This window comes from Falco biarmicus, chromosome Z (assembly GCF_023638135.1).
Source record: "Falco biarmicus isolate bFalBia1 chromosome Z, bFalBia1.pri, whole genome shotgun sequence".
NCBI classification, from domain to species: Eukaryota; Metazoa; Chordata; class Aves; order Falconiformes; family Falconidae; genus Falco; species Falco biarmicus.
This window is the reverse complement of record NC_079311.1, coordinates 66462130-66750487: the sequence shown is the minus strand read 5'-3', so window position 1 is coordinate 66750487 and position 288358 is coordinate 66462130. Positions and strand designations below refer to the sequence as shown.

At 41.2% G+C, this 288358-nt stretch overlaps 10 protein-coding genes across 15 annotated transcripts; 3 read left to right on the top strand and 7 right to left on the bottom strand.

Annotated features, from left to right (window-relative positions):
- Window positions 1-13443: 13443 nt before the first annotated feature.
- ESM1 (endothelial cell specific molecule 1) lies at window positions 13444-23403 on the bottom strand. Its single transcript, XM_056325583.1, has 3 exons — window positions 22830-23403; window positions 18717-18872; window positions 13444-15468 (listed from the first exon to the last, which is right to left on the bottom strand). The coding sequence occupies exons 1-3, from the start codon at window positions 23128-23130 to the stop codon at window positions 15368-15370; spliced, it is 558 nt and encodes a 185-aa protein (XP_056181558.1). The 5' UTR covers window positions 23131-23403; the 3' UTR covers window positions 13444-15367.
- Window positions 23404-36143: 12740 nt separating this feature from the next.
- On the bottom strand, window positions 36144-43552 carry LOC130142571 (granzyme A-like). The gene is made up of 5 exons (XM_056324764.1): window positions 43447-43552; window positions 43218-43359; window positions 40449-40596; window positions 37817-38083; window positions 36144-37092 (listed from the first exon to the last, which is right to left on the bottom strand). Exons 1-5 carry the CDS (start codon window positions 43505-43507, stop codon window positions 36931-36933), a joined length of 780 nt encoding a protein of 259 aa, XP_056180739.1. The 5' UTR covers window positions 43508-43552; the 3' UTR covers window positions 36144-36930.
- A 4491-nt stretch (window positions 43553-48043) lies between these two features.
- Window positions 48044-53000, top strand: LOC130143081 (granzyme A-like). 2 transcript variants are annotated; one of them, XM_056325664.1, is made up of 5 exons: window positions 48044-48163; window positions 48893-49040; window positions 50332-50470; window positions 51156-51428; window positions 52190-53000. In XM_056325664.1, exons 1-5 carry the CDS (start codon window positions 48103-48105, stop codon window positions 52346-52348), a joined length of 780 nt encoding a protein of 259 aa, XP_056181639.1. In that variant the 5' UTR covers window positions 48044-48102; the 3' UTR covers window positions 52349-53000. The 2 variants fall into 2 exon arrangements, with proteins under 2 accessions (XP_056181639.1, XP_056181640.1); XM_056325665.1 differs by having other exon boundaries at window positions 48115-48191.
- Window positions 53001-55747: 2747 nt separating this feature from the next.
- CDC20B (cell division cycle 20B) lies at window positions 55748-79633 on the bottom strand. The gene is made up of 11 exons (XM_056323693.1): window positions 79592-79633; window positions 78423-78615; window positions 76701-76822; window positions 72535-72634; window positions 69711-69821; window positions 68123-68319; window positions 67179-67273; window positions 63578-63806; window positions 62384-62509; window positions 61535-61652; window positions 55748-57946 (listed from the first exon to the last, which is right to left on the bottom strand). Exons 1-11 carry the CDS (start codon window positions 79631-79633, stop codon window positions 57783-57785), a joined length of 1497 nt encoding a protein of 498 aa, XP_056179668.1. The 3' UTR covers window positions 55748-57782.
- A 1468-nt stretch (window positions 79634-81101) lies between these two features.
- On the top strand, window positions 81102-85679 carry GPX8 (glutathione peroxidase 8 (putative)). Of its 2 annotated transcripts, XM_056325759.1 has the most exons (3): window positions 81124-81471; window positions 82100-82361; window positions 84927-85679. In XM_056325759.1, exons 1-3 carry the CDS (start codon window positions 81265-81267, stop codon window positions 85088-85090), a joined length of 633 nt encoding a protein of 210 aa, XP_056181734.1. In that variant the 5' UTR covers window positions 81124-81264; the 3' UTR covers window positions 85091-85679. The 2 variants fall into 2 exon arrangements, with proteins under 2 accessions (XP_056181735.1, XP_056181734.1); XM_056325760.1 differs by lacking the exon at window positions 82100-82361 and having other exon boundaries at window positions 81102-81471.
- A 32039-nt stretch (window positions 85680-117718) lies between these two features.
- Window positions 117719-120624, bottom strand: MCIDAS (multiciliate differentiation and DNA synthesis associated cell cycle protein). Its single transcript, XM_056323692.1, has 4 exons — window positions 120423-120624; window positions 118978-119204; window positions 118732-118842; window positions 117719-118201 (listed from the first exon to the last, which is right to left on the bottom strand). The coding sequence occupies exons 1-4, from the start codon at window positions 120622-120624 to the stop codon at window positions 117719-117721; spliced, it is 1023 nt and encodes a 340-aa protein (XP_056179667.1).
- Window positions 120625-122071: 1447 nt separating this feature from the next.
- CCNO (cyclin O) lies at window positions 122072-123624 on the bottom strand. Its single transcript, XM_056323691.1, has 4 exons — window positions 123393-123624; window positions 123065-123204; window positions 122804-122989; window positions 122072-122633 (listed from the first exon to the last, which is right to left on the bottom strand). Exons 1-4 carry the CDS (start codon window positions 123622-123624, stop codon window positions 122148-122150), a joined length of 1044 nt encoding a protein of 347 aa, XP_056179666.1. The 3' UTR covers window positions 122072-122147.
- Window positions 123625-124243: 619 nt separating this feature from the next.
- Window positions 124244-153948, bottom strand: DHX29 (DExH-box helicase 29). 3 transcript variants are annotated; one of them, XM_056325454.1, is made up of 27 exons: window positions 153710-153947; window positions 152460-152533; window positions 151533-151646; window positions 150353-150482; window positions 149827-149969; window positions 149067-149192; window positions 148497-148623; window positions 148053-148214; window positions 147309-147474; window positions 146103-146226; window positions 145081-145677; window positions 144259-144402; window positions 143991-144167; window positions 143244-143384; window positions 141590-141734; window positions 141250-141370; window positions 140266-140350; window positions 139561-139649; window positions 138845-138973; window positions 137939-138014; window positions 137060-137284; window positions 136038-136174; window positions 135315-135408; window positions 134311-134613; window positions 132843-132974; window positions 127226-127322; window positions 124244-126477 (listed from the first exon to the last, which is right to left on the bottom strand). In XM_056325454.1, the coding sequence occupies exons 1-27, from the start codon at window positions 153897-153899 to the stop codon at window positions 126422-126424; spliced, it is 4104 nt and encodes a 1367-aa protein (XP_056181429.1). In that variant the 5' UTR covers window positions 153900-153947; the 3' UTR covers window positions 124244-126421. The 3 variants fall into 3 exon arrangements, 2 of the variants coding, with proteins under 2 accessions (XP_056181429.1, XP_056181430.1); XR_008819582.1 differs by having other exon boundaries at window positions 126437-126477; window positions 132843-132895; XM_056325455.1 differs by lacking the exon at window positions 137060-137284 and having other exon boundaries at window positions 153710-153948.
- A 154-nt stretch (window positions 153949-154102) lies between these two features.
- On the top strand, window positions 154103-203509 carry MTREX (Mtr4 exosome RNA helicase). The gene is made up of 27 exons (XM_056325456.1): window positions 154103-154466; window positions 154850-154981; window positions 156587-156653; window positions 159400-159462; window positions 160002-160114; window positions 160938-161112; window positions 162082-162172; window positions 162527-162651; window positions 163541-163639; window positions 164401-164503; window positions 164625-164756; window positions 165929-166008; window positions 167413-167523; window positions 168568-168669; window positions 170132-170257; window positions 185660-185810; window positions 187820-187992; window positions 188264-188332; window positions 192433-192561; window positions 193669-193779; window positions 194108-194296; window positions 195429-195592; window positions 196859-196964; window positions 198159-198215; window positions 198612-198774; window positions 202814-202918; window positions 203258-203509. Exons 1-27 carry the CDS (start codon window positions 154348-154350, stop codon window positions 203308-203310), a joined length of 3108 nt encoding a protein of 1035 aa, XP_056181431.1. The 5' UTR covers window positions 154103-154347; the 3' UTR covers window positions 203311-203509.
- PLPP1 (phospholipid phosphatase 1) lies at window positions 203380-271347 on the bottom strand. Of its 2 annotated transcripts, none has more exons than XM_056325457.1 (6): window positions 271053-271347; window positions 252918-253072; window positions 236754-237034; window positions 218771-218828; window positions 206063-206239; window positions 203380-203837 (listed from the first exon to the last, which is right to left on the bottom strand). In XM_056325457.1, the coding sequence occupies exons 1-6, from the start codon at window positions 271108-271110 to the stop codon at window positions 203712-203714; spliced, it is 855 nt and encodes a 284-aa protein (XP_056181432.1). In that variant the 5' UTR covers window positions 271111-271347; the 3' UTR covers window positions 203380-203711. The 2 variants fall into 2 exon arrangements, with proteins under 2 accessions (XP_056181432.1, XP_056181433.1); XM_056325458.1 differs by lacking the exon at window positions 252918-253072 and adding an exon at window positions 240355-240506 and having other exon boundaries at window positions 271053-271346.
- Window positions 271348-288358: the final 17011 nt, after the last annotated feature.

Here is a 288358-nt window from a genome sequence, read left to right as displayed (position 1 = left end):
TTTAAAGGAAAAAATGCCTATTTGTACTTACAGTGGATTATGGCATGATACTAAGATATATGTTTTTCAGTACTTTTTCTCTGGATTTCACACAAAATTCAGCAAGCCACAATCAAAAAACCTGTTCAGTAGAATCCAGACCTGCAGTGTTCACAGAGCACTTTGCTACTGCTTTTAAGAAAAACCAACACAATAATTCTTCAAAATGTCCAGGTTACATCATTTGTCAATTCTTTATTTGATCCCACCTGCTTTCTTCATTGCACATTCAGCTGTCCAGATTCCATCCAGTAAAAATCCTATTTAAATAAGAGATTTAAATCAGGCTGATCTAAGCAACACATTTTCAGTCAAGGTGGTGGAATACGAATACAATCCCAGGGAATTTTACACAGGTAGAGAAATTATTTCATTCTTAGTAAGAAGGTAGCAGAGCACTTGGCTCTTTCGCTTGGAAGTGGGGTTCTTTGGCGTTATGGTTTGAACGAATCGTCACCCCACAGAGGGCTAGTGCATCACACTAACATTGGCTCTAAGCCTGAAGAAAATTGCCAACGAAAGCTTTAGTAGGTATGCAGTTATTCCAGAAAATGTGTCTCCTGTCAGGAGAGCTTGTTCTACTCTGAATTGGTTTGAGCAATGCCAACAAAAGTACTTTCTTGCTCAGGTGAAGAGATTTTACCAGCATTGCTAAAACAGAAGGCCTTTTCCATGCAGAAAGCCCAACTGTGTGGGCACAGCATGCACTGCCAGTGTTACATGGCTGTGGAGACGGTGTGTGAGCCCCGGGGGATGCACATAGCCCAGCCAGTCCCCTGTGCCTGTTTTGTCTAAAGAGATGGTTTCAGACTGGTAGCAAGGAACAGACTTCAGAAGGACTCACTTGTCAGCTCCCTGCCAGACTGCTTCCATGGGTCCTTGATCCTTAACCCCCACACACAAGAGTATTACTGGTTGTGTTTGTGTCATCGTGCAGAGGTGGTGGCATCTCCACGCCAGGAATGATCGCAATTGCAGGTTCATCTTGCTGGGTCTGGTGGGTAACCTCTGCACAGCCCATACAGCTCTATCCAAAGCATTTTCAGGAGGTCTATGAAGGAAATGCAAGGGGTACCCTGGACAGGGTTCAGGAAGCATGTGGTGCCCAGCAAGCAGTGTGCCTGGGAGGAGGGAGGCACAGCCAGGGAGAGGACCAAAGCAGTAGGCAGAGTAGGCACACCTTGGGGAATGGAAGGGGAAAAGGAATCCAAAACAGAGGGAAGAGATGTGACAGACAGGACCTGGCCAGGGCATAACAGGCTAGGCAGATGAACCACTTCTGCCCGGTAAGCGATGTTGACTGTGGGTTTGTGGGTTTCTCTTCCCTTTTGATGTATACGTTTGCTTGTTTTTATTTCTTCCCAGACGTTCTAATGTGTGTGTGAATGACTCTTCTCTCAAACTCAGAAATACTCTACAGGCTTTGGGATTTATACTTCCAGTTTGCAAGACACAAAGGAAGTTCTTTTCCCAAAATGATGCCTCATTTTAACAAGCCAAGTAGTAAATAAAAATCTGAAGCCTAAGGAGATTTGCTGTTCAGTTGGCAACGATTGTCTGAGTTTAAATGAGGTTTCTGGCTTTTTTTGAAATGTACTTTATTAGTAATAGACTATTTCTCAAATACAACTTTTGACTGAACCACTTATTTCAAACAAGAGGACAGCATCCTGTGGCTGATGAAAACATTTGAAAGTGCTAAGTGTACAGATCAGAAAGAAAAATATTTACATTTCATGAAGGCATGATGGCAAGGATAAGATTCTGGAGACATTTTCAGGCTGCTGCTTGGAAACTTGGCACCGTGTCCAAGGTGCTTGTTCTTTACACACCTCATAGAATACTCCACTTGCCCTTCTGTAGGCACTTACTGGGGAAGCACGGCAGCAACAGACCCATTTATCATCAAGGAGAAAAATCCTAAGACATAGGCTTAGGTTTTAAAAAGTGGCAAATTATTTTCAACATCTCAGGGATTAGCAGGAGACTTGAGTCTGTTTCCAGCTCTCCCGCATCTGGTGGGTAAAGCCAGCTATGTTACATCAGTACTTTGGGTCTCACTTTCTTCCTCTTTAAACAGGAAACGGAAATGTGCATTAGAGATAAGCATGCAATCATTACACAAGAAGTAAATATGGCTATTATTTTTTATTACCAGTGTAGGACATCGTCATTGCACTATAGAGTTAAAAGCTTCACAGCTTCAAACTTTGGCTCAATGTTTCTTCTATTTTTTTCTGTTTTCTTTATTGCATGTTCCAGATCATGGAAGGAAACTTAACCTTACCAGGAAGAACTGGACAGAAATAGTATAAAGAAGTAAACATTTTAAATTTAATTAAAGAAAATAATTTAAACCTGTGGTGTGGGAGAGAGAATAGACAATCAGTTTTAGAACGAGATGTCATTCTGTCTTACAGAATTGGAGTATGAGGCATGGTTTGTCTGCTGAAATAACTTTTACTGAACATTAGAAAAACATCTGTGGTGATAAAAGTATATAAAAGAATGTTTTATAACAAGAATTAGTAGAAAATGTAGACAGGAAGAAATGAATTAGCATAGTAGAGAGGCTGGATTTACTTTAGCCCAGCAAGAGGCAAGAGGGAAATGCTAAATAGAAGCTCCAAGAGATAGTCTAATACAGACAGCAGTAATGTATAGCATGTTGTCCATATGTAAGGATATGCTTCTAGTCCAATTCTCCTTGTGTGTAGTTCATGCTTTAGGGTCATAGAGGGAATATCAGGGATACTGAACCATGACTGTGAGTTACAGGTGTGATACATCACTATGCATGTTAATTATAACCAACATTTCAAGTGCATGCTTAGCTGCTGGGGTTTATATGCATGTGCTGCTCTCAGTTTGCAAATGGGTTTGCACAGCCCCACATGGGACTGGGACTTCTTTGTACTTCACTGTGTGTAAGCTCACAGGAAGACATGGTCTTTGTCCCAAAGCATTTTAATGTCTACCTAGAAACAATAGCATGAAACAAAAGGAGGGAAGCAGAGAGGGAAGGGGACAATGAGGTCTTGCAGTTACGTGAGTCAACTCCATGTACAATAAAATTGACCTGAATCATCTGAAAGGCTTCTTGGGTAAATAGCTCTGCTGTCCTGGTACGTGTCCGGGCAGCTGGTGCTTTTACATGGCTTTGATGGTCTGTCTATTCACTTTTTGTTCTGATGTGGAGGATGTTGTTTGCATTGTAGAAGAAGCAGGCCTGGTTTTGAGGAGGGAAGCAGGACTTCCAGGTCTCCATGCCACTTCTGTGAGTTTGGGAAATGAAATAAAATATAGGACATACAATGCTTTTTACAGCATGTCTGAGGAATACAAAAGAAACCGATACTGGTCTTGTTATCTGTCTTTCTGGATTTTCTGCTTCTACAGTCCCAGCAGGTTCAGAGATATTTGCAGGCAGGGGCTGTGGAGAGGATCCTCCTGTGGTTTAGTTTATGTTCCCCGAGAAATCAATAAAATTTGATTGCAGTCAGTCAGCATCATTCATGTCCACCCTCTGTCTTATGTACTAACATACAAAAAATAGTGGTTCCCAAAATATCGGTGTGAACAAAAATATTTTCACATGGGTCTTCCTGGAGAAACAGGTGTGAAGATGCACAAGCCTGCTAGAAGCAAACTTCTGCCCAGAGATGGAGGAAACATTCATGACTGTCTTGCAGACTTGCTGAGCTGTTATAAATCAAACTGCAGCAGTAGCCATCTCATGCTCAGATGTTCTTCATTAAAATTATAAGACTCTAGGATACACAGAAAGTGCACACACTGCACATGATCAAGTCTCCCCCATACCAAATCGTAGCAATCAAAAGTCAGACTAATAGACAACCTTTTTCTTATCAAGCCACTGAATGCCTAGAGGTTTGCCTTGCAAACATTTTGAAAACAATTCATGAAAGAGGATGAGCCGATATGTAGGTCACTGGTCTGGTACCTGCAACAGCTGGATGGAGCCCCTGCTTTGGCACAGAGTGCCACTGGGGTCCTGGGTGGGACACCTGGCCCCCTCTGTCCTCTGTTTGCTGTCTGCAAGCTGTAGTGCCTTTCTGATATGATTGCAGCATTGGGGAACGCACTGACTGTGAGATGCTCGTGAAATGGTGGAGGAAATGCCACAAAGGGGTGAAAGGTTTTTGTAGTACACAGGGCTCCCCATTGTTTTCAGAAGAATAATACTCCTACCTGCTCAGTGCAGATTCAGCTGAGTTCCTATATAAACTGCATCTGAGCTTTTTAGAGTGCATGAGCCACAGGTAGCTCGTTTGCTTTTTTTCCATATGTGAGCACTGCCAGTTAAACTCTGAATACTTCTGCCTCCTTCCTTATTAAGGCTGCTATTTATAGCCCCTCTGGCTGCATTCCACCTGCAGGTCAGATTGTTTATGTGGAGCGAGGATATATTGTGTTTTTCTAAATAGACGGCACATTTTTTAATTAATTTTTAAAAAATTATTTTCCCTGCACAACACGATGAACAGACCTTACTTCTCACTCAAACAGAGACCTGGCTGCAAAGAGTTCCAGAGGGCACAGAAAACTGAAAAATCAGGAAAGTACAGTAACTGTATTCACATGCATGTAGGGAAGTAAAGAGCAACCAATAATAAATACAAATAAACATGAATTAATGCAAGGGCATTTACCTCCACTGAATGTTTAACCCATGCTGCTAGCAAACAGTATATGAAGTCTTGCACAACATCATACTCCTCAGGCAGTGCCACTGTTCTGATTATTTATTTTCCAGTCACAGACATTTTCCTATTGCCTTTATTGGAAGCAGGATTGTGTCAAAAGTTTCAGGGATCTACAAACCCAAACAGAAAAGGAAAATGGCAGATGCTTTAAAAAGTAAAATGTCCGTTTATGTGCTATATTATCTATTACATCTAACTTCTTTTTTCACCAAATTCCCCATGTAATACAGAAGCACTTCATGTCCTGGTGGAATAAAAGAGTCCCTGAATATGACATGATATAGTTCTCTCTTTTCTCTGTTGTTTTTTAGTTCTTCAGCACCTCTTCAACTTAATATAACATGGGGGGAAATATCACTAAGATAAGACCTATTATTTCTGTTCCAACAATTAAAGATATAAATGAAGTTTTAGGACTTTGGTGATGCAGTGGTTTGCAGCCTAGAAGCACATGAAACAGGCAGAAATGCTTGCACATGGAACCAAGTAGTTCACATCGATCAGCCAAGAAAGCTATTTTTGGCATTTTATTTTGATCCTAGGAAATTAAGTGTCCTGAGAGAATTCTTATCCAGTGTATGGTAAGAGAGGCCAGCGTATGGCCAGTGAGCTGATTAGGGGCTCAGACTTAATTGGAGAATTAAGGTCTTTAGCCTCTCCTCTCCTATTAATTCCACTGACACATCACTCAGTTGCAGCACTACAGTCTGCCCCTGAAATGCAGCCTTTCAGCAGCCTTTAAGCCTGGTCTTTTCTTTCCATTGATGAGACTACTACAAAGTTAAAAGCCTAAGGAAAAGAAAGTTAAAAAAAAGAGTTTAAAATTAAGTGCCTGGAAGTGCTGTTGAATACCCACCACCCTGAGAAGGCATACTGTCCAGCTGAGCTCTGCCCAGACCTATGGTAAGGGGGGAAAAGAGCAGATGCAAACCCCACAGCTAAAGCTGCTGATGTGCTGTGAGCAGCTGGGAGGCTTACATGGCTACATGCAGAGAATGAACTCTGCAGAGCAAGGGGTAAAGGTTGGATGATGCTTCTTCAAGAATCACTTGAGGTAACAGAAGACAAAGGGTTTCAAAGAAGCCAAGCTATCTCAGAATAAAAGACGTAAAAAGCTGCAGGTAGACCACCACTTCACGAAGTGATTAGGCCAGGGTCTGTCCAACACCTGTTCACAGCTGAGTCTGTCAGGGCTATTCCGCAGCACAGCACAAGCATCTCTGTGACCTGCACTGGTAGGAGCTTCCCAGAACAGTCCCCTGCCTTATTGTTATGATAGACGCGGTCACTGGAAAAAAGCTGCTAGATCCCAGGGAGGTCCTGAGAAAAACACTGGCAGTTTGGATGGCTGTTAGGGAGCTAAGGGTCATTATGAAGAGCATACTGGGTTAGAATGATCTTCAGTCTGATGTAATATGGTCATTCGTACTCCCTCCTTATATTATGTTCTTCACTGGGGTGAGCAGCAGCACTGGAAGACAGCTCTAGCTTGCCAGGTGTTAAGGTTGATATTGGCTGCCATGTGCTTCCTATGTGAAGTAATCAGGTTCCTGGTGTCCCATTATTTGCCCCTTTGAGTCTGCTGAGAGTGATTTTACCTTCTACTTTTGTGTGTCCACCCTAGCGATCCGTAGAAAAGAGCCTCCACATCATGATCATCTTACCTACCTGAGGCAGAGCCAAGCTAGCTATAGACTCGAACACCATGAGGACCTGGAAAGATCTGGACCCAGGTATAGCCTACGCTGTCTTGGTAATTATAAAATTTTGTGGCCAGTGCATTTGTGCATATTTTTCATAAAACATCATTTTACTGATGTTAAGCTGGGTGAGCTGGTGGAAAGGTGATGTGTGTGGCTGGGAGTCCTGGGAATGGCTGTGCTCACACTGGCTGGAGGGAGCCAGCTGTTGTTGCCTGTTGTGGTAGCAGACAAATTTCAGCAGCTTGAGGAGGCTTTTTAAAGCAGGGAGATGAGAGAATGAGGGGAGGGAAACAAACATGCTTTCACCGTTCACGCTTCTTTGTTGTGTGCTCTGGTTTTGTACTTACTCTTGGGCAGTGTCTATATTACGGGCTCTGAGTTCTCAGTCTCAGCTGGGAGCCAAGTACCAAGAGATCGTGGCATCAGTTTCAAAATCTTTAAGGGTTTGGTCTGGTTATTTTAAAAATACCTTTTTTACGACCGGGCTTGTGGCTGCTGATTTCTGAATCTCTGGGTGAGTGCATTCCCCTACAATGAGGTTTATTGTGGGGGAAACAAAACTTTTCCTCAAAGAAATTTCTGGGTTTTTAAACATCAACTGAGGTTCCTAATTCTGTGCAGATAGGACCTGGGCTGCTGGTAAAGCATTCAGTAACGTGAGGTTTGTGATATGGCTTGAAGAGGTGATAACATTTCCTGTTCTGTAGGTCAGCTATATGAGTGTACAAGAGCACAAATACTTCAATCCGTAAACAAGGTTGGCGGGGGGGGGGGGATCTTTATAATACAGTGTTTCACCAAAGCCCATTGTGTTCCTTTCTTTATTAAATGCCATCCTGAAACTTTAATGTGGGACTGGACACTGGCGGTTTCCCAGGTCCAAAGACCAGGAGGTACTGAACAAGCAGACTTGGGCTGTCCTTGTGTGCTGCTCTTTCCTTATGCTTATAAAGCCTGAGCATGTTTAAAGCTGAAAACTAGCAATGTAAATTTCCTAAATGCCTTTAGAAAACCAAGAACTCAGCCACTGCCAAGAGAAACATGAGTTCCTGAAACTGGTCAGCACTGCTTGGGTTTCCTTTGAAGAAAAAAAAAAAAAAAAAAGGGGGGGGGGTGTGGAAAAAAGAGCCAAATGCCTGAAATATGTAAGACGGAGCTAAACGGGAGTTAAAGGGAAGCTGCATAGGAAGCAAAGCCAAGCCCAAAATAAAAAGCGGGAATGGAAAACTAAAAATAACAAACAGGAAAGTGTGACACAGCTGCAAGGGCTCTGGTGCATTCTCCCCCAGCATTGTACCTTTTTTTTTTCAGGAACATACTAATATTGTGTTTGGATTTCAATGGCATTCCAATCCATTATTTGTTCTTCAAAAATAGATGTTTCTCTTGTGAGGAAGAAAGATATTTTCAAGTAATGTTCATATGATTTCAGTTGTCCCAGTTTATCAAATAACACTTTTATAGGCTCAGTGTTTGCAGAGCAGAAAGACTGCATCAATTATGGCATTTCAAGAAAAAATAATCTGTGTTTTGTTACAATGGTGAAGATCAGCTCATGATCAACTGTTGCCCTTGATTTCAGCTGAATATTTACTTGATAGCTTTCTGAAGTAGGAAGGGAGCTAGCACATGAATCTGAGCTGCAGCTACTTTGGAAGCGCAGTGGATAGGAGAGGGTCAGGGAGGATCAGGAGCATCATGTACTAATAAAGTTAAGGAAATCTCTGTCTTTTTCTTCATCCAAACACAGGTTTGTTTGTTTACACAGAGCATTTTGCCTGCCCTGAGAATCCTGCAGGAAGGCAGCATTGGGGATGCAGGGCTGCTGGTTCTGCCAGGGCTGCAGCCAGATTCCAGCCAGCTCCTGCAGAAAAAAAAGCCAGGCTCTCCAGTCATGGGTGCACGGGTACAACACAACCACCCCATCCCAAGGCACCCAGCACATGCACAGCAGTCACTGGCAGCTGCTGTGTAAGGAGACAGGAAGGAATGCTTCAGCATTCGGAGGTCTTGCCGTACTAACACCTATTTAATTGCTATACTCACCCATGCTACAAAAATTAAGCCACATGTCTGGGTTGTGCGTGGTCTCTGCTACCCAGAAGACAGATGGACAACTGAGTACACTTGAAGAGTGCTCATGCCTGTTCTGAGAGAGTAAGAAAGCCAGAATAGACCAGTTTGTCAGCTCAAGTTTCCTCAGACAGTCACGAACCCCAGTGGAAACCATGTTAAGACGTGCCAAACTGGAGATTGTGGTGCCTGTCAAGTTGTAGTCCAACTTGTAAAATACCTATTTTCAGCAGACACAACAAAAACAGGAAATATTTACCAGCTTTGCAGGTGTCAGGAAATACTTCCAAAGCATTGCTGTGACCTGACAGTCCATTTAAACAGACAGCAAGCATGTACAGAGGTGATAATAAATACATTTTCATTTAAAATACATACTTTGTTGTGTTTGCTCTAATGTGTATGTCCCAGCAGAACAGAGTAGCAAAATTATATTGTTAATCACACTGTGGTGACTAGGCAGTGATACATCTCACAATACTTGTGTGGATGTATTTATACAAGGAAATATTAGAGTACATTAAAGATGTTTTACACAGTTGAAGCTGATGATGCTGTTTTTCATTAAAAGTTGGACTGCACTGGAAATATATTAAATATTATTTGAATTATGGATGGAATACATCTGAATATATTTCAGGCTTTTCTGCTCTGTGTATTTCAGATGTCACCCTGAAATGTATGATGATACATTGTTTGAACTGCATGGTGTCTGCAACATCCTATAGTACAGGCTGTCATAGAAACTATAATATTACATTACAGCGTACTTCTTACCAGTGTCATTGCACATTAAATATAAAATAAAAGGTGGTGCAAATATTGCTAGCTTACTTGTTTAGTAGTTGAGAAAATGAAGTCTACCTGCTAGAAATGAGGCCAAGCGTATTCATACTGGAAATAATATGTGACCCCACTAAAAACAAATCTAGAAACTAGATGACAGGAGCACATTGTGTGATGAACCACTTCATTACTTTTACCTCAGGAGAGAAGAGCATCTATAGGTAACTTCAAGCTTGTGTGTGAAGGTCAGGTGAAAAGAGGAGGCCTGGAACATGGAGTTGGGTGAAGAAAAGAAAAAATCTGAAAGAAAACCCACATGTGCAAAATAGGGGAAATGAGTTGGAGTGTCCAGTGGAGAGCCAGGAAAAATGCAAAAGGAAATAAAGAAGAGACTGGTGAAGTGCCTTTGGTTGCATGAACATCACTTCATGTCCCTTGGGAGGCAGTCCCGAAGGGCAAAGGAATCCAGGAAGGCTGGACATTCTTAAAGAAAAAAATCTTAACAGCACAGGGGCAGGCTGTCGCCATGTGCCAGAAGATGAGCCAACGGGGAAGAAGACCACGCTGGCTAAACAGAGAGCTTTGGCTGGAACTCTGGGGGAAAAAAAAGAGAGTTTATTACCTTTGCAAGAAGGAGGAAGCAACTTGGGAGCAGAACAAGGATGTTGTGAAGTTATGCTGGGAGAAAATTAGAAGCCCAAAGCCATACTAGAACTTACTCTGGCCGCTGCTGTAAAAAACAATAAAAATGTTTATATAAATACATTAGCAACAAAAGAGGGGCTAAAGAGAATCTCTAGCCTTTATTGGAAGTAGGGGGTGTACTGGGTTTGCATGGCAAGGTTTTAGTAGTGGGGGTTCTATGGAGGTGGCTTCTGTAAGGAGGTGCCAGAAGCCACCCCCATGTCCAATGGAGCCAATGCCAGCTGGCTCCAAGATGGACCTGCTGCTGGCCAAGGCCGAGCTAATCAGCGATGGTGGTAGTGCTTCTGTGATAACATATTTAAGAAAGAGAAAAAAAAAATCTGTGCAAAAACTGTAGCAGAAAATAGGAGTGAGACTATGTGAGAGCAACACCTCTGCAGACCCCAAGGTCAGTGCAGAAGGAGCAGGAGGAGGTGCTCCAGGTGCCAGAGCAGAGATTCCTCTGCAGCCCGTGGTGAAGACCATGGTGAGGCAGATATTCACCTGCAGCCCACGGAGCACTCCACACCAGGGCAGGTGGATGCCCAAAGGAGGCTGTGACCTGTGGGAAGCCCATGTTGCAGCAGGGTCCTGGCAGGACCCTTAGAGAGAGAAGCCAACACTGGAGCAGGTTTGCTGGCAGGACTTGTGACCCCACTGGGGACCCACACTGGAGCAGCCTGTTCCTGAAGGACTGCAGCCCGTGGGAGGGACCCACGCTGGAGCTATTTGAGAAGAACTGCAGCCTGTAGGAAGGAGTCATATGGGAGAAGCTCATGGAGAACTGTCTCCCATGGGAGGGACACGATGCTGAAGCAGGGGAAGAGTGAGGAGGAAGGACTGGCAGAAACGACGTGTGATAAACGGACCATAAACCCCATTCCCTGTTCTCCTGCGCTGCTCAGGGAGAGGAGGTAGAGAAGTCAGGAATTAAGTCAAGCCCTGGAAGAAGGAAGGTGTGGGGGGAAGATGTTTTTCTGATTTGAATGGTGATAAATTAAACTAATTTTCCCCAAGTCAAGTATGTCTTGCCATTGTTGGTAGCAGGTGAGTGATCTCTCCCTTATCTCGACCCAAGAGACTTTCGTTATCTTTTCTCTCCCCTGTCTGGTTGAGAAGGGGAGTGATAGAGCAGCTTTGGTGGGCACCGGGTAATCAGCCAGTATCAAACCACCACAGGGAGAAAACATGACAAAGAATGAGGAAAAGGCTGAGGTACTGAATGCTTTCTTGGCCACAGTCTTCAACAGTAAGACTGGTTTTTCTTAGGGTACCCAGCCCCCTGAGCTGGGAGACAGGAATGAAGACCCCATATTCCAGGGGTAAACCATTAGTGACCTGCTGCACCACTTGGACACACATGAGTCTATGGAGCTAGATGGGATCCATCCAAGGGTACTGAGGGAGCTGGTGGAGGCACTCACTGAGTTACTTCCCGTAATTTATCAGCAGCCCTGGCTAACAAGGAGGTCCCAGTGAACTGGAGTTTACACAATGTGATGTCCATCAGCAAGATGGGTTGGAAGGAGGATCCAGGGAACTACAGGCCTGTCAGCCTGACCTTGGTGCTGTGGGAGGTTATTAAGCAGATCATCCTGAGTGCCATCAGACAGCACATACAGGACAACCAGGTGATCAGGCCCAGCCAGCCTGGGTCTGTGAAAGGCAGGTCCTATTGGACTAACCTAAACCTCTTCTATAACGTGATGTTAATGGATGAGGGGAAAGGCTGTTATCTACCTAGACTTTACTAAAGCCTTTGACACAATTTCCCAAGCATTCTCCTGGATGGACTGGTGGCTCATGGCCTGGATGGGTGTGCTCTTTCCTGGGTAACAAACTGGCTGGATGGCCATGCTCAAAGAGTTGTGCTGGACAGAGTTAAATGCAGCTGGCAGCTGGTTGCAAGTGGTGGTGTCCCGGGCTCAGTATTGGATCCAGTCCTGTTTCATGTCTTTATCAACAATCTGGATGAGGGGATTGAGTGCCCCCTCAGTAAGTTTGCAGGTGACACCCAGCTGTGGGGGAGCGTTGATCTGCGGGAGGGCAGGAGGCTCTGCAGAGGGGTCTGGGCAGGCTGGAGCGATGGGCCCAGGCCAGTTGTGTGAGGTTCAACCAGGCTCAGTGCCGGGTCCTGCCCGTGGGTCACACCAGCCCCCGCAGCGCTGCGGGCTGGGGGCAGGGGGCTGGGAACTGCCTGGGGGGAAAGGGCCTGGGGGGGCTGGTTGGTGGCCAGCTGGGCATGAGCCCCCCGTGTGCCCAGGTGGCCAAGGAGGCCACCAGCATCCTGGCTGGTGTGGGAAACAGCAGGGCCAGGGCAGTGACCGTCCCCCTGCACTGGGCACTGGTGAGGCCGCCCCTCGACTCCTGTGTTCAGCTTTGGGCCCCTCACTGCCAGGGGGACGCAGAGGGGCTGCAGCGTGTCCAGAGACGGGCAACAAAAATGGTGAAGGGTCTGGAGCACAGGTCTTAGGAGGAGCAGCTGAGGGAACTGGGGGTGTTTGGCCTGGAGGAAAGGAGTCTGAGGGCGGGACCTTACCACTCTCTACAGCTACCTGACAGGAGGTTGTAATGAGGCGGGTGTTGGTCTCTTCTCCCAGATAACAAGCAATAAGACAAGAGCAAATGGCCTCAAGTTGCACCAGGGGAGGTTTAGATTGGGTATTAAGAAAAATTTCTTCACCAAAAGGGTGGTCAGTCATTGGAACAAGCTGCCCAGGTGAGCAGCTGAGTCACCATCCCTGGAGTTATTTAAAAGACATGTAGATGTGGCACTTGGGGACATGGTTTGGTTGTGGACCTGGCAGTTCTGGGCTGGTTGATGATTTTGATGGTCTTTCCCAACCTAGATGATACTATGATTCTATGATTCTGTTTTATGACTGAGGACAGCTGCCGTGCAATAGCCTGAGGAAATGCAAAAGCATTTTATAAATTTGATGGAAAACAGAAAAAATATCCCCCAAAAGTTTGCAGTCACTCCTTTTTGTTTCTTCTGACTTGCCAAGTGTGGATCCACAGGTGACTCCTTTATGGTAAATCAAACAGTGCCAAGGAGCTGCAGTCACTGCACCAGGGCTAAATTGTCCCTGGCATGGTGGTGGTCAGGCCAGCAAGAGGACTCCCAAAGCCTTCCTGCTCTGGGATTGGCCAGGGATGGGCTGTCCCCCACATGCACCCTGGATTCATTCACCTCATTTTGGAGGTGAATATGATTGAAAGTTATGGCCACAAGCCATTCTGAACACAGGCCACCCCTCACCTTCAGCAATGAAGAATGGTGCCCAGCAAATTAATTTAAATAGCTGCAACCATTGTGACCTGTTTCCATGAATGTGGCAGCAAAACTGTGCCTAGCCTGCATGCACCATGGCTATGCCATCACCAGCCATCTTACTCTGTCATTAACGGATAGACACAATAGACAGTGATACTTTCAGTTGTGTTTTTATTGAATAATAATAATCATATACTTTTTAAAACCAACCAGCTTATTAGATTTACATTCAAGAACTCGTCAAGTCATTTATGACACTTATTGCAGAATAGTAATAATGTATGTAAATATTTACTACATTCTTTAAATAATTCTCTTCAGTCTGCTGAAGGACCATGGGTTTGATCCTGCTCTCACTGAAATCAAGAAAAAAATCACTTTTGATGTCAGTAGATGAGAATCAGTATGCTTGCTTGTAAATATCCCAAGATAATATTACTGCCTCTCAGACCCAAACATTCAAATACAGGTTAAAATGTGGTATATGCTAGTTTGAGATTCATGTTTACTTGTCTCCAATTATCGTATCAAGAGAGCCTGCCCTGTCATACTGACATTTGTATGTCTACTGCTATCATCATCCTCTTGTTCTAGAGCAGCATGATTCAGTGCTAGTTTCCCAGGTGACAGCAACCTGCTTCCACCAACGCTGGCTTTGGATCACGATTTGGACTTCGTAAAGGTGTTGGAGTTTCTGTTGTTTGTAGTTTTTAAAGTACGCTTTCAGATCCTGCATACTTTGGCTGCAACGCTGTGTGCTCCTTCTTTCACTGAAGTCACTGTCAAAGCTCACATTGATTTCAAAGGAAATACTAAATTCAAACCACATTTGCAATGAGAGTGCTCTGCATTACGAGGCAGTTCCTAAACAGATGCGATCCAGGTTCACCCTGACACAGCTACATCAATTTCCATTATCTGAGGATCCAGTTGTTTCCAGACATATTGGCAAATCCATCTCAGTGCAGATTTTTATGTTACGAGTATACCATCCAGTCTGGACTGAATGAGGGACTGCCACTGTAATGTATATAAGTTATTCTCCTAGCTCTAATGGGACTTCTTGCTTGTGCAGTAAGAAGCAAAGGACTGGGTACCAACATACTGTAGGCTGCGGCTGCACTACCACTCACTGAGGGTCCAAGTCTTCCCTACAGTGGGCCAGATAAACTCCCTGTGAGTCACAGCTGGGCTGCAGCTAGCAAAGAAAATGGAAAGTACAAAGGTCCGTTTGCTGGCCTCTGACTTTTTATCCCCTCTTCTCCAAGAAATGCAGACATCACCTTAATGGCACCAAAGTAGCTGCTTTATAGAAACATATATTTAAATAATGCTAGGCAGCTTTCATTTCAGGTCACCCTCTACAAGTCTGTATAGTTTCATAAGCTGCTGTTTCTTTGTACGGTATTTAACTTTTGAAGTCTACTTCATTACCATATATGATGTCTGCAGTGTCTTGGCTAAGTTATTCACAATATATAAACTGAAAAGCTGGGTGTTTTCTCACTGAAGAAAGGTGTATTTATCTCTGAAGAATGGTCACCAAACTTCCAAAAAACAGAAAGTTACTAATAACTAAAATTGGCTTATTTAATTCACACTGTTGTGCTCCTACATTATTCTTCTTTTTGCAATTCAGGATTATTGCTTTCTATCCTGGGATTTGTTGCTGTGCGTTTCTTTCATGTTGGCTCCACACCAGTAGTTTCACTCACCCAAACTGTACACTGAATTCAGTGAGAGCTTTCCCAGCCTCAGGCTGCAAGAGTCAGCCTCTGGCATTATTTAAATGAGGAGGGCTGAATCATATTGGTTTTCTAATATTACCATACATTCAGGAATCCACAATACATTTCTCTGCTCAAATACTTATCAAAACAAGTATCAAAAATCATAAACACTGTACAGTCTATTTTTCAGTAAACATTTTGCTCATGAAAAACAGAATCACAATTGGCCTTCAGAGGTTACATTTTCATATGTTACAGATCTACTTTTGTTCTTAAAGTGTGTTGTTGCATATTCAATAATCTGTGACAAATGCATTCACTTGAAAGTCTTATAAGTGTAATTAAGTATCAGCGAGGATTTAGCCATTTCATTACCGGAGAGCGAATAGCTTTTTCCTTAACAAGTTCCTCTTTTACAGAATTGCCATCCCCTGATGCCATGTCATTCTCTGAAAATATACAAAAACAAAGGTGGATTTCATGAAAATGAGAGAATAAAAAAAATTGTCCTGCAGCAATGTCCCTGATTTTGGGAACACTTCAGAAAAACCTTAGCTGAAAAACCTTGCAGGAATTTCTCTGAATGCTTCCAATTACCTAGTTGCAAAACTTCTGCCAAATTATGGCATAAGCCAGATGTGCTTTCTAATAGTTTAAGCATAAGGCAGGTGATTTGAGTTCAGTTTCCACTTCTCATAGTAACACTCCATTGTGACATGGGACCAAGCAGCATATCCTCAATAGCTATAGCAGTAAAGTAAATATGCCTGGAATTTGTTTACCTAGAATTCAGTACAGCCTTTGACACAATTTCCCAAGCATTCTCCTGGATGGACTGGTGGCTCATGGCCTGGATGGGTGTGCTCTTTCCTGGGTAACAAACTGGCTGGATGGCCATGCTCAAAGAGTTGTGCTGGACAGAGTTAAATGCAGCTGGCAGCTCGTTGCAAGTGGTGGTGTCCCGGGCTCAGTATTGGATCCAGTCCTGTTTCATGTCTTTATCAACAATCTGGATGAGGGGATTGAGTGCCCCCTCAGTAAGTTTGCAGGCGACACCCAGCTGTGGGGGAGCGTTGATCTGCTGTAGGGCAGGAGGCTCTGCAGAGGGGTCTGGGCAGGCTGGAGCGATGGGCCCAGGCCAGTTGTGTGAGGTTCAACCAGGCTCAGTGCCGGGTCCTGCCCGTGGGTCACACCAGCCCCCGCAGTGCTGTGGGCTGGGGGCAGGGGGCTGGGAACTGCCTGGGGGGAAAGGGCCTGGGGGGGCTGGTCAGCAGCCGGCTGGGCATGAGCCCCCCGTGTGCCCAGGTGGCCAAGGAGGCCACCAGCATCCTGGCTGGTGTGGGAAACAGCAGGGCCAGGGCAGTGACCGTCCCCCTGCACTGGGCACTGGTGAGGCCGCCCCTCGAATCCTGTGTTCAGCTTTGGGCCCCTCACTGCCAGGGGGACGCAGAGGGGCTGCAGCGTGTCCAGAGACGGGCAACAAAAATGGTGAAGGGTCTGGAGCACAGGTCTTAGGAGGAGCAGCTGAGGGAACTGGGGGTGTTTGGCCTGGAGGAAAGGAGTCTGAGGGCGGGACCTTACCACTCTCTACAACTACCTGACAGGAGGTTGTAATGAGGCGGGTGTTGGTCTCTTCTCCCAGATAACAAGCAATAAGACAAGAGCAAATGGCCTCAAGTTGCACCAGGGGAGGTTTAGATTGGGTATTAAGAAAAATTTCTTCACCAAAAGGGTGGTCAGTCATTGGAACAAGCTGCCCAGGTGAGCAGCTGAGTCACCATCCCTGGAGTTATTTAAAAGACATGTAGATGTGGCACTTGGGGACATGGTTTGGTTGTGGACCTGGCAGTTCTGGGCTGGTGGTTAGACTCGATGATTTTGAGGGTCTTTGCCAACCTAGGTGATACTACAATTCTGTCTTCTGACTGAGGACAGCTGCCATGGAACAGCCTGGTGCATAACACTAAACTCTCTTAAAATTTATCCAATTTTTCAGTTCCTGGCTGACACTGATTCCTGAGCTATGGGTGAGGCCATGTGGTATGACTGGCTAGGCTTGGAGAAAGTATGCTGGCTGCTGCCCTACTGTGAAGGTGGTCAAAGTGCAACACACAGGAACACCCCTGGCACCATTAAGTTTACTAAGGTATACATAGCCATAGCGTTTTTATAAAACATACAGACCAGAAACTCACCTGTTTAAAATGCAGAAGCATACACTGCTGTACTAATTCACTGAGGATCTGTCCTAGATGCTAGAGTTACCTCTGAAGACCACTATTAAATGAAACCCTGTGTGATCATTAAATGCAGTACTACCTACAGTGTCCCTGGTCTACTTCCAGTGATGGAATTCTGAGGGCAAGAATCAGTGCGAAACCTTTGCACAAGTCAAAAGTACCATTTGTTCCTATGGGGTCAGGATCTCATCCTGGCTGGGATCAGACAATCTGCTAAGTATTAAGGCAGCATGAAGGTTTGGGACCAAAAGCAAGAAGGGAGAGGAAAGGAAAGAAGGAACTAGTGAAAGGTTGCTACTTGGTAATTGGACTATAGGCTAGATACAGAAAAAAGCAAGACAGGAGCAGTTTTTTCATGTTATTTCAGCACCATTATTGGTAATAAACAAAACCTAGAAAGGCAAATTGCACAATCATGTAGAAAAATATGAAAGGATCAGGACTAATCCATTTCACAAAGTTTTTTTTCAAGATCATTTTAAATGTGGTATGAGCATAAGCTGAAGAAGTTTGCTTCATGTAACTTTCTCTAAACAGAGAGCAGAGCAAAGATAAACCATGTATTAAGGAAGCAAACTTAGATAGGTTAATACAGCAGGAGAAAATCAAAATAAGGCACATGAATTGCATTTGGAGGAGAAATAAAATTCAAAGACTTTTGGATTAAATCCTAGAAAAGCTCCCAGTAGGTCTAGGATTAAACCTTTGATACTTATTTAAAATCTTTAAATTTGTATTTATTTGTGTTTAAATTTAAACACTGTTCAGTCAAATATACCTCAGTAACATCAGGTAGAGAATAAAAGGGGAAGAAATTTTAATTTCAGCTTTAGAAACTTCAGTGTTCTCTCCTTCTTGCCTCAAAACCACTCCAGTTTCTCATGCACCTTATTTTATTTTTTTTTAATTTAGGAAAGATCTGTTACACACTTCAGACATAATCTTAAAGGTAAGAACTCACTGCAGAGATACTGTGATAAATGCCTACAATAAAACATTTCATAAAACAATTTATTGACACCTGAAAACGTATAAAGCTCTGTTTTCATGGAAAAAAGATGTTATGTTCACCATATATCAGCCAACAGTAAATGCAACCTAGTGAAAACTTATTCTACACAAAGCAGCTACATGCATTGCATCAGAACTGACTAATGCAAATCTTAGCATAGCCTCCCATTGCACAGGTGACATTGTACTGCTAGCGCATGCAAAAGCTGAGAAGTATTTCACCCATTTTAGGATTTAAAAATGTTTTTACCGTGTGTCACAGCTCACCTAATTTCTTGCCTTGTGTTAAAGGAGCTGCCAATAAGAAAAACAAACATACCTTGTGCTGTTAGCTATTTGCACAGCTCAACCAAGGCACACATCACTCACACACAGCATGCGCAGCATGATACTAGTTCATGTACAAGGTGATTTCTGCCAAAATCAAGTGCCCCACGAAGTCTTACCTGTGTGTGAAACTATTTTTCGTCGATTTGGAGGCTTTGAAGCAGACAGTTGAAAAAATGGGAACTTCAAACACTTGCCGGTTACTCTGTCACAGATGCCAGAGGGACAGTTGCAGGTTTTCCTGCATTCCATTCCATAGGTACCATAGGGACATTCTGAAAAAAAAAGTAATACAGCAAAGCAGACCTCAGTGATCCAGGTCAGCTGCCAGCACTCCTAATAGCTGGTCTGCTTATATCCTTAAAAGTGGAAAACCTTTGAGTGGAGGTCAGCTAAAGATTAACCACAGGATTTCAGTATGCCAGTGTAACATGTAACAATACTTGTTACAAGTATTTTCCAGTTCTAACAAACCTTGATACACATCATATACATAATTTCTTTTCTTATAACTTATTTACAATGTGCTAACAGTAATACTCTGAAAACTCCTAGTACTAAAATGCAAATTAAAGGCAATATGAATATGTAAGTATGTAAACCTAGAAGATGTAGTTTTAGATTTATAAAAGAAGACTTCAGAAAGTTCCTGAATTCACTATTTGGGCATGATACTATCTGACTTACATGTCTGTCATGATTTAGAGCTGGTTATTGCTGGTGCTGGTGGTCTGGGCCACTGCACATAGGCTTGGTGGAGGCTGCAGCCCCGATCCTGAGGAGCTATCCAGCAAACGCACCCTCCATCTGGCAACACTCCTGTCTCTTTCCGAAGAACCTCCCCCTATCCAAAAACTTCTCAGACAGTAAAGGTCTGCCTTCCCATTGCAGACACCAAAAAGCTCACCTACATCTCCAGCCTACAGAATGAGTATGCTTTGAAGGGATCACTGGACTTAGGCTGCTGCCTGATTATACTGCATCTGATCACATACCGCCCCACATCGAATCTCCCATTCCTGAGCAAGCTGGTAAAGGAGAACTTGAGGGCAGCTGTCAGAATGTGACCAAATATTTAAAAAAAAAAAAAAAAAAAAAGTCAGGTGCAGAGTCAGGTGCAGAGGATTTGCCCCATCCCATAGCCGACATGTGTCACATGCTGGATTGCATAACTTCCCAGAGGTTTAAACCTGTGGTCACAGCCCTTGTTTTCATCTGCCGTGCTGTTGAAAAGTATAACTTTCCAGGGCCATACCTGAGGAGATGGAGAAAAGGAAAATCCAGATCCAACATCCCCTTTCCAAACCCCCAAAGAGACCATCCCAAGGGAAGTTTGGGATGTCCCAGGAGAAAGGTCTTTACGCTCAGGCTGTGTTTGCCAACCGAGGGTACATGGTCACCTTAAACAGCAAGTCCTGGAGGCTTTCCAATTCAACTCCTAGGGGCAGATTAAGGACCGTTCAGGACTGGACCAAGGATCCAGCCAGCCCAGGCTCCCACAAAACACTTAAGGAAGATGAGCATGGTAAGCAGAAATGATACTTGCCCCCTTATATGCTCGCCATTTTCAGCGCTGGAACCTCCTGAGCCAGACATATTTATGTGCATACAACACCCCACACCAGGGTTATCCTTCTCAGTTTTTCCAGTCTCCTCTTGAATCAGTGCAAATATTTAGTTTTGCCTAGGTTATCTGAGAATCAGGCTAATACCTCAACAAGAAACCAACATTTTACAATTATATGCATGTCCAATGGGTATATTTTTATAAATAAAAAGCATTGGAAAATCAATGACTTCCCCACTAGGGAATGCACAGTGAATCCCTCCAGCCTGGAGGACCTCACTGAGCTTCACCATACTCCCCTTCCCAAGCAAGGATACTCTTTGATCTGCTGTTTGTCCACATAACACAAAAACAAAATCCTGCTAAAGCAAAACAGTTTTTGTGTGCACAATCCTCCCCGAGGGACAAGCTGAGAGCACACAGCACATGGAGCATTAATCTGCCCACTGCAGGTGCTCAAGTCGCTCAGCCCAAGAGGTGGGATGCAAAGCTGTGCACAACAGCATAGAAACAGGTCTGAGCGCCAAGCACTTGGCTCTGTGTGGAGTAATCCCGGCATTGACGCTGCTCTTCAGATTTGATGAAATTGACATCTAAATCAATATTGCTGTTAGAAGGTTTTGTTTAGCAGGAGCCTGCTCCTAAATAAATTGCAAATAGCTCCCAGAGATCTAGGGGAAGCAGGAGCAGGCTCTCTGCTGTGACAGTTATACCTCAAGTTTAGAGGGTATTTACTGATAAAAGTGCAGAGCGCTAGTCTTCCCTAGTCTGTTTTGGACAATAATGACATTGCTATTGACTACAATATGATGCAATCTTATAATACTAAAAGTACCCAGAAAATTACTCTGAAACATATAGTGTCCATGTTTTACCAACTTTAGAAATCAGAAACTGAAGAACAAAGAATTCAAGTAATTTTTCCACAACTTCAAAGTAAATCAGTCGCCAGCTACCAGACAGAATTTATCCATTCTGACTCTGAATTATTACAAACATGAAAATTATTAAAATGAGTGAGTGGTCTGGTATCATAGCTATAAATGAATATATAAGATAACAACATTTGGCCCCATAATTTGCCTGATAAAATTCACATACATATATAGAGAGATTATAATGTCTCAGATCTGAGATGAAAAAAGAAAAAGAATTAGAAATTACACCTATAATATTTAGTGCAAATAAATATATGGGGAATATAAGCCTTAAATACCAGTTTACAACTCTAAGTCAAGATACAGCTTTATTTAAATCAACAAGAGTTTTCCCACAGACTCCCTGGGATAAAAAAAAAATAAATTTACTTTACATTTTCTACAGAGCTTCCAAGATTCAGCTACAGGAATTCAGACCTCATATTCCCAATGTTTCTTTTTTCCCATTTAAAGTGTGTATTACAAAGAAATTCCTGTGAGGACAGTGAAAAGTATATAATCATTCAAAGGAGCTGTTAAAAAATTATAGGTGGTATCTTGCACTGCAGTAATTTTTAATAAACTGAAGATCAGTCAGCTATGTCTGTAAAATACTCTTCTGATGAGTGTATCAAGGATATGAACTTTATGCATAAATTCTAGTCTTTATAAATGAAAGTATTGTTTTGGGTTTCACCCTCAAATAGGCACATGATTTTGTTTTAAAATGCCTATGTAAATAAATGTGTGCTGTATGTGACTCAGCCTGAATGATTTTTGCGGCATCTGATCCTAAGTCATTACTTTAACTAAGGCTATTAATACGCTTGATATTTAACTGCCAAGACATCTCCACTTTTAAGGTTGTTCAAAGGCATATCTATACCTACTTTCTGGAGTGGTACGTGGACACAGGGGAAAACTCACTGCATTCATGCTTTGCAAAGCCTATTTTAAAAATTATTCATTTAAAAATAACTTTGATCCTACTTCTTAGTAATTTAATACCTCCTGTCCTTTTAAAGATTTTCCTTTTTGCATGAAAAATGCCATTATAGTCTGTGACTAAAGAAATCAACATGCAGCATACCTGGAATAAGATGAGAGCAGTGACTGGCTGTTCATCTCACAGTCAGCTCCTGTTCTGTTATTCCCATCTTTCAGGCAGGAGCATCTCTGCCTCCCCTGACCACATCCCCAGAGTAGCTGAGCACCTCAAAAGCAGGACTGAATTAAACACCACAACATCCCCAGGCACTGGGCAGTGCTGTTACCTCCATCTCCCAGACCCCAGAAAGAGCACCTGGTCCCTGGGCAGGCAACTGGCAGTGCCCACAGGAACTTCACCCCAGGGAGAGCATGGCAGGGGCAGGGACCCCATGACAAGGATGGACTTGCAGGATTAAAGTCTTTGCAATTTATAGAAACCCACCCACTAAATCAGTAGAAGGATCAGGACTAGCACCTGGGTCTCCCATATCCCAATCAAAAATTTCACCTCCGAGCACACTCCACTCGTATTTCCTCACACATGTCCCCAAGTCTGAAAAATATTCTCACATTAATAACCCTGTCCCTCCTACATGTAACACCTTTTAATACCAGCAGGTATTTTTAACTTTCTTCCTGGCTAAGGGCTGAGCTGGAAAAATCCCATTTTAGACCTTTCAAGCAGGAGGCAAGCTCTATACATAGGTTGCTTGCTGCCAAATTGCCACAGTGGGTGCATGCAAAGTGAATATTATTACCTTTGCAGATACCAAATTCATCACCAAAGTCATCCTCCTCAGTGTAAAACTGGCACTTCAGCCCAGGACCACACTTGACACCATCCATACCCGAGACCGTACGATAGCAAGTCTCCCCCAGAGCAGCTGCACACACTCTGCAACAGCCACAGTCATCCAGCACTGTTCGCTTACAGCGCAAGGTACTTTTGCATGCGTTACTGTCACAGGGCTCGGGACAATCTACTGCATATTTCGCACTCCAAGCAGTTCCAGCGTGCACGGGCATCAGGAGGAGTGTGAGAAACAGGAAGCCCTTCATGTCTTGCAAGGGTAAATGCTCCGTCCCAAAGAGCAGGCTTTAATGCTCAGCCTGCTGGTGCCTTGTGCCGAGGGAAACAGCAGTACAGAATCCAAAGTGGTAGCTGCACACATCAGCCTACAAGTTTATGAGCTTTATACAGTGTGTTGCCCACATGCTGCACCGTCGTCAGCTTCCTCAATCCGGCAGCGCTGCTCCTGCCAGCCTCCGTTGTTTCAGTTTATGAAATCCAGGATGAAGGTTGGATTAGCACTCTGCTGCCATCCAGGAATTGAAAAGCCTGAGCTGATGTAATCTGTTATGTTTAGTTGGTTGTTTTGCATGAAGACTAAAAACTCTCTCACATCCGTCTCAAATGCTCAAGGACATCTGCCAAAAGAAAAAAAGGGAAAAAAAAACCCCACAAAAAACCACACACAACTGGGAAAGAAAAAAAAAAACAAACCCTGACTAGGTTGCATACCTTCCTGTAGGACAGGGATCACTCTGACACCAGGCACATTGCTGACAGGACAGCTCTGCCTCACTAACACAGCACATGCAGCCTCAAGAAAATCACTCTGAATCATCTCGTTGCTGAAAGAATAAACTTTAAAAGAATAAATCTTTCCCATCCCCTTCAAGGGGATGTGGACAGTTACTTTAATGAACAAAGTGAGATCATGCCATTTAACAGCCGAGCTCAGATGTGGTTTTCCTGCCTGCATTAAAATTATATTTTTTAATCAGTATTTAGGTGCAGATGAATTAAACACTTCACTCAAAGTTACTTCACTCAAAATTTACTGCTAGAACTAAAACCAAGCCAGACAGAAACCAGCATTTTATGGGATCTTCCACAGGAAGTTCAGGAGAACTATCAATGAGCTGCCCTGACCTCACAACTAAAGGGGGAAATCCCCATCCATCACCAGCACCGTCTACACAGCCTTAACATGCATCCAGGAGGGGCCGATTCTCCTCCTTTTTATACCTCTTCTATCCTGATCAAACTCTATGGGATGCCCTGATGTTCCTCTTCAATGAAATCAGTGTAAATAAACAGATAATAAGTCTCAGCTTCACCCGTCCCCCATCTTAGATTTTATTCACACTGCCAAAGACTTGACAAGAAACAGCAAACACTTGAAGAGTTCAGTGAAACAGATGAGCCACCAGAGAGATTAAAACTTCTGCTCTAAAGAAAGTTCTACAGAAAAGGAAAAAGGAATAAAGCTAGTCATAAATAAATCTCTGAATACTAAAAGTTGCTGTCACTGAAGTTAGTGGGAACCGAATCAGACTAAACTTGTGTGTGATTGGCTTGCCATTTGGGAATCCTGTGTCTTCAGCGGGCTGAGGACACTGCCAGTGTCTGCCAAATAAAATGAAGGGCTATGCTGGAAATACAGGAGAGCAGGAAAGCCTTTTCTTCATGAATGCAAACGAGAACTGATAGATCCAAAACAAAGTGCTTAACTCGCCTCTTGTGAAGAAGATGAGAAAACCAACATACTGTATGTTGGGTAAGTTATTCATATAGTTCTGGTAGATGTAGATGTAAGAACCTGGATAGGATAGGATAGGATAGGATAGGATAGGATAGGATAGGATAGGATAGGATAGGATAGGATAGGATAGGATAGGATAGGATAGGATAGGATAGGATAGGATAGGATAGGATAGGATAAAAAGAGGGAAGGGCAGGGAAGGGCAGGGAAGGGCAGGGAAGGGCAGGGAAGGGCAGGGAAGGGAAGGGAAGGGAAGGGAAGGGAAGGGAAGGGAAGGGAAGGGAAGGGAAGGGAAGGGAAGGGAAGGGAAGGGAAGGGAAGGGAAGGGAAGGGAAGGGAAGGGAAGGGAAGGGAAGGGAAGGGAAGGGAAGGGAAGGGAAGGGAAGGGAAGGGAAGGGAAGGGAAGGGAAGGGAAGGGAAGGGAAGGGAAGGGAAGGGAAGGGAAGGGAAGGGAAGGGGGCCTAATATGTTCAACCCATGTGAAAGGGAGATTACACTCAGGCAAACATTTGCAGCCATCCATCTTATATAGTGTATATTTACTGGAAATACAGTTCTAATCACAGTTGCCACTTGGGAGATGTTTACATGCAGTAGCTCATGCCTGGTTTTACATGTAATTTTGGACCAATCGGTGAATTTAAAGTGTAGAAATTAAAGCATTAGGTTGAAGTTTTATATAAACCAACAAAGTGCTATTGGTAGCCATGAGGTGACAGCAATTAGCAGTAGCAGACAACTTCATCTTCAAAATCCAATGCAACCATCTTCTGGGAAGTGAAAGGAATTATTCAAACATGGAAATGAAGACTGCAGCTATAACCCAAGGAAGAGCACAAGTGCAAGGTTATAATGAGCAGATAAATTAGAAATGGATGTGCTACCCCTGGCCCCATCACAACTACAACATAGCAAAGCCTGGTTAAAAACAAAAAAAAACCACCAACCAACAACAAAAAAACCCACAACTCACCACAACTCAATACCTCCCCCACAGATCACAGGTCAGCAAAGTAATGTAAACCACTGTCCATTTCTGCTGGCATTAGCATCAACTAAAATTGACATTTGTTTATATTAATAGGTCAGGCTTTAATCTGTAGGGTTGAGAAGCCTATGTAAACCCTGCTGGGCAGTCCCTCAGTGGAGAGAGGCTAAGCTCGATCAGAGGGCCACGGAGCACAGTGAAGGGCAGTAAACATTTCAGTCCCCTGGCCAAATCTGCTTGCAAAGTTGAAACAGCCCAAAGAAGCAGGTTGCATACTTAGTGCATGAGACTTCACAGGTCTGCAGCTGTAAGGAGCGGGAAGGCTCTCCCTTAAGTCCTTCCCTTAGTTTTCCCTTATGTTAATTCACACCTGCCCTTAAATTCATACCTGCTTGTTCACTCAGTGGAGATAACAGAGGAGTATGCAGACCCAATCCACACATGCATTTAGGCATTTATGCCTGGTAGTAAACATCAGCTGGTAAAATCCTGTTCTGTGAATATATTTAGGAAATGCTCCTTGTATAAAACACCAAACAAGATCTGAATGGGCTACATTTCACGTTTGGGTTTCTCACAGGAAAAATGTCCTAGGGAGATGATAAATAAAAAAATTACACACAGATGTGATGAAGAAAAGAAATTGTAAAAGAAATCAGCACACTCCCCTAGCAACTAGCCAATAATATTTGGAATAAGATGGAAACTGTATTCTCTGCTTGGAGCTGGAAGCCAAAGTAAATTATTATAATGGATCAAAAAATACATATAATGGAAGAAAAAAGTATGAACAGTTAAAGGTCTGGCTTACTGTACAAGTATTATGGAGGAAGCAACGATATTATGACCTTCCACACTGTCCACTCATTAAGTAGTGAAATAAATCCCATGTCACTCTCTCTGATTTTAATGTTTCTTTGTTGTTTTACCTGTTGAATCCATTAAGCTTTTCTTTCCAATGAACAGCTTGATCCTGTAAAGCCCTGAAGTAAGCTCTTTCTTGAAAACTGGTGCAATGGTAATTAATGAAGCTTCCCCAGCTATCAACAGCAGAAAATTTGGCACCATTATTTAAGTTGTGGTATAAGTGTACTTTAAATATGGAAGGTTTTCTGGATCAGATCAGAGCTAATATTTTTTTTCCAAATGTGCAGTATAAATTGTCTTAGTGCCAGTTTACATCATAATTACATCATCACATATAATGTTTGGCATTCCTTCTAGAAGCAGAAAAGATTTCAGCCCTTTGGTTCAACACTTCACAAGGAAATGAGCAATCACTGGTTTAGTATCAGTGAGCTGTGAACGATTTCCAGCTGAATACTTCAGAGTGCATTTTTTCTAGTTTTTTTGCAAATAATCCATTTTTCAAGCAAAAGCAGCTTGTGTGGGGGTCTTGAGGTTGTATTTATACCCTCTGAAAAATTTGACCCCACCTGTTAAAGATCCCTATGAAATGACACACCTCATGATATACATTATTAATTGGTGCTGATACATGGGAGCCATCTATTCATTAGGCCAGTAGTCTAAGGCTTTGGTCATTTTATTCTTTAGATAGAGAGAGTAACATTCACTTCAGTTCTTCTGAACTTAAACATTCTGGCCACTCTTATTATCCAGTCTTCTGAACACTGAAGTCAGGATAAGCAGGAAACATTAATATCTCTTTAAACATAGGAAAGATTTTAATGCATGACCCTTGTTGCTCGTTTCCAAAAGGCAGTCCCTAAACTAAAAATATGTTACCATACATTCCTGAATGATCCAACCCTTTCCCAGGCTTCCTTTACAAAAAGCCGTAAGCACAATGCTATATGAGAATCAAAGATTCAAAGGGAAACACCGAAAGGAAGCTGAGCTGCAAAGTCCAATATGAAAAGCCAGAAATAGGAAGTAAAAGATAAGAATCAGGAAAGTGAGATAGCAGCAAGGACTCCCCTTTGTATGATTTCTTTTCTTGTATCTTTTCAATGAATTGCTAATTACTCTTTGTTTTAACTGTAACATGGCAACTCAACTTCACTCTGGTAAAAATAGATGCTTTGGGACATTTCCTACTTGCTGAAGGCAAGAGGTGCTTACATGTTTTCTCCAGGCAGACCAGGTGCTATGCACAGGACTGGGTAGGCTGGTTACCTTTGCACACTCAGGAACTACTATAGAAATGACTGGATATGGTGGGGTTACTCACAGAGAGCCTCAGGAACTAGAGCCATACATAGCTTGTTCAGAGTACACTAAAAATATACTTACCCATTACTTCACATTACAAATACATGGCATGTCCAGCCTGGGATCTGGAAGCCAAGCTGACTGAAAGTAACTTCTGCTCTGAATTTCATCCCTCAGACCTGTTCATACAAATGGAGCTGGGCACTTTTCAGGTCTGTGCTACTGAGTCCATGTGGCACAGCCCTGTTCCTCAACAGGTCACGGTCATGGCCTAGCCTGATAGAAGCTTCTCTGCATTGTGTCATCCCTGCACAGTGTGACTATTCCTAGTGATTTTACAGCCACTGCAAATATCTGTGTAGCAGAAATCACTGGCTTTCCCTCAATTAATTCATTAATTGGGTCAAATAATTCTGCTGTGCTTGGAGAACATGTTCAAGAGACAAAAAACATCACAGAGTGGTGGAAAAGCTCTACTACATGGCAACATGGGTCAATTTTCTCCAAAGCAGGCAAGTTCCAGTTTGTCACACACAATAAATAGGCAGTTGATATAAGCTGGAAAAAATAGATTGGGATTCTATTATGCTGAAGTCTTTTTTACTACTTCCAAATCATCTACTTTTCCTGAGGAAGAAAAGAGTTTCAGTGCTCAAGCCCTCTAAGATCTATATTAGAGAGTTTCTAAAAAGTACAGGAAAGTCACATACCTTCTCTGTACTTCAGAAAATCTACTTCTCTGAATACAATACTAAATTTGACTGACCACTCACAGCCCAAACCAATGCCCTGCTTTCACACATCACTACCTTATCAGTAGTTTTGTCAGTAGCAGTTTCTTTTGTGAGATCTCTTGGTCCTAGGAATCTAAATCACCCTGATTAAGCCATATGTCCACCTAGGGAAAAAAAGCCTTTCTGCATAGAAAAACATCTTCACTATTTTTCACAGTTACTAATTTTCAAGAATTTGCAAAAAAAAAAAAAAAACAAAAAAAAACCAATCCCAAACCCTCTTCCAGGAATCGTCTTCAAATATTCGGTTTCTTTATCAATAAAACAAAACAAGATGTGAATGATGGTTCTTTGCATGCTGTACTTAGGTGTGCAAGTGTATATATTCTGCCCATATGCAGGTATGCAGCTTTAATGTTGAGATAATGTGAAAGATATTTTGTCCCTCACTACTCGACATAATAAACTGAGGTAGAATACACATTCATTTCCCTACTGCCATGCAGCCTATGCTCTCAGTAGTTCTCTGCAGAACTAGAATAAAACATATTAGACTGAAAAAAGCATTGCCATTAGTTTTGTTGGGACATAAACAGTAATACAGCAGTCAGTAAAATGACAAATATTGTGAATTCTATCCTTTCCCTACTTAATGTGAATGGCAATTGTACTCTGACTCTATCAGTCCCTGATAACTAAGCCAAATTCCCATTTGAGAAAGGTTTGTTCTTGGTTACCTGTGCAGGATCTCGAAATGCACCATTTGGTTTTCAAATCCTAGGTATAAATTTTAGAATCAAATGTTTTTTGACTGGTGAGGAGTATCCTTTTACTCTCAACTCAAGCTGATTTTGATCTCTGCTCTTTAAGGAAAAAAAAGTGACATCTCTATAGATACAGCAATAGAACCATATCTAAGTATTAATGTGATTTCTACTTTTCGGTACTAGAACATGTTTTTGAAAGCCTTGTTGCAGTTCAGTAGTGCTATTGTCTTACAAGGTTTCTGCAAAAGTTTTAGCTATGCTTTATATATAGTTCACACTTGAATAAGTAGCTATTTCCTGTAATGAATGACAAAGCAATTAGAAGCTCAACTTTTGTGGTACTCTGTGTGTTCTAATAAGAAAATTTGTCATTATGTGTGTAAAACATTGTTTGATTTTGGGCTAGGTGTCCTTATGAGCTAATATTTCTATGTAACCTCTGCAATATTGCCAGAATAATGACCTTTACATTGGCAGAGAAAAACCAGTTTGAACTAATCCATTTAGATCTGCAAAATGATCAAATTTGTATCAATCATCTTTTTTTTTTTTTAGAAGAAAACTCTCTTCCTTTTCATAAGAAACCATCTTTGGAGCATAAACACTTTACAGAATAATTACATGAACCCAGAAAGGCCATAAGAGGACTTCAGCATCTCCTAGTGATAAAGCTTCAGGCAAGAGCTAGCCAAAGGCTGCAAGGAGTAAGGACACCAACAGGAACTATTAGAAGAATTTTCCGCCAGGTTACTTTCTTTCCTTAGGATGAGTGGCTGTTTTATCCTGGCTTCTCTCTACCACGCAATCTCTCCAGCTCACCCTTAGTCCTCACTATGCTGGTTTTCTTCACTGCTGACACCTTCATCTCTTTATGTAAATGCGTTCTCTCTCTCTCTGATTTACATGTAGCTTTATTCTTTGTGAGTCTATGCCACAAATAAAATATACCCTAAAAATAAGAGTGGAACAAGACTGTGCCACTTCAGCCCATCTTTATTGCTCTATTTTGTTCGCAGTCTTCACATTTTGTCCATCTTGTCTATCCAGGCTGAAGCCTTTTTGAGACTTTGGGATAACTAGTGCAGAGCATTCTTCAAGGAGACTTTTGACAGTTGGTCATCAGGCATTTCCATGCTATATGCAATTGATAGATAATTCAGTGAACAGGTTTGGACATAAATTTAATTAATATCTTGGCTTCCAAGTCTTGACACCAGTCAAGGTCTCCCAGAACAATGCATTTGGAGGGATCTAGCACAGGTCCATTTGTTTCTCCAGGGTGTGAACAGGCTTTTCACACATGTACATGCTTTTTACATCCTCTGCCCTTTGCCTCATCAATCATATGGCTGTATTTTCACATATTTGAAAATATTATTATTTTTTTCCTCTGGGGTATACATATTTTGGGTGAGCACTGACCCGGTGATGTAAATGCTCTGCCACTCTTTTCATTTATCCTTTAAGAAAAATGCTGGGGAAAAAATTGAGTAAGCTATTCAAAGCTGCAACTGTTCTTCCAAATGATGAATCTGAGAGCCTGAATGTGTGATTTCTCCATACTGACATATTCTACTCTTTTGCTTTATCTTCTGGATTGTCATGGACTGACCATGGGTTATTTTCGAAGTTACTTGTCCCTGACAGAGTAAACTATTTAAGCAAGCAGAATTTCTGACATAGTTCACAATCAGTATATTTTCTTAGATTATTTAATTAAAATCAGATAGTACTGATCATCCCCCAATCATGTTCTAATTGCCAGCCATGCTGTATCACCTTCACTATTCCAGAAGTTGGCCTATAATGTTCTAGACTTCAAATGTTGGCCAAGTGCTGGCTAAGTGTGTCATCCTGCCTGTCGAGAAGCTGCAAAGGGGAGCAAGAGGAAGGTCAGCTGCAGATGGTTGTTGACAGTAGGAAACAGCCACCAAAGCTGTAGTACACAAGATATTCCCTCCTGTGGATCCCATGAGGAAATGGGGCCAGAATTGGTCAATGGTATCTTCAGTTATGGCTTTAGTGGCTTTTTCTGTTTCATAAAATGAAAACTTGGTTTTTTCATTTTATAAAGCATTGGTAGTAAACTAATAAGTCTGTTTTCTACAACAAACATAGAGGGAAAGGACTTTTTGTTTGTTTATTGCCTAAGATAAGTGACTGAAACAGGACTTAGGAATCACTGGCTGTGCCCATTGAAACCCACCCGGAGTTTCATCTGACTAGCTGTGTTTGGCTAGGCAGATGAATACTGCCCAGGATGGCTAAGCTGGAACCAAGCATCATGAGAAGGGAAAACCCAAACCCAACACAGCTGGTGGAATAACACCCTTCTGAAAACCACTGTTGCAAATACGAATATCAAAACTAGTCACTGTTACCATGACCCTGACTGCAGTAACTATGTGCAGGACAAACAAGGGGAGGGAGAAAGAGCCCTGGAAGAGAAAAACTTTGAATATCCCATTAGAATTGAGTCTATTTCTTACATTTTCTTATCACCAGCTGTCTTCTTACCTCATGCAGATACTTTCAATACTTCTGCATGATGAAGCCAAGACCACCCAATAAGATCAACACCATTGTTCATAAGACAAAATACACAAACTGACTTTGTATAATTCAGTGCACTAATGAGCAGTCCCTGTTAAATCTCACTGTGGTACTGCCTGGCAGCAGAGTCTTATTTCACAGCTCCATAAACAAATTTACAGGGCAGCAAGTTAACTCAAACCACCCATTTCCACATCAGGAGGAGCACAAACACCACTGCCCTCCAGCTACAGAGGTGATAAAACCTGAAGCTGGGGTACCTTGAATCATGAGCACCACAGCCCCCTGTATCACACTTTTCATCACACTCATATTTTCACGTACTCCTGTTTTGTTGTAGAGGCATCCTCAAGATAACCTGCAGTTAGAACGCGTCCCTTTGAAATATGGCAGAAAGAAAATAAGCTATGCAGCAGTATCAGCAAGTTTATCTTCTGTCCCTGTGTTTGTGAGATCTTTAGTGCTGCAAGTATAGTTGCTGCCTCCACATTATTCTTTTCATTATGATGTGGATTGTACACAGTAGGAATCTATCAACAAGGTCTAGCTGGAAGACAAGATTTCTAAGGCCCCACCTTAGAAGACGGGGCTTCTCATGATCCCCAGTGAAAGGAAGCAGTGCAAGTTTTTCCACAGCGCTCCATCAGCATGCCTGAAACCTCAGTTCAGAGAATACTCGTGTGCTCAGTGTGACTATTGTTACCTGAACTCTGCTAAAACCAGTGCTAGGACAGGACCATGGCTTTTGGCACAAGATGTGGGTGCCCTAGATTTTAATCAGTGAAAGCCACATCACTGTCAGTGTGGTCCATTGCCATTTGAAAATTTCAGGGGTTTTGAAAACACACTAGTCCAGAGCTCCCTCTTCTTCTCATACATCTGCTTTTATCTGTTACCAAGGGGGCTGAAAGGATGTGTGATGTGGCTTTGGTTGTAACAGCTTGAGATAGGGATGTTTCAAGCAACCTGGACACTACATCCTGATAGGTAACATCCTCTACGTGGGTTCAAGATAACCTGAACAAACAGCCATGTGCCATTTATTCATTTAAAGGGAAATGGTTAATAAAATACTCCTGAGTAGTATATTTTAATGACAGCAGTGATTAAGAGTAATTAAAGTAACATTTTCTTTCATTTACTGATGTCACTGTTTTAATTATTGCTTATCTTAATTTTCTAAATGGCTGCAGACAGGTTTGATATTTTATTGAAACAAAGGTTTTGTGAGTGTGTGTTAAGATGGCAAAGTTTCTTGCTTTTAACAAACATAGACAAGAATGAACCCTGTGAAACGCCATTGCTTATACACTGAATCGAATCGGTGCCTTTTGAAGTAACTAAGATCTGTTCTATTTTTCATTAAAATAAGGGCTTTTTTTGCTCATCTTTCTGTGGTTTCCTCTTTGTCATGACAAGGATGTGGATCTTGGTACAGCTTTTAGACTCAATGACTTTTTGTGAAATTAGTGGCTAACTTTCAATGCACGTTTCACAGCTGATTTCAACAGCTTTGAAGCAACCTGTGCCACTTTGAACTGAATTACAGCTAAATGTACCATACTTGCAATCTTCTAGGTATTAATTATTAAATATTATTAGTCAATCCAAAAAGAGCTTCATTAGATGATTGTGGGGTTATGCACATACTAGGATGGAGGTGTCTGAACCATCTGCTAGATTGTTAATGAGATGAGGATACATTTTGGAAACTAGTATATCATAATTAAAAGATGTAACAGACATATTAAAATAACTTGCTGTAATTTATCTGACTGTGGTGAACTGACCTATTCAGACTTTGAAAGAGTCCTCTGAGTTTACCTTTATTTTTCTTTGGCAAGTATCCAATAAAATTATCATCAAAATCTGATGGCTTGCTTTGTTTTCATTCTGTATTCTAAATATTTCTTCCTGATGCTAGATTGAGTTGCCCAGAAGGAAGGTTACTTTTACAGCTTGCTAGATGGCAGGCAGTTCTGTAGTCAGAAGATAAAACAAAGACTGAGCAGGAGCTGCAGAGGCAATCCATGCTCCAAAGATATCACTGCACTTTCAGAAAACAACAGCTGTTGACAATAGATGATGCCACCCTCTGTACTCAGAACCAGAAGTATGTTGTTTTTTTTTTAAAAAAAAAAACAGATTCCCAAATTGAACATACAGTGCAATAGATGTACAGCCAAAAGAAGTACAAAACACCAGCCACTACTGCCCAAGGTCAGATTGAAGGTAAGGGCTAAAGCTAACTTCCACCTGCATCCCTGTGTGATGTGTGAATACGAGTTGTCAGCCCCCTCTATTGGACAGAAAACCATCAGCCGTATGTCAGCCCTGTATGCTCTACATCAACACCATACATCCATCACATGTCAGTGCCGTACGTCGTGTCTCTGCATGGCCCAGTCAGCCTTGGGGGCTGCTCTGTGCCCAAATCCGACTGTGTGAGGAGCAGGCGACAAGCAAGTCAGGCTTCTCAGCAAATAATCCTTAAGAAATATCGCTTACCTGAAAAACCTCAGTAAAAGCAAGGATAGATGCAAATGTCTGACAGAGAAGTCCAACCCAGCAGAGACCAAGCTGCAAAGCACACGTGTAGATAGGAGTCCAGCCCTGGCCAAGGGCTGAAGGATTCTCGGGTCAGGACTCCTTTAATCCACTCAGAAATTTCCAGTAAAGATAAAACCAGATAGTATAGGAAAGCTGGTCTAGTACTAGAAGCCAGTATTTGGAAACTGGGAGGTGGTGGGCAGGGGGACACCTCACAGGCACCTAGAGATTAGTGCTGAGGCCTGACAGGTTAAAAGAGAAAAGCCTAGATGTCCCTTACGGAAGGAAAGTAGAATTGCAAATGCTGTGCTAGAAACAACTGGAATCTACAGTAAACTCTGCCAGGGGCTGCTGAATATGGGCTCCTCTCAGTCTAGTAAGAATGCGTTCTTAGCTTAATTTTGTCAGGCCTTGTGGGTGTCTCTTACTGTGAAACCATAACACACCGGGGGCTGCTCTGTGGCTTTCCCACTCTCAGCTCAGTTCTGAGACCCAGCCTGGCAGCGCCTTCAGCAGGGAGTGACACTGGCCGTCACCTCCCTTAGCCAACACTCATCCTTTTCCTTTAGGACTTTCGCCTACCGCCGGCTGCAGAACCAGCCACCCTTCCACTGCGTGCTTCCACAGGGGCTGCCCCAGCACAGAACTGCGGGCACGCTGCGCCCTGCTGCGAAACCCCTGCCGCCCCTCACCCAGGGGGGTGCACGGGCAGGCGCTGTCTCAAGACACAGGGGTTTCAGCACCAGCGATGACTTCCCTCCTGTTGTATGTGGAAAGGATAAAGACTCTGCTGCTTCAGGGTAAACAGAAATTGAGTCACGGTCACTGCTTAGCTCACTGCTCCTGCACCCCCCTGGGGATAGGCCAAGGCCAGGCTGGGACATCAGCCTGGGGGCAGGCCTGGCTCAGCCGGGCCCATGGTGGCAGGGCCAGGCTGAGGGCAGCTGGGGACTGGCCCTGCTGGGGCACTGCTGGGGCAGGGGCCAAGCCAGCCAGATGCTGACATGGGTCCTGGGCTGTGGGCAGGGGGGTGGGGGAGCCCCAGGGGCTGGGCAGGGGCAGGCAGGTCTGCTGGTGCCCTGGGGGCCAGGCAGTAATGCCCATCCACCTGCCACATCATCCCTCAGAGAAATGTACATGGAGTAAAGTTGTAACAAGAGATCACACGCAAAAAGCCCAGTGTCTGAACTGGACCTGACCTGCTGGGTTAGGGTTTCCACTCTCTGTCACTCATTACTGCCCACCAGTGACTGAGATACAGCCACTGTTCACATGAACAGAGTGAGTGAAATCTTTGCCTTTGAGAGGTTAAAAACCACTTAGCTGTAGCTAGGCTGCAGGGTGTAAAAAGTCTCCTGTGGGACGGGTAGAAGGATACCCTTGCTATTATTTACCTTGCAAAGGTAAAAGAGACTGATTTGTAACACCCGCTGAGACCCCCAGCTGAAAAGTGTTAACAGTGGTATATTATATTTCCCACTTTTATATCACTTCCCCCTTTTTCCTCATTTTTTTCCCAGTTTCTGTATTCCAGAGTCAATTCTTACTGTCATCTTCTAAGATCTTCCTTCCCATGACCTTCAGTGAGAACTGAATGAAGCCCCCATACACCACATCATTTATCGCACCATGGCTAACCACCAACCCAACTTCGCAGTGTCCATTTGCTCCTTTACCTGCACAGCTGTTATGAGACTGGGCTTTGCTCTGCCCAGTGCAGTGACACAGCTGCTGGTCAATAATCAAGGCCAGTATGTTGATGTGTTGGAGTTATTTATCCATGCCTGTGTGATGTCCCAAAGTTTACAGTATTTGGTACATAGTAATGCAGTAACCAAAGAAGCAGAGAAGCACTGCAGATGTTCCCTTCCAAACTGTTGGCAAAAACAGATCGATATCTGACAGAAGTATAATTACTCCCATTACGATCAGTATTTATACATTTTTCAACAGACTATTCACTGAAAGGGTGAGATCATGAACTAAGCTGTGAGAAGAGAGGATTTTGTTGATTTTAACACTAAAAAAATATGGCAAAAATAATCTAGAAAATAATATTTTTATCCCACTCATAATGGAAGATTAATTGGAAAAATGTTCATTTTTTAATACTTTATGAAAATTAATTTAGTTAAGTAAATATTTAGTAATGGAGAATGTAAGTACTTGGTTTTGAGTAATATCATAGCAAAATATCTGAACATTTAAAGGCTTTTGTTTTGTTTCTTCTCATTCAGCAGACATATCATTCATTATCAGTCTGAAATTTAATTTTTCTCTAAGTACAGATTCAAAAATTTTGCCTCATCCCAGGCACAACAAATAAGGTGAGCAGTACTTTCCCTTCACACTAAGAAGTTGGGTGAAGTCCAATACAAATTCTATTACTGAAGAGGCAGTTTCCTACGAAAGATTAGTAAATATGTTATCTGTCCAAAGGGGAACATTTTAACTGTTCTCATAAAACTGTGGCGGTGCAAAGCTGTAAAGCTGGGAGATACTTTTTAAAGGTGGAGCACTTTATTAAAACTATCTTGCCTGCCTCATGGATCTCTGTGAAGGGAAACTATTTTTGTTATCCAGTCAACATATTTTTCAGTCAGTCGTGTATAAACTCCAGGCATGTTTCTTCTTCCACATCGTCCTCCAAAAGAAACAATCCCACTGTATTGACCGGCACAGATTAACGGCCCACCTGAATCTCCCTAGAACACAAAATAGAAGTAACTATCAATGTGTGTTCGTTGTTCTCCAGAGGAGCATACAGTACCACCTGCAGTGCATAAGCATCTCTGGTAACGTGGCTTCTAACCTGTTCCAACCTATGAAATGTATAAGCTGGCTTGCATCACTTCATGGTAGTTGGGTGAGGTATAAGGAGAGGTTGCTTTTCCAGCCCAGGGGAGCCTTTGATATAATTGCTGTAAATCAGCACAGTGCTATCATAATTCTATTTTAAAAGGTATCTTTCTGATGTTGGTATAAACTGATTCTCCTTCTTTAGCAACAGGCCCTTCTGGACTCATCACAGAAGACATCAAAAGCAAGATCCAAACAGCACTTTTGAGTGTAAAGTTATTTCTGTACTATTCAGATGTTGACATCTGGAAAGGATCAGATGATTCAGACCCTGGAAGTTCTTTTTCTCTGACAAGTACCTGTGGTGCCTAAGAAGAGCACCTTAGTTAAAGAAATGCCCCTGAAGTTAACTGAGAGAATCCTAGACTCAAATTCCCATACTCTTAATCTTGTGTACCTAAACTATGAAAAGTTTTAACACTTCTTTTTCACAGCAATGAAGTTTCTTACAAATGTGGTTAAAATCACTGTAAATCTGATCAGCATCATTAAGTGTCTGGTACTGCTTTGTTACTAGTGAACAGCATACCCTTGTTAAAAGCACATCCTCTTTGTAACTTTGCTTCTTACCTGGCAAGCATCTCTCTTGAAAATTTTGTTTTTCCCTGCAGCACACAACATGTTGCTGGTTATTTTTACATTATTTCTATAGCTGTGCTTACAGCTTTTTCTATCAACAATTGCAATACTTGTTTCCTGAAGATATTTTGATGGCTTTCCTGAAGATGTGCGTCCCCAGCCGGCCACCTTGCACCTTGTGCCAGGTTTGATGTCTTCACAAGAGTCAGGCAGAGGCAAAAGTTGCACATATTTATTCAGCTGTGCAGTATCATTCAGCTGGAAAACAAAAAGAAAAATAAAGGCTTCCTTATGCAGAAAGGAAGGAAAGTGTAATCTAGTTTCAACTGGCAATTATTCTCATTTTACCAATACTTTCCTTATAAAGCACATTTCAATATTTAGGAACTGATCCTGAGCAAATTGTCCCTTTGCAAATCCAAAAGAATCTCCCTCATGTCTGTATAGCAATTCTCTATCCACAGCAGTACTCATGAGTTCAAGCCCAGCTTTCCATTGATTACAGTAGGAAATTAAAAACCTGCACAGGAGTTGGGCTGTTGGATCTATGTCCTATTGGAGAACCAAATTTGCCACTAAACCTCTATGTTGAAATCAGACTCTGTTGCTTGACTGATATCCAGAAAAATCTCAAAGCATGGTACAATGTACCCAGTAACAAAGATGAAAGCAAAAGCTATAACTAATTAGACATGGCAGCAGCAACATAACTGGAGAAAAATGAGATCTTGAACTCTTCAGATTGCCAAGTTTTTGCTCTGAAAGATTCAAAAGGGCCTAAATGATCCAAACTGTTTTGTTGACCTTTACCTGATAGATTCATCCTTCAGCAGAGGCCAGTTTAAGCCTGTAAATTAAAACACAGCCAAACACTAACATACTCTCAATGTCCCTGGTAAGGGCTCACAGCTACTGAACAGACATTTTCTGTTTTACACATGATCAGCACACCATGATTCATTTTACAGGTGGTTATACACGTTGCTGAATGGTTATCAGTTAAATGATTCTGGCTTTATACATTTTTTAACAGGCATTCTTAAAAAATCACAAGTTTATCCTAAAAATTCTTACGCTTTATTATCACCTGTGCTGGTGGGAACTTCCCAAGATGGCAAGTTAATCCCAAGTCACTTAGTACTCCATTACAGCAGAACCACAGAGATGGGAGATGAGCCCTGGTGCCAACACTATCCATGCTCCTTATCAAATTCAGGCAAAGGATTTTATGATATCCATGTCATTCTGCAACACAGTTGTAACTTTCAGCTCTATAAATATTACTTCTTAGCAATCCGTTTGGGTATTGTGACCACAAATAACATGTGCCTCTGGTAAGTTGGTGGTGGCCACAGAAGCCAGTGAAATGAATCTGTGTGCCTTGACAATGAGGCAGATGGAGAATACTCGCTAACATCTGGGGAAAGGAGCTTCTCTCACTTGGGCAGTGGTAAGTCACTGGAGGCACGTATGTCTGTAAATGCTCCAGCTAGTTCCAGAAAGGGACATTGCTAGTTTCCTCCCTGTCACTGTCATATCAAACTGGTGATACCATCTAAATATTAGAAATAGGGTTCAAGTAAGTCATCGCTTCCTTTTCCAGATAATTCCACCAATTATTTCAGAAGTGTGGCAATATACATAATATAATGTACTTAGTCAATTATTTTAAATATACATATTGGTCCTTTACATAAAATTGTTTCTTATTACAGACATAACATTAAAGCATAGCCTGAATAAAGACCCATCCAAGATCGCGTAGGCATTGTACTGAAGTCATGATGTTTCTAAATGTACAGGCAAGATAATGTGCAAACCTTGCCTTTCTCAGGGACTTTGGATTGGCACTGCAACTGCTGGTACCATGAAGGCAGTCCTCCAGCACCATTTGACCATCCACAGGTTTCCTGCATAAAGATTGCCCTCTGCCTATTCAAAACACCCATGGCTGCCTCCATGTCAATCTCAGTGCTGGATTAATGGAGTTCTCAGTGCAAGGACACATGAGGCATGAGCCAGCTCGAGCAGGAGCTGGTATGCAGGAAATTCTCACAACCTTGCCCTACTTGGGCCTCCAGGATCATGACGTTGGGATGTTAGTGAGGGCATCTTTCCATGCTTCATTCTGCAGTGTCCTGAACCTTCCTTATTATGTGACCATTCTGTGCTCCTAGAGCTGAATTCATTTATGTCCTGTGTTATCCATACTTTTACTTTATGTTGTTACCCCAAATAATTATCAGTAAGTTTGATTCCCATTTTTGCTTAGTCCAGCACAAGGTATCCCTTTGGGATAGAGGTATAACCCAGACTCCATTGCATGTATGACTTCAGCACTGTCTTTGAAAAATTACTGAAGAATGTGTTTGGGGGTTTTGGAGTGTTTGCTGCAGTAAGTGGGTTAAAGGGAGTTCCAGAGCACAGAATGGGCTTGAAATGTGATCCCTGCTCACAGTGCCAGTGATCTTGTAACCTTATCTAGATTAGTACAACCAAAAGCAGGATGTTCTCTGATATTGTTAAGCTATCTAAACAATGCACTCTTTGACATCAAAGAACAGCCAAAATGGTCATCAGCACCATTCCTTTTATAATGATACAACAGTAATTAACACAATACCTTGAGAAGCATTATATCATTTTCCTTGGAAGACCCATCATACTGAGGATTAGGAAAGTAGTCCATAACCTCAAATATCTGCTGATCTTTTTCAGCAATGGATGGCCGATGGGCTCCAAGAACAACTCTAGCTTCTGATTTGCTTAATCTGCAATTTAAAGAAAGTACAGGGAGAGAACGTCATTACTGGAACTAGGCAACTTCTCTCAAGAAAATCAAAAGACACATAACATAATACAGTTTTATTTTACAACCACATGATTAAAACATAGGGAGGGATATTGTTCATTTTGATGTTTTGACATGACCTTGTATTTTCCTCTACAAAGTAACATTTCTTTTTGTAAATCTAGTTTGGTAAAATAATGGTGTGATAGCTGACCTTTGAAGATTTCCAGAGTTTAAAATTAGTTTAATTTAAAAGCCTACTGACTTTTTAAAGACAGTCCCTTGCAAAAGGGCTGCTGCTACTGATGCCTTTCATTGATCTTTTAATGGTCTCCTTTGGACTCACGACATAATCCTGCAAAGGACTAAACATGCCGGACTCATAGCATGTAGGTTGTCTTGCTGACGTCACTGGGATGTCAAAACACACATTGACACTCAGTACTCATTCCAAGCATTATGCATACATGTAAGTGCTCCACTGAAGTGGACATCTTTAATATTGATAAGAGTTTTGTCTTTAACTTCACTAAATACAGGATTCAGCCTATTAGGGAAGAAGGACGGGTGTTGCCTAACTTAAGACAACCCTATAGTGAATATTAAAAAGGGAGACTGCCAAAACCCAAAGAGAGTTTTAAGTCCAGTTCCTGCTAATAAACAGTAAGAGCTAAGCAACTCATGAATCTCCCTCTCCCCCAAGCACTCTAAGTATCATCAGAAATGTATTCATTAGAGGTTGTCTTTCATCATTTTGCCCTACTAAATTTAACACAGCCCAGTAAGATGACATTGCCAGAAGACACACTGCTGGTTTCCTGTGCTTCATCTTCAGAACACAATCTCACTACACACAGGACAACTTATTCGAGCTGAAACAAACAAGAAAAAAGTTATTTTCTTTATTCCAGCTGCATGTCTTACTGAAAGATAAAATTAATTTATTTGTATGTGAATGTTTGCTTGTGAAAACAGCTACAAAGGCAGTGCTGGATCCTAAAAAGTTCTGGGTTTATCTACAAAGCACACTTACACAGTCAGAATTATACAAGACTCACCGAACTCCATCCTGGGACTATTTCATGTATAATCCCCAACAGAGGTGCAACTGCTGGACTTGCACAAAGCCCAGGCAATCAGCTACTAGGTATACAGAGATGCTTGGGAGGAAAAGGAAAAAAAAAAAAAAAAACCAAAAAAACAACTGCCACCTCATCCAGGTCTGTGATAGGTTTCTGGCAGGCCACACAGAAATTCATGTTGCTGGGTTCATGCTATCTTGTATAAGACAAAAATTGATTATCACATAATATCCATTAGTTAGGAAGGCTTACATGCACTGTAATTGGATCTGATAAGAGCAGTCTAGACATAGCGTAGAGGTGAGAGGGTTTTGCATGGGCATCATCATACAAGTCAGGAGAAGACCAGACAGATGTTGTTTCAGATTGCCCCAGTGACAAAGACTTTAAGTCAGCCCAAACTAATGTGCTTGTTAGAAAACCAAACCAGTGACAAGAAGACACTCTCCACAGGACCAGAGACAACTAGTGCCCTTTCCACTGAATAGCTTCCAAATCTGAATTTTTATAACCATAACAGACTGGATGTCTCCGGCCCATTGACTGAAGAGTGAGAGACCCCAACTCCCATCAAAAACTCCCTTAATTCCAAAGAGGAATGCTTGGCTTTTGTTTTGTAATTGTCCAAAAAACACATGCCAGGTGTGAATATGTCTACCCTTACAAAAATGCAAACAAATTTGATTCAGCTGAACAAGTGTGACAGTCAAATTATTCATTTAGAAAGAAGGAGCTGTGTCCTCTATTTCAGACTAACTGATGGAAGAAGGCTGGCTGAGCTGCCCACGCTGTGTTTGAGGAGGTCAAGTTTGCCCGCGTTTATTGTAATTGGTTTGCTTTTAGTTCCTCAAAATATGGGGAGGGGGGCAGGGGAATGGAGAACTAAAACACAATTTTGAGAATATTTTAGCAAAACCAGGGCATTTTACTTCCCAACATGAACAGCAGGTGTCCTCCTTACCCTGAGCCAGCTGTTCAACATCTGTGCCAGTCTTGGGGTATTGCACCTGGGGAAGGGGTTCTTGTGCTCACATCTGACTTGTCAAAAGGACAAAGCTCCTTGTTACAGTCATGACTGACATTCAGGTTTTGTGAGCCCAAGTCACGTAAATGGCAGGAATAGTGTTTCCACCTAATCCAGCTTCATCTCTCAGGCTGTTTTGAGGCTTAATCCCAGGCACACAGGTAAGATAAATTTAAAGGTCTTTGAAATATACCCTCATCTCTAAAACATTGCTGTTTCAGATGCATAAATAATGAATTTGGTCTTTTGTCAATGCAGTCTTTATGCTGTAACACTGGCAGGATATGACTAATTAAGGTAATGGCACACAATGCAGATCAGTAGTTTACAAAACAACTTAAAACAGAATGACAAGTTCATAGATCAGTTTAGTGAGAGAACTGCAGCTTTTCACAATCCTTTAAAAATCAGTATCTACCTTTCTTTCCTTACAGGCTTGCACACCATGCCCCACCTCAATGAAGAGTCAAAATTGCCCCAGTATAAGATACTTACTCACAGTGCGCAGCTGTCAAAACCCATTGCTTTTCCACAAGAGCTCCTCCACACACAGTTAAATCCTTTCTCTGGATAGCAGCCATGTAAGGCCACGAATGAGGACGCACAACATGTCCTCCGATAATGTCCATGCAGCCATCTGAAATGCAACAGAAGTGCAATTATGTTATGTGTTATCCATAAAAATTGGGAATTTGGATATTTTTATCCTTAGATGAATATTTACATCTCAAGGGTAGGATAACAGCAATTAGAGAGAACAGGAGAACTGACAGGTGGCTTGTCATAGCTGCTGCTATTTACTTAGGAAAGCAGGGTAAGTTATGATACAGTCCTTTCTATTTAAATGCTCCCTACAGGAAATAGTGGTTGAAAGGTTTTATGACTAGTTCCCTCCCTTGAAATTTCCATTTACATCATTAATATTGTATCATTTAACTGAAGTTTCATCTCGTTAGGTTCTTTCTTCAAGTTTCTTGAATCCCTAACACGTGTCAATATTAATAATGATCTAAGTCTTACAAGAACTTCAGTAGCCCTTCATCACAGGTACTATATTACAAAACAAGAACATGAGAAAATTCCTGAGCATTACATGCAATCAACATGTAATAAAACCTAAGTGTCTCCAGAATTCAACGTTCTTTTGACTTTGAAGGTAAAAAAATAAATAAATGTGAGAAGAGGGAAATTTGCCATCATCAAGCTTGTGACTACGTGTGAGAACAAATACAAAGGCCACCTGAAAAAACTTCACAGAACACCAGTGTGAGGGAAAACTCAGAGCATGAGAAGTACAAAAGTCATTGCCAAACTGTGGACCAAGTACACCACCAGCCAGCAGAATCATACTGCCCAGGTAATATTTTCAGTTGAAAGACTTGAAAAGATTCATACCTTAATTTTATGAGAGCCACTGAGAATTGGCAGACATCTGTTGTCTGATAAGCTTAGGAATGCCTGGCACAAAAGACAAGCTACACACATGGAAGGCAGAAGGCAGAGCAATTTGTATTTTCTTAGCAATAATTTTTGAGGGTGCAGGATTCAGATGCAGAAAACCCTAGAGTGTGTATGTGTCAAATGCAAACAAAGTATCTAATCAGTGGTCACAAGAAAAAGACAAAAAGACACAGTGGTGGGAAAGACATTTCTGTACTGCAAACCTCTGTGCCTGCAGCTTTATTTTGCATGCCTTGCTGGTAAACCACTACAAAAAAACAGCGTGCTCTTCTGTGAAGAAATTTGAAAACCTGCTATCATCTGAAGTACCTTTAGAAAAAATCAGAAATGTAATGCCCAATATAGCTAATTCTCATTTTTATTCAAGAGTTAGGAGAATGGCAGCTCTCCAGATTGCTGAATGAGATTACAGCATAGAAATGCTTATTTCTGTGGCACAGAATCTTACTAGTTATAACCCAGTTTGAAAACACACACACAATGCAATGCAATGTAACACATTCCATATTTCAGAAGACTCTTCCCACAGCTCTTTTAAAAGAAAACCTGTGACTTGTAGAATTCAGCAGCTCATAAAACAGTCAGCTCTAGTTACCCTAGAATCACTCTCCATCCTCCAACCAATACTGGGATTATTCACCCACTGGAGGTCACCTCTGCAAAGAGGGTCCTAAAGGCATGTTGAGTACTTTAGGGCTTTGCCCTCCCACTGGGTGGCTAGCTCAGAAAGCAGCATAAGAGACAAAATCGGCAACAGATCCATGTTCTGACCAGACAGAAGGCTTATGTTTCCAGAGCATTATATCTAATGCTGGATTCTTCCTGCCAAGTACATTAAACTTCATAGAAGTAACACCAATTTGCTACAAGGCTTTGAGGACTCTCTGAGTTAACTACATCTACCTGTATTTCTGTGTTTCAGCGTTTTCCTCTGATATCACACAGTAAATAGATGGAAAGAGAGAAGCTGAGCAAATAGTCAAAGCAGGAAAGACAACAGATAAACATCATGAGACACTGGTAGCAACGAAGAAAGTAAAATAGGTATCCCCAGCATATGTCCTGTCCCTCCTCCAGCAAGTCGCTGGGAGTGTGTCCCCCAGCCACTGAGGGATGTGTCCAGACAAACACACTGGAGTGGGGTTGGGGATGGAATAGTCCAGGGAGGAGACAGAAAGCACCCCAGCTCTGCCTCGCTGTGCTCCGAGCGGCTGTCTGCTCTGCACCACTCTCCTGCCCTCCCTTCCCCAGCTCTGTGGCTGAACTAAGACACTGTCTGAACCAGGGCACCCAGTGCCTCTGGAACATTTAGAGCTGTAGCTGTAGCTTAGATTGGTCTCCTAAAATCACACCTGATGTTCACCTTTAGCACCACAGAAAGCAGCATGAAGTGAAAAGGAACACAGTCACTGCAGAAGCAAAATGATCAGAATTACTAAGTATGAGGTAAAGGACAGAAGCACTCGACACAGTACTGAACAGAGTTGAAAGTGATCCACTGATCCATGGGCTTAATGCCCATAGTGAATTTCCTCAAAGGCAAAGGCTAGAAATAGAACCTGGGTAGGCTCGCTGTTCTGTTACTCAGGCAGTGGTTTCTGCTGAGAGAGTGGCTATGCCTCCTGGGCACTGCAGGGAGAAAGGATAGAGCATTTTGTTTACACATCAGTCCTCTTGAAGACCAATTGCTTGTGCAGCAAAGCTAATAAAAGAATTTGACAATGCACTCAAATAGAGAAGGAAGTTTTGCTTTGAGGTTTCCCTTTACATACAAAAGGTCAATAAAATCTAAACTTGACCATAAATTAAGTTATTGCCATAACCAAAGGAGTCCAGCCAACTTGCTGCACACCCTAAAATTTCATGTCAAATTTTCAGCCTCACCTACATAAGTTACAAGATGAAGAGGACACTGACAAAAGTATTTGGGTAGAAAACTAAAGGCTGATTATGTCTATATCAATCTGATCTTTAATACCCACACAACCAATCTTAGCCCAGAATAAGCTTGCACAGAAAGCAATTGGTTATCATCAAACAGTAGTTTAGACTGTATATTCCTAACTGTAATTATCAATGTAAATGGGATGTCTCTGGATTAGAGGGAATTTTTTAAAAGGCAGGGGTATGCTAATACCTATGGAGTTACAGAAAAATATCTTTAGAAGTAGGATTTAGAAATAAATAGGAGTGCATTCAGATATTGAAAGAAAATGTAAACAGGCTATAGAATTGGTTTTAGATGGTGGCCATAGATCTATCTTAGTTGCCTCGAAAACATCTAGGAACATTTGCTCATCTTTTATTCTGTATCTCCCAAATAGTTTTTTCTTGAAAGCAGCTCACGTAAACATAGGATGATACAAACCAAACCTCTTTTCACTAGACATGGCACCACATACAGGAATATATAAGGATGAATCACTGCAGTACTATGAGTTTAAGCAGGTCTCAGTGTACAGGATTTTTGCCCACAGGTGCTCATCCTGATCATGTCTCTACATAATCCAGAGAGGAAATGGCTTCAATATGGTAAGATTGCTAATTAAAATGTCATAAAATCTTTGTCTTTGGCAACTATTTATAAGTGACAAATGAAAGAGCAGTACCTGTGATACCTGGTGATATTGTGTTTGGGAGAACAGTGGAAAAAAAGAATGCCAGTGCTACAAACTGCTGATAGCTACAGGGGCTGTGCAGGTATGAGGAGAAAAATGAAAGAAAATTAAAAGCTTGGTGTGGTTTTGCAGTGCACAAAGCTGTCACCATGTCATATAGGTGACTGTTTGATGAGACACATCAGTGACAAAGAACTCTGCAATCTCTAAAAACAGCCCCACATCTGCCCTCTTCAGAGAAACCACCACCAATTACCTTCTGGCCCAGAAGGGAGGGAACAGCAGATTTGGGCCAGCTATCAGTCCGAGGCCTTCTACAGATAAAACTTACATCAGGTTGTGCCAAATGAGCTCAAAGATGTGACACAGCCAGAACACAGAAGTTTTCTGCAGGCTGACCGTAGCGGAGCCCAAGCCTTCAAGAAACCTTTCAGGCTGTGTGGTAGTGACACTTCACTGAATGTACCTAGTTACTTAATAAAATATTTGATATTCCATATTATCTAATATTGATGGAAGTTATTTCTATTATTTGGGGTTATATCTGAAAGTGAGGAAACATGCCTTTACAAGGCTCTATTAAGATTTATTCAGTTCTCAGGACTCAATCCAGTCACCTAAAACTAGGCAATTTAGAGACATTTGCGACACCCTGGGTGCAGGGCTGGCAAATCTGACATAGCACCTACAGAAGACCCCTGGATTCCTGTACCAGGAGGCAGACCTAAGACACCTTAAGACACTTTAAATGGCGTTATACCCTTAGCTCTAAGTCACTAAACCACACTCAGTGTTATATGGATGCTAATCCAGTGCAAAGCTGATGAGATAGGATCAGATGCTGAAAGGAGCAAACATCAGATTCCTTGGCCCTGAGGGGCTTCTGACTAGCACAGACAGCTCTCTAATGGGCAATGGGCTGGACTCATCTCAGCCCTGGAGGCCTGGGATGACTAGAATGAAACTATATGTCATGGGGACAACTGAATAAAGCATAAATTTATGTGAGCTGAGTCCCACTGGACTGGGGGGCTTAGCGGTTTGGTGGGTTTCACCCCAGTACTCATATATTCGCTCTCTGCAAATGCTATAGTGAAAACATGAAAGGGTGCAGACCCCATCTTCACACCACAAATGACTCAATTTCTCACTAACATCTCTGCAGTAAACTGCATTGTTGAGGAGGTTTTTCACTTTTGCCACAGTTACGAATGTCAACTATCCTTAAGAGGAAAAACAAAACCCACATCCTTTTTATTTAGGTATATATATTACACAGTGAATAAGTAGAAACAGAAATCATGGCAGCTTTCCTCACTTTGACTGCCTCTGCTGCTGTAATTCTCCTGGTAATTCGTGGAGGTACGTGCCCAATTTGATCCTTTTGAAGGTAAATGCTGATGTATAAAGTTCTAGTTAAGCCAACATATATTAATGTAAAGGAAGCAGTTACAATTATTATTTGAGGTATTATTAGCTCTTTTCCACTGTCTGCATGCGTTTGATCTTTCATACAAACAAAATAATTTCTGAATGGGTAGTACTAATTAAATTACTTTAGTAATTAAAGTACTAAAGAGGACAAGCTATTTGGAGGAGTTCTGAGGAGTTAACATAATGATTATCTGACCTTTCTCTCCAGCAGCATACACATACATTAGTCTCTTGATTTTATGTTTTTCTGAAAAGCAGGTTCATGTAATATGACACCCCATACAGCCCAGTTTCCAGGTATCTGCCTAAGTCACATATTTTACAACACTTATCATGTGGCAGATCTGAGGTTGCTAGTCACGACGAAAGCTAAGAAATCAACCACAGCAGCAAACTTCAAGAAAAGAAATCTGTACAAGAGCAACAATACTTTGGTGTTTTTCTTGTCAAAACTCACCCTACTATCTAATTTTGGTGCCAATGAAACATACAGAATAGTAATGCTGTCTACCCTGAAGACAGCATTGTGACATGTTGTACATACCGGTGTGTCTGTAACAGTTTGTAATTACATTAACTGTTTTTTTCTGAGACTTTGAGTGTCTTACAGTATTTGATAGCCCAGTTGTGTCTATTGTGGCTTATTTTTATTTTTAGGTTTCTGTGTGGATATCATTGGAGGATATGAAATAGCACCACACTCGAGACCATTTATGGCCTTAATCGTTGGAAAATATGGAAAACCTATTTGTGGAGGAGCTTTGATCAAGGAAAATTGGGTGTTAACAGCTGCCCACTGTGATGTGTAAGTTCTTACTCCAATTCAGAGATTGTCCTTAGTGAGTACATGGTGTCTCTGCTCAAGAAGTAAAGTTAATATCCCTGGTGGTTTTGTGCATTTAGCATGACCATAATCATGTTCTGATTAGTATGTTTTATAATTTATATTGAGAAGTGTGCTTCAGTGAGTAAAAAATAATATAACTATGTATACTGATCTTCACTTTCCGAAGAGATATTTTACAAGCTTCCACCTGCATGCAAGCACAGAATAGAAGCACTGAAGTAGTGAATTTGGGGGAAAGGTTTATCCCCATTTTCTCAGTCAACTAGTGTATTAGGCCAGAGGACTAGCCAGCCTAAATAGCTGCTCAGAAAACAGAAATATATTCTTTCATTTTATTCCGCAAAAAATATGCAGTTCACCACAGAAAGAGACAGCATGCAGTTACACATGAGACTGCATTTAAGAGAAAATAAAATAAATAAATAACTTAATGAAGCTCAGTCAACAGTCAGACAGCTCTTAATAGCTGAAGGAAAGGAGCAGCCAGTTCCTAAGGGTTGTTTGCTGCTGTAAGATGCAAATGAGGGCCAACCTGCACATCTGCTCAAAAAATATTCTCCCATTCAGCTGTAACGTACATTATTATAACGTACATTATGTAACGTACAGCTAAACCCATGGCCTGACATAAAGGTCTGCTTGGACTGCTTGACCAAGGAGTGCTAGCCTCATGGTTTCTGTACCAGAGAGCCCCAGCAGGTACAACTCTGTCACCACTTCAGAATCTAGTAAGTATTATGATGTTGCAGAACAGTTAGAGAAAGGTAGCGAGTGACGTCCCCTATGAACTCTCAAAACAGTGTTGAAATGGTGTTAGGGAAAAGCAATGGTACAATACAGTCCAGTTGTGGTGATCTCTGAAATAATAATGCTGTGAGCTATTCTCCTAAATTTTCAGCAGAAATTGCAGAGGGCATAGTTAGTGAGACCACTATCCAGAGCAAAGCTGATGCATCAACCCCTCAATCAGTTTCCAAAGGGAAACAACAGGGGTATGTTCACAGTCAAGTACCCAAACCCTGTCTCCTGGAAAGCTGAAAACAGGATAGCATGGATTTTGATTCACTGCGTTAATTTTTTTAACTACTTGTAAAAACAGGGTAATTATATTTTTTTAAATTACTGTTTCTTTTCAGGCATGAGCAAAGAGACTCTGTAGCAGCTGAACATTATAGCATCATATTTAACAGCAAAGAATTATGGAGTTACAGCAAGTGAATACAACTAACCATGTTGTCTGTCTTCTCAGGAAAGGAGGCAAAGTTATTCTTGGAGCTCATTCACTGAAAGCAAAGGAAAAAGAAAGACAGATTTTTCAGATTGCAAAACAAATTCCCTACCCATGCTACAGTTCCAGTCATAAGGAAAATGACCTTATGCTGCTGCAGGTATAGACTTACACATCACTTGCAGAGTACGCATCTCCTATGATGTACCAGTTTCTTCCTTCTTGTGAGGGAGATGGGCTAAGGCAGTTTCTGGTGACTGTTTTTCTGGGGTGGTATGGTCTGGTCTGCTAATCGAGCAGACTGGGGAATTGGGTATGCACTGGCAACTAAGGCAATCAACCATTCCTGTAATGCATACAATGCTAGAAGTAGAAAAATTCTGGAGCTTGACCAAGATATTTTAATTTCTGGCTTTTCAGTGAAAGAATAAATATTGTCCACAGAAAGAAGCATATTTCACACATAGAAATGATTTGGTTAAAAACCCTAATGATCTCTCTAAAAACAGTTCTAATGAAAAATGTCTGACTTCTCTGATTCTCAGTTTTGCAGCTCCAGTGATTACTGTTATTTTGTCACTAATATCTGAGAGCCAGAGAAGTACAATAGGGTATTTCTTAAAGCTAATATTTCAGCAGAAGCTACATGGGTTTTCAGGAGACAAGGAATACTCATTTTGTTCATTCTTACATTGATGACATAAATCCTGTCACCAAGAATGGAGGAACCCAAAAACAGATTGCAGTAATCCCTCATTACTGTAATGGATAAGATCTGACAGTTAACATCCAGGGGCCCTTGCTAGACTCTGCCCCATAGTAACTATTTTCCATATCCTCTACAGCTTCAGAAAAGAGCAAGACTTAATAAAGCGGTGAAAGTCATTCCCCTGCCTACCTCAGGTGATGATCCCAAACCAGGAACAACTTGCACAGTTGCAGGATGGGGACAAACTCACAATCATCAGAAAAAGTTTTCTAATACCCTGAGGGAAGTCAACATCACTGTCATCAACAGGCAAATCTGCAACGACAACAATCATTATAAAAACAACCCTGTTATAACAGACAACATGATATGTGCAGGATCTAAGAATGGAGGAAAGGACTCATGTTTTGTAAGTATATTTACTGTCTGTATCCACATAGATTATATTAAAAAAAAAAATAAAGTACTAGCTTTTACACATTTGTAATTTCTGCATCTCTTCAGTTCAATGAAGAGTTTTATTAAAAATAAATGAAATTTCCAAAGCTTGTTCTTATAAATCCTAAAATCAAAACTTCTGATTGATAAATTCACCTTCACAGACTTTGGATATGGTGGTTTTATCCAGGCATATCAGATAGCCATTTTAATAGAAAAACCTCCACATAACTGCTTATAAGCCCATTCTCAAGCAGCTCACTTCAATGGAACAACTTCTCTGATGTCAGAGGGCTTTGAAACAGGTTTTGCTGATAAAAATCATGTTGACTGGGCCCCAAGTAAAATGCACAACTATGTAAGAACTACCACACCTTAGAAGATTTAAATATTGAATTAACAAAGTTACAAAAAAAGTACTGATTTCTAGAGACTTTCTGCTTTTCAAGAGGAAAGTTCTCAGCTTTTTCTTTTCATATTCAAAAAGACTAACTATTCGTTAGCACTGAGCTAGACTCATTCCCCATTACTCACACTGCAAAAGTCAGATTTAAGTCGTCTTTTTTTTTTTTCTAATGAAAAACTTAACTTCCAAGGAGGAAAAAAAAGAAACCCACAATAATGCTATCTACATTTTTATTTCCTCCATGTTACTGGTGCAAATTTTACTTAGAAGAAGCATTTTTTAGCTTTTGTAAACTTGAATAACAATTTTTTTCCCCCTTTTTCCAGGGGGATTCTGGCGGACCTTTAAGATGCGACAATGTGATGAGAGGCATCACTTCTTTTGGGAAGAAAGGCAAGTGTGGTAGTGTTGATGGCCCTGGTGTCTACACTCGGCTCACAAACCAGTACCTTCACTGGATAAGGAAAACCATACGCGGAGCCTAACAGATCGGAGTTTTGACCAAGTGATTTCCTACTTTGTATTTGTAACAGTAACTAGTTTTGAAATACGCTTTTTAAAACAGCTTCATTATACTGGTAAAAGAGGTATTCCCATGCTGAATTTTAGAGCCTGACATTCTTACAGATGAAAATACTTAAGTCTGTTTTCAGGACAGATGTGATTTTAACAGGGCCAGAACAGAGTGCTCTGCTACAACAGCATTTGTAGCTTATACTGTCAGCCATGGAGTCATTCAACAGGTATTTGTGACTCAGGCTTCCGACATTCTTGTGCTGCACATCCAGACTTAGCTCTGCATGGATGAGTATTTCTGACCAAGAATCTAATCTAGCTGTTCGTGTCCTCACTGTATGCTAAGTATATACTGCACTCCTCTGTATCTGGACTTCTGCAAATAAACCTGAAAGTTGTAAAGATGCTAGGTACAGCTCCAGACACCTGAAAAACTGCTTCTCTGCAGCAGAGATGCTGACTTTACAGGTGTAGGGGACTACTAAACTTCAGAAAATTTCCAGAAACTGGATTTGATTGTGGGAGATAAGAAATGTGCATTTCCTAACTGTCTTGTATTTTAAACCTCTAGATTTCACTCCTTTAAGCACTCTGCAGCTAATAAAGAAATGGCAATCAAAATCTACTGTTTCCAGTTGTCAATTTATGTGAAAAGCTCGCTCTGTTGCAATACAGATAGTCTGTACATAAAGTTCTGGACATGCAATATGTTTGCAGAATGCACCAAGATCAACAACACTATGTTAAAAGATCAGTTGAAAACCCATCCTCCAGAGAATACACAAAGTGTCATAGCTGAAGTAACAGTATTATAAAGTGCTGTTCAAAACATAAAACAATCTTAATTTTATGATACCACTACTGCTGTTTCAGATATGCAATGAAATTTTTAAGTGCTTCAATAACCACTTGTCAAACAGCAAACAGACCTATTGTGAAAAATGCTTTTGCCTATCTCTGTATTAACAGTGTTGGGCATTTTCAATGCCATGAACACCTTAAAAGGGCTTGGTTTCATTTTCTGTTGCTTTGGGTTTTTTTACTTGGAAGCAGGCATTGGCTAAGAGAATGCTGAGGACACTCAAAGGGTGGAGAAATCTTGTATTGATTTTCATTAAAAAATGATTGCTTGGTTCATCATGAGCAATTAAACATCCCTTATAAATATGAGAAAATAAAGAGAAAAACTTTTTTACACAACTACCTTCATCTGATCTTGGTGAGAAGAAACAGTAGCTTTGCCACAGAGGAATAATGAAGGGTGAGGAGGGAGAGGGCCTAAACTACAGGGACCTTTACTGAAAGTTTTGATGCTGAACATCTTTTACGTTTTCTGTCCATTACAAATGTTACACAGTCAGAACTTTCCACATTCCTTATTCTTACTCCTAAAATGCTTGTTCTGGACTCTTGGGTTGAACATACAAACAAGCACAGAAACAAAGACACAGAGGCACGCATAAACGCAGAAGCAAAGCAGGAGCAAAGAGAAGGATTCCAAGCCAAGTAAGATTGCATCAGTGGAACTGAGAGGAGAATTTGCCCCACTGACAGGTACTGACACCCAAAGTGGTGACTTTGATTCTGTCTTTAAACACACAGGAAGTAAGATTAGTCCAGACTTTTTCTACTCTGATAAACTACCAAGCCCTTGCTTAGGAAAGAACAGATTCTAAAAACCTTCAGAAAACAAAAATATCCTTATCAATCTAGTGAAAATCTGTAACAGACCTTCAAGACAATCGATCACCTAGGGCTGTTTCACTCTTCCCATACATTAGTCTTAATTAATTTCTTTCCTCTTTGCCCATTGTTTCTCTGTCTTTCCTTCATCCTCTTACAGCATTTTTTTCATCTTACTGCTTGCAATTTTGTTTGCTTCTTCCTCCTTCCTGAAAGTTACAGGCAGCATCCTTGTCAGTGGAAAATCACCTCAAAGCCAATTCAGTATTTCTCTATTTTTCAGACAGTAGTCCTGACCCCAAGTGTTGCAGAACCTTACAGACCAGGAAGAGGTTCTGATCAAGAAATTTACAGTGCATGAAGAAATGTGCAAGAAAACATGTGCAGCCTTCCTTCTCTAGCTTGAAATTTATGGTCTACCCCAAAATACTTTAAAACTTTTTTTTCTCTTTTTTTTTTTTTTTTTTTTTTTGTTACATGAGTGTTATTTAGTGAATTGTGCAAAATGAACTAGTGAAACTGGACTTACATGGTAAACAAAACATTCTAGCCTCTGTCACCACTGCCAGTAGTGGAAATCTGTGGAAAAAGCAGAAGCAAGAGCAAGAAGATAGAACTGAGTTTTCATCTAGGTAGGGACTTCTTCTGATCAAGAGGCATGAAACCATTCCCAATAAGCTCCACCAACTACGGAATGGAACAAGTTTTAGGTACTAGCTAAGAAAAATGTTACAATCATTTGATGTCATTGTGACATCTAGAATGTAACAATTTTTTCTCACTGTGGCTATATGCGATAACTGGGGGAAATGAACAAGTATAAACTCCATTACACAAACCAACGCAACATTTAAGTACATAGCATCAAGTCAGATCATATTGTGGCTGAAAAACAGGGAACTGTCTGCTAGAGACTAGTGCATTTATTTAGGCACAAAACAAAATGATTCCCCAGTCTGAGATTCTTTAATCCATTTCATTGCATTACAGACAGACAATCGTTTTGTTGTACTGACATAGCTGGGAAGACACATGCCCTGCATGGGCAATGATGTTTTCCCTCTTATAAAAACAATTTTATCCTGAAGTTTTGGATTCCATATCTTTTACAGTGCTCCACTTTGGACAGGACTGTGGGCACTAAGGCCCGAGTTTAGGCAACTTGGATTTAACTTAATCCTCTGTGCCACCTCTGGAAACTCAGCCTTTAATGCATACAGACCTCTGGTGCAGAACAAGCTGACCTCTTAGAAATAGGTTCTGATTTCTGTCTCAGTCTGGGCCTGAACAACATACCAGGCACATAATAAGCAAAGAGCTAAAAATATGTCACATTCTACCAGGAGAATGTCAGGATTTCATGTTTTGTCCAAGACTCTGTATGTTAAGACTTCTACACTGGCAGAACAACACAGCTATGCAAGTACAATGATGTACTTTCAGCAACTGCACACTCTAGTATTCAGCAGCATTACCTGCAAAAGACCTCAAATTCCTATTACAGCAAAATAGATATTTGCCATGTGAGAGAAACTGGCAGTAAAGGACCTAGAAAAGAAGCACATCCAGAAAAGGTACTCAAATACATGTTTAATTTCACTCCAGATTAGTCACAATCTGGAATTTAAATGCATGCTTAAATGCTTTCTCAGACATGGTCAGAGAATAGAGGTACAGGTCACACATACAAAATTGTGTCATATTTATGATTTAATTCTACTGAAATCAGTGACTTCTTCCACCTTTAGATACTAAGTTAAAATACTTCTGGGGCAATACAGTTTGATCACTCAGTAACGAACTAGCATAATTAACTAACAAATGAGCACTTCTCAGTGATAAAGAAATGTATGTTCTTATTTTGACGGTTAAGCATCCAACAGAATATGCATGGCTTCAGTACTGACAGCTCCTACCCTACCACAGCCCCCCATCACGTGTTATACACCTCTTCCTACATTTGGCAAACCAATACAATGTAGGTACTGCCTAAGGAAAGAGAGAGAATTTCTGTAAGAATCATAAAAGCAAGTAAAGAGATTAATTACACTCCTTTCCCCCTATTCAAAAGAGAAAAGAAGTTTTTAACATTTTCAAAAACTTTTAAACTCCTTTCAAAACTATTTTGAATATTTAAATCAGATTATAAACATTTGATAAAATCTGCTGCAACAAACACGCTCATATTAGAAGACAGGCACAGGATAAGTAATTTCCCATTCTTAGACATCAACTTCTTGGTAGTCATTTCTCAACTGATAACCAACATTCTCATTTTCTAACCTATTTTGAAGACCACATGAGATGATGTCAGAAACAAGCAGTTTAGTAGCAGATTTATTGTAAATTAACTTTTTACTAGATAAAAAAGATGAGTGGTCTCAACCTTCCACACTTAAAGATTGCATACACGTGACTTATCAACAGAAGATGAGGTTTTTAAAATTTCACACCCATTTCCAGATACTTGTGCCCCTGTTAACATCATCAACCTCTTTTCATGCATTTGTAAAATGTAATTTTCCATGGGCTGACACTGCTTTACCGGCCTAATCTCCCATTCTTCCCCAGCTACAGGTAATACTCAAAATAAATCTCAAGCAGAAAAAAAAAGAAATCCAAACAATATGAGTTTCTGAGCTCACGGGGTTTTTAATATACAAATGTATGAGTGAATCCTTACCCCTTGCCTCCTGTCATTCCTAATAATGAAAGCAAAGCTCCAAAGATGTCTGTGGATAGAACACATTTTGAATAGCACTGAATAGCACTAAATTCCATCTGAATAGCATCTGAAGACCAATCCTGACATCTTTACTTAGCTGTTGACAGTGTGCAAGTCTTAACACGGACAGACATCTGTTAAAGTCCAAGAGGTTTGGTCCTTGTGAACGCTAAAGAAGATTCATAAGAAGGTGATAGCTGCCAGGTTTGCTGACACTCAGAATTAATTGGTAACTTTAAGGAATGAATGAACTAAATGTTGTGTTAGATCCAAACTTCTTTGACTATGTCCATCTGGCTTATTAACCAGTTCATTACATAATTATACATAATATAACTATTGTGTGATTATTTATATTTTCAATCATTGTTAAACATATCAGGTAAGTTTAAGGAAAGGAAACAATTCAAAACAATAAAGACAGTTTTCTAATTAAGCTAGTTATCATTACTACTATGAAAAAACCAAAGAATTCCCAAGAAATCATTTATATTTAGCCACAATTACATATTTAACCTAGATCTCTAGAAATACTTAGACAGATTCTGTTCCATGACCCATGTGATATATAGAACAATACAGACCCCTGGACTGTCCTCTGCTGATTCTAGCCCTTTGAATGATTCAAGCGAATTTACACATTATTGGCATGTGGTTCCCAATGGGGATGGTAAGATGTAAAATCACTTAGAAAATCATAGCTAAAAGCAGGACCTAAGATTTTACGCTGGCACTTGATACAGTGTGGATTCCATCCATGCTTGCTAGTTTAATGAAAATAAATATCATGTTATTCTTCAGAGTCAGAATATTTTTTCTCTAGGGTAAGTAAGACAAGCTACTAACATTTCACATGATGGACTGACGGGGAAAATTGCTTTTTCTTGAAAAAAAATATACTATCTTCTGCCATGTTTCCACTGGAAGGAACACACATATTTTGAATTATTGAATCTTCTAAATACATTTAATCACTTGCTTTCAAGGAAAAGAAGTCACAAGAATGAGCTCAAATAATCATTAGAAAAAGCCTTGCTGCTGTGCTTGCTCTGCCCAGGCTCACAGCATTTCCACAGACAAGCTATCCCATCAGCCGCAACAGAAAAGAGCCTGTTCTGATCTGGGTTCAGAGCTATATGCAGGACTCTCCCTTTGTGACCTGTAAAATAAAATATATACAAAAGAAGGAAAGATTCATCACAATTCTACTCTGATTATGCCAGTCACTTTCACCACTGCCACACATACTGTAGCTTGTTCCACTTCTACTGTAGCAGCAAAATATGCTGCATAGGATGTGGGAAGCTAGCACTACCTATAGAATATTTTCACATTAAGAAAGAGCTGAAGGCAATATTTTCTCATTAGGGATCAAGCTTTAACTGCCAGGACTGCAGCACATTGAGAAGATATTTCTGTCAAAGGAGAGCATTGAACCTGAACTCTTTGATTCTTCACACACTTAACAACGTAAGTCTCATCTGTGTTTGGTGATGTATCTCACTGCTGAGACACCCCATCTGGCTGCACATACCTTGGGGACAGTTTGCAGCTGATCCAACAATAATGAGACTGTGTCCCCAGCTGCTCAGTTATTGTTGTTAAGAAGATCATTTAACAGTGATCCTACAAAATAATTTACTGGAATTGTATGTTGAGTTTGTCCGCAGTTGCAGTAGGCTTTGGGAGCTAGACATTGAAGACCACAAGCTACACCAGTCTGGGAGAACAAAGAATGTGCAAAACTCATTAACCTGATTATACAAGAATCTCTCTCAGTAGAATCAACTGAATTTGAACTGAAGCCAGAAAGAGTCTGATACTAAGCTGAGACTGCTGAGAGCTGTATTTACCTCACTGCTCTGCCATAGACCTCCTGTATCATCTAGCACAATGCCAATGCTAAGCAAATCCATGAAGCTTTTAAGCACACAGGGGCCTGAGAAATGAGGAGCCTTTTTACTCCAAGTTACTGGCCATTAGCTCCTCTGGTTGGGTGAGTTACCGACAATCATATAGCACAGCTAGTCACCCAAGGTCAAAAAAAACCTTCTGAGACGCAGTGTATCTCACCTAAAACAGACCAGATGAACCACATCCTAAAAGGAAGTGTGAAGGTACATATGAAGTCTTGGGTGACCAACTTGAATGAGCATAGGTGACACATCCTCTGTACCCAAGTTCACTATGAACACAAAGGAACAGCACTTCCCTAGCTCAAAATAATTTTATGAGAATAAACATGTGAGGAACTGTAAAGCCCTCTGATACTGTGGTACTTACCACAACGGCACCTGGTGAAGATTCATAGAACTGCTGCAGATGGACAGTCTGCCCTAACTTTGCGAAGCTGCTACAGAGCCACTGTGACAAAAAGCAAATATCAGCTGTCCTGGTGCTAAGTAACATGGTCCCTCTGCTAAACTTTGTGACTAGAATTTTGGTAACAACGTTATATTATTTCAGCAGAATCTAATTTTCAGGCTTTGCTCCTTCTCAGGTTATTGAAGTGTACACTATCTTTGTCAATATTTAAGACCATGAATTTACAATTCAGCAAATTCTTTACACTGCCTCCATTCAGTGTCTGTAGTGACTTTGACAGAAGAGCTGGAGATGTAGTTTTTGGAGGCACCCAAATCTATCCACAACACTGACCGAAATTTAATTAACAGTTTCAGTCAAAAAGAAGTGAAGGGGGACAGGGAGAAATCAGAAAAGTTGAGATGCTCATTTCCATGTTTTCTGAGTGGAGTTTTCTGGTTTTATTTCATTGTTTCAAGATCACATTCAGATATGTTTCAAAGCAATTACTGTTTTGTTTGCTGGTGTGTTTTCTTTGATCTACAACATCTTTTCTAAGGGGAGGGCATTTATATCCAAAATTTAATCTTTTTTTCTAGTAAATTACTAGTTCTATCAGGAGTATCTCAAAAATCGACTTAGTGCTATAAAAAGGTTACTATCTTTCAGTTGTTATTCTGTTCTGAATATGCTCAGTAATAGGTAACCTCAATTACTAAACTACCTAAAAGTAGCTTGACAGGGCTTCATTGTTAGCTGAGGTCTTCAGCGTTTTGCAGGAGGATTAAATAATGAGATTCAGTTACAATTTATCTGTTCATTTTTTTGGGTGTAAAACTCATGTGGTTAAGGATGTCTGAGGCTCACTTTGAACCATCCCACAATCATTCACCACAGTATTTTTTCTGAACATATTTTGATACATTCACAATTTTTTTCCAATATTCAATTGGTTATAGTAAGGTATTATGAGCTGTCATAAGCATGAATGTATGTGTGTAACAATTACCTCGTCTATTTGTTCATGAAAATTAGTTTCTTTTGCATATAAGTAAACTGAATAGGAAACAGGATGATAAGTAAACCTCTGGCTTCACCAAATTACCAATGCATTTGACTTATATGGTAAATACTTTACACCATACACTATTCTCAAAGGTGAAATTCAATCTAGTTTTCATTTCAAATAGTATATTCAAGACTTACAACGATTTCAGAAACCTCAAGCTACTTTATAATGATGGTGTCACTTTCCAGATCATTTCTCAGGAACATCACAGGACATTCCTTAAAAGCTGTACATAAATGAGGATGGATAAGGAAAAGCAACACAGACAAGCAACATTACACAAAGATAATGTAACTACATCTACATATGTCTCTTCTGGTCCTTTCTCTTCCATCCATCTTTGTTTTGACTCTCTTGTGCTTTCCTCTTACAGGCTAGTGTTGAAGCCAAGTCCCTGGTTCCACCCAAGTCCCTGGTTCCAAGCACAGCATCCCAGCATAGCTAGGATTTAATAGATTAGGAATTTAATGAATGCCTTCAAATGTAGCAATAGGGTACAAAAAGTATTTGTTAATATCAGCTGTCAGGTTAAAAATCCAGGGCTTCTTTGGCCATATCTTGTCAGTCTGTGAAAAAACAACCATACTTGGGAAAATGCAGTCAGTGTGCAAGTAATTTGTGACTTTCCTTTAACTTCAGATGCTTCTGTTGGATTGCTTCAGTTAACACTGAAACAAGTAAAATAATGGATAGGAAGTAACAGCAAGCATCAGAAACAAGGCGACTTAATAGAAAGTAACTTTTATGTGTAGGGTAGCCCTACAGCACCATGGACCAATACAGAGCTGCAAGGAAACTCCACTTTCCTTTAGCTGTCAGCATGGTACAAGGGAAACATGCTGCACCACATTGCTTCACAGCCAAAATCATGCATTAAAACCCAGACAGCTCTAAATAAAACACGGAGATTTATTTCAAACACCATTTGGACGCTGGTTCAGTATCCTTACATGATGAGCTGCAAAATCAAAAAGCCACATCTAGTTTGTGTTGCCCAGGAGACCATCAGCCTCGAATATATTGGAGGCAACCTGGCACTGGCACACTCAATTCAGGCCTAGTAAGCCTTAGGGAGAAGTGGAAATCCACACCCTGCACCTGGGATGACCTTAGAAATTAGAGGAGAGAATCCCATCATTAAAATCAAGGAATTTTACAGAAGCACCTTACACGATTATCTTAGGAAGTCAACATTTACAATCCCATGAATCAGAATTGTGCTTATGAATGTATGTGGTGTAGGCAGAGGGAGGATGTGTAGGTGACTGCTCTTTTAACTCTGTATGTAAACGCGTAAAGTATGCACTTGCAAAAACACAGTGATTAGACAGACAGTTAACTGAAATAGTTAAAACTATTAACTGAAATACTTGCCATAGAGTTCTGATGAATTGATAAGCATGGGATACTTCCATATCTTCATCTGATTTCCAGGAAGGCCTTGTCCAGTCATCAGTTCACTGGTTTGGGGTAACCAGAGCAAGGAACAAACCTATTGCAATTTAAAATTCTGCTTTTGTTTTCAGGAAGGGTCAACATAACACCATTCAATATATTTCAAAGGTTATCTACAACGTTTAAACAAGCTACTGAGAAATAGTCCCAGCAGGATATTTACTTATTTAAAAGGATCATTTCTTTCTTTACAATACTTCAAAGTACAATTGCCTTATTGTCCTATGTAAATGTGATTAACAGCCTATTAGTATAACACCAAAGCCCTTCAGACACATCCTCAGCTAAGTTGTAACAGCTCCAGGAAAATCAACAGTTAGGCTGCTTTACTCCAGCTGCGAATCTGTTCTTCTGTCTCTTAATATTCAAACTCCAGAGGCAGATATTTGCCCTCTGACTCTTCTAACCTCTTCCCACCCCAGGACTCTGGGAATTTTCCCTCCCACTCAACATTCTCTCCACATCCAAGAGTTTTGGCCAGAACTATTATTGCCAATAAAGAAAAGATTATGCTAAGTGTCTGGCTGCAAGACCAACTCCTCTTCAATCACTTCTGTGTGGAGACAGAAGCAGTGAATGGAAACAACAAACCGCTTCTGAGTTCAGTCACACACTGCCGTGTTGAATGTAGCACAATTGCACATCCAGAGAAAATCCTGCTGTTCTTCTGACTGCAGAACCACCCTCAAAGTCAGTGGTAGTTTGCCAAATGAGCATAGCTTTACCAGAAGAGCATAGCCTAAGTATGCAGACATTTCATCATTTCACCTGAGAATCTGTAGCTGCACTTTGGATAATTTTCTCACAATTTATGTCCCAGACACGCAAAATCCTGTCCTTCATTCCACCCCCTGTAGCAAGGACTTTGGACTGCCAAGGACACCAGTTCATTGCCTAAAAAAAAAAAAAAAAAAAAATAATAAAAAAAAAAGAGATGCCAGAACAGACTAGGAGGTTAGCTGTAAAAACAGAATAGTTTTTGCTTAAAAGACTAGTTGGAAAAATGAACTGCAACAAGCACCCAGAATACACGTTCGCAGAACAGCAGGATCCCAAAACTCCAAATGTTGCTTTCCTTGTCATTGCTCCACAGTAGCCTGCACTGCCCCACATACACTCACAGAACTCCAGCTTCTCTGTTTACCCTTCATAGACTCACACTCAGGACCAGAAGAACCCAGCAGGATATGGTCTTACTGCCTATGCTAAGCCATCACAGAAGCCTAAGCAACGTGACTTACAGGGCTTAAAAGAGACAAGGTTTCTTCTGACATATTTCCAGGATATGCCTAAGGCCCAGACTCTACCCGAAGAAAAGCTACTAAGAATTCAATTCCATCTGTTTCAACAAACTCCTTCAACCTTTTAACTCCAATGCTTCAGGCCAGCCGCAGACTTTTGGGAGAATAAACAGCTCATATATTCTGGGCTCCCCTGCCTCTTATTGCTGATACCTGTCCTTTCTCCCACACAGACTGGAACTTTCTAAAGATGAAAAATCTTAAATGGTCTCATTTCCAGTTTCCTACTTCAGATTATTTGCTACCAGCGAACACATAAAAATATGGACAGAAGAAACTGCATATTTAAATTAACTGCAGTAGAGAGAACTTTCCAAAATTCCAAAAATTGAAAGATCTTGTTTGTTAACTTGTAAGTATCGCATCATCAAACTTTTCTGTGCAAGGCAGAGAGATAAAGAACGCTGTAAATTTTAGTTCTGTTTGACATTATATTTACAAAGGCCTACTAATCCAGTAAAATTTCATAATCAAAGCCCTAGCAAATTTATCTGTGACTTGGTATGAGGAGAACTGGTCTTAAAATTAACTGCATCACAGACAGGGAGAAGAAACTAATAGGTATCACTGAAATAACTTGAAAAATTTCCTAACTGTCTCCATCAACAATGTGATTTCAAGAGAGCAAATATAGAAAAGCAGACAATCTTTTTCCATATACCTTAACTGCTGAAGAATGAGGTATGGTTTTCAGTGGCTGCAACTGCAATTTCACACCAGGGTCACCAGGCCAGATATTTAATATACCATCACTAGACCCACTGGCCAGCAACTGGTCAGTTAGTGACCATTTCAAGCTGCAAATGCTTTTTTTGTTGTGGCGAAGAGTCCCAACATGGTGTTGAGCAACCCGAACATCATGGTGATGAATAGATCCTAGTCGTGAACCACTGTAGATGAGAACAGACAGCATGGGTTTAATGTTAAAGAAGACAAGCTACAACATCACACTGATGTGAGTCAGATGTGTGGTTTCAGAACCAAACCACATCAGGGTGGTGCATCTGCAGAACAACACTATTTCAGTAAAAGGAAACACAAACCAACCATTGAAAGCACACCCTGACTGTAGAGGTGGCTGACAAGAGAAATAAGCCAAGCAGCTGCTCAGTTCAAGCCAGGCAGAATACCTGTTCTCTCTCATGGTTTTCATTTCCCTGAAGATATATTGCACTGTATTCCACTAATCCACACCCTGTCAAGCCATTTAATGTAAACTATTTCCTGTTCTTCATGAAAAATCATTTTGCAAAATGATTTTTGCCAAGGCCAGATATGGCTCTATGCCCAACAAAAAGGGAGTGTAAAACTACATCGCTCTGGGAAAGGGCTTCCTAGCGAGTAACTTGGTTCTGTCTCTTCTCCCTCCCACTTCCAGGCTTAAATAAATCTGCACAGCTTGACACTGTTGCAGTAATTGCCTGTCAGGAAATGGATGCATGGTTCTACAGCCAGTATCATCAGTTTATCAAAAGAAGGAAGAAATATCCTGCCTGGAAGCACAGCTACTGTTACAGCTTAGTTCTGAGATACAGGTTTTACATATGAACAGTACAGCTGAAATGAAAATATTGAAAATACCTTGCAGTACATTTTCTTTTCCTGCCTTTCTAAGGATACTACCTACAGTAAACCTATGACAAAACAGAAGGGCTTCCTGCTGGAAATTCACATTTCCAACACGATGACATGTATCTGGCATCACTTATTAATTGAAGGCAATAATGACTGGAGACTGTCCCATACCGGCTCTTCAAAACATTTCAGATCCAAGTTGAGTGATGTGGAAACTCTAGAAAAGCACACTCAAAACTGACTGATTGCAAGAAATGTCATTCTGTTGTGTTTGTATTATGGACTTGCCAAGCTCTTGAAGTTCACCAAAAAGCATGAAAGATTGCAACCAAGCAGTGCTTCAGTGAATATTAAGCACACTTTTCTGGAAAATACCTAGAAAATACATGACAATATGTGCATTGTATGCAAAGCCATCATCATTTGCCTCCCAAAGATTTACACTGATTTTTCCTACTAAATACTATGCAGAAAATTTAACCAAGTATATCGGGTCTGGCTAAGATGGAGTTAATTTTCCCCATAGCAGCCCTCACAGTGCTGTGCCTTGCATTGGTAGCCAGAAAGGCAGTGATAACACACCGGTGTTTTGTCTTTTGGCTACTGCTGAGCAGCGCTCGCACAGCATCAAGGCTGTCCCTCCAACCTTTCCCCCCTCATCAGTAGGCTGGGGGTGGGCAGGGTCTTGGGAGGGGACATGGCCAGGACAGCTGATACAAACTCACCAAAGGGATATTCCATACCGTATGACATCTGCTTAGCAATAAAAGCTAAAAGAGGGTGCGAAGCATGTGGCAGCATTCATTATTATAACTTTTGTCTTCCAGAACAACTGCTATGTGTACTAAAGCCATACTTCCCAGCAAGTGCCTGGACATTGCCTGCTGATGGGAAGTAGACAATAATCTTTTGTTTGCCTTCACTTCTACACACAGCCCCACTTTGGTTTATTAAACTGCCTTTATCTTGACCCAAAAGGTTTTTCCATCCTATTTTCTCCCCTCCCCATCCTGCCGAGTAGGGGAGTGATAGAGCAGCTTGGTGGGCACCTGGTATCAAGGCAAGGTCAACTCACCACACCAAAAGAAACAGAACTGAATTGCCAGTGTTGGCCATATTAAGGTTTTCGGTACTTCTAGTGGTATGCATGGGAAAGAACTGGGGTCCTGAGAATCCTGGCTGAAAGGAATTTTTTCCACTTGGCATCAAATCAGAATTATTTGCTTTTGACACAGAAGGTGGCGTCTGTTTTGCTAAAGACAAAAAGAAGCCAACAAAATTTTGTGATGGATTAATTTATGGTACTGAAATTTATTTACAGGTTCATGATGATGTGTTGTTGGGCTATTTTAAACCACTGAAATTAGTATGTAATCCCAAAGTATCGATTGTCCACAGTGAAGTTTACTGTAAGAATGTTGCTCTTATTTTAGTAACAATGAGTATTAACTTCATATCTTTTTTCTACTTATACAGGTATTTTAATTCTGCCTTAATGTTAGAATGAACTGGTTAGTTTCAAACCCAACAAGAGAAATAAATGTTATCTCAACCTAATCTGTTAACCATAACAGTTCACTGGTTCATGCTGAATTTTATCACCAATTTCTATTCAGATAAATCTATAATTTGATTTTCTCTGTTGCTTTCACTCCTCTGGCCAAGCTGAAATGCAAATTGAAACTATTGCGTATTCTAATAAGGTCATGGCATTGGCAGGATGTTCTAGCTGCATCCTTGTAACTTAACACACGCAATGTACCAGCTCCAGTAACGGCATTTTATTAACTGGTTGTTCAGCCGGTATTCTTGTACTGCACTGCACCTAGCAGACCTAATACAATCAAAACCAAAACCCAGAGCATCTTGAAAAATCAAAATAACACTACCTCTAGTGTTCATATCCAGAGATACCAGTGTCATTTTGAGTTTAACAAGTAAGTCTACCTTTGCTATTAGTTCTGCATTTAAGTAAAACAGAAGGCTATCATATGATTTTAAAATCATAGAAGCATCCATCCTAAACAAGTCTAACCTAAGCCCCTTCAAGTGTGAGTCAAAGATCTGAAACAGGAAGCGGGAGGAATAAAACAATAAAAGAGTACACTTGATCTTTCTCATCTGAGTCCCCATATTGAAATGATCCCTAAATATAAAATATTCACCAGCTAGTTTAAAATTCACCCTTGGCAAAGCAAAGGTCAACCACTTCACTCCTCCTTGGGTTGTAGGCAGCAGTGAGCCAGTCTTCCTTTGCAGATACCCAGCTAGAGAGGTGTGTAACTCTTAACAGCTGTGTTTTGCTGTGCACCTCAAAAGACAGATGTAATCTTGATATCAACAGAGGGGCAGACTAAACTACGTGTCCTTTCCCTGGCACTGGGCAGGCTATGATCAGGCTTTGTGCAAAACCAGAGCCACAGTCTCCACATCCTAGTAAAATTCTGCGAGTGCTGACAGTTTTCTGGAAGGACAGTAAGAAGAGAGATTAAAGAGGCAGGCTAAATCCCCTTTGGCTGCTTTCCTGCCACACAGTAAATCTACATATTATTTCTGAGATGCCCAATAAGTAGAGGGACAGGATAAATCATCTTTGAGCAAAGCCAAAGAAAACAACCAAAGTGAACGGGACATTTGTATAAGTAAAAGCCACAGGACTCCGCCTGGGAATATACTACACCACTCACCTGCTCAGAATATGATGATTCCAGCTCAGCGCTCCAACTACAGACAGGTGACCAAACATATTTCTCAACCTCTTTTTGGTTTCAATGTCCCACAGCTGCCAAACCAAAAAAAATGGGAAATACAAATTCAACAACAAAAAGAAAAAAAATTCTTGCTGTCTTCATTTGTTTGCAAGTAACCCACCTCCCAGTTCTGCTCTGACATATGGACAACCTCAAGCTCATTTATTTCAAAAGTTAAGAAGGAGTATTTCCAGATTTTGGCAGCTATATCCATGATGCTGAAGTGGACTGAAGAGAATGCACATCTCCTGAGTTTAAAGCTATTTATTAACACGTTAGTATTTGGAAGTCTGTACTTGAAAGCACTGGCCTTCAGTACCTTCAGATTGCTGACTCAGGACTGCAGCTGGTAGGTCCCTATATTATCTAGCATCTCAGCCAAAGTCCCCAAAAAATCTTTTGATAATAGGACTGTTGCATAAAAGCAGGCTGACAGATATGTGTATAATCACACTGAAGTCAGATTCTCATGTGTGAATTCATAAGGAGAGGTCGAGAGGTCAGAGTATGGATCACTACAATAATCTTAGCAAGAGAGATACAAGAAAAAACTGTGCTGAGTAAAATAATTTAATGAAGGAGTTCCTCTTACTAGTGAAAAAAAATCTGATTGTCTCTGGACAACTGAATATTTATTCAGTCATCAGCTTTTTAATGGCTTCAGAGGCTCCATTACATATAGACAACTCTGGATGTTACTAAGCCATTCAGTAAGGTGCAGCCTGATACAGGGAAGTGCTATATGTTGTCTCCAGCAGAGTTCTTCTGTAGCTTAGCCCATCTTTTTTGTTTATTTTCTTAAAAAAAATTCAGTATCAAATTGTCATGTGGAGACTTTAGCTAAAAATGGAGAAAGACTAAAAAAGTAGACTATCTAGTACTTGTACTTCTCCATCGCTGGTGCCAATTGCAAGGCAAGTTCCTTCTTTTATCCAAGCCAGAGAAGAAATGTATTTGGAATTCGAATTCAAATAAATTCTTTCAATGGTTTGAAGAGCTCCTCCCTTCCAGATGTGTGCAGCCGGTCCTACAGCAACAGCCACAAGATTTTCCAGGCTCCAGTCCAGTATGTTTAGATCTAGAAGAAAGCTACCAAAAATTACTGCAAAAAAGTTGTAGGTAACAGGATGGGGTGAAAGGGAGTATCATTCTGGGGGAGAGAAACTTTTTTTCTAATAGCTATGGGAAAACTTCAAGAGAATGCTTCTACGAAACCGTTACTAGCAAGTATTGCTCCTACATGAAGGACAGTATCTCTAACTACATAAGGTCTCCACAAGACTAATCTCTACAAACTGGTACGTTTGCACAGCAGGATCTGACTTGCAGCTTCTCCACTAGATTTTTTTAATCTATCACGCTGTGTTTTGGATCACTATGTTATTCACTCTTCATTTCTGCCACCAGAAATGAGGCTCCCTCAGAAACCACTCCAGTTCCAAAACCACCCTTGTTCCAAGGTAATTCTTGTAATTGAGAAAGACAGAGGAGAGAGCCTATATGCTACAGTCTGTCCTACATCCTCAGGTTAATGATAACATTTATGCTGCTAATGATAAGGGTTATGATAATGATTTAGGGCAGCTTAAAAGTCATGACCTCTGAAGCACAGAAGACTTACCACAGGCCAAGGTCTGACATCATATTTTGGTAACTAAAATCACTCTGAAGAACAGCTGAATCCATCGGTCAGCTGTTTTAACTACAGTCCTGATCGGTGTAGCCAGAAATCACTTCCAAAGACTTCTGTTCATGCCGTTAGTCTTGTGACATACTTTGTGCACAGTGTAAATCACACAAACTTTTGTCCTGTTCATAGATATACATGAACACTTGCAAAGATATGTTGAAAAAAAACTCCACAGGGCAATTACAAACACTTGCACATAATGAGCTGTTCATTAGATCTTATGAACTGTTAAAACATGTATTTGCTGCTGTAGACCAGAGATCCATGTGTCTTCATGTGCAATTTGTGCATGTTTAATTTTTCCCTGTGCACCACCAAAGACACAAATGAGAATTCAGTTCAGAAGGTATCTATCATCTGTCAATGTATTTATCAATGTCACTGATCTCTGCCAAAACAAGAGATTTCAAAGTCTGCTCAATAAAGTTGCTGCTGTGTTGACTGGCTGCTGGATATCCAAGGCTGATAGCTGAAACGTTTTAACTTAATTAACCAGAGGTAAGTAAATTGGTTTGATTTGAAAGTTGTATTGAGATCTACAGCTGAAGGAAACTACGTGAGAGTTAGGTAGTATTGATTCTAGGGTTTGATCAGTCATGTCTCTGTCCTGGGACAGCCAGTTTTCAAAGATGTGTCCTTATAAGAAACGTGACTTCATGCATATGTCCTGCAGAGTTTCCATTTTATGTGAAGGGGACACACCTTTGCTATCTATCTTGAAATATACATAAGAATTCCCATTCTCTGTGAAAACCACCACACAGGAGAAATTAACTTACAGTAATCATTGCGCAAGCCACTAATATGAAGCCTCACTTCTGGTTCCCATAGTATGGAAGGCTTCATGGTGGTAACAGCTCTGAAGTCACTATGGGTCCCCTCTTGGCATCCTGTATTTGAAGATTCATCACACACAGATAAGTAATGCAAAAACACCACCAACTTTTCTCAGGCCTAAGCCTTTCACATTCTCACTATATTTGTCTCTCCATGGTCCAGAGGAGGCCAGAAGGGTCTAATTTATCCTGGGTAGGCTCCAAACATTCACGCTGAACTAGGTGAAAGCCACCTTTTACCACCTCTTTCAAACCTCCATAGATTTAGTCAGCTAGAACAGAGAATAGGGAACCCTATACTCTGTTTAAATTGTACCACAGCTCGATACGGAACATGGGGTTTTTTTGCCTTTTTCACCTTAGTTCTCTGTCAAAAGTTGTTAGTAGCAGAATGTTTCATACATGCTCTCCCACTTCAAAACCCCCTCACACAGCAATAAACTTTGCTTTCTCATGTTAATTTCTCACCAAAAGGTCTCCCCCACCAATACCTAACCACAGGAAAAGGTTTTTAAAGCACATGCACCTTGATCACAGCACACTAAGCTTGTGACAGCACATAAGCAAGAAACAAAAGCAAATAACAAGTACGAGCAAGCAGAAGAGTCACCCTTTATAGTCATTGTCTAACTTACGCTTCAAGGACTCCTAAACATCATAGTAAAAAACCCAGATCATTAGTGCTATGAACCATTTAATGCTAGATTTTTATGTGTAAGAAATCATTTTAATGTACTATGCAGAGCAGAAAGGCGGAGATTCACATTTCTGTGCTTCTCTCTGTGTTTTGACCTCCTTTTTCAATTATTCTCCAGAAAGAAGTATTTGCAATAAGTATTAAAATTTTCAGGGGCAGAAGACACTACTTATCTCTACTGGTAACCTCCTCCATTCAAAAAAATCCAACACTGACAAACTTAAATACACAGATAAACATCCTATATGGAAGTCCAATGACAAATTGTGGAGAAGTTATTTCACGCGGTCCTTCCTTAGTCTGTCCTGAATCTTCTCCCCTAATCCAAAATTCATTTCTGCCAGACCACAACTATTTCCCCTCTCAGCTGTGGTACCCCCTTTCTCTCCAAATAAGGACTGAAGATGAGCAAGAAGCAGACCACAGTGATTTCGTTCTGTGTCTAAAATTTTGTGGAGTTAAACTATCAAGAAGGCTTGCAGGAACAACCTTCTCAGACCTGCCCAACAGGAGATGTAACGCTGCATTCTACCCCTAAAAGGTCTAATGTCACTGAAATTAGATTTGTCTGTACAGAAAAATCTGTATTTCTAATATCTAGATTTTTGGTTATTTTTCCAAAACTTTACCAAACCTTTCTGAATCCAGCCAAGTAAGATAATTCAGGAAAATTAAGGCTCTTAATTGCAACAGTGAGATGAATGGCAACACTTCTGAAACACTGAAAATGCTTTTCTTCTTTAACATTGGTAACTGGTACTGAGTAGTGAGATATAAAGGATGAAATCATCTCTGTAACTCATTTGAGGCTTCTCTTCTCTCGTGAGTAATTAATTTGCCTACTGCAAATTCATACTGAATACACCATCAGGTCTATTCACCTACTTCATAGACACATGAATGTGCATAACAGGATTTTTAATTAGTGAAAATTAAGCTTCATTACACCATTTTGTGTTATTTTGCATTGGTACCAGCAGATATCACTGACTTTTAATTTCTTTTAATTTTGGTCTCACATGTCTGTGTCACTTCTCACAATGAGACTCAGGAAGTGGTAAGTAGTCAGTACTGTCACACTAGACCACATAATCAACAAGTGGATGGGTGGAATAAAAGCTGGTATTCCTGATACCTGTATTCTTTTGCCATCAAGAAAAGAACCACTGTCAACAATTCCTACACTGTTGCTATTGACTGTTCTGAAATGAGTCTTATTTGCATGAAGAAGAGCCACAAAGGCATATATAAAATCTATCCCACAGCTCCCAGCTTCTTCTACAGGAGCTGAACTCCAGATTCATAAAGAAGCTTTTCTTAATGTTTTTACATGAGTATGAATCAGGCCTTGACTGGCAAGAACCCATCATATACAGAAATAGCCAGATCACCAAAACAAATCATCTGTCCAAGACAGAACACAACAAAATATCTGCCTGATATTTAATGAATTCCCTCATACTAAAACAACTCTGGGAGTATCTGTATTATTTCACGGGTTAGCTCCTCACATCCCATCTCTTTTCCAGTCACCTGATCATTCACACTCCCTTATGCTCATTCATTCCCAGGACATCTTTTGAAGCAAATTTACCAACTCTCCCACAGATGAAACCTGAGGGAGTGCTAGGGACCGTTCACTCCAGCTGTATTTATCTACAGGTAAGAGCAAGAAGACTCGCCATCTCTGCATGTCTTGCACTCTCATGTATACAACAGTCCATATATATGATACATATCCTGTGCCCTTTCTGCAGCACAACTCTACATTATTTGTAGGGTTCTGAAACTGAAAAGCTAAAAGGAAATTAATGTTTTAGGGTCATCAACGCATTAAATGGGGCCCAAAGGACAGCCAGGTAAAATACTAGGGGTGAACCACACTGGAAGTCTTCACAGATGGTAGGAACTCTAAAAAAGTAGCCCCAAGCAGCATAGATCTCAACCACTTTGTATTATTCTGAAACACTTGCTGGAACAGGTAGATACACTTGCTTTTCCAGTGTAGATGCAGCCTGCTGTATCTCTCTGTTTAGCATGCATGACAATATTTGCTATATTGGGACATACCTTTCCAGATGCAACTGGTATTTTCACAGACCTTCATGTCACCATTTTCTGCAATGCTATATCCAACCTCCTGGAGCACTGGAAGCTGAGAAGAACATATCTGCTAATATATTGAAGTGAAAACATGACTTAGTGAAGAAATCTGTCAAAAACCTTATTTTAACATTATGGATAACACAACTCCCACCAAAGGACTCAACACTTGTCATATAAAAGCTTCAAAACAACTTGCCTCTTGGATGGGAGATCAGTAACAAATACGGCATACCAGTGTCCAAAATTGTGTGCTCTAATTTGAGCCACCATCTTCCCTTTCACAAAACACCAATTCACTGCTAATGATCACACAAACTTCAACAAAGTTGTTTGAACAAGACCATCTTACCAATGGAAGAGGTCCCAGGCCTGTACATCTGTAGGTCACCTGCCAAACCTTAGTGCCCTCTTGTTCTCTTCTGAATTGGCATTTGGGCTAATTTTACCAGCATGCAATGCCATGTTTTCTACATGCAGACAGTAAGTCTGATGCCTCAGGATTGCTCTATGAGAGAAGATCAGTTTTGTGGTGCATAAACTGTAAGGCCATTGATTCCACCATGACACCTACTAGAGTCAGAGTCCTCTCTCAAACCAGGGCTCCAAAGCCTGGACTCCATGATCCCATTCCTTAAACCAGTTCTACAATATGAAACTGAAAATATATACAAGGTGTCTCAGAGGAATAAAATTTTTTCCATTACATTATTATTTCCTTGGGCATCACAGAAATAGATGATGCAGCAAAAATAAGAAAAAGGAGATCAGAATTTTTAACAGAACCTTTTCTTTTTTCAAAAAAAAAATTAGCTTAGGCCTTTAGTCAAGATTCAAGCAAAGGCTCAGATCAGCTCACCCAGGATATGAACTTCTTCACCAACCCCTAGTGATATGCATTTCTTCACAATGTTCACCGAGTTGAATGCTCTGATGCCAGATGTCTGTTTGGTCTGTAATTCTTTATTTACAGTCAGGTGGAAATGCAGCTGATGTTTTTACCAGCCACTCAAGATTGGTATGTATTTCCTCTAAAGTCTTTGAAATCTGTCCTTCCAAGCACACTCAGTGTTACTCTTCTTCAAAACCCTGTTGCGATCATGATAAAAAATGTCTTACAAAAACATAGTGGAAAAAAAGTTTTCCTCCTTTACATATCCCAGCTGTTCTACAGCAGGCCTGCAGTTTTGAGAGGCACTTTCTGTATTATTTATATAGACAACTTGGCAGAAAGTTAATCAGATTGCTTGGATCTGTGTCCCTCTAAAATAAGTGCAGACATTTCTGTGGAAAACCAACTGTGTATACAAGGAAATAATCTTCTGGCCCACAAAGAGACCACATGCATTGATTGGATGTGAGATTTTATTTTCAATGTATTCCATCCATTCATGTTACCAGGCAGTCAAATTAAATAGTCATTAATTACTATATCTAAGAAAATTTATAGATTTTCATATGGTTTTAGCCAGGACTGACTTCCAAATGGTTTTAGGAAGAACTTGGGGTTTTGTTATCCCACAACGTTATCTCAAAGACCCGCACCCCAAACTTTTAGGAAATGGCTGTGGTCCTTGATGTCAAACGCTGAATATCTTAGTTCTAACTCAGCTCCCACTTGTAAATTACAGCGTAACTCCAGGTAAGTCACTTCACAGGAATGACAGACTGACACATGGTCCATACTGGGACCTGTACTGTTTAATATCTTCACCAATGACAGACAGTGGGGATCAAGTGCAGCCTCGGCAAGTTTGCAGCTGATACCAACCTGAGTGGTGCAGTTGACATGCCTGAGGGATGGGATGCCATTCAGAGGCACCTGGACAAGCTCAAGAAGCAGGCCCATGTGAACGTCATGAGATTCAGTAAGGCCAAGTGCAAGGTGCTGCACCTCAGTTGGGGCAACCTCCATTATCAATACAGGCTGAGGGAGGAAGGGGTTGAGAGCTGCCCTTCTAAAAACAGCTTGGGGGTACGGGTAGGTGAACATGAACATGAGCCAGCAATGTGTGCTCACAGCCCAGAAAGACAACTATACCCTGGGCAGCATCAAAAGAAGCATGGCCAGGAGCTTGAGGGAGGTGGTTCTGTCCCTCTACTCTGCTCTGGTGATACCCCACCTGGAGCACTGCATCCAGCTCTGGAGCCCTCAGCGCAGGCAAGACATGGACCTGCTGGAGCAGGTCCAGAGAAGGGCCACAAAAATGATCAGAGGGCAGAGCAGCTCTCCTGCAAAGACAGGCTGAGAGCACTGGGGTTGTTCATCTTGGAGAAAAAAGATTCTGGGGAGATCTTATCACAGCCTCTCAATATTTACAGAGGGCTTACAGGAAGATGGGGACAGACTTTTCAGTAGGGCCTGTAGCGATAGGACAAGGGGTTATGGTTTTAAAGTAAAAGAGGGTAGTTTCAGACAAGATATAAGGAAGAAATTTTTTACAACAAGGTGGTGAAAGACTGGAACAAGTCACCAAAAGAGGTGGTAGACGCCCCATCCCTGGAAAGATGAGGCTCTAAGCAACCTGATATAGTTGAAGTTGTCCCTGCTCATTGCAGGAGGGATGACCTTTAAGGGTCCTTTCCAAATGAAACCATTCTTTGACTCTATGACTAAGAGTGAAGACAATCACCGATGACACGTACTCATCTTTTAAAAGATTTTACATTTTAAGGAAGAATGTTTTACACACAGTACTTCATAGAAAGTTCTTACCATTTCACAAAAGAGTTCTATTAAATTTCTCTGTAGTGTGAATTCAACTAAGATTACTAAACCCATTGAGACGTATATCTTAACACTCAAAAAATTCACACTTTCCAATCAGACCATGGAGTGGGGCAGGAAGGACGCTGTTGAAAGGACCATTTCCCAGACTATTTTGCTTATTTAGAAAGGAAAGTGATTGCCCAGAGGACCAGGTTTCCCAGAATGATGTAAAAGCATGGTCTTTTTCCAACATCCAGCAACTTTCAAGAATACAATTATTACAAGGTATCAGTCAGTGAGCATGTTAGCCCACATGTCCTGACAGTATGTCCTCCTTTTCTTAGAAGTTGAGCTTGGTACCCTCACAGAAACTTCTCAATAATATTAATTAAGGATTCTAAACCACTATAAGCAAGGACATAGAGCATGCATCTCTGAAGCATCCTTACTCAACAGCTACGGTCAACAGCTATCAGTATCTTCAGTACTGAACTTGTAACTGGTGCAATCAAGGAAAGGAGAGCACACCAAAAAGAAAAAAAAGCATGGTCACTGACTAAAAGTTTACAACTTAATTATTGAACAGTCACAATTTGATAGCACTAAAGTAGATAAGTTGTTTTGAGTGTAATGTTAGGGTAATGAGTTTCACTAATGCAGACAAGCATCACCCAAGAATTCAATTTTCAAGAAGTCGGTGAACAGAAATAGGTGGGTGGCTAGAGCACAGGTTTATTTAGGATGACCAAAAAGCAACAGATAATGCCTAAAAAGAAAAAGTGGCAGTGTCCACTAGGAAAAAAGAAGGTATAACATGTACAGCAACAGAAAATAACACCTAAATGCGAAGTGATCTGAAGCCTTTGTTTCACATATTAGGCAAATTCCATGCGTTCTTTTATCCTTGAACAAGAATCTGACCTTTTACTGTCATGACAAAAAATTTTACTCTCAGAAAGCTACTTTCTGCCAAATTTCTCATAGCATTTCTGTCTACGTGATAAAATGAACAGCTACATCCTGCACAACCGAAGAAATTATCTTCTTTGCACATAGTGGTTATTAAAGCAAGTGGAAAACTGAGTCATTCATGCTTTGCGTACTTTTTGCAACGTATGTTTTCCCTCAGAGGTAAAAAACATATCTTGAGGGCTTCATTAGCTTGGTTTCAATTTTAGTTTGCAGGACAGTAATCTGAAGGAGGGGGAGAGCAGCTAGATCAAATAAATAACAAAGTTGCTCCTGACATCTCTCTAGCAGGCATTTCCTAAATAGACCTCCTCATGTTGCTGTTCTCCATGCCAATAAGGCAGTATCCACACAACAGATTCCAGATCAAAAATAAGATTTAAAAACAAACAAACAAAAAAAACCCCAGGAAAACAAATACCCTACCAATGCATCTGAATGTTGTATTACTCACTTGTTTCTTTTCCATTCCAGCTCTCATATTACTGCTCCCTTCCAAGCCTAATGCAGCATGACTGCTAGGTAGAGTCACAACAGTTTTTGTAACGGAGAGTTTCTTAGGCACCTGAGGTGTCACTGCAGAAAGAATTTCAATGGAATCAATTCCTTTAAAAAACATCACAGGAATATTTGTCAAGTACTTCTCAGAACAGCACCAATTTCATAGTAACAGTACTCTAAAAGCAGATCTGACACAATAAGTGGGACAATGCAAATAAGTGACATTTGAACCAGTCACCCTTGCTTTCCTTTTGTCAGTGGAGACATTTCTACAGCATTATTTCTCTTATCCTAAAACATGTGTCTAAATAAAGGTCAGATTGATCACTCGCTTTCTAAAGAGTGCTTGTTTACTACTGCAGCTCATAACCAGCCTTATATTTATCACCGGCTACACAGAAAATCCATTTCTGATTTCCCAGAACCTGTATACAGCCTTTCACCACTGCTAACAGAGACAGCATGAAGGACTTTTTATTCTAGAAACTGAAGTAGGGAAGACTTCACCCTGTGTTAGAACCTGGGTTTCTCAGAGCTGGGCATGTATTTCTGAACAGTTCTGGTATTGTGCTTAGCAGAAGACAAATTGCACTTTCTAGCCAAGAGCCACAGCGTCACAGGAACATATCCTGAACACTAAACAGCATCTCTTATTTGTTCTCTAAAGATTTCAATTATTAATCAAGAAATGAGCTATTTAGATCCCTCAGTCTTCCAGGAAGCTCTTCTTGTACGTGCTGCATGTAGACCCTTCCGCACTTTCTCACAGGACTGCTGGAAGTAGGAGTTGGTGAGTTCAAGGGCTCATATTCAGCCTTTTGTCAGCTCCTTCTGCTGTTGAGGAAGAGAAACAGCTTCCCCTATAGTCAGTTCTTCAGACAAAGTCCGAGTACTGAAAGTTTGATCTGTGTTGTGAGCGGCCCTCAGGTCTCTCCCTAAAGTGAGCTGAGTGTGAGCGTCCCTTGGCTGCTGTCCCTTTGTCAATACTTGACGCTTCATGCATTGGAGCAGACCCAGTGACACAAGGCAAGCTTCTTCTTCAGCGAGCGTATGCTAGAGCACATGCAGGCATGTAGACTGATCCAAGTTCTGCAGTTATGGCCGGGTCTGCAGCAGCTGCGTGTAAGGCAAAGGAGAAGCAGAAGGAAGAGGTGAGGCCTCATGACTTCTCCTGCTCTCCTCTGTCAGTTACCGTTAGCTACTCCAACAAACCCTGCACACTGTCACAGCCCAGTGCCACTTAAACTCGGCCCGATACAGCCCGCACCACAGAGGAAGAAAGGCTGGTCTGCAGCAAGCGTCGCTGGGCTGGGGATGAGACTGACTTTTCTTTCTCCTTTGCACACCCACCTCCACGACCTGCTGCCCCGGGCAGCCTGCGCACTGGTAACAGGAACCTTAGCCCCAGCTTTCCTTTCACGACAGCGGCGCACTGCTGCCCTGAGGCCGCTGTCCCGCCGCGCCTGGGCAGCCCTGCGCAGACCGCTGCTGCTGCACACCGCCATGCCCAAAGCACCTGGACACGGCCAATGCCCAACACCAGCCCACACCTCACACGACACCCCGCTCCGGGTTGCTCCAGGATTCCTTCCTGGCACCTTCTGTGAGGGAGCAGTGGGTGGACATCCGCAGTTTGGCCACCCTCTGCATGAAAACCCTTCGCACCCCGCCTGACCTGGAGTCTCCCCGGGGGCGCGGCCGCGCTGGGGCCCCGCGGAGGCACCGAGGCGGGCGGGGGAGCGGCCTCTCGCGTGCAGCTGCTGCCATCTTGTGACAATGGGGCTGCTCGCCACCGCAGCGCGGGCCGCCAGCCTCCTCTTCATGGAGCTCTTAAACCCGGAGTACGTGATCCTTCCCGAGTCTGGGACCTGCACAAGGGACAGGAGACAAAACACCAACTAAAAAATGCGTCATGACTTAACAGCATTCCCGTTCCTCAATGATGTTTCAGGTTTTTGTCTGCTGCGCTACAAGGGCTCAAGCCCACCTCAGAGCAACGGGCCGTGGAAACGGATGTTGGGCTGAGTATGGCTCCAGCAGTCGGTCACCTGGGTGGAGAAAGAGTAAGGAGTGGGGAAAAAACATAAAGAAATGTTTCTGGTTAGGTATGTAGCCCTGAAAACTGTCACACAGCCTGTAGCAGAGAAAAAAAAAAACCCCACCAACTAAATCTGTGTCACTCATGCACTAGGCTACAGCACTGGCCTTTGAAAGATCCGAGATCTTCAGACACTTTCCATAGGCTCATGGGTCTGGTCTTTCCTAAGACATGGGCATTTGGGCAAACCCACATGTCAGCTGTCTGGAACCAGGCTGGTATTCTGATCTTCACTCAAATGAGGGCTTAGATCTCTTCCGATTTCTAAATCTCACCACCACTGCAGCTTGCTCATGTTACTATTTTTAATATTATCTCACATTTTTTAATACATTAAGGCATACTAAATGAAAATTCAATGACAGATTTACATTTCTTACTTTCAGATTAATTCATAGAGCAATTTGTGTCAGAAAAACGTAAAACATAAGAATGTATCAAAATTTGAAATCTAACAGCCTAGATAATACTGAACACAAGGCTTTGTTTTTCAGACAATTTTAAAGCAATGTTTTAGGTGAAAGTAACAACAGTAAGGAAGCACAGCAAGTATAATAGGCTTCTGGATCATTATTAGGTACTTCAGTAATATTTATAATACGCTAAGTCTTGTAATTTTTTAATTTCTGAAATAATATTAGACACAAATTACAAGCTGTTGACACATAACTTAGACACCACGATCTTGCATGGATTTTCTAAAATCAAACACATTCAAACTTGCTTTTAAAGTCAGAATCAGTCACCTGTGCTTGCTTGTTGAGTAAAGCTTTGTTCATTACAGCCATGAGGTCTGTGCCTTTTCTGTCCCCGCCACCAAAACAGTACTCACAGGCCTCACTGCCATACAGAGATCAAGCCTCACATGTCCCCAATTCACGGGAAACACCCATACAAATACTGAAATGTCACAGTCTTTCCCAAGCATCTCTCACGTAGAACTGCATGAAACCCTCTATATAATCTTGTTACACAAAATGGACATGGGCTTTAGCTATTTAGAGATTATAGAAATGGTTCAAATCAGGGATAGATGAGGTGATCTCAAAGTTGCTGAAAAGCAGCAGACCCCCAGATTCCAGGTTTCACCTTCAGAAAGTCCCACTCTATTTTCATCCTTTAAAATGTAGCCTCTCAGCACAGCGAAGTATCAGTAAGAAGAACGACAACTGAGACAGAAATCACTCTTCAGTGGTGGTTTGGACAGGCAGGAAAAGAAAGTTAGCAGAGACTGACAGGCAACATGGATTGAAAGACAAGTAACAGCTTAGAAAAGCCCCCAAAACTAAGCATTAGCAGGACAAAATAAAATTATGGAAGCTGAAAGGAAGAGAGAGAACAGCAAATGGACATAAAGAAAGAGAGGACTGAGGACAGGAAGACCTGATAAAAGACAAAGAGGAAAATTTTGGGTTTTCCATAACTGAGTTCTAACCACTACATGTTGATGTGCTATTAGAAACCAAGAGCAACAGGCAAGCATCTCTAAAATAGAAAACAATAAACAAAGACAGGTAAGACACCAGACCTGTGTGGCATTGAAGTTCAGGTTGTCTTTCACAATGGCCTCAACAAAACACCAATGGAGCTGCCTGGCTTATACCCGAGATTCTCAGCTAACATACTCTTTGGTCACTCAGACCTTCCCCTCTTCTCATCTCAGCACAGCTTGTGCTAGTTAGCGAGTAGCAACAAAAAAAAAGCAACCCATTTTCCATCAGCCCCCCCATTACAAAAAAACCCATGTTATTATCTTCCCGTACGCTAGCCTGTCAACATGGAGTTTTTCTCTGCCCCATGTGCTGTAAGAGTTTTACAAAGCTGCCTGCAATTCTACAGCAGCTGATGAGAAGCAGCATAACTGAGGCTATGAAACAGGCTAGTTTCAGTCCTACTGCCCTCCTACCTGAACAGCTACCCCAAACTGCTTCTCCAGATCTGACCACACAGGTGCCTGCTGCTGAACAACTCTGTATGGGACACCTGAGGGGGCCAGGGGATGCACTATTGCTGCACAACAGACCCACAAGAAGCCCCAGCAGTTCTCAGCCAGCGTGCAGACAGACACTGATGTATCCCATACAGGTCAAACAGAGCAAACAGGTCAAAAGCTTTAGGTGATAAGAACACACTCCTCATTCATTTCTTTTTTTTCCTCCTCTCCTTTTTGCCTTCTTTTTTTTTTTTCAGCTTTCTTTTATTTTTTTCTTCTTGCCCTCCACCCCCACCTCCCGGGAGATTTCTGTACTTTACCCAAGAGCTCTGAAGCCCAGCAGAGACACTGTGATATGAAACAGGCACTTCTGCAACAGGGGCTAAATGAGCAGCTTGTTCTTTCTAGTCCCAGCGGCGAGTTTCATGTTTCAGCTCCTCCTTCACATTCCAGGCCTGCCCAGGCTCCTCTCCAAAGATTTCAAAAATGGAGCCTCTCACAACTACTTATCCTCTGAAATACTCAGTGCCCAAAGCCAGGGTCTTTGTTGTCTTTCTGTCAATGTTTTTGTGTACTGCCATTCTCTGCCTGCTGCAGCTCAGATTTTTTAAACCTAAAATCAAGGATTTTTATTCTTTTGAAGTCAAGGATTCACGGGGAAGGATCATTTCCTTGGAGAAGTACAGAGGAAAAGTAAGTTGCAACTTCATTTTATCTTTGTCTTGAATCTTTACAGAAAAACAAGTATCCAATTTCTAGATAATAAGTTTGGCTATGGGAATCGTCAGCAGAGATTTGTGCTAAATTCTGTTCTTCAAACAGAAAGCTGGAGAGAAATTTATTTTATCTAGGCCTGCTCCAGGAATTAAGTATTAGGTCTAAAAAAATCAAGAAAAATGTTTTTTTCGTATTCTTTATTATAAATCAATATAGCCTAACAATACAATTCGTGCATTTTAATCATAGTTAAGAATGGTTGTGTGTTGTGTTGATGACTGGAAGTTGATTTAGTAAATATGATTTCAGTGCCTGTCCTAAATACCTGCTTTTTTTACATGCTTATAGTTAAACAAAGCTGTAAGTTGAAATTTATCCATTTACTGGATTTTTTAAAACGGGCTGTCTAAAAGTAAGTATCTTAAGCTGGTAACATCCTTAGCTGTTTAATGAAATTATAATCAGATAGATTAAATTTAGCCTTTCAGCAGGAATGACTGTGGTAGTGGGAGATGCCATTTTAAGATACAATTGTAATTGCTATGCCATTTTTTTTTCTTATGCTAGTTTTTTTTCTTACTATTATAAATTTATTTCTCTGAAGGCAACTTTGGTTGTAAACGTGGCCAGTTACTGCCAACACACAGCCAAAAATTACATCGCACTGCAAGAACTACACAGAGAGTTTGGTCCCTCCCACTTCACTGTGCTGGCTTTTCCCTGCAACCAGTTCGGAGAATCAGAGCCTAGTTCGAGCCAGGAAATAGAATCTTTTGCCAAAGGAAACTATGGAGTAACCTTCCCTGTTTTCCACAAAATCAAGATCCTAGGATCAGAAGCAGAGCCTGCCTTTAAATTTCTAATCGGTAACTATTTTCTTTTATATATCAAGCTGCCTATGACTATGGTATTCTCCCTAAATTCGAGTCTGTGTTTGTCAGGAAACATCGTAGTCTTCACAGTCTATGGAGGGGAACAGGCACTCAGCATACAATTCATCTTATTCCAATGTGGATATCAAAAATGTGGTCAGAAGAGCTGTACCCTGAAACCATCCGTCTCTCCTCACTGATTATAACAGCCTACTGTGACCAGCCCAACTAGGAATATCCATTCTGTGGATGTATAAACTCGAGTGCAAAGATGCCCACCTACAAATCCCACTTCAAATCATGTGACTTTTGTTGAAAAACAACTTTTCTTATGGACAAAAAAGTAACTAGGGCTGCAAAACTACCAGAAGATTTTACATAAACACATGCAGATGTGAAGATTCCTTTTTTAGCTGAGTCATATATCCACCTTTATGAAACCTATATTGTAAAGCAGAGTTATATATACTGTAGTTAAAGATAATCACTGATTTGCATTAATTTGTCTTGTGACCTTAAGGGTACAGCCTGCAAAGCCCACTGACACAAATACTCCTGTTACAGTACGCATTTACTGACTTGGAGCCTCATATTCTCACACAAGCAAAATGAAGATCCCCTCAGTTGACCAAAGAGCTCATAGACCCAAAGCCAACTTGAAAAGCCTTTCTGAATTTTCCTGAACTTTGGCCAGGTCTTTGACCCATACTAATTACTCATATATTAAAGAAAGTATAGTTAGAACATAACCCTTCTCTACCACATCATTTTAAATAGAAAATAAGGTAGGGGAAGGCCCAAACCTATATTCCATCTCCCTGCCCCAAGACAGAATCACAGTTACCCAAATCAGTACTACATGTGCTCCTCCAGACTAGAACAGTAGTCATGTGAGAGATTCCAAAACCTCCCAGTCTATTCCAGTTCACAGCTCCTCTTGTCAGAAAGCTATTTCAACATCTAAATGAAAATTTTCTTACACCACTTAAGTCTGTAGCTTCTTGCCATATCCTCTGTGATACTTCCTACATACTTGAAAATTATCATTTAGGAGTCATTTAAGTGGTCACCACTGTCACTGTAACTGTTCCTTACTATACCTCCCCGTAGGCATGCCACCAAAGACCACAGGTGAAGTCTTGTTACTCTGAGTTGCCTGATGTCCAGTGGAATTATTGAACGCACTCTGGCAGCGTCTCTCAGTTCATTATTGAGGAGACTAGAGCTTGTAGGTACCAGCTGAGTGGGGTGAATTCAGATTCTAACTACCAGTGCAATCAGTATCAGACATTAATACCTATACAGAAACAGAATAGCCATATTCAGTCAGTTCGTTCTTATCTGTCATGCTGTTCACCCACAAGGAGAAGGATACTCTGGTACTCAAATATTTTGAAATAAGTCTTTCTTTTCCTGCATTCCTCTGCCTCACATGAAGTTATTGTGCATCTTCAATTAAAGGAGCACCTGTTTTCTTCATGTAGCTGTCTTGATAATCAAAGGTTGAACATCTTCATGCTACACCCCCTTGTGACTGTGACTGCTAGCTACAATTTGTCCAGCGCTGTGAAACAGTCTAGTGCAAAAAGAATCCACCTGCAGCATAAATATACGCAACTGCTTCTTGTTGCTTTCATAGTAGCAAGGCATTTTGTTGGGCCAGTGCAAGGCTGGCGGCCTCACATTTCCTCAATGTGCAGCTTCCTATGTGTTTCTACTTTGTATGAGTTATTCTTATGCATTGATGAACACTGGAACCACGTTCAGAGAGGGGGTTATGTTACTTCAAGACTGATCCTAGACATAACTCAGCAAAGATACAGTTACTAGCTGGGCCAGAGCCTCCAGGACATGAGCCTTACCATACCCATTTCCTTGCCATGGTGTCCCCTTACAATCATGACATTACAAATGTAGTCCAATGGCAAAATTCAGCCCATTGCTTCCAAGAATCAGTGTAGGGTGTAGCACTGTTCCCCACTGAACACATACTCCCCAGTCAAAATCTAAAATTTTCTTCTAGTTCTTCTCTCAAAAAGAGGTTTCCCTCTAATCTGTGTGAGACTCTCCAAGAACAAAGCCAGAGTCAAGAAACCTTTTCTGTCTCCTCTAGGAGCCACAGTTTCCTGATAGCCCCTTGATCCTAGAAACTACCTTACCAAGTATTCATGATAGCAAAGATACCAGTAAGGTTTTGTTCATAGGATGAAAGGAGCCCATTTAAACCATCACCAGTATGACTTCCTGCTGCTATTTCACTTCCCCTAAACCAACACAAAACTGGGGATGCCCCAAATGAGTATGCGCCCCTCATATTCTCCTCCCTAGGAAGCAGAGCATAGTAAAAGTAGGAACTCCTTAAACAGTTTCACAAGAAAGGGAAAGCATCATTCACTTCCCAATTTTCATATCATTAACACCAACCAGTAAATCCATGCTCAGACTACTAGCAAAGAACAAGGTAGGATAACTTCAACATAAACAGTTGAAGAATCACTGCAGAGTAATTAAACAGTAACAAGTTTAAGTCATTAAAATGACCTGATGCCATTCTTACAGATTCTTCAAAGAAGGAGCCCCGATGGAATTTCTGGAAGTACCTTGTCAGCCCTGAGGGTAAAGTTGTGAAATTCTGGAGACCTGAAGAGCCCATAGAAAATATCAAGCCAGAAGTAGCATCATTAATTAGGCAGATTATCATGAAAAAAAGAGAAGACCTCTGAAAAAGCCATTCACCCTGTGAATCCATTCAACAGCATGGGTACACAGCCTTACTACATTCCTGGAAAATGCTGCTAGAAGCTAAACCATCAGGTGACTTCTCTTTGGTGTTCGTATTTTCAGCTACACTATGTCTATTAACATTGAACTGGCTCCTACAGCGGCCTTGAGAATCACTGAGGTTACTGAGAATGGCAAAGCACTCAGTACCTTGCAGGGATGGACCTTCAATTTGCATAAAGTTTCTGACTTTAAATTGCTGACAATAGCTAATTAATTGTCACCAGCGGGGAGACAGCTAAAAAGAAGATTATTTGTTGAAAAATTACTCCGTATTTGCACAGAAGGGTTTTGTTTCCCATTTAGCAGGAACAAACAGATTATGATATTCCATTAACACATAACTGCCCTCACTGAAAGCCATGGGGCCCAGAGGCATCATAGCAGGGTTTTTAAGAGACAAATGCAACTGAAGATACTAGCTTTACAGTATATTCTTGAGGAAGATTACTGTATTGTGAAGCTGTCAACTTAGTTGTAAAAAACTGTACATAGAAAAAAATTATTAAAAGAAAAAATTGCAAAAATGTTTCCTTGCCTGCTTTGTATTTTGATTCATTTTACATTTCATCTTTACAGCCACATTTTTAACCTCTTTAGCCTTCTCCATGCATTTGCACTGCAGAACTGTGCCTCAGCTGTGAGCTCATCTCCTGCTGGATTCCCAAGCTTCTGATCTGGATGAAGGCAGGACCTGTTTGAATATACATGGTTGTTTACAGCAGGATTCAAGGGGCAAGACAAGTCAACTGCCCGGGACTCTTAACAAACATCTTTCTGAAACAGCCCAAGACAACGCTCCCCAGCCACCTACCTCACACCTTTGGAATAAAACAATTTTCAGGTAGAGGTAGAAGGGGATGAAGGTTCGGGATGAAGGTTCATGCCTCAAGCCCCACTCTTCTCACTTTGCAATCTCCCTAATCCTGCATGAAACTGAAAACCCATTTCCTGTTCCATTCCACTGTTACATTTCAAACTGCCAAGTGTTTTGATTTCTGTTTGATGAAGAAAGACAGTAAATTGGAATAGGGAACCTCATTCCAGCTGTCCCAAGTCTTAAAGGAGGGCTGAAAGAGTGGAAACAAGAGAAAACAGTGTCTCAGAAAAATTTTCTGTATGAAAAAGCACTGGTAGCATTAGTACTGTTCTCTTTTAAGACTAGCAGTGACTGAAAATACCTAAGTGCTTCAAAACATTTTCCAATAAATATGGCCACTTACCTATATCAAAAAGTGAGAACTTTTTTGAAGTATTTTCTCATTCATCTATAGAATTCATTGAGAATTTCACAGAAACCCCCTGAAGAACAAGGAGATTAAAAGATTGCGAATGATTGAGTAATGATACTGATGTGGAGAATTAAACAAAGTCATCCTCAATAATGACGACCATCATTTTGAAAGGGAAAAAAATCTTACGCATGATAACTTTAGCCACTAAATTCAGAGATCAGTTAAGGCCTGTGTAAGGGTTTAGTTAATCCAGATGTGCCTGCTGCTGGTGTTTCAGATGAGGTTTTGAGCAATTTGCCATTAGTCTGCAAGATTCCACATCCAATCCATCAAGACAGTTCCTGTTCTTATACTGAGATCCTGTGTTTCACCCCAGTCTCCCTGTGAATTTACAGTTCCAGCCTTGGGAACATTTAGCAGAACATGTCAGGTGATTTTTGTCACATGTCCTTGCTGCTTTGATGGAGTAGGAAGGGAACTGAGATAGAGATCCTCTCCCCTCACTGGGAGCAGTCTAGATTCTGTGGGACTAAGTGGCAGGACACAATGTTTTTCCCATAAATGTGGATGATATCTTTTAATTGAAAAAGCACATGACTAAAACATGCATGTCCGTTCATGTGCACTGCTGTAGCTCCCTGCTTTTCATATCACTGAATAAAAAAAGAGTAGATATAAAAAAAATGGTGGTTGCTGTTAGTGGTACACCTGAAAAAATATATAATTTATTTTAGTCTTGGTATCGCCTGAGAGTGACTCATACTATAGGAAATTCACTCAAGTTCCTTAATAACCTATGAAAGGTAAACAGCACGGTATCACTTTCTAGAAGGGATCAGGAGGGAAGTGGGTGTGCACACCTTGCTTGTGATTCACTCACTAAAGCTCATACTCTGTTTTTCACAGGACACACTGTAATCTTAAATAACTCAATGCCAGCATTAAGATCAAATCTCTTTCCTGGTATTCAGAAATAGCATGAGGTATTAGCAAATGAGTGAACAGAATTATTTAACTCACTGCTTCCTGAATTGCTTTTGCTTCAGATTCCTAGAAAAACAAGGTTTTACCTGAGAAGACCGTCATTGATTTTGTTATTTCACTGTTTGGTCGCAATCCACTATAACCATCTTCTGTAGAAAATTGAATATGCATACCATTCAGTCCTGAATCTACACAGAGTTTAAGTTTTTCAAGGTTTACTCCTAATATTCCTCAAAAAACTCAGTATGTTTGTATTACTTACTCTTCATGAGACATACCAGCTTTTCCAATGTAATATTTAGGGCAGATCATAAACTAAACACTTCTTGGAAAAGCAAATAAATAAAATGAAAGTCAGAACACTGTTATACAAGCACACATCTATAGGCAAAATTCACAAAGTAACATGAATACAAGTTTGTATAAACACCCACTTACAGTTTATGTAGGATATAGCATATAAAAAAAACCCACTGAACTGCAGACACTATAAACAGATTAAAACCTGTTTATTGGATTCTTAAATAATCCCACCAATTTAAGACAAAACTGCCCTCTCAAGGAAGTTAAGAGTTCAGTCCATGAGTGTTAAGTTTCTTCAACTCCCTTTGAGTATAACCTATTGCATCCTTCATCCTAACACTTCTGTCATTCCTCTCTCAGGCATCTCTTACTCCATAGGTCTGACATATCCTATGTCAAATAGATAACTGTTTAACTGTCAGTTCCTCCTTCCAAAACATTTCCTGGGAGTGCAAATTAGAGTCATTCATGTCCTAGTTAGTTCTGGTATTACCAGAAAATACTTGTTAGCTGAGCCCACACATCTATGCTCCAGTAAACATTTAATGGTGTAAGAGAAACATCTTCACACAGGGCCCAAGTCTGAAACTCTTACTTAATACTTAACGTAATTTAGTAAACTCTTCAGAAACCAGTTGGATTAGCTGTAGAAGCGTGTCAAATACAATTACACTTATTTTTATACCCTACATTGACTCAGTTTGCATAGCCTAGCACAGCTCCTTTCAGTCAGGGGAACTAGGCAGGCATTGTGCCCCATACCAGTCAAGGTCCGATATTTATAGTAACAGTGTGTATATTCTTGCCTCAACAGTGAGGTGCTAATGTGGCAGTGTAGTCAGTTGCTGGTGTATGAACAGCTAACTAACAATACACTGCCTAATCACCACAAACAGTAGAATCACCCTGATTCTGGAGACCTTCTCAGACACTGATGCTATTTCCCTCCCTAGGGGACCTTCGCTTTGCAAAGCACATACAGCAGCACCTACATAAAGCAAGTTGTAACAAAGGGTTTGTTTTGCATGTCGTAAATGCCTGAAATGCTAGGATGACGACAGAGCAGTATGTTTGATAGAAGTTTGCACTGGAACATGAATCAAAAGGACCAGTGTGGTTCCAGACTTTAATCTTCTGAATTGTAATATTATGTCCAATTCAAATTGTGTCTCCTGAGTGGTGAAACTACGTGCAGTTGTTTTAATATGTTGCTGTTCACAAATTAAGCTATTCTGAGAAGCAAGGGGAGAATAAAAACTCTCAAGTTGACTTCTCTTTTTTTGTAGAATGGAAAGGTGATTATTTTATAGCATTCAGGCAGTCAGTGAAAGTGATTCTAAGCCTTTCCAGCATCTAATTATTCAGTTAAAAAAAAATACAACGCCCCTCCAAAAAAAGCAACAACCAACTTGTATTTGCCAAATATCATTATAAAAAAATTAAAATCAAGCTTTAAAACTCATGTGAAGTTTTTAACTGTGCTTCTTTTGCTTTAAGAAAACTTGAAGGGCTTAGAATTGTTTGAAATGTTTGAATTATTTACCTGTTTCAAGTATTTATAAACCTCCTGTTACCTTAGTATCTAAAAGCAGATGGTAACCAGAGTGTAAAACAACAAAAAAATCTCACAATTGTTTGGATAACAGAAATGCTAGGTACCACTATAATACAAAAAATGAGCCTGACAGTCAAAAAAGCAATAACCAGGTGGACCCAAGGATTCCTTATAGAGAAGTAACATTTTGATGATCAAGATATGTGGAAAAGGATAGCAACTGCATGTTAGCTGATGTCACAATTTCAACAGCTAACATACACTGCCATTCCATTACACATAGATGCACCACCTGTGTTCCTAGAAATTAGAACCCTAGCATTTTCCAAAGGAACAGTCTTTAAACAGCGATGAGCTGTCCCTGCAGCAGGTGACAGTGTAGTAGTGACTGCTACATTCAGACCCAGCAGCCAGCTAGCAGTACACTGCCTACCAGACACAGAGTCCATGCAGAGCAAGATGTCTCATGAAATAACATGCCTAGAAACGTTTTATTTTCTAACTAAATGCAGCAGTGCTCACCAGTATTGAGGTTCATGTTTCATACGGGTAGCACTAAATACTGTAATGAAATAAATGTCACAGGTAAGTTTCTGATTCAGCAAGACCTGAATTAAAGTAGTAGCATAAAACCTATGTGGAACATATGACTAGAATCAGACCTTGGGCTGTCAAAAGAGAACTGCATAGTGTTGCAAAGCTTCTTGGCTTAGTTGTACCAGCACCAGTATAGTACGTAATCTCCACAAGTTAATTACTATCATACACATCAGTCCTTTCCTCCCTTGGGCATCCATTCACGGTCAGTGTTGGAACCCTACCTTTAGTCGAGATGAGCCCAGAGTCTAACTAAGATTAGTCAATTTTAGGTGATTTTGGGATTGGAATTATTGTTGGTTATTTCATAGTGTAAATTAACTTTAGGTGATGAACCACACAGTACCTCTATTTACAGCCATGTAATGGAGGATGCATAAAGATCTCAAGATTCAAGCTTATGGATTTAGGCTGGAGGGAGATATAATTTTACCTAGAAGATCCATTTTGATGGAAAGCCCTTTGAAACTGTGCTGGAAAGCAATCACCACGTTAGACACTGTATAAAAGTCAATGAATTCCAAATTTGAAGCCTTCTCTTTACTTCTCAAAAGCTGGTCTTAAATCACTGAAAATAAACCTCAACTCAGTAAAAAACACTAAAACATTCACTTGCGTGAGCGCTGCTGTTAGCAGCCACAGAAAAGCATTGGCTAATGGGCTTTTGCTTGTTGCACAGCAAGAGAAGGCCACCTCAAAGTTTTCCACGACGCTTTTGAATGAAACAATATGGAGTGCAGCTAGCAGCTGTTGACACATCAGAGACAACAGCAAGCTAACATGCACTGCCAGACTGTAACATTCTCTTGAGTTCTGGCCATTAGTTCCCCCTCACCACCACTCCCCCCCCAAGTTTTTTTCTCCTAGAGCCCAGTCACTGCTCACTTTAACACGGCTTTTCCCATGGGGTCACTTACATAAAATTTTTATGTTGAAGTGACACTCTCGGCATGCTTGGTGGCTACATTTCTGTATTGTAGTTGTATCTGAGGGCTCACTGCTCATCTGCTTCACTGTTTTTCAGTATGGTCAATTCCTTTTACGCCTTCACCTCATAGTCTGTATATTGCAGTCTCGTCAGGTTTTGAGATGTGTGTCAACTCCTTCAGGTACAAACTGCTTGTATTTTGCCTCTTGCCTAGCGTCAAGCATATTTTTGGTGATTAATAAGTTTTCCACCTATGTTCCTACTGTATATGCAAATTCTTTGTTGTCCCTGTTATCTTTACCACCCTCTAAATGTGGGGAAGTCAGCTCACTGTGCCAATAAAGCAGCTCTGTAGATCCATAAAACCCCTGCAATCAGGACAAGTAGCTTTCACTTTTAAAGGGCAAGCAGTGCCAGAGAAGCCTACAGGTGGTTTTGATTCCTCCCCTCAACAGATGTCACTTTACCCCAACTTGTGTTTTTCTGACATTTCAGATGCTACAGTTAAGAAAGTGTAACAAGGAATAATAGGAAAGGAAAAGAAAAAATATTTGTGTTTTCAAAATCACGTATTTTCAGCAGCCTCCTCCTCCCCCTTCCCCACAAACGTAAAGAGGGGAACTCCCCAGTGCACCGAGCGCAGTGTGGGTGTCTGTGCCTGCCCTTACCTCAGCCGCTTCCCGTGGGCTTTGCCCTCTGCGCCGCGGCAGGTCCTTTCCAGGCGCTCTCACCACTTGCTCCTCGAGGGGAACACAAGAGACGCACAAGACTGAACAAGCGCACGGCCCACAGCTCCCTCGCCCCAAATCGCCCTGCGCCAGCCCTGCTGCTTGCGAGGCTTCGCGGGGAGCCACGGTCCCCGGGACGGGGCAGAGCCACCACACCGGCCGGGAAGGCGCCTGCCCCCTCCCCAGCCGCGACCCTCCCCAGAGCACACACACCCCCATATCCCCCAAGGCACCGTTACCCATCGCCGATCTTCATCCTTCCTACTCGTCCGCCGGGAGGGTTTTTCTAATTCCCGCTCCATCTCCGCCGGGGCTGACCGAGCCCGCCGCCGCCTCAGGCGAGGTGAGCTGACCTCGAGGTGGGTCCCCGCGGCCGGTACGGCCCGGGTAGCGGGGGGCAAGCGCCTGGGCAGCCTGCACGCACCGCGACCTATGGGGAAGACAACTTATAGCCCGGCCAGCCCCCGGGGCGCCGGCTGCGGTTGCCCGGGAGGCGGTGCCCGCTCCCCGCCGCACACCGCGCACCGCTCCCTAGCGGCCGGCGGCGCCCTTTAAGCAGCTGCAGGCGCGGCCGGCGCGGCGGGAATCCGCGGGCGGCGACGTGGCTCGGCCCGGCCCGGCCCGGCCCGCCGGCGGGACGCAGCGCGCCCGGGCTGCGCGGCGGCGCCAAGACGCGGCGGCTGGCGGTAAAGCGGCGCGGCGCGGCGGGTCCCGCGGACCGTGCGGGGAGGGAGAGGAAGGGCAGCGGCGGCGGCGGCCGGTGCCAAGCGCCCTGGCTCGTCCCCGGGGACAGTCGTGCCGGCCCGCCGTAGCCTGCCCGTGCCAGGGCCGGCGGGTCAGCCGCACAAGGCCGTGCGTGGCCAGTGCGGTTGCACCCTTGACCGTGCCACAGTCCCGGGGGGTGCCGCTGCCTCAGCCCCTGCCTGGGGAGCGGAGCAAGGGCAGCCTCGGCACGCTCCGCCAACCAAAACCCTGACGTCGGTTTGTTTCTCACTCAGGTTTTTGCCCACCGTGAAGGGTTGCGCAGGACCACGCAGCAGTGGCATCAGAGCGAGGCCTGGGGAGCAGTGGCTCCCTGAGGTGTTGGGTCTAACTGCCCGACACCGAGCAGGAGCAGAGACCTGACGCACAGCACCACATCTCTGTGCGCCGTGTGGTGGCCTGTCCTCCAGCTAAGGTGCCCAAAGTGAGCAAAACCTAACCACCACCATAAACAACCAGACCCATAGAAATAATCTGAGGTGGTTTGCTTTAAGGTGACAGGCTAAGGCAAATGTTGTAGGATAAAGTGTGAAGCATTACTTTGTCCCAGCAGAATGCATGTGTCACAGGGATAGCAGCTGACTGGATCGTACTCGCCCTTAGGCACTCAACTTCACCTGGGAAAACCTGAGCAAAGATCTGGTAGGAAAGAAGTCAAACATGGTTTTGTTTGGAGATAGGATTATCTCATTATTATCTTATTACCATTACGTATACCTCCTGTTGTGCTTGGTTGTTTTGGGTTTTTTTTTCAAGTAAGTTCAGAACCATCCTTTTTCAGCCCTTGTTACAGTTTCAAAATTTGGAGTGATGCAAGGGGTTTTCAAGCAACAGAAGCTGAGACACACACAGCATGTATAAGAGCCTATTTTTCCTCCCTCTAGCTTTTGGATCTGAGAATCAACATTAAAAGTGTTATTTGCTAAAAGCAAGAAACAGTGTCAGTTTAAAAAATGTGCTCAGGCTTTTCCTCACTTTCTTACAGTTTCAGGAAAACAGAAGAAATTTTTCTAAATTTTCAGCTGGAAAAGTATTGTTTGAACCACAAAAAATTCTTCAGCAAAAATCTTGTCATTTAAAGTCCCATTTCCCACTCAATTCTGTTTCTGTAGCTGCATATATCATATCTGCAAAAGGACATCATGTAAGCAAGATGATGGAAGAGATTTTTTTGTTGGTGCCTGAGTTACAGGCAATACTTAAATATTGGATGATAGAGCTGTTCTACCAAATCAAAGTAAAACTATTTCAGAAGTGCCTTTTTATTATTTTACTTTGCATTAGTTAGGACGCAGCTAAGCACACACAGGATAGAAGCGGCTGAGTCACTCAACACCATTCTAATGCTTTCTGTAAACAAAAAACACACAAGACATTGCTGGAGTACCACCTCAACGGACTGTTTGCAAGGCGAGCTCTTCCTACAAGACTAACGTTCAGCAAGCACAGCCAACTAGCATTACTCTGCCTAACAGCAGATGCTGGCAAGCACTGCAAAACCAGCTCACTTGAATACTAATGAATCGGCAACACTCAGGTGAGGTGTATTGAACTGTTACCTACCAGAGCAGTGTTTGGGCCTCTTAACAAAGCTTTTGTTCACGTTGAAAAGTTTCTTTCAGATGAGCAAACCTGTAACGATGCAGTTCATTCAATAGCAGGAGGAAAGGTCACAGCCTGAGAGCTATATGGTTGTGAACTGGAATAAAAGTAAAAAGTCAGCAAGGTTTTGTTGGAGTGCATTAGAATTAATTAATGCACGGCAAGGCATTAAAGAGTAAATAATATGACCCACTGCAACTGGTGTTGCAAACAGTGACACCTGCCCATGAACCTTGAACTCATAGATGCATGCACCACAAACAAGAAAAGATTAAGAAGTATTTCTGTAAAATTCCTTCCAAACACTAAGTAGCAAGTGGAAAACAGGCCAAGATACTATGTTTACTAGCATCCTGGAAGTAAGAAGATCCAGTAAGTGGTAAATAAAATACAGAAAGAAGCAGAAGTGCTTGTAAGTCTGAATTGCTTTGTGTTTGTTGATGAGGATGTGTTGGATTGTTAGGCAGGTATTATAACATCAAGGATATCCTTAACGTTCTCTTCTTTACTTGAAGCACCTGGTATTTTGGAAATGATGTGGTAGGTAAAAGTTCTGTTTTCACTTAGAACTGTGTAACTGGTTTTGTGACTGAAATTTAAACAAAGGAGTTTTGTTGTAGAAAAGGTGTCTGCAGCTAAGCATATATTTTCTGAAATGCTTCCAGCATCTCACCAACTGTCTTCAAAATGAAATGAAAAGGTCATCTTAGTTAAGTCTCTTCATTTCTTTCTCACTGTGGACTCATTTTATGCTCCTTATTATAGAACCTGTGGAGCTGATTGCTCAATTATTTCACTTAAAGTACTAGAAACGTGGGTGACTTCTTGTAGCTCACTGTAAAAATACTCCCACACCAGTAGGTAGAAAAGGTGTTGTTTGTCCCTGCTGGCAGCAGATGGTGCTGATTTGTTGTTACTTGGTATGTCCTCGAAAGCTGGTGCCCAGGTTCTCAATCCCATAGTACTTTATTTTTTTCTCATCTATAATCCTTAAGGTCTTTTGATACAAATTTGTCATCATCATCATAATTTATTGATATAAAATAGGAGTTTAAATTTTGAAGGTGAGATTCGGCCATCAGTAGCAAGCGTCACAAAGTTACCAGAGAATTAAGCACTGACTGAAATAAAACATTTCAGGAAAAGTTTGATTCACTACATCCAGACTACTGAACAAGGACCTTTAATACTTGTAGGGCCCAAGTATCTCAGGACATGATAATGAGGGTGCTCCTTGCCCAATGATTGCTGACAAGACATCATGCTACCTTACACCAAGTTCTAGCAAGTAAAACAGTCACAAGAGCTGGTCATAGAAAATTGTCTCAAAAGCAGTAAGTAACAGGTGGTCTCCATGTCAGCAAAAGACAGAGGTAAACAAAACTGCTCTTTAGATAAGTTTCTAGGAAACTTTTGCTTAAACCAAAGGCCTCATTAGAGAAACTTTCCTAGCTAATGGACATCAAGAGCATACTGGACCAAATACTTTTCCAGAGACTGTGTAGTCACTGTGTGTAATACCTGGTGGATAAAGTAAGGAAAGGTGTAATAAATTAAGAAACAAATTACTATTTTGCATGTGTGAAGGATCTTGATAAGATTTACAACAGTTTTGAATTGCTATTTGAAATAGGTGGGAAAAAATTGTTGAACATATTTTCGTGAAAATTTATTTCCACTTTGCAGTTGCAAAGTGATGAGAGGTTTCTGGGAACCAAGGCCTCTAATTTTGTGCCAGAGAGAAAATGATGTCCCAGCTTTGTTAGAGGCTCACAGGACAGATACCTTGAGGTATGGGACCATCTTAATTTTTCTTCCTGTATTTCTTCACCGTTCTCTCTAGCTTTTCAGCCAATATCCCAGAAGAATCCCAGTCTTGTTGCCTGCTCAGCCATCAGTACTCATCAGTACATCAGTACTCAGATGCTTCAGAGTTGATTAGAGGAACAGTTCTCACAATGGTAGAGGGCAAACCATGGGGTCTCTCTAAGTGACTGACAGGAGCAGTAGATATTTCTTCCAATTTATAAAAGGGAGCTTTGACTCTCAAGTGTTTCTAACTGCAATGGAAAGCAGAGAAAGGATGGAGAAGGAAGGAATCAGCGTGGCTGCTGTCCTCGCATCATTTCACACTGCAATGGGCAACCATTGTTTAGACTCCAATATGAAATATTGTTGATCAGGCAACTGGAATATTCTGGCAGTGAACCCACAGCTTCATTTTAGCTGTACAGATCACAAGTTATCGAGATGTCCTTCAGAGGACAAGGCAGGGAAGTTTTCCTGCCTCTTTACTGGAGCTTACCATAAGCCATGCACTTAACATCTCAGTGCAATAGTCTGCTCATCAGACATCTCCCATTTAACTTGCCTTTGCTAGCACAGTAAAAGTGGTTGCAAACATGTGGGGAAACGAGCTCTAGAAATGACTGTCCACTATTCCTCCTCAGATGAACCTCAACACCTCAGACATTAAGGAAAACTATACCTGCTATGCAAAGAAGTGAGAATAAAAGAAAGAAAAAAACTCTGTAATTGTTCCTTATGTGCTGCATTGTGTCACTGCAAGTGTGCTGCATTATGTGGACTGACATATAAAATATGGAGTACTGTCATTATACTTTTCTGACTTTTTTCCATTTGTCCCACACCTTCCCGTGTACCTAAACTTCTTTTATTACCAATGTTAAATTTAGCACTAATGACAGTCCCCGTTGACAGGTGTGCATAAGTAGGCTAAAGGTCTCATTAGCTCAGGGAGGAATTTGTGTCGCTGTTGGTTTCCAGCTTGTAGAGGTTTTTTATTGGTCTTCATGGTTTAACCCCAGGTGGTAGCTAAGTATTACCCAGCCACTTACTCACTCCCCCCTCACCTGGAAGGATGGGGAGGAGAATCAGAAAGGAATGTAAAAATCAAGGGTTGAGGTGAGAACAATGTAATAATTGACATAAAATAAAACAATAATAATAACAACAGTTATAATGAAAAGGAGGGAGAAGGGGAGAGGAATGAAATCCAAAGGGAAGGGAGAGAAGAAAACAAGTGATGCACAATACAACTGCTCACCCCCTGCTGACTGATACCCAGCCAGTCCCTGAGCAGCAATCTGCCCACCCCAGCAGCCAACCTACCACCCCACCCCACCCCAGTTTATATACTGAGCATGCCATCCCATGGAATGGAATAACTATTTAGCTAGCTCAGGTCAGCTGTTCTGGCTGTATTCCCTCCAGTCTTCTCCCTGGCAAGGCCTGAGAAACTACAAAATCCTTTAATTACTATAAAAATTACCCAGCAACAACCAAAACCATCAGTGTGCTATCAACTTTGTTTTCACACCAAATCCTTAAACAGCACTGCACCAGCTACTAAGAAGAAAATTAACTCTATCCCAGCTGAAACCGGGACATTGGTTTAAAAACAGAGGGAAAAAACCAAGGAAACAAGTGCACTAAGGAATGGTGCATTTTAATAAATTATATGGCTTTTCATGTAACATACTGTTGACTGCCAGGATTGTCAGGTTTAATGAAACCTTTAGCTTTCATAAAACAATACAATTCACAATTGATTTCTTCAGCAGCACCTTATAGTAATTTCCTGGTTTTGCTGTTCAGCAGGCAGATCAAGAGCTATCCTGCTAGGTCATACATCCCAGACCTTTCAGCTAAGTTGCTCTTTTCAGTGTGTACTCCCTTTTTCTGTGCACATTAAGAATCCATTTTGGCACACCACTGCTACAAAGACTGTCTCAGTTACGGTTTCGAATGCATTGGTATCCTGTGCTGGCTTTGGGGACTGCACACAACATATAATCACATTTTGTTTACCTTGGCTGAACTCCAACCTAGCAACAGAACCTCAGGGTTCATTGCCAGCTGCCAACTGTGTGCCTAAATAATATCCCATCCTGGAATCCGGAGAGCCTGGATTAACAAACTGCCTAAATGCCACTCCAATGTGGTTCTTTCCAAAGCTTCTCTTGCAGCTTCTATTGTTAGCATGGTGCTTATTACTACATTACTAGTACCAAACTGCTGTAAGTTATTGTAAAATTAAGTTATACAAAAAGTAATTATGGCTTTGAATAATTATGAATTGTAACTATATCCAAGGCTTCAGGTACCTGTTGTAGATTATTCCTTTCCAGTGGTCTCAGAGACAGGGCAAGGTTTCTAACATTCTCTCCTGAATAAGAGCAATTAAATACATACCTTAAAAAGGAACTGTCATCTCTCTTTGGAAACATCTTTCAATCAAGTAATTGCTGACACGTTCAGCTCCATCAGCTGTGAGTTCCTGAAATTCTGTTGCACCTCCATTCCATTTCCCATGGAAAGACGTCTCAGGTTTCACTTCAAAAAAGCTAATATTCAGGGACCGTGTCAGACCATATTTTTTATATAGATGAACCTAATAAGATAAGTTTTCAATTAAAATGTATTTGGGGTATTTTATTTCTGTTGAGTACTACACTCTTTGAAAACAGGTCAGTAGTTACAATCAGATAGTATCACTCACCATTGAGATACCAACTTCAGCAAACCAGTGGTTTAGTTATGCAGTTTCTAGATGACATAATTCATATCTTAAGACTGTGTTCTTACAGTTAAGCACTTTCAAAACTGAATGTGTTGAAGATGCACAGTTTGTACTTAACTCCATACTAGATGTTCATTTATTTCAACTCTTCCATCTTTTTAAGCTTCTAAAACCCTTTCTTAATATTCAGGGTATAGGTCAAATAATTTCTGTCTACCCACAATATGCAAAATTCTCTCCCTTTACAGCAGATACAAGTCCATTCTAGCTCCTCTCAGAGGCAATGTGAGTCTCCAGGCCTGCAAAGACCTTGGAACCACCGGACTCCTGAGCACACTCAAAGGCCCACTGAAACAAAGGGGTGTCCAGATTTCACCAGGAGATACAAACTTGGTAACAAAAGAGAGCAACACCATACAAACATATGTACAAACAGAGCTATGCTGAGGGCTATCAGACCAAACAAGAAAAATATGGTAGAAAACATTTATCAATAGATGTAGCTATCTGTAGCTGTTTTATTAATAGCATCTTTCACAGAAAGAACCCAGTGCAAGAGATTCATCTGTTATTTTTAGCCTCATCCCCTTTTCCTCTTCATTTGTTGAAATGCACTTGCTCTCATTGCACATCCCAGAACATCCTGGAGTACATGTTGCCCATTATTGTGATAATGCAAATGCCTATTTGGTAGCTTTAATTAGATTTCTGAGGAATACACTATAGGAGTGCTGGGAATGTACCTCTTATCACCTCTGCAATCATCCCTAGAAAACCAACCAATTCTGAAGGCAATAACAGGTAGGAGTTTCCTAAGAGAAGGAAGAACTTTATCAGGGCTTTTAGAAAGCTGAGCAGTGGTGTGTCACAGGTTAAACAGTGACTTTGTAGCACTCCTTACCTGTCACCACACAAAAAAAAAAAAACAACCCACATGTAGAATGTCCCACAAATGGAAGCAACTGTAGGAAGGCAAGTTGAAATGTGTTAGGAAACCTCCTTTGTCTATTTATTTCCACCTGAGGTCCACCTGAATTAGGGAATTACAAAGCTCCTACTTTGCTGATACAGTCAAGACCCATTAGAGCATAATGATGCATTACTGCCTTCAAGAGAAAACTCTATGCAGTCAGGCAAACTTATCAGGCATTCAGCAACAGTCCATGTCAATAAATAGCCCTATAAACTCTTTTCAGGATTCATTTAAAGTTAGAAGCTCCAACACCTAAAGCAGAGAACTGATCTGCTGATTTTGAGCAAGTGGAGCGTTTTTCTGTAAGTGGTATAATTCCTTTTATTGCATCCCTTATGGTTGCTACTTCATACAGTAATGAAGTACTGAAATGCAAAACAGTAGAATCAGTCTCTAGACATGTCATTTTAAAAAAAAAAAGTCCCTTCTCTTAAAGCTCCCTAATCAAATATTTTAATTTTAGTAATGCCCTTCAACTCCAGGAAAGGAGTCTAAAGCTTGGAGGAAAGATGTGACTCCTTACACTGGCAGTCACATGCAGTTCCACCCACACCTGGAGCAGCACCTCTTTCACCACCTGACCCAGGATGCTGTTGGGAGGACCTGCCAGTACAGAACAGCTATAGACCACTCCTGCCATCTCGGACCAAAGGTGTACCCAGCACTTGACTTGCTGCCCCTTGCTGAGTACACACACCATTACACAATTAGATTGCCCACACAGAGCCAGAGCAGGGACAAAGAAGGGCACCTCAAAGTCTTGACGCAAAGTCAAGAAAACTTCCTCGCCAAGCTGCCTGAGGGTCTGTTAAGCAGACGGGGGCTGCCCCAGCACCCAGCTTGAAATGGCCACCTCTAAGTACACAAAATGAAGGATCAAGACCCTTCCTTGTTCTCTAACAGCTGTTTCTTGCAAAAACTGAGGAAGACTTGCTATGTCCTCTTTCAGCAAAACCAAAGTTGGTGCTGCTTTCCACTACATATCTTTTATACAGGGGCTTCATGATTAAAGCACTTCCTCACAAAGTCCAGGACAAAGGGACAAAAAATAACTTCCCCACGAAGGTCAGGAGTCCTGCATCCCAAGATGAGGCATTGCAATGCCTCAGCCTCTGCTGGGTTGTTACCCCCCCGTGTAACATGGAGACTTGAACACTGGCTGTCAGTTGTATGGTTGTGTTTTAGAGCATGGATTGCTATGATCAGATCTCTTTCCCAGTGAATTTGCAAAAGCAGTTGCGAGCGGTTACTGCCTCTATTTATTATAATGGAAATACAACCTTATTTGCTACTGCTACTTATTTTTTGTTCCAAAATTTTAATATTTTCTTATTGAAAAATCAGTTTTACTCTTGATTCTCACTGAAGAACTTTTCCTTGCTGTCAAAATCACTTCTAAATCTAGCTCTTCTGTATTTACTGAAGTATAAACTTAATTGACCAATATTCATTATCTTGAAATTATGACCTACTTGCTAATTTGTGCTGCACTGAATGCTAGTAAAATTACACAGGTGTAATTGCTTTGTGATAAAGCATACTTGGAAGTATTTTCTTTAAACAAATTTCATGGTTTAATCCCAGCCAGTAACTAAGTACTACACAGCCACTTGCTGACTCCTTCATCATCTAGGGGATGGGGAGGAGAATCAGAAAGGACTGTAAAAATCAAGGGTTGAAGTGAGAACAATTTAATAATTGACATAAAATAAAACAACGATGACAATAACAACAACAATAATAATAATAACAACAGTTATAATGAAAAGGAGGGAGAAGTGGAGAGGAATGAAATCTAAAGGGAAGGGAGAAAAAAACCCCAAGTGACACACAGTGCAATTGCTCACCATCCGCTGACCAATGCCCCACCAGTTCCCAAGCAGCAGTCAGCCCCTTCTGGCCAGCCCCCCAAGTTTATATACCAAACATGATGTCCCATGGTATGGAATATCCCTCTGGCTGGTTCAGGTCACCTGTCCTGGCTGTGTCCCCTCCCAGTCTCCCATGCCCCTCCAGCCCTCTCCCTGACAGGGCCTGAGAAACTGAAAAGTCCTTGAATTGCTATAAAAATTACCCAGCAATAACCAAAAAACATCAGTGTGCTATCAACTTTGTTTTCACACCAAATCCAAAACACAGCACTGCACCAGCTACTAAGAAGAAAATTAATTCTATCCCAGCTGAAATCAGGACAACAAAGTGATTTGATTAGCTTGTGGGACAGTTTTGACAAGCATCTGGCACCCCTAACATCCATTGATTCACTCTTTTCATATGTTGCATAAGGCTTGGAAGAAGAACCATCCTGTGACAGAGAAAAGCTTACTAATTGATCTGAAAGAAGAATATAGGCAATTCCACAGATGATGATAGAGCTTCACGGGTTTACAACCAAGGCTCCTTCTGTAATAGCAGATAGGTGACGATTTAGGCCAACAAGCAGACAAAATTCAGGACTAAAGTCCATTTCTAGTTCCTCTCTAGATGGATCCCCTAATTATTGGTAAAAATTCGGATGCCTTTGTTTATTTTATTAAAGTAAGGCAGACCAATGTGTTCACTTGCTTGTTGGGTTGTATGTGTGTGTGCGTGTGTATGCAGAAGAGAAGAAGGTCTACACAAATGTTCAAAGTGGCTAAGGTGCATCTCCATTTTCCAGTTTCTTGCAGCTTTTCTGATATTGTTGACACTTTTGTGGGCGTTACATCATCAGTGCAATAGCTATGATCTTCTTTTGCCATCACAGCTGTACTACTACGACATGCTTGAGGGGAGTAACTGAAAACCAGCTCTAGCCCAGATATCTGAACTAAATGCCCATTAGCAGTTGAGGTAAATAAGATGAGCTCCTGGAAGGCATCTCTGTTTTCATTTCATCTGAAAAGAATCCAGCTGACAAGCTTCAAGACTACTGTGCAATACGAAGCCAAGGTGGGGAAGATGGGATCAAGCATGAGACTTGCTTCAAACATGCATTCTTCATCTGGACTGAAGTGGTAATGTTGCTGTAGCCCTTATAACAGCAGAATACAGTCAGTGAAGAGCTTCTGAAGTGCCATTCCTGCACAGCTGCCTGTCTTCCCCAGACAGAAACAGAGGAGACAGCAGAGGAGGCAAAACAGAATCCAGCTTTATCTATTCCTGATTTTCTACTGGTGCAAAATAGATCTTTGTGCAGGTAAGCTAGTGAGCGTGAGCAAATAAGGACCCACCACTTCCTCTGTATGGTTCAATACGCTGGAGACAAAGTCAACAAGGAATCTCTGTCATCAAGTTTTATTTTATTCTCTAAGTGATTTTGATACAGTTACTCCCAGAAAAGAAAAAAACAGAAAAAATGAGATCAAAACGGTAAGAAAAAAATGCTCACCGTCACTGTCTCCAACAACCCATGGAAAGTTGTTTAATTAGTATAACCAAGGAAAGCAGCCTGGTGTACTTGAGAAGTTCAGTTTTCCCATCCTGTGTAGCCTGATTCAAAGCCCACAGAAAGGAGTGACAGCTCCATTTACTGTTTTGAAGGGTCTGTGGCAAATATAAACAATCCAGGAAGAATACTGGAGAACCTCCAAAGAGATTCAACTGGACCGTGGAGGTTTCCAATATAATACCTTAGTAACTAATGAGGAAATAAACAATTGAGACATTCATTATTTCATAATCTTCAGGCTTAACCTCAGATGCTGAATGTGGGCTAAATGTGTGTTAAAGAATTTGTGCAGGAGGTCAGAACTTGCCCATTTGCACAATAGTTCAGAAAGCCTTTCCAAATATCCACATCTCTACTTCTTCTGCCCCAGCTGTTCGTTAACAACCTGTGAGAGGGTGGTTGGTGTCAGTGCTCCTTGCACTGATGTCTTGGCTGTGTTAGAGGTTCTAAACATGTTGAGAGGGCTTCTCAAATACTGGGGAAAATCAAGAAAAATGCTTTTAAAGTGTTAAAAAGAGAGAGAACACACTAAGAAAAATCATATTTAATACAGTTAGATGCATTAAAATATTTTCTTTTCCTCCTGTAAATATTTGACCATGAAATTATGTGAGTTTTCTGCCACCAAAAAGCCACACAAGATAAGCCAAAAGCATGCACATTTTCAGAAAGTGTCTTTGGGCAGAGACTCTGGGTTTACAAAGCATGCAGCACAACAGGATTCTGCTTTCCTGTCTCTGGGCACTTTAGAATTACCAATGCAGTACAAGGCAACCAAACAAGCCAGTTTTAAGAAGGAAGGAAGAAGGGGAAGGATAAATACATGAGCAAGCCACTTTTTTTTTTTTTTAGTTTAATTTTAATTTAATGTGTGCACTGACCAGCAGTAACACTGTTTCATGTATTTTGCAACTGGGGACTTAATAGATAAAGCTAAACCTTAGCTATAATCCAATGTGAGTACATAAAGCTACACCTCTGTCTGAACTACTGAACTACCCATCACCTCATAATCTAGGAGCTCTCAAAATGACATTTACCCTCCTATCCTCTCCCTTTTTGTTAAAGAGAGACAAGTGTATGGCCATTATCCTTGCCAGAGAACAGCTGGGTGCAAGTCTGAATAAGGAAGATGGGTTCCACACTTAGTTCTGAAAGTCACACAGGCAATACTTGTACTTTTGATTTTACTACCTAAATCTACGATGCCATTTCCCTCCATTATTGGTTTTATCCCCATGGAGTCTCCATCAGTGAGTTGAAAATTTCCTTCTTCCTCTGGAAAGCCACTTTCATGGGAAACTACAGTTGAAGACAGAGAAATGCTATCTTGGGTAATCAAGATTATTTCTAATCAAGCTTTTTAAATCAGGAAAAAGACAGTGAGTGAGGTACATGTTCATGAGAATCCTGTGCAGAGAGATACTGTTCTGGGAGATTTGGTGCTGTTTTCTGGTCAGTTTTCAAAGTTGTGGTAAATGAGGCTAAAGTTACAAATATAGGGCCTGATAACAGATGAATGGTGAATGGTGGTTGGTTTAGGCTTTTGCCAACATACCCATGGACTTCAAGGTCAGTTTCTAACCTGGCTGATCCCAGGGCTGCAGCCCAGTCTAACACACAGAAGGGAACACAGGCACATGGATGAGGCTGTTATTCACCCATTCTTCAAATATTTTTGTCCTCTCTCAAAGTCCATGCTTTTGAAGATTTTGTGATTTTGCAGAATTTTGGTAGTACAAATGAAAACAGAACAGACCTATTCTACTGTTGAGTCCAGCTTTCTTTGCAATTTTGAAGTGCTTATGTTTCTTCCAGGAAGAAAACCATACATGAGTGAGATGAACTTTACCTATCTGATAATTCAAACACACGCCAGAAGATGCAATTTAAACTTCATAACTTTGATTGAGTGTCCATCCTTTGTTGGACACACTAAAATGTGTTCATAAGCTCTCAGGATCTGTCTGGTAACTGGTTGGCTGAAAATAGAGTAACAAAGTACTGACAATAGACAGGTTAATTTGGTACAATAGACAGGTTAATCTGGCCAAATCTTTCATTAACATGGAAAGAGTTTGGGGCTGTAACACAATTTCTTATCATTTTATTTAAACAGCTGTTCAATAAATTGTAAAGAATGTTTTTGTACTGAGGTTTAGTTTTAACATGTTAAATATATTTTCTTACAGTAAAAAAATCACTTTACATTATCTTAATGATTATTAATATACCTTAACAGACCTTTGACCACATGAAATTTCAGCTCAGTTGTCTATTGTAACCACTCAAAGCGTCGTGGCAGTAATGGAAATTGGCTTCAGTTTCTCATACCTGCTCCATCTGAGCTAGAAGAAGGTGAATCACAGGGAGTGAATTTGCTAATTCATGATGTATTTGTTGCCTGAATAGTAGGTAACTGAGCATCTGCAAAGGGAAAAACAAATCCCAAAGGAGTTACGATTCAAAGTAGAATTGTTTGGATAACATCCAGTGGAAAGTAATCAGGCGTACAGAGGCTACAATGTGTCAGAGCACATGCTAAACAAATACATGATGATAATCCTTTTAGTTCTGGGCATTTACAAAAATAAAAAAAAGAATTTCAGCCATCTTTTTTTCTGATTATTTATTCATATGCTCAATGTTTTTTTCCTAAATCAAGGTTGTGTAAATGTTCATACAAAAGTAACATCATAGTGCTTATAAATATTTTCTGCAGGTTCATAGTTCTTCTTGTAGGTGTCCATTTTAGCCTTAATCCAAAACCCCAAAATGAGAAGTAAAAAGATTTAATTTTGAGGTTGTTGGCTACATTACTGACAGGGAATTCTACTCATGGCAAATATTTAGTGTAAAACAAATAGCTACAGATCTGATTACATCTGCTCTGAGTTTTATTCAAATTTAAAGGGGATTTTTCTGTGTTATGTGAAGAATTGGACATGTTGTTCTATTTTAATCATTTCAAAAAGCAGCACTGAACTTCAGGGGCTAAAACTAACGTTATAATGGTATGCTGTCTCAGTTTTAACACCATATAATCCATACTGAAAGTATTGGAAAGCTATACAATTTGCAGATATTTCACCCATTTTTTAATTTCCCTTCTTTGTGGTTAGTTGGTTGGTTTGTTTTTTGCTTGGTTTGGGATTTTGGGGTGGGGTTTTTTTTCGCAACAGTTGACTCTACCACCATGCTGGAGTTGTAAGATTTGGAGGGAGGAGGCAGGAGCTGAATGTGGGGTTACAGTGCCTGACCCACCAGTTGTGGGTCTGTTCTGGGCCCTGGTGTAAGAACACAACATGATGAGATGAGCAAGGAGCGGGCAGAGTAAGATGCCTAACTAAAGTGGGACTAACCACTAGCACAAAGGGACTGAAAGCCTAGAAATAAAGGGAAAACCTTTCTTACAAAATTTCCTTGATGGCTGGCAAGTGTAATACATTGTGAATTTTTTTAGTGATAGCGTAAAGTCACCTGTCTGGTATTTTTCCTTCAGAAAATTATTCTTTTAAAAATGTGGTTTATTATTCACAGTGCTATGAACCCAAAGGTCACTGCTAACAAATCTGGAGTATAGCACAACAGAAATCTAAAAAAAGAAAAAAACTGCAAGGGATTCCTTAAAAATACCTTTATTTTTTTACTAGAGAACTGAACATAACTATGAACATAAATGCATTTTTCTGGAAGACTTCAGTGATTTGAATTAAGTTTTTGATGTGCAGATCCTGACCAACTTCTAAAGCCTTTTCAACAAGAAATTTGCTACAAAACCTACAGTTTGTCTTGCAGCATGCTTCCTTTCCTGCTTTTCTTCCATATATGCCTGTCCTTACTCCTAGCTCCAGTATCAGCTAGTTACAGTCCTCCCAGGGGCAGCATGAGTGCAGGGCACAGAGAAGAGACAATACATGGTTATGAAGAACAACCTGGGCAGGTCACAAGAGATTGGGATGCTGTCTCTTATTTTGTCACAGACATATATAGTGGCCTATGCCAAATCACATTACATTTCTGTGCCCTAGCTTCCCAACAATAACCAGAGTATAAGGTGCTCCCTTTTATGTCACACTTACCTTTCTGGAATGAAGGAGCCTTCAGGCTACCTTATACGATGTGCACGTGCAGGGCACCATGGTCCCTGTGTGCTATTGTGGCACAGCTTGAAAGAATGGCGATTCCACTAGGTTCGAGAGGAAAAGTGTGTCTAGCAGGTCTCTGGCTATATGCCTCAGCACTATCACAAATGGGAGCTCACCTGATGTCTGGGACAATTCAGCTGACGCAAATCCCCAAGCAGTAACTATTAATCATTCACATTGCAAAGTGATGAAAAAAGGGCTGCGTTTTAAGGCACAAAACCAGCTGTAAACATCACTAAAGGAAGGCTTAAAACAGAGGACATTTCTACTATTCAAGGATACAGAAGAGAGAGTAATAATTAACAATTATTTGCATTAAATACCTGTAAATGTGGTCAACCAGAGTTGAGATTTCACAGCAATTCCTCCAAGGTATAGAGGCTCTCTGCTGAGTCAATGCGCCATCGGTGTCCGGGTCTGAAAACCAAAGCAGTCCACCCAGATGGATTAAGGGGGATCCTTGTTACAAGGACTAAAGCTGTTTGAAACTGTAAAGCATCAGCTGAGGTGAGCTTTGAGCAAATAGAAATATGAGATTCAATACAGGAGTCACTGCCTGAAATCCTGAGACCTATGCCGCAGAAGGGTCAGAGCATAAAATGTAGCCATCTTCTGTGTGCTGGGTGTCTGTCAGACTGTGACAAAGAGACTCACATGGAGGATGTCTGGGACATACCCTCACAGCCCATTGCAACAACAATTTACTGGGGAAAAAAAAAAAGGATAAGCAGCAAAATTCCCCGCTGCCCTATTTTAACAAGTGAGTTCCAATTTTAACTGCATTACCTGTACAATAAATCTGGAGACTACCAAATGGGAATGACCTTGAAGACACTAATTGTTTTTTTCTTAGCATTTTGTCGAAGAATATAAAGTAAATATTGAACATAAATAATCACTCGCTATCAGAGTTTGAACGGGTGCAAGGTGTGAGGCAGACTTTAAGATTGCTACTGATACACCTATGAAATAGTTGTGCCAAAGCAAACTACAGCCCCTTTTGACCTCATTAGCTTTATTTGTTCATTAAGACCATGTAATGCAAAATGTAAGTAATGGCTGCTGAAAAGAAGTAAGTTAACATTTAGAGAAGATGAAGAGTGCTGCTGCTGTCTTACAAAGCTGACTGCAAAAAACTTGTCTTGTCCCTGAAGTTAGACATAGGGGTGATTTTCTTCAGAAGAACATTCAGGAAAGCAAGGGGAGAAAATTCAGCAAAATTCCATTGCTCTGCAATCACTGAACAGAAGAGCCAGAACCAACAGGAGTAGTTTAGTGTGCTGCTACAGCAGCATAGCCACGTTACGGTCTGGTCTCTACATGATTACCAAGCACCCAAGCCACCTCAGTCTCTGCCTGCCACCACCAGCTGCATCTAGCTTTGTGTGAATGGGAGCTATAGGAACCATGGGCTCCAAATATGGTAGTCAGGCCAATTAAAAAATACCGAATGTGTGCCTGTGTTTATGTACAAGTTGATTTGAATACTAAAGCAAGAGTATCTCTATCACAAACACTTGGAGAGTAGCTCAGATTCATTCTTTCTTTACGACCCATTGAAGAACCTCGGCAACGCCACAAGAAAATGCCATGCTGACAGTCAGCCTTGGGTATTGCCTCTAGACCAGGGAACAAGCAATACTGCTGAACAGAAAAGGCTTTTGCAAGTTATAATTATACCAGAAGTCCTATGCCATTTCTAAATACCTCCATCCAGGTCCCTTTTGCCCTTGCCATTCTGAGATAGCCTAAAATTACTGATTTAATATGCAACTATTTCCTAAAAGGTAGTTCCTCTTTCTAGTTGTTTTTTTTTTTAATCGACCTGTACCTTGAGGTCTGCTGTCAGGTTTTTAACTAACATCTAAAGATTTTATCCAATGAAAAACCCATGTTCCCGGAATGAGGTTTATGTGGAACTGAGGTGCTTATATTCAAAACATGATCACTAAACCCTTCCGCTAACACCTCCCCTAAATAAAAGGTATTTTTCTGCTTCACCTCAAAGTGTCCCAGTTGTCTGCAGCTCTGCACTGCCACGTGTCCACAGCCACCCACCCCATGGCTCGGCACCAGGAGGGCAGGGAAAGGCAGAGGAAGCTTACTTATGAGCAAGAACAAGGCTCATGAACTGTCATTGCATCTGCTTTATTTCTGCTGGGGCTTGGCCAGGTCCCTTCACCCACTGCGTGGACCACACACCACCAGGCAGAGAAAATTACAGTGAACGCAAACCACAGACCAACATGTTCTTTGATCCATCACACCTGCACATGCCGGGGCCCTCCCCTGTGGTCTGTGGCACAGAACCTGCCCCAGGCACTGAGCATAAAGCCAGATCTGTTTGGACATGAGGTTTCCTAGTTGGTGGACTTCCAGCTTCTCCAGGGATCAGCTTCTGATGGAACAACCATGAAGCATAAGCATGCATCAAGGGGCCAGGCTTCATCCCCTGTGATCCCACCCAAGCCTGCCTGACAGAGGGGCAAAAGGCACTGGGAGCTGTTTCAAGTTACTGTTGCTGAAAGCAGTCATTGGGCAGCTTTAATCCGTGCAAGAGACTTGTGCAGGTTTCTATGAAGTTCTGGTATGAAAGTGGATGGATAAGTGTGAATTTAAAATACACATTTGCAGTTTAAAAGATACTTTTAAAGCACACCACTGTAGCTGTATGTTTATAGCATAACACTATGAACATACCATGCTGCATACCAAACACCTGTTCCTTTTACCAGTTATGTGTCTGTATGTCTGATGATGCTCCTGTAAGTCTCAGTAAGAAACATCCTGTTTGATAATCAGTTTTCAGCCTTTCCAATTAACAGGGATGAAAATTAAATAAACTTTTAAAAAGACATCTATGATAATTTTCTATTACTTTTAGAACACAACTCAAAATTAATCAAGGATACTTTTGGCACAGAAACACATAAGTAAAAACTCATCAGTGGAAGCTCTATAGGAGGTCAACTGCAAAGATGAGTAGATAAGCATGTTGTCTAAAACTCCCGAATTCTTGAACTCCGATTTGGTGATTAACTGTATGTGCACAGAGTTTAGGTCAAGCTGACCCTCCAGAGTTGTCGAGAATGATGAATGAAGGGATTCCTAATCAAGGCAGTCAGCCTTGGGAGAGATAAAACAAAGAACATCCTACCCTCCTGATGGAAGCCATGCACGCTCAGAGTATCTTGCTCACGTTAAACCCTGATTACTCAGCTCCTATGGTCTCTAGCCTTGCCCTGGAATCTACCGTCCCCATTATAATACTAAAAATCACACCCCCTAAGGGAAAGACCCAGGCCCACTAAAATCTCTTCCTCAGAGAGCATGGGTGGTAGTAAAGTAAGTTGGGTAATGGCTATGCAAATGTGTAGCCAATCATCTGTACCCACCTGCCCTCTGGGCAGGGAAAGCCTGATAAGATTTTGTATATAAAGTTTGTAACTTTGTACTGCAGTATGCTAGCTGTGTTTGCTGGCACCCAGACTTGTGCAGCTCTGAAATAAAACAGTCTCCTCTCAGGGTGTGTAGACTGGCTTGTTGCACACCCGGAATGGACTCACGTTTCAGAGGCAACAGATGTGGCAACCCAAATGGGACTTGACTAACAGCTTTGCCTACTTTGACTTGCTGCAGACAGTGGGGAGGTGGAACAGTTGGGCTCCAGGGCACACCGATCGGGGGTCTCCATCAATTCCTCTCCCTTGCTGGGCGATAAGCAACTTAAATGTGCAATGCTAAAATGGAAATATTGTATTGAATAAACTTGGTTTTGTACTGTATTGGATAAGTTGTTTGTTTGAATGTGCTTGTTTGGATTTGCTTGTTTGCATTTGATCTCTACATAAGGGGCTCCACCAGGATTGTAGTAGGTTATTGCCTAGTACACATGGACACAGTGAGCTGACAAACTCCAGCTGAGTGTATGCAGGCTTGGATAAAGAGATTTTTGTTACAAAACAATTATAAAATGGAAACTGGTTTCTCTACTGAAATATCAACCTGTACCCCTTTAAGGATGCGTCCTTGCACATTGGAGTAAGTTTGAACGACACCCCATGACAGAAGAAAAATTGAAACAAAGTTGTACTCAGTGGTGGCCAACGTGTCAGTTGGAGGATGAGCAAAACAGGCCTGAAAAGAGAACTTTAAATTACAATACTACATTGCAATTAATGTTGTTCTGCAGGAGATTCAAAAAATGGGATAAAGTACCATATATTGCTTTGGTTTTCTCTCTGCATAATGACCACGAGATAAGAAAGAAATGTAAGCTACTGAATGCTGTTCCAAATTGAATGTATGTGCTAGCAGAAAATGGGAAAAGAAGTTGAAATGTTGTGTAGCAAATAAATAGGGGAAGGCTGTGTGAGGCTTCAAGAAAATTGACAGATTTGGATCCAGAGACTCCAAACATAGAATAATGTTTAATATGCTTTTTATTGGACAATCAACCCCTTATAAGAAATCACAGAAAGTAGATGGGGCTGAGGGGATGGCCATTTCTCAGTTGATTGAAGCTGCATCTAAAGTATATAATAGCAGAGGTGAAATAGAAAAGGAGAGGCAAAAAGAAAAATATAGCGACCAAGTTCACCAAGCTAACTTGCTGGCAGCTGTTATCGTGCAAGGAAACAGAGGTAAAGAAGGAAATTTTAGAAGTAGGGGTTGACAATGCGGTTCCACACTAGTTCCTATGGGAGACCCCACAGGGGCAAACCAATGTGCCTTATTGTAAGGAGGGACAGCGGGAAGCTCACTGTCCATTACTGAAAGGGCAGGCACAGACATCAACAAAAGGGGGGCCTTCCCCTGCAGCAGAATTCTTACGGCTAGAAAATTATGATACAGAATGAAGGGGGCTGGGGATGAGCTTAGGGGCATCCCCAGCAGATCCCCTGGTGCCAATAAAACTGGGGAATGAAACCACAGATTTCTTGGTAGACAGAGGAGCAACTTATTCTGTGGTAACTAGTTGTAAGGGGCTTCTCAGTAAATTTAACGTGCCTGCTGTCAGGGCTACTGGGGAGAGAAGAATAAGGCCATTTTTTAAACCAATGGAATGTCAAATTGGAGGTAAATCTTTAATACATGAGTTTTTATATATGCCAGAATGTTCTATACCCTTCTTAGGCCAGGATTGACTTAGCGAACTACAGGTCCAAATAACGCTTTTTGGATAATTCCATTCAGTTGCATATCCCACGGGAAAACATTTGGATGGTGCAAATATATCTGTGGAAGGGGAACAATGAGGTGAACTAGAAATCTCCTAAGAATTCCTGAATTATGTATTTCCATTGGTATGGGTGACTAAAGTACCAGGGAAAGCTAACACCATGCCAATGAAGGTAGAACTAAAACAAGTTTGGGTTCTACCCCAAACCAGTAAGAAAAATGAAAATGGAAGCAAAAATTGGATTAGAGACTTTGATTTGTACAATATGCTGTGGCTTCAGTGCTGGAACAACAAGGGCATAACTGGTTATCACCTCGTGGAATGATCCAGCACCGAGCAGTATTATAGAAACTGGATCGTGTAGGTTTAAAGGTAACAACCTCTTTGAATCCTGCTACTTTGTTGCTGGCTTCTGATGATAGAAACTTAGAGCATGATTTTATATTAACTATTGAACAAGTCTTTTCCAGCAAGGCCAGATCTGAAGGATGTTCCACTGGACAATCCAGAGTGGAGTCTCCAGTCCCACCCTCAATGGAGAATGGCGATCCCAATACACAGTGGTACCTTTGGAGGATGTGATTGAATCACAGCCCTTGCCCATCAAATACTTCAGCACAAAAAGCTGAACTAATTGCCTTGACTAGAGCTTTGGAATTGTCACAGGATAAGAAAGCTAGTTTATATACTGACTCTAAATATGCCTTTGGAGGGTTACATGTTCATGGGGCAATACAGAAAGAAAGAGGACTTTTAACCTCACAAGGGTCAGCTATCAAGCATGGGTCAGAAATAGTGAAATTATTAGAAGCAGTACAGGAAGCTAAGGAGGTGGATATAATTCATTGTAAGGCTTACCCACCTGGACATGCTGAAGTCATATGAGGGAATTATAAGGCTGATGAAATAGCAAAGAGGGCGGCCAACAAAGCAATCATGGGACCCTTGATTCCTCAAAACATAATGAGAACTGAAGTGCCCAAATACAATGAAAAGGAGAATGAAGTAGTCAAGATGCTAAAATCTGTGCGGACCTCAGACAGATGGTGGGTGACCTCTACTGGACAAGGTTTAGTAACAGCTCCCATGATGCAGACGTTGCTACAGCAGACACGCGAAGGAACTCACGGCAGCAGGTGCTATAACCACAAGCGTTAGAAGATATGCAACAGGGCCAGAGGTGCAAAGCTATGCTGACCAAATAGTAAAACAATATGTGATATGTCGTAAAAATAATTCTAAAGTGGAATTTAGACCTCCACCTGGAGATGTGAAGGAAGGGAATATTCCAGGAGAATATTAGCAGATTTGATTTTTTCTGAATTACCAAAATGCAGTAATTATAAATATCTTTTGGTATTGGTAGATACCTTTTCAGGATGGCCTGAAGTTTTTCTGTGCTGGACCAACTGAGCTAGAGAGGTAATCAAAAAAATTATTAAATGAGATTATACCAAGAGTTGAAGTTCCAAGTGAGATTTCATCAAACAGAGGCCCACATTTTATAGCAGAAGTAATACAGTTTCTGCCCTTTTAGGAATAAAATGAGATTTACATACAGCTTGGAGACCCCAGTCTAGTGGGAAAGTAGAAAGGATGAATAGATCTTTAAAGAAACAATTGGCTAAATCGTGTCAAGAAGCCCATTTAAAATAGATAGATATTTTACCTATCACTTTAATGAGCATCAAAATCACCCCAAAAGTTAGGGAAAAGGTGAGCCTGTCTGAAGTATTATATGCAAGACTTTACACCACAAATTTTACAGGAAAGGAAGACCAAATGCATATTTCTGGTGATTGGGTGTTAACTGAATACATACTGCCTTTGGGAAAGACTCTTTCCTCATCGTACAGGTGTATTCAACAGGGAGCATCTGTACCATTGGACGTGCCAGTGCATCCTTTCTGACCTGGTGATGAAGTGTATCTCCAGACTTGGAAGGACGAGTCTTTGAAGGAATGGTGGAAAGGACCATATTTAGTATTACTGATAACTAATACTGCAGTAAAACTTAACAGAATTGATCCATGGATCCATTACACCAGGATTAAGAGGAGTCCTGAAGTAAAGTGGAAATCAGAGTAAGTGGCTCCTCTGAAAATAAAAATCAGGACATTTAATGAACTGTTCTTGGACTGAAATAAAGAACCTATATAGAATTGGATTGTATACTGGGTTTGTTTAATACTATGATTAATGCACTGTTTCTTTGTAGATACTTTTTTAAGTACATTTTACAGATGTATAGGATTTTGACTGTTAGGTGGTATCATAAATTCTCAAATTCGATGGTACTAGAGGAACCCATAGACTGAAAACAGACTCTTTATGATGATCCAGAAAACCATATAGATAGCCGGTAAGACCAGTTGTTGGGTACATACATGCTTCCTAGAACACTCAGATAAGGGGATTCCTATACTGGGAATACCCCTTTCCTGTTAACATATCCTGGAACCATTTTTGGGAAAATACTTCATATGAAAGAGATCCAAAGACAGACCTGTAAGAATCGAATGTGAATATTCCCAGAGTTGATCTGGGACCGTAGTGTATCCAACAGTGTAACCGTCCAAAAGGATTAGGAAAGGTTGATTGTATGAATGAAATCATCTTTGTAGGAAATCAGTCATGTACAAAAATTATAGCTGTAGGAACTGCATCAGGTCTTGATTATGTGGAGACAAAGCTCGAAAATCCCTGCCCTCTAACTGGAGAGGGACTTGTACTTCAGGTGCACTAGTCCCAAATATAAAGATTATTGAGAAATTAGAATTTCTGGATGCAGTCTTACGTGAAGGTGCATGAAAAAAGTATTGATTTGTTCCTTGTGGAACAAAATACTCGTTTCCACTCATTTGTCAGATGGTTTAATCCTACCATGGGTAGGAATCAGTGAATTAGAAAAAATCAATAGTAAACATATCAGCAGTATTAGAAGTAATTGAAAATTGGACTGTTAATGTTACATTAGCTTTACAAGAAGTTTCAGAAGCAGCCTTACAAAACTGCATGGCCTTCACAAGGTGAAGTTTGCACCATAATTAATACTAGTTGTTGCGTTTATGTGGATCAGTCTGGGAGCATTACTACTGATTTAGAAGAGATTTGGAAACATACTAAAATCTTGCATAAGATCCAGAAAGATGACACTTCTTACGGATTTCAGGAAGTTTGGAATTGGCTGACAACCTGGTTTCCTGATTTACATGTATGGATTAAGAAGTTAGATGTAATTATTGCACTCGTGATTGTTATATTTGCATGCTTGTACGTTACAGTGTATGCTGACGTGTTGTATCGCTACAAGTGAGAGGAGTTCAGAAAGAGTGGGACTTATTTGATATATGTGTATATATAAGTAAGTCCCAAAGGGGAGAATTGTTGTCTAAAACTCCCGAATTCTTGAACTCCGATTTGGTGATTAACTGTATGTGCACAGAGTTTAGGTCAAGCTGACCCTCCAGAGTTGTCGAGAATGATGAATGAAGGGATTCCTAATCAAGGCAGTCAGCCTTGGGAGAGATAAAACAAAGAACATCCTACCCTCCTGATGGAAGCCATGCACGCTCAGAGTATCTTGCTCACGTTAAACCCTGATTACTCAGCTCCTATGGTCTCTAGCCTTGCCCTGGAATCTACCGTCCCCATTATAATACTAAAAATCACACCCCCTAAGGGAAAGACCCAGGCCCACTAAAATCTCTTCCTCAGAGAGCATGGGTGGTAGTAAAGTAAGTTGGGTAATGGCTATGCAAATGTGTAGCCAATCATCTGTACCCACCTGCCCTCTGGGCAGGGAAAGCCTGGTAAGATTTTGTATATAATGTTTGTAACTTACTTTGCTGGCACCCAGATTTGTGCAACTCTAATAAAACAAGTTCTCCTCTCAGGGTGTAAGGTTGGCTTGTTGCACACCCGGAATGGACTCACATTTGAGAGGCAACACCTGTATCTGTAATTCTGAAAAGACTTGAAGTACCAGCAAGAACACCACTAGTGACAATCCAACAGGGTGATTATTATTGCATCCTAAGAGAAGTTTACAGTTTAAATGTGTCACTTTATTTCTGAGGAATTAATATGCTTATGAGCATTATAAAATTGTACACACTGTATGTTTTGTGTTTAACGCTAGGGAAGAACTATACAAACAGCCATTTGTTATCAGTTAATTCCCTGCTCAATTCAGTGCAGATGGTCAGGTTTTGTCTCTCCTGTCTGCTGCCAGACCAGAGCTTTCATACAGCATTTTGGTGAAGGTGGCAATGATCTTCTCACAAAGTATGAACATGTCTGGAGTCATCCCAAGGTTGAGCCCTTGGCATCCCAGACAGGGCTTCAGCACGCCCCCTGGCAGAAACCGTCCGCATTGGAGGCACAACGGACCACTGATACTGGAAGACCACTTTTGATGTCTCTGAGGAGCCACATAACTACACATCATGCTGGCAACAAGAACCGTTCTCCTTCCTAATGCAGTCTCAGCTTGCCAATAGAACACTATATGCGGGGTTGTGGCTCCCCAAAGAAATCTACTGAGATGACGACATGGTGCTGTCACTTTAACCGTCACACAAGCCTGTTATAGTTGGATTGTTGTTAATGTGCATGGACCTGTGCAAGAATTCTGGAAATTCTGAGTACTGAAAAGCAGAAAAACTGGTAACTTCACAGAGAGAAAACCTCTGTCCTGGGTGGAGCACAGTGCCTTCATTCACTCAGGTGCCACAGGAAAATAAATTTCAGGTACCATTTCACGTGTGCTGTCGGTGGTTCAGCTTTCAAAGCAGTGGGCACATCTGAAATTTATCCATTCAGAACAATTTAACGTTATTCACACTTCTCTTTACTTCAGATAATATCACTGAATGCTAACAGCAGCATGTTTTATCTTCAAATCCTATGCTTGAGCACATCAGGCAAAGTAAACTTTGTGTAGATGCTTGGCTTTCTGTTATCTTTGCTCTAGTGAAAGCAAAGATGCATACCTGATGCAAAAGACTGTGTTTATATTAAATGAGTACAAATAAATGGCAACTTTAAGCACTATTTAATCATCACACCGGGTGCAAATACACACCTACTGCACACATGATCGACACAAGTGCACTTTGTAAACATCGTGGATGCAAAACTCCGTGGTGGGGAAGGTGTACCGTGTTTAAACTGCTTGGGATGGCTGGGCTGCCCCTTTCCACACCAGCCCACCGCAGCCACTATCCCCCAAGTCACATTTTTCCCGCTCAGCTGAGTAAAATGTCCTGGTAAAACGGCATAAAAATCTCTAGATTCATTATATTCATTAGCAGACTACTGAGAGCGAGTTGCCGACTCGGAAACCACAGCAGCTCGATGCGGTGGCCGGGCCCGCGGCGTGCTGCCCCCGCTGCCCTCGATGCGGCGCGGCCGCCTCCGCCGCGCCCGCCCCTCCCCGCTCCGGCCTCCCGCGACGGGGGGGCGCAAACACCCGTTCTCACAGGGGGAAGGGGGATCGTGCGGCCGGGCCGGGGGCCCCGCCAGCCCCACGCCGCGGCGCGCCCCGCTCCGCCTCGCCCGGGACACGCGTGGCCGGGGCCGCGGCGGGCGCGGCCGCCTCAGCGCGGCACCCAGCGGAAGCGGTACCCGCCGGCGGCGGTGCGGAGGGTGAAGGCGTTGCCCTGCGGGAAGGCCAGGGTGCGGATGCCGCCCCCCTCCCCCAGCGCCGCCCGCAGGCTGCCGCCCCCCTCCAGCCCCCCGGGGCCCGCCGGTGGGGCGGCGCCGCCGGTGCGCAGCCCGCGGAAGGCGCCGTGCAAGCGCGGGGCCGGCCGCGGGCGCTTGGCCGTGGGGCTGGTCCCCGGGCTGCACCCACGGCCGTCCCCCGGGCTGGTCCCCAGGCTCCGCAGGGCAGCGCGGCACTGCTCCGACACCTGCCGCAGCATGGCGTCCACGCCCGCCGCCTCCTCCCACGGCTCCGGCCGCCCGCGCCCGCCCCACATCCTGGCGGCGGCGGGACCAGGAGGCGGAGGATGAAGAGGAGGTGGAGGATGAAGAGCAGGAGGAAGGGCCGCCCCGTCGGCGCGCTGCGGGAGCACCAGCGTCTGCCGGCGGGAGAGAGCACGACTTCCGCGGGCTGCACCACATCGCGCATCCCCGCATCGCCCTGCCCCGCACCGCCCAGCCCCGCACCGCACCAGCCCCACACCGCATCGCCCAGCTCCGCACTGCACCGCCCAGGCCTGCACCAGCCCCACACCGCACCAGCCCCAACCGCACCGCCCAGCCCCGCACTGCACCACCACTGTCCCGCGCTGCTCCTTCCCACACCTCACTCCCTGCCCCACACAGGCCTGCTGCGCAACACCCCGCCCCGCACTGTGACACACTGTCCCCCACTACCCTGCTCCATCCCGCGCTGCACACCCAGATCCACACTGCCCTGGCCCACACCATCCCACCCCACACCACCCCACCCTGTCCTGCACCCCCGCTCCCCCTGTGTCCCTGTCCCACCTCACGCTGCTCAGCCTCAACTCGCACCCTGCCCCCCACTGCACCCCCACACCACACTGTCCCCCAGGGACCAGCTGGGCTGTGGGGCAGCCAGGCCAGATGGGGTGGCAGCATTCACCTCAAGGATGGCAGCCAGCTGCCTGGCCTGGCTCGCCAGCTCCTTCAGCTGCACGTTGCTCTCCTGCAGCGTTGCCAGCTCCTCCTGCCTCTGTGTGAGGGTCTCCCGCAGCTGTGAAGGACAAGAAGGGATGAGGTGGTTGGGACAGAGCCACCATCCAGGGGCTGTGGGATGCCTCACACCACGGCCATGCAGCTGCCTCAACAGGAGAGAAATCCACCACAGGCCCCTGGGATGGGTCCCTACCTGGCTATTTGCCTCCAGGGCATCTCCCAGTGATTTCTGGTGCTGGCCTGCCAGGCCCCTCCAGCATGCCTTGGGGGAAGCCTTGGGGGAAAGCAGACGCTGTGGGGGCATCTGTGCCAGCATGCTGCTCTCCAGCTGTGGGGTGCAGGAGCCAAAGGCCACCTCCTCACCAAGTGAGAAATCAAAGTCAGTGCAGTCCAGTGGCAGTGGCAATAAGGTGGATGTGTCTGCAGGGAATAGCAACAGGTGTTAAGATAGAGGGAGGCTTTCATACCCTCCCTTCCCGCCCCCCCCTCCGCCCCCAACCCCAGCACACCATCCCAGTTCTGAGCATCCCCCCCCGGTATGTCCTGACATGCTTTTTCTTCACTGTGGCAGCTGTGCACCCTGAATCTGTTTGGATTTAATTTCTGTCTCCCACGGGGGAAAGCTCAGTGCCAGCCCAGGTCCCTCTAAATGGGTGCACAGGGGACACACTGCCTTACAGACTGTCCCAGGACAGGGTGAGTGTGCATTGAGTGGGCATTCAAAAACAAACAAAAAAAAAACCCCAAAGCAAAAAAAGAGGAGACCAAACACAGCATGACTGCTGATGTACACACATAAGGGTGTTTAGCTTAAGTAAGGAAAAAATATCTACTTGCCAGATGCAAATTCATCAACAGCATCTCTGAACTCCTGGAAATCAAACTCCGGTCCACTCTGGAAGCAGGGACCCTGGGAGGGGTGAAGGAAATGTGCCAGCGAGCAGAGCCCAAGGCTCAGACCTGCCCGTGTGGCCCACTGTTGCCCACACCGCCCCAACACCTGTGCTCAGCACCCTTGCACAGCCCCAACACCCAGGGCATCTGTTCCCTGCCCTGCCCTTGCCACGAACCCATCTAACACGTGGGACAAGGTGATGTCCTCCACTATGCCCATTTCACAGATGGGAAGCCGGAGGCCAGGGGGGCTGCCAGCACCCAGCGGCTTGAGTGGGCCACCCCTGTGGGTACCTGTACCAGGGGTGGCCAAGCCTGCTCCAGCTGGGGCATTACCTGCTGCAGGGTCACAGGGCCGGCTGGGCTGGTGGGAAGGATGGGGACACAGGCTGCCAAATCCTGCCAGTCGATGGTGGTGAGCGCTGGGGACAGTGAGAGACCGCGGTGAGGTGCCCAGGCAGGGATGTGCATAGCCGGGGTAGGGAACGGGACTCGACAGCAAAATGGGAAGCACGGGGGTATGTGGGGCTGGGAATCAGGGTGGGGAGCGCCGGCGGGGACACAGCAGGGGGCATGGAGAGGGCGGCATGGCCGAGGGGACACGGTAAAGGGCACGGTGGCGGTGTCACGGCCGGGGGACGCAGGGCTGGGGAGCACGGTGTGGGGCACCAGGGGGGCGCGGTGGGAGGCACGGGGAGGGGGACACGGCCCGGGGTCAGGGCTCTCCGCCGCCGACAGACTCACCGAGGGCGGGTGCGGCGGGGGCCGGCGGGGCGCCGCTACGGCGCGGGCGGGGCGGGGGCGCCCGGGGGCTCAGGGCGGCCGGAGGGGTCCCCGCCGTGCCCCCGCCAGGCCGGGCCGGCTTCTTGGCGAGGCTGGCGGGCGGACCCCGGACCCTGTTGGGGCAGATGCTGCCGAAGGCCCGGCGGCGCCCGCCCTGCTCCATTGCTGCCACGGTGCCACCGCCGCGGCCCCGGCCCCGGCCCCGGCCCCGGCCTCGGCGGGCGCCCTCCGCCCCGCGCCCAGCTCGGCGCCGCCCCGCGGGCAGGGGCGCGGGGGGCCGGGCCGGGCCGTGCCGTGCCGGGGGCTGCCCGCCCGCCTTCCCTCCGCCGCGCCGCGGCAGCCTCCCGCCGCCTCCCCGGGCCGCGCCGGCGGCTCCCGCGCCCGCCGAGCCCTTCCCCGCGCCCGCGGGGCCGGGGCGGGCCCAGGGGCTGCCCCGCCGGGAAACCCGAGCAGAGCCCGTCCCGTCCCGCCCCGCCCGCTGCCCGCCAGCCCGGCCGTGCCCGCCCGCCGGTCCCTGCCCGGCCGCGGGTGGCCTCAGCCTGCGGGCGGGGCTGCTGTGTGTGGGGGTGTTTGTTAGACGTGAGGGCTGGGGGCTTTGCAAATACAAGGCGGGGGCAAGGGAGACACCAGCCCGCGGCATCCTGGCTTGCTGAGCCCCGCACCGGGAGAGGGTCCCCAGCGCTGCCGCGCCCAGCCCTGCCGAGCCCGGCGGCGGGGCCGGCGGAGGATGAACCGCCCCTCACCCAGCCCCCGCCGCGGGTGCGTGGGGACCCCCCGCCGCAGCGGCCGGGCGGGTTCCGCTCGTTCCGCCCGCACACCTGAGCCGGGGCGCGCTCGGGGCGCAGCGAGGCGTGCGGGGTCCCCCCTCCCTGCTGCCCTGAAGGGCGAGCACCCCCGAGGGCACCCTCAGGTGTGCACATGCCCTCTTAACATCAGTTCGGTGCGCAGGCACGGAGGCAGTAACGTGAAGAAAATGGAATATTTTACACCATTACGACTGTTTTCCTCCCTTGAATGCTTCGTGTGGTACTACAGTGCCAGTTAGGAGTATGCACCTGGATTATAGACCTGCTGGAAATACAGTGACTTCCTGTTTTATTAGTTAATGTTTTGTTTTCCTATACCCAAGTCACTGCATACAATACCCGCCCCCCCCCCCCCCCCCCAACCACGACCAAGCCAGCGCGTGTCAGTTTGAAAAGGGCGATCACATCGGGCATCATTATTTTGTCGCAGCTGGAGCTGACTGCTCGGGAACTCGCCCTGTGCCAATGTTTCCTCTCCCCGCTGGCTGCACACACCGCCAGCAAACAAACGAGTACAGGTAACAAGCAGAAACGAGTTTATTGAACGTCCACGTGGTCCTCCCACTGTTACCTTTATGGACCATCCTCCGAATAAATAATACAGTGCTTGCGATTCAGTATATTATTTACATGCTGGATTTAAAAAAACACAGCAGCAACGGGACACTGCAACTGACGTACAGCAACACCATGTGCAAAACGTGATCCCACGCTCTGAACTCCACCGGCGGTACCGCTTGGCGGGCGGGCTCCGCACCGGGGCCGCGGAGCGCGGCGGGCGGGCGCCAGGGAGCCGGAGGGCGCTCGGCGCCGGGGCAGACACGGCGGCGGCCAGAGGGGCAAGCGATCGGCGGTGTCGCCGTCGCCACCCCGCAGTGAGTCAGCGGCCGCTCCGCAGCCAGGGACACTTCTGGGCCACCTCCGGGGGCAGGAGGAGCGGCAGGGACTGCCCGTTCAGAGAGACCAGGAGCTGCAGCTCGTCCATGCAGTGCCGCAGGAGCTCCTCCGAGTAGCCGCTGACCCGCAGGTCCAGGGGGCTGCGGTGCCGCAGGAGCCGGTCGGCCAGCCCCAGGCTGCCGGCGGCCAGCAGGGACGGGGCGTACCTGGTGAAGGCGTAGTCGGCCAGGCTGAGCTCCGCCACCCCCCCCGCCAGACTCCTGGCGTCCGCCGCCTCCCCAGCGTCGGCGCCCCGCGCCTCCAGCCGCACCTGGCTGAAGTGCTCCAGGAAGAAGCTGACGGTGGGCGCCGCCAGGTCGAAGCCGAGGCGGTGCAGGACGATGCACTCCAGGTTGCGGAGCTGCTGGCGGGTGAAGGCGCCACAGCAGAGGGCGAGGAGCTCCTTCACGCTGGGAGGGTGCACCTCCACCTGCGAGGGGGGACGGGGGGCGGGCACGCTGCAGCCGGGGGGCAGCGCGGGGGAGAGGGTGCGGAGCCCGGCCCGGCGGGGACTAAGCGGGCGCCGGAGCCGCCGCAGGTGGCCGAGGCGGAGCGCAGGGACGCCGGCGGCGGGGCAGCCGGGCTGCGGGGCCGCCCTACCTGCTTGCAGGCGATGAGCAGCGCCGTCACCCCCAGGAGCTGGAAGCAGTCGGCGGCCACGGGCGTGGTGGCAAGAAAGCGATCGAGGGTGTTGACGGCCAGGCAGAGGGCCTCGAACGAGAGGCCGAAGTGCCGGTGCACGGGGATGAGCCAGCTGACCAGTTTGCAGCGCGCCTCCGCCGTCACCTGCGGCACCGGGAACGGAGGTCAGGCGGGGCTGGCACCGGGCTGCCCTCGCCCGGCCCCCGCCGCCTCCCCCACCTGCGGCTGCCGGGCGAGCGGCTCCCGCGGCTGGAAGCGGCTCTCCAGCCCCTTGCGGGAGCGGTACCAGCTCTCCCCGTAGTCGCGGAAAGCCTGCAGCTCCTGCGGGCTCTCCCTCGCCGCCGCCGCCGCCGCCACCGCCGCCGGTTGCCGCCGCCGCCGCCGCCGCCGCCGAGGGCAGCGCCCCGGGGAGCCGGCGGGGCCCCGCCGCTGCGGAGTGCCGCCGCACAGCCCGCTGGCCGTCATCGCCGTGCCGGGGCGGCCGTGCCGGCGGGTATTTGAGCGGCGGGGCGGCCCCGGGGCATCACCGCCCGCCCCCCGGGCACACCGACCCCGCCCGCCGCCGCGGGGGGCTGGCCGGGCGCTGCCGGGAGCGCCGTCTCCAAAACAGACCCCGCAGCCCGGCCCCGAAGCCGCCCGAACGCCCGGCACTTCGCCAGCGCCGTCCGCCGGGGCAGCCGCAGGGCCGTGCCCGCTCGCTGGAAGGGCGGCCGCAAAGCCGGCCGCGACCGAGCCCCCCTCTCGCCGCTACTAAAATAAATCTCTCCCGCTCCGAGCATTTTAACTCCGAACTCGGTGAGATAAACAGCTACCGACTGCTCCACCTGGGTAATGCTTTAGTTTGAGGTCACCGGGAAACATAGCACAAGTACACCGGGAGACATACTGGGAATGCTGGAGCTCTCTGGGCAGCTGGAGTCTGGGTTCCACTTCCATCCACAGACTACCTACCAGAGCACTATTTCAAATCGCTGAAGGGAGGGAAATCAAGACCTTCCTGCACTGCGACCACAGGGTGACAGAAGTGGAGCTGAGGTCAGACATGACTGTTGTTAGCTGGTATGATTTAGCTGTATGATCCATTGATCAAGTCCGCTATAGATGTGGAAAGACTTGTAGAAGGAAAAAAGAAATCCTCTCCTGGGTCAGGCAATGGGGAGGATGCCATGGGAGAAAGAAAGCTCCAAGCAATTTACGACCCCAGCACTAAAAGACAGGAGGTGGGAATGCTGCAGCTTGAACGGCAGGAGCAAGAAATCCTGTGCAAGGAGAGGATAGAGACACCAGTATGACACACTGCCCTTAAAAAATACACCCTAAAGAGCCCTGTTGTGACTACAATGGGAAAGTTCCATGGATACCGGTCTGGAGTCTGACAAACGCTTTGAGAAAACACAACAGAGTTAACAGAAGTATTTATTAACTGGAACAAAAGAGAAAGTCCATCCACCTAAAAGAGCACAGGCACAAAAGCAGCTCACGCACGCTGCAGAAGCAGAAAGTCACTGTAGTCACCATTTTCTGTTTGTTTTAAATTTAAGATAACTGTACAGCAGTCTGATCAGTTTTAAAGAAAACTGTTGCTCACTCAAAAGAGTGTGCAGCTCCCCAGTTATTACAATAAATCCCCTTAATAACAACTGAAATAAGCTATCTCTTTAAAAGATTACAAAGCAGGACATGCTAGAGGAACGCAAAGAACGCCTCTGAATTTCGACATTACCAAACATAAATGGAACAAAACCCTCTCTGTTCACCATGGGTAAATAATGGAAAAGAATTCAAGGACAATTAACACTTTCACTAAGATTTAGCTATTCAAAACCAACAACTGTTAGATGTTGTTAGATGTTGAATTACTGACATGTGTTTCTAATTCATGTTTCCAAAGGATACGAATATAAGACCTCAACTAGAAAAAAAACCTAGGAAGTTGTCAAATGTGCATTCAAGCTTCATCTTCAAGGAACGTAGTCAGCAGGTTTTTATTTCTCTGCCTTCAACATGAAAGAATGTTTCTGGGAAGACAGAGTGCAAAACAGGTCTTGAGATCAGAATTTAACTGTTTAAATGCTTCCTTGCACACATGTTGTATACTTTGGAGTTAAAAAAAAGAAGGAAAAAAAAGCACTTCCTGGCTCTTCTAGGAAATTAGGACTACCACTAGTTTATCACAATTCATAGAAGGGTAACTGATGTGATCAGTTTTCCTTCAGAGTTCTTCGCCGGTTAGGAGAACTTGCCTCTTCCAGAATTGAATGTAGGGTAACATGCACAACCTGGTTTACTTTCAGCTTATATTTCTCTCTTGGCAGAGCAGTACTAGTTCCACTATAATAATAAAACTGGATGGCTTTATGTATTTTGCATTTTCATGCCTTTTCCTCAGTGCCCTTTCTGTACACTATTAACCTCTATTAACTTCTGCTATAGGAAATCTTTTATTTTTCACATTAAACCAAAATTATCTTCCACACTATGCCCCTGTCTGTACGTTAGTGTTCCTATTTGACTGCAATTGTTTAAATAACAGACTCTCCCCCCACAAAAAATATTCCTCATTCTTGAAAGCTGAGTGATAATCTAAAATTTCACTTCATAATTGTCAATGGTGTGGGCACAGGTGGAATGTTAGAGCATCCCCTTCATTAAGTTATCTGGTTAAGGAATATTCAGTATAAAAGAAATAAGAAACAAAAGCAACACACAGACACACAAACATTGGTGAGCAAATGATAAGAGAGAATGCTGAAAACCAGAAGGCTTCAGCCACTGAAGAAGCTACTCTGGTTCAGCTCTGAAGAGGATCAACCTGAACTTTGATCAATAAAGGGGGAAAAACCATGATCACCATGATCATCATTTGAGGGGGCTCACAGGACTATGCAAAACTTAACGTATGAAAGGGACAGCAAAACTTATGACAACGCAGGGAGAGACAAGGGTCAGGGTGAACAGGTAGGAACAAGTCTAAGACGCAGAGGAGCTGCTGGGCAGCTGAGCACCTGTTCATGGCAGTCCATATGATCTTCTTAATGTAAACATACCAAAAAATGAAGACATCTATAAGATGCATTGCTTTAATACTATAAATTCATAGAAAAAAAATACCGTGTAGGAAGCCCACATAAGAAAACACTTGTCTTCTGTTTGCACACATCTAATGGAAGTCTTCTGTTTGCACACATCTAATGGAATTCTACTCAGCTGAGATTCAGCACCCAACCTTTAACCATTACTTACAGTCTGTACCACCCATAATGGTATTATTAGTACATTAAGCAAAAAAAAAAAAAAAGGAATTGGCCACAGTCATTTTTACACTGAAAAGAAACTGCTTCCGCCCATCATTCCTACAATCAAATGGCACCAAGTGTATTGTAAAGGCTTAAACATAGTCAATGTTCACCCTTAAAATTGATACAGAGAAAGGTAAATTCTATGCAAAAATCATGCAGTCTTTCAACATCATGGCTGGTATCAACCATGCCAAGCATTTAAAAACTTTCAGTTAATGCTGGAGTGCGTATTTCCCCTGCCATTACTGAAGCTCTGGTCTGTTACCGATTTCTGGTTTCAGTTACCATTCTCTGTTTTTATCAGTTCTTTGATGATGTGTAAGACCTTGTCATCTAGGAAAGAAAACACACAGTGAGTGGAAGACAGCGAGCTTGAAAATTGATTCCCAAAACCCAAGAAAATCAGAAGACAAATCTAGCTGTCCACAACTTAAAATCTTAATGTTTTAGGCTATGCCAGACTCAGAGCAAGACAAGTGATTCCCTCTTGCAAAGCAAAAGGGCAAAAAGTATGTCCACAGTACATCATTGGAAACTTTACAGAATTACTCAATGAGCTGGTTGCAGCCATTTCAGTATGCCACAAAAAAGACTGAGAAAATGATGAGTTAACTACAGATAAATTAGCATATAGGAACTCCCTTTTTTCCTCCCCACCTACAACATTCTTCTGAACATCCAGTGCTCCTCTATCTCTCCTTTAGGGGCCAACAAGCAGTTTCCCATCATTAACCTAAACTGACAGACAACTGGCATAACACTTAAAAACTTCATCCGTGCCTGAGGTTCCTCACACACTTACTTCTGTTTTGAGATGCATACCTCACCATTATTACTACTACCTTAAACATTGTTATCAGGGATATCCTTGTAACAGCAGTTGTGCAGATCTTCGTACATCTGGGGTAAGCCACATAACGTGGGTAGGATTAGTAATGACTTTTTAGATGTGTCTCAAAATAACAGAATGATATTCAAGCCACACTAACCATACTGAGTGAGGATGCAGTGTACTAATGCTTCCTCAGATTTGCCACAAGGTCCACTTAAATAGTAACATCAGCAAGGCAGTAATAGTTACCTTCAAGTGACATTTTAGGATTTTCAAGCTTCTTCTTTAAAACAGACTCAATCAGAGCTCTTAGCTGCTTGAAAATTACTGCTATCTTTACAGGAGCCTATAAAGAACAGAGAAGACAAGCACTTGCATTACTTGGACATCTTGTAGCAAAACATAAGTTAAAAGATTACTTTACATATAAACAGAAGTTTATAACAAGATTCCTGCAAACTTTTGAGCATATGGATAGTGTACTCATGAAGTGACTGGGCTTACATTATGCCCTCTCATCTTTAGGCACCTGTTAATAGTATCAGTCTCTAAAGGACAGCACCTCAGAAGGTTAACTCAAGAATATGCTCCCACGCATCATGAACCACCAGCATATAGTGGAAGTATTAATTTACTAATATCCTACTTACTCAAATTGTTTTTTTCCAAGGTACAAAGTACCAATTAACTTGTATCTGAAATAAAGTAATCTACACATTTCCCTCTCAGGAGGTCTGCCTGGCCTTGAGAAAGCAACCACAAACCTCTCCTGTATCTCACCAGGAATTTGGTTATCTAAAGCTGAACCCTCTTGCCTTCCAGAAATCATTCATTTTATCCCTCCTTCCCTATTCCAGTCTATTTCATTTATATACTGCCCATAGCACAGTAAGCATAAAATGCAACATATTCTACTTAGCATCTCAGTAGAAAAAAAATAATTCTGAAATACACTACAAGATGTAATCGGCCTAGCAACTGCATGACCTATAGCCACCCAGGGACCATAAAAAAATTCTCCAACAAACCAACAAGGGAGCCGCTTTTTAAAATGGCATTATTTATGGTAACTAGTGAATTTAATTCAATGCTTGCTTGCTTGCATGAGTGAAATGCAAAAACCTAAAATGTTTTGTGGCTTATAGTCTTCCTTGAGAGTAACACAGGGCCTGCAGGAGCATTGTGACCAAGTAGCTGGCAGGCTAGCAAAAGCCCATGTTTGCCATTTAGCAGAATTTACAGAGGATTTTGGTATGTTACCAATTCCATCTGCAAGAATAGGTTAAATATAAATACTCAGTCTTCCCATTCCCACATAAAACCTTTTCACCTGGAACAAAAAAAAAAACCAAAAAAACACCCAACATCAACCAAACAGATATTTTCCATTTGGATTTTTTTCTTTCCCAAACAGTTCTGTCTGTGCTATAAAGAAAATAAATACTATTTTAAAGATAAATATGTACTTACGTACATGACTAAGACTGTGGGAAAGGGTAATATAAAATAGCATGCTCATCTACTTTCAGTACCAGTTTTATAAAGCAAGGTTTGGTCTATACCCATTTCCAATACCTTTTCTGAAGAACACTGACATTTTTTCATGAAGAGAGAAGGTACTTACTTGTTAGAAGCTGCATATTACAAGCCTGTTCTTTTGAGCATGATTTGCTAAGTTTCCACTACATGTATATTAAATTACCCATAATTTCCTTTAATTCTCTCCTTCCTTTTTCTCTCATCTTCATCCCATGTATATAGTGTTCTGAATTAAGCTTGTACATCAGGTGTGTAATACAAAAGCCCATGGAACCACAAAAGGTAGTTATCACTCTGTCCTGTTTGGAATGGGATAGAGCTACTTTCCTTCTCAGTAGCTGGTACAACACTGTGTTTTGGATTTGACATGAGAATAATTGTTGGGGAATGGCTGGATGAGAAGGGTCACAGATCATTAGAGCATTTGTACGAGCAGAGCCGAATCTAACCGGTGTGCTATCAAGACTAGGCCTCAGCTGAGGTTGCCAGGTGTGCTGATAACTGCGGAGCTGCAGGGACACCGCGGCCTTAACAGGCTTCACAAACAATTCTAAGGAGGTATGTGCAGTAGAGATAAAGAAGTCACGTAAGCTAGCTCACCGCAAGTAGGAGGACCATGTAAATGACTAGGTAGTGATTCTAGCCAATCATAGACTGCTGAGTATGCATAATTAGATACACTGTATAAACAGGAGCTATTCGGGCTAATAAAGTGAATCATGCTTTATCACTCATATTGAGTTGGCTGCGTTCTATTCCCTGCCGCTCGCAAGTGGCGCCCGAACAGGGACCTGATACAACTTTGCTTGGAGCGGCGGACACAGAGAAGCACCGGTAGCAGCGACCGGGGGGGCAAAGATCGACCGAACACTGATTGGCTTGGTGTGTCGACCAGAGAAGCCTGGACCATCCAAAAGGGGGTTCGCTGTCTGTGAGGGCTACTATAAAGGCTGCAACGTAAAAGGACTAATTAAACTGCCTTAATGAAGGAGCACAACAAAGGTGCCTTAATCAAGGAGCACCACGACGATGAGAGTGCCTTAATCAAGGAGCACCACCACAACGAGAGTGCCTTAATCATGGAGCAGAAAGGTATCAGCGACATGGATTTCAAGGTAGCCCTAGATCTTTTAAAATGCTTTTTAGAAAAGCAGGGTGTTGATTGCGTTAAGCAATTACCGGGTTTAATTGCATTAGGAAGGGGAAAGGGGTGCTTTCAGGACCACAACTCACTTTCTGATGTGGTAGAGTGGCAAAAATTAGGTGATAATTTATGGGATTTGATTATAGATGATGATAAGTCTGCAAAAAGTTAATGAGGCCATGGTGTGAGATAGTAAATAACATTAAAAGGTATCAATTAGAAAAGAACTTAGCCGCAGCAGCTGTGGAGCGGCTGGGGGGCACTGAACCTACAGCAGGTCTCTTAACTTTTGGGGAAAATCACATTCCTGTGCCTGCTACGGGTGCCCTATTCCAGTACACCCTAAGATAAAGGAAATAAATATAGAACCCCCTCCCATTCCCCCCCCGGCCCGATCTGACCACCTTAACGCGGACCCCCCCCCCCCCCCGGCTCCGGCCCTGCCCGCGCAGGATGGAAATGCCGAAAACCCAGATTCGGGTCCTGCTACGACAACGTTATCACTCACAGGCAATGAAGAAGGTGGAGGTGGTAAAAATCTAGGTTTCAGTGGTACAGTAATGACGCGCGACCCTCGCCGATTTTGGCAGGCTATAAGAGATGGGGCGTTAAGAGACTGGAACTGGGGTTTAGCAAAATTGATAGGCGGACCGCTCCTTATCTTCCTACACCTTCCAGCGATGCACCGCACGCATATCCTATTGTACTGGGAGATGCGGCTGCTGGTAATCCTCACGTTCATACACCATTTGCTTGGAAAGTAGTACAGGACTTGCAAAAAACTGCTCCGCAGTACAGGGTGACTGTGTTCTGTCACGCACAAAAGCTGTCTATACTCTACTGTATTATAGTGGTTGAAATGTATTTTGCTGTTAAAAAAATAAAAATATAATAAAAATAAAAATAAGGGAACTGTAGACTTAGGGAATTGTAGAATTGTACGGAACAACGGAACAGAGACAGTGGGTGGTTTTGACATTGATAATGTGCAGTTTTGGCCTTGCTTTGATGATGTGCAGCTGAGATCCTGCAGCAAAGGGTTAAATGACTTTAAGGGAGTATGAGAAGGAACTAGGATGAGACAGAAGCAAAGGAGGAATGTGATCTCACCTCTAGAAGATAAGGAAACAGCATGACCAGTAGAGAGTAGCCTATAGTGAACAGCGCTAAGGAAAGCATATGAATTTGCCTGATCACTCAAACTGTATTCATAAGAAACTTGCAGAGTTAGGAAAAAATGTACAGGCTATAAAGATTGAGAACGGGTTAACGGACTGGCTACAGAGTTTTGGAATTACTGGATGGTTAAAAGATTTGTTTCTGCACGGGTTAACAGTACTAATTGCCATTGTAATCTTTTTAATTATATTGATCTGTGTGTGGAATTGCTTTATGAGAATTATGAACAGAATAATAAAAGGGGTCTGGATTGCTCAAAAACAAAAAGGGGGATTTGTGGAATGGCTGGAAGACAACGGACATATTATGAGCAATCCAGACCAAGTAACTTTGTTGTAATAGCAGGCCGAGCAGGCCAAAGGTGTAACAAGCTGCAGCTGTTATGAAAGATATATGCAAGGCCAAGAGAGACAAAGAAACTGTATTCACAGAGAGATAAGAGAGTTGGACAGAAAGACGAGGAAAAAAACCACAAGAAAGCAGCATGCCTGCACAAGGGGGGAGCAGCGCGTGGGCACCACACCGGGACCAATCATAGGAGAGATCACAGGAGTGTGAACGCGTAGTTTTAACCTATCACCTTTTCAATAACAAAGCCTGCGTAGCGTGTGTATTTTTAGCTGGGGGTATAAATTGGTGTGAGTCTATTAATAAAGTGGCACTAACTCATTAGAAAAAAAAAACCAAAAAAAAGGGGAATTGAGGGAATGACCCCAGAGGCACAATTAGAGAAAGCATGTTACGTTTTGAACTTTCTGAAAATCTCTGCCGACCATGCGGTGCCTCCCACTGTGCGACATTTTGTGTCAACTGGTGACAAGCAACAAAAGCATGAAGGTGTCTTAGTACGCATGAAAGACCCTCGTACGGGGTATTGGTCGGGAACGCATGAATTGCTAACTTGGGGGAGAGGTTATGCTTGTGTTTCTACAGATGAAGGCCCGCGATGGATACCTGCTCGCTGTGCACGGCCTGAGCTTAGTGTGCCGGATCGTGGGAGCGCTGCTGCCACCAGTCAACCCAGCAACTAATGTGTGTCTCCCTACTGAACCAGTCCTTGTTTGGTGTGCCCTTCCTTGAAACTGACTTGCAGACCTTGTTGCAAAAGAGTGAATGTATGTGAGGAATGAAGAATCTTACTGAAAGTCTTGGTATTTGGCATAATTGATTACCTCTGTATAATGTTAACCCAAAAGAAGTTGATATTGTTTGCACTTTGAATGCTGATAGTTGTCTTTATGTAGACGCTAATGTAGTGAAAAGCTATGATGGGACCATGACACCCACATAAGTCAACACATGAACATGCTGATAAGCATAATGCATTTAAATGCAATGTAGCTTTGGATGAAGCATGTAATTATGTAGTTAGTTTACGGAACTGATGAGACTGTATTGCAGCGGTTCTTCTCTTATCCAGAGTAACAGCAGGGAAAGCATTAAAGAATTAAATCACCTTGTTTGTTAGGCAGTTAAGAGTGTGAGTCAAATTTGCCACCATTATATACAAAACAGATAATATATATACACAAATAATGTTGATAGCAACAACTGAAACATCAGTGTGTTAAGTAGTGTTTAACCTAAATCAAGGACTTTTCAAGTTTCCCGTGCTCTGTCAGTAAGGAGGTGCACAAGAAGCTGGGAGGGAGCAGAGCCAGGAGAGCAGACTTAAACTAGTTAGTCCAAGGTATATTCCATACCAAACAACATCATATAAACTGGGGGAAGAAGGAAGGAGAGGATGTTCAGAGGGATGGCATTTGTCTTCCCAAGTAACCATTACATGTGATGGAGCCCTGCTTTCCTGGGGATGGCTGAACACCTGCCTGCCGATGGGAAGTGGTGAGTGAATTCCTTGCTTTGCTAACCTTGTGGACCTTTTGCTTTACTCATTAAACTCTCCCGGTTCTGTGCCCCATCCCACTGGGGCAGGGGGTGAGCAAGCAGCTGGTGTGGTGCTTAGCTGCCAGCAACAGTTAAAACTACGACACATTAACACACCTGAAAATGGATCCAGCCATCAACTGTCAGGAGACGCTCCCGATGCTGCACTTCTATATCCCCACCAAAAAGTAAAATGGGAAAGGGGGATATTAAAGTAGTCTCTCTCAAATACACCTTAGCATACCTCACCTGCATGTAAATAAACACAAGCATTAAAAACACCACAAAAAAAACCCAAGCCACATAAACCCGAGAACACCAAATCTGATTGCCACTTTCAGAAGCAAAAAACACTCTTTTTTCCTTTTAAGATCAATCAACAGAAGTCTTGTACACAGACTGACCAACAGCAATCTGCCTGCCCTAGACCACATAAAATACATCACCTCTAAGTGATAGGCTTACGTGCTATCAAGAACATAAAAGAACATAGAGCTAAAGCCATGATTTTCTTGTTAAAATTCAAACAGAAAGATAATGTTAGCCTAGTGCTGTTCAGAGAAGAAACAAAAAAACTAATAAAGCTACTGAAGTATAAGGTAGGTGAAACTCTTCTATTACACGTTTTTCTTAGCAGCAGCTGGTTTGTCAATTTATATCCACATATGCACATGCATACATATATAAGTGTGGGGACATGTGCAGACACAGAGTACACTATGGGCCTCAGCATATGCTACTTCTGGCTTTCAGGCCTCTCACAGATAAGAGATGGAATGGGATGGGAAGGGGCTGTCAGTGGGAAGAAATAAACAAAAACAGTGCATCTTCATACAGAAGTACAGGCTTTATTTTTTCCACTGTTCACAGAATAACTTACCTACTTTAGATGCTGTCCTGCCATTACACTACAAGGTTCTTGGGGGCAGGAAATATTTTCAAGTCCCCAAAAATTACTATTACTTCATTTGCATTAAGTCTAATGTAATTTCCTACTTCTTTACAATAAAGCTGGTCATTGAGCAACTGCTGTCAAGGTTTTGTTGTACCAGAAGTGTAACTTCATATAAACACCTGAATTTAGCAAGTAGCTGATAAAATATTCAGTTGTGAGGAGGAAGAAAGTGGCAGGAGAAAAAAAAAGATGCAATTCACACAGGAAGTTCAGCAGTCAGTTACAGAATTGACTGTTACATTTTAAGTTACTACGGGGGATATGTGAGGCCTGTACCAAGTTTCAAAGCATTAGAGTCTGCTTAGAACAGTAAACCAAAGCACACTTTGAAGTGTTAATACACATATTACTGCTTAAAGTGATCATATTTAAATCAACAACACTGTACTTATAAATAGAATTAAACTCTCAGTTTCACCATGAAGAGATCTGTTCATCATGTTCAGCCTTAACTTTTTTCTTCAGCACTCAGTTGATTCATTTTTATGGACTTTAGGATCATTAGATACTAACAACTCTTAAGATGAACAAGAAGTTCAGATATATTTTACACTAACATATGTTATTTAATATTAGATGCGTAACTCTACCTTTACACAAACTATCAGCTAGATTCACTATTTCACTTACCTTCTCCTGGTATAGGAGCCATCCATATGTCTGTAAGTCTCGATTTACAGAGGAGGGATGCACCTGCGCTTTTCCCTGAGCAGTTTCCACCATGCAAGCCAGCTTCTCCGTAACATCCACAGACTTTGTGTATATTATTTTTCCTACGTTGTCATACAGCCCTGCAGTCAACACAGCTTTAAGAAGAGCTATTTCATGGAGAGAAAGGGGTTGTGTGGCTCCACTTCCATCCCATCCACATTGTGTTGTAGGTGCTGTGAACCCTGCTGCTCTGACTACCCGTATGAGTTCTTGCTTCACATCCTGAAATTAGTAAGGTATTAGTAAAACTCTGAATTTAAGAAGGTACATACTCTACTCCGTCAGCAGACAATTCTCCTTTCCAAAGGAGAGCCTCTTATTATAAAACACACTTACTTTCTGCAAGGACTCTGGAATCCTGGCTGTTTCTATTAGAACAGTATTATCTGGAATGTAGGATTAGATATATGGTACTATATATGCACTGCAAATACTCTCACACCTGTCGTTAAAATAAAGACAGATTTGCACCAAAGATCCACTTTTGTGTAGAAGAGCTCAGGCACCCAAACTCAAATAGGAAGGACCAATTAAAAAATTTTCTCACCAAAAACACATGGCCGTTTACACAAGTTTGTGGCTCATCTTTCAAACTAACTGTTAACCTCTCTGTTCTTCGACATAAAGAATAACACAAGCGAAGTACTCTAATTCATAAGTTTTGATTCTCTGGTGGAAGTAACAACCAGTTTCTTCAATGGCACTGACTGCAAAGATGTGTACTAACAAACTGTGCATATCAAAACTCAAATGCAGACAGAGCTACTTTGATTAAGGGTGTGCATTTTATCAGTCCCTAGCACTCCATTTGTTTTTGTCTAAACAGTAACTGTGATACATCACCTCTTTAAAAGGGCATGACATTTTCAGAAGGAAATTTTAACAAATAACTTTTGAGTGCAGAGCATAATTATTTGGTTTACCTCTACAGTTAACAGTGAAGTCCTATTAAGGAAATTTCTTCTGCAGTAAGTCATTTCAGCACGATACCCTCCTTCTTGTCGAGCCCTTTTCCACCTAAGGAAAAAGCCCTGTCTTACTACAGCAAAAAGAATCACATCAAGAGTATAAAAATGTAAGAGTGGTAGCAAGTTAAAAGGCAATACTGTCTTTTGATCAGCATTCTCCACTCAAAACTAGAAATCAGTGGTATTAATGAAGATGAATGTTGCTGGTGTAAGAGCACCCTGGAAAACATGCCTGTAACAAAGCTGATAGATACTAACAAAAATATATGGTAATTTTCTCTCAAACATTACATGTCTGTCTGAACAGCTGAAAAAATTCAGGTGTTGTTTTTGAGATTTAGTGGCAATATCCTAAAAAGCATATGTAATTTTATAATATATAGAATTGTATTTCCTCAAATACAAAATGCTCAGGTCAGCATATCACAAACACCAAAAAAATACTAGGATAAACAGACACAGTACACCTCTGTACACATACAAGCATGATTAAAAGGAGTTACAGAGTAAGTAAGCAAGCTACCTTTTTGTGTTAACAGTATTTGGCACTTAATATTCTGAAGAGAAAAACTTCCAAGTGCAAACGATTCAAGAGGAGATATTTATTAAAAATTCTTTACAGAACGGCATTACTTAAGTGTTACCTGCATCTAGCTATAAGCACAGGAGAATTATTACCCCAGATAAGCATTGTAGATTGTTATATGGTCTGAAACTGCCACTGCTAGAGATGATTTTGCAAGATCTGCTTCATCTTTTCGACCAATTGGTGTAGTAAATGGGGATTTTTCTGTCATAACAGCAGCCAGAGTTGCCTGCAATTAGTAAAGTACACATCACTTAGTGTTTTATTATAAGCTTACAGGTTTATCATACAAATGGCTTTATATTTTCTTTTCAGTAATATTTAATGATGCTTTATCTTCTACTAAGTCAAGGACAACTGTAAGAATTTCCTTACACATATTAAAGATATTGCTTATATAGTGCCTAAAAATTAAATCTAATACGGGTTGTTTTTTTTAATCTCAAAACTCACATGAAATGGTTTGCCAAATGAGAGAGCAACACCCAATATGATACAGTGAAGGTCAGATTAAACAACTACTTTAGATTATAACAGGAGATACTAAGAGAACTTGAAATTTAAAATTATTTGTTTTCAGCAACTACCATACCCATGCTTCCTCCTAATTTGCAGTAAATTAAATGGATTAAGTTAAAAGTGGAAAGTGTGCCACAGTCTTCATATAATAAGTTATAACATCGATTATTTGCAGTAACTTTACGTCAGCATGTTCTTGGCCCATGAACTGTGGGGTAATCCATACTGGTGTAACGCACATTAACAGGGCTTTTTCTGTAAGTGTCATACTCCTTAGGATCATAACAGACAAAACTGGGCACCACGTCTGACTATCTTGTGAACAGTACTTAAGAGTTCCAACCTAAAATGACGCTGTGATTCTAAAAAGACCTTTAATATTGAGTTCAACTGTAAAGAACACTTAAGATTGCTCCCCTCCATGATGTCCACATGCCTTCACCTTAAAATTAACATTTTAACTTCTTGCATTTTCCTTTCAAAATACCACATCGCAGAAGTCAGATTAATTGTAAAGAGTTAACCATTTCTGTGTTTTTAAATTTATACAGAGGTTTTTGTTGGTTTGTTTTTTTGTTTGGTTTTTTTTACTCACCACAGGATCCAAGCAGCCAAATATAGCACCAAATATGAGCATTTTGCCAATCTTTACATTGACAGGAAGGGCTGCGAGGTGCTGGCCCAATGGAGTCAGCTTGGGCTCATTTAACAGACAAGCCCCAATCTTCCTCAACAGGTTCATTGCATTACCAATTACTTGCTGCTGTGGTGGGTCTAATGCTTTGGAAAGAAAATCTTCAGGAGAGCCAAGATTGCATTTCTGTGGAGTAAATGGGCATATCATTCAATATAAAAATATATTGTAACAAACTCTATAGTAGCTACAAAGGAAATTGGAAAACTTCTTGCAATCAAAAGCCCACATTCCATCCCCTGTAAACCAGCCTCTTGGTTCCCAGAATGCAGATGCATTCCCACATTAGGTTAGCAGAACTTCATTGTTTGCAAGGGCTTCATATGGCACAACCACTGATCAGTGAAGCACGTTACCAATGGTCACAGATGAGCAGGAGACTCTCAAATCTGTTGAGATCAACTCAACCTGTCATATTTCCATGCATATCCTGCTCACTCAGGGTGGGGAGAGAGGGAATGGAATTGCTTCCTTAAGCAGAAATCGGTTTGAAGGCTATTTAACTAAGTTTGAATTGTTACTCTGAGGTAAACTGGAGTAAGCATAGTATGCTACTCCTACTCAGCAGTATGCTCTGGATTTTCCAACACACAGGTTCTGGGTTACCTGGTGGGAGAAGCCCCACTGACTACACTGGATCAGGGCTGTCCTAGCAAACTTTTTTAGCTAACAAGGTCAGTACTTTCAAAACCACACAATACTATGAAAATGTAATTCCTCCAAAGGCACGTGTAATATCTTTAGCTAACAAGGTCAGTAATTCTAAAACCAAACCCATACCATAATATGAAGGCATAATTCTTCCAAAGGCACACGCAGTATTTCTGGAACAGAATATTCCATGAAACTTTCAAACCTGCAAATCATAAAAAGGATAGAAACACAGATATTCAATTTAATCTTTGAATTCAACTTATAAACTCAGGTTTCACATGCTTGTTCTTCACAGATGTTCTTTTGAGGGGCAAGACAGGGAAGTGGCATGTGTTTTAATGCATGAGTAAACTGCTCATCCTTTGATTTAAGGTGTGTGGTGGTAGCTTGGAAAGCAAGGTTTTAGTGAAAGAGAGGGACAGGGCAGTAAGACCATGATTTTCAAAACAAATTAAAATGCAAAGCTCTTAAACTGAGGGTCTTGCATGTGGTTAAAATGCACACCCCATTCATTACTTCAAAATACTTTCACCTTAACTGTTTCTCAGCTGAAAGCTGCTTAAGACAAGCAGGAAAAAGTATGCAACTAATGCTGCAGCACTGCATAATTTGCTTTCCTCCCATCTATTATCCAGAGATACCACATCAGAAACCTACAGATTTGTCTGATAAAATCTTCAAAGTTCAGGAGGTAAGGTCTCTGTATATTTGACGCAGCAGCAGATGCTGTTAGAAACCAATCTATAATTCCTTGGTGCTGCACTTCCCCTTTAATTATGAATTTTTTTTTTCAAAATATTATAGAGTTACTAAGAATAAAATTAACTTTAAGGTCATGAAACAAGAGTATTATAACACTTTAGTCATATGATATTAAAACTTTGGGTGGTTAGTTGTTTTTTTGGTTTGGTTTTTTTTTTCTTTCCAGTTTGCAATTGTTAAAGTGAATTTCAACATGACTTCCTGTTTTTATGCAGAAAAAAAGATATAAGATGTTAATGTGACTTACAGATCTTGCCGAGTTTACAATACCTGTCTCTTGTGTACATTCGGAAGCAGAATCCATCCCTAACACGCCCAGCTCTTCCTTGTCGTTGCAGAGCACTAGCTTTACTAACAAAGGTCTCCTCCAGGGAACTCATCTGACTACTTTCGTGATACCTAAAAAATGGTAAAGCAATTTCCTTCAGATTTCAGAATTAAAGTTTTGATGTAAACTTAAAATACCAGCATATTGATAAAATATCTAAATAGTATTTATCTGAAAATATTAAAAATTAAGTATGTTTTGAAAACTAAGCATGCCTGGGGGAAACTGTACATCATAGAACCTTGGATACAACTCAGTAATTAAAGTGTAAGAATTAGAAAATCAAAGATCTATTGCATTATTTCACCTCCCTGGCAATTCAGAGTTGTTCTTTCTAACACATCCTACAGGGCTTTCCACATTTAAGATGGACAAAAAATAACTTCTAAAAACTGAGAGGATCTACTTTTTTTTTTTAACCAGTACTTAATCATAATTCTCTGTATCTGTGAACAATTCCCCTTGTTCTTCACATCATTTGGCAATCCAAAGACTCATCCCAAACTTGAACCTAAACTGAAAGCTGTTCAATGAGCTCAGCACATTTTTTTCATCCAGAACTGTAGTTTGAGGACACTACAACGTTCTTGCAGTACTAACCGCCGAGTATTTACAGTAATCACAGGGCAACTGATTAAAAAATAAGATTTAAACTCACCTATTTTCTTTTGTTCTCCCAGTATCAATTACAAACACCACATCTGGTATTGTAATACCCGTCTCTGCTATATTGGTTGCCAAAACGATCTGAAAAGTAGTAACATAATATAAATAAAAGAATTATGGAAAGTCTAACAGTTTTCATCCTTTTAATCAATATTGTAGACTAACTCTGTTTCAAGTTTTTACCCAGAAATGTTTCCTTAAATAATCTGACAAAGTATGACAAGCTACATGACTTGGAAAATAGTTTGGTCTTCCCCAACTACCGAGCACACAAAAGTTAAGTGAGAATTTCACATTCACTTTGTTCTATAATCCATCAAAGTTAGTAGCTAGTACCTGCCAAAATTGGTCAAGTTTTTGATTAGTTTGGCAGTAAGTTAAATACTGTTTTCCCAGGTAAGAGCTATAGTTACTGGTTAATAATAATTAAAATACAAGAAAGCCAATAGTTAAAGAAGCTCTTGGAAAAATACTATCTTTAAAAATTTGTCTGATTACTGTCAAAGTTTCCACAGCATGCTAGCTTCTATCTGTTACAGAGCACCAGAATAGAAGAATTGTTTCTCTGCAATGAGAAAATTCCAGGAATAACTGGTTCATGTGTAATTCTGTATGATTTAATTTTAAAACAATTCAGAGACACATGCACAGAAAGTTTCTTCTTTTAATGAACTCTGCCTTTCTAAATACATCATACCTTTCTAATACCAATAGGAGGTATTGTGAATGCAGCTGCTTGGTCTTGAGTTGAAAGAACAGAATGCAAAGCTATCAACCTGTGCCTAGAACAAGAAGCGACACTAATCAATATACACTTATCAAAATAAGGATACTGTAAAAGCAATGAGACCAAAACAATGATAACAGTTTGGAGAAAGCAACCAGAATGTACACTGGAAAGAGTGAAAACTTTGTATGATTAGGCACAAAAAGTCTGCTTTGGTGTTTTATTACAATATCAAGAAAAGATAACATCATTAGTTTATAGGGCTGTTCCTCTATTTGGTAATAATGCAGGAAAAATACTGCTACTGCACAACTCTAGGTTAATTTACATTAATAGCATAGCAAAAAAGGGAACCAAGTGTCCATGAATCCGACTTCTTTTCATTGTGCTTTTAAGACAAAGACCATTACTGAAACTGCACAGAACCATAAACACATGCAACTCTCAGCCCAACTAAGAGGCCTTCAGAGATGAGACAGCCACAGAGATTTTACTTCCCTTCTCTTCTAGGCCTTGACATCTTAGTCCACCTATGAATCTTTAGAATTTGACTGCAAATGTTGTTCTTAGGCCATCATGTTGCTAATTGTCACTACAACACTATGCCATTTTTCTTGGTAGATTACTGTCTCTGGATCTCTCAGGAAGTAGTCACTTCCATGTAAACAGTAAGGCACAGAAAGCTGTATCCCAGATATAGCAGCTTCCATACTTTAAGAAGTAGACAAGAAGTGCTTTGTCATTAAATTTGTTGATAAATAAAACCAAAAGAAGAAAAAAAAGTTATTACTGTACCATTCCCAAGCACCTGTTGTTCTCGCTTGTATCCTTTTTAAATAGAACTACATGAGCACAAAGCTCAGAGGTATAACTCAATTTCCCTTTTCAAGAATAGCAGACCTTTAAACCCAACATACACGTTCATTAAACTATCACAGAAGGTATCTGCACTACCTGTCACGCAAGTTAAATCTTCTATCAGTTGAAATGAGATCATACAGCTGTTGGATATGGGCAAGGCCTGGTAAAAAGATCAGCACAGCACCCTCAACGTTCTTGAACTGAGGACTTCTATCTGGAAAGTTACAGTACAGGCACATATTAAGACATACGCATTTGCAAACAGCTTCACTTGACAACAGGAACTAATTCTGGCCCCTGCAGCAAGTGCTTTGTAGGGTGTTTCACATAAGAATGAAATCAAGTACTCCAGTAGAAGCACTGGAAAGTAAGTCCAAAGGACAGCTCCAAGTATATAAACAAGTATATAAAGTACTTGAGAAGTAGACTGTACCTAAGTATGCAAGCAACTCCAAAATAAGTTCAAGGTTGATCTTGTAAGGGTTCATGTAGACAATAGCCTGCTGCGTACGACTGCTATAGTTTCCATAGTAAGGAGCCAAATTCTTACTAGATCCAGACTGGATTGGGACATATTCCTAAACAAACGAAAAAAAAGCGCCAACACAAAAAGAGTAGGGAAAAAATTAAATAATTCTCAGTGTTTTAAAAGAAGTTAACACAGCAAAAAGTCAATTTGTCATTCACTTCATATAGGCTTCTTAAAACAGAGTTTGAGATAGGAGACATTTAATTAACTTCCCACCAAAATCACTGTGAGATCAAATGACAGCTACCTACATAACCTGTGTATAGGCGCCTGTTACTATTAAACAAAATCTAAGACTGAAAAGGAAAGAATAAAAATTAGAAGTCTGTGCAAACAGTACCATACAGTCTGTTTTACAAATGAAAACAGTTCCCAGGTCCACATCGGACACCCAACTAGCATCAATTCAAAATGGGGTAAAAGGGTGGCTACTCTTCTTTCAAAACTGTGTTGGGGTATAAGAAACCAGTCTCCACTTTCTCCTCTCCCTCACCTCAACCTTCTAGAATGATGACTGCAATGAAAGTTGAGTGAATTAGGTGGCAACTTCTGCAGTGTTTCGGAATGGGAAGAAAGAAGGAGGAAGGGACAGTTAGCAGAACATACAGACATGTAAATTGTTTATAAATACCCTACAGGTAAATACTTAGCATAAGGCTTCTATGTTAAGCAGCACTACTGTAAATTATTTCATTGTTAATCGATGCACTACAAAGAAGCTTGCCACCACATATCCTTCTGTACTGAAGGCTCAACAGAAACAAACCACAAAGATGGAGGAGCACTCAGGAGAGAGCTTAGGCTTCAACTAAAGGATGCTGTTGTGATGTATGGGGTAACTACCACTCTAGGGTTAAAAAAAAAATATAACGAAATCAGCAGAGCACATGACATCATATTGTTAAAAATATGCATCAGCATTTGGTCACACAAAAGCTAAATGGTCCTTCAAGATACTTTGAGAGAACAAGTCAGAGGGGACAGGTATCTCCAAAACATATACAGTTTAGATGAACAGTCCGAGTTGGCTAAAACCAGTTGGCATTCACGTACTGTTCTCTTCAAGAATTCTGATCCAGAAGCACATACAGCTGTCACTGCAGAGTACCTACAGGATTAACCACAGCTGTTAAACTAAAAAGCTCTACATAATCTCATGTCAATCATCTCATTTGGCAAGGCAAGTTGGAGGATCTTCAGAGTTTTTTAGCTAAGAAGGGTATGACCTTGCCTCTTCTGCTGTTAGGTTCACTACCTAGGAGAATTCTTTCCCTTGCTGCTGCTCAAAGATCTAGAGCTAGAAATCTGTACAAGACAACTCAACAACAAATACAGCAAAATCCAGACAGCTATAAAAGAGTTGCAGAGAAAGGTATGGGTGCAGTGTTAATAACTATTTGTTTTCCACTGTTGGAGGCCATCGTGCCTGTCCTACCATCTGACAGACTACTGGATACTATATAATCCAATCACATTTAATAAAAGGAACTAAAGTGGTAATTTAAAAAGAAAAATAAAATAAAGATTTCCAAGACAAAACTAGAAATGCCTATTTTACCTGATACTTCATAGTGCCTCCTCCTTTGCTAGTAACATTTACTGTTACTTCCTCCTCCTCCTCCAAGAACTTTTGACAATATTCTGAGTCTTTCTCCAGAACGTAGCCAGTTGCTTCAATTACATCTTCAACATGGAAAATCTTTAGTGAAAATTTACAGAAGAAATACAGGCATGTCAAAATTTCATCAGCACCTTTCTTGTTTTTTAAAGCTTTCACACAAAGCTGGACAGTGCATGCCCTTCTCTTTTAATGCTGTAATAGATCTTGCAAATTTCAACTTAGTCTTTCTTACAATTTCTTAAAACCTACACCTAGAGCTGCTATGAGTTTGTTAATGGGCCTCTCTCTCCACTTGATCACTAACATTATCTTTACCATAGCCTACACTAACATGCATGAGAAACACATATAAAAGTGTAATGGCAAAGTTGCAGCAGGGGTGGAGGGGACTTAAATGCTTTCCTTTCTACTAGGTTGAATATAGAAAAATGAAACTATCACTGACAGATTGATAACCAAATATATATCCATCAAAAAAACCAGCATGACGCTGTACTTCAAAGCACTGAAGCTATTTTATATTTTCAAAAAAGAGAAGGGTTACAAGTCCTTGAAATGCATTTAAGATATGTATTTTTGATAAGAAAAGAGTGATAAGAGGTGTATTTCCTAGAGACACTAACCAGGCAAACAGTGTATATATGCATATAAGTGTTTTGCATAATCAAAGGAACATTTGCCTACCTCAACAGGGTAACTCCTCCCCGAGATCCTTAAAATGGGACAGTGAGAGAAATAGCTGGAAAACTTCTCACTGTCTACAGTAGCACTCATTAAAATCAGATGCAAGTCTGAACGCTTATGCAAGATCTCCTTCAGAATAACTAGCAAGAAATCAGATTGGACACTTCTCTCATGTACCTAGAAATAAAAAAAATCTATAGTAAGGCTTTAGTACAAGTCAAGGCCCAGAAAAAACTGTAATTTCTGCAAAATAGTCAGAGCTGATAACCTCATCTACAATAACATGAGATATACTTGAAAGATGACCATCATCCTGAAGTTTCCGAAGCAGGACACCTGTTGTACAGTAGAGCAGTCTGGTGGCTTCTCCTGTTCTTGATTCCATACGAATTTGATATCCACATAGAGAATTCTTTAAAAGAGATATTAAAAATATAGGAATAACATAAAATAGTATATAAGCTAGAGATATTAAAAACTAAGCAAAATTTAATCACTGTTGGATTCGGTCACTGCACAAGTCCCTAACTAAATAGTATGGTGAATGACTACCACACTTTTTTCAGACGTGTACTTTCCTTTGTTAAGAAAGGAAAAATACACCAAAATCTACAAAGCTTCTCTAGAACTCTATTCTTCACAGTCCTCAAACAAAAGTATTTTTGCACAGACTGACGACCATAAAACATACAGGACCTTGGTTTTCTTCAAATAAAGTAACATGTTGGAAGGGGCCTCTCAAAGCAGGGTCTCACTCAGTATCAGACCAGGTTGCCTTATATCAGATGAGTTTTCTCCATCCCTAATGACAGAGATTCCAGAGTGTCTGGCCAGTCTGCTCCAATATTTGACCACCCCCATTATGAAACTCTTGCTCTTAACCACTCTGAAGATTTTAGACATTGTACATAGATATGCAGAGGTTCACTGGTGAAAATTAAGAAACAGCTAGCATAGCAAGTAGCCTTTTTCAAGGGAAAGTAACATCTAAATATTTGGTTGTGTAAGAAATGATGCTTTCACTTTGTACCAACAATCCAACCCCCTGTATCTGATCAAGACTAGAAGAAGGAATTCAGACACATCTTACTTTTCCTCCTGGTCCGGATTCACAGCCTAGCTCTTCACAAACCCTGGTTGCCAGACTCACTGCCGAGATTCTTCGGGGTTGTGTACAAACAATGTTACATTTATTTGATCCTTCATTTAGCAACAAGTCTTCTAACAGGAAATGGGGCACCTGGGTACTCTTCCCACTGCCTGTTTCACCAGCCACAACAACTACTCTATGTTTTTTAAGAGTTTCTACAATTGAGTATCTGTGCTTAAACACAGGTAACTCCTGTCTCTCTTTCAGAAGCCTCTGGTATCTGGAGGAACTTTGCAGCTTTTTGAACAAAACCCTTGAAGGTTCCAAATTATCTGTGCCTGAGGTCTCAAGGGAGAGACTGCTGAAGTCCTCATCAGAAACTAAGTCTTCCCAGGAATCCTCAGGACCCTCAGATACTTTTGGCTGGTTTTCAGACTGCAGTTGCTGTTGTTGTTTGAGTTTGTTTAATAATCTAGCAATAAAGTTATCACGAGGTTTGTTCGTTTCTATCTTGTTTTCTTCTTCCTTTTGCTTTTCAATATCCCTCCATTCTAGCCAGACATCTCTGTAGGTAGGAGGCAGTAACTGATGAACTGACTTCAGGCAGAAAAAGCAGAAAAAAAAAATTACTTTATGTACTACTTAGTAGTATCACTGATTTTATTCATAAATGAATCTGAGTGGGAAGAAATGTAACAAAACATGAAATAGGGAGCTATTTCTACATACAGAAACTATGAAGACAGTAATACGTCAAAAATACATTGTCTTTATATACATTGTCAAAAAAGAATGTCTTGCATTCTTTACAACACTGCAATTTTACTATCAGAAAGTTTCCTCCCAGTGTGCTGCAACACATAGGCATAATTACAGATAAAAGCAAATGAACATATAATAGAAGCTAACAATTTAATGGGAAACAAATTCTAAACACAGTTTAATGAAGTAACTACAGATACAATGAACAAGTGCAGAAACACATTCCAAGCTAAGAACAGTAATGTTGGTGAAAATCTTACTTGTCCTTTGGTTAAATGGTAGAGTGCCAAAGTAGCAGCTAGATGTTGTGCTTGCATACTATCTTCTGTTACAATTGTAGGACACATTGCCATTACATCATCTGATGATTTCATAATCCTGACCCTTAAAGAGAAATTCATACAGGCATTTCTCGTAATTTTTGTTACCTATATAACACCACACCTGTTATGGTTTTTGTTTAAAACTTAAACAGTGAAACTCCAATAGAGAAAATAAGCTAAATAAACTTATAGCATTTTGTAAACAGAAACAGCAAACAAATTTTGACTGAATAGCAGAAAATCTCTAGCAGCAGATTCCAAAAGTGAATTTGTGGGTGGTTGTTTCTTCTTCCCAGTCTTGAGCATTATCATTTTCTTCAAAGCAGAAGTAATTATACATATATAGATCACCATTAAGGTTAGTTGCTTTGGAAGAAGGACTAAATACTTGTTTGTGTGTGTCTAACTACCTAGCATAGATTGAGATAACAGTTAATGACCTACTGAGATGGAAACAGATGTTTAACAGATTATGTCAGTCAGACCAGCAGCCAAGTTTCTCATATTCTTAGGGGGACAGTATATTACTAGCTTTTAATTCACAAGACAACAGCTTCTTTTAATTGGTTCTTTCAATAAGCATAACTCATTTGTAATGCCATGTCTACTTTATTTATATTTAATACTCTAATTCATACCACTGTCTTACAGACTCATTTTCTAGAATAAATTTAAAAGTCACAGATACTGCACTGTTTTGGTTACAAACTTACAGTAACTTTCATACAAATTTCTAACTTCCACTGTCTTTTAAACAATCCACAAAGGGTTTTCGGTATTCATATGCTTACAACCTGTGATTTAATATATTACTTTGAATGCAATTACCCTAAGTTAATTGTCCAAATTTATCTCACAAGCTTGCTTCAGAACCTTTCTTTCAGCAGTACAGAATCAAAAATCAATCATTCACTAGAACCTTATTTTTGTGTCCAGTCTAAGCATTACTTTTCAGAGCTACACAGAATGAAATACGTCCCTACTGGAATAAAAAAAAAAAAAACAAACCAAAAACAAAACCCAAAACTGTTAAATGCATTATAGTCATAAAAATCTGGATCAACATGACAAGACAGAAGTAGTCAGCATTTTTATTTTTAAATGAACTAAAAGGAAAATAAAAAGTTTATAGGAAATACCTACCTACATTTCCAATATTTTCCAACTGGAACTTTTTCAAAAGAAGGATTTGGGCTTTTGGGAAAATTCTTCCTGCACCAGTCAATCAAAAATTGTTTTGGAGATTTACCAGTCCAGCTTCGAGCACTGTAATCAAAATTTCTTACATCTAGTGGTTCTTTCTTTTTCACTACAAGAGCAGAAAGACATTTTAAGTCTCCCCATATTTATTTTACATTCCTTGGATAGCAGAGAATGTTATTACCTTTCCTTCACAATGTATTTTTACTAAAGCACAGTATTTTCGGAAATGTTTTGCAGAAATACTTGTACTGATACATGACAGAATTTCCTGCTTTTCCCATAAACATACCTAGCAGGAAATTACAGTATTTTGTTTGCTGTCTTTGATAACCCAATGATTCAAGAACTTTCACTGGTTTGGTTATTAGTAACTGTTTGAAGGTTTACAATGAAAATAGTTTAAAGAGATGAGAGGGTGACAATGGAAACAGTAACTAGTCCTACAATTAAAAATAATAAAAATTTTAGACATGACAGTATGGCAAAAATAGTTTTCAACGTCACCTGCTAAAACAAATACAGATCCTTTAGAGACAACTTGGTTAATGAAGTAGTCCCCCTGCCTCTCCCACAATCAGAGCTTGATGACTCAGCACTGCAGTGCAAGATAACCTAGAAAAACAAGAACTAATACTGGAAATTTGCGGTACACTTCAAGCTTGTACTGTATTATTTCCAACGCACCTTTCCCTTCCTTTGCAGCACCATCAGGTTTTTCAAGCAAGCTCAAATTCAAAGTGCTTTCTTGAGGCTGAGATGAAGGAGGTTTTTTCTTTTCTTTTTGTTGTTGGTTTGATACCTTTACAGCAGGATTAAATACTGGATGTTCTTCAAGTATTGCCATTTCTGTCACAGAGACAATACCATTTACACTTATCAACTGCTGAGCATTTATTCTTTAAAAAAAAGATCATATTAACTCACACTGAGCACCCAAAACCAGAAACAGTGAAATGTTACTGACTTATTAGAATTTGATCCACATGTAAAGGGTAGATTCAGGAAAGCATGCAATTCACACAGTGGTGGAAAAATTTATTAAATCATTTCAATTTAACTCAGAGAGTTACTTGCCTAACAAATATGCAGGCCATGAAATAAAAACACAGATAATTTGCATAACTCTACCTTGCTGAATTCTTCTTATTTTCTCCTGTGCTACCTTCTGGCCTTGCTTGTCCTTGTCTTGCTTGGAGATGCTTGCTTGGTCTTTTGTTTCTGAAAGCTTGGCAGCCAGATGTACATACCTCTCATTCTATTTCAAACAGAATTATTAATTATGAGTGGAATATTGTATGCTTGTCAGTTGTAATGAAATTCATAATAAAGAAGTGGGTATTTTTTGTCCTCTACAACAAGCTTAAAAACTAGTTGTTCCTACTTTGTGTATGTAATTAATAGTCAAAACCTCTAGAATTTGACAGTCACTTTCTAATCTGAAATGCATTTCAAGAATTTTTGTTCCAGCACAATGCATTCAGTATATTGAACGCAATACAAAAAAAAAAAGTGAGAGAAAAAACAACTTTGGAAATGAGAACTTTTACTGTATTACAACTTCAGTAGCCTACAAATGTAAAACTAAAGTAACATAAAAGTAGTATTCAACCCCCAATTTTTAAGAAAAGAGATCCATCACTTGCAGATGTACCAGACTTAGTTTTTGAAATACTTCCATGAAACATTATTTTGTCTTACTGGGTCAAACTTTTCTTCATCTGTCTCTTTTACAGATTCATTCTTCTCTTCATCACTCTGTTGCTCAGCATATCGTAAAATCCATTCCTTCACACTAGTTTCTTTCTCCTTCTCCACATCACTCTCCTAGGAAGAGCAATGAAAATTAAAAGTAATTATAACAGTAAGTGAAAACAGCAATGCCTTTCTCTGTCAGCATTGAGGAACCGTTGCTTAAGATTATATATACATACATAAAACCTCCTAAGTTATATGACTTAAATAACACAAGAAACCATGGAGCAAACTTCTCCAACTGGCGTAAACATCTCATGATACACTTACATAGATCTTAACACCTGAACAATTATAACTGCTGTAAGAAAAAAAAAAACCCAAATACAATTTGCGAGAAATCTGTCCAGTTTCTAGGTTTAAGATTCAATAACCACAGAAATCAAACCACTGTAAGTACACAGGCAAACTTAAATCCATCCAAGTACGTAAGAAATGCCATTTGTAAATAAACAGAACAAACCCCTTCCAGCAGAAAATTAAGCTATGCTTTAACACAAAAATGAATTATCAAGAGCCTTCTAGACTCCATGTGAAAAAAAAGTTACCTCCAAATGACCATTCTACTGAGGTTAAAATAACATGGGTGACAGTTATTAAGCACAGCATATTTTCAGAAGTTTTTCATATCAGTGTTGTAAGTCAATGCAAACTCTGTATTTTTCTCTCTCCCCCCCAGTAAATACAAATTAATTTCTCAGATCACCTTAGTTGCAGAGACATTTTCTTTCCTTTTGTTGTCTGCTAAGCGAGGTGGAGGTTCACGTTGTGACACAGGAGAACAAAATTTTGCTCTAGGTTTCTGTTGCTGTTCTTCAAACTGCTGGCTAAAACCTTCAGGCAAAGCATCTTCAAAATAAAAACCCCATGTCACAGAATAGGTCAATAATAATTACTGAAAATCTTTTACAGTGTGTTGAGAGCCAACCAGAGGAACATATAAAGACAACATGCTTGAAATAAAATTAGGCTTCAGCATTTAGATAAGCCAGTATTTGCTTGGGACTTCCATAACACTCTATAAGTAGGAACAAGAGGTCTACAAAACTTTATACACTAAAAAAATACCCAAGAACCAGCCAGCAGCGCATCTAGGAGAGGAACACCATGATGACAACCAATCTTACTGAAACAATATATTTAATTACTCCTACAAAGCATTTCCATGCCAGAGTATGTCCTATTACTCTTTGGCAAAAAACAGTAAGTCAATTTTTCGCCACCATACTCACTGTCAGGAAGGTTTAAACAAAGCCAATCAAGTGCAGAGTGAAGATCACCACCATATAAAAGTGTATTTTTCATTGCTTCTTCAATGTGCTCAGTCTTAAAAGAAAATCTTTGTAAAGCCATGTATACATCCTATAAATAAAAAAAGTCAGAAAATACTAGGATTCAATCTAGCAAGGTAACATAGGCTTGTAAACTACTACTTCCCACATACCAGGTAACTGACATTAAATGGAGGTAAACAGCATATATTAACAGATCAGAAGGCTGAGTAGGAACTCCTGTTTTGCATACAGATCTTACAGTGTTTTTATTGTAAATATGTATGCATATGTATAAACAAATTACATCCCAGCCTTTATACAGAACATATTTATTTTCTAGTTAGAAAGATAAACCCAAAATTTTCTGGCTTTATGGAACTAAAAACGTAATACATTGTCCTGGTTTCAGCTGGGATAGAGTTAATTTTCTTCTTAGTAGCTAGTAGAGTGCTGTGTTTTGGCTGTGATGTGAGAACAACAGATTGTTCTCGCATCATAGCCAAAAATGTGTGTTCTCAAATGTGAGACACAGCCAGGACAGGTGACCCAAGCTAGGCAAAGAGGTATTCCATGCCATATGACGTCATGCTGAGTATATAAACTGGGGGAAGAAGGAGGAAAGGGGGGACATTTGGCATTATGGTGTTTTTCTTCCCAAGTAACCGTTACATGTGATGGATCCCAGCTTTCCTGGGAACAGCCAAACACCTGCCTGGATCCCAGCTTTCCTGGGAACAGCCAAACACCTGCCTGCCCACGGAAATTCCTTGCTTTGCTTTGCTTGCATGGGTGGCTTCTGCTTTACCCATTAAATTGAGTTTTACACTCCTTTCTGACCCTCTTTCCCATCCCTCTGGGTAAGGGGGAGTGAGCAATTGGCCGTGTGGGGCCTGGATGCTGGCTGGGGTTAAAACACAACATACATTCATATTAAGTTCTATTCCTCTATCCTGTCTGAAGACTCCAACTTTAGTTACTGAATGCATAAAGATGCATCTTTCATAATAAGTATACTTGTAAATTCCACTGGATTAGTCATTAATGCAACGGCTGGAAAGCATACTACACTGGTTTGTACTGCACAGACTAAATTTGTTCTAAATAAACAATGGTCAGAGAACAACATTTTAAACTCTACCTGTAGTTTTTTAGCAGTAAGTCTTCTGGAAATCATTCCTTTGTCATCATTTTGGGCTTTATGGTCATTGATTACATCGATAATCCTTTTCTCCAAATTACCATTTATCATTACCTGCACAGAGAAAATTAGTTGATACTAAGCAAAACATTACAAATTTTTGTGATATATCAATGCTTTTCATGGCTAAGGAAATAAGAATGCAGAAATATCTCTGCCATTCAAACCTCAGATTTTCCAGCTTTCTCTAAGTGCAGTAAACATTTCTTACAACAGGGACACTTTCTTCCTACTTCTGCAAGCTATATGTCTTTACTTGAAATGGAAGAATTCATTCCTTATTACAGAGAAGGCCCCTTTACATCCTGAAGGAAATTTACTATGTCAGGAGAAATACTGCAAGGAAATAATAAAAAAAACCCTACTAGAAAGAACAAGGCCTTTCTCCTCTGCTTACAAGAGCTGGTATAGAATGATCTGATCATCAAGATACAATCTGTCATACTCTGTCCTCCCTATCCAGCTTAAAAAAATCATTTTAGTAAACTAGTAATTCTAGTATTTTTAACACTTCTAAAACACGAACCAAACTTTGGTAGTTACTGAGTTTGTAAAAAAAAACCCGGAATTCTTCTTCTGACAGGAAGAAGAATCCATATGCACAGCAGAAGCCCAAACTTAACTCTTAGTAGCCCTGCATGCAATACATCATTTAAAAAAATACAGACAACCTTCTACCCTGTTAGGTTACAGCTATTTCTCAGAGTTCACTCAAAACTCAAAACATAACCAGTTCAAGACACTCCACATCTAACACACAAACGTAGTTTACCCACAACATAATACTAAAGAAGAGCTATAAGAAATATTTACTATTAAATTATTACTAGGAAAACCAAAGTTGTTTTACCTAAAGAAGATACTCACCTTAAGAACAGATTTATCTAGATTTGCAGCAGCACTGGAATCTGTTGTTGAACTAAAACTGTAAGTTTTTGGACCTGCAAATTGCAAATAACCATCAATTACATAAGCAGAACACCAAGAACATTTTTTACAGTAGCTAAAGCAGACATAACATAGTCCAGGCTAGTGCAAACAAATACTAATTTGCCAGAAATATGCAGGTACCTAACAACAATAAGAATAATCAACCGTACAGACAGGCCCTTCCTGATCAAGGAACAGTGAAGAAGTATGTGATTCTTAGCAGACAAACTAAAAATCCCAAGTAGCACAGTAAGAGGAAATGGGATTGACGGCTCAGTTTCTCTTAACACTGAACAAGGAGTGTCAAACAGGGAACTTAATGGCAGGTTCAAAACAAGGAAAACTGTTGAGGTTTATTACTAATGCATAGCTACATAATGGAACTGTCTGCACTAAAGCTGTGGATATTGGACGCTTACTGAAGTCCAAGGGCAGAGATCACAGCTGTTTGTGTAGTCTGTGTTTGGGAGGGCATTTAAAAAACACTGCATTTGGCTCAGGAAGACCCTAAGCCACAGCTGGTGTTCCTTACAACAGTACATCTGGCAAAGCTGGTTCACTGAAACCAGACACCTCACGGTGCTGCAGAATACCAGTTCTACAGGCTGCACAGAACAGTCAACCCTCAGCTCATTCAACACTGCTGAAGTGCCTCCAGCCCTGGAACTGCTCTGGACTTCTTTCACAACACATGCAAAAAACCATTATCCCAAGTCTACCTTACGTTGGTTTTAAGCACATATGGAAGGAACACCAGCAGAAGCAGCTTCTGGGAAAGTGCCACACCAACATTTTGTCCACAAGAACTGTCAGTACTCTAATGACAGTTTTTTTGTAACTGATTCGACACTCCAATGCCAAGGCGGCTCGTCTGCTCAGAGACACCCGTGAAGGCCAGGCAGGCTACACCCAGGCCTGACCCAGGCCATGCCGGCGGGGTATGAGGGTCCCTTCCCGGCGGTCAGCAGCGCCCAGCCTTTCGCAGGCCTCTTCCCGCAGCGCCCGGCGCCCGGCCCCCGGCAGAGGCAGGCCGCACCCTCGGCGGCTCCCCAACGAAACTGCCCCTCCGTACGCTCCGGGCCAGCTGGGCACCGCTCTGCCGCCTGCGCCCCGCGCCTCTCCTCCCCGCGGCACGGCCGCCCCCGGGGCGCCCTGGCCGGGCCGCCTCACGCCGCGAGGCCCGGTACCTTGCTTGACACGCGGCTCCTTGGAAGCGGGCGGCGGCCGCGGCGCCACTCGGCTGCTCGCCTCCGCGGCGACGGCGGCTGCAGCGCCAGCCTCAGCAGCGGCTCGGGCTCGCGCCCGGGCAGCGGCGGTGGCGGCAGAGGCGGTGTGGGCCGCGCTGCCCGCCCGCTGCTTCTTGTTGCGGCCGCCCATGGCTACCCCGGTCCCGGCCTCGAAATCCGGGCACCACGGTTGGCACCGCCCGCCGCTCGCCATTGGCAGGTGCCATCCGCTTGGCACCGCCCTCCGTCTCCCATTGGTCAACGCATGAGGGAGACCGTCTTGCCGCCGCCGGGCCTCCTAGGCTTCGCGGAAAGCGGGTTCCGGGGCAAGGGCCACCGCCGGCCGCGGGGGGTTGTGGGAAGGCCTTGCGCGGGGCGGGCGTAGGCTGGCGGGAAGCACACGGTGCCTCAGCGCTGGTGCGGTGTGACCGGGAACGGGATCGGGCCCGGGCCCAGGCCGTGCGTGGGACTCCTGGTGCTCGGAGGTGGTGGGGAGCTGTGTTTCTCTTCGGCGTGCAGCGCCGGCGTAGGGGCGGAAAGGATCCGGCGGGGCAAGGGGAGGCTGTCCCGCGCCGGGCATTGTGGGACCGGTGGGGAAGATGGCGGACGCATTTGGAGATGAGCTCTTCAGCGTGTTTGAGGATGACTCGACCGCCGCCGCTGCCTCTGGGGCCAAGAAGAGCAAAACGGGCGCCACCGAGGGCGCCAGGAAACCGGGGTGAGGGCGCGGTGGCTGGCCGGGGGAGCAGGGCGGCGGGTCGCTCTGGCGTCTGAGGCTCGGGCCGCACTGATGGGTCCGGCTTCTGCCAGCTTGTTTGAGCTACTGAATCCTCTCGGGACCGGGGAGTCGGTGTAGCCTAAAGGGGCGCCCTGCCCTGGGATCCCGGGTCCGGGCGCTGTGGTCGATTGGGAAGCGTGGGGACCTTGAGGCATGCTCACCCGGGAAGTGGTTTGAAAACCCACAACGTTTTTCGTGGCTGAAGTTCCGTGGGTTATGCCCTGTATGTAGTGGGATCACTGTTGCCCGTATAATACCTGATTTTTTTTTCCCTGCAAATATATACGTAAAAGAGGCAATTTGTTGTGTACTTAACGTTGCAGAAAACGACTGGAGGAAAAATCTTCGGTAGCTGCGACAGGGAAGCCCAAAGGGGAGGCTGAGGTCTGTAGTACCGAAGATGTTGTTTTGGCAAAGAAGATAAAATTGGAGGATGTTGTATCAGAAGATGCTAAGTAAGTGCCTAGCTTAATATGTAAGGAAATAATTTCAAGACATTCTGGATAGCATTATGCCAGTTGTGAATAGAGTAGATGTAAGTAGGTTTGCAGTGTTTTCATCTAAAGATGAATTCACATATGAAATTGATTTTCCATTATTTATATAAGTGAGGATATACTGGTGGTACAGGTTCAGCAATAACAAACACTGGGTATGTTTAAAATATTATGGAAAGATAGGCAGCTGCGGTATGAAATGTTAATGTGTTTGTGGTTGCTGCATATGGATTGGTGGTCCTTGGTCAAAGCTATCATGTTGCTTTCAGGCATATAGCAAGGCATAAGCAGTAAGGCACATGGGAGGACGCAGGCTGGCTGTGTACCACGCCACTGAAAGACATAATTGGCTTGCAATACAGGAAGAAGAATTTGGCCAAGGAGACAGAAACAAGGCTTTTGGGGCATGTAAGGTTATAACTGCAGCATATTTGGATTCTTAAGTACAGACAGGGGGGTATGCTTGTGTATGTTGACACCTGAGGAGATAAGGCAGCTGAAGGGAAGCCAGAATGTCTGTGCTTTGGGACCTGCGTGTCTCTTGCTCTTTTCTTTTCAGAATTTCATGACAGGTATTATGAGGGGTTTTGGAAACAGATTGAAGGGACAATGCAGGCACTTTTTCAGATGAGTGTATCTTAAGAGATTCTTGGGAACTTGGAAGTTTATGTTGGTTCAGAAAATCATTAGGAATGTTCATGGAATGAAAGTTCATCCAGAGCTGCCAAATGCAGATGTGTACCTCCTAGCTCAAGATGTGGAAAACTTTAATACAAAAATATAAATTATGTTCTTGCTATGTTCTGACACTTTCTGTGGGTGATGTGTAATTGACTTCTGCCAGAATTCTGGTCTGGATTGTCATTTGGTCTTACATGGTAATTTTTCTTGAAGTTCATGGTAAGATTTTCTATGAGAATGTCATGAGACAACTTCTCAGAATACTGTAAACACAGGCTACCTGTATAGAAGTGAAACAGAGCCAGAGTCAACATTTTAAGTCTGTTTCTGTGTTAGTGGTCTCAGTAGAACATATACTTGCCCCCAGTACCTTACTAAGAATGTTAAAATTGTCAGAAAAATCCACTATTTTATGCAGTGAAAGGCTAGCCTCTTCTTGTTGCCATGAGAGAAGGGACTAGTAAGGAAAAGTGGGGGGTCCTGTCTTTAGGCAGCTGGTCAGGATGCTTCAGGCTGATGTTATTGGGTGGCCTGACTAGTAACAAGAATATGGGTCTCGAATTTTGCTTTGGTGTGTGTTGAGAAAAAGTCCACACTTAATCAGAAAACTTCAAATGCAATATAAGTGATGTTTTATGGTGCAAGTTTTAAGATGTTACAAATCCCAAAACAGGAGCTAACTCAAATTTACGTAGTAGCAAAATTTTAACTCTTACAAGTACTAGTCCTGGTATTAGCCTCTGTAAGCTGTTCATTTCATGTTTGTGCATCTTTTTTTTAACATTGCAGTTAAAGTAGAGGTGAAGTTCAACATTTTCACACTTTTAAAGAAAACAGGCTTTTTAAATACCTTTTTGGCAATCCTAACTCATGTGTTTTCAGTCTGGCAGACCTGATGCCTCAAGTAAAGGTGCAAGCTGTGGAAACTGTTGAAGGCTGTACACATGAGGTGAGTGCAGTGAAAATGCACATGAAAAGTATAGGTTTGCTTCTCAGAATCACAGAATGGCTGGTGTTGGAAGTGACCTCTGGAGACCATCTAGTCCAATCCCCTGCTAAAGCAGGGTCACCTAGAGCAGCTTGCATAGAATTGCAGCCAGGTGGGTTTTGAATATCTCCAAAGAAGGAGATACCGCAGCCTGTTCCAGCTCTGTCACCCTCAAAGAAAAGCAGTTTTTTCTTATGTTCAGATGGAACTTCCTGTGTTTCAATTTGTGCCCATTGACCCTTGTGTCGTTGGGCGCCACTGAAAAGAGGCTGGCCCCATCCTCTTGACACTCACCCTTAAGATTTTGTAGATGTTGATGAGATCCCCTCTCAGTCTTCTCCAGGCTAAACAGCCTTTCCTCATAGAATTCGTAGAATTATATGTTATTTCCAGCCTTTCCTCATAGAATGTGTAGAATCATATGTATTACTGGCAGTTGTTCATTGTACTTGTACTTAGTCTATCATAGAATCGTTTAGGGTGGAAAAGACCTTTAAGATCATAGAGTCCAGCAGTAAACCTGACACTGTCAAGTCTCCCTAAACAGTGCCTCTAAGTGCCACATCTACACTGTGCCACATCCAGGGATGGTGACTCAGCCACCTCCCTGGGCAGCCTGTTCCAATGCTTGACAACCCTTTCAGTGAAGAAGTTTTTCCTAATATCCAGTGTAAACCTACCCTAGTGCAACTTGAAGCTGTTTCCTCTTGTCCTAGATTGTTACTTGGGAGAGGAGACTGACACCCACCTCACCACAAGCTCCTCTGAGGTAGTTGTGAGGAGTGATAAGGTCCCCTCTGAGCCTTCTTTTCTCCAGGCTAAACACCCCCAGTTCCCTCAGCTGCTCCTCATCAGACTTGTGCTCCAGACCCTTCACCAGCTTCACTGCCCGTCTCTGGACACGCTCCAGCACCTCTACATCCGTTTTGCAGTGAGGGGCCCAAAACTGAACACAGGATTCAAGGGGTGGCCTCACCGGTGCCCAGTGCAGGGGGACGATCATGTCACTTGTCCTGCTGGCCACACTGTCTCTGATACAAGCCAGGATGCTCTTGGCCTTCTTGGCCACCTGGTCACACTGCTGGCTTTTGCCCAGCGGGCTGTCGACCAGCCCCCCCAGGCCCTTTCCCCCCAGCTGCTCTGCCCCAAGCTCGTAGCATTGCATGGGGTTGTTGTGACTCAGGTACAAGACTTGACACTGGGCCTTGCTGAACCTCCTACAATTGCCTTTGGCCCATTGGTGCAGCCTGTCTAGATCCCTCTGTAGAGCCTTTCTACATGCTGATACGTTACTTCATATTGTATTTAAGATGGAACAGACTTGTGAAGAGTTTGAGATCTGTACCTGGCAGTAAGCATGCACAAAATGCACCTGAAAAATTAACAGTATCTCTTATCAGAAGTAGTTTGAATACTTGCAATAAAATGAGTCATTGTGAAAGACTCGATGATGTTGATAGGTTTCGATATTTGAAAGGTACCAAGCACATTGTGAGTACTGTTGTTGAGGAAAACCTACTGGCTATTAAAATAGGTCTGTGTTCATAGTGCGATCTAAGTGTGAAGTAGTGTGTTGAGATATTTAGCTATTCTGGTTCAAGAATGAAAGGCTTTCATGTAAGACCGACCACTGCTTAAAATTACGTTTTGGTAACAAGGGAAAAAAGATCTTTTATGTAAAAGCAAAATAATGAAAACTTCATTTTCAAATTGTGTTACTAGACATTAAATACAATTTTAAATATGAGAAATCAGAAATATTAGTGCTGTTTTTTTTAAAATCATCTTTCATCCAAAGATTATTATCAGAAGACATTTCTATGAGAATTAGATATGTAAATTTTAACTTCTTTGTACTTGTATGCTTGTTTTCTTTTCTGTGCTGTCTTCCAGAACTAGCTCAAGTTAATTAGGGTCGCATTCAAGGACCCTGTAGGATTAGAGCCAGGGGTCCTCAAACTTCTAACAGGGGCCGGCGCGCAGATGAAGTGGCAGGCAGTCATCTGCAGCTGCTTGGTTCCCCCCCCAACCCCCGGCGAGGGGGGGGTGTCTTGTAAATACCGGGGGCAGATTGAGGACCCTGGGGGACCGTATCGGGCCCGCGGGCCGTAGTTTGAGGACCCCTGGATTAGACCTTTGCAGTGAAGGAAATTCATTACTCTTGATGGTACAGGTTCTAAAGCCATGCATCTGTAGAATTGTTGTAATCTTGAGATGTCTGGTAGACATTTGCCATCACTTACTAACTGAAGAGAGCTTAAATACTTAGTATGATTGAATGTTAAATAATGGCCAGGAACAGGAACTTTACCTGTATAAATATGTTGTCTTTGGAAAGGGAGTGTTACCAATGTGAGCTGAGTAATTGCTTTTAATGTCCGTCGGCCAGAAGCCATGACTGTGTCTCGGCCTGAAGAGCTAGTGTTCCAAGGTAGGTGAAGTAGAAATATTTCACACAAGTCAGTAGGGAGTATCAGAGAAGGGAGAGAAGGAGCATTGTTGGGGCAGGAGAATAGGGATGTTGGCTGAAAAACTGAGAGGAAGGAAGGAAGCCTTGACACATGAGCTCACAGAAACAGGGTAATAGAAATTCAGATTAGTTTTCATGCACTTCCCATCTCTTGGCCCAGCTCTTCATAGCATGCCTTGACACTGGAGTGGACACTATGAATGCTACAACTGTTTTTATTTAAAATGTATTTTATAGGTTGCACTTCCAGCAGATGAAGACTTCACAGGTTTGAAGCCAAGAACTGGAAAAGCTGCAAAAGTATGATAGATTGCATTTCTTTTTCTTTTTGCATATGCTTTAGGCAGTAGATGATGGTAGAGGGGAAAATTATATACTTTATCAGTACATAAAGTATCTTGGAAAAGATTGTCATGAAAAGATGGCCTGTTGTAAGACAGTTGTTTCTGTATTGTAAATTTAGTAGAGTGAAATGGTGCAGTTGAATGGAGTGGATAGGCTGTTGTGATTTCAGTTCTATTCTACATGGGTGGTGGCTTCAATTGTACCTTGTAGTTTCTCTTCCTAAATTAGTAAATCGGAGAAAATTCAGTCATCAGAGCAAGATTTTAATTTGATGTGGCAAGACATAAGCAAAGATCTTAGGAGTGGTATCAGATAAAATGATTTGAATGCAAAGTCATTGTAAAATACTGAGTTAAGATCAGCTGAAGTTAGAAATATCTATAGTATTTTATTTCTGCCTGTAATTTGAACACTACATCAGTCACAGAATTAATTAGATGTAGGTTACTGTTTGTGCTAAAATTATGTAATGCTTTTTCTTGCTTTCTTTTTAGGAGTATCCGTTTATTCTTGACGCCTTTCAGAGAGAAGCTATTCTTTGTGTTGATAATAACCAGTCTGTGTTAGTGTCGGCTCATACGTCAGCTGGTAAAACTGTTTGTGCAGAGTAAGTAGTTTTCTGACAAGCTCTCACAAGAGAATGGTGTGGTTTGTTGTGTCATTTTGTTGAACCATCAGTTGTTGTTGTGTCTCAGTTTCTTGATACAAAGTTTGGACCATTAGTATGTTAGAATGGAATTGACTACTCTTGAATATAAAAATTACTTCTTTCATATTCAGTGGATAGTGAAAGGCTTAATTCATGTTTAAGCTTACCTTTAGGCTTAAACAATCTTGTTTTATTAAGATATTCTATAGATTGAAAGTTAAGTTTTTGCAATACCATTTTGCGTTAATTCAGAAAAAATACCTTTGTTTTCTAGCTTCTGGCCTTAACTAATAAGGAGTTTCTTGTGTGTTTGCTTTGTCAGAAGTGCTGATTTGATTTAATTTGCAAATTTGTGTTTACTGGGCAGGAAATGTTTAAAAGATAGTATATGGTTTTTGTCAGGGTTTGATCTGACAGTGGAATGGCTTTGCTGACCTGAGGTGAGAAGTGAAATGTACTTGCAGGTTTATTAGAGCTTGTGTTCAGATAATAATAATTTGTCATAAGACAGTGATAATTTGATTTTTAGATTAAACTAGATGCGCTCTGATGTCCAAAAACTTCAGTTAACTTGTTGTCAATGATATGTCAATCTCCAAAGAGGCATACGTAGTTCAGGTGGCACTGAACTTAATAATCTAGATATGAGATGCTTCATATCGTTCCACTGGTGTTCTAAATTGCATATTTTATTTTATGTTTTTAAGCAGAGGATTAGAGGAAAGTAATATGCTCTGAATGTCTTCCTGACAACTTTAATATGTACAATGTTTCAATACAGGTATGCAATTGCCCTGGCTTTGAGGGAGAAACAGCGTGTGATATTTACAAGTCCAATTAAAGCTTTGAGTAATCAGAAGTACCGTGAGATGTATGAAGAATTTCAGGATGTTGGTTTGATGACTGGAGATGTCACTATTAATCCTACAGCTTCTTGTCTGGTAATGACAACAGAGGTAAGATCAGACGTTAATTCTTAATCTGTCTGTGTTTTCTTCTATTCTTTTTTGACTGAGAAGGTCTGATACTAAAAGATAAAAGTTACTGTTAGCCCAATTAGTATAGAAGATGTTACAGAGTTCATTATGCCTCTCTTTAATGTTTTAACTTTGGGTTATTGGAAAAAATATGTCAATCTCTGTAAATTCATGCTTTGGACTGTCAGTCAAGAACTTTCATTCTTACATGGAGAAAGGCATAACTTAATTTCCTGAATGCTCAAGACACTGAGTTTTCTTTGGTTAGATGTGAAGTACTGAAAGTCAGTCAGATTTACTGAATTTGTTCTAGGGAAACAAAATGAGGAGAGGGAAATCATTGAGTGGTAGTTGAATGGTTCATGCTAGACGCTAGTACTCCAGGAATATATAGCATTTACCTTAGGTAACAAAGTACCGTTGGCACGTTTTTGTCATATTTCTGTTGCAGATATCTGTCCAGCCATGATTTGGAATTTTTCTGTCTTGACCTCACAGGAGTATAGTCTTAAGGAGAAAACTGTGGTAGGGGAAGATTGGGTGGAGAGACAGGATGACTTGATTTCTGACAAAAGATTTCCTATTAATCACAGAGAGGTTATCTCTTAGGGTGAGGGAAGAAGGTGGCTTGGCAGAAGTAGATCTGTAGACCTGTAACAAATACACTGCCACATGGAGGCTGGGAAGAAAACAGTGGTCTTTTTGTGCATATTCCTTCACTGTACTTGCAGGGAAACCAGTTCATCTCGTATCATGAGATATGTTAGATTGGAATCAACTTGGAAAGCATCTCACAGCTGGTCTTTACATGCTTTTAAGTTTTTTTGCAAAATAAGCTTTCATATTGCATGTAAATGTGAACCAAAAATTCTGGCAGTTTCTTACATTTCGGTAACATATGACTTGTTATTTCATGTGATGGATCTTAGTCTTTCTTTCCTTTTCCAGATTTTGAGAAGTATGCTCTACAGAGGTTCTGAGGTTATGCGAGAGGTTGCGTGGGTTATTTTTGATGAAATTCACTATATGAGAGATCCAGGTATCCTAAATGTGTGATTTTTTTTTTTTAAGAAATCTTTTTTTTCCTAAGAATATTTTTTTTTCTTATGAAGAATTAAATCTTTATTCTTTCTGTTAAAATCAATCGTCTTTGTGCATAAATCATTCAGGATTTGTTTTCTACTGAATGTATATATGAGAGTTATTGTATATCACAGTCTGCATTTTGTTTGCCAAGGCAAAAGCCACTTTGAAGGCATTTGATATATCCCATTTGTGTAGGGGAGGATTTTTTTAGGTTCTGTTTTGTCTTTAAGCATGCTGTTCTTTGGCTTCAGAGCTGAAAAATAGGCTTTAATCATGTAAATTTCTTATGTGACTTTTCCATTTTCAGAACGCGGTGTGGTTTGGGAAGAGACAATTATTTTGCTCCCTGACAATGTTCATTATGTGTTCCTTTCTGCAACTATTCCAAATGCCCGTCAGTTTGCTGAATGGATCTGCCATCTTCACAAACAGGTAATGTTTGTGATGTGCTGTACCTCTATCCTTGTTGTCATGTGGCATAATACTGTCTCTTTGGTTTTGAGAATTGAGCTTCTGAGCATTTAGTCATCATCTTATTGCTTATAAATGATGGTATAGATCACTCCTGGTTTCTCCAGCTGTACTCCTCACTTTTGCATCTGTACTGGCTGTCAGTTCTAAATGGCAAGATTAAAGCTATTTCTTTAAAGTTTATTTTCCGCACTTACTCAGACACGAGCTTGATTTTAACAAACATGCTGAATGCTGAAACACAATGAATGTACGGTGATTTTTCAGAGGGCTGATAAGAGGTTATTTAGAGAATTTGTCTGAAGAGCTCTAAAAAGGCCATGTGGATAATATTTAATGATTTAAAGGAAGTGTTTGGTTTCTTTTTTTTTCTAAACAAGCTTTCTCCATGCATTAAAAACTTAAATGATTTCAAAAGTCGACTGTTTGCCTTTTTTAGGTGGTGTAAGAAATACTGCAGGCTTTTTTACAGAATAGAAATTAGCAGGTTTTCCTCTGGTTTTAGAAGATGCTATGATTTTGAGTCTGTGTAATAATATAGAAGGACATACTAACTATCCTTCCATTTTGTGATCACAAGAAATACTTTTTGTAGCCAACCTGTGTTCCTTTAAAGGATTTGCAAACTTTCATTTTCATAAGCAGTGTCATTAGGACAAAATCAGTGTTCGTGAAAGAAACTTTTTTACCTTAGTTTCTGTGAGTTCTTACTTTCTGGCTTTTAGAAAGATCTATTTTAATAATAATGTATTGGATTTTCCATCAAGCATTTTTACAATACAATTAGAAACAATTTACAATACAATGAGAAACATTAACTATTTATGTGTATGCTGTTCTTCCTTTATAGCCTTGCCATGTGATTTACACTGACTATCGACCCACTCCACTGCAGCATTATATATTCCCAGCAGGAGGAGATGGACTCCATCTGGTTGTTGATGAAAATGTAAGGAATATTCAGGTTTTTGGAAAGATCATTTTCCTTGCATATCAGTCACGCGTTTGATCTCTAGCCAGATTTGGATTGGCTGTACAAAGGATGTTTGTGTTCAAATGAGGTACAAATGGGCAACAGTGATCTCTAAATTGCTGTTAGATTTTTGGAGTCTTATAGAAGAGATTGGTTTTACTGTCTAATGTGGTGTAGTCAGCTGAGTAGTATTTTGCTGAGATACCTTAAGTGCCCTCATCCTTGCCTTGTTTTCCAAAGTGCGTGCTGCTTTTTGTAAATCTATGAAGTAGCCAATGTTTCTTTAACTGTTTCTCACTCAAAAGAAAATGTAGTAGTGTTTAAATTTTACTTCAGGTGAGGGGGCAAAATATTTTTGTAGTTTTAGGTGAAGTAAGATCTTGTTTAAAATTCATACTGGCTTGCACAGTAGCAGTAGCTAATGCCATAAACAGTACTGCACTTGAAGCTAGGTCTTTATTGGGCAGTGTAGTTTCCTGTAGACATTCCTAAAAGTTAGTTTTGCTATTGTGTCAGTTAGCAGGTCTACCATGGTTGATTATTTGGTGGTTAGAACAAAGAGCAGTAGCTTCAGAGCCACCAATGTAATTCTGAGCTGTGACATTGACCTAGTAAACTCAGCTGCTAGCTTCTGCCTGTAAATATAGGGTAATGGTACTGGCTATGCAAAGCACTAAGCATTTTTAAGTGAACTGTGTAAGAAGTAATTGCTTACAAAAGTTGTGTTTTGTATCTAGGGAGATTTCAGAGAAGATAATTTTAATACAGCAATGCAAGTACTTAGAGATGCAGGAGACCTAGCAAAAGGGGACCAGAGAGGCAGGAAAGGAGGAACAAAAGGTGAGTTTGAATCACATTCTAAAGTAATGTATAATACAACAAAGTTGTGCTTGTGTCTCAGTTATTCCATAAGATACTTTTTTCCTAAATTGACATTTAAATTAACATAATTTCTCTGCAGGTCCTTCAAATGTTTTTAAAATTGTGAAGATGATCATGGAAAGGAATTTCCAACCTGTCATTATTTTCAGCTTCAGTAAGAAAGACTGTGAAGCCTATGCACTTCAGATGACAAAGTTAGATTTCAATACAGGTACAGATAAATAAAAATACAGGTTTATTCACAATTGTGGTTTGATGTGAAATGTTATTCTGGTTAGTTACTTCTGTTTCTTTTGGGACTTTTTGTGTAAAAACAAATGAAAAATGTGCATTACATCATGCTAGTTTCAGTAGGAGAGTGTTGGTGCACAAAAAGTACTTGACCATCAAAATGTTGAATTGTTCCTCTATTTTAAACTTTATTTCTTTCTCAAAAATCCTCTTTCACTGTAATAATAGCCCAAGAGTTCCTGGAAAATTCTATCTGTAATGGGAGAAGACTGATCATAACAAATGTATTTCCCAGAATGTTCATGTTATGTCCATTAGAAAAAAGACTATTTTCTGGAAGTCAAAACAACTGTATAACAAACCACTAGACTGTTCTTTCTCAACTATCCAATCCAGTTTTCTTTGTTCCCTTCCTCCACCTTGTCCTCAAAAACCCAAAAGGTAAACAAAGAAGACTTTTTCATTTTGCATTAAGGCCAAGCTTGTAAAATAGATTTAATACATTGCTTCTCAGAAATGTTAAGAATTGTAACAAAAATAAGGGATTTGTTGTAAAGCAACTTAACATTTCATGTTTGTGAACTGTTCAGGGTTCTTGCTTCCTTACTTGCTCTGGTATTTGCACATTCTGGTTCAGTGTTGCAAAATAATGCAGCTGTTTCTGTCAGAAAATGTAAAGATTGGCAGAAGTGCAGAAATGCATTTTTATATTTTCTTCAATCATACCTTTGAATACATATTCTTCATACTTGTATTACTTAAGTAGAAAGAGTGTAAACTTCGGGAATCAACAGGGAGAAGGAGAAACCTCAGTATCTGTGCAGACAGGGAATAGTATGTAGAAGAGAAACAGGGAAGTTTACGAAATAAAAGTACATAAAACTCAGAAATCCCAAGCTTGGAAATAGCTGAAGTTTGGATTATTCTGCAAGGTTTGTTCTGTTTTCCCTGAGCATCTACTGCTGGTTACTGTTAGGCTCCTTCAGGCTTGCATTCAAGTCTTGATTCAATGTGGGTGGTTTTGTGCTGACTTCACTCTTCCACACTATTTTTATTGTAAACTTCTTGTAAATATTAGAATGTGGTAACACTTTATTTACATATGGTATTAGCCTTCTAGATTTTGTAATAACTTACAAATTGCCTTCTTAGATGAAGAAAAAAAGATGGTTGAAGAAGTGTTCAATAATGCAATTGATTGTCTCTCAGATGAAGATAAAAAGCTTCCTCAGGTGAGTGAGATTGAGTAGGTGTAGCTGCTGCTGTCCTGTTCTCTGCAACTTTTGAGCCTGTGGGTCTTTAATAGTGCGTACAGAAATCATAAACTGGATGTTCTTATTCATCTCCTTGGGTTTTAATATCTCTTTCATTGTTCCTTGGCATTGTGAATTAGGACTCAGTGATTACAATTCCTATCTGTGTGATTCCAGTGAATGACACATGCCAAAATTAACCATGGAGTTCCTACCTGTGTTTTATGTTCTTTCTAATAAAGTTTTTAAGTAAACATAAGGGCTTATAAAGAGGTATCTCTGGGTTAAAACTGTCTGGAAATAGTTCAAACGAGAGTGCAGTATGCAGTTTAGAAGTATTGACTGCTGAGCCTTTCAAATTGTTGAATTGATGTATCTGCATTCTAATTTATTGTATAATGACCACGCGCAGTGACTATCTTTACAGTGGGAAAATACAAGTTTCCAAATGGACAGGATATTATAGGATTCAGTAGTTTTGTAACAAATACTACAACTATTAACTTCTTCCCACTTTTTATTTATTTGTGTCCATAATTGCTTAGTGTAGTGATCTTTGTTGTGAGCATGGCAATTTGTCCATGAAAAAAAACCCAACCATTTAATTTTTGGCCTTGCCTACTCACTTCAGATTTCACATACTTGTTTTGTTTGTGAACTTGAAAAAAATCAATATATAAGGTGTTATGTGCTGTCTTTTTACAGTAAGTTTGTAACAGTGGCACTGTATCAAAGTAATCTGTTTTGGACTCTGTGGACCATGATAACTCAAAAGTGTATTCTCAGAAATAGGTTTGGGGTGGTAACGAAGTGTTAATAGATTGTTAGCGAGAATCTTTGTTTTGAAAGAAAAAAGCAGAGACAAAGCTAAATTTATATAGTTATTTGTTTGAAGTATTATGTTTTTAGAATTTAAGAGATAAATTCAGTCATTTACAGCCTGAATTGCATTGTATGGCATAGGTGCTGAATTACTGTCCTACAGCACATAGGAATAAATGAAATCAGTACAACTAAAATTGAAACAAAGTATCTCATTCATACCAGGATCACTATTTCCAAAACTGATTCTAAATGAGGCATTTTTTTTTAATAGAGACAGATTTAAATACTAACTGCATGTGTAAATTTGGGCATAGCTTCACAGTTGGCCTAAGCAAATTTAAGACTAGTCTGCTGAAAAGATTGGTCTCTGATTTACCCTTCATATCATTCCTAGTTCTAACTGGAAAATAATATTGGAGGAGTATTTATTGTATTTAAAATCGGGACGTAATGAATTATATCAGCACTAAGGGCAGTGTTGAGGTTTTCTATAGAGATTTTAATTTTTAGTAACGAATATTAAAATTTGTTTACCGGTCTTTGTATGTTTATTCCCAGGTTGAGCACGTACTTCCTCTTCTGAAGCGAGGAATTGGTATCCATCATGGCGGTCTGCTTCCTATCTTAAAAGAAACCATAGAAATTCTTTTCTCTGAGGGCTTAATAAAGGTATGTATTTTATGTCCACATTTAAGTTTTTCTCTGTGTGAATCCACAGTCAGTAATCCTGAAAAACTGAGAAGTATGTCTTAGCTCAGAACGTACACTAGTATTATACTGGAGATCTTGACGACTCCTTGACTGAAAAAGGTGAAAGAGTCAGTACACATGGCAAACTGAAAAACGCTTTGTGTCTTGAATGCAGGAAGCATAAAGCTTAGTACTTATAAAAAAAATTGTTTTAACATTGTGTGGACCAGTAAGTAGGCAATTTCAAGAAGAGCTACAGATACATGAAGGGAAGTCCCCATTTTGTGGATCTGCGTACCTGGTTCTGCAAATGCACACAGCACCTCTGGAAGCATGTGGCTGTTCCAATGGCACAGATTTAATTCATGTAATTGATTTCAGCTCCCTTCCCTTGAAAAATGCAAATACTTGCATAAATGCCTCCACCTTTATCTGAAAAAACCCTAAAAAACAATTCTTGAACCTCATGTGGGGTTTTGTCTCCTCTATAAGGAGAAAGATGTGTTAGTGCACAATTACAGCTTTAGTTTTAAGTGTTCCAGGTTTTATTCTAAAGTATTAATATTTGCAGTATCTAACTTTTAATATTTTCTTCCACAATTTTATGATGTATTTTGCTCCTATAAACGACTGTAGACATTAACCAAGCTGCTTGTTGGTTGCCCTAATACACATACATTCAGAAAAATCTGACTTTAGATGAAAGTTCTGGGGGTTTGGGGGGAAATTTTTTGGAAATTAACAATTATTTTTCATTAATATAATTTGCACCCCTTGTGTTTTTCCTTTGAGTCTTTTACATGGTCCCATATAACTAGTTTTTACATTTTCCCAGAGGAAATAAGGGCAGGGGGAAAGAATGTTTCTGGTCCAGTTTTTAGCTATTGAATGCACGTATGTTCCCATGTTCACTGTATATAAGTAGTAAAATCTGGAGAGGTTTTGTGTAGCGATTTCTGACTATTTGCACATTTGCTTAAGAGCCTTTGGTTTTGCTTGCTTAACTTTAGTTTGTTTGTTTAGGCCTTATTTGCAACAGAGACTTTTGCTATGGGAATTAATATGCCAGCCAGGACTGTGCTATTTACGAGTGCCAGCAAATTTGACGGAAAAGATTTCCGATGGGTAAGTGAAAAACAGGTTCTGTTGAATAAATGAATTGCATTATTTAAACCTTACTAGCCTTAAATTTACTCTTGACTTACCCACTTCAATGTAGTAAATACATTTTTTTCTTTCAGAAATCTTTGTTCACTAATTCATTCATAATTAGCATACAAATTCTTGAAGAGTATTCAGATTATGCATGAAATTATTTATTTTAATATATACAGCAAAAGGGTGTCAAACAGGTTAGCAGTAAACATTGGATTAGACTAAGACTTCTTTACAACTTGTCCAAAACTGTGAGACCCAGTTGTTTTCTTCTGTGTCAGAGGAGTGTGGGGAATAATTGGGCTCAGTATCATATCATAATGATGACTAAATTTTAGGTTTTGGCAGACTCAAGAAAAGAGATCATTTACCTCTGGAGAGTATTGATCTGTTACAGCAGACTATTTTGGGTAGCGCACAGAAAGACAGAAATGGGTGAAGGAGAGAGAGGTTGTTTGCTGGAAAGCAAATAGTTTTAAAGTTTTAAATGTTAAAACCAGCTATGTGAATCACATGTAAATGGTAATAAGGGTGTACAAGTCATCACAGCAAAACTTCATAGATGAGTGTCATGGTTCATCTTTCAGAGCCAGGAAAATTGAGATAAACAGGATGAGTGACTTGACTTGTACATTGTGAGGTAAACATCTCTTCAGTCTTAGTTTAGGCTGTTCAGTTTCATGATTCATTCAGTCTGATTGCATGCCCTTAAGATGTATGTGAGAATGAGGTACCTTTGAGCTATCAGATATGTGGAACTCCTGCTTTAAAAATGATACAGCATGGTTGACTTAAGTAGTTTTTGAGATTTGACTTAAAGTGAAACTCAGGAAGTTGTGGGGAATGCAGGTTCCACAGATGACATGACCCCCTCTTTTATAACCTATGGAGACAAAGGGAGCCGGTTACAGCTGGCTTTTGTCCATGTCCCAGTTCTTTATAACCTCTTCAGTTTCATGGTTAGTAGGCATAAGAATACGGCAGCTCTTGCTAGGTATCAGTGTTTTAATGATACATTTGAATCGATCAAATGAAGTGATAGTATTATTTGAAGATGGTGAAGGTGCCTTGTGAGTATCTTGAAGATGTATAATATATTTTAATAAATCTCCACCATGCCCAGCAACCTTCCATCACATAAGACATTAGTAAAATGTGTTTTATGTTTATTAAAATGACGCACTGTGCTATGGAAATTATTGTAGCTATGGGAGCATTAGATAACTTCAGCTGCTGACATACATTTTTCATAGTCATGGATTTTTCCTAGTAGTTTAATAATCGGCTTATGAGTAATGAATTCAACATGTCAAAAGTTCATGTCTTAGTACACATCACGGTCATTTACTGTATAATTGTAAATAGCACTTTATATGTTCTTGCAATTTTTCTAATATTTGTTAATTTTTTTCTTTTTCTCATGTTATCCTAGATATCCTCAGGTGAATACATTCAAATGTCAGGTCGTGCAGGACGCCGAGGTATGGATGACAGAGGAATAGTAATTCTTATGGTGGATGAAAAAATGAGTCCAACAATTGGCAAGCAGCTTTTGAAGGTAGGAAAGAAGATGATTTTTTTTTTTATCCTCTCCACTAAGGTTATGCTTATTCGAGTAATGCAAAATTACCTATCTAGAAAAAAAAAGTAGTTAGATCATGCAGGTGGGAGATGACAGCTCCTAAAACGAGTATGGGCTTTCACTGAATTCTCATTAAAGCAGGAGTTTCTGTTGTGAAACAAAATTAGAAGACTGTTATCATCCTTCTCTGTATAAAAGGGTTCTCAGGCAGGAGAGGTAGAATTATATCCTGTTTCCTAGTGATATCACTACCACTGCAGAGTTCTGTTTGTTTCTTGCTGACAGCAGTCAGTTCAGGGATATTGCTGAACTTGAAAAGGTTTGCTGAGCATTCACAAGAATTATTAAAGGCTTAGTTCTGTGGTGAAGTAAAACTTGGTTAATGTACTTTTCAGTGTAATAGACAAACTGGACAATGTTATGCAAAAAATAAGATAAATATGGTAAATAAGAAGAGTGAGATGGCTGTCAGTGAGCTAAAATTAACTATGGAGAAAATAATAGTGCTTATAGGAAACTTTGAGGTTTGGAAATAAAGAGGCTAAAAAAAAACACTCTTGCGGTTGAGATGGGCATTAGATAATAAGGCTTCCCCAAACTGTAATGGAAGGTGTTACAGATTATTACAGTAATACCCTCTTGCTTTAGAACTGGAATGTGAAGCATTGCACTCACTACACTTCTGTTTAAATTCCATGGCAAAAATAACCATAAGGAAGCATATATTCTGGTGTGCGTGTTGCCTAGCTTAGGTTGCTTATGTTAGTTGTGCACACACGTTAAAATTGAAAACTTGGAGGTGTTCTCTGCATGCTATTCAGGAGCTTGTAGCCTTGGTACAAGTAGCAGGTCATTTGTGTTAAAATGGCACTTATGGTACTGTTAAAGTTTGTTTAAATTGTGGGAATCGCCTGTTTTGCTGGTTGACTGGACACCAAGCGAAAAGGAAACAGCACAATGTGATAAAAGAGCAGTAGGAGCAAAGCATGAAATCATTACTGCAAAGCATTACAGAGTGAAGAAAAGGATACATCACCAGCTACCACCTTAACATCATCCAGGCCCACTTTGGCTGGGAAGCTCCGTTGCAGCCAGCGCCAGGAGTAACTGGGAAAATTCCTGTGCTGTGTGTCCACCTGTAGGTGAGGCTTCTGGCCCAGTCCTGGAGCTTGCCCACCTTTAAACTCAGTAAAAAAACCCTAATTGTTTACACACCTAGCTGTCGCAACACTCTCCAAACTAGCGGGCTGCAACAAGGTCTTTTACCATCTCATACCAACATACTCCTCATGCCAGTCCCTCTGCTGCCTTCTCCTAGTCTCTCCTCATCCAGGGTACGCTCTGTCTCTTCTCTCTGCTTCTTCCTCCTCTCCCTTCCTCAGCAGCTCTCTTCCTTGGCTGCCCAACCCCTTAACAGAACCAGCTACAGCTGTACCTGGTCTACATCAGCCAACCCACCGCTCCTGAAGCCAGCCCACAGCTGTGTATTATCAATGTTAATTAACCCAGCTTCATTCCTCTACAATTCCCGCCCCCCCTTTTTTTTGTCTTCTTAACATTTCATGCCTTATGTTTTTAACAATCATCACAACCTTTTTACAAATAAACTTTTCATACAGTCCAGGCAGCTTGTCCCTGAACTCTTTTTTTTCTTCTTAGCATTTCATGCCTTCTGTATTTAACAATCATCACAAGTTTTTCACAAATAAACTTCTCATGCAGTCCAGACAATTTGTCCCTGAACTTATACACATATCCCTTCTTCAATTTTATCTTGGGCTTTTCAGCTTCTGGGGGCTGATCATCTTTCTTCTCATCTTCTTTCTTGAAATCTGGGATTTTGTTTTCTTCAGAGTGGGATTCTGATGAACTTACTGCCTCGTCTTTTCACCTCTTGGGTCACACCGGACAGTAACCTGAATGAGCTTTCAACAGCAGATTTAGAATACAGCACTAATACATTACTCCATGTTCCAACAAGCTTCTCCGCATCTTGTGGTCACTCATTTTTTTTACAACTGGAGACACCTTCAATGAGCACGTAAACACCAGCAAGAATACCACCAGGCTCAGCAGCAATGGCGGGAGCTGCCCGCAGCACCGTGCTGCTCCCACGCCTTCCCCCGGCACAGCCATCATCGCTGTGTGGCCAGACCCGCTCAGGACCCACCACTGCTGTGGGCTGCTGCCATGTCTGGCCATGTACTCCACTGCTATTGCCCGTTACCCTCAGTCTCTTAACTCCACGGCAGTCAGGCTTCCTTCTCTTTGACCCCAACGGCTCATCTTTACTGGCATCTGATCCAGATCCCCAGGCTTTTCCTGCCTATGTCAACGTGATCTGGATCGCAGGCTATCCCCACCTGTCTCCGCTATGTTGGGCACCACCATCGCTGTTCAGAAGTTCAGACATCCCCCAGCACAGCCATCACTCAGTACACTCAGTCTCATAATCTGAAGGGCCTCACACGGGGCATCAGTTGTCACAGCACTCTCTAAACTAGCGGGCTGCAACAAGGCCTTTTACCATCTCATACCAACATACTCCTCATGCCAGTCCCTCTGCTGCCTTCTCCTAGTCTCTCCTCATCCCGGGCATGTGTTCTCTCTCTTCTCTCTGCTTCTGCCTTGTCTCTTCCTTGGCTGCCCAACCCCTTAACAGAACCAGCCACAGCTGCACCTGGTCTACATCAGCCGACCCACCGCCCCTGAAGCCAGCCCACAGCTGTATGTTATCGATGTTAATTAACCCAGCTTCATTCCTCTACAGCTAGCATATGTAAACTTTTAACTTTAGGCTAAGTGCAGGTGTGCACTATCTCATGATTTGTAAGGTTCACACATGACAGGGACATTGGCCAGACATCCGAGTATGGTGGAGTTACCGCCATGACACAGCTGCACACAGTATTTATTGTCTGGATGGTCCTGCTCATATCTTGCTGGTTCAGGGGGCTCAAGGCAAATACCACCTGCTCATTGAAGTTGTCCTTGAGCTGCCTGAGCTCCCTGTCCAAGTTAAGCGATCCCTAATTAAAGCCACAGACTTTTTCATAAGAAGTAGTCAATTTAATAAATTTTTACCACATTGCCTTAAGTCACAATCAGGGTATGTTAATAAAAAGTGTATTCGTTACCAAAAAAAATTGGATGCCAGTATTTCTCTATTTTGGGATGAAGAACGAAGGGAAACATATATATGCCTGCTGTTAGTTACACAGATGTGGATTTTTTCATGTGTGTCTTGCTCCGTCAGTGCTACCTGTTAATTCATAATAAATGTATACATTAAATTGCTGTTATACACAAGGAATGTTCACCTTATCAAAGTCAGAATTTTTGTGAATGCTGCATTATGGCTAACTAACCAGAAATCAGTAAAATAAGCAATTTCAAAAATACTGAAACTATTCATGTATGGGAGCATTAGGTTTTGAAATTATTTCTTAGTCTTGATTCAATTTCTGTTTTCTTAGTGGAGTGGACATTTATTTGTTTACATAAACAATGCATGGGTACATCTCTTGCGATGTATGAGTACTAAGTATTTTAACTGGATTTTTGTGAATTTTTAAGATTATGTAAAATGAGTTGTAATTTTGTGGCATAGTTCTTGAAATACTTTATACATTTGTACTTTCACAGCTGAAAAATTAAACATCAGGAGATATAAAATGAGAGAACACTCCTTATGTGTTTTTGGTTTTTTGTAACATTGTAACATGTAACAAGTAAACATTGATTTTGTTTACTTGTAATCTATAGTTTATAAAGAATATCCCCCAAAAGTTAATTTGTCTGAAATAATTGTAAATAGCTTAATAACAATTATGTTTCAATTATTTATGTTCAGACTTTTGACATTACTCTGTCAGCTCAACTGTTCAGAAATTGTTTTAAGTTCAGTAGTTTGAGAACTATAGAACTCAATCTGCCTGAATTAAGACAAAAAAAGAAATAGTAGATCACTTTTTTGATACTGTCTCTGGCCTTTTTAATCGATTTTAAGGAAATTGTAAAGAGTATTTCCTTTATTGAAACTATAAGCCCTTTGATTATTTTTTCCTCCTTTTGAATTATAGGAAACAAAAGGGGAAAATAATGGCAGCTTTTTTGCTCCCTGTATTATGTCTTGATTCTTCTCCACTGATCTAAATAATTTTATTCCATTAATTTTTCATGCTTTTATAATCTTTTAGAAGGTGAGCAGTACAACATGAAAAGTACTTCTTAATTTCCTTTTTAAATACAAAACACTTATAAGAAATTTCATGATGAAGCAGGCCAAGGATGTATACAGACTAACATTTCTTGAATATTCATATTTTGTATTCATTATTAAGTGTGTCTGACGGTTAGTAGTAAGATCGTGATCATGTCTTGTGGTAGTAGTTTGCTGCCACATGAAGTATTGTGGCTTAGCTGCAGGGTAAGCTAAAGATTTATAGGGAGTACTTCAGAAGAAATAAATTAGCCATATTGAGAATGATAGGACATTTACACAGGACATTTTTATCATAGCTCTTCAACCCCAATGATGTCTGATCCAAACCAGTTACTGAATACTAGAGCAAAACGTCTAGGAATAATGTTACCAGCTGCCTACCGCTGCGATTAGCGAACTAAGAGCTTTGAGTATGTTTCAGTATCAGCAGTATTGCTGCAGCTGTGCTGTTTGGCTATCAAACTGTGTCATTGCACCATTGTGTACAGTACTTCAACTGAAGTTCCAAGTTCAGGTCTTAGATGGAGTTCTTAAGAGGCATATTTGTAAATATTTCTTAAACTCAGTAACATGCATTTGTCTTCTGCAGCGTAACTAGGTTTTTTTTTTTTATCCTTAGCACTTACTTATTTGACCACTGGATAGTTAGTAAACTGGTGACTTGCACAGATCTTTAAAGCTAAATGCTTACAACACTGTTGGATAGTGTTCTGATGACAGTAAATTACACTTTTACATTTGCATAATACTAAGAGGTATGTGATACGAAATTGTTATTTGTTTCCTTAATTAAAATCTTCAGCTATGGTAGGTTAGTTTAGATAGGAAGCAGAAAACTTCCCTTTGATGCTAAGTGGATGGCCTTTGAAACTGAGCAGCATTCCCTCTAGCTGGAATTTGACCATGTTACAAGCATGTATTCCTACAGAGTTATTGAACAGTGTTTCTCTGAAAGGCAAAAATCTTAAGCTAATTATGTTATGGAAGTGAATGTTGGTATAAGTAGAGAAAATATGCTAATGTAAGTGGGCTTTTGAGTGTATCAGTTCTTTGCGTCTACTTACTCCCTCACAGAAGTTAGATGGACTGAAAAAATAAAAGAAAATATTAATCTAGCCAGATAAAATACACAGTATTATGCTTTTCTTGTCATTTGCATATGGAAAATAAAGTGCACTGATGCCAAGCTGTAGGAGATACTCCACTAGCTACATCTGGCTTCTTGGCAGGGCCTTCACTTACGGAGTTGGCAGTATGGTGCTTATTTGCCCTGTATGCTGCTATTAGACGTCCATCTGGTCTTTTTGTATTTTATTTTGACTCTTAGGTTGTTTTATTGTACTAAATAATAAACAGGATAGCAATTCAGACAGTTTAATACTTATCTTCCTGCCTGCTTGCACGGCTCTCTCATATGACCACTGTGCAGTTTTTGGAAAGTTTCTTGATTTTGAAAGGGCAAATCATGGTTCCCTTATAATTGAGGCAGCATCATTAGTTAGGTTGTGCTTTAATCATCTGCTGTGTATCACATACGGCTGTTCCTTTCAGGCTCCGAGGTATAATGAAAATTCTAGTTACCATGAAAAGCAGTATTTACATAAAAATAAATAAATTTATGCTGATCAGGAATAAATGTAAGATTATAAATGCTGAGGCAGTGATGAGAAGCTCCAATGCTACAAGAGGAAGCTTCTGGAACAGTAGCTATCTGATAAAATTGCTGGAATTTAGTACTTTTGCATAAGCATGGCTACCTGTCTCCAAGGGGAATTAATAATAAGCCTTGGGCGCCAGTGTAATTTTGTGTGGATTTCTAACACAGAAAGTGTAACAAGCAACTACAGCTCTTGCCTGGGTCATGAGAAATGCCTTAGTCACATAATACTATAAAAAACTGTGATAAATCAGAATTCAGGAAGACCGTTGGTTAATGTTTTATGCAGAAGTAGCTCACTTAATCTTTGTGAGAATGCTTGTTCCTTTTTTTGGCTTGTCTAGTGTTGACTAGTAGGCCATGGGTCTGCTCCTGTATTGGTCTTTCTGTGTTCTAAGGTAAATACAGGTGTCTATGCTCTTGAATTGGGTTGAAAAATAGTAAAACTTTAAAAATCACGCAATGTAAAAGTGTAGGTTCTATTTTAGTGCTTGGGGTTTGGGGCACTTTTTTTTGTTGTTGTTGTTAGGTAAATTTATGACAGTCCAAAACTGTTTAGTCTGTTACTCTTTAAAATACCCATATGCATTAACATCATATTCTTAAAATTATTTGTGTGGTTTTGTTCAAATGATCTCCTTTGACTAGTACATAGAAAACCTTTCCAGTGAATGGGCTTTTTTTTTTCAGATGGTAAGATTGATTCTGTTACATTGAGTTGTCATTTTGCTCTTACAAACTGTACTGAATTTTTACTGTATGATCATGCAAGGTTATTAGCTATGCGTCATGGAAGGCAAGAACAGGGAGCTGCTGACAATCTCTGTAACGAAGCTCAAGGTACAGTCAGATGCAGGCTAGACCATAGCAGTTGTTTAGTTCAGTGTTTGGCAGAATTGGAGCACAGGCTTTTGCAAGAGGATGTCCTGACACAGTAACTATGAGTAATGTTTTCTTGAGCAAAATGTGGTGGCCTGTATTGAAATTGGTATGGAATGATGATGCTTACTACTTCACTTCTATGATAAAGACTGCAAAATCTTTAGTACTGCTGGTTGTCCAGGTTGTACCCCTTTTAAAACTGCACTGTATGCAGATTTTACATTTACTTTTCCCCAAATGCTTTAAAGATGTTTCTAGAGAAGCAAACTGGTCTTTCAGTTTATTTCCGATTAACTTGTGAGCAAGTACTGACAGCTTTCCATTTAATCTTGTTGGGGACTACACACAAGACAGCAGGCAAGGTCTTCTAATGAGACTGTCTTTGGTGAGCCTTCAGCCCCTCTGCAAACATCAGCTTAACACACAAGTATGATTATAATATTGTACTTTGATTTCACTTAAAGCTTACTCATATGGAGAATAAAAAAATGCTTCAGGATTTGAGAAATTTGCTTAGTTAGTGAGAGAAATAGACTTCAGCTGGAGGTTGGCACTAACGGTTGTTGGAAGAGCCATTGGAAAATCTAAAGAAGTAGATTGTCACTAATGGTTTTGAGGATACTATAATGTTCTTTCTCATCTAAAGTTGTAACTTTAGCTGGTTCAGTGGGATTCTCATCTTCTTGGATACTTTTATTAAAATTCACATAAAAATAATTTTATATGTGAAATCTTTATTTTTATTGTAAACTGCCGAACTTTTCTTGTTCTTATGAAGCTGCAGAACTTTTCCAGGCTTCATTTTAGGAAATTACTTCACTTCTATCTTTAAAGTTAACAAGATTTTAACATGAAATTATGGAGACAATTCAGCTGGTCTAAGGGAAACAGATACTCAAATGCCGTCATGAACAGGGCCACAGTTTTCTGGATAATGATGCAAACCAACAGATGGAAGAGAACAGCAAATAGTTCTCGTGATGTTTGCAACCAAAATGTGGTAGGATGGGGTGCCATATGGCATGTAAAATAGTTAGTCACTCTTGAGCTTCACCTCAGGCTTTTCCAGAGCCAGTAGGACTGAGCCAACTGGTATTATTCATTATTTGTGGTTGTTGCTTGTTAATATCACAGGTTACTTGAAGTTTTATTAGGTCAGTCTGTGGAAAGCAATTTCCCTCCGACTGAGCGATTTTTCTGAAATTTTCTTCTGCTTTGCTAAACTCATCACTACAAATGTAAATGTATTTTAACTGATTAAGCTATATTTTTTGCTTTGCCTTCCTGTTCTTAAACCAAAAAAGGTAAGTGTGAGATGAACAGAAGACAAAGTTCTTTTTTGAATTTATTTTTATGTTCACTTTTTGTAGAGGTATATAGTCTTTGCTAGGGCACACATTTCCTTTAAGTTAAAATGTACCGCATATTTACTGAAATTATAAATTGTCACATCACTGACCTGATACCTGTAGTCACAAATCTGAAGCCAATGAGAGCTGCAGATCTCGGCTAGCTTCTGAGTACATATACAGATACCTTTTTTTTTTTTTCCATTTCAGCTTTCTTTGAATTTATACAACTTAAAAGGAGCAAAATTATTCTCTCAAATGTATTCTGCAAATGCAGTTATAGTGTTACCAGGCCAGCTCAGATCCAAAAGAATGATTGTACAGCACGGTGTTGAATGCATGTTAAATTACCTTTCCCCCCACTGTCCATTTGTGTTCTGTGCAGAGCAAGTCGTGTAGCAGTGCTATGGTCCCAGTTTGGGGAGGCCCAATTTTAAAATTTTTAAGTTAAAGTATGACATTTGTGTTGTATAAAATATTTGTAGTTTAAAATACTTGCTTGAGAGTTTAAATACTGCTTTGTTAATTTGGGATGCCTTGGTACAGGTGTGTAGGATTTTTTGTATATTTTTCTGTGTTCAGTTCAGAAAGAAGACAGAGGCTTAGGAGAAGAACAGAACTTGGAGTTAGCAGCCTGAAGTAGAACTAAGGATAGTTACAATGGTAGGAGCTACTGTATTAGAGAGGGTAGATGACTGAAAAGTTCTGTCATTCAGAACTAACTTCAGCCAGTGGTAGTTGCGTGCAAGAGAAATCAAGATACATTTTTTTCCTTTTAAGTCTGTTACTACAACTGGAGCCTTTGTGCAACCCAATCCTGAGGTATTTTCATTGGTAAAGCCTGCTAAAGCAGTCTTTGGTTACCCACAGTGGCTTCTGTTTGTGTTGGTGCAACTGTTTTTGGGGCAAAGCAGTGAGCCAGATTGGTAATAAATTTCTGCTTAAAATAGCTGCTTACTATAGTCTATTAAAAATAACCTTGCAGAAGGTGTTTTTACTGGTTTTGCAGTCAGGGTAATGCAGCTCAGGATAATCCTGTTATCATTGTAACTACTCAGTCTTTTTTGGTATTTCTGATAGAGACCTGATTATTCATGTGGTAACTGTATCATTGATATATGGAAAAAATTGTGCTGTTAATTAATATTTCACTGGAGGTATTCCTATGTCTTAAAGATGTATCAAGCAGCCACTTGCATTTTTATTTAATGAGGCGTAAATTTGTGATGGCAGCTGTCACAGACAGCTAAGTGTACATATTTCCCTCTAATGAGGAAAAAGGTGAGATACCTTTTGAGTATCATCAATGTATTCTGTTCTTTGCTGTTATCATAAAGCACTTCATTGTTTTCTCTTTTGGAAACTCATTCATTCAGCTTATTTCTGGAAACACTGATAAGCAAATGAAACTGTCAGTGAACCAAATGGCTTAAATATGTCCTGTAGTGTATCTGATTTGTGGCATTATGAAAGATACTTTATTGTTGCTTTGCAGGTTGTGTCTTTCTTTTTTGTTAGCCCATAAGGTCCCTGTTCAGTTTCAGACAGTATTTGCCATCTTGTGTTCCCTGTGAAAACTTTGTACATGTTTTCCATGACAGGCTGGAGAGCAGGAAAGTTATGTGCAAAATCTGTTCCCTCACTGCATGGGAACAGTTTTAAAAATGTAAATATTTTTCTCCCGCTGTAAGAGAAAACAGGGAGAGTAACCCTTACCAAATGTATGTCTTGCTCAACACAACATGCCATAATGCAGCAATGACAGCTCTCACATCTCTGGTTAGACAAGGCTTCCAAGTATTTATAGTAATAAAAAAAAGTGAAAAAACCCTGTGAATATCCATTCCAGGCACTGATCTTTGTCCTTCCCAATCTTTATATCTTTCTAGTTTATGTGGGCCAGAAATGGTAGGACTGGGAAATGCTGAATGCCCTGTTGGGTGATTTGCTTGTGATAAGGAGATACTCTATTCTGAAGTTCTTGGCAGTTAAACAGGGTACAATGTATAGCGGCTATAATTTTCACATAGTTCTTGACTAAATTATTTCTGTAGTGAATTGTTCATGATTATGTTCTTGATTTTTAACATTATCAGCTTAAACCAGTCATTCTTTTGCAATCCAAATCTTGGAAGACTTGAAAGGGCACTACTGGTAAATTTTCTTAAAATTTCTCCAGAAGTAATGTGGTTGCAAGTGCACTAAGTAGGCTATTAATTTCAGTTGATACATCAAAGCTGTTCTCATGTATCCAGGCACTTCTTATCCAGGGGGATAGAAAAGCTTGCAAAATCATCCTGTTTTTCTAAAAATACTCAGAAAAAAATACGTTGCTACTGTCTGTTGAAGATTCGGGGTGGCAGGACCACCCTCTTTGAAGGGGTGTGAAGGAGGATTACTGGCAGAAAGGAGGCCAGAGAGCTGGGATGGTACTTCTCCAACAGCAATAAAGCTGTGGGCACAACGTGTGTTTGAAAGTGACTTACTGATGTCTGTTCAAGGCAGCCTTTCTCATCAACTTTTGTTGCAGCTCAGATCAGTTAAGCTTTTGCCCCATTTTCTGCGTGAGTGGTTGGTAGTTCTTCCTCTCTCTAATATGGAGGTTTTCCTCTGGAGGCGAGGGAGAGGCTTCCCCAGAGACTGAGAACTTGGGACAGATGATTGCGTACCCTGGCTTGTTGAAGAAAAGATTAATGAATTATGAAGGGAGGATCTATGGTAGAGGGTGGGCTAAATGTCCCATACATGCTTCAGAATATTTTTAAGAAAGTAAGAATGAAAAAACAAGTCGATCTGGGAGCTGGTGGCACAGGGCATGAGTAGAGAAGGGGATTGCAAGAGGAGCAAACCATCATGGAAAAAATGTAAGTTAAACTGATTTGCCTATTACTATGTCTTAGCAGCAAGCAAAATCGAGGATAGTTGAGCACTTTATAGTGTGTAGGCTCTTTGAGAGGAAGTTAGGAAAGGAAGGCCCACCTTTTCCATTTTCTTCTCAGTAATGTAGCCCATGTTCTCTTCCCTCCTGTTTTCCCTTCCTTCAGCTGTATGTATCTGGCAGTTGTCTTTAGGTAACCATTAATTCCCTTTTCAATAATTATTGCAATCTTTATAATTTGCCAGAAGAGGCTGATTGTCTACTCATGTTTTCTGTATACACAGTATAGCAAAAATACATTGTTCTAATGTATTTTGCTACGAGGTTTCGTAATGCAGCAGCAAAATCCATACTTTGCTACTAGGTAAATGAAGCAAGGGCATCCAGGTGATTGCTGCCTGTTACATGCAAGTCTGTTGATAGCTTGGGATGGTTGGTAGAGACTAATGCATGCTGCAGAATTCACTGGCAGTGCTGAGGGTGTAGTACAGTAAAGCTACTGTAGTTATGCTTAATTTGGAGAAGTAACAGTTCCAGTTTTCAGAAAAAATAAGCTGCTTAGAACTTTTGATTTTGAATGTAGCCTTGCCTAGAGAACACTGAGAAAACAGAAATTTCCAAAACTTGGAGAAGCATGTGTTTATGAGATGAAGGAACAGGAAGAATTCACAATTTTTGCCAAAAAAATCATGTTTTAACTGCTTTGTCTTAATAGAATGATCTTACTTTCAAATTGTAAAATGCTGATCATGTGTTTAAAATAAAAATTGCCACATCAGCAACTGGCTGAAATGCTGCCTTTCAAATAATATCCTTTAAATAGCTAGAGGTTTTTTAGTTTGTTTTTAAATCACTACTTCACAGTTGAGCTATACTGATTTTAAAAAAGCCTTTAAAGTGAATCTGCAGAAATTGTTTGGTCCTTCTTGGCATGTTCCGTGGATATATTATAGTAGTATAAAGTTCTTTCTTTTTTTTCTCCCTTTATGATAGCATTTAAGTGAGAATATGACACAATTTTGTTCTTTCAAATAGTTGATAATCTTGGAAGCATATAGCTGAGTGATGCCTTAAGGCTATGTAACCGTGTCAGGTATGGAAAGGGGTTCATAGTGGGATCAGAGCAGTCACAGCAGCATTTTGCCGTATCTCCCTCTGCTGGTCTGTAGATAGGCTGCTGGGTGTATTCCAGCTGCTTTATTTGATACCTGGCTATTGCAGTGGACGTTGCTGTAGGAAAGAGTCTGACCCACCATTAGCTGACACGGCCGTAATTGCTGTGCTCTTTGTCAGTAAATGCCATTTTTTGAATGGCATTCTCTGTTGTAGAGAAGGCAGCTTTTTAGGGAGTAGTAATTTCTGTTCCCTGTTTATTTAGAAAAATAGACAAGAGCTTGGGTACGTAATCCTTTTATCAGCTCTAAGGAAAAAAGCGGTGTTAAATGTTGGTTAGCGTCAGCAACTGAAGTTCTCTCATCTTTGCTGTATCAGACCAGAGACGTCTGTAGAAACTTGAGCTTTCCTCTGCACACTGCAGTTCAGCTGTTGGTGTCATACTTGCTGACACATTTGTGTTAGTAGAAACCCATTTGTGGTAATTTCAGAACTGACGGTGTTACTTTAAATACACATGTCATTATCTTATTTAAAAGGTATTTCTGTTATGCGGTACATCACTTGAGGTGAAAACCTACATTTGTATTTATGATCTGCTCATAGATGTGAACTAGAATGACTGAATGAGTCTCTGGCTATGGAAAGCAAAACATGCTTTATCATGTATGATTTATCTTAAGCTTGTTTTACGTGTATTCATATTGATACTTTCTTGGTATAAGCATAAGATGAAGTCTTCTCTGTAAGAGTTGGGTTTTTTCTTGATATGAAATAATCATGCAGTGAATAGGTTCCTGGGATTTGTAAGGTAATCTCGTAAGACTGTTTCTTATATAAAGCAAATTGGATTACATTCTTAAATCTGCTACATGTGAAGGCATCTTAGATTCAAATTGTCTCTTACTAAATCTGATGTCGGTGCATCTATGGATGTAGTATCAAAATCTGTGACAGCGCATTTAAAATTGAAGGGAAAAGGTATATATTATGGTAATGTAGCTTAGAATCCATTACACTTAGCTTGATCTAGGAGAGCACTTGAACTGAATTTCAGCATTTTGCGTATATAAACTAATAATCAGTTGTTTTTCTAGTGGCCTATGCTTTTTTTATATTATGCGTGATGAGGGAATATCTCAGCTACATATATTACTGTATAGCAAAAGGCAAAGAAATCAGTTGTAAGAGGATACAGAATAATTGTTAGTAAAGCAAATGTTGAGCTTAAAAGAAAGTGCAGAGAGCATGTTTCCCAGTGTCAGCCCTCTCTGAGCTGCTAAAATGTCTGATAGAATATGTTGAAATTTCAGCAGTCATATGGTTGCATGAAAAGTATGTCTTGAAACATGCTAATTTTCTTGTTATCTGTTTTAGTTGTTATTACTTTAAAATGTTTAACCATAACAATTTACTTCTAGGCCTTGTTGAAATGACACCACTTGTTCGCTAAATTTTATTTTAGGTATAGGTCACTTTAATCAGCAGCAAATACTAAACTGTTCCAAACCGCTGCACTTCATCTTCTTAAAATACGCTTTCAGATTAAATTTCATTTGTCATTTTACTCATCATCATGCAACTCTGCAGACTGCTGATCTTCAGTGTCTTCAGTGATCTAGTAATATTTTTAGCAGGCCTTGCTATTTTTCTATCCATGCCTTCTCTAGATTTCTATTAAGTCTAGACCTCTTTGAGTCTCCACTGGGAAACTTTATTTTGAAAAAAATACATTTTCTGCTTAGTAATTCACAAGATGTCAGTTTTAAAAAAATCCTTCAAAGACTTAATTACATTAGCTTGGTGGGGGTAGGGAGTGTGTTGTCATAAGCATTTCAGGAATCAAGGAGGTACAATAATCCGCATACTTGTTAACACTTTCAAAGAGCTCTGAAAGATTCGTGTGATCTACCTTGTTTTTTAAAAAAGTCTATTTATGCTGCTGTTCTGCTGTATTCTATCCACCTATCTGTTGCTTCTGGTTTCCACTGCTTTTGTGGCACAGAATTTGTAATTTTCTGCTTCATAACTCCTGGATTTCCCTTTGAATCCTTTCCGAAGAACTCTCAAACACCTGTTCCTTTTGTACCAGTGCTACTTTAGATGAAAGCTTATGCACTGCAGTTGGGCATTTTCATACTTCAGAAGTTTTGGGTCTCTGTCATCTGGCTGCAGCAACTTTTTATTTGGTTTATGAGGATGGCTGCCTGTGCTGACACTGAAGTTAGAGACAGTTACTCAAGTTTGCTCAGAGAGGCTGTAGTGTTGAGGTGTTCTGGATCTTCCCTAGACAGTTTTAACTGTTCTGTGTGTTCTTGGAATAGCTCCTTGTTTTAATGTGTATCAGTTAAACGTTTGCTTTTCTTATGGTAATGAGGTCTTCCTCTTGGGTAAGAACATAGTATCAGCCATGGTGTGTCAGGCCAAAGGTGCATCTACCTAGGCCAGTACCCTTTCTTTACAGAGGACAGTACTAGATGTTAGAAAATAAGAATGGGGAAAGAAGTTAGTGGTATGGTATTTCCCTACAGTGCTTTGCCAGCATCCTTTCTTCTTTGGTTTTTCAAAATACCTGTAAATACCAGCTTGTACAAAAATGGGAACTTCACAGAATCCCAGAATGGTTGAGGTTGTAAGGAACCTCTGGAGGTCATCTTGTCCAAGCTACCTGCTCAAGCAGGGTCATCTAGAGTAGGCTGCTGAGGACAGTGTCCAGATGGCTTTTGTGTATCTTAACAAGTGGAGAGTCCACAACCTCTCTTGGGCAAGAAATAAATTAATTCTATAATGAGGCTTTACATAAATTAAAGAAGTTGCAGACCACCTATTTTTGAACAGGCTTCCCAAGACACTGGTGTGATCAGTAAGTATTAAGAGAAAAAGGTGTGCAAATAAGTTCTTTCAGAGTGTTAAAATAATGGATTGCTTTAAATAGTTAAATAGCTTATTATTTTAAACTTCAGATAATGGAATCCAAATTTATAGACTATAAGAAACATCCAAGTTTTTAATCTGAACTTTTCACTCCATATCAGATCTAATTTATAATATTGTAGTATAACTATAGATACAGTGAGACATAAATACTGTTACATGTTCAGCATAATAAAATTCCTTAGGATTTGATGAGACATGTACTATTAAATTCAAGACAAGTGGTACTACCCAGCAAAGCAGCTCCTCATATAAAACACTGCATCGTGGTTTATTTGATATGTTCTTATATGTTGCACTTAATATTTTTAACTGGATAGTGTTCTTGGATCTTTTTCAGGGTTCAGCTGATCCTTTAAACAGTGCATTCCACCTGACATACAACATGGTATTGAACTTGCTTCGAGTAGAGGAAATTAATCCTGAATACATGTTAGAAAAATCCTTCTATCAGTTCCAACATTACAGAACTATTCCAGAAATAGTAGAAAGTGAGTATTACTGTGTTGTACTCATGAGAGTCAGTATGAAAGATGTTGCATTTGAGATTGGGTAGTTAAACTTCATTATGCTGGTAAGAGTTTTTATCTATGCAGTTCTTCTCTTCCCTGCCAACAGTTGCCACTGCACCTTTTGCTGTTAGGTTATAGTTTCAGTAAGAGTAGTTTCCTCCTGTTCTAGGACCTATATTGATATGCAGTGTCATTCTGTGAAGAGAACTTTCTTCTCTGAATCAGACAAGAATGGTTGTCACATTGCTAAACTGTAGGACAGGGGTCCTCAAACTATGGCCCGCGGGCCTGATATGGCCCCCCAGGGTCCTCAGTCCGGCCCCCGGTATTTACAGACCCCCCCCACTCCCCCCACCTGCACCGGGGCTTGGGGGAGGAAACCAAGCAGCCACAGATGACTGCCTGCCACTTCATCCACACGCCGGCCCCCTGGTTAAAAAGTTTGAGGACCCCTGCTGTAGGACAAGAAGAAGGAAAAACAATTCTAAAAGGTGCAGGGAAAAGTTACTCCTTTTTGATATGCAGAACTTGGCTAAAAGAAATGTAACTTTAATATTGCATTGCCATCTCTAAAAAGAACTCATGCACACTTCATTCAAAGTAGTATAGGAAAAAATGCTTAATTAAAACACAAAGCATAATTCAGAGAGGACCGAGACATCATGTGCTCTTCACTGAGTAACTAAATGTTAAACCATGATCTTTAAATACTGTGTTTTCCTGAGCCAAAGTCAGTTTCCAAAGATCTCAGCCAGTGTTTGAGAGTGAGGCCTCTTTCAAAACTTAACCCAGAAGAATCTTAAGAACATGAGAGGCAACTACTTCCTTTGCCATTGATGAATGAGCAGTTCACCTGTTTGTTTGTTAAATGAATAGTAAGAGAGACACGGTGTGTGTGTGTCTGTGTAGCTTTGATAAATGTGCAGAGTATGTGTGTGATTCCCTTTGTAGAGTTTCTGTTAGTTGGCAGATGCAGTATTAAGATGGTAGTAGTCAAATATAGTAGGTATTTCCTGAAAACTAACCTGTTCCATTGCGCATGCCTAGCTCTTCAGTCTAGAATTCCAGCATTGCCATTTAAATAGAGAAATGGAGCAGGAGAACATTTTTCTTATTTCTTGGACATTTTTTATTTAGGCACCATACTGGGTGTTACAATTTTTTAATTGCTTCAACTGCAATTAAAAACACAAAGGAGAGAAACGGTTGTTTAGATCAAGGAGGAAATTATGCTGTGAGTATGGATTACTGTTTTTTTCTTCAAAAAGTTGACATCTAAAAATAGGGAGAAATTCCCTGAGCTGTCTCGCAAGTTCCAGTGAAGTGGGGTTTCTGAGTCACCCATATGCATTCAAATAGTATACAAGACAGTGAGTTGCTAGAGAGGAAAAAGAGATCTTTATAATGTGTCCTTTGTTTATGGTATTACTAGTGTTGAATGAATGAAGCATTTTGCTTATAATAAAAACTGATTTGCCTAAATAAGGTGTAAAAATGAAGGAAGAAAATACTGATTTCCAACTGATTAAATCAGAGCCTAAAACAGGTTAGGAAGAGCATCTTCCACCAACTTCTCTCTTATTGGAAGACGTCTTGTTAGAAGATGTCTTTGAGTAATCTCATTTTCATAGGAGGAGGCAGAAGAGTACTGGTAGGCAGTGAACACTCTCCTAAAAATCATTGCAAGTTTTTGTGGGACTTCTCTGCAACCCTAAATCAGAAATTCCTGGATTGGGGATCTAGCCTTCTCTGTTTTCTCAAGCTTGTTTATTATTTAAAAAAAAAAAAAAAAAGCATTAATATTTATTTTCCTAGAAATAAAATGCACATTTATAGATTTCTAGCTTTCCAGAGAATGGATTATTGTCAATAGGAAATTAATGTGAAAAATGGTGACAAAACACTAGTTATATAGATCTGGAAGTGAAACATTGATTTCTAAATCTATGAAGTTATTAATTTCCATGACATTATACTTTGTATTATAGAAGTGAATAATTTGGAAGGACAGTACAACAAAATAGCAATTCCCAATGAGGAAAATGTGGTCATATACTACAAAATCCGACAGCAGCTTGCAAAACTGGGTAAAGAGATTGAAGAATATGTTCACAAACCAAAGTATTGCTTGCCCTTCCTACAGCCAGGAAGACTGGTAAAGGTAATTTGATTTTTCTTTTGTTTTGTTTTTATTTCACATCTCTACCTATCCTTGCAATTTGCAGGATTCATTTGTGTCTGCCACTTACCATCTTGAAAAATTACGTTGCATCACTCTAAGCAATACTTTTTAAATTTTGTTATGTTTCTGTGTTAAACATTCAAAAATTAATTAAAAGAAATGTGTTTGTTTTGAATATTAGTCCATTACTATGATCTGCTTGCTAGAATGTGATTATACATGGGTTATAATATCTTTGTAATATTTTTAGGTGAAGAATGAAGGTGATGACTTTGGATGGGGAGTGGTTGTTAATTTCTCTAAGAAATCGAATGTTAAGGTAAAATATACATTCTTTCTGTTAGAAAAATATATACCTTACCGCTTTTTTTGAAAATAAGATAGAATTTTCTTTGTAGTTTTCAAAGGCAAAAAAATTCCCTTTCACCCCAAATTTACAAAAAGCTCAAGCCTTCCTGAAATGAAAGTATAAAGGAAAAAACTGGAAGGTGGGACAAACCCTAAGTGTTGTGTTCATTTCTTAGCTTTTAGCGTATTTACAAAGATAATGCTTGCTTGTGTCTGGGATAAAAAAAAAGTGCACATGGCACTACAGTAATTTCCGAATACTTGGTCTGCCTGTGAGAAATCCCCAACAGTGCTACACTAAGCCATTCATGGGAAAGATACGTTTTCTACTCTCAGAAAATCTGTAGAAACTTAAGGGTTGACAGCATAGAAAGGCTGACATTTGGCACTATATAGACTATTATCTTAAACTGGGGAATTGTGTCTTGAGTCCTAAGCTTGTGCATGAGACATGGGATTCCTTGTCCTCTGGGGTGTTGCTGTAGAGTTTAGGGTTGGAAACTTAAAATGCAAAGAGAGCAAAACAATAGCAATGGGTTCAGGGAAATGTGGAAAAAAATACAGAGGACAGTGATACAATAGAAGCCAGATTTGGGTTTCCTTCCAAAAATCCATTTTTATAGTTGGTTTCCGCATAACCCCAGGGATGATGTTTTGGTCTCCATTTCAGAAATGTTTTGACAAGCAACTCAGCTGGCTAAACTAAAACCTAAGTTTAAAGTGTATTCTTCTGTGGTAGCATTTTTGCTGTAATTTTGGCAGGAGAGCATTAGCATTAATTACTAGGCCTAAATGAGAAGTTGTCTTCGTCAAGTTCTGGTGGCGCCTGTGCACTGTGGCACCTTTTGGTGCTTCTCTAATATATATTCATTAAAGAGGAAATGAGAAAAATGTGTTCATACAGAACTTATTAAAAAAGATTTTGTTCTGGTTTTCCATCTTCCTTTTGAAAGTCACATTTCTTCCTTTTTCAAGTTGGAAGACTGGATTGTGACTGCTATTGCTTAAACTTTTGCTTATAAATTGCTTTTTTCATAGGGCCACATGAGCATTAAAACAGATTTCCCCGTCACCCAAACTTTCTATGTAAAATTGCCAACTTCTTTGTCACTGGAGGCATTTCTTCTGTCTGTGTCATATTTTATCCGCATACCTATTTGCCTTCCCTATCTGGCTTGTCTCACTGTTGTATAAAGCCCTTAGGTTTAAACATTAGCTTTGAAATTACAGTCTGTTCTGCAGGAGATGGCTCTGGCTCCATGGCTCCAGCAGCACTTTTTTCATTAAGTCATTCTAGCAGCTGGGTTGAATTTTTCCTTCTGAGTTCTATGGAAAGAATGACAATAGGTGCTGAAAATTATGGAACAGACTTAAAGCTATGTAACTTAAAATCGGTATGGGAAGACTAGTTTCTATGAGCAGAGGCAAAACAAATGAAGAAGCTGTTATTTACCCATTTTAATGTGTCTATTCAATGTATTTTTGTCCTGGGATACAGATGCATTTCCCCATTAGTTTAATGTAGTAGTATACTTACTTAGTATTGGAAGTATATCGTTATTATGCCACATCTTTAAATCTTCATCCACTTCTAAGCTGTGACAGTTCTTTGGATTTGCTCTTAGAAATTATGTTGAATTCAGTCTATATTACTAGTTTCTCTTTAGTTGTAAATTCTTCACTGTGTCATAGTTTCTAATGAAGTCCTTTTTCTAGTACGGAAGATATGTAATGAAGATTGACATTCAGAGTTAAAGTATGTCTGTATTTCACTGAGTAATTCTCTTTATTAATTGCAATTGAAAGCAAAAGCATGAGTCATTGCCAGTTATGTTCATTGTTTATTTAGATGTTTTTCCAGCATAATTTCACACTGCAGTGTTCCACAAAATTGTGAATGCAAACAGTATTTTATCCTGAATTACAGTAGAGAGAATTTATTTCAAGCGGTACTGCTTGCTATATATTGTACATTATAATAGGCAGCAAAGTAACTGTTTGCTTTGGAATTCATTTTTGAGTAAGAAATTTTATTTCCACTAGATTGTGCCAGCAGTGTGCTAGTTTTATTGTGCTGTTTATAGTCCATATTGTCATCTGATCCTTGATTCTAGACATCAGATTTTTGTCTGTTAATGGTTGCTGGTATTAGAATTTCAGCTGCTGCAATTTGGCCTTTCCTATTTAGATTGCTATAATCCTTGTATGTTAAACTTAAATTCTCCTGCTTCTCTGTTCATGTTTGTTTATATTGTTTACTGCGTAAACATAAATTTTAGTGCTGTGTCATGGTCATTGAATTTTCCATGAGTCAGATGTTATTAATCTGGGAATCTGAATTTGTGATCTGTGCCATATTGCTTGATTTGCAGATATGATCAACTGTCTTACCTTGTTTTGTTTCCAGGCACATGAAGTAATAGATGTTTTGGGGCAAATCTAAAATCCTTGAAATATACCTAATCATGCAATATGATATGACAGAGATGTCTGTGACTAAATTTTTTACAGGGTGTTCTAGTCTTATTTTACTCTAGCATATAAAAACATGTGTTCCTGTTCAAGGGTTTAGTACCTAAAAGGTAGAAAACCCACTGAAGGAAACAGTACACATTCAAAAAGCAGTTCTAGATTAAGTCAGGTCTCAGCAATGTCTAAAAGCCATTGGTGTATGTAAATTTAAAGAGAGTAATATTAACAGCGAATGTTAATTGCATCTATACACCTGCTGTATTAATGGGTTTACAATACTGTTGCTTATAGAAATATTTTTTGTTCTCATTTTCTAGACATCTCCAGCTCTATTATCATCTGTAGCATATATGTGCAGCTGTGAGTTTAGTCTCTTCTTTGTTCAAGTCAGCATTATGCTTTCTGTGGCTTTGGCTGGGTACTGATTTGATGTATGTGGATATTACTTTAAAATTCTAATTCAGTGGTATGAGTCTTGCACATTGCTGTGAGTGCTTTCTGCAAATGTTGGATAGAATTCAGAGGAACAGTTCCTTCCCCAGCAAGTAATTGCATTTCTTGAATAATTATGTATACTGTAGAACAGGATAACCTTGTTTTTCTGTCTAGTTTATTGTGGCAATTTCTCATAGTGCTTCTGAGAATCTCTTGGAAATGCTAGCTGGTTCCACCCTGCTTTGCATGCAGTAAAAGAAAATAGTATGTTTTAGGTTTGTAATGAAAAATATTGCCCAGTAAAACTGAACTGGGTTAACACAGGATTTTGAAAAGACTGTTTTGTCTTTCTCATATTTGGAAGCAGAGAAGCTTGCACATACGGTTTTAAAAGTCTTGCCTGCAGTGTTAGGCCTATAACTTAGTTCTGTGCCAAGTTATAAAAAGATTTGCTTATAGTGGGAGTGTATTTGAGCAACCTTAGTGCCTATTGATCCAGTCAAGTAACTAATGTCAGGTTTTTTTAAAGCAGTGTATATTAAAGGTTATGGCTTTGTGAACAATAGTCTTTAACCACCATATCTGCATGTTTGTGTTCTTTAAATGAATGTCAGATGTTATGTTTGGGGTTTATAAAGATGTGGCCTGCAAGATGCAGCTTCCTGTTTGCTGGAGATACAAGCTGTTACGTTTGAAAGATTTTTCTATGGTTTTGTGAGGAAAAACTTGAACTTGCAAAACTGCAAATGAAAGAGATCCCCCAAATTTGGGGTTTTTTTGAAAAGCAGACAAAGTTCAGTACTGCTAGCATGATGCAAATATTTTGCATTACAGTAACAAAAGAGGTTGGCTTACTTTGAAAGAGCTACAGCTAGAAGAAAAGGCAGAAGCACCTGAAGCCACAAGTAGACTTCAGGCTACACTGTCAAGGGAGGATGGGGAAAGGGTAGTTTTTTTCAAGTGTTCTGTGTGAGGGATCTTTCAATCAATACTGATTCAGTAGTTTTTAGAATGTATTGCATCACTGAGCTCATGTTCTGTGAAGAGCAGTAGCTCGTTTCATACTTTTAGTATTGAATAAATCATGCTTTTTCCTTCCATTCTTGCTGGTATTTTAAAATAACTCTTATGGACCTGGACCTGTTTCTTCTGTGCCCCTAACAGCCAAATTCTGGTGAATTGGACCCATTATATATTGTTGAAGTGCTACTACACTGCAGCAAAGAGAGTTTGAAAAATTCTGCTACTGAGGCTGCAAAGCCAGCCAGACCTGATGAGAAAGGAGAGATGCAGGTTTGTTACACACGTTTATTATCAATAGTTTCTGATAAATGTTCTCAAAAATTCTATTTCCAAAGCATTTGCAGACTGTGGTAAAAGGGGTTAATGCATTAAGGAAGAGAAAGGAGCTGTACACCTAATTGTGCTTTCTTAAAACAGTTGCTGACTTCACCAAAGAGGAAATTTTCAAGTGTGAACAAAATACTTGAGTGAATTAATTACTGTAGAAGTACTTTCAAATTTACTGTTGTGTTATATTTTTCAAATCAGTAGATTAAAGACAATACCAGTCTTTTTTTAGAACTACAAAGTTGTAAAATTACTTACATATGTGATAAAATCTGTGGATAAACAAGTGTCTATACTTTTTTTTCTTGCTTGTACAAGAAATCCTCAAGTAATAAGCTTTAGCAAATGCTCTTTGAAGATACTTAGCAGTATCTTCTGTCTCTGGAAATGGAATTTTTTAAAATTTCTTTCTCTTTTTCAGACCCTTTCAGCTTTGTGAGGCTATCTCATTCTAAACTTAAGTTGAAATTTTTTGTGAGACCATTTGCATATTATTTAAATTTTTCAATTTGAAACCCTATATCAAGACAAACAATTGCAGTCTGCACATCGGAGACAGTTTTTAATTTGTCCACTTCTTCCCCCCCACCCACCCACCCCCAAGTCCATTTAAAGCTTGGGTTAGAGTATTGATTCTTCATGGTATCTTCATGGTTTTGAAACCTATGAATATGTATTTCTGATTTGATATTGTTTATTGTTAGCATTCCTAGTTAAGTATATGGCAATAATTTGGTTCGGATGGTAAGAGGTAGGTATTACAGCAGATAAATGGCAAAGTAATAGAAAAAATGAATATTTTTTTCCCCACATGTAGCTTTTCTCAAGATTTAACTGAATACAAAATTTTTCCATTTGGACAAACCTTGTTTTCTTCCTTATTAATACTTTTATCTCTTTACCCACATTTTCCTGCTTCCTGATACTCCTTTACCACTGCTATGTCTTTGTGCACTCAGTTGTCCTTTTCCTTTGTAAAGTTTTGCTATGAAACAGTAATAATAAATACATTTTTCACTGATTCATCAGTTACTGCACTCTCTTTGATAGGTTGTTCCTGTTTTGGTACATCTTCTCTCAGCTATCAGCAGTGTCCGACTCTACATACCGAAAGACCTGAGGCCCATTGACAACAGGCAAAGTGTGTTAAAATCTATACAAGTAAGTTCCACTAGGCTGTGTAAGCTCTCTGCTCTGGTAGTGAGGTACTCTTGAACCCAAGACAACTTGTTCTAAAGAGATTTGTCTAAAGTTTGTGTCACATCTTCAGCTTTATTCTTAAATGGGGCGGGAAGCCACAATATATGTCAGTTTGCTTCTCCTTGTCATTTTAAACTTGATTTTGAAAACTGCTGAAACATCACATAACAAACTTACACTACTGCCTTCTGTGTCTCTATAGTTGTGCCAGCTTACTTGTAAAAGTATAGTTTATTTTACTGCTACTGATCTTACAAAAAGAATATTTAATTTCTTTTTCTGCTTTTAGGAAGTACAGAAACGATTTCCTGATGGAGTACCATTACTAGACCCTATTGATGACATGGGCATCAAAGATCAAGGACTGAAAAAAGTAATCCAAAAAGTAGAGGCATTTGAGCATAGGATGTATTCACATCCTCTTCACAATGATCCCAACTTGGAAACTGTATACACACTTTGTGAAAAAAAAGCACAGGTAAAAAAACTAAAACAAAACACTGTACCTATATCTAGCTGAAGTGAGAGACAGTAGTAGTTCCTTTTAACTTGCTTTTCTTTTTATTTGCAAAGCCCAAATAATACTTCTTAAACTAATAAGCCCAGTTAATACTTTTTAAATACAGTAAAATTATTGAATCTCACTACAGACTGGCTGAGGTGGTGTTGTACCCTTTATATTGATAGATATATGAAGTATATCTGAAAATAAAACTCTTTTAAAGTAGTCATCAGGGATTGGAAGGTTACAGAGGTGCCACTAGAGTCTTTTTCACTAAATAGGCATAGCACAGTAATACAGTATAGGTGAAGTCTTCATAGATAATTGAAATTGATCATTTTTTAATAAGCTTGTGCAAAGCTCAGTTGAATTGATGGGGCTTATTGGCTTGGGCAGTGTACCAGACAAATCCTGGGGCTGCTGCTTTCTGAGCTGACGTCCAGCCTGGAAGCAATACACTTGTTTTATGTAATCATACCCTGCTAGACTGAAACTGGTTGTGCAGAGAACTAGCTCTCATGTTTCTGTGCTGCTCCAGAAAACAGGTTCTACAGGAGTCTCATCACAGAAGTGAGGTAGTTTTGGTATGGGCAGCACAAAGTTGCATGTGGACCCGATGGACCAAGCAGAATTCTGCAAGGGTGTCTGCACTATGCACCCTGCTGTCAGGATGTTGACAGTGACTGTGATAAACTCCAAGACAGTGCAGAAGCTCTAATAGCAGAAAGTAATGCCTTTGGGTTACATTTCAGTGAATAGTTGGTTAGCTGAGACTTGGTAAAGGTCTCAGAAGATGAGTGCTTATTTCTCAACCAAAGATTTCTTTTGTGGTTTTTTAATGTGGGCTGGTTGGAGTTATTTCCCCACTCTAGGTAAACTCCTTAACTTCCCAAACTTGCCAGAGTTTTCTATGGGTAACTGGAGCTGATTTTTTTTTTTTAAAGAAATTTGTTTTAAACCTCCCTTTTAGTAGAGTTAGCTGAGTCAGTGTCAACCAGTATGTCCATATGCTGTCATTCTGAGGCCTTTATGTAAATTAAACATTATCTTGAAAACAGTTGCATCTGTTAAACTAGCAAAATGTAATTTCTCTCCTCTGACCCCTCAGATTGCTATGGATATTAAAGCAGCAAAGCGAGAACTGAAAAAAGCCAGAACTGTCTTACAAATGGATGAACTGAAATGCCGTAAGCGTGTTTTGAGAAGGCTGGGGTTTGCTACATCTTCAGATGTCATTGAGATGAAAGGACGGGTTGCTTGTGAAATCAGCAGGTAATTGGTTTCTGTGCAAAGCTATTATTGTCTTGAATACACACTTGATCGTCCTGGCTCAAATTAGTAGATCATATTTAAAGTTCTGAGACAGTTAGAAGAAAGGTTCTTCAGAGACTCTGTGATCAGTGTCATGAGGGAATATACTGATTGAAGCGGGAAAGACAGCAACTTAAGGACAGAATACAATATATTTTAAAACTAAAGCATGGACATGAAAATGGCTGTTTTCTTACCCAGTTTAGGCAATAGCGTATGTTTTCATTTAATACTGTACAGTACCTGAGAGGATGGTCTCAGTTTCTGTGGTTCCACTTCCCAGGACTCTGAGTACAGTTTCTCACAGGTGTGGGTGTAACAGTGACTGTCAGCAGTTACCGAGTCACTGACAAGTTTGCAATACTGCTTGATTGCTTCCATAGGTCTGTTGGAACAAATCTATGGAAGTGATGCATTTTACTGTAATACATTTAGCAGGTACATGTATATTAAAACATGCTGTAAAGATTCCGTGGAAACTCATGAATTGGACTTTAATACTTCTAGAGTGTAACTCAGATTTTCATAGAATTACGTATTTTTGAAAGTTACAGTGACTGCTGTACTCCTTGCCTTACAGATAGTTTGACAGATGCTACCTGTATTTGTTGTATATCTAGTTACTTTTTTCTCACTGCAAAATTTTATAGCAAATAGGGAAGCTCAGGATTTTATCAACTTTGTGACTTTCAGGAACTGTTTGCTGAGGAGTTACACTTTTCTTTGTAAAAAGATGGACTTTTTTTCCCACATTGTATGCATTTGCCTGATATGTCTTTATTTTACAAGCAAATTGAAGCAAGTTTGCTACGCTTTTCAGTATCTTGGAAATAATCCAGTTCAATCTTTTTTGAGCAGCAGCAATACTGATTTTAGTCCCTTTTCATAAGTTGCCTAACTCTAGTCCTTTTCAATCTACTGATGTCCTGTCTGATAAAACCTGACCAAAGCGACCATTAATACTAACTTTTATGAACTATCAGGAGAGATTCTTTGTAGTCCTGTAAGAGCTTTTAGTTTGTTTAAAATACTGTCTCACTCTGTTACGATTATCATCCCTCTTAAAAAGCTAATATATTAGAATTTGGTGTTCCCGTAAGAAAAATTAAGACGTTATTGTTTCTTACCTATATTGAGTTGCTTCACAAAATAGATTAATAGTACATAATTTTAAAATTACATTTCAGTAAGCTTCCCTAAGCTTCCTTCTCTTTCTCTTTATTTTAGTGCTGATGAACTACTCCTGACAGAAATGATGTTCAATGGTCTCTTCAATGACTTATCTGCAGAACAGGCAACTGCACTATTAAGCTGTTTTGTATTTCAAGAGAATGTAAGTTATTTCTTCAGTTCATGAATTCCAGATCTTCCTGTCTACAACAGTATTATTTATAACTCAGTTCCAGAAATCGGTCATAGCAGTACAAGCTATTACACACTTTTTATCTTTCCAAAGGTGTTTGACATGAATTCCCATTGAATTTGCCAAAAGCATTGCAGCTTCAGTGCTAAAATGTCTTTCCTCATGAATGACATACCAAAAGTTGTATGAAATTGCAGTCCTTGTACTGAATCTACCACTGTTTCCTCCTCATGCAATGAAGCAATATTAATAGATTCTCAACATACATTCTTGTCTTTATGTATGTATACACACACACACACATCTGTATAATTTAAAATCTAGAATGATTATTTCAAAAAAGAGGCTTAACAGTCTCTGTTCCTGCACTCCAGGGTGAGGGTATCTTAAATTCTGAGACATGCCTGCCTGTGTTATGTTATTTGGACAGTACCCTTAACCTATTGATGGAAGTGGCAGTACCACATGGATATGATATCAAAAGCAGACCATATGTTATTAAAAGCAAAACCACGGACATTTAATATCAGATGCTGTCGTTTTTCCACCTACAACCTTTATAGAAGTTTAGCCTTGTCAGGAAAATACAGTAAAAATGAACTTCCATATGAAATACTACTGCAGACAGCTAGCAAGATGCATGACTTGGGTTGATTCTAAATGTGGAAAGCACATTAGCAGCAGATGCTAAGGAGTTTCTTTTGTTAGTAGACGGAATGCCAAGGTAAGCCTTTGCTAGTTAGAATATTGTGGTTCACTGAACAATAGCACATATAAACCACTTATGTTTAAGTTATTAAAAACACTTGCTTTTTATATTCTTCAAGAAAAGCTTCTAACAGTTAAAGCAATAAATGATCAGCATTTTGGCAGTTCAAAAGTATGGAAAACTAAATAGAGGGAATTTTGGAAGTATTCAGAAAGCAGGTGCTTTTTTTTCATACCATTGGCGTACTGTACAGAAAGATTTAATTTTCTGATTTAGTTTTTGGAGCAAGCACTTGGGGGAGTTCAGTAAATTTTAGTGTTTGGTAACAAGTTTGAGGAGTTTGGAATAACTTACAACAGCACTACCACACGCTGAATTTCTATTTTTGTATTTAATTTGGTGTAGAGCAAACGTGTGGGAGCGCATGAGATTATTTAAGATTATTTCTTTTTCAGTCCAGTGAAATGCCAAAACTGACAGAGCAGCTGGCAGGACCGCTTCGGCAAATGCAGGTAATCTGTGCATTAGAAATCTTTCTGAACTCAAGGTTAATATTAATGTGCGTACAGTGTGTAAGTGTAATAAGCGCACAGTGAAGACTTAATTTTGGATCATCAGTGAATTTGGCCTGGCACTGCATGTGGTTTTGCAGTGTGTAGTAATGGGTTATCTTGTTTGCAAGAAATCTTTGCCCTAATTCAGAACATGCATTTAAAAGCTTTCATAAGCTTGCTTGCTACAATGTAAGTAGTTAGCACAGGCTGCTACAATGTAAACAGTAGTTTAGTTTCTGATCTTGAATAATTTCACACTAAAAAGGAAACCTCATCCTAATAATATGGAAGTCTTTCTATTGGTTAAACAATCTGTTTAAGCATATTGTAAACTTAAAATATTTTATTTTAAAGGAGTGTGCAAGAAGAATTGCCAAGGTGTCAGCAGAAGCCAAACTGGAAATTGATGAAGAAAATTACTTAAATTCTTTCAGACCCAATCTAATGGATGTTGTGTATACATGGGCAAATGGAGCTAACTTTGCTCACATCTGCAAAATGACTGATGTCTTTGAAGGTATGTTAATCAGTTCTTCTTAAGGAGGTGTGAGACAGTAATTCTGTAACATGGAATGGTAATTCTGAATAGCCTTATAATAGATCACAAAATTCATTAACTCAAATGTATTCAAGTATCTGCATGGCTGAAGCTAAGCAGGGGACAAAATTGTTTACTGTGTAAAAAATTCATAGTTACACTGTTGATAATTTAGAATCTGTAGCAGACTTAAAGGGTATCTCTACATTTTAAGAACTTCCTATAAAACTCAGAAATCCGAAGTATTGCAACAGGAGGTAATGCTTACTTTTGCTGGTTAAAGGGGGAAACACCCTGTTGCAAATGCTTGCCATTTAGAAGTACAGCTCATGTGCTTGTCTTCATTACGGTTAAATGTTTTATTTACTTGGCAAATGGAAGGTTCCTCCTGCTATGTTAATGATGACAGAAGTGAGAGGTAACTAAGTCTGTTTCAGATGGTTCATCACAGCAGTGCAGTGCAGATATTTGGAAAGCCAAGATGTAACCTGTCATCTGCATTAATTTAGTTCCTAAAACTGGAGTATTAGAAACTGTCCCTTGAGGAAGAATACTTAGTTTTCATTATTTTAAAATTAGGATGACTTAAAGCCCAGATACTTCACAAAAAGACAAACCATTCACCTGAAGGTCAAACCAGAATGAAGAACCTAATTTCATCTTTTACTGGCTGTGTTAAAGTTGTGAAGAACAGCAGACTAGGTGCACCAGTCTTATGAGGCTGTGTGTAATGAGTGATTCTTGAAAATCCTTTTTCAGGTTGCTACTGTCACCATTGTTTTACCTCTCCAAATGCCGTTTTCTTGTCTGTATGTGCACAGTTGCAAATGGCACCCCTTAGAACCAAGGAATTCATGCATTTCTGTAATCCAATGCACAGACCCAGGAATTTTGTAAAGCAGGTTGCCTGCGAGCAACAGAAATCCTGGCAGTCTTTGATTCTGCATTCAGCAGATTCTTACTGTTGCAACGAATGTCTGAGCCTTTCATCTGATCTAGAGGTACCCTGAATAAGGGGAACACAAAAGGAGAAGCAATAGGTGGCCTATATTTTTATGTTGGCACATCTGACGATGTTGAGAATACATCAGGCAGCAATGTTTTCCATTTACCATATTTGGCCTTAGGCTAGTTGGTCAGCTTTGCCCTAGTCAACAGTGCTAGCTCCCTCAAAATTAGATCTTAGGGGCTATTTTGAGAAGTTCAGCTGTTGTGGCAGGGGTTGACGCATGACTTTTCCCTTAACTTTTAATAGGCTGGTTTTCTGTGCATTGTCCAAGAGGAAGGAAAGTACTTCAAACATCCACTGTCAGTTACGCTTACCTTAAATGCAGTGTGGTGTTGCTAAATCCCAGGGGAGTTTGCCCTGGTTAGCCAAGACATTATAGTGATTTCAAAGAAACTAAAAAACAATACACAAAAAAACCACCAACCACCCCCCCCGAAAACATCAAACACAAACAACAAAACACAGACCCAAACCCACAGCATCCTTATTTTGATCTTAAGTACAATTTTTCATTTTGGGTGGTGGTGCTGCCCGTTTTAGTTTTGGTAGAGGTTGTTACCATGAGGTATAGCATGATGGCTTATTAACGCTCTAAAAGGAGGTGTATTTTCCTCTTTGCCTTTTGGGCAATGTCAAATTAGCAGTCGTGAGTTGCAGCTGTTACATGGAGTCCCCCCTTCACTGTTTTGCACCAATTTTAGTAAGAACGCAGGAAATGGGCCAGCCATTAAGAGTGCATTGGAAGCCACCACTTTTTTTAAACTGGTTTTTCATCACTCCCCTCCCCACGACTTACTACAAGGGTGTTCTGAAAGACTGCTTTTCATGAGTGAGAGACTAATGTTTGGGTTTGTGCTGCTATCCAGGCTAACAGGCACTAGCAGAACTTTCCTAGACAGAAATCTTGTGTGTTGATGGCATGCTTCCACTCTCACAAGCTTTCAGATAGATGGTCTTCTGCTGTTTAATTGGTACGGATGGTCAAGTGTCTGAAACCCCTTTTGCTGCAGTTGTGAGTAGTGTGAAAGCTCGTGGTCATGGTATGTAAATGGCTGCCTTTTCAGGTTGCGCAGCGAAAGCAAGTGTGCTTGCTACAGGTGGAGCAGTGTTGATTGGCTAATGAAATTGAGTTGTCATTAAGCTGAAATGTGTGTTGGGAAAACAGAGAAGCTTTATAAAGTTGTAGGGAAGAATGGTAAACTGAGCTAAGTATCCTATTAATCAACTCCGGATTGTTTTGTTTTGTGGAAGTAAGCATAGACAATAGCCATTTATTCCAAAAATGCAGGTTTTTTCATGCACAAAAGAAATATGTCTGCACCAGCCCCTGCTACGCTGCCTGTAAATGAGTACTCCCTGGAACAGTTGTCAGGGTTGGCCTTGAGCTGGGGCGTGCCACCACACGGTGTGGCCGTGCTCGGGGGAGCTGCTGGCAGTTCACTTGCTTTGGCTTTGCACTTTGTGTCCAAGAGACTGTATATGGGGGTCTTATGTCATTGCAATAGGTTTTACAGACTGCTGTGTTTACACAAACTTCTTACTGTAGAAGGTGACATAGCCTACTGGTACCATATGAATGTTTTTATTTATTTTTAAGAGAGGTGTTATTTTACTTCTCACTTTCCCAACACCTTCATAGAGTACACCTTCGTAGAGTATTTCCATTTGGACAGTTTTTACTACAGGTGGTATTATGCCTTGTCTAGAGCTAGTATTTCACTGAATCATAGAAAGGTCTAGTCCAAACTCCCCCTGCAGTGAGCGGGGACATGTTCAACTTGATCAGGTTGCTCAGAGCTCGGTCCAGCTGGACCTTGAGTGTGTCAAGGGATGGGACATCTACCACCTCTCTGGGCAACCTCTTTCTTCCTTACACTCCTGTTGCAACAGGGCCTGCTCAAGTTTGTCCGTCTTTCTTGTAAGCCCCCTATTAAGTGCTGAAAGTGCTGAAAGGCTGAGATAAGGTCTCCCTAGAGCCTTCTCTTCTTCAGGCTGAACCACCCCAGGTTGTCTCAGCCTGCCCTCATAGGCGAGATGCTCCAGCCCTCTGATTGTTTTCATGGCATTCCTCTGGATCCAAACAGGTCCATGTCTTCCCTGTGCTGAGGGCCCCCAGAGCTGGATGCAGTGCTCCAGGTGGGGTCTCACCAGAGCAGAACAGAGGGACAGAACCACCTCCCTCAAGCTGCTGGCCATGCTTCTTTTGATGTAGCCCAGGTTGCCTTCCTGGGCTGTGAGCCCATGCTGCCAGCTCATACCCAGTTTTTCATCTACCAGTACCCCCAAGTCCTTCTTAGCAGGACAGCTTTTAATCCCTTCATTCCATATTTATTGTATGGCAGTCATTTTGCACATAGTAGTTTTACACTGTAGGCATGAGATGATGCTGGAGAAAATGACCAGGCAGCATACTGTTTGCATGCTGCTAGAAAAGTGTAAGCATGAGGATCATTTTGTGTTACTTGTTACAGTGACTTGGGCTAAGCGGAGAAGTTGGGAGGTGAACACATAACAAACTACAATGGTTATTAGTTTGCAGGGTAGGAGCCATGTCAATACTGAGCTTGTATGCATTACTGCAAGTGTGCAACCAAGTGGTCCGTAGCAATAATGTAGATCACTTACTGCACTATCAAAAACAAAATACAAACTGTGTGTGGTGGTTCTTGAAGCAGCAACCCTGTAAATCCCTCAAACGTGTATGGTTTTTGAGGGAAGTCTCAAGGAATTACTAAACAGCTGAGAAGGTCTTAGAGGCTGTGAAGATAGAAGGAAAACAAGAACAGGAGAAGCATTTGGAGACAGTTTCAAGTAAGTACCTAATGGGAGAAATTTACTGTTAACAGAAACCAAGTGTGAGACATACAAGTATTCCTCACCATTGGATTCTAGATAAATTGAACAGGGTTGGAGAAGGAACTGTTGGCTTGCTGCCAAGTGGGCTCAAGCAACTGAATTGTTCAGTGACGTTGTGGGGCAGGAGATAAAGTTTTCTCTCTTTTTGTACAGGTAGCATAATTCGTTGCATGAGAAGGCTAGAAGAATTGCTCCGTCAGATGTGTCAGGCTGCAAAAGCCATTGGAAACACAGAGTTGGAAAATAAGTTTGCAGAGGGTATGTATTTTAGTTCTACAGTATGAGAATTAATTCTAGAAAACCTATGAAAGGAAGGTGAGGGGTAGGGATGGGGCAGGGCATGAGTCAATTATTTGGTAATACAGCATCACTGCTCTCTTTCCAGGCAAGATCTGTTATAAAGTTTGACTGAAGAAGTATCATTCTGGTGACAGTTTAACCCAAGTTTATAACTGAAAATGGATGTAAAATTACTTCTGTTTAAGACTTGTAACACTGTCTCTACTGCAGAGCATTACCTGCCTGTAACTACACTTAAAATAATGATTGTGTCAGCTACAACTGCTGGATATTAATACACTTTTCCTTTTTTAATAGGAATTACAAAAATCAAGAGAGATATTGTGTTTGCTGCAAGCCTTTACCTGTAACAGAAGGTATTTTCCAAGAACAGTACTAGATGCACATTATGGAATAAGTTGATCAGCTTCACATGCTACTTCCGTGTCAAGTGATTTCTTTTAATAGTGTGTATTTAAAACCACAGTTGCTTCAACAAGGCATGTACAAACAGCAGTGTATGTAATATAACTGTTACCACATTTCCAATAAAAATTTACAGTTTGGGTAGCTTTTTTTGTTTAAGCAAGAGCTTGAACCAACAGAAACTTAAAGTTTAGATATACAATAAATGTGGTAGATGTTACTATATACAGGTAAAGTGAGCATTCAAGAGTAGCAGCAGTCCCTTAAAGGCATTTACTTATATTACATAGACTTGTGAAATTGTTTTCCTTTCAGAGGGCAAGACAGGTGAGGTGGGGGTCATTCTTCATGGTTGATGATTGCTGCCAAAGTGATTTCCATTTGTGGGAGTCTCATGTAGGGTTGTATGGGAATCTTCTTTTGGTTGAAATGTACATCCTCTTACTTTGAAGAAGTCAGACACGTATACAACCTAAGTGAAGAGATCAGTGGTAAGCCTCTGCACTTGTAAGTCTTTGAAACAGTGGGTAAATGCTTTTGCAGAAGGTAAATTCCATGATCAAAACTAATAAAGAAGTTCAAGTACATTAAAAATAAGAAAATTGCTAGGAAGTCTCGTATAAAATTCAGTGTTCCCTGTTCTTTCAGCAGCTTTTTTCTCCAGCTGTTACCCCCCTCCCATTGACCACTTCATCACTGTTACTGTGTTAACTGCTCTAACTGCCTTCTCAGGCACTGCTTCATTACAAAAGCCACGGTTTGTACCACTGTAAATGAAGGAGCAAGATATGCTGGCTGAGAGCCCACACTGCATGTATGGTTATATTTATTCTGTTACTTATTTAGGACAGGAGACCTTGTGCTTTAGCTGAGGAACTGTTCTCTGGAGTATCACTCTCACTTCCATTTCTTTAAAAGCTGGTAAAACCAAGCTTGGATTTCTCTCCTTGGCAAGATTCAGAGCAGCTCCCTTCCCAATACATGCATCTCACCTACACCTCCAGCATCTGTAAGGCCAATTCTACCTACATTATCCTTTCCTGAATTCCTTTGAACATACCAACGCAATTGCTTCACAGCTACCAACTAGGAGACAAATGAGACAAGTGCTTCGATCCAATTCTGCAGCTTGCTGTCATCGCACTGCCCACTTCGGTCATACTAGTAGACATGCTAGGTACAATGCTGCCTGAAGTACAATAAATGAGAAGCCTTTTCTCATGATCCCTTCCTACATCACCTTTTCCCCTCCCACAGCAAACCTCAGACCTGCAGAACAGTTTAGGGCAGCAGAAGAAACCACCTTTCATGCCAAGGGCTAGCTGATGACCTGACATGCTGCTTTAGCTACATACTAGATTGAGTTTTTCAATTTAGTGCTCCTTTTGCAGTTACTGCCCCAACGTGCTCTTACCTCCACTTTGTTTCTGGAGGGGGACTCTTCAGTTCCTTCAGATTAAGGGTTTTGTTTAGTGGGTTTTATTTTCAAAAATTATTTCCTCACCTTTCAACTCTGTTCACTGTAATGTCACCTTCTACTCCTTACATTGCAAAGCACCTCTAAGATATCCTCTCAGTCATCCAGCATCCTTCACTAAACTTGTTTCCCCAAAAGTGCCCTCAGCTCTCCAGTCCCTGATGTTTCTCATACCTGGCAGTCCTCTTAGAAAATGAGATTTTAAAAAAACAAGGGGTAGTACTATGTTTTAATCAACATGCAGCCATTTAGTTAACAGCTAACGCAGCATTTAGGCTTTCCCAGAGTTGCTCCAGGATTTGTTCTGATTATTGATCGCAACAAATAAACAAAGCTTTGTCTTGAAAATGAACTGTACCCTTCTGACTTTCAGCAGAGAAAGTGTTTTTCTTGGAGGTGGCTCTTCCCAGTGAGCCTCAGTTCTTGGTAACTGATTTCTTCAGTAGGACCTAAATTAGCTCATGTCTCTAAAGTCAGTCTCTCTGGTCAGTCCCTTCCCAGGGCTGAATCATCTGTGGCACCCTAATGACAGCCAGCACAACACTGTGTCAACAAGGCTGGCAGCTTTCAGTTTAGCTGATTCTCTGCTCCTTGGGATAGCTTTTCACTCATCAGTGCAGCTAAGCTTCACATGCTAGTTGTTGTGAACAGCTTTTTAGCACTCAAAATGCACACGAGAAATAATGAACAGTTTTAGTTTCCCATCAGACTGAAAAAACAGGCTGTAGAAGCTGGCAGACACTTTCATGCTGTCCTTATCCTTAAAGGCCTTTTGGGGTTTTTGTTTTGCCCTGCTTACCTCATACAGTTTGTTCTCCTTTGCTGCTGTACTTGAGATGTATAATTTGGCTGGAAGCAAAAGGTATGGCTATATAAAGGCCCACATAGTTTTGCAGTTGACTATTTCCATCTCAGTAGTTTTACAAGCTTTTGAGCAGGAACAATTTCATACTACTTCACAGCTAAAACAGCCCTTTATCTCATCGTTGGCCAGAGTCTGCCTCACTCCACAAAGTACTATTGCTACACTCGGTTCAAGGAGTTGTTTCCCCTCTCCAGGAATTTTTGAAGCATTAGAGACAAGTCTGCTTTCCTCTGAAGAAATCCTGCAATTCTAAGGTGCTGTTTATAAAAAAGCAGCGATCCCAGACACACACACAGACTCACAGGCACAGACACATACCCCTCCACCCCCCAGGGGTAAGGAAGCAATTACTTACAATGAGCACAGCTACCACTGCTCCCTGAATGAGTCCTGTTAAAACATCACTCCAGTGATGCTTGTAATCAGAAACACGTGACAGACCCACATAGATAGATGCAGCAATAAGACCAAATTGTATAGTAGGACGTACAAGTCTTGCCCAGTCTCCTTTCATTCTAGCCTGAAGGTAAAGCTAAAACAAAAAGAAAATTTTATAAAATGCAATAAATAGAGTAAAGTTGAAATTCATGTGAAAACACGATAACATCCACAAATGTTCCCAGTGCTATCTCTCACAAGTATACTATGATGGAGTTTGATAGTCAAGTGTTGGGTCTTTATCTTCTTATATAAAACTACATATCATCATATAGACACTTTGTTGTGACAAATGAGAATTTTTATTATAAAGGTACTGGTAATGAGAGCCACTCAGGGATTCAAAAGAATCTAGTGGAAGTCTAACTAGTATTGCGCTCTTGTATTAACTATAGGTAAGACTTGTATTTAAAAAAGCTGACGACCATCCAAATTTATAGTCTTCCAAATGCAGGGAGCTCCACCCTTGCTCTGAGCGGGAAGACCATTAACATTTTTAGTAAAGTTTATATATACTATCTCAATTCCAGTCACCTTTAGTATTATCAGCTTTTAGCGTAATATTCCATCTGTAGTGAAGTGTCAGAATGAACCTGATATGATCAATTACGTCTAGGGTCACATTCCTCAGTTGTCGCTGCTGTATTTCACTGAGCTCCATCTGTTCCTAGTCCTTTTGAGCTGCACGTTAACCATGTTACTGCTCTGGTAAGCAAATGGGTATGGGATTTGCACTTCACGTACTTTTTCTCTCCCCTCAGCTCTATTTATGTTGTGTGTATCTATGCTTTTGTCATTCTCTCAAATTCACAGTATTTAACTCTGTTACTTTCCCTCTAATCTGAGACCCTCCTTTTGTCTCCTCTGGTCTGTCTAGGACAGAGACCTCTTATTTCAGCTCTAAGAGGAGCTTCTCCAAATCCACCGTGTAAACATCATTGAACTTATTCTGGAACTTGATCCTGTCACCAAAAAAGGCACCATAGTTACCGTGTTTATGGAGAACAACAATACAGTTGAAATGTTAAATTTAACTTCCAAGCGTGTCTTTTCAGTACCATCTAGGAACTTCAGCTTGAGTACAGAATCTTAATTGTGAGTCTTGTGGAACAGTAGAAGCTAACTAAAACACAGGCTTCAGGCACTAAGACAGCACACAACTTCTGGTAAATCCCTCCACTGCAGACTTCAAAAGCCATGGCTACCTTTTAGAAGCATTACATTTACAATGTAAATACAGGCATAGAGCATGCACTGTATGTGCAAAGGTGCTACTTCCCAAAGTTAAACATTTGGGGAATGGTTTGTTGGTTTCTCTTTGAGAACTTGCATCATAATTTTGGCATGCTGACTTCTCAGCTATAAATGGAGCATCAAAAAGATCAACCCTATCCATAACCGGTTTTCTTTAATAGCGAGGTCAGGGTGAAACCAGATTCTGAAGAAGCTACAGCTAAGCCTGAAGTGGAAAATAATTTCCCCCCTCAAGTGGTGGGCACTGCATACTTCTGGGGACCTTAATTTCACCAGTAGTGAAAATACTGCTTAGCCACTTAAAACAACTTTTGTTAAAAGAACTGTGTAACAGGTAATTTTTTAACAGTCTTATGTACTACTTCTGGATTTACCAACAGCAGACCCGAACGCTACCAGAGTGCCAAATGGAGCAGAGGTGGGTCCAAGGAGCACACGCTGGCAGCCTAAGAGCTGTGTAACAATTCCATGCTGACTGTTCTCACCTCTTTCTGTATTCCCACTAAACTCTTAAGGCAGCTAAAAACACCTTGTTGTATTTTTTTTCCCGTGTAAGCATTTCTGGTCATTGGCAAAAAAGTGTATTAAGTGGGAAACCAGGTTTACTTCTGAACAGAGGAAGAAAGTGAGGCAAGACACACAAAAAGCAAGCTTGGAAAGGTACAACCCACAACACTAAATGACCAGTAAAACAGTCTTTGAATCTGCCTTACACAGCATGTATTCAGATTTTCTTTCTGCTTGACAAAGCAACAAACAAGAAACTTGGATTTAGCATCTATGCGAAGACTTCATTTCTATACTAAGAGTAATTGCCAGTCTTAAAAAAAGATCTGAAGCTGCTTTATCACCTGCAGAACACATGCAGTTGGCTACAGGCTTCAATTACAGCTGCTTCTTCATACCACCACCTACTCCAGTAGCTGCGCAGGAAATACCCAAAGCCCTTCTTGCACCTTCTACCAGAAGGATTTGTATTATTGTAGAACTACGTGTGAGAAGGGTAAGAAATCATACCACAAGTAAGCGTTAGTGTGACTGATCACTGCTGTATTTAATTTCAGAAGTAGCAGCTGTTCTGGTTACAATTGTTTTTTTCAGGGTTTGATGATGTTCCACTGACAGTAATTGCTTATTAACCAGCTGCTGCAATAGCAAATTCTATGTTATTTTTAAGCAGGGAACTTCAAAATGACACTGCTTTTCATAGGCTCAGGCAGTCAGGCTCCCCTGCAAAGACTCCTATGACTACCCATGACTCACTCTTAGACAACAGCAACATGTTTGGCTGAAACAGGCCAGTGGGACCCCACAGAGCAGCCAAAGAGAATAAGGAGCTTTTGCCATATAATTCCACTGAATATAAACCCAACGTTGATACTAGAAGTATGGCCAATAGTGTGAGTCCTTATATAGCATGATATGCACATTATAGAAATGTCCTGGCATTACACTGCATTAACACTTAGTACTGTTCTGACCCTGTTGACTAACACAAGACTACTTCAGACTATTTAGAGAGCACCCCTCCCAGTATGCACAGCATGCCTCATGCCTCGGGCCCTGGGTAGGGAGTCGGGCAGGGATTTGTTTCATTTACAGCTGACTTCAAAGCAAAGAAAGGAATATGCTTTACAAGTATAACTTGAAGTCTACAGAAGCAGCAGGAACTTCAGGAAACATCATCTGGTTAATACTGGTGTCATGCCCCTTACCAGCATTTCACTTGTTGCTAGGAAATACATTTATGAGCCGATGAGCAGAGTAGGAGCAGCTGGAGCTGTTCTGGTAGCAATGCACTCCCCTAGGAGTGACAGCTATTTGACCATGCTAGCTTCCCTGCTATCCTGTTTCTGAGCATCTGTCTGATGCATCATCAGTAATATCATTCAGCTACGATGTATTTCTTTTCACTCCTCCATCCTGCTGTTTCTCATGTTTATGTTCTTTCTTTTTAAAGTGCACAGATGAGTTTCTATGAAGCTTTATTGTAATGGGATTAAATAATCTCCCAGCTTTTTTCCCTTCCTAGCTAATGTCTGTAATGAAAATATGTTCTCTACACCACACACATCCTGAACAAAAATTTCTTCTTAATCTATGGTCTAGTACTTTATTTCTAAAAATAAACACAGGAATGAAGAGAAACTCACAGCCACTTTGTGGCTTCTTGCAAGAAGCCACAGACATGAATGGAAGGGTCTCTGCAACTGGAAAATTATTTCCTGCTCATAATGTTTCTAGCATAGCTTTCAAGTATTTGCTCTTCCACAAAAGCAGTATTAGTATACACACACACACGCCTGCCTACCTAATTTTAAAGTACAGCGACATTATTTCCTAGATGGACTTTTGGAGGTGTAACCATGCGACTTCACAAGAAAATTTCCTTTCTTGCGAACATCTCACATCCCCACCTTAAGGGCACAAAGTTTACCAAAACCTGCTGACTCCACAAACCAAGGCCATATTTCAGATACTTAGTTTCAATACTTAAAACTCCTCTGGCATATTTTCTTCAATATCTTCCTGGATTTCCTCCAAAAATCACAAAATGTTTTACCTGTTGAAGTATGGGAAATCCTCCTGCACTTTTAGTCCTCCTTCAAGAATGGAAGTCAAAAAGAAGATAGTTCTGGTATAAGTTTTACTTGCACCAATTGATTTGTTCTGTCAGTTTGAAAATTTATTTTCTTCAATAGAATTTTGTGTTTCCCGATACCAAAAGGCCCTAGTAAGTGCATTTCCTACAGGTGTCCTGTTCAGTCCCAAGGAACAGAAGCACACTTTTTCTTTTGGAAATGTACCTATTTTCCCTCTTGTTTTTGTCTCCTCAATCCTAATACACCCACAGCATCGCACAGGTTTTCGTGGAGAGTGCTCCCCCATGACACGGGGAACTGCAAACGCTTCTCAGTTTGTCTAAGTAGTAAGAGTCTGGAGGAGAAACAAAAGGTGCAGAAATTCTGTTTTCTTACAAAATCAGCTCTACCTTAGGAGACCACAGCAGTCTATACAAGTTTTGAGAGAGAGCGCAAGTAAATGGCATTTTACTTAACATTTACCATCAGTCATGTCTAACTTGGGTTTCATGGCATCTGCCCGAGCATTAAGAAAATCCCTATGGCATTACTGTCTTGCTCGTAAGAGGCACAAGATCCTACTAAAGTTATAATTAGTATTTGGATCCAGTATTGACTACAGTTAGAAAAGCTCATACTTCGACACAAGTCCGCTGGCCCAAAAAGACCCCCAGGAGCCACAAACAGTAATGAGCTCTGTGGAAATCCACCATAAGGATTCATCCCAAACCAAGAACCTCTGAAACAGGAATGTATCAGCCACCTCAAGTGTGTGTACACATGTACGTGGTTGGCTTTGGGATTTCTGTGGTGGAGGGAGGGGATGTGGAGGTACTGTGTTTTGGTGGTTTTGTTAATGAGGCAGGGGTGGAAGGAAGCAGAGAAACACAGGAAGCACCAGTGCTTGAAAGTATTCAGAAAAAGCAGCCTCAGAGTAACTAGTATGATAGAAGATGAGGCAAAATTCTCCAGGAGACCTAGCGTTAGGGACAAAGGCTGAGAATCCAGCCACATTTGTAGAAATGGAATTTTCCTATCCTATGGGTATTCCAAGGTCATCCTTACCAGACACAATCCCCCGCAATCCTAAGATTGTGAAGTCTTCCATGAGGAAGATGAATAGATGCACACAGCACCGACGTAACTATCCACCCTCCATCAGTAAATGAGTATCATTGTCTTTCGGTGAGGAGAGGGGACCTCCAGTAACCACAGTGCTACACACTGCTACAAGACACAGTGTGCACCTGAATATCTTTGATATGAGCAGTTATTCAAACAATACCCTCCAAGATAATCAAAGAGTAGAGACACCCTGAATTCTTGCACAGTATTATGATACAACAGAAAATGAATTTTAGACAGATGGGATGATCTGCCATCTCCCCGTTCCAGTCCTGCTCAACAATCCAGCAGTACAGAACAAGACACCTCTGCCCTGCTCAGACTAGGCAACAGGAGAAAAAAGTCCTTCAGAGATCTTCCAAGATTTCTACTTCTTCTGGGAGGGTTTGCAGAATAGCTCTTCCCTTTCTGCATGTTCTAGGAAGCCTTAGAGATTCCTTTGTATAAAAGCTAGTTTGTACAAAAGTTGTTAAACATGTATCAGCTAGCACAAGCTCTGGAATTCAAGGTAAATGTAAGAAATCCAGGAAGGAGTTTTTTAAAAAAAAAAAAAAACAACAAACAAAATCGCACTGCTGAGCACAAAACAATGGCCAAGAGCCACAAGATGTGCTGAGAAATAACCAGTCATATACAATCTTGCGTTTATGCAAATATTACATAGAAATGCAACAGCTTGTTCCATATCTGTAAGCACTGTATCTATGAATAAGCACAGAACTCTTACACATCAACCAACAAGACACTGCCTGCAAACTAGAAATCAACATGCAGTTTGTTTCACATGGAGTTTGATGTTAATATGGATAATGTCTTGCCCATGCGATTTTAAACACAACAGGCTCACTTCCAAGCAGAAAACTATTACAAGAGCACTCCAGAGATGTAGCAAAATTCAGTACTCACTCATGAGCTTTGGTTCTTAGAAGAACCCAAAATATCAAAAGCTTATTCTGCCTTTTTAATGAAATCTTTTCCTAACAAAACCTTTCTTGGTATATCTGCAATGTTATCTATTTGTCAGTTGCATTTTGATTGGGCAGAAAACAAAGGAAAATAACATTTCAGAATTAATTTTTCCCCTTATGGCTGAAGGTTTGCAGTTACTTCAGGATGGAGGTATATCCAGGCTGCTGTTCAGAGGAATGGTCTATCCCTTATACTGTTAACCAATTATTCCTGCTGACTCCCCTGTGCCAGCTCCAATGCAAGCTGTATTAAGTGGAAAAAAATGACCAGACTCGGGAGAAAAGGCAGAATATGTATAGTCTGGCCTCTTAGATAGCTGCATGCTGCTGCCACAAGGCAATTGATGTGCAAAAGCTGCCTCCTGTGCATTGGGGAAAAGTCCTGTTGGTTAGAAGGAACAGCTCAACTCTCAATTCAATATCAGAAGTACAATCAATCTACTCTGTACAGACATTTCCCACTGGGCAAGTAATGCTTTCGGGTTTTTTAATTCTCCAGCTTCAACTTAGCTGTATATTGCAGAAATAATTGTTTATTGACATCATTTTGGCATACAGCAGGACAAACAGTAACATGTTACTCCACTGCAAATGCTAACACTTGGCTCTTTTCTGATGAGAAGAGATCTAAATGCATTGCTGCTACTTTAAATATATTTCTGTTGTCTATCCAGCTATAGAAACCTTAGCTACAAGAATGTAAGCACTGCAAGGTATTGCTCTCAGCTCAGTCCTACACAAGCCAATTCACAATAATCTCATCACTACTGACAGCTGTAACCCCCAAGCAAACTATGAGAAATCTTTTTGCTTTGCTCACTTACTATTGCAAAGTCTAAACACCAGTATTAAGAATACTAGGAGCATATAAAAGTAAAAGCACAAGCATCTCCATGCCTGAGCCTCACAGCATGACCAGTTACCCTTTATTTTTTCATCTCTGCTTCAAGTAAGATGCTTGGTACTACTCAGAGCTACAGCCAAATGAAACATTGATCTGTAACAAACATCTTTTCATTAGGTTTTGAAGACTAGGTAGTCCTCAGCTTTCCTTAGAGTGTTCTGCCCACCTAACCATTCCTAAATGATACTGACTAGAGCTACAGAAAATAAATACTGCCATGCAAACAGACACACCTAAAATACTGTGTTAATGGCTCCCAGGCTCTTACTTGGGTAGTTTCACTCAACCTCCAATCCCAACATAAACAATTAAAGAGACTTCAAGAGCGAAGTACAAAAAGCAGCTTAAAACCCACTTTCACTTGTGTCTGACCTATGATCTCTGCAAAAGAAGGTTGTCAGCCCAGGTCACCAAAATATCAGTCACCCTCACATTGTCACATAATTCCCTACGTCCTTGAACACACAAGGTGTTATTACCTCATGAACTTTGGGAAAGCTGGAGAGCTACTCAAGTTACATTGTGCAAGGATGCATCACCCCATTTCATCCCAAGTCTAAGCAACACAAACACGTTGCCACCCCCAGAATAGCACGGCAGCTTGGCTGGGTCTCTGCAGCCCTGTTCATCATCCCGGGTTGGGTGCAGGCAGGGAGGTGCCTGGGCCAGCTACAGCCAAGATTTACTCCATGACAGCAACCCAATCCTCAGGGCCACGCTCATTTCTGCCTGCTGCAACAGCTGCAGTGGGGTCAGTCTTGCCACTGAATACAGCATGCATTTAGCATTTTAATTTACAGTAGCTTTCAGACATTAATTTTTTTTTAAAAAAAAGCTGAAACAAACCCTTATGATTAAGTGCAGCACCCCCCTCTAGGGGAAGGGCACTAGTTTGGTCGCACAGACATTGCTAGCAAAGGTAGCTACGCCTGCCCTCCCATTCTCCAAGCCAAGATAAAACGGCTGTGTTGACACATGAGAGATTGTGCCAGCTCTTTAACTATGAAAGGAAAGGAGCAGCAGAGGGAAGGAATTGACAGAGACAATTTGGGATCCAGCACGTGTTATTAGGTCACTGGGTTCCCATGTAGTGCTGCAGCTCAAACTCCCTCTCATTTCCACATGAAGTTGTTGGCAAAAGCATCCCAGAGATAACAGCTCTGTCTGGACCCAAACCAACCCACCTAGCTCTGCCAAATGAATCTCAAAATACATTCTCCACCACAATGTCCTGGCCTGACAGTCTGCAAGCAGACTTTTTTCTTTTTCACTCCCTTTGTTTAAATAACTTTTAAAAGCTTGACTGCCACACACATGGAAAGTGAACACTGCTCCTGCAGGAAACTTAAGAAAGACAGTATTAACTGTAAATGCTGAGGAACACAGGCTATTCGTATCCCCCTAGAAAGACATGATCCCAAATTACATACCAGCTATTTCCTTTCCTGAAGTTAAAAAGTCCTGCTCTCCAATGCTGTTGCACAAACCAAAAGGCAAACTAGGGAGAAATGCTTCAAATTCCCAGATATGTGCTTGCTTAGACTATTCATTTTGAACAGTTCACATGGCATCATATTCTTTCATGTTTCTTCAGCTCTTTTAAATTCAAGTTACACAATTTCCATTTGTAACTTTAAGCTTTTCAACTTCTATCCTTCCTTCAGAAATATGTATATAGCTCCTGAAGCAAGAAAATGGAAATACAAAATCCCTGCTTCCACAGTAATGAAGCCTCCAAAATACGAAGGCATTAAAGCCACAACATCCTGAAGAGCTGAACTTTTGAAAAAAAAGCCCACCCATACAGCCACACCCATAAGTTTTTGTCAACTACTTTACACATTAAACATAAAGCCTCAGCTGTCAGGTGTTTCCATGTACCACCCTCACTATAAGCTGGGACACGCAGCACAGGATTAACTTCAAAATTAGTCTTCTTCTGCCAATACCTGTGAAGTCATGCAGCAAGGACTGATACACAGTTCCCACTCAGACTTAAGGAATTCCTCAAGTCAAAGTTTTAAAGCAACTAAAAAATTTGAAGATGCCGATGAACCACTTCACATTAATTTTTAATCCATCATGTGCAAAAGCACAGAACAGAAGAAAGCTGCAATTTAACTTGCCTATAATTCAGAAATTCTCCTTTGAGGAGCTGAAGCTGCAGAAAATTTCACTACTTTGCCTTGTATTTTGCAAGGAGGCTTTATTTAAGCTATACTCTTGCATCTCCCATTTCCCAGTTGCAGTGTTTGTGCCATCTGTGGCAGAGGTCATTTACCCTTCGACTCCCCCAAAGTATTTCCACATTTTTTTAAATGTATAAGCTTTACAGAATTGGAGACTCAATCATAAATTATTTAGGTTGCAAAAGACCCTTAACAGAGTCCAACTATTAACCTAACACTGCCAAGTCCAACACTAAACCATGCCCCTAAGTACCACATCTACACTGTCTTTAAAAAATCTCCAGGGATGGTGACTCCACCACCTCTCTGGGCAGCCTGTCCCAGTGCTTGACCACCCTTTCATTGAAAGGAATGTTTCCTAATGCCCAGTCTAACACTCCCCTGGTGCAACTTGAGGCTTGAAACTTGAGGTTTCATCCTGTCCTGTCACTGGTTACTTGGGAGAAGAGTCCAACACCCACCTCGCTACAGCCTCCTGTCAGGTAGCTGTAGAGAGCAGTAAGGTCCTCCGTGAGCCTCCTCCAGGCTAAACAATCCTAGTTCCCTCAGTTGCTCCTCCTAAGACTTGTGCTCTACAGAATCATGGCTTCTCCTGGCAGTACATGTTTTCAGCAAATAACATTTAAGACTGTGCTTTCTGCAGTATGTACGCATGGCAGAGTCCTCCAGTTCCTCCAGAAGCCAGCACACTAGTACCTGGTTATAATTAATACTGCTTATGAGTTAATACCACACATTAACAATTCTGTCTGTTTTATGACTCAGTCCACAGCTGGAGTAAGTCTGCAAAGAGCAGATAAAGTCAGCACCAGAGTTCAGTTAAACAGCTTATCAAGTGCTGCAGGTTTGGTTTAGCCAGTGGCAGCACTCTGCCTTGCCATGTGGGCAAGGGGGAGGGTTAGAAAGCAGTTTTTCCTCACTTTCCTGCAGCAGTCTGTTTTGGTTTTAGTGCTTTTTGGTTTTGGTTTGTTTGTTTCTTTTCAATAAAAGGACCACTTTCATTGCGAAGGTTGGTATGCAGCAATGCTGTGTTAACCAGCAAGGCAAAAACATCCTGCACAGGAGCCATTAACCTTCTTCAGGTGTCCCTGTGAAGGTCTCCCAGCAGTTTCTGGATGAATAATCTTATTACAGGGCAGAAGAAAGTAGAAGTCTAATCTCCACAAAGCCTCTTACTTGTTTGTACTGGGCAACAGCTCAGCCAGAGACGAGACAAGAAATTAGGGTGCAGGAATAGATGAAGAAAGCCGCCTCCTCCAGTAAGGGTTCTAAGCTGCTCCTTGACAAGTTTACTGAATAACAAACTGATCTCCAATAAAACACTTGGTGTTAAACATTAGAATTTGTTAAAGACATTCATACCCTCTGGTTTAAGTGAGCAAAGTGAAGCCATGTTGTCTCAGTTTCTACAGGAATCCGTGTCAATATGACACAAATATGAGACAAGAACATGTGTCTCAAGCAGCCTGCTGAGCCACAGCAAATTTTACTTCATTGCTGAACCAGGACTGACACAAGCTCTGGATTTACAGCATTTCAAAGCGGCACACAGAAGATGGATTTGGCTTCCACTGTCCCAGTTCTCCTACAAGCACAAGCTGCTAAGGGTGAAGCTCACATACACAAAGCCCCAGGAGAGGTAAGGTTCATAGCTGCCTGTCCAAGAACTCTCCACACAAGCTCCTTTGCATAGACTAAATAAATTAATAAAAATAAAAGAAGCCACAGGCAACTAAAGAAAGTAGCTTCATGTGGGTTGAATAATGCTGTCTTCAAGACAGAATTCTTGACTTTCTTGCCAAAGGCTGCATTTTTTCCTAGTAGGTTAAACAAGGTCTGAAATCCAAACTGTTCAGCACATCTATTATATTGTATTCTGCTAAAGGTGGTCTCAGTATCACAGCAAGCAGGGGTGGGGGTTGGGGGGAGGACAGGACAGGCAGCCAGGGCACACACAGGTTTTAATTAACAGATGCAAGGTTTGAAAATAGCAACTCCCTTCTCCCAGTCTGTACCAGCTGGCAAGTTCCCCTGACCACCACCATTTCCCCAGGCAGCATCAAGCAGAGCTCTCCATACACGTATACATGACAGAGGTAAAAGTTCAGACATATTCAGAGCCCTGCCAAATGACTGTAATCCAGTCAGTATAGATTATAAACCATACACATTGCTACACACCTAGAGATATAAAGAAATCTGGCTAAGTCGGTGCTTCCAAGAGATGGCAGTTAAAACATTCTCACATAGCTCAACAAAACCATGCTCAGAGAAGGTTTGGCTGAACCCAAAGGAACAAATCAGTATTAGGTTGCTATACAGCAGTATTTGCTCCACTGTACTATGGAAATGGTGGTTTCATTTTTGAAATCACATGAAAAGTGGATCTATGTATTTTGGAGACTGCCAGTCACAGTGAGCAAGTAAAGACACTATTTAAGAAAAAAAAAGGCTGAAGTTGGCACTATATTCTAGTCAAAACCAGGACATAATATTAGTATTTACATCAGAGAGACAGATAAGAGAGGGAGGAGGAACTAAAGAGGTTTAGCCATAAACAAACTGCAATAATGGATCCAAACTTAACACCAGGCTTCAGAAAAAGCTTTATTTTAAAATGAGACACACGATACTGAAAAGCCACTCCATTCTGTATGTGGTTGGAGGGTTTTTCAGTTTAGTTTGTATAATCCGTCTGCTCACTGTGGATGCTATACTATTGCCAAGAGACAGAGCAAAATAAATTAGAAATGCAATCAAAATGAGAACGCAAGTTGAATCTGAGCTCTGTGAAGATCCTGGTACGTATGTATTACGTTAGCAATTTATATCCAGGATTATAGCTTAGTTTTACAACTACATTAACAAATGTACAGAGTTGTTTAATACCTTCTATGTTACAAACTGGCAGAGGGAGAACAACCAGATCAATGTTTCAGTGTTACAAAGGTTATTGTAGGAATGAAGAAAATTTGCCCGAGCTGTCTTGGAACAATTTGAACTGAAATATATTATGCTCCAATTGAAACATTAGTTGATTGATCTTATAATTAGTATTTACTTCCACAGACAGACGTCTCCTTGCTTCCCTCAATCTGCTTCCTTGCCCCAACAAGTTAGGAAGAAATTAAAAGACTTGAAATTCAAGTTGATCTGCTGTTTTGTGCTTATGGGCCCACCTACTTTTGATCAGAGTTTAAGTTTAATTTTTTTGGGTTTAAGTAGGCTTTACATGTTTCATTGTCAGACATCTTATTATATATATTTTTATATGGCTTACAGTACTTCCAATATAACCAAATATAAGTAGCAGCATGTTATTCCAAACCCACTGTTCAGAGTCATTTTAGACATGACACACCATATTAGACATGACACAGCTACCATATTAAGTGTTTTTAAGCATACTGAACAGTTCTACTTCTTGTCCCAGTATCAGTGTTGCTCCCTATTAACTCCTACTTAGAGATCTTCATTTATCTCAGAGAAGCATCCTACAAAAATAGTATTCGTTATACAAAGTGGCCAAGGAAATATTTCAATTTTTGTACTAGTTAACTAACAGACTTTTTGTTGCCGTTTAGATGGGAAGAGCATACTTACTGCTAGGAAGAGCATGCAGTACATTGAGAACGAAGAATGGCCAGAGTAAAATGATAGTCTGGAAGAGAAGAGAGCAGAATACCCATTACTTTTCTTTTGCAGCACTCAGTGTACAGTGATGCTGATTTATCTCACACAAGGAAACTGGTAAGATGCAAACATCTCCATTCTTTTTCTTCAAGGAGGCTATCTAGGCACAACAGTCATCACAAATATCCAGCAATAGGTTTTGACAAACAGCACAGGCTTCACTTCTCAGCAGCTATCCTATTCCAGCATTATGCTGATCTCCACATCAGGTAGTAACTACTAGCCCTTTGGCTCAAGTTTGAACAGCAAGTGAACACATCCTCAAAGCTAGATTCAAGTATCCTTTAAAGCAGTGCATTTGTTTCACCTTCTTGATAAAAAACCAGAATACTGAACATCAGTTTTAAAAATCGCTTATCTGATAGTCACAGTATGTGCATGGGAACAAATGACATATTAATCACCCCAAATCAGTTGCACTTGGTCACCATCAAGAGGCAGAGTTACAAACCCGTATCTAGATGTTTATACCACGTATACCTGTATACCTCTGTTAAATGTACTGATAGTCACACGGACCACTATCTTTGAGGGGCAGGGGGAACGGCAGGAAGGCAGCTCGCTAACCAGCCAGCTGGAGAAGATTACACCTCATCTAACATTCACAGAAATAGGTTCCTACTTGGCACTCTCATTTAGAGGGTATCAACACTGCCTTCAACTCTTAAAGGCTTCTTCTATATAGCAGGTCCAGAGCGAAGGGACTCAACAGCTGATGCTGTGCTGACAGCCCAGGGTGCCTTTAGCAAGGTCCTCCCCTGCACAGCGGTTTCTGTGAGGAGCAGAGTATCACAGCTGTAAAAAAAAAAGCCCACTCACCTCTTGGTCAAAAGAAAGCAAAATGGGAAGACATTTCTAATTCAGTCTTAGGCAAAGAAGAAAAAAACCCTGTACTTAAAACTGTAAGTTCCATAGCTCCCCAGACTGCACTCCATACCTAGCAGGTCCCTATTTTGGTGCCTCAGCCAGGTAGAGAACCCAAGGCCTTGGTTTATAAAGTACATTCAAAGTACTGCCAACAGCTTTCAGTTTCAGAGACAGAAATAAGGAATCGGGGGGGGGGGGGGGGGGGGCGGGGCTGAAGAAAGAGGAAGAAAGAAAAAAAAAAAGAGTAAGATGACTTTTGTATGTGTGTGAATATATATACATGCATATACATTCACACACATCCCACAGATTTTTCAATTCCGTTCTTCTATAGAAAATCTGTATTGACAATGTGTTATCTTCAGATGTTCAAACTTCAAGCACCTTAATTAAGACTACATTTCAACCAGACATCCCTTCTTCACTTCAGTACTTAATTCCTCATCAGTTGAGGTCTCTGGGTAGGAGTCTGCTATGAAAGTCAATAGAAAAAACATTTTGAAGAGCTCTGTCTTTCAGACAAGTCATCTCAGCCAAGAAAGCAAAGCATGCTGTTCTACAGAAGATACAGAACACTGAAATCCTGGCTCCTGTGCTTTTATCCACTGACTTCAGGGCAATTCCTGTTGTCCATAAGAAAACTCCTACAATTCCTGAAGGCAACCTGTTGCCAACTGGAAGACTTCAGAATGCTAATGTAAGAGAAGGAATCAATACAATTCTAAGTTTATTTTGGAATTCCTATACCATTTTAAAGGTGGTGCTGACTACTGGTATTCTCGGACTTAGGAATCTATTAGCCGAATGCGACATTAAGAATGCCTTGTTCCAAGTGGAAGATTACAAAATTCAAATGCATTCTTACCAAGCATAGATAAGTATGCTGTATACGACTGGAAATGCTGTGTTTTGCACAGGAATTATTGCCAGAAATACAACTGGGACAAAGTATTGATCCAACTTGCACATTGTGCAATCCCAGTGAAGTTTCTTTGGCAATACTGCTGTCTCTAGACGTCTTTAAGAACAGAAATTTAAAAATAAAGAAAATAAAATTATCTTGAAGCCCTTTTGAACACGAAGTTTGAAAATGGAAAAAGTTTCCCAACAATTCCTCAGCACACAAACAATGTCTTCCCAAAGGCAGGAGAACGTCCTGTCTATCCAACCAGCCAAGTGCTGCACAGCTCAGGCTTCTTTGTGATCGTACTGGTCATCAGCCAGCATTTGAGAACTAAGTATCTTTTTAATTAAAAACCCAACCAGTATTTACCAGTTTCAAGAAAGCATAAGTATTAGAAGAAAATACATTTATAAGTAAAATGATACAGACAACTCAAAACCCTTACCTTTCAGTAATGAAGGAAAAACTAAATTATGCCATTAGGAGTTCACACATTAGATCTCGGGACACTTTTTCAAATGAGTATTAGAACAGTATCCAGTGGAACTGCAGAGCCATGAAATAGAGTTGGTGAGTGTAAAGTCTTTTTTTTTTTATTCTTTCCAAAATGCCACAGTGACATGAAAACAGCTTTGCAGAGGTCCATGCCTTTTACTCCATCAATACCTACCTCACTGATCACTTCTCATGTGAGGAACAAGGCTTCATTTTAACAGGAAAGAGCATAAGCTTTAATTATTTCCACCTGGGCTATATGTTACTATCAAGTTAGAAGAATGCCTTAAGTAGCAATAAAACTAGTTTCAGGTCTCAGTTGAGGTCTAAAGTATACTGTCAGTTTCTAATGTGTGCGGTACTGCTGGACATCAAGAAGGTCTTATAACAAGGTAATTTAAAGTGTGCTTATCTTTCCTAAAATTAAGTTTTGGCACAGATTTCATATAGTTTATGATAAAGACAAAGAGGCTAGCTACACTTTCTTAAAGAAGTTGCCATAAGACTGATTACAATTAATCACTACAGTTTGTTACTGTAAATCTACATTTTTACAGATTACCTGGAAAAATAATTCAAGTACAAACAATACCTACAAGAAATAATTAAACTGAACTACTCAGTACTTTTAGCCAGGATTTCTAATCCCAGATAAGCAAGTCTAAGACAGATTGCTTTGCAGGACTAGGCACTGACAACCGTTTCATTCTGTTCTGTTCCTTTCCATGCACAAAGGCACCTCAGCCTATGAAGCAGAGCCCAACTGAGAGAAGGTATATCGTATCGGTTTCTTCAGTTAGTATAAATATGGAACATAACACACCAAGCAAATAAAAGGACCACTTGTCTTATAGCATCACTTACAAAAGCAGGAAGTTCTGCTTGGCGGTATTTTGTAAAGTACATTGTTTCATAAGTGAATTGCTGCACACTGGAGCTCAGTAAACAAGCTTAGTATCTTGTGTTCATAAAATGTATTTGTAAGGACACCCAAATGTGCAGAAACATTTAAGCCAAGTGCAGGAGGCTGACAAGGAAACAAATAACCCTAGTGAAAGACAACGCTAGGAAATAGCTAAATACACATATGGCACAATGGAGCATTAAATTAAAGTGTTAGAAATGATGGTAAAGGACAAACCAGAAGATAGTACATTTTCTGGTGCCACAATAAACCTGGCAGAGGCTGAATGATAAGGGAATCTTCCCCACAATGATAAGGGAATAATTCCCCACTACGGAATTATAAAATGATTGCTCAGAGAAAAACAGGAGGCCCAGCAAAACACAATGCACACTCCCACATCAAAGCCCAAAAACCACCCACTGGATTAGCCAGCAAGTCCTTTCTATCCTCATGTTCTCCAGATTCTCCAAGTCTGACTCAAAGCTCCCACTAACATTTGTTACCCATTCCATTGATCTGGAGGGGAACAAGTGCCAGACAGAGCTGCAGCTCAGGACATCTGTGTTAAGAGATACACATGCTTGTCACGGAAATATTCCTAGAATTTCAGTGCCATGAGGGCACAGTTTAATGAAGTGCTAGTCCTATGCTTAAACTGAAGCACTATATTCTTTAAAGTCAATTTTCTCTGCATTTAGCACTCAACATGCTTTCACAGCACCCAAATCTCTTCAAGTGCTAGACAAATGTCAAGGATCAGTGGGGGCTAGAAGGTTTAAGAACCCTGCAACACTCACAGAAGTGCTTAATTTCAAAGAAATGTTTAACTAAGTGCACAAAAGTTGCTCTAACAATAACAGCAATTACTCAAAATAATTTTCAAAAAGGCAGCATTCCAAATTTCTCCCTTCTCTGCCAGTTGTTAAACCCACACTTAAGTACAAAGCCTTACGCTTACAGAAAGGAAAAAGCCGCAGAGCCTTTTGCAATTCAGTAATCCTCATCTGGACAGTTTTATTGGCAGGTGCATTGACATGAGACTAATAGTAAGTGTCTGGCACAATTCTCTGATCATGTTTGGGGTGAGGGGTAGATCCGCTCCGCTCTACTTTTAAGTAGTGGCAGAGAGTGAGAAAAAGTTGCCAACGCTGACACTATGCACAAGACCATGCCCGTTCTGCAGACACTTACACATTTTTCCCATTATAGGCTATCTTACCTCATGCTTGTTTTACACAAATGAAAGCTCCCTGCTTGTCCTACAGACATAACACAGATCTAGCAGGTTCTAGGAAGAAATAAGCAGTCTTTTTCTGTTACCCAATCACCTTCCCCCACCACCACTCCTCTGAAACAAGCCCTGCAGACAGTGCAAGAAACAGGTATATAGTAACCTTTTTTCCTGAGCTCAGGATCCATACGAAGTGGTTTTACTCAGGCTTAGTTAGGTTGACCGCATTTTGAATATTGTTAAAAACTGCTGGCATAATTTGTTGGTTGGGTTCATTTCCCCCCCACCCTTCCCCCAATACATCCAAGATTGTTTAAATGAAATTTACATGCTATCTACACAGTTATTACACACCAATGGAATAATCTAATTTGGGCACCGACTAATTAGCTAGATATTCTGCATCTATCAGCAGAAGTTTGTACCAGCAGCTACTAGAGGAATAAACTCCTCTGTAAGATAACCAGTAAGGAAAAAACTCATCCCCCTATACTCTCTTTCATTTTCAAATGAGCAGCTGTCAACCTCCATCTTGAACTTTGAAATATTCCAGTAGGGAGCAAGCAGTTACCAGCTCCTGTCATTCATACCACACACAAACATGTATGTTCTGAGCTCTGGATATTATGAAGTCCAACCAACTGGCAAGCTGCAATGGCATTCCACATGCACACTGCAAAACACTACAGAGCAAATTGAGTGAAAAAGTCAAGAACTGGCAAAAGAGAACTTAACTCAGCACACAAAAGGGAAGTTTAACTTTCCACTACATTTCTAGTTGGCCTTCTCCAATAGGGGAAAAAAACCAACCAACCTCAGGACTTCGCTTACCTCTTTCCTAGCAATCCCCTTTCAGGAAAAGAGTAAAAATGAGGACAGCAGCAAAGGGGGCTCAAACAAACATTTCTAGACTAACAGTTTGCTCTCACATGCATCAGATTACATGCTTCTGTTCCATTACCCATGTTTGCCCAAGCTATCTACATAATACTGTTATGACTCACAGGAGTGTTATCATTTTACAAAAAGGGAATGAGGAAAAAATAATCTCTTAAATCAGGGATTTGATTGTTGTTCCCTCTTTAGGAAATCGCTTTGGGCATGAAGCACTTACCAAGTGTGCAGAACCCTTCCCCCAACAGATTTTTGTAATCATTGAAAGGGAAAAGGGAAGGGAGGCAGCAGGAGAACCATGAGCATTAAAGGGATTTCAGTTCCTATGGAACTCTTCAAGCAATACAGTTACACACGTGTCCAAAGTGTCTATCTTAAGAGACTTCTCCCTCCTATTAACTTGGACATAAGATTTGCAAATCAGTGAAATTCAGCCAAGAATGAGAAGATATTTATCTGCTTGATTATCCATAGCTAGCTTCCAAGTAATTTTCAGGGTGTGCCAAACAAGTTACAAATTTTGATTTCTAATGAACTTATGCATGATAAGCTATTGCAACACCAAACAGACTGCAAGCACAGCTTTTTCTGAAAACCATTAAAGGGGGTGAAGAGTTTTATTTTCAGTTACTAAAACGAATGCTATGCATCACCACTGAGAAGGGCCAATTCACATTAGGGCAAAGGAGATTTAAGGTCAGAGACATGGTGCAGACTGCAGAACTGCATCTCAATTGGTTAGGGCATGCTCACCTTTCAGATTTGATTCTCCCTACTGCCAGTTAATTTCTGTGCAAAGGCAGCTCTTTTTGCTTCTAGATCAAGTATAGCCCTGTCACTGTCTGTTGTAGCTCACAAGCTTCTAAAGTTTAAATATTTAAAGACTCTTACATAATTTCATTAGGACTGGAAGTGTTCCCAAGTCAGCCATGTTACATCTTCAATAACTAATGACAGACAGAAGCAGTGTTTAAGGAAAAAGCTGCACCATCTGAATAACAATACACATGTGACCTTCTGTTCATCCTTCTAAACTGCTTTGGAATCCAAGCTCAAGATTATTTTGCAAAAACCTTTTCAGAAGTGGTAACTGCTATATAAGCCTCTGATGAAAACTCCTGAGCATATAAATTTCAGTACTGCAGAGCACTTCACAGGTTAAAAGCTCTGTAACAGAAATAATCAGAATGCTATAAGCAACATGCCATTATGTCCATAGAAAACATGTTAGTAAGTCTGCAGCAGGTTATGGAGACATTTCTGATTCATGGTGCTGTTAGAAACTGCCAGAAGTAATCCATTTAGTTATGCCTGAATGACTAAGTGCAGTTTGATTTTTGACAAAGCTTCAAGATATTTCAAAACAAAATACTGAAACATTTCATACAAGCTAAGTTATTTTAATGCAAAATAATACATCATATAAGTAATGGGGGGGCGGTGCGCAGGCAGGAGAGAGAGCAGAAGAGGGAAAGACAAGAACAATTACATTTGTTGCATACAGATGAGTTAACTTGAAGCAAATGTCTAGTATCTAATGAAACAGGGGAAAAGGAAGTATTTGTTAAAATGGAGGTAATGTATGAAGTTTGGTTGTGTTGGGTTTTGTTCTTGAACAGTTAGTTTTGAAGGTGAACATAGAACAGACAGTGTAAGAGCTTCAAAAGTTTGGCTGAACTTCAAAACAAAGTAATGCAGGTTAGCCCCATATCAGTGGTCTGGAACGGGTGCTGAGCTACTGGGAACTACTCCGAGTGATTTAACTGCACTTACCGGCATGCATGAATGAGTACAACCAGCAAAAGAGCTCTAAACAAAGCTGAAATAGAATTCCTAGCAAATGATTGGTAAAGGGAACCACCTTGGCAATCGTGCTGAAATAAATTATCAAGGTCAAAAAAGTCAGGCCCAATTTCCTAAAGACTTTGAAGATTACCTTTTGAGTTTGCCATGGCAGGCTACACACAGCTTGTTTTGAGTGCAGTCAGCATGGGAGCAATACATCAACTGAAGTAGGGAACTGTTTTTTGCTTTAGACATCAGAGTTGTAATATGATGTTAGTAATGCAATTATAATGACGAACCTTAACAGCTATGTTATCTGTTACTACAAACAAAACAAGGTGACAAGACTGGAATTAGGTAACTTCAACGACCCAAAGTTAAACTCTACTTCAGAGGAAGTGTTTCACATGCATAACACATCACTGCTAGCTCCACAAACCTGCTTTGGAGCTTTACAGACTTCAGACAGCACAGAGTGCCTCCAAAGTAGCTAGACCTGTACATCATGGCTTAGTATTTACCACTTCAAGTTCAAAGGTTTCACTTTTGTATATGTACTTAGTGAGCTGATGAATAAACCAGGGAGGGCAGCTTCTTGGATCTCCCTAATCACAACGTTTTCAGTGTTCCTCCAAACCCAGAACTGAGCTTTCAGGTCCACCCCAACATCCACACTCATTAAAAAAAACTTAAAAAATGGGGTGCCTAACAAAATCTTGTCAGTGATTGCATTACCATGACAAACCTACACTGCTCAGCTAGAACACAATAAATGCTGCATCCAACAAAAATCTGTAGTAAACTCGGCAAACCTGGAGCAAGTAGAGAGCCTTTCAACACACTCCCAGGACTAACAAGAAAATAAAATATTTACACTGTACAAGAATGTGTGCTGATGGAGATTAGCTTAACTAGTGTAAAAGCAATAGAATAAATAACCAAACTGTGCTGCATACTGTAACCAAATTCAGCATGACTACATGAGGAGGGCATTAGCAGCCCAGCTGCTGGCATTAAGTTCATCCTCTGAATACCCAAACCACTACTCTGTTCCTCCTTTATATTCAACTGTCCTATTAAGGAAGAACATGGATTTTGAGAACAATTACTAAAAAATTGTTTTGTTCTAATTTGATTTAAAAGCTCTGAAAAATAAAAGCATGCCATCTGCAGAACTGATTTACAATATGATTCAAGCTTCAGCTACAGGAAGTTTTAACAGCAATTATTCCTTATGAACTACAGAAGAGAACTGCAGCAACCACTTCAAGTGCATCCACTGTCAGTACTCATTTACAGATTACCTGCACCACCTTCTATCTGCTCAGAAATTGAGGCTATGCAAGACATAGTATGTATGCACATGCATAACACATACACACTCTTAATGGTTAGTTAGAAACCTGTATCATAGCTGAAATGGTTGCTTAAAGGGCTAATCTGTCAAAAGACTGTTTAGACTTACAGTGCCACATCCTCCTCTGGAAAATACCTGAACCCCAACTTTCTACTCACACCTTTGCAGTGTGCTAATCAAGGAAGAACATGTTATGCTTATGCCTTCTCATTTGTAACTGTTCCATGTCTCAAGGCAGTAGCGTGATAACCAAGAACTTTACATCCCTAGAATAAAAAAGTTGTTTTGTTTACCTGAAGATTATAGAACACCGCTACATGTGTGCAATACCTTTATTTTCTCCATTTTAAGTATGAAAAAACCTGAGGATGAGATGTTTGCTATGTGCATTTTTTAACTTTAATGAATACTATTTGCTCCACTTTCAGGAGCCCAAACCTGAACTGTTTCCTTGTAAAACACTGAATTGGAACTAGTAGCAGTATTTCACCTTCAAAAATATGAAAAAAGTTTTGAATTGCATTCATGAAGACTTAATTTTTTTAATTTAAAAAAGAAACCAAACAAAAAAAAAAGCAAGAGCTGGACCTAGCAATTACCCAGATCTGAAATTCAATCCAGGTTTTTCTGCTGCAATGCAAAAGGACAATAAAATTCCATCACAAAGGGACACATCTGGCATTTATGAAATCCAGTTTGGCACAGATCTTATACATGAACAAGACAAAAGCTCTCATATCTATGCCTCAATAGAAAAACAGAAACAAGCCAACAATACCTCAATGATAGATGTTTTTAAGAGACAGGAAGACTGAAATGCCTCCAAATCTGTACCTTAAATGCCAGCCCAATAAATAAACTCCAGAGTAAAAGTTAGTGAACTGACGGGTTCAAGGAATTAAACCATATGCTGACCCTTTTCCTTTTAACTCACCATACGGTACAGCTGGAGACACATAAAAAGGAAATGCAAAGTCATTAGAGAAGCTCAGCAAGAAGGAAGCTAACTTAGATGTTTGGATGCCAGGGTTCAAATCTTGCCCAAAGCTGCAGAATTGCCAAGTCCTCCTTTCATGCTTAGTAAGTAATGGTTGTACACGAAAGGGAGGGCAGGGGAGGTGGGGAACACAACCCCAAGATACCCAGTCTTATTAGTGGGTTCTGATGTATCTCGAACACTGACACACACAGATTGAAATTTCTAAAGACTGGAGTCATAGGAACTCTGACATCTCATATCTAGAAAGGCTTCTCCTAGAGAAATTCAGTGGCCTTAAAATCTGCCAGAAGGGCAACGCGGCAGGGTGCACACCATTCAACAGCTTTCTTTGATGCTACTGTTGGGCAGGCACAACAGATAACTGCTCTCCGCTCATTTGTTACTCAGGAGCAAAGATGAACTAATTTGACATGTCATCAACAGCCATGGTTGTGGCAACCACGAGATAGCGGGGTTTCAGAGACAACCTCCTCAGAGCACAGACTTTTCATCCCCTTGTAGGAAAAAAAAAAGCAGAAGGAACAAGAGGCCACCTTCATTCAGTGAGCAAGGTCTGATTGAGTTTAGATACAAAATATCATGAGGCAGAAGTGGACTGCCTACCAAGGACAGGCACTGAAGTATCACCCAAGCATGCAGAGAAGGAATTAAGGTGGCCAAGGCCAAAGCTAGTGTGGGATACAAAGGGTAATGTGAAGGTGTTCCACTGGTAGGTCAGCAGCAAGACAAGGATAACACAGGCCCACCGCTGAACAGAGTAAGGTACTCGATACCTTCTCTAAGATCTGTTAAGCCTCCCTGATATTCATGCCTAGCAGTAAAGCTTAGACGAGTGAGGTGGTATCTAGTCAAGTCAGATCTAACCATGATTAAAGGTGCACTTGCAAGTCCGTGAGACTGGATGGCTTGCATACAGTCTTGCTTAAGAAGGTAGGCGATGCCATGATGAGGCTGTTCAGGTATCTTTAAGAAGCAATGCTAATGAGGCAGGGGGTCAAATGAGGCAAAGACTGAAGGAACAGATTTTCCCAAGAGGCTATGAGATCTACCTCCAGAGATCCTGAATGAACCAGAATGCACAGGGCTCTGTCAAAGCTTGATTCCCTCTGTTTTAAACTGAAGACTGGACCAGATTACCTCCAGCAGCTCCCGCCTGTGTATACACAAAGGCTTTCCAAGCATCCAGACAGACACCGTAAATATTTAAGCCATCTTGCCAGACACTCTAACAAGGTCTCCAGTCTTCAAGATGCGGACATTAACAGTACTGGGTGGGTGGAAAGAAGTCAGTTCAACAGCAAGAAAAAATCCAGTCAAAATTTCAGAGGCAAAAGATTAAGAATTTTCTCTCTAAGGTATATTCAAAAGTGTAGAAGACATTAGCTTTTAAAAGAAGCCAGCGTGTTCATTTTCTGAAATGTTTTAACACTGTTCCTGGTAACATTTTAGAAAGGTTTTTTTTAAAAAAAAAGTTGTCAACATCATCTGCAGGTAACAATTCTCCTAAAATACAGTATTAAAAATACAGATTTATGTTAATTCAAGGCAAGGATATCTAACTTCATAACCGAGCATTCAGGTATCTGAATTGATTCTTAACCTTTTATCCACTGAACTGATTGGTCCCAATTAGTTTCAGAGACTTACATGACCGTTACACACAACAAGCAAATCAGGTACACTAAACATGTCAGGAAGAGCAACACATTCATTAAAAGCCTTTTGCTTTCAAAGGTTGTAAGGTCAACAAAGCATTAGCAGCAGTTATGTTTCACACTCCTTGTTGAGTACAGATACTACAAACCTACTTTTTTCCTACTGTTACTCCAGGAAGCAATTATAAACCCAGAAAATTTAAGGAAGTATGCTTTAAAGTTTTGAAGTTCTAGGGAGGCATCATTTGCACCAAAAGTAACTACAACCATTTATTTCCACCTCAGTATATTATTGTCCCTGAAATTATTCAGAGGACACTGAGTAATAATACTGCACACTTCATGCTACAATGTTTATTCTTAACATTTTGTGGATAAAGTGTTTAAATAGTGTCAGATTCAATATACCTGACCTTTACACAAGGCTTTAATGTGCTATTTGTGCTGCCAAGTTTATAACATGATTTTATACATATATAAAATCAAAGTGACAGCACAATCCTAAATTAAGTTCTAAAAATACTGTAAGCTGTCTATAGTACCTGCTACATTGTTTGATAATTAAGAGACTCAAGTGTTCTTGCAGTTACGCACAACTCTTCAACACCAGAAGCTTGGTTTGTTGAAGGTTCTTTATTCTTACTTTGGGAAAGGTTTTGTTCTAGCTTGGGTTTTTTCTGTTGAAGGGCTTGGGGGTTCTGTTTTGATTTCTGGTAGGTTTTACCAGCTTGTAGAAAGGATTTTATGAAACTGGAGAGAAAAGCCTACGGTGCCATGACTAAGTTCCCATGCTCCCCAAAAAAACCCAGACAGAACATTTATCTAAGCCACATTTACTGTCTTGGAGATTGGATTTTACAACACTAAGAAATACTCATTCTTTGCTTAAGATGATACTCCAAGTTTACAGACACAGTTAAGACCGACCTTTTCCAGGTTCAGGCTGGCCTGGTCAAACCTGGAATTCTGGATTCCAGATCCTGCTACCTAGGGATTACCAGTGCTTGTCTGCACAAAAGTGATCCAGGTAGAATTAGCAACTCCTGACTGCTCAGTATTAGTTGGGAACAATCAGTTAACATTGCCACACAATACATTAGTACAGTCTAACAATACAGTTAGAAGGCACCCCATCACCATCTTGGAAGTCATGAAGCCTAATACACTTAAGTGTAACTACGCAAAGAGCTTTTAAGTTGCCTTCCTCCCCACTTCCAGAAGCCTAAAAAATTTTTTCCAGACAAATCAAGTGTTTCTGAGTGTTTAAGACTTACTTCACAATTCACGTACTAGAGAAAAAGAGACACTTTTAATGTTCTACTTTGTTACTCTACAAGACAGTCAAGCTTCACTGTTTATAAACTCATTTTAGACAGATAAACAAGTACAGCAAAGGATACTCACCAGAGGAACAGTAAAATATTAATTCACAGCTCCTGTTGTTGAACACAGTTGTTTCAATCAAGTCTTTCATATGCAAGAATGCTAACAAATGGAATGCACGGAACACTGTGCCATGGACTGGCTGGAACAGACAGGTTTGCCCTTTAGTTACCAATAAGGAAGTCATCATCTGTCCTCTGGCATCCTCTCTGCCTACCCCTCTTTGAGGGATTTGGGTGTCTTGGCAAGCCACTCAAAGCCAGGCCAAGGTAAGCAGTAGCAAGCCAAAAAAGAAGGATGAATTGAAAAAAGTATGGGAGCTACAAAAGCCAGAGATCAGAGAATAGCAGGGAGCGCTCACTCACACCCCTGCCTGGTCAGGGTTATAGCCTGCCAGCACACCCACCTATTTTACTGAGCCCTACTTTGCTATTTGGAAAAGAAACAGCCATTTGGCAAATCATTACCTTTATAGGTGCTAAATAAAGTACCTTAGAGACAATCCATAATGGCATACTAACAGTGGCATGCTAATTGCTAGCACCAGATCACATGAAGACCTATTGGCTTTGATTTCATTCTTAAGACACTAAAATTTGTGCTTGTTTATCAAACTTTTCTAAAACACTAAATGAAACATGCCACTGTCCCCCAGCAGAGAAACAGCATGACAAGTCCTGTACCCTTCTGCCCAGTGCAATGAAATTTTAAAAAATATGTGTCTTACTCAACTGTGTTACGTGCTTCAAGGAGAACTTTACCATCTTGATACTCAAAACAATAAAATCACCTTCACAGCCCAAGCACCTTTACTGAGTTACTACTCTTCGTATTTATGCAAGCGGAATGTTGCAAAGCTCTACACATAACTAGTTGACATCAAACCTAGCAACACCTTCATAGATGCTTGAGAATGCAGTTCATGTACATCATTCACCCTCAGCAAACTGTCGTGAAGCACCTTGTACCAAGCTTCTGCATCTAGTTTGATTTCAATGCCAAAGACTGCCTGAAGAAAGGGCTGTCTTACAGAGACACACAGAAGTAGTTTCTAATGCTAATACTTAACTAGCAATTTAATATAACTAGTTACTTCCATGCCTATTTTAGAGATCTGCAAGAGCTACATATTTTCAAGTAATATATGCCAGGTCTTATGTGCATCTTTCAACAAATATGAATGAGATTTACTAAGCACACAACTGTGTGTGTGATCCTCAGTTTAGCCACCAGTAGTGCTGAAAGTGCAAACACTATAGAAGTTGTCAAGGAGAACCTAAGCTATTTAAAACTGAAGAGGACTCTGTTTTCAGCATGGTACGGAGTAAACAAGATACTTAAGTCAGCAAGACTGAGCTTATCAAGCTCAGGTGTAGAAAATAAAATCTTACTGAAACTAACCAAAACCAACAGGCACTTTATTAACGTAGACGGCCAAGCATAAGAGTCCATTGGTTTGTATTAATGATAAACCATGTATGTATTTTATCATGTACTTTAATACTACTTTAACTGATCAACAATAAAAATAAGGCTAATGATTATCTTTCCCCCAATGCCTGGATGCTGTAACATAGCAGATCTATGCAAAGAGTTACAAGTTATCAGATTTGCATAAAACAGTACTGGGACAAAATATGCAATGATGCTTACCCAAAACACTCTCAACCTCCAACTATAACTTAGGCTTCCAGAAACATTGGTTGTTTTCTTGGTTTTACTTTTCTAGAAGTTTGTTTGGGTTTTTTTGTTTGTGGTTTTGGTTTTTTTGTAGTTGTTTGTTTTGTTGGGTTGGTTGGGGTTTTGTGTGTTTTTTCTTTTGGAACCTACATATACACTTACACATCCTAGCACAGCAAAGAGTTCCACAGTTTACTTTATCTTCATGTGGGGAAAAATAAAAATAAGAAACTACTTCAGATGTTTCACCTTCCAGTTGTACTAGTAGGGTGAAATGGGAACAACTGTTGATTACTTAACTTCTTCTGTACCACTTCCAAAGCATTCTTTAGAGACTTCAACCTCACACCAATCTCTTCAAAACACATCCACTTACTCTAGTTCAGAGCAAGAGCTCTGATCTACTCAGGAATGCTGTGTAGCAAAACTATTTTATACTTTTGATAAGTAAGATATTATGAAAAGGGAGGAAAGAACAAAACAGAAGAGTACAATACGCATAGTGTAAGCACAGTGGCTTTTTACACTGGAAGCATTGTTTTCCTGCTATGAGTTAAGAAGTAGTAAACAAAGATTTGTTTTTTTGACTGTATAACTGAGCATAAATCTCTAAAAATATTCAAAAAAAAATCTTAAGCTCTACTACTACACAGGAATAACAGGTTCAGTTCAGAACGTGATTTTATATGCAACACTGGTTGTCCTGTCTTTGTTCTTTCTTGGAATTTCTACCTGCATATTTATTGTATGCAAATAAGCATAAATGGTGTTAAGTTTGCCACTAATAATTCTGTCCAGCTGATCCAGAAATTCACCTCTGGGCTACCACTTCAGAGCCTACTGACCTCTTCCAACTTGCTGTAAAACTCACTGCAATCAAATTTCCACTTCTTGGTGGCTTATTAACTGTTAAGGTATGTAGTCACATGACCCAAGATCATTGAAACTACCCTTTCTAATTAGGGACCAGTTTCCATAGGGAACCCAGAATGATTTACTGGATGGGTCACTGCATCCATGACACCCACCTCTACAGGAGGATGGCCCAACTTTGATCCACCCTTCTCTGACCACTCAATTTACAGCTTCCTGGGCATGGAAAAGCCCCAGCTGAGCACAAAAGCACCACAGGTGAGCTCACACTGAAGTCATCACTTCAAGGCAAGATTTGACCAAAAAGGAGAACCCCTCTTGCATCACTTTTGAGAAGCAACAGGGACAACAGAAAGAGGGAACAGAAGAGTAGCTGAGAATAAAAACCTAACAGCTCACCAGTTAAGAGTTGACAGACAAATCTTGCTTCCAATGTGGAAGTCAGATTTCACTGCACTAGTTGCACAGAGACAAACAAAAGCTAAGCAGATCACTATGTTGTTGCTCCTCCCTGTTATTCTCATACAACAAAAATCTGCTTCCTTGTTTGAGGATAAGAACTCTTTTTCAGCATTCCTAAACAACAGCTTTATTTCAGGACCATTTTAGTCATTACAATGAACTCAAATGCCCTCCTTTTCCCTCTTCGCATTTGAGAAGTATTTTTAGATCGATGCAGAAGTTCACCTGAAGAGTCAGAGATATGCCAAAATCGAATTTTGACCCCACCGTTTCATGTTGAAAGCCATACAATCTGGTTTCAAAGGACCTGAAGATGTGCAACTTTTAGAGACTCATTCCATTTGAAACATAGACAAGTATCTTTTCACGTAGAATAAAAATAAATACCACTTCTAGCAAGTTGAAGCAAAAAAGTCTGAACATTTTACCTCCACCACAATGTAATAAACAAAATCTGTATTTCCCTCCTACCTTGTGTTACAGGTTGCCATTTTTAAACTCTAAAGAGTTAGCGTTTGGCACTTCTGCTAACTCACCACACTAAAATTTGTAAAGCTGACATTACACCAAGACAATTTCTTATCTTGGGGGAGGCTGCATCTCCTTTATTTCAATTAAGGTTCTTCTGCTGAAGTCAAATCTTTGAGAAATCAGTAACATTTAAAAGTCTGGCACACATGCTGTTTAGAAAGTCTTTGTTTTCTATAGTTCATGAAAATCCTCCTTTGTTTATCCTGCCTCTTTCCAGAAACTGAAGTTGACAGCAATATGGAAAGTGACCATTAAATGTCTTCACAAGTACATCAATTTTCCTGGAACAGATTGAAGTTACACCTTGATGAGTGGATATTCTCACTCTACAGGGCTTCACACAGGCAAGGCAAGTCCATCATTGTCTAGAATATCTTCAAGAAAGTACAATATCTTCAACTAAGCATGATTATGGGCATTAGTAATACAAAAAAGCTGCATGTGAAGCACACTCTTCTATGTCAATCTCTCAAAAAAATCCCTCAATTTGTCTGTGTCCTGGTTTCAGCTGGGATAGAGTTAATTGTCTTCTCAGTAGCTGGCACAGTGGTGTGTTTTGGATTTGGTATGAGGATAATGTTGAGAAACTGATCTTTCAGTTGTTGCTAAGTAGTGCTTACTCTAAATCAAGGCATTTTCTGCCAGTGAGCAGGTACACAAGCAGCTGTGAGGAAGCAGAGCCAGGACAGCTGACCAAAGGGATACTCCATACCATAGAACGTCATGCTCACCATATAGAGCTAGGGGAAGAAGAAAGGGGGGGGTATGTTTGGAGTGATGGCATTTGTCTTTCCAAGTAACCATAATGCACAATGGAGCCCTGCTTTCCTGGAGAGGCTGAACACCTGCCTGCTGGTAAGTAGTGGTGAATGAATTCCTTGTTTTGCTTTGCTTCTGTGCGCAGCTTTTGCTTTCCCTGTTAAACTGTCTTATCTCAACCCAAGAGTTTTCTCACTTCTACTCTTCTGATTCTCTCCCCAGTCCCACTGGGGGTGGGGGGAGTGAGCAAGCAGCTGTGTAGGGCTTAGTTGGCAGCCAGGGTTAAACCACAACAGTCTATTTAGTACCTGCATGAAGTTATTCATTTTAGGATTATCTCCTATACTACCTATCTGTACAATTGCTCTTCTGCTACCAACAGCCATACAAAACACAGACTGATCCTGGCACTGCTGGACAGCTGCTGTGTGTGACTCGGAGCTGGACCTGGTCACCCACCAAATTAATATGCAGCATTCCCCTGTGGCTGCTGAGGAATACCATGCATGCTACTGGAAGTTCCATAGGGGACACGTACTAGAACATCATATGAGCACAGAGGACAATGAGCAAAACCTATACACATGTAGTTAAAACCACGGACACAGAGAAAAAAAATCTAACAGGGTATCTAGGTCTTCTGGAAAAAGAATGGCAAGGAGTTTCTCTAAAGCTAAGCTTCCAAAAAAGCTTAAGCAACTCTAAACAGAAATTATTCTGAACATACTTTAACATTTCCAATAGAACTCACTGTTCTTTGTAGGTGACAAAACTCTGATGTGTTTCAGGTGCTTCATTTTGTCTCCCCACTATCTTGCTGCAATTGAACTGGTACATAAGTATTTACCTTAATGAAATGCCTAATAATGAGAAAATGGGGCAGAGATTCTTTTTAACAGTCCTCCATATTTTATATGCATACATCCAGGTTTGTTGGCTTTCATTCTCAACCTGAGCCACTTCCCTTGCTACTCCACATCCAATTTTGAAGGCAGATTTCAAACTCTTCATCAGGATGCACAGACATTTCAGAAACAGAAAGTCAAAACTGAACATGACCCACATATTGTAAAAAAAAAAAAAAAAAACCAACAGAAATTAGTTACTCACCTTCCCTCATTGATTTTTGCTTTGTCTCCTTGACAAGAGAGGTTCTCAATGTAACCTAGAGTGCAGTTAATTCGGGTCCAGTCGGGCTGGCACACGGCAAGGAAGTGAGGGCGCAGTCTACCTATGGAATACTTGGCAATGTCTGTCAATGACTGGCTAGCTGCTGCTCCAAAAATGAAGGTCCCAATGGCTTTGTAAATAGTGGCTATGTAGTTATTTCTGACAAATGAATTGGAGTGCAAATGATTGTAAAAGACAGAAAGAGTCTCTCCTAGGATTATCTGAAAAAGAAATAAGGACAACAGTTAAAGATAATCACTTAAAAAGAAAGATACTACTCATTGTTGCTAGTACTCAGACAGGTAGACTCACAGGTTAATAATCTTTACAAACATTTAACTGGAAATTTAAATTTTCCAAGAGTCAGCAGTAACCATGCCCAAACCTTAAACATTTTATGTAGAAAAAACCCCCTTGTACCTTACCCTGCTGCATGTTGAACTTGTCTTTGTTTTAAGTATTCTGAAAATCAAAAACTTCTCAGAGTAACATTTATCTGTATTACTTGGCATGGCTCTAGTTCACAATGTCTTCTCCATTATTATATCTTATTCAGCTAAACTTTTCTATTCTTTTTCTATTTCATTATAAAGTTACTGGGGTTTTTTTGTGAAGCAAGAGACTGTATTGAAGGGTCTAGACTCCATTTTCCAGTTATTTAAACAAAGAAAAATCCTATTCCTCAGGAAAATTGAGGTCTTTCCAAGGATTTTTTCACCCTGAATCCCCAGAGTACATGTATCAAGTGTTGACAAGAAAGCAAGATTTAATTTTGTTTTCCTGAAACTTTATCTTTTGCAGAAAGTAAGTTTTTCCTTAAGCCAACTTCACCCCAGACTGGTTGGATGTTGAACCAGACAGTCCCATTTTGAACAGAAAGGCTTGACTCATACAGGTTATCAGATGGGTGGGGAGCTATATGCATGTATGTGAAGTGATCTTCAAAAATTCTGTAAAGGTTAAGTGATGGCTCCATCTGTCACTTGAGAGTGACAAGTGCAGAATCCCAGCAAACCAGACCTTTGGTGAATGAAGCCGTTATTAGACACACTGACACGTGGGCAGACAAAATAGCTGTCAGCAGCTTTGCACATCAAAGCAAACAGACAATCCCATCAGATGTGTGAACACTGAAGTTTTACAGCCCGCACCATATTGAAACATGGACTGAAGCACACAATCACCAGAGCATGGACTAAAGCTGAGAGTTTTCAGTGAAGTAGATGTTGGTAAGCTTTTATACAGAATCTACCTATCCCAGAGACATGGGGATATAAACTTAAAGATAGCTGATCAGAAATATCACAGCCACAACTGGTAAATAATGAATCCCTTTTAAAGGGACACTGCTGTAAAACGTGCCAGAAGGTCACTTCTCTCAGTTGTGGTGACAAAAAAAATCCGGTGATGTCAATGTTGTCTGCATCCAGATATCCAGTACCTGCAAAATGTATTCATCTTCAATTATCTAAGCATTGAGCAAAGGACATCAACACTTGCTTTCACCATCTGACTTCAAAGCAATCTTGACAGAAAAGCCTGATTTCATAAAAAAGATGATCCCTGGTGTTACGATGTTAACTTTATTAGCTAAATGTTCATACAGGTTCATATGGAAACTGAATAATTTCAAAGGAAATACATCCATTAAAAATTACTGTATTCATTGAAGCCCTTTCTGATTTGAAAGTCCCTGAGCTGCAAATGACTGGTAGCAAAGTACAGAGGGCAAAACATCAACCTTTGCTTGCTGTATTCTTCAGTTCTTCCTCACCCATCTGTTTCAGCCACTACTAGAAAAGAGGTAACAAGCCATATGGACTTCAGTTGTGACTGCTACTCTTAGCTGATACAGTAGTAACATACCATGTTACTATATAACAGTGTGAAAAGAAGTCCTATCTTAAAAGATTGGATTCTTTTAGCATAAACCACTTGCCAGTTAACAGAACACTCAAAAACCAAGTTTTATCTGCTCCATAAGTATTTCTGTAAGTTTTTGAAGCAGTTTTTCCAAGAACAGGAAAACTAGGTAAGTCACAGTTTTGATTCCTAGTCACACATTTCTACAGTTATGCAAAAAAATTCCACCCAAGAACAAACATAAGCTACAAGCTGACCTAGTTGGAACCTAGATAAAAGTCTATGCAGTCCTTACGCAAGAAGCAGCGGAGACTGCCATAATACCCCTCCTGATTTTAACCTGTTTGCCCAGGGAAACAGCTGGCCAATACTGAGGTTTACATTTAGCTGCTCCTTTTCCAGCTTTGATTCCCAAAACACACTTGGATAAATATTTATACACTTAACGATCTTATTTGGCATAGAAAGTTGTAACTCTGCCTAAAGTGTAGCTGTGATGAGCTGGGATGTCACCCAGCACCATGAGTGGGGTCTGATGCTTTTTAGTACTTCTGGACAGACATCTTGAGGCCCCTGTTGAAGGCCCATTGGCTGGAACTGAAGTGCAGTCCCATGAGACTTAGGACATTAAATGGTTAACTGATGAGGTTCAGCTCTCCCCTCTGCCCATGCCCCCACCACTTTTTGTACCAGCACTGGTACTCATCTGGTATTCTTCCAGGAGTCTTTCCACTCAACCTAGCTCAAAGATGCTGTTTTCTGCCAGGTTAAGGAGTTTCACTAGTTTATAGTGGTTCAGACAAGCCACCAGAAGAAGAAAAAGACAGGATTAATAGTGGGATCTCACCTTTTGTCCATAGTAAGCTATTAGGTTAGCTCAGCTGACAGCATGTAATTAAATCTTAAGGACACAGAATCACTATACATTTGAGCCAGCTCAGCTGAGCTAGGAGCTGTGGTCAAAGAGGGAGATCTCTTAACTGGAGCTGCAGAGGCAATCTATGCAGATCACTGATCTGAAGAGGAGGGAAGGAGAACATTACCCAGTCTTCAAGCCCGTTAGGTGCAATATGAAAGTGAGCCCTAGCAGTAACTCTAACACAATGGGCTGTTCTATCCTGACTTTCGGGAAAATACCCATTCTTGTTCTTTTTATTCTAGGTATGCTTTTGTTAAGTTCTGATTGGAAGTCATAACATTTTTCTATTAAAAAAATGTTATCTGTTGTTACATTTCCACACAGATAAGTACTTCTGATAACTCTGCAGCAGATAAAACATACTGACTTAACAGGTCATGCAAACTCATATTCTGCAGGTAGTACCTCCCAAAATAGAAAATCTTGACAGTGATTCAAATACATTAGTGTTACTCTTCACTGATACAGTAAAGGAGGAAGGTTTTTATCTTTCAGACCATACAATTAAGCCACCATGGTTCTAAGGTATTCTTTTTCTGTTACATAATTCTAGTTGTTTGACCTCAATTATAGAAAATCTTTTCATTATTCTTGCCAGAACACCATTTCTACTGCTTTAGCACCTGGTCTAATGACATTATTTTGAAGTTGAGAAATCTTAGAGAACACAGTTTTTAAAGTCTGTATTAACAGACTGCCCCTCCTCCCTCTCCCCCACCCCCACTGAAATCAAATGCAATGAAGAAAAGTTTAACTTACAACAATTATACTGAAAGGAATAATTATTCCTGCTAACAATTTATAAGAAATGGTGTCCTCTTTGTATGGATATCGGATGGATTCATCACTACAGAAAACTCCTCTCTGGAAGGGGACACGTCTTGAACCGAGAATTGCAAAAGGCAAGCCAGCTAGCAAAAAGGAATAAAAAATACATTACAAATGCAACAAACTCTGGTGATGATTATACCCCCACATGTGCAAAGAGAAGTGCATAAAGAGGAACGGGCATGCAGCAAATTAGGAGGTTATGCACTTCCTTTGGCCAATGAGTACTGCCTTGTCTTCACAGCTCCCAGGAAGGACTGTTGAATGATGGAGAGCAGGACAGGATTCCTCTCACCTTTGCATTTGTAGCACATCAGGTATGGAAGCATGCCAAAACCATGATTCAGTAAACAGTTCAATTGACAACCACCAAGTTGTTCAATCTGCTGCTACTGCCACAGTTATGTGGTACCATTCCTTTATATTCCAGTGAGCAATAGTTGCCCCTTTATACCTTCTCTGGACAGCTTTACAAGTCAGAAGAGCATAAACTTCATTTCATGAAAGCAGAAAAGGGGTGCTTCTCAAGGAGTGCAAGTGCAGAAGGAGTTTGGAAAAAAGGAGGAGTTATACATGCATGCAAACCCCTCACTTCCACACACACTGCATAGTTCCCCGGAACAATGTGGTCACTGCACAAGCCATACAACCTCAGGGCATGGAGATTTTATTCCCCTATCTTCAATAGAAAGAGTAAGCCTTTGGCTCACCCTAAATTCAACAGGACGCAAGATTAAGGCACACAACACTTTGTGCTACTGCACTTCAAGAGACCTGCACACTAACCAAAACTAGCCACTTGAACAACAAATTAGAAAAAACCAAACACATTCAGAATGCAATACAAATTACTACAGATTAATAGAATCCCATTTTTAAACCCTGATGCTCCATACCCGACACACACAGTTCTGCACAATCTGTTTGCATACAGGTATGAATGCCCTCAAAAAGAAATAGGTTGCATGGTAAAAATAGTAGAGGGCTACCAAGAATGTTTAACAAAACAATAAATAGTCGTCTTTAACTTAGATATGTACAACACTGTGGCACTGAAGTGCTTAAAAGCCCTTGATTTTGTGCTCTAAAATTCAGTAGTACTGCACATAAAATGCATACCAATCTATAGATTTGGACAACAAAAATTATCTGAGGGGAAATGCTCCTAATCTAGTAAGGGATTGGAAGGATGAGAAACAACCTCCTTCCTTCCTGCCAGAGAAAGATGTTGCTGTAGTCTCAGTTCTCTGGACTTCTGTGTCAAGGCATAGCCCACCTCTTACTTTCCATATATGCAGCTAGCCCCAAGTAAGTGTATACAAAAAAAAAGCAAAAGCAGAAAGAACAGGAGAAAAAGAAAGGATAAAAGAGTTACCAACCAAGCAGTAAAAGAACTCTTAGGGAAGGTAAAAGAAACACCAAGTTACACAGTCAATACTTGCAAGAGGTAAGGTAAAAAAAAAAAAAAAAAAGACAGACCGACCTAGGGTCCTTTTCAACCCTCCTTCTCCCTTCAATCTCTACCCATGAAGTTCTCCAAACTAAGCCTGACTCCCAGGCCCATCACAAATGATGCAATCAATGATTTGCTATTGATTTTGTTCTTCACACCATAAAGTGACTGCTTAAAGTAATGCTTAAGTTTGAGAACAGACACAGCAGAACAAATAACAAATGAATGGCTCATAAGGTGAAAATTTCCTTGAAGTGACCTCTGGTGAATGACACAGCTTTGTTCCACAACAAAGTAGTTATGGGCCGATCACAACACCCATGTATTCCAGCTAAGCCCATCGCAAAAGAATCAAGTATCTCTGTACTGTTAGTCATAAAAAAATCAAACCTCCCCTCTGAAAGTGACAGAAGAAAACCACTGCCATTGTGAAGAGGGGTTGTTACCAGTGCCAGACCAGTGGGACTGCAAGTGACCTAGCTCTGGAAGCTGTCCAAGCACACCAACAAAGCAGAAGGACAACAGCATGGGCTAAGAGCCAAGCCAGAGCCTTGCCAAAACACTGGCCCATTCAGACAGCAGCCAGCACAGAGCCCTGGAGCTGGACTCTGCAGTACAGTGAAAAAACATACCCTTTCCTACCAGGGGAGGGAAAAAAAAAATTTCCTTCTTCCTTTTTCCTAGTACTAAGGAAGAGTAGCAGGGTTTTGAAAACACTACAGCCCAGACCTCATTTCTGCCCTCCCCTTGTGTTGATATTGTGACAGCATGTCACAATATACCATCAGTTGTTTAATATTTAGCTGACTTGTGCAAGGGAGGAGACAGGAGCAGCATGCACTCATGGTGAGGGACAATCACTTGTCAACATAACGCCATCGTGTGTTTCCAACACCATTTGCCCTATAAAATATGTATGGAAAAAGGTTTCATCCTCTGTCCTGCACACATACTATCAAGACTATTTTTGGAAAGCATTTTACTAGATCTCCAGAATCAGAGAATGACAGGTATACTTCTTCAGAGTAGGTAGTTTTAATCATCATGGTAAGCAACTGCTCACAAAATTTAAGTTCAGCCTAGAAAAACTTATCACAGCTTCACCACACTGCCAAACACTTGTGGTTCACAGATGGTGTCACTGACATCATGTCACCAGCTCTGCATCGTCCTTCTCAAAGATCTGCTCTATGAATAATGGTGCCATGGTGGCTTAGTCCTCGTTTTCTCTTCCCCACACCTGAATGTTTCAGCTTCTCAAGGTGGGAGATTTGAAAATTTTCAAGAGTGCTGGGGTGTTTATGGGGGTCTTTTTAAAAATGTAACTGCCTGCTGCTAAATCAGATATGAAAAGCAATGGTATGTGGATCATGGGAATGATGAAGTCCTTCATGCAATGACAACGCATGCTTTTCCATGCAAACAGAAGCTGCTTGAAACATGTGCTTATTCTTCAGCAATATTGAGATTATGATGCAATTAGTCTGTAATTGCTTGCAGCACCTTCCTGTATCATGATCATGCAAACAAAACAAACTGGTTCTGTTTTGCTTTTTAAGTAAGAACCAGTTAAAACAAGTGTCTTCTCTTTCATAATTTGTTTCGCCTCTTTTACTTTGTCTGCAACCAATGCCACTTTGCTAATTAAGAAGCCTTTACATTGTTTCCTGAAGTCATAACCTGCAAAATTTAGGTAAGACAGTATGAGTTGTAAAGTTTAGGTATCTACCCATAACAATTAATTGGAAGAGTTATGCACTGAAATACAATACAGCTAAAAAAAGCTTATGCAGTGAACTTCATGAAGTGTTTCTTCAGTTTCCCCTCAACTGCGTGACAGATCTAAGTAGTAATTCCATTTGTCTTATTGCTGTTCTCAGTATATTTCAGTGCTTAAAGGAGGCTTGCTCCATGAAAGCTTGAGGTAAATTTTAATTTCTACTAACCAGATTACAGTAAAATTGATCAGACTCACTTAACACTGTTAAGCTGAAAAGTCACAAAACTGTAACATTTGTAGTTTACCTTTGGCTCAATCCAAGGCAGTTATTAGCCTGAAAAGATGTGCCCATACTGGATTTTGATTTCTTTTTGGTTAAAGTACTTTCTAATGTCAGCATCTACTCCCTCAGAACACAGCCCATACAGCAGGTTTAATTTACTTTTCAGACACACACAGGCTGGCTTCACTATTAGGAAGGGGGAGAAAAGCAGAAGTCAAACCAGAGGGGCAGTAACTCTTACTGATTCTGGCAGGTGATGCCATTAAGAAAAACTCCTCACAATACTTAGGGGGTTTGTTCTATTTTAAATGAACCAGCAAAGTCAAGTTTTGTGGGATTTTAAGGGTTTGGTTTTCTTTTTAGAAACACAAACTTATTTTCCAAAATCAAAGTTATTTCAAATATACAGCTTAAGTACTTTCCGCAGTGCAAGTCTCTTTCCCTTGAAGACAATGCAGAGACTGGGGAAAATACTATGGCTTTTTCATTAGGACAGGTAGGACAAACAAGCAGAAGAACTGGCATAAGTAACAAAAGAGGCACAGACTCTTACTTAGCAAGTACAACAGTAAGGTTTCCCTATAGTTGTGATAGACATGTTACTTTTGCACCCCGAGATACACCATAATTCCAGAAGACATGAATACATTTTTGCATCATGACTGCAATTTCCCAAGTATGAAACCTCCTGGCACAGGTCTGGATGTGACTGAAGATACCAAACGATAAATTTGTCTTCATAATGGTACAGGGTCTTAACTTCCCAGATACAACTGAAGAACAGATTTTAGTAGTAAAGGAAGCTGTGCACATCCTTGCCAGATTTATCCACATACAAGTCTAAAGTAGTTTAACAAAAGAAGAAAAGACTCAATGGTGGATCACTAGGAAAAGAAATCCTGCTCATCTGCCACAGCAATGTGCTGCCACAGTAAGTTAAAAGGCATGATCTTCCTACAAATATACAACTATCCATTTTTGCCCTAAACAAGCTACAATTTCTAAGGGCAAAGTCTGGCACATTAAAAAGATCAGTAAAAATTAACTGGGCTCAGTTTTACCTGAGTTAGAAATTGGGGGGTTTAAGTACTTCTTTTAAGTAAGGAGTGGATGTGGCAGAGGGTCATTAAAGGCTCCCTCTACCGAATACTTCCCATGTGACAGTACCAGAAAGCATCCCCCAATGTTTTCCAAGTCAATTGTAACACTGAAGAAACTGCATGAAGGGAAGATGACAACAGTATGTTAAGAGGAATTAAAATGTTGGGAAGAGGTTACCAGTAGGGTAATCACAGGGATAAAGCCAACAAGCTGGTGTTATGCAGTGCATAAGCCAGCATCATCAATGATTAACTAGGAGATGTACTGCTGACAGAGCTGGCGATTCTTTGATACAGTGGAAGATCAAGGTCTGCCAGTTCTGCCTGCAAAACAACTCTAAGACTGAAGCAAGGGAACAGATGGAGGTATGTGCAGTAACGAGCTCAGTCACTGGAGGTTCAACAACTCTGATAAACTGGCAACTTGTCAGTTCAAAATACAAGGGAAAAATAATGTCTGCTTCCTGTGGTTGTACTTCAATATAATAGTGTGACCATTAGACAATTCTTTTCCAAAGACATTAACAGTTCAAGCCACCCAACAAGAACTTCTTCTGAAACAGCATTCAATCGGATTTTACAAACACGTTCGGTTTCAATTCATCAGTCTTAAATGCAGACAAGAGAAGGACAGCTGAAGTACATTCCTCATCTCAAAAACTAAGAAAGGTGAGGTTTGCACAGTTCAGCAGAACATAAAGGCTGTAGATCAGCAAATTGCATAGGCAGTCGGTATCAGAATATCAGAGCACAACTGACCCAACAACCACCAAGAAATACGGAGCTACAAATACAGCTGGCAATAAAGATATTCAGTGAGGGAGATACATACAAGCCTCTGAAAACAGTTTTTCAGTCAAAATACAGGAGGTAGAAACACAAGCAGCTTGACTGATAAGACTAAATATTTTAAACCATTGTAGTACACCTGTCCAAGAGTGACTCATACAGTATAATGGATTTAATTTCCTCACAAGTTGAAGTGATTTCTGACTAATAATGCTGGTAGTTTTTTCCATAAATACCCCATATAACACAGATGTATTTCATTCCAAGCTTCTAATCTTTATTAGGTTTCTTCACTGTTACTGGGCACAAAGCTGATCTCTCCACAGAACTTAAAAGCTCATCATTACCACTCTGATGAGATCACCACTTTATATGCTGCCCTTAGTTGTCCTCTCCAGCCTCCTCATGAAGGACATCCCGTGACACTTCCCCACACTGTATTTCACCAGCCATATTACTACAACCTTTGTATTTACTGCTCCAAGTACCCCGCTTTGCTGCCTCACTGCACATGCTCCCGACCCCCCAGGGCATTTATGACTGCACTGAATAGGGCAGACTCCGGGGAGATGTACTGGTACCTTCCTCCCTTGTGAAAGCCAGGGAGCACTTGCTCCTACAGTCCGCTTCTCACCTTTCAATTACTTATTTCTACATCTAATCCCATGACTAGTTTCTTAAGATTCTGGTGAAGTAATCATTTGAATGCGCAGGTGTAAATAATGAGGGGGGTTTGGTTTGTTTGTTTTTTTTAACACTGCCTTTAGCCTGAGTATTCTGTCCTCCTGATATATTAAGAGAGATTAGGAAGCAAATAGATGTGACTGGCACCAGGAAACATTGGATGCACTTCCAACAAAGCAGCTTTTAACATCTCTGTATAAGCAGTAGGTAGCAGTAGTCTTTCTCCACAGCTTAGAAACAAAACATTTTTAAAAGATTTTTCTCCCAGCACTTCAAGAAGAGCCACCACCACTTTTGTGCTATTATCTAATATGAACTTCATTAGTATAGCTTTACACCAGAAGTGACACCTAGATGTCGGACTAGGAAAAAAGCTTAAGTAGTACGTTGAGGTTTAAGTCTCCTTACACACAAAAATTACCATAGAAAGCACAAGTTAACACTTCTGAGTATGCGATAAATAATTACTAATTTCATCAGCAAAACCATCCATAGTATTCATTTATACACCACTAGAAATCCTGCCTGAAAAAATGTGTTTTGTGAATGCTTGGTTAGAACTTTTGAGGATTACTGTGTGTAACTGCCTACAGTCGGAAGGGAGGGTTGGCTGTGGTATCTCATAGCTCTTTGCAGATGAATTTAAGACTTTGGCTTTTCCTCAGTACCAGAACAACATTACCTTCCATTTCTTAAAAGAAGTTTTACTGTTCAGGAGGGCACCTTGAAAGATATATGCTTATTTCTTAAAAGATGCTTTAATGTTCATGAGGGCACCTAGGAAGAAATACACTTAGACCATCACTCCACAGTTCACCAAGATCAACCCCTGCATTTTGTCATTCAGCTCTCTCCAGAAAAGATGGGCAAACACCATCTCTCTGCATGAGCATTTACTGCTCTAGACAGAAGTACAGTGGGGTGAGTCAGAGAAAGGGAAATGGATGAAGCAGCACAAAAAGGGACTTTCTCCCTCTTTCACTTACTTTCCCCTTTTCTCACCCCTTGTTTCTTTCTGGTGCAGTCCCTTCCCTTTTTCACCACCTGCTTGAGTCTCTGGTCCAAGTCCTGGAGGTCAACAGGAAGTTACTAATAACTAGGTATGAGACTTCAGACAAGGAAACAATGTCAGAGACCTTTTTTGTTTTGTTTAAGTAACAAGACTTCAGATATTTACGTTACAACTCCCTTTCCCTACATTTTTCCCCATCTCAAATCCATTTCACCCTCTTGTATACTCTGCTAAAGAATACCTTCAGAACCAACTCTGAACCATTGTGGCTGCTTGGCCGCCTCATAGTTATGACCAAGCTTCACTTTAGCAGTAAAGGCTCTTGTCTGGGGCTCCTTCCATTGTCAGGCTGCCAACTCTTTTACCCAGTTTCATACACACTGCATGCATTCTCCACCACTGTATCAACAAATGTACCTGAAGGATTGAGAGAAGTACCATATCAAGTCCACAGACCTAACAAGCAGTCGCTGCACTTTGTTCAAGATGAACTGCACCTGGTTAGTGTGATTTGTACAAGTACCAGATAGGAAGTGGTGCTTCTCAGATCTTTCCTCACCTGATTGCAGGCTGAGCCCACCCGAATACCCTTACCATGGTCTGGACAGAAATGGGGCCAAAGCTGGATGCAGCAGCTGCCATTTCTCAGCCTCTGTCCGTCCCCCGCCAGCCAGATCAACCCAGAGTTGATCTCACCCAGCAATTACTTATCAATTCCACCACAGTGCATCACCCTGCACGTTAACCCTTCACATAGTATAAACGTGGGTTGTTATGTTTGCTTTAAACAGACTTTGAACAAACACAGATCAGCAGTTTACTCCTCAGAATAAGCTTGGCTTCAGAGATGATACTGATCTGTAGTAGTACAAGATTAGCAGTCAGTATCAAGTAGAACTCATGCCCGATGACGTTCAGTGCTGCCCCAAAGTATTTCCAGTGTCACGAATATACCCAAAAAATGAAGATAAAATATCAATCTCCTTTTCAAGAGGTTTACCAGATAAGAAGCAAAGTCTTGTTCAGAGCACAATAAAATTATTAGCTTATCAGGTTACATACTAGAAGTCCAACCTAGTGTCAAAACAGCAGGTTTTACTTCAATTAATTGCAAAACTAAGTGGGACAAAGCTTTTGAGACTGCTGCAAAAAAAAATGAACTGCCTATCTACCAATCTAACAGTCTTCAATAGGCTTCATTACAGCCCCCTTATTTATGAGTCTTTACCACAACAGTAGCTATATTTGTCCTTCAAGAAACATGATTAGCCCAGTAAGTGCTTATGTTCTTAAATAGGTCCTTTCAATAAAAGTTCACCTGAAAAATACACCCCTTTCACAAACAAGAGCATAAAAGAAAGTTAGTTTATTTTGCCATAAGAGGAAGCAGTAAATTGCCTCCAAAGCATGACTGAATTAAACTGTAGGAAGGAAAAGTTACAATCAGAACACTGATACATGTGGTATAAGGCCAAGTTTCTGAGAACATTAAGCCTAACACCCAATAGGTTAACGCAGGCTGGCACAGGAGCAGAGCTATGGAGGTCCCTTTAAAGGAAGGCATCATGACATTAGCCTTTGCCAAACCAAACTAAGAATGTTTTGGTTTTATTTTTTGAAGTAGAAGACAATGTGGTCTGACCACCTAAGTATCTTTTGGCTGTGCTGAAGTGGAGAAAGTAAGCCCTACAGGCCTGTAACATTCCCTTCTCTTGAAGTTGACTCAAATAGCAAAGCTCATCCCAGAAGCGACCTACTCAAAACTTTACTACTAAACACTTCCCCTGTACGGAACATCAGTATTTGCAGTAACTGTTTCAGAAGCAACAATTGTGGCAAACTACTTTTGTTTCCCAGAAATTCAGTGCAGCCACGTTTGAAGAACTGAACTCTTAATCCTCTCACACACCGGTCCATCATATAGAAACTTGCCAGTGGGTTGTGTCCCTTCGGCTCCTGAGCAGAGCAGCCAGGCAAAGCTCTGGCAGAGAGCTATAGAAGCCCTGCTCAGAACCTAGCACAGGGAGCAGAGGAAACCCAGCAAATCTTTGAGTTGCTCTGCTCTACTGCTCCATTGGTGGGAGGATGCTTCAGAGACCTCCTTTGCTCTGTGCTTCTCCTTCCCCCAGTCACACCTACCCTTAGATCTAAAAGAAGCTGTGTGATGAGTGTCACTGAAGGCAGTGGTTGTAAGAACCAAGATGACTGGAGGAAAAGAAAATGGATTTGGAGGTGAAGTTACACAACCTGAACAGGACACATGAAAATGGGCATGGTTGGACATTGCTGCAAGAGAAAGATGCTGACATTAATTTGTCATTTATAGTTGGAAAAGCTAATCTAATGCAGACAGCTGAAGACAAAAGATACCAGATCAAGTACATCTTTGAGATTAACTTCAAAACATTCCTAGAGTTGTAATCCATAGACACTACACCCTAGTCATGGCTTTTAGGCTATTCAGAATTACTTCCTGAACATCTCTAAAAGGACTTGGGAACACAAAACTATCAGAAGAACAGTCTGGGGTTCTTGGAATGTCAGTCATTATGGATATGCACTGCTCGAGACACTGGCCTAGATGTCTAAGGTGTTCAATTTTTCTAGAGCCCTACCAAGGCTTGTTTAATACCAAGTCTCCAAAAATTCCAATACAAAAATTGTGCTTCCCATCCAGACACAGAAAACGATTTAGAAAATGGAGAAGTATCACACTATGAAATGACACTTGAAAACCATGAGTTTTCCCCAGACATTTTATCTCCTGATAAAACATGGCAACAGGAATTCGGAGCTGTAAAGTGGAATTAACTATAGAGCATTTTTTAATTTTTAAAGTTTTTTAAAAGAAGATCCCTAAGACCTTCTAACATGTCTTGTAAAACTTCACAAACACTCCTGAAGGTAAATCAATGTTCGGGCAGCCTAGGGTTTTTTTCACAAAGACTTCTTCACAATGAAATATCTATGCTTACTCACTACTGCAGATTTGTCTTATTTTTTCCCTTTTGTATTCCACTATGGGCCTACCCCAACAGCTGAACCAGACAAAACCTTTTATTTAATTCTCACATTGCAGGTATGATTCCTTTTGCTTCCCTTAGCCTCCTACCACAAGTTCTTCTTTCTATTTTGTGATGTTACAAAACTGAGGTGCAAGTCCTATTTGGGACCAAGTATCCTGTTTGAGCTAGTCTTTGATTAGGGAAGTTTGCACAAAAGTGCATTTATCAACTCTTACTTGCAGTGTTAGACAATTTTTTTTGCCATCAGTTCCTTCACTGAGAAGCCTATTCCTTTCAGGATGTTCTCCTGTCAGCATAACATTTTTCACTAGATGTGGGATCATTGGTATTACTGCCCAACAAGCTTTCACGAGCCAGCCATGTCCCCTGCTGAGGATATTGACTCTGAAACATACTACTTCCAAAAACTTAAGCTGCCTTGGAGGGAGTCTCAAGCCTCCTCTGAGTCAGTCCAAAACAAAAACCAGTCTGAATGTCAAGACTCTCCTGTTCCCAGACTGATAAGCTTTCCCCATCCATTTTTAATAAATGGCCACCTTGAAGCTAGAAAGCATTCAACTGGAACCCACTTTCAACTCAGAAATGGTAATAACCCAGATCTCATACTCCCTAGCTCTAATCTTTCAGTAGCCATAAAATGATTGTTCGCCTCTTGCATGAGGCTAAAGAATTCCCTAAATCTAAAGTTGAGACCAAGAAAGACAGTCAGTCAGGTTAACATGTCAACTACACAGAACAGTAATACGTACACTACAGTGATCACTTTCTCACTAGATTTCAGAAAACCTGTGTTGCTTTAAGGTTTGTAAAATGTTCAGACTGAAGAGGACTGCTCTGGATAGCCTGTGTTGTTGTTACAAAACTACAAGTACTTCACAGTTATTTAAAAAAAAATAATCTATCATCATGGATGCCAGAAGTGATTGTTCCAATTATGCACTCTAGTCCCTTGCACAGACACAGGCAATAAAAATTCACTATGTGAATCCTACAGAAGTAGGAGAGACTGGAATCACTGACAAGTCTAATTCTTAAGTTACAGTTTTTAGATACCTTGGCTGTTAAAAGTTACAATAGCTGTCCATACCACTCCTTAGATGTTTATACTTTTAAGTGAATTAGCTGCAAGTCAGATGTTTCTCCACTGCTTTAGAGACAGAAAAAAATGCACTCTTAATTGACTTATTATTACAGAAACAACTTCTTCAAATCAAAAAATGGCAAATTAAAACAAATTGAGCAATTCAGATTATCTACTTGCAACTGTATAAGTCCAAAATTGCACAGAGCTGCAACTGCTAGTTCACCTGTGCACATATTAAGGTACACACAAACCCTACCAGAAAAGCAGTTTCCTGAAGTTATGCTGAAGATATGTCAGTACATGTCAAAATGACAAACTTCAGACTATCTTCCTCAAAAGTGAAACTATGCTAGTGGGAACAACCATTCTATTTATTGCATAGGACAAATGCAAGCTTTAATAAATAAGCATTTAAGGGAAAACTACAGTAATACATGTAGAGTTCCACATATTCCCGATTACCCTTTTTAAATTACTGGTTCCACCCTTAAACCAAGAATACATACTTCTTACTGGTTAATTTAGCATATACATGCATCAGAAGACCAAAGATCACAACGATCTCTAATATGGTTTGGTCAACCACTGCAGGCAGAAACAAGATATGTAGTTTGAGGTTCAAGACTATTCTGAATAGTTAAATCTTGGTACTCTAAACCAGCTCACGCCTTACTGGACTTGCATACAATCAGGCATAAGATATTGTTAGAAAAACCTACTGAAGAGTTAAATTGTTCTTTGTAAAAATCATGTGGCCTTGAAAACACTGAGCTTCTTTTCTACAAGAAACTAGGTTTTCAGCCTTTGTATCCCATGTTGAAGGGTTTAAAAAGCCATCACTTCAAAAATAAAAACCTATGAAAGCCCAGAGTCCAAATTAAGACTTACTGCTGTAGAAAGTATATGGAAGCAATAGTCACTAGCTCTAGGTTTGAGCATTCCACTACAATGGAAGTTTTTTAACATCACAAGTGTTTAAGTTATCATACTAATCCATTCTGAACAAGATGTGTATATATTCCATAGCATTTTTGGAAGCCTGTAGTAATCTTCTCCCCCATGAAAAAAAAAAAGCCTGGACTAGCTAATACAGTTTACATCCTTTCTCCATTTTTTTCTGCTTCTAAAGCAAATGAGATTAGCAATACTAGCAGTCAGAGATTAGTTCCAGATTTTCTGTGCAAACAAAAAGTAGCAACAGCACCATTCGCATGCATATAACTATACATACATGGGATTTTGCCTTATAAAGACTATCTTCAACTCACAGTCACAGTGCTGAACTCTTGGAAGGCATACATTTTACTCCCATCACCAAAGCTACCTATATATTAGCTACTTACAGAGAAAATTGGCAGGGTGAACCCCACTGTGTAGAGGACAGTGGATGTGATGGTACTGTCATGGAACGGATACTTGATGCTGTCATCATTACAGAAAAAGCCTCTCTGATACGGTTTTATTTTGGCCAAGTTTAGAACACCAAGGGGTAAGCCAGCTGTTGGGGGAAGGAAAACAAAACAAAAACAAAAACAAAAAATACATGTAGTTAAATCAAAAAAAAAAATCATTTTTAAACATGCATGGAGGAAGCTACCAAACATGCAAAACTCAAATTTCCTAAGTATCATGCAATGCACACACTTACCAAATGCTGTTTATAGACATCTATCTCTTTCAGAAGTCTACTTCAGAAGGACTCTGAGGTTACCCACCAGGTACAAAAGTTAAGAAATTACAGAGTTCAGAGTCCTTTCATCAGCAAGGTGTGTTGCCACACACTGAATCATGATTACATCCAAGGAAAGCACTTGCCACTCACAGACTGAGTAGCTGAGGGCAGGCTGCCTTCTGTGCCCTCTCCTTCACCAGCACCCCATGACATTAGCTTGATTCTGAATTTCCAGCCTTGTCTATACACTATAATCTGATCAATGTTTAAAGAGAACAAGACAAAAATACATACAGGTTTTGTCATAGTTAGGGAGTTAAAGATTTCATGCAAGTAGTTTTCATGCAGATAAGGGGACCAAGAGAACTGCAGACACTAATGGGAAACAAGTGTTCTACTTTAAGAGCTGCGTTTACAGTGTTTGTACAGTTTGGAATATTTCTGCATGAAAATTAACATATTATGTACAATTATATAATATAATAATTATAAAAGTTATTTACTGAGACTTAGGTACTCTGACCTTGCATTGTGTGACATTACCTATTCCCTCTCTTACTAGTTGACTTCCACGCTACTGGCAGTCATGCCAAAGAGGCCATCAAAATCTCTGACACTTACATTCAGATCTAACTTATTTCTGACAAGAATCAGCTAGGGAATAGAATTTGCAGGAGTAGTGACCTCAGGAAACTCAGGTTTGTCATTTTACTCTACTTTCTCATCCCCCCCTCTTTAGTTTGATCCCCTGAATAAGTAATAGATTGACAATAGATAAATTGGGCAATGCTGTAGGAATTGCAAAATTCCCTAAACAAAACACAAAAAGTAGGTTTTGGTTTAAAACAAGGTGAAGGGGAAACTAAACTTTGTATTTTTCCCCCAACATCCATGTAATATGCAATTCTGCATACAGTCATGGTATACCTGATTAGATGCTAAGTGCAATTATTGAAGTAGAAAACTACTCATGATGTAAACTGCTGTATTGAGACCAAAAAACATTTCAGAGATGCTCATGTGATGAGATTGCTTTGATTTCTGGTGACACCTGTTAAAATTATTATCGAACAAGTCATTTAAAGTGGTTTTAAATAAGCTTATTCCCACATGCTTCATTAGAAGAAAAGACATCAAGAGTGAAACACTAGCAACAGTGATAAATTCTGGCTCCTTCTTTGGGCTCCTGACTTGCAGTGCAAAAGCTCATGGAGTGCATACCGAAACTGCGTGTGTGCTTGGTAGCACCCCAGCTCCTCTTGAGAAAATTGCTATGGTCACAGAAGGCAGTTTGGCAGGAATTTAAAGCCTTGTATGGAACAGAGGAATTTTTTCCATAAAACATCAGAAATCCAAAAGGACCATCCACACTTTAACAATTGATGCAGATGGGGATGCTGATGCAGCAAAGCACTTTAGCAGATGCTTATAATCCCATATAGCAGATCTGAACAGAAATGCAAATGGTGCTGTGCTGTTTAAGCACAAAGTTTTTCATTAAGTAGGATGGTATACCTTTGAATCAACTGCATCTCAAAGGTCTCTCTGCTCTTAAGAGCTAGACCTTGCAGAATACAGATGGCAGAAGTAGCTGAAACAGAATTGCAGCCCTGCAAATCTGAAGGGGGCCACACTGGAAGAACTAAGAAAGTTCACTTGGATCAAAGGACACTGCTGTATGTTCACATGTCTGGAGCCAATTTTCAGCTCCACTCAAGGCCATGGCAAGATTCCACTAACTTAAGTCAGAGCCCATGTTTCCTGTCTTTTTCCTCTGCTATTGCATACTCAGCATCAGGATGATGGAGTGGCAAATGCATTACCTATTTGATACAATCCTACCTTCTCAAACAGGTCACCAGATTTTCACATGCAGAAATACCACATCCTCATGGTTAATTTAAGCAGCAGCCAATGTTTTGCAAAAGCTGGCTAGTTCAGACAAATACCCATTTTCCAGAAAAGCTACTACAACTCAATACCAAGAATTTTTCTGTTTTGTTCAATTACATTTTCAACCTTACAGCTCAACCTTTTTTAGACAATACTGCTTGGTTTTTACAGTAATATTTTGAGGTGGTTTGCTTTGGGTTTGTTTCTGGGTTTAACTTCATTAGGATGGGCCATTTCATTTTTACCAGCTGCTGAAATATGTTCTCCAGGTGCTCCAGTTTCAGAAACTAGGAAACAGTCCAGCAGTTCACTTGAAAACCTGACAGAGTTCTTAGTTCAAAAATTCCAGAAGTTTCTTGCCACCAGATTACAGAGGTTTACAGTCATGGGTCATGCATTTTTTTTCAAGGGGAGACCTCTTTAGAAACTGGAAGAGCACTGTTACATGAGTGTACATGAAAAAAGAGAAAGCAACCAGTTTGACAAGCAATGTTTTAAGGCTACCAGCAAAACAATGTTTTTATATGAAGGGCTTTTTTTATTATTATTATTTGTCTAACTGCAGCAGAGGGAATTACTTATTCTGTAACCTAGTTAAGACAGAAGCTTGAGAAATTAGGGAGAATTCCTTGACAGTGTTATGCACTTCAGTTTGCATTAAACAAAGAGGAAAGGAACTCAAGATTTAATTTAAGTTTTGCTTTCTTCTCATTAAAGTCTTCTTTATGCTAAATTTGTTTATAAAAAATAGTTTGTGAGAACTCAAATAACCTGCAGTTATCCAAATTTTTCTGGTGCTATACATTTAAATACTTCATTTTTGTTCCTTTCTGTATCTGTTTCATTGAAAGAGAAGGATGCACCTTTAAATGAGACTGAACTGACCGACTGCATTATGCAGTAGTTAAAGTACCTTAAAACTGTGTGATCTGGAGTTGGAATTAAGAAACATGTTTTTATTTTCAGCTAAGTAATTCTGGGAAGGGGAGGGGGAAGAGGAAAAACAGCAAATAAGGGTCAGACAAGGAGAGTTTCACAAAAGTAACTGCAAAATTAATTTGTATAGCCCGTAGTAAAGAATACAAGAAACTGGAAGTTGGCTACATTTTACACTAAATGCCCACTTCCATTTTTTACATTTCTGTTAGAATTCCTACTGCAATCTAAATGATGCACTGCTTGCCAGCAGCGGAATAGACAACTTGGTGAAGTGGCATTTAGTTGAATGTTAACCCGCCCCAAAACCAAGTAGTAACATTTTCACCATTGCTCATTGTGGAGGGAGTCAATACTTAGTACATGTAAGCAACAGTCCTGAAATTTTCACTATAGAAGAAAGAGCAGGGAAAAAACCACACACCAACAGAAAACACTAAGTAAGGTACATAACAAGCCTGTATCCCCACCACAGGTGCCCAAGCACCCCCACGACCTTCTCAAGCATGTGAACTTCTGAGGAATGCTATCTGTTCAGCTTCATTAGCCTCTACAAACTGGAGGACAGAGCAAGAAAGATCTATGGGAAAGATTACAAGGCTAAAAGGCAATCTCGCAGATCAGCTCTCTTGCTTTGTCCTCTTCACAGTGTGCCTCCTCTTCCTTTGTAACCTTGCCAGTAAGTAGCAGCAGTAGGCTCTGAGGGTGCTCTTCTATCTAGGCAATTTTATACCTGAAGGGATCATAAGGGCTCAGCTGTTATTCATATCCTTCTAAAGAATTACCTCCAGTGGTAAAAGACTGTTCCTGCCATGCTTCAGATTCAGAATTGGGGGTTGTTTTCTGTTAAATTAGTCTAACTGATCTTGTCGAGGACTGGCGGCCAACAGGTTCTGGGCTGTTTTACTACATAGTAGCAAGAACCAGGTCTGGTTTCTTTCCCCTTTATACAGGGAAAACAACGTGATCACTTAAGCGCTCTGGAACTGGCCCACCCAAGACTTCATAAAACGCTGGGAGGCACTTCTACAATGCTCACGCAGACAGACTCTGGCTAACCCTGAGAGCTACAGCAACAAAGTTGGAACAGGAAGAGAGACTGCAGAGATTTGAAGCCTTTGCCTATGAAGGTAAGGTGAAAAAGCTTCATACACACGCATAAGAATAAAAAGCACACAGGACAGAGGGAAAGGAGAGAGGCGAGACTAGTATTTGAATTACTGAGCAGGGAATAAACAGCTTTAAGTTTTTGGCTAGAACTCTTAAGAAGAGAATGACCCATGGAAGCTAAACTAGCTGAAACCATTACATAGGGCTATGAGTTCACAACAAGTTTCCAACCTCTAATCTGTAGGTTCAAGCCAGTTGTAGCACAGTTTTCATTGAAAACCTATGGATAATTCACAGTAGTATCAATAGTCTTCAGGGAACTTTTGTTTAATCACATCTGGCTGGGCAGCACAGCATGACACAAAAACCTGTAAGGAAGGAAGGGAAGTCCAGGCTGGGAGAGAAGGGAGGAAGCCACTGTGAGAATGGGTCTCCACCCACAGAAAGGGAATGCCAAGAAAAAACAATACCCAAAGGAAGGGGGAGGCGAAGTCTTCCTTTGGCAAAAGGAAGGGGAAAAAAAAAAAAGGAGGGTGGAGGTAAGGATAAAGACTTAAAAGACAATATAGTTCAATTTTATATATTTAATTATTTTTTTAATATTAAAAATCATTTAAGTTCCACAGCTTACCCTACAAATGGACATGCTGGGTAACAAACCATGTTGTTCTACAAAATGTAGGCACTGCACTGTTCCGATTTGTGCCATTTATCACACCTGGAACTGAAGTTTAGAGACATAAGGAGTTGGATTCTGATATGCAGGTGTCCATTTGGCTTTAACAGCAAGCTGCATGACTTTCCTCCTGTTCAGGAGCAGTATCAGTATTTATAGTTGAATTAGCCCCTTTTACAGCTGGTAGTTACTATACTTAAGACCAGCAGAGAATATTGTTCAGCAGGAGGTAGCTTCCAGAACTGAAAATACTGTCTACGTCCTAGTTAAAATTTGGGAATGTTTTCCTAATTAAGTCTATGGACACAGTTTGTCCTGTCCTACCCTCCTCCCACCTGTGGCCAGCCATGGCTATCCCCCTTCCCTGCCACAGCACTAGCCTTTCATACCACCTGTCCAAAAACAACAAAAGCCCATGCCCACACAACACAGGTTTTTAGGGAGCACTTGCTCACCTAGCCAAATGCGTGTGTGACTGTTAGAGCTGGCTTAAAGGACAGAATAGGAACATGTATCCAAGGGTGTGGAAGAAAGGAAAACAAAGACAGACTGTCCATAGTCTCAGAACAGCTTAAGCACCTCATAAAATCGTTTCCTGGGCAGTGGTGCTTTCTCCTGCACAGTTAAAGGTAGTTCAAAGGAATGCACTGTTGTTGGATAGGTTTGTTTTTTTAAAAACATCCTTTAGTTAAACAAATAGGCCTTCTTATCTGTGGAAGCACGGAATCTTCATTTGAGGCCCTGTGCCATCTTAAAAACTTGTGCTGAACTGGTTTTCCCAAGTTCTCCAAGACACACAAGACTCCTACCTGGTCCTCAATCAGGAAGTTCTCATTTAAACAAGTTAATATCTAGAAACTGGGAGAAAGGCTGTTACCCTTAAGGGCAAATATGGCAAATGAGAATATTCTAGCTTCATCATTAACCAAAACTTCTTCCTCATGCTGTACTGAACTCACAAGTGCTAATTAGGAGAAACTGTACTAGACTAACAAGGGACTGAAAAGAATTTTTCTGTTTCTCCACAGTTATCCTGAAAAATAGGATGAGTATGTTCTGCACTTGCTGTACTGACAGAAAGTAATCTTTGGCTTTTGTGAGGAAATACACAATCTACAGTTAAGCTAGGGGGTGCTGAACAGGAATTGTGGGCTGTATCTGAGAAATAATCTCCATAAAACACAGCAAATCACAGCCTGAAAACAGATCAGTTCTTCAGCTAAAGGCTCCTCATTTAAGGAAAAGGTTCTTTTCATAGTTTACATTCTTATTAGAGAGATGATGCTGTTACATAACCCCACAGAAAAGTAAAAGCCATCATTGTGGGCTGAGCCTATACAGCTGGTAGTTACTACTGATGACAAAGGAAAATTGGAATATTTACGTTTTCCCACTCATACACACATATTCGCTTTTACTTTCAGCCAGGACAACCACATTTGCTTTGCTGCTCATTTTGCAGCGTACAATCTGGGGTAAGGAATTACGCGAAAGATTTCAAGAAACTGGAACAGGTCAACCTCATGCTGTTGGAGAGAGTTTGGTAACATCTGTAGAAGAGACCATTCTTTGCAGAACAGCAGATGTGCTTGAAGTTTTTTTCCATGAGCAGTCAAGAGAAACAATCAACACCTCTTAGACAAGAGGTTCTGGGAATACAGAAGACTACCAAGAGGAAGAAGAGATTAAAAAGAAAAAAGCAAGCATGTAGTCTTGGCACCTAGAGGTGAGGTATGTACAAGAGAAAAATCAATACTCTTATTTATTTTCAGTAGCTGAATGAATGGGTAGTCCACAACTCACCTCCTAGCCACTTTGGAAGGACTTCACCTTACCTTCCCCTACCCCAAGGAATACAACATATCCTAATACCAGCACACCGATTGTTCTGATAATGCCAGAAGCTGTTGTTGGCTTCAGTAAACAGGATATATGTGTTTAAAAGCATAAACTGCATTCTAAACTCTGCCACTATTCTACTTGCAACTATACACTACTTGTTTTCAAGTCCCTGATCTGGCTAGCAGAGAAGCCAGCAGAAGCTGGCTCAGCAACCTGGGCCAGCTGACAACAGTATCCCTAAACTGCCCCCCCTCACCACACCTCACACTTCTGGTGGAGCCCAGGGCAAGGGTAGTGGAGGCAAGATGCAAGGGAACAGTCCTTCGAGCTGGACCAGCCTCAACACAGAGGAGTGCATTTCCTACCCTAGTCATTTACTAACAGAACTACATCATACTCTAGTTCCTCTGCTGTCAACAATTTAGTACTACATGGGAGTGCTAGTTCAGTCATCTACATTACCAATCCATTACAACAGGTCACAACTCTTGTTTAAAAACAGAGAAGTGTATTCTCCCTTATACCTGTACCTCAATCAAAAAAAAATGGGCTTTTAGAAGCACTAAGTACCTATTAGTCTAAAAACCATGCAGTTCTTTCCTGTGAACATTTACAGAACTACAAATATAAAATAAAAAACTGCAGAGACAAGACAGTAATAGATCCCAGCCTGCTCTAATACTTGCACTGAAAAACACGCAGCTCAGGCAAGCTGGTTGCAGGTCACAAAGGCTGTGCCCTCAGCTCTGCTCCATTCAGGGGGCAGAGAAAGTTGAAGTTCAACAGCAGATCAGCTGCCTGGCAGTCATTAGCAGCTCACCCAGTGGCACAGAGGCCAGTTGCCCTGATTACTGACAGGAGGATTTTAAGACCCTCAGACTAATAGCTGAAAGACGGGGCCCGGGGGGTTGCAGGTAGGGGAGCCCTGAGAGGGAGAAGTCAGTCAGCAGCTCCTGGTGTGCAGTGCTGCTCATAGGGTGGGGGAAGAACCCAGCTGGCTGGTGCCACAGTAAGAGCAAGCTCCCCCACTAGAACCCTCCCTGTTTAGGGGAAATTAAATATTTAATCACTGCTTGCACTCTGTGCTCTGTATTCTGCTCACTGTTAAAGGCTTTGGCTGTGTTGTCCAGAGAATTAAAAAAGCCCACAGATACAAAACCATGTACACGCCCCCAAAGATCAAGATCTTCTACAAACAATCCATCTAAAGCACTGGGCTTACAGACAGGGAAAACAATACAGCAAAAGAAATTGAACTATCAAGGTCAGCTGTTGGGAAGGCAGGGAGGGATTGTTTTGTTTTGTTTTTTTTTACCACAGGTGACACCAACTCTGAATGTTGTTTAAGACCCCTGCTTTTTTAAACTCCAGAAGTTGTAAATAGTTTTTCCATTTTAATCTTTGTTTTGTGGGAATGCACAACAAGAGGCTTTCAGAGTATTTCATACATAGCTATACACCCTAACCATATACCATATAGTTATATAACATATACCTAACCTACACCATTCAGTCTTTAGAAATATAATTGGCAATTAGTTGTCAGGAGTGTATGTAAATGCTCTTTTCCCAATGTCTTAGAAGCGTAACAATATTTTTGTTAAAGACTGTTTAAACAAGTCAGGGCTTACAATGGCAGTGCTACAGAGGGATTCAGTAAGCTTGCCTACTTTGTCATCCACTAGAAAGTCTTTTCATACTGTACACACTGCTGCATGCTATCATGTTTAAGAGTATTTTTAGTTATCAGAATCACTATTTTCATGGCACACTCACGTTTACACTGTAGTGCCCAACAGCACATTTTGGGAACATAAGCTCTGTATTAAGCAGAATTTTAAAAGGAAAAATGAGAATAGCCTGCGTATTTTAGAGCTATTAGAGCAATTGTTTTATACTGATTCAGAATACTCCTGAGTCTTCTTACCAGAATTTGAAAAGAAGTTTATACATGGCTTTTGGTACTCTAGTATAATGAATAATACCACAGCCTAGAAAGTCTTCCAGTACTTGTGTAACAGAACAGGTGTCACTTCCCATTTCAGAAGAAGTTACAAGCATCAGATTTGTGATCTTAGTTTCTATATGTTAACGACTAGAGATTTAATTTTCTAGTGTTGACGACTGGAGTCTTAAGATTCAAGAAGAGTGAATGACAAACAACCAAGCCTGCAAGCTGCAACAGTGACCTTACTTCCATTTGCAGGATCTCCATTAGCATTAAACCCAGCCACCATACTGTCCTGGACTATTTTAACTAAGTACTAGTACTGCAAGTATGGGCTCACTCAAGTAATTTCCCCGAGTCAGCAAAGAGTTACTGACCTCACTCAAGACATACCAAAGGGGGGCACTGGCCAAGATGATGACCTTCGGAATGTAATGGGGAACAGTTCCTGACTGGAGCATTTGTAGGGCTTGATCTCCCTGCCTCCCTTCTGTATCAGCATTAAATGCCCTCTTGACCCCTTAGGGCCATATATGCTCCCCAGTAGCTTGCCTCACATCAGAAGATTCCCTGGTTACAATTTTCTCTCAGGTTTTCCCACCACTAGCTTCCAAACTAGGCCCTTCAGCTTAAGGTAAACATAGTCAATTGCCCTTCAGATGCTTTAAAATAAGGTAGGTAAACTTCAATACATACATGTTTATTATCATCCCAGTACTGCAGTTTCAGTTAATACCACACCTACTGTTACATTTCAGTGAGTCAACCATCCAAGACTCAGAACAGGCTTACAGTGATCTGCAACAACAGAACGAAGTTACAGGAATGAAAATGCACTAAGAATAATCTGAAGAAAAAAATTCCACCTTATTCTAAGAGACTGAAGCTACTAGAGATGCTGAAATTTGATACATAACCCCTTCTACACTTAAAGCAAAAAGTGAGCAAAACCCCCATTTGGTACAGCTTCCTCCTTCCCTAGGAAAAGGATCATGTAACAAAAAAACTATGATCCTTCTTTTATTGCCAGTGATGCCTAGCTAAGATCTCGAAGCTACCTTATGAGATCAAGCAAACCCCATTTGGCCCCTCTGAAAGCTGCACGATTAGCGACCGCAGCTAAAGTACTTTTAGTACTTAAAATGTTAAATCTGCTTAAAATCAAGGCAAATTCTAGCAAGATCCACTGTTTCAGTAGCATCATCATAGGAATAAGGCTGTCTTGATATGGCCTCTGCATACCTTTGGTTTCATTTAGTAGAATCAGGGTTTACAGCCATTCTAAGACAGGTGCCTGGACCCAACATACTTGGGCTTTTTAAATTTAAAATAAAAAGCTTTATTTTCCTATTGGCAGCTATCAAGATGCCACATGAACAGGAGATGCCAAAACTGCGTTGCCGTACGCTACAAATAAATCTGAAGTATCTTAACATGCTTCTGAGTCAAGACTGCTTCTTGGTTACAGAACCTGCAAGTTATTTGAGAGCAAGACCAGTCTACCTACTAATGCTTCTTGCATAGGTTGTTTCAAATCCTGTATGTAACTGAACATGTTAAACAGAAAGAGCGTTTAACTGAATGTGTTAAATACAAAGAAAGTGCACCAGACAGTTTCAACATTACTTTTCTGTATTACATTCTGCTAAAGAAGCTTAGTTGAGTCTATTCTTAGCTTCTGTACAAACAAGCAGTCTTGACTTTAAAAGCTGGACCTGACTGTGCTAGAAGGATTCACGTGCCCAAAAACCCAGCAAAAGCAGTTTGAAAGACACAGTGCACATTTATCAACGGAGTTTTTAGTTCTGTGCCTCTGACATCAGTCTCATAACTTTGAAAGGAAAAATTCTTCCCAGAAAGTGGGTCAACTGATAAGCAGCCCATTGTTAAAACAAGAGATGAGCAGAAGATCCTTGATATAAGTAGCACAGTTTTCTTCCAATTTCTAAAATGCAGGACACCATCACTGGCTGGAAAATTGCATGTGGGTCTACTCACAGGTGGGACTGAGGTCTATTGCTGCAGCAGAACCAGTTAGTATTTCCTGATGTAGTAGCAACTATGTTATTCCAGCAATCAAAGAAAGTACCTTGAGGAAATATTGCTTCTTCAGCATAGCTTTAAATTATTTTAATTCTTGCCACAAAACTAGGCTAGAACTAGTGAGTTGCTAGTCTGACTTTCCAGCATTTGTGGCTTTTTTCAGTTGCCTTCAGTCAACTATTCTACCCGATTCTACCTCCTCCAAGAAGGAGGAGCTTCTCTTGCAGGATAAGGAGAAGAACCAATCTTCAGCCCCACCACCACCACGCTGAGTGGATACAGCAATAATCAAACCAACACCAGTGAACCCAAGTTTTTTTTAAAGCCATACTTCTGTGGGTGGTATTATCTTGCCAATAAGGTTCTATGCAGTTCTATTTGGCACTTTCTTTTTTTCCTCCGCATCATCCAAGACGATTCTAAGTCTCCTGGACTAATTCTGGAAAGAGCATTATCAGTTGTTGGGGATAAATCAAAGTCACTTGGGAAGGCTCCAAAGCTCAAGTCATCACTCGTCATCAGGTACCTTCCAGAGTCAGGTCACCTCTTCATGCTACCTGCCTCCAGCACAGTCATGGACAGAGGATTATCACAGCTTTATCCTGTCATCAGCATCTGGTCAATGCTCCTACACAAAACTATGCAGGCAACCAGTAGTCAACTCTTAACTTCCCCTCCCACATGGCAGTGACTGTGTGGGTTTCAAACCAAGCTGCTTTTAGTCAGTACGAGTTCATGTTATCCAACTCTTTAAAACCAGGTCAGCACAGGCTCAACAAGCACCCAAGCAGCTATAAAGTTGAGGCAGGATCTCTTCAACTACAGGAGATGAGCTATTCTATAACTTAGCTGTCGTGTGGTACTTCGTTTTCTACAGAAAACACATCAGAAGCCACTTCCATTCCCTTAAGCAAAGGTCACCACTCTCACACATGCTGCAAGCACTCTCCTATCTGTTTAAGGTTAAAAATTCACCAGGACCCAAGCAACTGGTAAGGAACCTCACTGCTGGAAAGCATCTTTCTCTATTGTTCCAAAAGAAAAGAATATAGTGCCAAGTTCCAAGATTTGGCTCTTGGGAAGGCACTGGAAGGTGAATTAGGATTCACTCAGTGCTGTAAAAAACAAGGTGCAAGAACTTTTATTTTTGAGACAGGGGTTAGCCAGAGTACAGGATACACTTTAGCAGCAGTACCTAGCAAAGCAAGAACCAGATTACTCATGCTGAACAGCGTTCATTAACTAGTTGTGTTCGAACCTGTAGGTGTCCTTGCAAGACTGAGAGTCTCTGTGTAGAGCACCTTTCTTTATGGTGCAGAGGGTGGGGGGAGCGACTTGCCAAGAACAGTAACAAGGGACAAAGTCACAACTAGAGTATTCCGTCTGATGTATTTGAGAAATCATGGTAGGAGAGGGAAGATTTTCCTTCGTTTAGGTGACAGCCACGTTTCCAATGAACTGAGAGTCAATGGGTATCATCTTGTGGTACCTGGTGGACAGTGCCATTTGAAGACAAGATACTCTTTTCACATGAACCTGTTACAGCTTCACAATGCATTCATACACTAGAAAAAAGATCTATCATCCACATGGTGTGGAAAATAAGGATGGTGACACAGATGTCAGTGTGTCACAAGTAATAGGGGAGGAGGTTTTATTTGAACTAGGGCAATCAAAGTGCTAGCCCACATAGGAGGCCTGCCTCGACCGAACAGCAATACCTTAGTCATCACAGAGACAGCTGCCTTCAGTGACAGAAGCAGTAAACACTCCCAAAAGGGAAGAACAGCACCTAAAGCAACAACCTTGCACAGGCTGTACACAGTGGTCCAGGCATCTCACTCTCCCAGGTCACATACTGCACCAGCAAACTCACCTGTCCTATACACATACATCTGCTGTTCAGCGTATTGCCCTGTATCACACAACATTCCAGCAGGCTGAGTAGTAAGCTTAAAAAAAAGTGATGTAAGCATTTAGTATTTCTGTGTTCAGAGTTCACATGTTCTTGTGTTTGAAAGACTAGAAGAACTTCTCCTTCCCCTACACACAAAACTAGTTTCATGACCAAAAAAAAGAAAAAAAAAAAAGATACCAGCAGCCACCTACCAGCCTCCGTTTTTGCACAACTACTGCTTGCAGCTCAGGGTGCCTCAACACCCAAGCAGCAGACAGCTCCACTGGTAGAGAACAGCTTGGCAGCAGGGAAATTTTTCTTCTTGAACCAGCACAGGGTAGGACATAGTGAGGGGAGGAACCCCTAACACATACACAAACTAGCTTCTACAGCAGTTTTAAATCTAACCAAGTAATTATTTACTACTTCCAACACACTGCAGAATAGCAGATCAAATCAACTAATTCTTTACTACTTCCAACACATTGCAGAAGAGCAGTTCAAAACAGTGACAGGCCGGCCAACTTCTTTAGAAGACATCCATTCTTCTAATCTTAGGTTGTACATATTCTTGCATTACAACAGCAATCACACATTGACAAGTACACTCCCTAATTACTTAAAATAGCTTGTAGGTGACTGGATAGTCAGGCAAGGGACTAAAAGAAATTCGTTGTACTCCGTCCTTGCACTCAAGTTAGACATGAGCCACAACAAGCATGGCCCAAATATGAGTTGTCCTAGGACAAGTCTAGCATCACAGAGAATGTTTTCCTTATTGCTCCAGTCACCTCCACAGAACTTATTTAACCTGACTTAGTCTTAGTAGGAGCTTCATCTAAAGGTAAATGTATTCAGTAGTTCTTCCACTGATTACAGGAGTATCATCGTGGGTTTCCCAACTTTGTTCTTTAAGTGTTGTTTATCTGCCTTAATGAAGAAGGAGCCTGATCTGCAGTAAACAAAGACCTGTCAGAGTAGCACCGAGTATGTATATATATGATGTCTAATGAAGGCATCAGTCACAAGCTAATTAAGTATAAAATAAACTGTTATTATTCATATGACAAATTGAAAGTGTAATAAACCACAAGAATCAAGTCAGTATCTGTGAAAAATGGTTTTACTATTGTCTAGAAGTGTCACCCCATTTACACATCAGTGCCATGCTACATGAAATGTTTCTCCATCAGAAAAACAATGCAGATCAACTAACAAAGGTATGGTGGAGAAGGAAATCCTGCAGTCCAGGCCATTCTGCTTTCCAGTGATAGAAGAAGCCAACCACTGTCTGCTGGACTGCAGAGTTAAGGGAGCTTTGCCTGCAGCACTGCACAACACACACACCCCTACCACTGCAGCAGGGCACACACTCAGAGCATGCAAATACACCTCCTCACACTATTTAAGGACAGACACTGCAGGAATCTGCAGCTTCTGCAGCTTCTCCTTTTTTTAAATTACAGATTATTAAATTAGTTTAAAGCAGAAACACTAGTATCATTTAGAGGAATTATCATCCTGATAAGGCTGAGTGGTTTTTTTTCTCAGGGCACCAAAGACTGCTTTCCCAGAACTCTCCATCCCTTACTGGGTAGACAGGTGATTAAAGGAGGGAGCTTCCTTAAGGCTCCTTAAGAGCAACCTTAGACTCAAGTTTCAGGCAACCAAACTGAACTAATAGCTTACTGCTGCATAAAAGGGGGGAGGGATCTTTGCTGCCTGCTCTTTCTTGATCTCTTTCTTAGTCTGTTACCTCTGCTCCATCTTGGGCACTTGTCAGACCTTTCAATAAACCCATTTAAACCACTAAAAATCACAGTAAAGCTCTTTTCCTCTTCCTTCCCTTTTGGAAACTTGTGTTGCAAGAGTTGAACCCGCACAAAGAATAGTTTGACTAAATTGCTTCTGTTTAAATCAGACATACACCATCAGAGTCAGCCACTTCCACTGCGGTGAGCTTACAGATAAGTCAAAGTCAGACCCCTGTAACTTGAAGAGGCATCCTTAAAAGTTTTTTTTCTATCCAACATTGCTGAGACAGTGAAATAAAATTTTCCTCCCCATCTTCACTTGCTATGGGGAAGGTGCAGGCAGGAAAGGTAGGAGAAGAAAAAAAGGCAAGCTCATTATCAAGTGACAGTTAAGAGATACCTTGGGGACTGCTACCAGTAGCCCTTTTGTGGTAGAACAGGCTACCACACCAAGATCAGAGTTCAGTGCTCAAATGAAGCTGGTGTATACAGTTTTAAACTTTCAGTATGACACAGTTAGATGAGTTTTCTCTTTGAGGGTTCATGGTCTCTTTAGGGGAGATACTAGGTTATCAGGTTATCAATACCTGCAAGTCATTTTATCTGGGCAGTCACCTCAGTCATTTGAGCAGGTATCAAAGTGCACATGAGGGGGGAAGGGCAGGGGAAAGTGTGAGAGTTCAAATAAAAGTCCACAATCAACACAAACTATTCTTGCAGCTAAAAAATTAAAACAGATTCCCCCTTTAGACACACAGGCTTAAGACCTATTTTATTCTAAGGGCTGGTCTCAGTCACATGGGAGCAAGGGAGAAAAAGATGAGAATTTGGTCTGATATCCCATACCTTCCCCATTCCTACACTTTGGTATTTATGCCACAGCTAGAGTTTCACTGTGTTGGGTTTGCTTGGCAGGGCTTTGGTAGCAGGGAGGGCTGTAGGGGTGGCTTCTGTGAGATGCTGCTAGAAGCTTCCTCTACATCAAACAGAGCCCACTCCGAGACAGAGCTGCCACTGGCCAAGGCCAAGCCCATCAGCGACTGTGGTAGAGCCTCTGGGGATATGGGGTAACATATTTAAGAAGCAGAAAAAGAAAACGCACACAACAAATTGCAGCGGAAGAGAGAAGCGGAATACAGGAGAGCAACATCTCTGCAGGAACCAAGGTCAGTGCAGAAGGAGCAGATTTCTGTGCAGCCTGTGGTGAAGACCATGGTGAGGCAGGCTGTCCCCCTGCAGCCCACGGAGGTCCAAAGGGGAGCAGATATCCACCTGCAGCCCGTGGAGGACCCCACACCAGAGCAGGTGGATGCCCAAAGGAGGCTGTGACCCATGGGAAGCCCATGCTGGAGCAGGCTCCTGGCAGGACCCTTAGAGAGAGAAGCCAACACTGGAGCAGGTTTGCTGGCAGGACTTGCGACCCCACTGGGGACCCACACTGGAGCAGCCTGTTCCTGAAGGACTGCAGCCCGTGGGAGGGACCCACGCTGGGGGGGTTCATGGAGAACCATCTCCCATGAGAGGGACCCCATGCTAAGGCCAGGGAAGAGTGCAAGGAGGATGCAGCAGAGACTTGTGCAAACTGACTGCAAACCCCATTCCCCATCCCCCTGCAGTGCTCAGGGGAGGAGGCAGAGAAACAAGGAGTAAGGCTGAACCCGGGAAGAAGAGAGGGGAGGGGGGAAGGTGTTTTTAACATGTGGGTTTAGTTCTCATTATTCTACTCCGATTTGATTAGTAATAAATTAAACTCATTTCCCCAAGTAAAGTCTGTTTTGTGCATGATGGCAGTTGGTGAATGATCTCAACCCATGAGCCTTTCACAGTATTTTCTCCCCCCATCCAGCTGAAGAAGGGAGTGACACGAGCAGCTTGGTGGGCACCTGGCCTACAGCCAGGGCCAAACCACCACAAACCTGTAACTCAATGTGTTTAAAGTTGCAGGTGTCAAGCAACTTCATTGCCTGCATTTTTCCCTCTACTAGTAGGAGGTAAACAAGCCCAAGGGTAAATAAAGTCAGTCAACCCTCCAGCACACTGAAGCATCAGATCAGGGCACCAGTGAACCAAATGCTGCACGGGAACAGGGGGAAGGTGTGTAAATTTATATTATACTGGATGGAGGGTAAGGTCAAGAATACCTCTCAGGTAGTAACCCGGGGCAGGAGCATGGAGAAACCCTCATTCTTTTAGCTGGACAAACTCCAAGTCATATGCCTCCTGTAGTCTTAATTTTAATACATTTTGGTTTTCCTTCATTACTCAAGAATACGCCCATAGGCTTCAAACAGACCAAAGTACATGCATAGTGCAAAACTTCTGCCTGATTATATACATTTTTAGTGACAGTGATCAGGACAGACAAAATTGCTTCACTGGCCATAAAGACAGCATGGAAGTTTAAGCGTTGCTACAGCACAGCTTTGTAAAACTTCTGAATAGAAATTGCTCCTACTACATGGATCCGCTATCATTCCCCAAAAGCTCTCCCATACAACATTCATTCAGAGCAATGCATCGGTCACCACAATTTTGTTCTTTAATGCCATTTAGCTAGAGGTACCAATGCCATCTGAGGCATCTAGCAAGGTAACACGTGGCCCATTAGAGAACACGGTCATGCTGATGCTGTGCTGGATACATCTTCAGCCAAGAGGGACTTCACGAGCCAGACCCGTTTGACTGACCACCACCCACTCAACGTGACAAGAAAATTCCTTAAATTTAGTACTGCTCTCACTCGACCAAGAAGCACAACTAACGCTTCCCGAGACTGACCCAGTAAGTACAGATCGATCCTGAAGACACTTGCCAGGGTCTCAACACCCAGAAGCCACAGCTCTTTGCAGAGCGAAGCTTCCCCTCCACTGGTGGGTAACTAACACTGTGGGTAACACACACCGGTGTGAAGGTGAAGGTCCTTACGTGACGGGACATATTTACAGCAAGCCGGCAGGCCACCATGCAGCTTTCAAGAGAGCCAGAGAGTGAAAGGGCAGGAAGAAGCGCTGGGGAGGTGCCACGGCGCGGGCGGCCCGGGCGAGGGGCGTGCAGCGCTGCGGCCACCGCGCCGGCCCCACGCGTGTCCCTCGCTGCCGCGCCCCCAGCCTCAACCCACGGCACGGGTCCGGTGTCACCGAGACCCCGCACGACCCAAACCGCATCTGTCCGCCAGCGCACAGTGGGACCAGGCCAGCCTCCCTCCTTCCAGGGCAGCCAGCGAAGGCAACCAACGCGCCCCAGGCCGCGGGCACCTGCCCTCCCCTCCCAGCGCAGGCTCCCGCCGCAGCCGGCAGAAGAGGTTGTGGAAGGCACAGCCGGGGCGTCGGGGAGCAAAGGAAGCTCCACACGCCGGCAGGCCAGCGGCAGCAGCTCCCTCCCTCCCCGCCAGACCCTTCCCCTCCCGGCCCGCGGCCCCGGAGAGCGGGCGGGGGCCGGCAGTGACCAGATTCCTCCGGGCGAGGGGCGGGAGCGCGGTGGCGAAGAGAAGGGGGGAGGCGGGAGGGGAGGGGGCGAGGGGCGGCAGGCAGCGATGGAAGCGGCAGGCAGGCGCAGCCAAGAGCGGGCTGGAGAACGACCCGTGCCGGGGCGATGCCCGGCGCCGCAGGGAGGGCGGCCCAGCATGCGTTGAGCCCGGTGCCGTGCGGGGAGGTGAGCGCGGCGCCTCGGGGACGGCCCCTCGCCCCCTCCCCAGCCCGCCGACCTACCCAGCACCACGCAGACCACGTCCAGCGCCACGAAGGGCAGCCGCGTCCTGTCAAACATGCTGGCAGCGCCGGGCGCCCGGCGTCAGGCGTGGCGGCGCCTCCTGGCGCGGCGCGGTGACAGCCCCGGCCCGAGGAGCGGGAGCGGAGCGGGGGCGGCAGGGAGGGGCTCAGCCGCGGCACAGCCAGGCGCTCCGAGGAGACGGCGCCCGCGAACCCGGCACCGCTGCTGCAGCCCGCCCCGCTGCAACCCGCACTGCGCTACTGCCGCTGCCGCGGCGCCCACCGGGGCTTTAAGGCGCGCGGGGGGCGGGAGCGCAGGGGCGGGGCGGGCCCACGGCGGGGCCTCCACCCGCCCCTCCCGCCACCGCGACGCCCCACCGGCGGCCGCCCTCCGACGCCACGCACGGACCGCCCAATGGCAGCGCGGCCCCGCCCCCAAGGCTGCCCGCCCCGCCCCCACGGTTGCCCGCCCCGCCCCCGGCGAGAGCGGCGCCGCGCCGCCAGCCGACCGTCGGCCCTACAGGGCGCGCCCCGCCCCTCACCCGCCCGCCTGAGGCGGGGGCGGCCTGCGGCGCAGGTGCCCCAGCCCCCCGTGGTCGCGGCGGGGCCAGCGCCGCCTGAGGCAGTGCCTTAGCCCCGGCTCTGCCGCCACCTGCCTGCCCGGCCCCGTCCTGAGGCGCTGCGGACCGCGGAGGTGGCCTGCGCGGCCCCCCGGGGGGCTGCCGCGGTGACGAACACCCGAGAGGGGCGGCGGCGGCCCACCCCGGCGGACACGGAAACCCCAGCCGCCGCAGCGCCCCGGGCTGCCCGCGGCAGAGCTGGGGGCGTCCTCTGCTGCGAACAAGGAGCCCTGTTGATTTTTTTTTTTTTTTTTTTTTTTCTTAAGCAAAGACCTGTTTCCACCTCTGGAAAGCGCGCTGGGAAACTGCGGGAGAGCTGAGAAGCTGAGCTTCAGCCCGACCCGCCACAATCTGTTTTCTGGCTTGTTAAAGCTCTTATTTGGAAAGGAAATGGTGACTAGCACGCACACGCGCGCACACACACACAAGATGTTTTACGCATAACCCCGTTTTCGCGTTAACGGCCCCCACCGGGCAGACAGCGCCCCCGGGCACGCACGCATTGCTCGCGCCGCCGCGCGGCCCTGCTGCGGTCTCTCGTGCACCCCGCGCACAGCCCCGCGCACAGCCCCGCGCACAGCCCCGCGCACAGCCCCGCGCACAGCCCCGCGCACAGCCCCGCGCACAGCCCCGCGCACAGCCCCGCGCACAGCCCCGCCGAGCACGGCGGCCTGAAGGCCGAGCGACGGGTCTTTGCAGATCGACGGGGAAACAAGTTCCCGAGGTGGCGATGCCCCGCTAAACGCGCGCTGCCTTCAGTTCCGCCGCGCCGCGGGCACGCAGGGGGCCTGCAGCAGTCCCGCCGGTAACCTGCCAACAGCCCTGCACAGCAGCCTAGACGGGGGCTCACGATTTCATCTCAACGCCTAAGCAGCGTCCCAGCTACAAGTCAAAATGGGCAGTTCTAGGGATTAAAACTACCCTTGAACGAGGAAAGTGCAGTGTAATTTACAAGGCGCATTTTCCCGTGCAAGTATTCTGGGATGGTCTTACGGAGGTGGAAACTCCAGCGTTGTCTGAAAATGCAGAAAGTAATGGAACAAGCTGGCGAGGAAGAAAACCGGGCTTATCTTTATGAGAGCTGCTGCTGAAAGAAGTGTGCAATCTGATCTGCTCTTCACAAAGCGGGGGATTGTTCACAAGGTCTTACATCAGGGGTAGATAACATCCCCAAAATTGCAAGATAGTTAGAAAAAAAACCCAGAAGACAAACAATGCAGACATTCCATGCACAATTGCCGTAATTGCTTTCTTCAACCCGAAAGCATCACGTTCATCTTGTTCAGGCTAAGCAGCAAACAGCTCTCCTGATCCACACCCTTACGCAGTAAATTAGAGACCAAAGAGATTGCAGTAATTTAAATTGATCTCTTCCCAGAAGAATGCAAGCAAGATAGTGATTGCACTTAAAAACACCTGGAAATGGGTCTGCAGCAGCACAGCATTCACCAAGGAGAGAAATTAATCACGCTTTATTGTCTTGCAGTTTCTACATCTCTGTTTCACCCTTGAGACATAGCCTGCCTGAGGGCAAGAGGCATCTGCAATCTTCTGCCAGAATTCAGGAAAGCAAGCAATCACCCGGTTGTCTCCAGACCTTTCATTGCACAAGGGACATGAGCCTCCCTGTTGCAACCCTGTTCCCACCACTGGGCTTGCTATGTCTTGGAAACCCCCAGCTGAGCACAGTTTGAGGGATTAAGTTGGCGCTGCTTTGTTCTAAGCTCTCAGAAGGCTTTCCTGGGCCTTCATATGCAGACAAGCGTTAACCACGGAAGCATGCCAACCCAAGCACTTTCAACCTGAAATACTACTCAGATTAGCAAAGCCCTAGGTACTCGAGGGTTGTGTTAGCACAAGTACTACATCTTCAGATACGTTGTTTTGCACAAAAGGATGTTTTGGTGCAAAACTGAAGGGGGGGGGGGGGGGTGGCGGGAAACCCAACCCTGCATGCTGAAGCACCTTTAACAAATAATAAAGTATCTGTGGCAGCAACAACTTCCAGGGTAGCCTAAATAGCAAACTGATGGTGCTTGACGAGAGAGCCTCTGGAGCTGTACATTCCAAAGGGGATGGAAGGTGTTTGCTTATAAACACAAAGAGAAATCACGTTCAGCATCAGCTAGGGGTTTGGGATTGGTTTTAAGTGTACAACACATATATCAGAGCCTCTGAATTTAGTTTTCTCCTTGTACTGTAAGAGTTTTGTAGTATCATCTGACTCTGTGGCATTTTTCCTGTCTAGGTTTTGCTTGGTGTATCTGTCCCTCACAGCAAGGTGCTTAGATGTCCACCATTCTTAACCACCATAGTGATCCAGTGATGTCAAGTCAGATCCACTCGTATGCTTAGCAGGGTCTATGCTAAAGAAATCTTTAAACTGGAACCTGACTACCATAAAGGCAATATAAGCTCCTAGGTTATACTTTAACCCTTCATTAAATTTAAGTTTTTAAATAGTCTAATATTACTCTCTGGAGTTTTGAGGCTCCTAAATATCTTCCCCTCTCACCTACTCTCTCATTTGGTATGGTTATTTGCTTTCTTTTTTTTTATTTTATCTGTTTGTTTAATTGAGAGCAGTGAGCAGCAGAGAACACCAACAGGAAGTTAAGGCCTTGTTTGTGTCTTTGTTTTCTTCTGGTTCTTCTAGAAATCGGTTGATCTTCACTGTTTTGCCCATCCTCCTCAGAAGTTTTGTGTGTACTAGGATTAAACTCTCAGGAAGTTCCTCATCAGTCTGTAGTGGTAACTTGTACAGTAATTAATTATTACTGACCCAACAGGACTCTTAACTGCAATTAACATTCATATACATCAGCAGCTTCAGTGAATGATGGGAGTTTCCTAGTCTTGTTCCTCTGTAGCTTGACCTGGGCTGGGAGTCGATGGTTCTGAACGAGCCTTTACCGTTCAGGAAAGGGATGAAAGGGTCACAGTGGATAGCTCTGGGAAGCCATCCTCGGGGTGCTCAGTGGAGGGGTCGTCATGCCGACCAGAGCGCTGGGAATGCTATTAGGAAAGACAGGGAGAGTGAGAACGATCCATGATCCATCAATGTCATTACAACACGTTCCTGAACGCTGGCAATCCCTCATCAAAATGGGTAAGTACAAGCAGAGAAACCTCAAAGGCAGGCAAAAACGATTTCAGAACTTGCGTACAACAGCTTCAGTGCAAGAGAAACAGAAGCAGAACAGGATTTTCCAACACGGATAGAAAATCTTGGGAGAGGAAAAGGCACAGTACAGATCTATAAAATCATGAAATGTGTGAAGGTTAAATGTGTAACAAGTATTTACTACTTGTATCAGATAAGAACTAGGGAGAACCTATATAAGGTGTCAGACAACAGGACTCCTTTACATGAGAATATTGTGGAATTTATTGCCTCAGGGTGCTGCTGCAGGGTGGGTGCAAAATTTCAAAGAAGCCAAAAGGCACTAGGTAAATTCATAGAGGATAGGGCCACTTCAACAGTTTTTAACAGTTTTAAATAAATAGCTCAGATAATAGCTCAGCCTCATATCTCTTCTTTTGTTTGGTCTGGCCCTTTAGTTGTTTTCTCTCCTATATCTCATGTTTGTTTTATTTTTAATAAGGGAGCAGTAAGCACTAAGGAATATTTATATTTCTAATAAAAAAAGCATGAGGAGTTTCCTGTCTTCTGTCCTTTAATTCTTTTCCCTTCAAATACAGTTGATACCTGTTTGGGTATTTCACCCCCACATCTCTACTGAACTGTGTTGTCCATTCACCAAAAGCTCTCAGGCTGATTTGAGATTGTCATCTATGATGCTCCACTCCTTCACTCCTGGACAAATTCAGATCCATGAAGGGTTCTGCTCCTCCAGTTTTAGGTCAAAGTTACAAAAGCATTTCCTCAAGTGCAATGAGACCTGTTCCAGTAAAAAAGACAGGCTATTTCTGAAGATTAGCCACAGAAATAAAGGATCAAGCAAACATCACCAGACAACATAGTAACATAAATTTAATATTCATGCTCATGTAATGAACAAAAATGCATTAAAACCCAAGTATATAGCTTTGTTTACATGTATTTAATAGCATGTATCATACATCCTCAGAAGATTATATGCTATATTATAGAAAAAACACTTAAGGCTATGTCTACACAAGTTAGTTAAAGTGGGGCCAGCACACACGAAACAGGTACTGGCACATGATTGTCCATACTATTTATGTGTTAGCTCATAAATGGTGCTGTTCAGAACTGACTAGCGCAGGCCAGGGAGCATTCCCCATGGCAATTTTGCATGCAGCCATGCTATTTTGACAGGAAGCAAATGCAGCTGTGTGGCCATCAGCTGTGCTCTACCAGTTGGCCTTAAGGCTAAGAAACTGTCCCTGCTTGTTCTTTATTGGATTTTATGATTTGTTTCAATTACAGATATTGCTCTGAAGCAATAATAGATTCTGAAAGAAAGAATGTCTCAAGGGCACTCACAAAATGTTCATGGCTGAGTAAAACCTTTATTAAAAAAAGTCTTATGATTATTGCAAGTTGGAGTGATTTAGAGGTGTCCAGGGGGCTGCAGGATTTGTGTCCTCTGGCTTTGGATTTCCCCTCTTTCTGATTTCTTCCCTTCTTGGTCATGCCTTCCAGTCAAACCAGCTGGGAAAACAGAGGTAACTGGCAGCAGGAGCAATCTCCAGAGATGAACTTCAACAGAGTAAACCAGCTGCACAATGAACAATTTGCCAATGATGTATCGAAGGTACCCAGTTTTGCTCCATCACACACCTAATGCAGTAACTCAGCCTCCTGTGCCTGGTTCCGTGTATGTTTGGAGATCCACATATCCACTTGAATAGATAGAAGATAAGATTGAAGGCAAATCTGTGTCATTGCACTCCTTCCACGTACATCTCCATGTGCCTCACTGGCTGATCAAAGCTGTGCATCCAGAGTGCAGCAGCTAAGGTGTCTACTCCTGCTGCTTGTCCCTGCCTGGCCACAACAGTCCCATCCCTGACACTGCTTCAAACAGGCAGAAATCCAAAGTGAAACCACGGCAAGGCAGCAGCTGCCAGTCAGTCCTGTACCGCTTCAGGATGGCTTGGATACCAGAAGTACCACTAGAAGTACAGCACGGGAGCAGACAGAAGCAGAGAGACCTGGCAAGAAGTAGATCTGAGGTTTTTTTCCCGGCCCAATTCTTATGCTCCTCCTAGGTGGGTGAACCACCTGACTGCTGCCCCTTCCGTTCCACATGTCCTGCTCATTTATGATGAAAACTCTTCAGAAAAGCAATAGTCCCTTACTATGTACATTTCCTAACATGGTGAGTTGAGCTTCCAGATGTTACTGTAATATTCATAAAGTCATATTAATCCAAAAGTACACTCTGAAGCTAAGGCCAAGCTAATATGACTATGGAAATATGTCTGTAGCAGTTTTTTTGCAACATTTTTAGAAATGGTATTATGCTGTTAAAATTGTCAGTGTTTCTTTTCTTTGAGCTCCACAAATTTGTGATTATTCTTTTCCAGTGCCACAGATCCAAAGGAATTTATTCACAAGATTATAGCAGTCATTTGTTGTTTTCGTAAAACATAAATATATTGGATAAAATTCAGTCTTGGACACATCTCCCGGCACTGATATAATGCAGTTAAAATAGCCTAGCAGATAAATAATTGCAACTGCAAAAACAAATTATGAGGGGGCTCTGAAAGTGAGTGTCACCAAACCCTCAAGCTGGCAGAATCAAGTAAGGCAAAAAGAAATCCACTTCAGTATTGATTGCGGAGCACATTTATTTCTTGCATCTCTGAATTATTCTTTGCAGAGCATGATCAGGGTCACTTCCTGCTCAAAACAAAATTAAGGGTACAGGAGAATAAATCAATAGATAATTGCAACATTAATTATTTTGATTTCCTTTCCAAATAATTATGTGATGACTGGGGTCTTAATACAATCATTATCTAATGAAAGCTTTTGCCTCTCTGTCTTCTATAAAATAGTATTTGACTCCTTGATCAGAAGAACCATAGCTGGAGCTGCTCTAATATACAGAATGTTCAGCTACTGAAATCACTTCCTCTGAGTTTGCACCCTACATGCTGAGCAGGAAACATGGGATTTCACTTTGCTGTCTTGTCCCTTTACATGGATTCACCCTGGTGCCAACAGCAGATTCAGTGCCTTGAGACACAAGTCAGTGGCTCCTGTCATCTACTGCCAGAGCACAGAATGTCCAGATTATAATTACACCCTGACCGCTTGGTATTTACTTTTATTACACTAATACTGAAAGGCCCCAGTAAGACTGGAGCCAACTGTGCTATATGCTGTACACACTCACAGCCATTGCTTCAAAGACCTCACAGAGCCGGGCAAAAGAAAAAAATATTTTCCATAGCAGCAAAGAGAACCTTAATTTTGATGCTGTTCTCCTTGAGGCATTAATGCTGATAGAGATGAGGAATAAACCTGTCCCATATGAGTCAACTGTGCAGATGAAAGCATAAAAATATCTTCTTATCTCCTGTTTTATCTTTCCCTTCCACGTTACTGCTTCTTTCCCAACTAGAAAAATAACAATAAAAATAAGAGTGAAGTCAGCACTGGGCAGGGATGTTGTAGTGTCTGGAGCACCATAAGCAGTGAAAGCAGGCAGGAGTCTCGCTTGATGTGCTCTGGCTCCTGTAGTCAGAGCGAGCACTTGGCAAAGGAGAGGAGAAGGATTATATCTGTCAGAGTAACTTTTATGGGACCCAACTCTTCCAGGGATTGTTTAAAATCCACATAATGCTTCTGAGTGTTAATGCTTGCATTGGGACGTTTGCATTAGCAGATAAACGTGCAAAAACACATTTCCAGACATCTGCCTAGTGACTGCATATCTGAGCAGTTTGCTGAAACTTGGTCCAAGGTCCATGAGGTCCTTGGGCTCCTGAAATGACTTCCAAGGTTTGTAATAAATTGTGCTGCTGAAGTGTACCGCAGTTAGGCAATTCTCACATGATAGAAACAATGTGTGGTGCACTGCACTAAAACCACTCCATGTTATTTTAATGTTCCAGCCTTTGAAAGCATTCAGAAGCGAACACAAACATACTGAAGAAATTAATACCTACACATGTTGTGAAAAAAAGAGTAAAATTTGGGATGATGCCTCCAAATTATCACCCTCCCAGCAGCAGACTAGTGGATAACATAATGCTGATCTTTGCTGTGCTTTGTATTAGCCAGAAGTGAGGAAGAAGAACATAGAGGCTATGGTATGAACACTCACTGCCCCAGATTTCCAGGAAGCCCTGGCTGAATTGCTTATGTCCCTCCAGCTAGGTCCATACTTTTTTTAGCCATGTCGGATAGGTGAGGACTTGAATGTGCAATGTCCTAAGGCTAACTGGTGGTGTCTGGGAGGGAGGGGGCTGTTTTCAGGCACAGAAGGCATTGCAGTGTTGTTGAGTTCCCTTCCTGGTGCACACACCGGCTTGTAGGCTTGCGTCACAGTGTGAGCTAACAAACAGGTGGCGTGGGCTTTCAGGAAGCTCGGGCTTGCACGGGAACACACACTGTGTGCCCCGTTCATTCCCTTCTGCCAGGTGGGGAAGATAGCACTGTTGTGCTCCAGGTAGATACTGTGAAGATAAATGTCACAGAAATGACAAGGGACTCAGATACTGCTGTCATGGGTATAGATTCAGGGCACTGATTTAGTTTGTTCCTTTTTCTAATGTTATTACTATTATTATTGCAAAATTGACAAGTAACAATCATTATCAAGCTTAGACAGAGTTCTTGTTTAGCCATACTTGGAATGAGCACAGCTGCTAGCTTTCAGATGCAAACCTGCATTATTTCAGATAAGATCCAGTGAGGTACCAGTTCATCAACATCTGCAATAAAAAGCTGGGATGGTTCCTCCTACAAACAGTGTCTTACAGAACACGCACAAATGATGCAGATCCATGCAAGTATAAAAAGCCAGCATGACAGCTACCTTGTGTACTGTTGGTCTGCAGGAAACAAATACAAGAGCAGAGCACCGTAATCATAGAATCCTTGCACAAATCAATAGGGCAAAATCCGGCCAATGTACTTTGTATGACTGAAGCAATTAAGAGGCATAAAAAGGCCATGTGGTTGCTACAAATAGGCAAATGGGGAGTTTCCCACCCCAGACTAAGCAGTTGGCAGAGGATACGTGCTGCAGCCATTTATCATGAACCTGATCTTTATTTTGCTTAAGAGCCTATGAAGCATGTGATAAATTAACTTATATTACAGCAGCCATAGCAGGCTGGCAGAGGTACCCAGGACTGAACATGTTTTTTGTGGCTAAGTTACCTGCAGTCTTAAAAAAAGTTGTAACTGTGAATCAGTACAGTTAACACATACATTCAGACTGGTGTTTCACCACCATGTTTCTCTGCTTCCAGAATAAAAGCTAAGAGGAAAGCTATAAGCAGAGGTGGGAGGGGACATAGTAGAGGCAGATAAAGGCAGGTCTATAAAACATGTCAGACCCTGTTAAAAAATGACATGTGCATGATGCAATGCAATTTTAATATTTTATCTTGCTATGTTCACAGTATGGTTTGTTTTCTATCAAGTAATTTGTACTACCCTTGTTTAAAACAAATTAAGTACTTTTATAAAATGAAAAAAACCCCAAACCAACCAAAACCCCAAACCAGACCTGTTTAAAAATCAGGCATCAACTCTATATAGTAAAGAATCCACTTTATCACATTTAAAGACAACAGAGAGAAATGGTTTTGTAAGGCTGGTGATGAGGAAGGCCTCTGAGAGAGACTAGCTTTTGCTTTAAGTCTGCTCTGTGTGTGTTAGGCAAAAAAAGGGGGAACTCAGCTTCCCAAATCTCCCATCTCCCAGCTGACTGCTTTTACTGCTGGACAGTACATACGGCAGGACATAACCCGTCTGCTTCCTGACTGTGTTTCAAGGGACAGTTAGGTGTGCTCTGGCTATTCTTGCTCGACCAGGATCAGCAGGTGACAAAGACAGTGGAAACCCGTTTTTTTGCATCCCCCTTACTCTTGCCTGTGAGGAAGGCTCTGAGCACTCCTGACTCCAAGGATGACTGTACATGCCTGCAGGGTTGGGTCACAAGCATTGTGAGTACTTCTAAGCACTGATATCTAAAACGCCTGTTAGGCATCAAAGACTTCGTTAATCAGACTCAGGATGGACACTGTCACAGAGCCATCAGTTTTCAGCCCCAGCCTTTCCTAAGTGCGTTTCTTTAATCTTACTCATTTTTGCTGAGACTTGTTTGCTAAAATGCTCAATCCAACACATCTAATTGTTTGCAGGATGGGAAGTTTCCCTTTCCTCTGCAGCCTGCTTCTAGCACAACAATGCTGTTGATTTTTCTTGCACTTTGATATTACAGAATACACCTGTATTTAAATGCGTCATAAAAAAGTGTGTGTGCATACTTGTATTTATCAGATTAAATAAAACTATTTTAATTGTAATTCAGTTCAGCGCTAGATTTTAGTGTAAGAAGTAGAAGAAAAGCCAAGGTGTTGTAGACAAACCATAACATTTGTTCGAGGGAGGGAGGTTCTGCCATCAGTGCTGCTCAGAGCAGTACCTGGATCCTAGGCCTGCAGAGACAAGGTGCAGCGCTGGAGACAGAGACAACTGTCAGCAGGAGGAGAATGGAAGCAAAGGAAATGCAGAGGCATCCCCTGGCATGTTTAGTTACTGCAGAGTGCAGGTGTGAATTTATCAGCATTAGTCATTTTGAAATAGAATGGGGAAGGAATACCGTGTGCAGGTGGTGTGAAAGAGTAAGAAGCAGGGGAGCCTCATCTAAAACATCAGAGAAGTCAGTGCGGGCAACAGCTGGGGTGAAAGACTGAGTGGCTTTAACAAAGGAGGAAATTGGTGTCAGTTACAAAAGTGTTTAAATAATATTTCACAATGGAATAAAAGTGGATTGCATTCTGGGTTTTTTGGAAGCAGGATGAAAGATGACAGAGATGGATTACAGTATTCCAATATGAAGATCCTGGATAAACTAACTCAGCATTGGTCCTTCAGGCTTTCTCAAACAACGTGACAGGCATAAAAACATGCTGAGAAACGTTCAAATTCCAGAAACACAGTGACTCATGAATTTCCAAAACAGTGTTATAACAAGTTGCTGTCCAAATTTCCTGCTGTACTGTATGTAATGCATATTCAGTGGTGCTGCTGGCACACTTCCCTCTGACTCAGTATAGAACCACTGCCCCAATTCAGAGTTAGGTGACCACTGTGCTGCTGGAGCTTCTGTTGTTACAAACAGATGTAAAACAAATGTCCCAGTTCCTTAGTCATCAGTATCCTCTTACAGATGGCAGAATCTAATTCATCTCTGACCTGATGACCATGTATAAAGATGGGCAACTACCTTCTACAGTTCTGTGCCCTTCCAGTTACAAACAATTTTCAGCTGGATTAACATTTAGCTCTGGGGAGCTGGCCTCCCCAGCTAAAGGGAGAGAACAGGAGGCTGGAAGGAAGCATTACTCTATACATGTTTTCTCTTTCTTTCAGTGCCTAATGCAATGATAGTACATCTTAATGCTACATGACCCTTCCTGTGGATCCTCCTTGCACTGTGTGTTTGATGACCTCTTAGAGGCACGGGAAACCAGGGGGGGAGGTGAGGAGGAAGGTAAAGTGGAGAGAATTACAAGTACCAGCCTTAGCTATACAGACATGAAGGGATTCACTGATGCCAGGGAGCAAGATAACTTGCCTACTCCACCAGCCCTGGAGTAATGCTCCAGGGGGATTTCTCTCAGTTCTCCTCTTTTTCCTGTCCAGGGTCTAACTGCTAAAGAGAGGCATTTCAGCCTTCAGGAAATCTTGACCTGCCTATGTACATGTTCACTGCAGCTTGTAAATAAACCAGATTAAAGGGTAATAATAAAGAATTAGCATCATTGAGCATAGACTGAAATGATCACATCCAAATCCGCTGAAATTGCAAAAAGTAAGAAATCAGATTGCAATAAAAAATTTGGGGCCTTCTCTACTCATTAGATGCCTCACAAATATAAAGAAAGAATAGCAAAGCCTCTTTTCTTTCTGTTTGTTTGGTGGGGTTTTTTTCCTTTCCTTTTAGTACTCTGGTGGTTTCCTTGAACAAAAGACATCACATGGCTTTACATGCCTTCCTAGTAAAACTTCTGCCCTCGGTACATATGACTGTTTCATACCATGTGGAAATCTGGAAATAAGAAATCGTATCCTAAAGGCAATTTAATTGAATTGATAGTCTGGCTTGAAGGAGTCAAGCTCGAATTTTTCCCAGAGCACATTACTTGTCTGCTGAACTAGAATGAATTTTTCAAAGGTTAGGTGTTGCCTAATGTGTGCTGGAAAACCACCTTTGTAGGTTTGCAGTGGGGCAAGATGGTATTTGAATCTGCTGGAATGCTTTACATATTCATATCGCCTGAAGGTTGGAAACTCTTTATCACCAGCAGAGTAGCACAGATGACAGTAAAGATACAGTTCAGGCAAAGGAAAATGAGATGAAAGCAGTTCTTGAGACTCACATTTTCTTCAAAACACTGTTTTTGAATGCCAAGTCCAGATGTCTTTTGTGGAGATGTACTAATTTGCAGAGTATGTTGTACTGGATCGCAGGGACAGCTCAGTTAAGTACAGCTTGATCCCTGAATGGACTTTAGCAGTAAATATGGAAAACACAACAGCTTTTCTTGGCTATAATGAGAGGAGTGACATGCCATGTCCCTGCAGCTCAGACTGAGGTGAATTTACTCCCTACAGCATTTCATTCTCTACAGCACTCTTGCTGGCTAGATTGCAATTAATTTTTTAGCAGTTATAGTTTCTACAAATTTTACTCTTGGGGCTATAATTCGCCCTCCAAGAACCTATCCTGAATGGCAGGGTAGCAAAAATTAGACACAGTAAAGGAGAGCAACCTAAAGCTGGTATCTTTTTTTAACTCACTGCTAAGAAGTCCAGGTGAACCGTATTATAACATGTTTTACTCCCATCTCAAATAATCCACACAGACCTCTTGTAATTGTCTGGTTTTTGCAATGACCTTTCTACCACACCACTCTTAAAATTTTGTTGCAAAATTGGACAAGGCTAAGTCAAGAACAGAGGTACCCAACGATGACAGAAGGACATGGGTGGATTTTATACTAATCCTGAATTTCTGGTTCTGCAGCTGACGGGATTCATAAACTTTACTGATGTCCGGAGATCTCCAAGTGTGTGCAGCCACATACCTGAAAACACAATAGCTAGAAAAATTGTTGTTACATCCTTGGAAAACATGGCTTTTCTTCACCATTACAATTAATTTCTGTAACTGCAAGATGCAAGCCTAAGATTGCAGTTGGCAACACAGCAAATAATTAGGGATGCTCTACCTTGTGGGGTATATTAATGAGTCATATTAAATAAGAATATTCGTGTACTCCATTACATATTAAAAAAACCCCAAACAACCAAACAGCAAAACAGAGAACAATGCAACATGCACACACCTGGGGAAGGAAGAGAAAGAAAACCTGTTGAATAACTAATGCTATGAAAAGCAGTAAAACCTTTGCCAGAGACCTTGTAGATTTTCACACAGGTTTACAATTGTGTTTGATCCTCCTTCTTCAGCTTCTCATGGGACCATTGTCTAGCTTTGTCATTCTTTATTATGAGACTGACATCAGTCAGCTGGTTTGTAGCCAGCTGCACTAATAACAAACTGGCAGGGAGATCAGAAATTACTGGAACTATTTGGTCATCGTGAAACTGAAAAAGGAGGGCTACTCCAAAACTCTTGAAGGCAGAAAGACACACTCTTAAACACCATTTCCATGATAGTTGTTTCAAAGCAGAAAAAGTCTACAAAGTTCAGATTGTTTCAGTTTATTTGATGCTATGTTGGCATTAAGAGATGTGAGGAGGGCCAGGCCAGAAATCTATCTCCTCCAAGAGGGATTAATTTAATATTAGAAAACAAAAATGTATATTGTCAAGGACCCAAACCTTTAAAAGCAAAGAAGTAATTTATTAAGGAGAATGACTTATTCTATCGCATTGCCTACAGCTTTGTAAGTAACATGCTCAATTTGTTTCTAATACAGAATATTACAAGACTGCATAGGCTTTTGCATCAGCTACACAAGCACAGTGTGCAATGGATTTGCATGTTTGGCTGTCCCACTTGCACAGTTTTTTTAGAGAAATTCAGCTCTCCTGTGCCAAGGTCTCTCACTCACAGCTTTATAGTTCTCACCTGGCTCCACAGGAGTGTATAGTGACTGGCTGACTGCTTCTGAATATCTGGCTGAAGTGAGAGCTTGACAAAGCTTGGGATTATCCATCCTATTAATACCCTTGTGAGTGGGAAGAAGATGGAAACAATGACACAGTGCTTTCCTCTGTGCACCTCTAGGTTTCTGGGTGGAACTGCACATGTCCTAAGGTAGCTTTTGCCATTGCCTGCCATTTTTCTGTTAATTTCCTATTATTTCTTCTACAGCTTTGGTGCGATCAGTAAGGCATAATTTTACCCCCTTTAAAAGTTCCTGAAGTAAGAACAGCACAGCAGTCCGCAGAGGTACACCGAGTTTAGCAACCATGGTGTATTTGCCAGCTGGAGGGCACCCCTCTCAGGTGTGAATGGCTGGAAGCTGGGTATAGCCTGGAGCAGCTGTGGCTATGTGTACCTGTGTCATACCAGCGCATCTGCCACTCACTGCTCCCTCACCTTTACAGCCAGCGGGAAGTACACCTCTTGAATTCACTTGGGCCTTCATGGCCAACATGTGACATGAGATCAGAATCCTTAGAGCTAGAACCGTTACGTTTTATTGATCACTGAGAGCCAGGCTGTCAAGCTGAGTGCCATCACACACTCATCCTCTTGGTGGACTGGATATCAAGGTGGCTGCTCTGCTCACAACCCAGCATGGGCAAACTTAATGACAAAGGGTTGTAATGCGTATTTCAGGGGTTCAAGCAATGACCGATAGATGCACATTATTTGTGTGTCAGGCATACCCACTGGTGCCTTCTCTAAACAGGTCAGCAACAGAATGTGAGTGCTTAGGCCTCTACATGCCCAAAAGAGATTCCTTCTACTTGAGTTGCACAGGTCAATGGCTCCTTTGAAGGGATAGCTGATGGGCCACACAACTATTTATTTAACTGCTGAAGAAGAAATGCCATTAGGAGTGGCAGAACAGGGACAGTTGGTAGTTCGGTTAAGCAAAACTGGGTTAGTTGCTCTAAAAAGCAGTGCAATACAACCTATGAGTGGTGGGGACGATGGAGAAGCACATGGCAGAAAACTGGAGCTCTGAGGCTTCCGTGACTTTATATATACCCTGGCGTAACATTTTAAAATCAATGTGGTCAAAAAAGTTCACAGCTCCTCTCCAGCTGTCTGCTGGCTTGAGGTTTGTGGCTGTAGTGAGTAAGGAGGGCAGTGAACTGCATGGAAATTCATACAGCACTTAGAAATACTCCACAGAGAAATGCTGCTGACAAATAACAGGCAAAGAACAAGTACACAGGGGACCAACAATGCAACTACACACAAATCCCAGAGTGCTTGGAAATTTTTGCCCAAGGAGTCAAAAGAAAGCAAGATCCACCCTGGGATGAAACAGCCAGCTAAGGGTACTTCAAAGGTATTCGGTTTTTTCCTGTGTGAGTTATCACTGCACATACACACACACACACAAAAAAAAAAAGATTGTGCTTCCTAGCTATAGTCTGTGTTTTACTTTGGTACTCACCATTTCAGTGAGTTTTTTTAAAGGTAAATCTGTAATATCACACTCAGCAATATAGCATGCAAACTGTGATGCAGATCTGACCGACGCATCTGAGTAACAGCTGCTGAAGTATACCCAGTTTCTTGCGTGGAAAGCTGAGTCCCACTGTTTCTGATGGAATCTTCCCCAACTGCCAAAGTCTTTTCACAAGTAATCTCTCCAAGACCTGAATCAGTGCCCACTGAAAGCAAGGGGAAAGATTCCTTATTGATGGCAACTGTCCCAAGTAAGCCAGAGGTCTAGGCTACCCTTGCCAGAAAATTTTGTTTATGTGCATTTTCATGACTTTTAAAGCTTCTCTTTTTGTAGTTGTCTTTCTTATAGATCGTACTTTTCGGTGAACTTTTTCCCAGACACTTCACATACTGGATAAAGCAGGGTTGATGTGTTTCTGTCCCTGATTCAACATAGGAGATCATGTTATCAGATTAAGAGACCTGCTTTAGGCAGGGTGCACTGGGAAGCATATGCAATGCTAAAACATTCTGCTGTCCGATGGCCCGATTTTCCCTGTATAAACACATGGGATGAAGATAAAGGACTCAGTCATGTGCTAAAGAAAACGGTGTGGTGCTCTCACAATAAAACCACAGAAGCCAGGTTTTTAACAAGTTTACCCAATGGTTGAAGTTTATGTGCAGTTTGGCCTCCGAGGTACGTATAGACATTCCAGTGCAGATGGGAATTGAGGGCAGATTTCACTGTGGAAATAACTGGGACAGTCTTGCAAGCTCTCAGGGAAAGCATGGGAGCCTGTGATCACATACATACTCCTCTGATGCCACTAAATGGAAATTTATTACCAAGGTGTAAATCAGGTGAACAAACCTGTCCGAAAGGGGCTCATTGGGGACTCAGCTATCTATGAAAACAGGGAAGGAAAGAAAAAACATGTGCCTCTAGGTAAGAGTATATTTCTGGAGGAGCTCTAGCCCATCACTTATTGCACTTGTTATGACGGGGTAGCTGTCTGCCTGCAGAAAGTAAGTGCTGTCTGTGGTATAAACAAGTGCACTCAGAGTGCAAAGGCTGTCATATTTTGTTTAACTAAACTTGTTTTCTGCTGTTGGAGTAGGAACAGGAACTGTGTATGCAGTTGCAACTCACTGTTTTCACAGACTAATATTGTTTTAGGCCAGACTTCAGTTAGTTTAAAAAAATCCATCCCTACCCCTACCCAGCATTAAGAACAGCAAATTTTGTTACGCTTTCAATACCCCAACTAATTATTCACAGAACAAATCACAGCTAGCTGGGCTTTGGCTGTCAGAGGTTAACCCTAACTTCTGACTCCTTTGACATACACAAACATATCAAGAGGAGAGACAAGGTGACACTTGAACTTGAACTGCCGCTACAAAAATTGCTAGGGAGTTGGTGGCACCATAAAGAAATGTGATTTCAAGGGCTTAATAAATCTAGTCTCAGGAAGAAGGCAGCAGTTTCCCAGGCAAGAGTAAACTGCTCACAGTAACTTTCACAGAGGCAGGATATAATCTTTTGTGCATTGTCAGCCTGGCTGCGTCCTAAACAGCAGCTGTATTTCCATAACAAAGGACTTTAGTTATGCAAATCATCCCTTTCAAGCCAAAGGACTGCAGACAGGATAGGTGAGATCTAGCCTTCCCTTAGTAAAGAGCGTTGCACTTCTACAGAAGAAAAGATGCCAAGTGAACGTGACCACCTCCAAATCCCAAACCCACAGAGCCAGCACAAAGTATCGGTGGGAATCATCTTCGCTGCCTCTACCACCCTGTACCAGCCCAGATCCCTTGAACTCCTACGCTGGAAAGTGAAGGGATGTCCCCGAGTTTGCTTGCAGTAACTCAGTATCCCGACCTGGGCTCTTATTACACACCC

Bases quoted from the DNA above. Each gene is read 5' to 3' on its own strand.
- ESM1 (XM_056325583.1), bottom strand. From the start codon at position 23,130: ATGAAGGGCTTCCTGTTTCTCACACTCCTCCTGATGCCCGTGCACGCT. The intron at 18,873-22,829 runs GTAATAATATTC...TTTTTTTTTCAG, and splicing joins TGAATTTGGTATCTGCAAAG to AATGTCCCTATGGTACCTAT. The intron at 15,469-18,716 runs GTAAGACTTCGT...GTATATTTTCAG, and splicing joins AAAAATAGTTTCACACACAG to AGAATGACATGGCATCAGGG.
- CDC20B (XM_056323693.1), bottom strand. From the start codon at position 79,633: ATGGCTGTAATGAACAAAGCTTTACTCAACAAGCAAGCACAG. The intron at 69,822-72,534 runs GTATGTCCCAAT...CTTCAAATACAG, and splicing joins TACCAGTTGCATCTGGAAAG to GATGCCAAGAGGGGACCCAT. The intron at 63,807-67,178 runs GTGAGTGGTGTA...TCTCATCTACAG, and splicing joins AATCATCATATTCTGAGCAG to TGGTTCACGACTAGGATCTA.
- LOC130143081 (XM_056325664.1), top strand. From the start codon at position 48,103: ATGGCAGCTTTCCTCACTTTGACTGCCTCTGCTGCTGTAATTCTCCTG. The intron at 50,471-51,155 runs GTATAGACTTAC...TATCCTCTACAG, and splicing joins ATGACCTTATGCTGCTGCAG to CTTCAGAAAAGAGCAAGACT. The intron at 51,429-52,189 runs GTAAGTATATTT...CCCTTTTTCCAG, and splicing joins GAGGAAAGGACTCATGTTTT to GGGGATTCTGGCGGACCTTT.
- PLPP1 (XM_056325457.1), bottom strand. From the start codon at position 271,110: ATGTTTGACAGGACGCGGCTGCCCTTCGTGGCGCTGGACGTGGTCTGC. The intron at 237,035-252,917 runs GTAAGTAGCTAA...TTTCTTTTTCAG, and splicing joins TCACCCTGCCAATTTTCTCT to ATAATCCTAGGAGAGACTCT. The intron at 218,829-236,753 runs GTGAGTAACTAA...CTTCTCTTCCAG, and splicing joins GCAAAAATCAATGAGGGAAG to ACTATCATTTTACTCTGGCC.
- CCNO (XM_056323691.1), bottom strand. From the start codon at position 123,624: ATGCTCGGAGCGGGAGAGATTTATTTTAGTAGCGGCGAGAGGGGGGCT. The intron at 123,205-123,392 runs GTGTGCCCGGGG...GGCAACCGGCGG, and splicing joins CGCGGCGGCGGGCGGGGTCG to CGGTGGCGGCGGCGGCGGCG. The intron at 122,990-123,064 runs GTGGGGGAGGCG...CCGGTGCCGCAG, and splicing joins CGCTCGCCCGGCAGCCGCAG to GTGACGGCGGAGGCGCGCTG.
- LOC130142571 (XM_056324764.1), bottom strand. From the start codon at position 43,507: ATGACAAGCCACCTGTCAGTTCTCCTGTTCTCTCTAATTGCTGTTATC. The intron at 43,360-43,446 runs GTAAATATTCAT...GTTGCATTTCAG, and splicing joins TGTTATCCTACCCTTGAGAT to ATGGCTGCATGGACATTATC. The intron at 38,084-40,448 runs GTATTGTGTTAA...TTTGTTTTCCAG, and splicing joins ATGATATAATGCTTCTCAAG to CTGAATGATACTGCACAGCT.
- GPX8 (XM_056325759.1), top strand. From the start codon at position 81,265: ATGGAGCCTCTCACAACTACTTATCCTCTGAAATACTCAGTGCCCAAA. The intron at 81,472-82,099 runs GTAAGTTGCAAC...ATTTCTCTGAAG, and splicing joins TGGAGAAGTACAGAGGAAAA to GCAACTTTGGTTGTAAACGT. The intron at 82,362-84,926 runs GTAACTATTTTC...CCATTCTTACAG, and splicing joins TGCCTTTAAATTTCTAATCG to ATTCTTCAAAGAAGGAGCCC.
- MCIDAS (XM_056323692.1), bottom strand. From the start codon at position 120,624: ATGGAGCAGGGCGGGCGCCGCCGGGCCTTCGGCAGCATCTGCCCCAAC. The intron at 118,843-118,977 runs GTAGGGACCCAT...TGTCCTTCACAG, and splicing joins CCCTGGAGGCAAATAGCCAG to CTGCGGGAGACCCTCACACA. The intron at 118,202-118,731 runs GTGAATGCTGCC...TCCCGCCGGCAG, and splicing joins AGCTGGCTGCCATCCTTGAG to ACGCTGGTGCTCCCGCAGCG.
- MTREX (XM_056325456.1), top strand. From the start codon at position 154,348: ATGGCGGACGCATTTGGAGATGAGCTCTTCAGCGTGTTTGAGGATGAC. The intron at 166,009-167,412 runs GTGAGTGAGATT...GTTTATTCCCAG, and splicing joins AAGATAAAAAGCTTCCTCAG to GTTGAGCACGTACTTCCTCT. The intron at 167,524-168,567 runs GTATGTATTTTA...TTGTTTGTTTAG, and splicing joins TCTCTGAGGGCTTAATAAAG to GCCTTATTTGCAACAGAGAC.
- DHX29 (XM_056325454.1), bottom strand. From the start codon at position 153,899: ATGGGCGGCCGCAACAAGAAGCAGCGGGCGGGCAGCGCGGCCCACACC. The intron at 149,970-150,352 runs GTGAGTATGGTG...TTTATTTTGAAG, and splicing joins TTGTTTAAACCTTCCTGACA to ATGCTTTGCCTGAAGGTTTT. The intron at 141,371-141,589 runs GTACAGTCTACT...GTAACTTTCCAG, and splicing joins GGAGTTGCTTGCATACTTAG to ATAGAAGTCCTCAGTTCAAG.